Here is a 288,358-nt window from a genome sequence, read left to right as displayed (position 1 = left end):
TGTAAAAGAAGCTAGATTTGAATATAGTGTTTAAGGCTAGTTTAACTAGTCTAAGTGGCCTATTCTGATTTCATCCATGCACTTATCCGGGGTCAGATCACAAGGGCCCCCAAGGTAGGGGTTTAATAGATTAGCCGAATAATCGAAAACACTACACTACTACTAAGTCGACTAATCGCTAATCACGTGTTCTTGGCATCTTGTCTTCCAATTGGCCAACTTACAGAGGACATTTGAGTCATTGTCTGCTGCTGTTGCCGCACAATAACGCTCTGTGGAGCAGCAAAAGGTCCCGCTAACAAGGTGACACAGTCTTCAGACTTCAAATAAACTGTGAATAGTGGTTATGCTCGCTAACACGCTATGCTATGGAAGACAAGATGAGACCGGCTGGCTTATTGAAGAGATAAACATACATAGGGCTCCCACTAATAACAAAATCTACATTCAGCGTAATGGTAAGTTGTATTTTTAATCAATTTTTATTTGTTTCAATGCCAGTCAGCCAAAATATATCTTTATGTGAAACAAGACTGTGGCGCAAAAAAGGTTGGGGACGGCTGCACTGTGCTGAAAACATATCAATAATGTCTCGATTAACCGGCTTGGACAAAAAATTTTCATATTATAGTCGACTACAAAAAAATCTTTACTCTTTCAACACCTACTCCAAGGGAGACGGAACGCCGGCTGTAATTGACTTTTCAACAGGTATGTTGATCAAAAATAGACATGGTGGAAACGTACTTAACATGATCAGTGAGGGACTGGCTAATTAATTGACTTTTCGTTTACTCTGATTAATGGCAGATACATGCTCTTTTGACGGTGAAGTAGATAACATGCTGTAGATCTGATGATGGCTAAGCAGGCTGGCCATAATGTTCTGCTCAATTACTCCAAGACAACCCAACCAAACATTTTATACATATTTGTGAGCAAATGTTTTGGTCATCGATTTCAGTTCAGGTCAGAGGTAGCCACTCGGAGTACCCGGCCACTTATTGTTTACAAACATTATGAAATGGTATAGTTATTTCTACCGTGAACATTTGTGGGTTAAATGTTTTGGGGCTTTTGATAACAGTTCCTCTTGTTTAGATTTAGATTTTAGATGGAGAGCCTGATTAAATGCTGTTGAGGTTCATACATAGCCCACAAGCTGATGGTTGGCTGTAGATGCTCAGGTTCTTGTAAATTTTTTCAGTTCAAACAAAACAAAAAGCAGCCACTATTAGTACTAATCAAACTATGTTTATGTCAAGCATAATACGAAAGCTAAAGTCACTTAACATCTTGCCTTGATACTAAATCATTAGATGGCATAGAAGGTTTGAGCATAATTATTAGAATTCAATTTTATATAAGAAGAAAATAGGAGGTTATGTGGGTCAAATGCACGACATCAGCTCACAAACTGGACTTTTATTGGCACCATCTGTACATCTTGGTGAGAAGAGATGGATCTGACAGTGAATGTACAAGATTTATGAATGGACCATCCTGGGTCGTGGACATCTCCTCCTCCACCTCTAATGTGTGTGTGTAATGAGAGAGAGAGAGAGAGAGAGAGAGAGAGAGAGAGAGAGAGAGAGAGGAGTGTGTGTGTGTGTGTGTGTGTGTGTGTGCTCGAGTTCATACTGCTCAAGCTGCCAAATATGTGAATCGCTCTTTTGCTTTATTTCCACAGTATCCATCAAGAGGGAATATCCAAAAGCAAATTCAGGGATAGGAGGAAAAGTTGGCCATCCCCTTTAAATAGTTTATGTTGTTCGCCGATGAAGAAAATATCTAATTTGCGATGAAAATGTATGGAAATTGGATCAATGCCATTATGGCGGCGACTTTTTAAAGCAATATCTCCTTTCCAGCGACAGTCCATGTGCGGATGATAAATAGATGGTCGTCAGAAAGACTTGGGAAGGTCTTTGCTCCAGCGCGGTGAACCTACTCGTCTGTTATTGCATTTCAGCCAAACAGGATCAACATGCATACTTAGGAATGAAGCTTCCCAAATAAAGCCGCCTCCCGACATTGCCGTCACTCTCTGCCTCTCGTCCTCACTCACTTTATTTGTCATCAAGAATCTCATAGCCTTCTTACCGCACTGAAGAGTCAGGTTATTGTAAATAAGATGAGATTTTCCTGGCGAGTGTGTGTGCGCGTGTGTGTGTGTGTGCGCGTGTGAGTGTTTGCGCAAGGCGACAGAATGGCTTTCAAATGGTGATACATCAGCTTGTCAGAATCAGACATCTCTGAGACACTACTAATTGTGTGTGTGGCATTGAGTGACAGCCCCTCACACACACGCATCATATGCACTTGATCTGACCCTGTCACCCTCTTATGCTACGTCCCGTCTTACAATGGGCCCATCCGGCAAAATAAAAGCAGCCATAATGCACATCATTTATCCCCGCCACAATTTTCCAGTTATTTGGCCAGCTGAGTGGTATTGGCTTTCCAATCAATGTGCTGATTGTTATGAAGGGGAAGGCCATATATTCAAAACAGAACACTTTGTGTCTTCACAAGGTCCTTTGATGGCGCATATATTGATTTTGTATTCATCGCAAGCGCCTATTGCATTTCTGCTTCCGCAAACTGGTTATTTAGTTTACAAAATATCAACTTATCACTGCTATTTTATTGTCCCCTGTACTTTGTGGCTATTTGAGCATTGAGTTTTAAGACACATTCCCTATCCCTAAAATTGATTCTTTATCATCCTAATTTGAATTTCTCTGGTAATGCATGAATCTTCAATTCAAGTGTGTATTGTTTGACTGTGGTGGTGGTCTGTAAACTAGTATTTCTTTAGCAATCAGTACAAGCAGTTCAGTAGTTTAATTCCACAACTAAATGGTCCATGGCTGTCAAAACCGCCTACTGTAACTCATTTCTAACTTAAAATATCAATTTAAGAAAAAAAACAATGTCCTTGCTAAAAATTGTGTTTCTTCTTCACGTCTGTGTATCCAGGTCATGGTAATCCACAGCGGTTGAATCGAGGCAACTGGACTCTTTTTGTTTGTTGAATATGTTGTGTTTTTTTGTTTTGTTTTCTGAAAATGTTAAAAAAATGACTTGGGCAATTACGCCTAAATTACGCCCCTTTACTACAACATGGTACCCACTCAGCTCGATGTAGTGCTACTCCCTATTGGTGCTTTTCCCTTGCCAAGAGGAGGTACTACGAAGTACTATTTGTAGTACCTGCTCAGTCAAACTTCCAAGTGTGCTGAATCTACACCATATGAATGACGTAATCTAGAGCCTGAAGGCGATTAATTGCGCTGATTTTAGTATATCGCTGATAAATCATCATCTGTCCAAATGTAAGAGTTTTCTTTTTTCATATATTGGCCGATATATCTATTATCGGCTGATATTGTCTTTTTTAAGCCACCAACATTGGTTTCTGCATTATTCCCAAAAATATTGGTCGGGCTCTAACATAAACCATTTTTGGTTGGCCATTGAATTTTCATGACTTCATTGTAGTTTGTTAGCCAGTTATGTTCTGACTGTTTTTTTACGGTACTATTTTAAAGCAACATCTCAATTTTGTACAATTATGCGTCTAACTGAGATGAATTCAAGCAGATTGGATTAAGTTACCTTTGAAGGACTACGCTTAAATGACATCCTCTTTTACTCAAGTCTTTCTTAACGTCTTAAGACTCACAAACCTATTTAAGGATCGTCCTTTTCTTTTGCCGGCAGGCTGCTCAGGACAATGAGGCCCTCAAATGAATGCAGGGAAGTGTGATAATTATTGCTATTCTGAGAATCAGACCCAGAGAGCTGAAGAATGAGGCAATTATTGTTCTGCAGTGAGCGAGGGGAAATACTTGTTTCCTTGACTGGACCTAAATATTTACACTCCTCTAACAGACAGCTGACTCACGCTCCGACAGGACGACAGCACGCATGGAAAGGCCCTCAGCCCTGCAATGTGCAGTCGACTGCCTCCACCCCGCATTCAATGCGCACACACACGCGCGCCAGCACACACACACGCGCAAACACACACACACACACACACACACGTTTCTCTCACCAGCACACACACCCAGCTTCCTTAACTGATTAGTGGACTGTGGTGCCCTGTTGGTCTGACGATAACCCATTTCCCATTGTCGCCATCAAGTCACTGCCCTTTTTTTTTTTCAGCAGCAGGCGACAAAAGACAGCAGGAAGTGAGCCTGCTTCTGTGTTATGAGCTTGTGTCATTCAGGAAGAAGCCTGCATCATTAAAAAACAAACATACAAAAAAACACTATTAGAAAATGTTATTGAGTGGTCGAACTCTCCAGACATTTCACTGCAGCATTTCTGGGTTTACTTGCAAATGTAAAACATTTGTGTATTTAATGTAATCGGTAGTCAGCTATAATGATGACAATATGCAGTAGCCGTATGGGAAATAAGTCAAAGAAAAGTGTATGGTGATTTGGAGTAAGGGTGGGCGGAAGTAGTAAGACGGGTTACTTGCCAACTCGAATGCTGCCGTCCTTCTGTCACATACTGTATGTTTAGGACTTTCTTCAACTTTTTTGGCCATTTTTTTGTGTTTTTATGTGGTCAATCTGCCGCCACGATCCTACACACACCTGTTTGCTAAACAATATGGCACACCTTCTGTTTTCAATAAGAGCAAAGTCTAACCAAACTAATACACTGCAAGAGAGCCCGCATGGACACAAGATAAAGTCAATGCTCATGTTTGAACAAATACAATCTAAAATAATTATACATAATATCAAATTGCATAAGAACACAGTGGAAGCTGGAAAGGTGACTCAACTTTGTTCTGATTTCGAATGATTTTGCACCTGCGAAATCATTTTTAAGCATTATTTTGCACATCACAACGATAAAAAAAAGAAGTTTGAGAAGTCTGCTTTAAAGTGAAAATGTATTCTAAATTTGACACGACAGAGAACAGTGCCGTTAACAACAACAAATTCGAATTATGGAAAAAAACAAAAACAAAACGCCAAGTATACATAAGTTTGGCTTCAAAATAATGAAAAATCAAGCCGTTGTATCCACTATTTAAGGCTACGGGCACGTCTGCTGAATGTTTGAAACCACGCCCCGATGAAAAATGGATGCTACTTCATCTAGCATCTTTCTTATGCCTACACATCACTATGTGTTTGAGCCACGAAAATATATCCGCTTAATTGGAAGATTGGAACTGTTCCATCTCATCGAATGGCAATGACCTATGGGGTCCTTCAAGGGTCAGTTCTTGGACCCCTCCTGTTCAGCCTGGATATGCTACCCTTGGGTCAAATTCTTCAGAACTTTAATTTTGACTATCATAGCTATGCAGATGACACAGAGTTCTATCTACCAGTGTCTCCAGATGACTACAGTCCAATTGAGCTGTTGTGTCACTGTCTAAAACAGATAAATAACTGGATGAGCCAAAATTTTCTTCAATTAAACCACAACAAAACTGAGATAATTGTTTTTGGCAATAAAGAAAAGAGGATTGCTGTTAGTAAATACCTGGAGTCACTCTCTTTAAAAACCAAAGACCAAGTCTGAAACCTTGGTGTTCTGATAGATTCCGACCTGACTTTCAACAGTCATATCAAATCAATTACTAAAACTGCTTTCTACCATCTGAAGAACATATCCAGAGTGAAGGCTTGCATGTGTCAAGCAGACCAGGAGAAGCTCATCCATGCTTTTATCTCACTTGACTATTGTAATCACTGATGGTATAGTGGTACACTCGCCTGACTTTGGTGCAGGCAGCGTGGGTTCAGTTCCCACTCAGTGACGGTGTGAATGTGAGTGTGAATGGTTGTCCGTGTCTATATGTGCCCTGCGACTGACTGGTGACCAGTTCAGGGTGTAGTCTGCCTTTCGCCCGAAGTCAGCTGGGATAGGCTCCAGCGTCCCGCGACCCTAACCAGGATAAGCGGTGTTGAAAATGGAAATGGACTATTGTAATGGTCTTCTGATTGGACTCCCTAAAAGGAGCATTAAAGAGCTGCAGCTCATTCAGAACGCTGCAGCTCGGGTTCTGACTAGAACAAAGAGTTCACAGCATATTACTCCAATTCTAAATACTTTACAATGGCTTCCAGTCAGGGCAGATATTTTATGATTAAAAAATCTCACAGCACATCAACAAACAAAAATGTCACAAAAGTGGATACATTAATTACTGTATGTACTTTCTGCCATCTAATAGAAGAGCATTTATTTGTTCTGTCTGTCAGTATGACTCACTGGCATAAATAGATGAACAAATTATTTCTTGTAAATAAATAATTTTTTGAGCAATTCACTGGCTTAAAGCCTCTGATGGCTAGAATATATCCAACCAGGTTATTGCGAGGCTTTTTCATGCTGTGACAATGAGGGGCTCTAAGGCGGGCACGTCGGCATGACCCATGACCCGAGACGCTCAAAAGTGGCCACGCCAACGAACTATCCAAAGGGAAGATGCATTCTCAGGGTGTAGACATTGGTAGCGATGTAACTGCACGTCGCAATTGACGACGTGAACACAGGTCCACAAGTTCTGATAAAGTGGGGGAGGGGGGACTCGTGCTGTACTCTAGAGTGCATCACTGCACTGCATCAATTTAGCCACGCCCCAAAAAAGTCTGGAAAACTGAAATGGTGAAAAAACGTTTAAACTATACCTCCACAATTGAGTAGTACATAGTTCTCAGTCTTTCCACATTTTCAGAAATGATCTTCAAATATGTATAATGTATTTAGGTTCTTTAACTTTGAAACTTTTTTATTATAACTTTTCTTGTGTTCTTCTCTTAACACCGATTGTTGAAGCTGCTAATTTTTCTGGAATGACTGTCAAAAAAGCCACAAAAGCCAAATACAAAGCAACATGCGCTAGTTAATCGTTTGGTGCTCCCTGAACTAAAGTCCTGTGCTCAAGTTTCACGTGACGTCATTCATGTGGTGATTTAAACTTATAGGTTTTGTGAAACTTTAGATATTTTTGGGTCGTGAAGCTTGCCGAAACAAAATTACACATTTTCAGTAAATCGACATTATCAAAGTGACACTCCCTGAAGCCTCGCTTGATGGAATCAGAGAAAGATCACATCTTTCTGCGTATGATAAATTGTGTATCTCCGCATGAGCCAGTGAACCTTTTCGTTCCGGCTGCACAGAAGGCTCGATTCACAGATACAGTAAATTTTACGATTACTGCTGTGTTGGCTGCCTCACTCCCTGGTGAAAACAAGAGACAATAAATAATAAATGTTTCTCTTTAAGCTGTGTTCCTAACATGAAAAAGTAATGCTCGCTAATACTCGTCTTATATCACATATTTTGTCTTTTAGCAGGATTTAACGAGTGCTGGCGCTCAAGCAAATTAGGTGTTGGATGTTTCTGTTAATTACAAGTTCAATTATGTAGTTTGCATGCATTAATCACAATGTTATTTCTCCACATTCTGCTTTTAAGGCTGAGTCAGGCTGGGTTTAGAGAGGAAAATGGCTGGGCTGCGGAATCTTCTCAGATCAACATCAATGACTCGTTAGGCCTGCAAACACAGTGAACAGTGGAATAATGTCTACAGACAACGTTGATATTAAACAAAGACAGGGGGAGATGAAATCTTATACTCCAAGACAAACGTATTGGGACAATTGCCTATTGTGGAATGCGTCTGGTTCCAGTTCATCCCAAAGGTGTTTGAGGCCATGGGTCTCAAATTATTTCACACCAAACACATCCAAACATGCTTTTATGGATCTTGCGTTGTCAAAAAAAGGGCCTTCCCCAAAGTGGTCCCACAAAATTGAAAGAAATTGAAGGCCCCAAAATGGCTGCATGACACAGATGTTAGTCATGTCTTTGTATTTAGACTCAGTAAAGCAGCATGTGGCTATACGATCTTGTTTTTTCTAATGCTGTTTCCCCCTGCCTTGTAGTATTGAAAGTAATTACTTCAGTAGTATTTTATTTTTTTTCTCCCTGAGGTCAAACAGAGAGTGTATAAAGACACACTTCCTTCTAATCAAGTCCAGTTAAACAGTCTGCTCTTTCCTCAGTGTGCTCAAGTAGGAGGAAATACACAGTCAAACAGGAAATGTCAGATAATAAAACCAGGAAGCAAGAGTTAGATTATCAACCCACAGAGGAAGAGAAAGTTTAAACACTACGATATAGTCTAAAATATCAGTTGTCCATCAAACAATCAAAAACAAGTGAGCTGTCTAATAGTAACATACAGCACCGCCTGTTCTCGCCCCCAAGTTTGCTTCAGTCCACCATTTCTAGTGAGCCTAATCCACTATTCAAGAACCAAGACAACCTATTGGCATCCATTAATCCTGAATTAGCTCACAATCAATGCCCTCCTCAATAGCTTCTTATTCATTCATTCATCAATACTTGCAGCTCTTTTGGTGTCTCCAATCCTTTGTAATACACACATACCCCTTTCCCACTGATGTTGGGCTTCTTAGCTGATTTTTTACCACATTGTTAATGATGTATGATTTAGGTCATTAGCAGACCTTGATAAAAATGGTGGATTATTATTTACAATGATATCCTCTGTGTTGTGCTTCATGTCCTGTTAAATTGTGTAGCAAAACAAACAATCAAAACACATTTTATAGAACGTTTATCATGAGAATCACAATTGACTGACACAACTGACCTTGAACATGTACTGTACTTCCCCTTCAGCCTCTATCATGTGCTGTGTTTTGGTTGCCTGATTGGTAATGCCTTCCTTTCTCTGCCTGTATGGTTACCTAGGAGATATGGGCGGAGTCACCGAGTCGCACCTTGGGGCAATTTGAGCGCAGTGTATTTAAGGGTGCCTCATGCTGCAGGAAGGCGCTGGAGTATTACTTTTGCTGGCATTTTGCTTATCTGCTGTAAACGATTTTGTTGTTGTTATCGGATGCTGTATTCTCACGTTGGCACTTTGGCCTTTCGAGGTTTTCCGTTTTACATTAGATTATTCCCGCAATCGGGTGCGGTTTTGGTTTTGTAGTTTAATTTTTCCGTGACGACAGTTTGTCATCGTTGTCTTCTATCTGCTGGATTCCTGTTAAGTGTTTGTGGTGAATAAAACTGGTGCAAACTGTTTCAAACTTTAACTTCTGCGTGATGGTCCACTCACTGGCCTAAGACCGATCCTGACACAGACCATGCCTTGCTTAGTCACTTTATTTTGAAAACTAGAAAACTCTTCACTAGGGCTGCAACGATTAATCAAATCCAGTAACTTCCATCCATCCATCATTTTCTGAGCCGCTTCTCCTCACTAGGTTCGTGGGCATGCTGGAGCCTATCCCAGCTATCATCGGGCAGGAGGCGGGGTACACCCTGAACTGGTTGCCAGCCAATCGCAGGGCACATACAAACAAACAACCATTCGCGCTCACATTCACACTTACGGGCAATTTAGAGTTGTCAATTAACCTATCATGCATGTTTTTGGGATGTGGGAGGAAACCGGAGTGCCCGAAGAAAAACCACCCAGGCACGGGGAGAACATGCAAACTCCACACAGGCAGGGCCGGCAAATCCAGTAACTTGACTAATTCAATTACAAATTTGTTTTGACAATCTCTGCCTTGAAGCTTCGCAGGGATAATTTTTCCATACGGACTACTGTTACTGCAGTTGCACGCACCACTTCAATCAATAAGCTGGCGCGATGTCAACGAGCCAGGAAGAAAGTCCATAAAACACAATGTCCAAAGTTTGGAATAATTGCACCTTGAACAATGAAGATAAAGTGCGTACCATAACAGCATGTCGACAATCGCTAATAGAAGGTAAAGTGTCAACGTTAGCTAATTTAATTGGGCCTCCGATCGAGTTAGAACATATTGTAATTTTCCCGCAAGTGGCTAAGGATCGACAAAGCCGCTGGTACACTCTCAATCGCTTTATTGAACAATAAGAAAACTAAAAGAGCATTTATATGGGCTGCCGATGGCCAGTCACTCAACACGCAGATGGGCTAACGTGTTAGCCATTTAACAGCTAATTCTTAACTGTCATTTGCTGACACCCACATCACTCACCCTGCTAGGCCCCGCCTTTTCAAGCCATTGACACTCAAAGTCATAGTTGCTACAGTTGAACGTGAGGATGGCGACCGCAAGTGGACAAAAATAATACATGCATGTGTTTAATAATGCAAAATACATTTTCATCTAATACATGTATTTATTGATGGTTTCATTGTTAGTTAATATTTGACAGCTGCAGCCATAGATTCACACTTTGTGTTAAATCTGTCTAAGTTGTTTGTGGTGTGCACAGTATAAACATAATACAATGTGCACTTGGACTTTTGAAATAATTTTATAATCTGTTTGTTATACTGAGTCAAGCCTTGTGATTAAGCTCTCTCATGGCCGAGTGTTGCTGTGACTTGCGAACCCTCCACACTGATGCAGTCATGTCCCAGCTGATGACCATCTGTTTAAGTATTGCGTGTATTTGGGAGGAAGCGATTCTGGCACGTGCCACCAACGCCATCAGATGAACGTATGAATGGGTACGTCATAGCGTACAAAGTAAATCAATTAAATTTGGGGGAAACTCTCGAGGGAGCGGGGAGCGGGGTCGGGGGCAATAGGGATGTTGTTTCCTACCTGCAAAATCCCTGTGGACCTTTAAAATACACAATATAACTCAAAATGTAATCTGTGTTTCCATTACAAAGCCCAAACGAGTCTGGGTGTCATGGTGGCAGCCCATAAATATCCCAGATTTATACTTTTGATGATGACGATGCAAAAGAAAAGTGGGGCCAAGTCAGGTTTAATCATAGGATACAAGTCGACATCGTTAATAAAGAGACTATTAAACGTGTGTGTTAGTGATGCACCAAAATTAAAATTGAACTGAAAATGAGGAACCCAAGGCTGAAAACTGAAATACTGAAATCAACTACTATGCCAATTATTAGTAAAATTGCATTTATGACGATGACTGCAGAGCTGACAACCTATAGAAATTCGTTTCTCGAACAATTTGCCTAGCTTTCCATATTTAAAAATTTATCTCAAGAACATTTTCTCAAGGGACGGAGCAGACTAGCGGTGACATACTAATTCATTTCTGGTTCCGGTCCCCATGTGGGAGACTCAATAATAGTTTCTACCACAGAGCTGTGTCATTGCTGACCTCGCCCTCATTCACCCTGACGTACACTGACGTGGGACATCACGCCCCAACCTGAACATTTTCAACTCACATATGTGCATACCAGTTATATATTTACAATATGTAGCAGCAAACATCCATCCATCCATCCATCCATCCATTTTCTGAGCCGCTTCTCCTCACTAGGGTCGCGGGCGTGCTGGAGCCTATCCCAGCTATCATCGGGCAGGAGGCGGGGTACACCCTGAACTGGTTGCCAGCCAATCGCAGGGCACATACAAACAAACAACCATTCGCACTCACAGTCACACCTACGGGCAATATAGAGTCTCCAATTAATGCATGTTTTTGGGATGTGGTAGGAAACCGGAGTGCCCGGAGAAAACCCACGCAGGCACGGGGAGAACATGCAAACTCCACACAGGCGGGGCCGGGGATTGAACCCCGGTCCTCAGAACTGTGAGGCTGACGCTCCAACCAGTCGTCCACCGTGCCACCAGCAAACATACAATCACTCTCTATATCAACAGTGCAATACAACTCAGCACCTGACACTTAATCTATTTTAGTCACTTTGTCATTTTAATGTATACTTACTGTTTTATTAGCTACCTCTTATATTAATTAATATGTGATATCTTGTACATGTGAATTTAGTGCATTTTGCTTTTTGGGGGAATCTGCAGGCTTGCCCTGCTAAAATTTCACTTTACCTGGAATAACAATGTAGATATCTTATTTTATCTTAATTGGGCACTTGGACCTGCGGTGCAAATCCAGTCTTTTGCGGTTGTTATGTCCCTGAGGGAAGGAAGGCGGGTGCACAAGCGTCGAGGGTATGCTTAGCCTCTACAGGAGGTAGGATTGAACCCAGCCCCTAAGGGAACAGTATCAGACCATTTTCCCTAAAATATTGGAGCGCGGCGCAAAAAGATGGAACGTTCAGATCATAAACTCTAAATCAGAGTATTTGACGCAATTCTAAAAAGAAATGAGACCTTTCAGGAACTGTTATAAAGGAAGCCAAAACATTTAACCTACAAAAATGCACAAATACTGTAGATGCATGCAAGCTGCAAAGTATGTGAGCTTGCGAACAGGGTGGACATTTTTGGCTAAGGTTAGCATTCAATGAGCACATGGTGAACCTTCATATCTTCATCAGTTAGAAAGCTGACTGTGTACTGTTTAATAAACACATTTCAAATTTGTGAAAGGTCAATTGATAAAGTATTTTACTATGAGAGAGTGGACATGTTAAGAAGCTTGACAACATCCAACTACACATAAAATATGATGGAAATTATGAAACATAAATGTTTAATCTGCAACTATTCACTCTTTCAGCCTCCACTGAAGAAAGACAAAATTGTGGCGGTAATGTCACAGAAAACATCTAAAGGTTTCTTAACGGGCTAGTTTCCCCATAATGACAGGTTGGACAGCAATTTCATGGACATATTTTATTAAGAGACTTACTGGTATGTGTGCAAATGTTTGGCCACTTATAACAAGAACTCAGTTATTCTGCTACATTTTCTTGATGACTGAGTGATTCTGATGAGGACACCAAAAGCACTTTATAGTGATATTAAGCCTTATAACAGGCTAACTAGTCTAAAACAAGCACAAGATGTCATTGATACCTGAAAGGTTGGTGGAATTTATCAGAATTTGTAAGAAAGCAAGTTCTGTCATTGTTTTTGGGTAGTTTTGGTCAGTTATTACAGTTATTACATAAAGGAATCATACTGTTTTTGTCACATTGGCCATTGTGCTGCTCTTTATGGTGTGCCCACCTTGGCCACCTGGGGGCAGTTTAAGACAGATGGATGGATATACTGTTCATTGAGACATCTCAACTCCCTTCAGCTCATCAGTCTGGCACTAAAATTAGGGGTTCTTCACAGACGATAAAGAATATGTGACTGTGAGTAGCGTTATATTGTCTGTCTATGTGTTGCCTCACTGTTTGTGTTCTCAAGTATGCACTCTTAAGTCAAAGCAAAAATCATCCGAACAACAGTTCGTATCTTGAAAAACTTTTGAGAAATTTTACCATAAAAGACAAATTACTCAACAACTCAGGTTTACAGAAACCTCCTGGAGCAATCCAACCCTCTCTTACCTCAATCCTCCACCCTAACCTTTCACCTTCACTCCCAGCAAGGAGAGGGGAGGGGAGGGGAATGGGAGTGGGGGGGGGGACGCATGTGAGAGATGGGAACAGTGGAGACAAAAAAAAAAAGAGAAGCATTTTAATTGACACCCTTTAAATTATCTGGAAGATAATTATGGCCAACAGCTGTAGACCAGCGCAACATGCAACAATGGAACTTATTAGCATTCTGGTGCATGTATGTCTGGGAACGGCTGTGTGGCATACGTATAAATATGTACACAATCAATACGCACTGGAATCACTTGTACACAAAAGACAGGACCCACAAGAGAGGCTACTGTTATTTTGTCGCATGGCGGGTTCGTGTCTCTTTTAAAATCAACACTCGCTGCTCTGCCTCAAAGCCACGGCGGAACCCACTGAGTTTAAGAACATGTGCTCGGCGTCTTAGTCCTAATGTGGGAATTAATTATGAATTAATTAACATGACACTAAGGAGCTGCTACTTTTAAACACTCGAGGTGAGGGGCAATGAGGGATAATGCAGGGCGAGGGAGACAAAAAAGCTATAGATGTTCGTATGTATAAGATTGCCTCCAGGTTATGAATTAGAGAATGTGTGTACAGTTTGTTTCTCCCGGCGAGCCATTAAATATTTCATGCTCCACACATATACACACGAACCTGATCCATGCTGCAATTAGAGGGCCATTATCCTCCTCGGCCCTCCGTAAAAACGGGGCCTGAAAAGTAGCAATAAAGAGCCCTGTGATGAGCTATGATAACACAAATGATGAATAGTATACTTATCTTTAGGATTTATAATGAAATGGCATAGTTTGGTTATCCCTTCTGTTTCTGGGGGTCATTTGTGAGCTGAACACCCCCCTCCCCAAAAAAGCTTTACACTATTTGGTTTCATTCATTTCATTTGATTTGACATATCATGCTTCTGTGCCTTGGCAATAAGGACACAGCATTGCAGCATATTGGCAAGCTCATTTGCTTTTCAGAGGCGAGTGTTGGCTCCAAAATAATAAAAAAAAAAGGTGCCCCCTGGGATAAACACGTGTACAGGGGACCGCGGGCTCGCCGCCTCAGCAGCAGGTGGCCCATTGCTGCCTAATGAAGACCGCAATCTGTTACTATCGCAGCCGCGCCTTTCACCACACAATTAGACGACTAAGCATGTCATTATTCCGGGCCAACAAGAAGAGCCTCTTCTCTAATTCTATCTTTTCATTCCTGTTTACTCACCCACACTCCCCTCATTAACGAGAGATTTTCCAGTCCATGCTAATTGGTTTCAATAACATTCATTTTAGTTGAAAGGAAACGATTCTGTTAATTGAGGAGCGTGGCGAAGGGAGAGAGAGAGAGAGAGAGAGAGTGAGAGAGAGAGAGAGAGAGAGAGAAAGAAGAAGGGCTTGGTTTCATTTTCAAGTGCGTCCATGAGATGACGCCTTTTGAAAAAGCGCTCCACAGGTTCACAGCTAATGAAATTAAGTGATGTCGGCCGTGGCAAAAAAGGGAAGCCCAAATTAAAAGCAATTTATTTTCATTGAGGCATGTGGCACTGTTCGGGCACAATTAATGCTCCGTGCGCAGACACAGGGATGCAGGCGCAGGAGAACAAAAAAGGGTTGGAGACAAAGATACAAAGAAATGCCTGGTGGCGCGGGCGTGCGCACACACACACAAGTTAATTATACATGTATATATTAATTTTATATCTTGTCAGACACAATGGTTGTGTGTCCAAAATCTAGTTTTTTGTTTTGTTTTTGGATTTAAAAAATAAAAATTTGGAGATACACAGTTTTCATCGACAGTGATATTGTGCCTTTACCATGTTTGAAACTACACTTTTCATTTAATTTCATTGTTTGTTTTTTTTTCCATTGACATGAACACATTTTCCAAACTGCGCAAGGAAAAAAAAAGTATTCATTTTATTCAAAATACAGTATGTTTACCAGAGATTAAAAATATGATTGGCAAACTACTAAACAGAACCAAACAAGGTCCCTACATCAGAATTGAATTAAAATAAGAATTAGCAAATGTTTAAATGGCACGAATCAATGATCTCAGTCATTTCCCAACAATAGAAGAATGATCTCAGATGAGGTTTTATCTGCGTTTGTTTGCATGTTTCTTAGATGTAGCAGGATAATTTAAAAACTACTGACTAAAATTTTCAAGAACCCATTGAAACAAGGACCCCCCCCGCCCGCCCTCTACATTTTTCATCATTTCCTTTAAATTGAGTGATGAGCCTTTTTTGGGTTTTAATATTATACACACACACACACACACACATATATATTGTGTATTATTTATTTGGGCATCCATAAATGTGTAGAATTTGGAGCTGCAATTATATACAGGGTGGGTAAAAACTGAGAAGTAACTGGACATCACGAATTGCTTATGAATTTTTTTGTATCACTCAAGTCATTACAAAAAATGTTTTAAATGGGGATTTCTTATTATTTTCTAGATAACCGGTCAAGTGACTGTTTGTTGGATTGTAGTTGTTGACCCCACTGGTGCTTACGTTGAAATATTAAGATTTTTATATAATATTAATATTTTTATTTTCCCATGTAATAATGAAAATGTATCCTTTGTTTCAATGAATTTGGAATAGGAATATGGATTTTATTACCAATTTATAATGCCTAGTTACTTTTCATTTTGTATTCCCTGTAGAATAGAATTGAAAAGCCTTTGTATAATGCAGATGCAATGAAATTGGGGTACCATATACCATTATCTCATTCAGAATTGGCATTTATTAAACTAATTGGATTTATAATATTACTTTCATTACATATTACCACTGTATATATTATTCATAATACATTACTGTTCTCCCCGTGCCTGCGTGGGTTTTCTCCGGGTACTTCAGTTTCCTCCCACATCCTAAAACACGCAGTGTAGGTTAATTGAAGACTCAATTGCCCGTAGGTGTGAATGTGAGTGCGAATGGTGGTTTGTTTATATGCGCCCTGCGATTGGCTGGCGACCAGTTCAGGGTGTACCCCGCCTCTCGTCCAGAGTCAGCTGGGATAGGCTCCAGCATGCCCGCGAACCTAATGACGATGAGCGGTACAGAAAATGGATGTATGGATGGATGGACATTACTGGTACCCTTTCATTTCTTAATGATTCTCCAAACGCGTCTTTTTTATGGCCCAAATGTACTGTATATTTTGTCATTGTGGTTGTTTGTTGTCGTACAAGATTTGTTCTAACTACCGGAGACAAATTCCTTGTGTGTTTATTGGAGATACTTGGCAAATAAAGATGATTCTGATTCTGATCCTTGGCCTTAAAATGGTATTCTGGTGGTTGTTCATCTTGCACTGAAGTTAATGATGTGTTAGTGCCTGATGTCTCAAAGTCCTTTTACGTGTCCATAACACTCAGACACGGTCAATCGGCTGCTTAACCAGCCTTTGTATGGTTGTTTGGTGACGGCAGACTGAGCACGTTAATGGGGCTGTCCGAGCACGCTCAGCTACGGGTGGCCAACATAAAGGAGAAGGGAGGGTGGGTGCAGACTAGCTGAGAGGTGGGTCTGTGTGAAACCTGTAAAGGCATCCGGAGATGACAGGAAGGAATAACAGACGGAGGAAGTACAGTATACAGTGGTGCCTTCAGATACGAGTGATCCGACTTGAGTTTTTTCGTGATATACAAGCAGTCGTTCGGCCAATTTTTTGCTTTGACTTGAGCGTTGTATGGTAGCAGTGGACTCAACTCACTTCACAATAAGCAGTAGTTCAGCTGATAGTGAGCGATTTAGCTCCTTGTTGAAGTTTATTGTCAAACTAAACATGAAACAAAGAGAATTACATGTATTGAAAACAGAGCATTAATAGCTTTACCTTAAGAAAGCCCATTTAGTTTAATGAGAACAAACTCCAAAACCCCATAGACTGGCTAATAAATATCATCTGTGTTGTGGTGTTATAACCCTTTAAGCAATGGATATTTAAACACAAACGGTAGAGTAACACATGTAAGACAGGTAATAACAGTACTCACAGGCATATATATATATTTTATCTTCTGTAAAGAATGACTATTACTGAGGCTTCCATATATATCTGTATGTCTGAATTATACTGCCCCCAGGTGGCCATGGCACAAACACCAGAAGGAGCAGCACAATGTCCACTGAACTGAGGCATAAAATATGGCAAAAACTGTTTAATTCATTTCATTCTGTTTAATTCTCTCATTACTGTTTGTTTTTTCCCCCTCTCTTTTTTTATAAAGTACACAATTATAGAGGGCTATTTCGCTTGTTCAGAACAAAGAAACAACATTTCTGTTGTTTTATTTTTTGGGGGAAGGTTGGCACTTTGGGTTGCATTCCTTGTGGATGAAAAGTGTGATATAAATCAAATTAGAAATGTGAAATGGCATTCCCATTGATTTCAATCGGGAAAGATCATTTGAGAAACCAGTGTTTTGAGTTTGTAATTGTAAGGGATGAGAGAGAAAATTGTTTATTTACAGTTCCAGTAGTGATTGGGCCAGTGTGCTGTCTCTCTAAACCATCAGAACATCCATCTGTAACTGTCACTGAGCCAATGAGAAGTCAAACTAGTACGAAGTACGACTCAACGCCCAACTTGCCACAGAGGAGCTCGGAGCGCACAGCTAACGGCAGATCAGTGCACTTCATTTACATAGCATTTGCATGATGTCAGGACATGAGCTACAAATAGGTATGAGTGTGGGGCTTAATTAGAAACGAGCCAAGCTTTATATAAAAAAAAAAAAAAAGAATTCTTTTTGCATCATAACGGAGTAAGCTGAGCGCCAAGATAAGTGGCAGTGATAGGAGGCGGTGTTGTTTATTTCTGAACACGCTCAAAGACGATTGGCAATTGCACCTAGTTTTGCGCCGAGATACTTCTGCTGTTTTTTTTTTTCTACTATACAAAACAAAGATGGGCACTTTGAACCACACAATAATTTGACAACATAATAAAACTGCGGGCGGCACGGTGGCCGACTGGTTAGAGCGTCAGCCTCACAGTTCTGAGGACCCGGGTTCAATCCCTGGCCCCGCCTGTGTGGAGTTTGCATGTTCTCCCCGTGCCTGCGTGGGTTTTCTCCGGGCACTCCGGTTTCCTCCCACATCCCAAAAACATGCATGAATTGGAGACTCTAAATTGCCCGTAGGTGTGAATGTGAGTGCGAATGGTTGTTTGTTTGTATGTGCCCTGCGATTGGCTGGCAACCAGTTCAGGGTGTACCCCGTCTCCTGCCCGATGATAGCTGGGATAGGCTCCGGCACGGCTGCGACCCTAGTGAGGAGAAGCGGCTCAGAAAATGGATGGATGGATGGATAATAAAACTGTTTTGTATACAGACCTTGGCTTTGCTTCTCAATGTAGGCAGCTTATGATCAAGGACAACATAACAGAACAAGACCAATGAAGCGTGAGAATGGAGTTGACTGTTCAAAAGTAGGTGTGATGCAAATTGATGGTCTGATAAAACGCCTCTAGACCTTAGGACAGTCCATTAATCTTTCATATTTAGTGCGTTTAAATCTCAAATTAAGACTTATTTCTGCACTTTCAGATTTGGTTAAAACGCACCTTGTATGCAACTCGTGCATTACCCTGCCTCACCCGCTCACGTCTGGATTTTAGCCTGTTCTACTGCTGCTTTTCCACCCCGTTCTTAATGTGGTGTGCAGAGTGTAAATGTCATTTCCTCGAGTGATAATGAGTATACTGTAACACACCAACAAGAAATACATTGAAAACGCAAAATTTGAAGGACCTGAAGAGGGATGGCTCATAACTCGAAAAAGCTATAAATCGACGTACAACTGTACAGTCGTTATGTCATTTTTACACTTGTGACACTGTGTTGTTACTAAAACCATTGCCCGTGCACAGGTTTTATGATGGCACCAGTGTGACATAAGAATTAAATTTCCATTATTTTATATGGGGGAAAAAAGACTCATAAATCCAAAAACTGTTGCCATGTTTTCTAAGTTGTTATAGGTTTTGGGGTTGTATATGATGTGCAGTATATAAATCTTTTTAGGTAACCCAGAAATGTCAGCTTTCTTCTAATAATCTGAAAGCAAGCTCTCTGGTTCATTGCAGTACATTCAGCTTAATGTACTTTTGGCACCAACACAGATCTGTGTTATTGAGGAATACAAATAAAAATAGTACAGCTGACCTGGCTACACAGACCATTTTGTGCTGTAGACTTCATTCTTGGCTTGTGTGATTTGTAAGCAATAAAACTGAGATCACCACCATTATCTTGTAATGGGTCACACTTGAAGTGGTGAGCATATCTCATTCTAAGGTTCAATGCCCTATGAGTACACTAGAGAAGGTATATACTGCACCGTATTTCGGTAAATACAGTAGTGGCTGGAGGTGTTTCCTTTATATATATATATATATATATATATATATATATATATATATATATATTACTGCAAATGGAGGGGCAGGCTTCTAGCAGGAGCGAGGATATTATTTGTACAAAGGGATTTTAGTGAAAATATTAAACAAAGCTAGCAGTATATTACAATTTATGGTTCGTGAAACTGGAGTTTAACACTAAATAAAAATGAGTATTACAGAGAAATGCAGCAAAACGGCAAGAACCAAGGCAAACTGGGTGGAATTAGTAATTTGCGTATCATAGTCAGAAGACTACTGTGTATCAACTGATACTGTAATTACAGTTACTAGTAGGGGTTGAACTGATTAGTCAAAACATCAATTGACCACTCCACATTGATGGTTAGAGCTTAAAGTCTATGAGTCGTCAATCATATGTTTTGTCATTAACAATGCAGGTGCCTCACAAAGCAAGACGTGAAGAGGTTGGTGGGTCCCTGCAGTAAACTAGCAGCTGTGCCTCAAGCATGTGGAGATATTTTATGAAAGATGAGATTGGTAGCACCGCTACTTCCAAAATATGCACTAATTTGGGAACGGCGTCTATTCGAGAGAAAGCCACTATTTGAGGAAATATGGCAAGCAAATTGTTTTCGCTGGGTCTGAAAATTGCTTGTGCTTCTGACATTAATTTGGCCCAGAGTCATATTCTTATTTTTCCTCCCTTATGCAGTATGTTTTGTAGGTGGAACACACAATTGGAACACACTTTCTTGTTGTGTTTTCATACATTTTGTTGCTAAACAGTAAGAAAAACCAGCTTCTAACATTTTGTTTTCAAGCTCACCGAGAGGAACGAGTTGGGGAGCTGGGGCGTTTAGAGTACCTGGGGTTACCAAGGTTACCAAATTGAATCGTCCCCTCAGACATGCCTGATCTACATAATTTGGTGGTATCATTCACAGCGTCTCACAGCCTGGATGATGAATGGCACCGACAAAAGATAATATTTCTGCTTGGATGTAATAAATCTTATGTAAAGTGCTTATATACAGTAGCTGTGGCAGAGAGGAGGGGAAAAAAAACACTTCTTATTTTCTGTTGATTCCAGCTTAAATGTCCTTCCTACGCATATGCAAGAGTCTAGGGTGTTTTGAACTAAAGTCCACATTTTGTTTAGTATATTATAGGATGGGTGCATTTGAAGATGTGGTTTTCTATGCTATGACTCTGTATTTTCTACACTGTGTACATTTTGACATGTTGATCCCCTCAGAGACCTTCTCTCTCTTTCCTTGTTACACTGTAGCTCCTGTACCTGTTGTATTGATTGCAGCCCCCCTCCATCCCTTCAAAGAACAGCCCGAAGTGTCCCGCTATTACTAAAGCCACCACGGGTGCCATGAACCTTTGACCTCTGGCAGCACAGCGCTGCTGGGTATGACCCCTGCATGTGGCTTGGAGGCCATGGATCAAGTGAAAAGGGTTGGGGTGTGGTGTTGTTAGGTCCGTGATCATTGTTTGCTTCCATGTGTTTATCATCAACATTTAATCTCACTGCTGCTGTATATTGGAAACATCTTTTTGTGTGGATGCACATGCACTATTGGTAGAAACCATCAAGAATTATTCAAATTAAAATCTATTAGCGGTGTGAATCTAAACTGGAACAGCACAAAGGTTTCGGAATTCAGAATCTGAAAAATAGCACGCTACAGGCACGGGGAGAACATGCAAACTCCACTGAAGTGAGGCCGGATTTGAACCTGAGTCCTCAGAACTGTGAGGCAGATGTGCGTCACCGGAAGGCCATAATATTGATATTTGATGCTTGCGTATTACTACTGTACAGTAACAAAGTAGTAATATCCCTCCAGCTCTTAAGCATATACATTACCTTTCGTCCAATTTAATATAAGAGTGGGCTGAAAGTCAAAGGCAGACCATGTCGATTGGAGAGATTACTGATGTAATTGTTTACTAATTACGTTTTTCAATCTTCCTATTATGTCTGTTTTTAATAACTCGGAATCAGGTGTACTTGACAGTAATGAATGGCTGATTTTAGATGATTGCTATCTAGCCCATTACGCGCAGAGTGCGTATGCAAGCCTCATAAAAGGGATAATTGTGCCATCTTTGCTAGCAGACACATAAAGCGCTGTGTGTATTGACTGCCTGACAGGCTGTGATTCCCGTCACGCTAATGGCTTTCTCAATTCTCCTGCTCCATCCATCAGGCCCTGAGAGCACCCCGTCATGTTTCCAATTAATGGAGGGAAAACTATAAAAGTAAAAAGGCAGCGTGACACGGTGGACAACAACATGTATGAAAACACTCCCAACAAACACACGCAGTACAGGAGATAAAGGCAGCTGCAAAACATAATGGAAAACTTTTTAGTCAACACTTCTTTGGTTTGATGCTCATCTGGGCCTCAACTTTCCACCCTCGGGCTTGTAATCATCGTAACGTGCCGTCCTGCATGGGTGAGATAAAGGAAAACTTATACTCTGCCTCGGTGAGAGATTGTAAAGTCCCCCCTAATTTAGGCAGGAAATTACAGAGTAAGTGGCTCGGTGGCTGATAGTCAAATGAAGCCAAGGCGGCTGGATGCCAGCTCTCATTAACCGGCCGGCCGCTTTCAATGAGATCAGGAATCCTGAAGGCCAACTTAATGACAAGACCAGGGTGCACGTGAACAACCTCGAAGGACAACATGAGGTGTTACACACACAAATGAACAGCTTCACAACATCCTCCTTAAATACATTCAAATCACTCAGTAAGTGAATGATTTAATTCACATCCAAAAAGAATCGACATTATATTGCACTCTAATATACAGTAAATAAGAAAAGTCGATGCACCTGTTAAATTGTCAGTTTTTTTGCAAAACAAACATGAGACCAAGCTAAAGCTACACCTTTTCCACCATTAATGTGAACGGGGAAGTACAAATAAACTGAGACAATGTGGTTGCACAAGTGTGCACACCCTCTTATAATTTGGGATGTGGCCGTCTTGAGAATAAAATCACATTCAAACTCTTGTTAAATGGGAGAGAGCACACACTTGCCACCATTTATAGTGCCACCAATAAAGTTCAGATGTTTCAGTGTCATGTGTCAGTTCAGACTTTTCCTGACGTTTGTGTTGCTTTCTAGGAGAAGCCTGATGGTTTTGTGCTAAAAGTTACTGCTGTTATTAGACTAGATCATTACTTCAGGGGAAAAACAATAATAGAAAATGTATTTGTATGGATACATGCCTCCCCTATAATCATCTGTCTGGAGCTGTGTAAATTATGTGACTACAATAAGAATAACAAAGTACAACTTAATGTCACGAGATTTGATCGTCTGTAAATGTTTGGTATTTGGCAAATGACAAAGCTGAATCTAATCCAAATGTCATATTAATATACAGTTTTTCACCATACATGTTGAGTTCAAAATGGATTTCATTGAGGTTTGGGAAGTTGAGCTATGGCCATGCTGTCCTTCCTGATCCTTATGTGGTTCACTAATTGTTGAATTTCCCCCCTTGTTGAGAGAGGGAATTTAGTCATATCCCGATACATAATCTTCACCAATATCTATTGGGAACGCCATACAAATAATATATAACATATAATGAAAAGGAAAATAAATCCAAGCTGATCTATAATGAATTATATGCAACAAGTTCCCCACAAAAAAAAAAAAAAAAAACATGCTAATGAAAAAAATTCTCTCAGCGGAGTTGATCAGCTCACGTATTATGTACAAACTATTTGCAGGAATTGCACAAGTAATATTTTTCCTCGTTGCCGCTCAATTTCCAAATTGGACTGGAAATGGATTGGGAATTACACACAAAGAAGAGAGCATTGTGTTCCTAAATTTCAGCCAACAGAGAAAGCAATTTTCTCAATACCATTGTGTTGTCTGACGGCGGCTAATAGTCTGAGGATCAGCAATCTAGCAATCCCGTCATCAGAGGCGTAACAGAATTAATTTTAAATGATTGACAGTCCTTCATATGCATACCACTAATCTCTGTAATTCTCCATTACCTCACTGGACTGAAAGCACGAGGAGGAAAATGGCTGACCAATCAACTGGGACTAGTTTTTCACAATGTGAAGTTCAATAACAATCAATCAGAAATTAAAACCATAGTGTTTCGGGATCTGCAGCACCATCTCGGGTCAACTCATTTGTGACTTGAGTGTGCGGTTGAAAATTATACCAATAAAACTAATAAAACTGGTGTACACAAGCGTGCAAGCGGGAGATTTATATTACTTGTATTTAATTTGCTGTACCGAATTACCAGTAATCTCACGTGTAAAATAGCAAATAAACGTGTAAACTGTGCTTGTTCGGGAATCTTCATCGTGACTGCCATTTTCCTAATACTTTTTGGGAATCCTTTAAGTTTCTGCAGTTAGAAGGGGCCTCAGTCCAGTGAAGAACTCCACCAAGGCCGAGCAATCCTGATGTGGACAAGGACAAAATAGCAAACTTCCATAGACGTCCTGTGCATGACTGAATTCAGTCGTTAGGTCCAATTTGCACTGCTTCTAAAACATGTTTTTCCCATTCCGTATAAATGTCATTAACACGGCTGGCTATTTTCCACCTTTGAAGGTAGTATCAGCCTAGTATCAGCCTCAACAGAGGAAGGATGGCGGATGTGTGCAAGGGAATTTCACAATGCTGGGACAGGGATGTGAAGTTTCGTTGGTGCTGAAGTCATTTAATTATGTGACTGCAGGATGCTGTGTCAATATGTGGAGGGGGTACTGAGTTTTGGCAATATCCTGCTTCGCTGGGTTCAATGTAAAATTCAAACACTGGTAAATGGTGGCTCATATGATACAGCTCTGATGTTGCAATTTTGCTGCAATTTTGCGGGATCTCCGCGTAAAAGAGTCATGTACAGGTGCATCTAAATAAATCAGTGTCGTTGAAAAGTTCATTTAGTTCAGTAGTTCAAGTCAAAAAGTGAAACGCATATATGATACAGATTCTAAACACATAGGAAAATACTTTTCAGAAGGCCAATTTCGACCCAATTTCTCAATTCCAAATCATCAGCATCATATCTAATGCACATACTCATAACAATATCGACAGAAACAAACGCAAGTAAAGAGCATTTAGTTTGATTTTCTACAACTATGGTACTGTAGATTAAAACATCGCCGCAATGAATTCCGGGTACTCATAATGCTTTTTTGCTGACTACATTGCAGGACCGTCAGTGTGAGGAACGATGTAAATAGTTAACAGAGAAAATGAGCTGTTCGCACCATGTGCGCATGGAAACTAAACCTGCAATAAAAACATAACCTCCCAGGTGAAAAACGTGTGCGGCGCGTGCAGAACAAATTGCTGATTTGCAGCTTTGTTAAGATTTCACCTTCCAAACTCATTAATTTCCTGAACACTAATACGTTTAATGAGATGCCATTTAAAGGCAAAAATAAACAGAAGTCAACTCGCAAGGAAATATGCGAAATAAGTGGAGCCGTTTTGGATTGTGCCTGCACGCCTCCTCACTTTACCCAAACAGAGCTGAAGGTGAGGGAGCTACTCGAGGACGGCTCAATGCAGTGTAATGTTGCGTGGGAGTCTGCCATAACCGCTTCGTGTCCATCATCATCAAGCATCCTCGCTGATGTGTGCGACTCGACTCTTCCTAATCACTCAGGAGAAGTCGCATTCCAACTTGACACACTTGAGGTTAAGGGATGTTGATGTAGTTATTTTTCACTTGACTTGTGCTTGTTGAATGTGACATACACTTAATTCCGTTCTCGCTTACACTCAGACGTTTTCGCTGCAGTGTTATTTATTTATTTTTTTAAAATCTGGGCTTGGAAAAGAACGGCAGCTGAGAGATGAATGCATTTTTCATTATTATAGATTCTCTACACTTGGATGCTGGCGGAGAACGCAACCTCTGCTTAAATATCTCCCTTCTGCCCCGCGGCGCTTACCCGCGTTTGGACGCCTGCCAGGCAAAAAGTAATTTAAACATTACAGGGAATTTAATCTCACATTTCCAATTTTTAGCCTTAAGTTTAGGCACAATGAAAATGTCACCCATGAATTATGGAATCGAGCTGAATTTCCCTTGCTAACTTTAAACTGTAAATGTCCTGGACAACAAGGTGGGGCGCTCGGGAGGCTCGGCCGCTCCCTCCCCCTGAGGATGCGCTACAGCCAGTCAGAAAGAGATCAAGGAGACCAGAGGATAATACCATTTTTGGCTGACAAATGGCAGAAGAACTGGTGATCTGCACTAACCACAATCGGAAACATTGCTTCATCTGATTGAGATATTTCTTATGGTGATGAGAATGCTTTACTTTAACTTATTGTCTATGACGCTGTGTAATTGCAGACCAAACTGTTGAATGCCTTGCAAGAACGTCTTCTGTTGGGCCTCATTTATCACAGTATCTAATGTTAAATCTTATATTAAGATATTATAAGAGCGTTGAGAGTTATCCCAAGATCACCTGTTAAAACGGGCGATATTTCATTCTTTAAGCGGAGCATTACGGCAAAGATAATACATCCACTTGATGTGTCTCCCACCCAGACCAAATTATATTTACTGCTAAATCACATTCCTCACGGTGCCGCGTTATTAGAAAATTGCATGTTGTGCGTTTGATTTATGTCCCGGCGTATCTAGACCCAAAAAAAAAAAGAAACATCCACCCTCCCACGCTAGCAGGTGAGATGAGTTCTTGCAGATTGCTGTTAGTGTCATCCTGCGGGCTAAGTGTTGTATATTAAAGAGACATCGCAGTGGATTGTCACCCAGGCGCCCCTCCACCTAGCAATGGGCCATCTTTAATTACAGCCCGACGGAGGAGAATGCATCAGAAAAGGCCTGACAGAGCAGGCAGCGTGTAGATTATTTTAATTTGTGCCCCGCCTCTAGGTGAGCAATGCGGCCGGCCTTGACCCTCCTCTGACTGCACGGATTAATGCTTGGTAATGACTGCTGAGGCTATCATTGCGGCGGGCATCATTAATTATCCTTATTGATTGTCGCTCTCAGAGATAAAGCGTTCTGCTGACTGGAAAATACCCTCCATGAGCAAGGTCAAGGTAAAATAAATAAATAAATAAAAAGTAGGATAATCGCATAGATGTTTGCCACACCCACAACAGGAAATAAATATGGCTGCCACCCACTACAGTGATGTCCTAACTTGTCCTGCTATTCTGTAATTATCATCTCATCAATGACAAGGTTATCGTAGGAGTATAAAAGCAGTGTAGTGCTCATCTTTGTGAATAATGGCATAAAATCTATATTATTTATACTACAAGGTTTAAGCGACACACTTTTTTGTTCCTATGCAACCAAATTTGAATATGCTCCTTCAAAGTGTAAAGAAGGTTTTGTGTGTGTGTGTGTGTGTGTGTTGGGGTCAGTGTAGGATATCCTCAAATTGAATTCAGGATTACTCTTTGAAATGTGGCAAAAAAAACAAACAAAAAAAAAAACAACATTGCACACACATTGAATATCTGTCAATGTTACTACAGTCGAAATTGGTATATCGCTTGCGCACTTACAATGGAATACACCTATCCATGATAAAACAAAACACCCATGCTGGAGTAAAAACATCTCCAGTACATCAGAGGGTATATGAGGTGTGTCAAAAGAAATTCCAGAACTGGTGTGACAAAAGATATACTATACGATAGACACTATATTTCCAAGTCAAACTACAAGTTTTCGCCTTCAAGGTAATCCCCCGTGAATCTGATGCACTTTCCAAGCCTCGTCTGCCATGCCTTCTTCATTCCTGGAAGGATTATTTTGGCCATCTTGATGTTGTCCACATCTTCAAAACGGGTCTCCTTGATCACCTCCGTGATTTTGGGAAAGAGGGAGGGGAGAAAAATAAAATAAAATAAAAAATTGCATTTAAAAAAAATAAATAAATAAATAAAAATAAAAATAAAAAAATCACTCAATGCCTGTTTGGGTGAGTAGGAAGATCGCTCCGCCACGGTGATGTTCGTCTCAGTCGGGAACAGTAGAATGCTCAGGACATTGTAAGCAGGCATGTTGTCATGGTGAAGCTTGCCACAACTGTCACCCAATGAACGAAGCAAACCCTGCATAATCTCTATACACATGCTGGTTGCTCGTCTGGCCCACAGTGAAAGGGAAAAGTTGGAGTTTGAAATATATATTAGGCGATGCCAGTCCTGGAACCTTTCTGACACACCTCGTACAGTGTTACCCCATTACACTAGTGTTGTTTTTGGCAGGCATTTTTGCTTTAGTCTTAGTTTTAATCTTTTGGATGAAAATGCTTATTAGTCTTAGTCACATTTTAGTCATTTCAGTATGTGATAGTTTAGTCCCGTTTTTGCCGACGGAAATTCAGAATGATTTTAGTCTAGTTTTTAAAATTTAATAATACTTTATAATTAATTTCATAAGTGTCCCAAAATACAAGCATGTTTAAAAAAATAGAACGGCATTAACTATCAAACAAGCAAAACAGAAATATGATAGCTTATTACTCATTCACTGCCAGCCCTCCCAGTTTGATACTATTGGTATATACAGGGCTGTCAAGGGCAGTGAATGCGTTAACCACATGACTAGCCCCCACCCTGTACCTAAGCGTTTTGATCTTACTTTCTGAGCAATGGCCAAACATATAAAGTATCAGTGCTGTTGGGTTTGTTTGTTTTTTTTGTGTGGGGAACAGCGACAAGTCTGTTTTAGACAGTCAATCAAACATGGGTCAACATGACAACGTATCACACTTGCTATCCGGCCAAAAATCCCTGCATGTTCAACACACACATAAGCTCATGATTTTGTCAGCAAAACAAAGCTAACTTTAGCATGAAGCTAGCTAGCAGGTCCATTTGCACCAGCCGAGTTATGTGGCAACCTTTATCAATTAACATCCAATGGTCAAACAGGCGGCACGGTGGCCGACTGGTTAGAGCGTTAGCCTCACAGTTCTGAGGTGCGGGGTTCAATCCCCGTCCCCGCCTGTGTGGAGTTTGCATGTTCTCCCCGTGCCTGCGTGGGTTTTCTCCGGGCACTCCGGTTTCCTCCCACATCCCAAAAACATGCATTAATTGGAGACTCTAAATTGCCCGTAGGCATGACTGTGAGTGCGAATGGTTGTTAGTTTCTATGTGCCCTGCGATTGGCTGGCAACCAGTTCAGGGTGTACCCCGCCTCCTGCCCGATGACAGCTGGGATAGGCTCCAGCACGCCCGCGACCCTAGTGAGGAGAAGCGGCTCAGAAAATGGATGGATGGATGGTCAAACAGTTTCCGCTATTGTCCACAAGTCTGATACATTCAAGCTTCCACTCGCATCGATTAATCATGGGCTTAAGCTGTACGTGCGTGTGTGTGTGAAGTATATGTATTCTGCATATGCGTCTGTGTGTTATGTGCGTGCGTGGTCTCTAAAATAAAGAGAACTAAAGGTACAGTTACTAAGTGAAGAGGTATAATAACTCGGGATGTTAATGTGTTTATGAAAGGTACACTACCGAAGTAAAGCACAGTAAATTGAGACAAATTAGGCACAAATGGCATGATTCGCTAAGCTAACGTAGTGCCAGCTAATGCTAACATTAGCCCTCATTGATATGCGTCATGAAGACGGGAACTTCGCCAATAAACGAATATTAAACGTAAAACATAGAACTGGTGATTTCCACTTACTTCTCATGGATGCACCATCAAGGGAAGAACACATTTCAAACACTGATTTTATGCATGCATGAGCAGTGCACCCATGCATATGTGCGGTTTGGCATTTGTGAATCCACCTATTCAAAGAATTTCTGGAGGGAACTTATTCACTACCCACTATTTGCGGAACCTCCCGCTTATTCACTTTTTTTTTTTAAAACCAATCCCAGGATCTATCCATAATTTGGGGGGCTTTCTTTTCATGGCAATTATAAGGGAGCGTAAATTATTTGCAAATTTTCCATATTCACAGTCAGGCTCGGCCCCTATCCCCCGTGAACAGTGGGGGTCTATTGTAACCAACACAGAGATGCTACAATACATACAGTATTACAGTGTTAAATATGCTTACAATGTGTTTAGAAAGCGATAATATGTTTAAAAAGTGATTTTAATAAGTTCAAATGTGTTTATAGTCTGTGGGAGGGATAAAACTACACTCAAAACAAATACTTCATTTTTGGTTGCACATAATTAAAATGTGATAAAAGACGTAATTTCCCCCTCTTTTCCTTGAAAATATCAAATAATATGTACCTTTAACACATTTTAATCATGTGCAACCGATGTACATGTTTGAATTAATTCAAAGGATTTTTCTTCATGAAATCCTTAAGTTTAATACATGTTAAATAACCGTTCAATATTGTTTAAAACCAACCTGACATTGAGTTGCGGGTTCTTTTTACACTGATTTTAGGAGTTATAAAAGTACACACATGGGCAAAACAAACACATTTAAATAGGAACAATGCCTGTCATATTAACATCAAACGCCAAAAATGATTGCAGCGAATCATGCATTCAAATAAACTCAGACAAACTATAACAGGTAAATATTATATATAAATAGATGCAACCTTAAAGAGGCAACTGCATGGGGATGGCTGGAGTAGATAGCGAGGCTGGCAGGGGGCTGTGGTGCTCAGCCAGATTAAGTTTCCACGGATACCATAACGGAGGAGACAGCAGGATTTTATATTTACACGCCTTTCCATCACCCTTCACTTCCATCCAAAGAACCCGCCACACTTGTTACCCACATCCATATCTCCATATGTGTCCATTGAAAAGTCTCGTGCGGTAATGTAATGTCATGTCATTTCCCGACAGGTGAGGAGGGGCCCCTGGACTCAGTCATGAGCGCCTGACCGAGTGGCTCCAGTGCCAGATTAAAAAAATAAATAAAAAGACCAATGCTGCAGATGGGAAGTGAGTGTGACAGAAATGTATTCTACGTTCAAAAGCTGGCTGCAGAGGGGCCGCCGTAGAATAAACCCCTTGTCCGCTCTCGTCTCTGTGATTGGCACATCTTCATATGTGGCGCCCGGGTTTTCCACAACCTCTCTCGTGTTAAACGACAAATGTAAGTACATACAAGTGAATCCAAAAGGGAGCGTTAAAGGAGACAACACAGTGAAAATAAAGCAGATTCTAAATCACAAGGGTTGATTTACTAGATTTTTTTAAGCCTGAGAAAACAATACTTTACTCATTCACTGCCACGGATGTTTATACCCATCAAATGAAATTCAACCATTCACTGCCATCAATGAATATACAGTAGATGTAGTACGTTTATCAACGGGTAGGGGTAGAGGAGAGTCTCGCCCAGTTTCTCTGTGAATGTAAAGATTGTAAACCACTTTATTGATGAACAGATCACTGTAGATGGCAGTATTGCATTGCTTTGGGCTCCTCTTTTTAGTCAGAAACTGGTGTTTTTGGTGAAACCAACTCATGTGCTACTGGTGATTATGACAGAACAGAAAAAGGTAGCAACCAACTTTTTCCGGTGAAAGAAGAGAGTCTACATTTTGCTTGGTAAATTCGGTCCTTTTATTGTCACGGAACACAATATTCTGTGGGACTCGAGAGATCAGTCAAAAATGCTCAAAAACAACTGGCAATATGGGGAACTCTGCTTTGAAAAGTGAAAGAGTTAAATTAAGAATGCATTTCAATTGTTGGCTGGCTTGGCATCAGATTCCAAAGAATGCATTTGGTCTTGGTTTCAAGGGGCAATCGATAAGCAGACAGCGTCAGACAAAAGGTGAAAGAATAGGTCTTCTTTAGTTTAGTAGCTGTTTGAAGTGTATCAGAAGGCGCCGTCCAAGCTCTAAAAATTCATTACTGGTCAGGAGCTTTGAAAGACGACGATCGTGTGTGTGTGTGTGTGTGTTTGTGTAGCCCATTGTATTCAGAGCGGAATTGCTAAGTAGTTGCCTGAGGCCATGAGAACGCAACTATGGCCAGGTATGGCTAGCCATCACTGCAGGGCATCTGAGTCTATCAGACTCTCTTGAGAAAAGATCATACAGACCATACACACCCGTATTGGTAGTGTGTGTGTCTGTTTGCGTGTGTGTCTCTGCAACAAAGAAAGACGCAGTCGACGTCTACATGGTAAAGCATGGAATATTTGGGTGTCTGACGTCTGGTTGTGGGTTTAAGTCTCTGCCTGCTGTATGTTTAGTATGTAAACATATGAAACACAAGATGGAAAACCAGAACGAGTGGGACTGTTTTGTTGTACAACTGCCAACAAATCAATACACAACCGCAAGACTGACAAGGCGGCCCAATTGGAGGCCAAAAGTACGAAGTATGGCTTGTGTACGCCGCAACACAGGGTTGTCTTTCTGTTTCCTAATCTCTTCACAATTTGGTCAATTAGATTTCAGATGGATGTTTTCATCAAGACTGAATATCCTTGGGGCACATGGTCACCCTCCTCCAGGACCTCTGAGACAGGCGCAAGAGCAAAGAGAGTCCCAGGATGCATCAATCATGGAAGACTAGAATGGGAATAGACAAAACCAACATCTTTGTAGGGATGGTTGAAAATACAAAACTGCTTTATTTACACGTAAAAAACAAAAAACTTAATCATCTTATTTATGCTGTACATTAGAAACGCACCAGAAGACAAAATATAAGGACCAAATGTTGCAATCCCACTGAAACCGTCGGAGGCAATGTTGAGATTCAAAGAAAATGGCTTCAACCTGCTATTTTTGATTTTCTTCTTAATAAGAACATTAGGAAGACCTCTTTCACAGTCAGTCAGCAAGTTTGTTGTCAAAAACATTCTTCCTCTTTGTATTTGGGTTCAAATTTTGATTCAGAGCAGCAACTCACCGCAGACTAACTGCAAAATGTTCATTTCAATGCAATGGGTGCATTAAAGGTCCTACAGTATAGCATCCAGATGGCCTATATTTTACTAACAAGTTTCCTCTATGTATTTTTTGCTCAAGAAAATGAAACTGGCAGTCCAGTCATTTCCAACTAGCTAACTAATTGCCCTGGGAATGCGCTTTTTACATCGCCAAAATCTGCCGCCAAGTCTTGGTGTGATGTCATCGACAGAACTGGAGACCATTTCTCTACATAGCCGGTGTGGACAAAGGAATGTACTACAGTATAAAGTGGCAGTATTTACTCATATTTCATATATCATTGCTGTCGGGCGGAATCTTTGCCCCTCCAAAATGACAACCTTTCAGGAAATTAAAAAATAAAAACACCATCTTGCTTGAGTTTCCAAACACTGTTTTGTTGAAGTTGCTCTTATACCTTATATTGCTATCATATAGCGTTGCATACAACGGCACTCCAAAAAAAAGTTCAATTACTAATTGAATATGCTAAAAAAAAAAAAAAAAATACAAAAAAAAAAAAAAAACAATCACAAATTTATTTCACCGTCATTGATTAAAATGGTACAAACACAGCACTGGGCACCAGCCGTGCCAAGTCTGCTGCAGTCACATGACGTCACCGACCATACAAAAAGTCTTTAACTGTATCTAAAGCAAATGCCTGTGTTACATCATCTTCCCAAACATTTTTTGAAAGGTCTTAGAGCCATAAGCGAAGCAATAAATACAACGAGCTGACTAAAGCCGTGTATTAGGCGGAAATGAATCCCCACGCACTTACCTCCATATGGCTCATGCTGATTCCTTCCTTCTGCAACGAGGCATTACAGTGATTGATTTAAGAAATAACAAGCATACTCAAATGTATCTAACATCACTATTTTTACTCGTTATTGTCTAAAAAATACATCCAGACTTATAATATTGGCGACAATTATGCCACAAAACGAGGAAATAGGCGGAGGTTTATATCAACGCCACCGGATTCTCTGGGCCCTGAGTTCATTTGAGATGGACTGACGCAATGTGGTAAAGTGTGCTGTGGTCTGACGAGTCGACATTTCAAAGAGTTTGAAATCATAGACGAATCAACAAATCATGGTGTTACAACAGTGTGGCTTCATCGTAAAAGCAGTCCAGACCTGTCTCCCATTGAAAATGTAAGACAAAATATGACAACACAGACCCTGCACTGTTGCGCAACTGAAGTTGTACAGCAAGCAAAAAGGGGAAAGAATTCCACCTACAAAGCTCCAACAATTAGTATTCTTTGTTCTCAAATGCTTATTGAGTGTTGTTAAAAGGAAAGTTTATGTAACTCAGTAGTAAACATGCCCCTGTCCCAGCTTTTTTGGGATGTGTGGGCATGTCCACTGAATGCGCTGTAAAACACGCCCTGCTCAACTTACACCCATCAATCAAATACATTAGTACATGTAGCATATGTTTACACAACTATTTTAATAGTTATTGCTAATAACTATAACTAACAACTATCCCTAAGTAAGTCGCAATTGCGCCAGATAGCCACTGATGGAATGCAGGAGCTCACTATGTATACTGTATAGTGGGGGAGGCCCGACTCGTGCCAGAAAGCCCAAGTGCGGCTTTGTTTTAGCTAACTAAAATGATGAAAAAGAATGTAACGCTATAGCTGAAAAATTCGGCACTACATTATCTTTGCACGTTTTCAGCAATTATCTTTAAACATATATAATGTGTACGAATTCACTTTACAGGGTCTTTATTTTATTTTATTTACTTGTCACTTTGTTTGTTTGTACCTACAGTATGTTGAACATCTTTGGGTGTTGAAAAAGTCCCATACATATTTGAATTACAACAATATATGGTAATAGTAGAGATGGTAGATTTCAAACCAAACTACGTAGCAAGATCACAAACACCATGCTCATGTTTTGCTATTATTTCCTACATTTAGTCATTTTGGCTTCCTAATAACCCTATCGCTAGCAGTTTTCACTTTCTTTGGAGCCTTGTTGAGATCTAATTTAGAGCAAAGAAACGAAGATACCTGCAATGTGTGGCGCAGAGAGCCACTGATGTTTATGCTGCACGAGAAAAAAAAAAGCACAATGAGCCTTCTGCGGCCATACCAAGACTGCACGTGAACCGAAAATTGGTGCGTAAATTGGTGCATTTTTTGTTTGTAAACTGAATTGTAAGTCAACCGAGTCATTCGTAAAAGCAATGTAAATGTTTGCATGCATGTATGTTAGCCTGCATGCAAAACAATAGGAGCGTTGTAGGGGTGCTGTGGTGTCGCAGCATGATGCCCATCTATCTTTCTGACATCTCCTAACCCAATCCCACTGGGGCTAACTGAATTCAATCCTCGACATTAGATAAGCACACAGCCCCCCCTTCTACACGTGTGTAAGTGACGGGTAGCATATCACCCACACAGACGCACAAACACACACATATAGATAGAAGCTTCAGAATGTTCCTGGCTTCGGGTGTCACACAGCAGAAATCAAGAAGAAAGTGGGGAAGAAACCCACAAAGACAAAGACTGAGACAGAGGGCAGGAAAGAGGTTTGACGTCCTCGGGGGAGCCCATCCTCTGTTGCTCCCCTCGTTCCCTCTCCCAACTCCACCTTCGTCGCTCTTCGCCCCCTGCCTCGCACCCTCTCCCCACAACACCTCGTGTTCTCCTCTCTTAGCTCTCCACTCACTGATTGTTTGGGCTTCTTGGTGTCCATCGCTCTATGTTTCCATCAAACGCAGCATTTATCTTATCATTGACTTGACAACTGCCTATTAGTCCAAAAAGAGTCTGTGTTCCCATGGCGATGACATGGTGACATTGCCAGCCAGCTCTGAACCTCCCTGCCGAGATAGTGTACACTTTTCCTCCTGCGCTGCGCTTCCCTCTATCTTCCTCTTCGCCTCACTTTGGATCCTCTTTGGCAGCAGGACCCCTGCATGGATCTCACAGTTCACTGAGAGGGAGCCATACACGACAACCAGCGTGTCTACAGTGGAGCCTCCAGTTAAGTCGTAAGATCTTCGATACATTACAATGTCTATGGAAGTCATTACTTGGAAGAAATTTTGAAAACTCAGAGGGGCCCCCTCTACATTCATTCCAACGCGAGGGAGGCTATAAACGAAAAAAACGGAGACAAATATTTTAACGATTAATGTGACCTAAACATGTACAAGTCAATTGAAACGTTTTTGTTTTAATCTTTTAGAGAAGTAAAAATAAACAAGTACTAACCACATGTTAAACGGTAGTCATCACACACCTGCTACAATCTAAAGTTGCTCTGATTAACCCAAAATAGAGCTCAGATGTTCTAGCAGGCTTTTTTAGTTTTTCCTTGCAGAAGCCTGACGGTTTTGTGCTCAAACAGAGCTATTTCGAACTGTTTGTGATTTCCTCCACACTGTCTAAGGCTCCAGGTCCAGCTGAAGAAAAACAGCCCAGAAGCGTGATGTTTTCACCAACAGGCATGGTATTCTTTTGGTGATGAGAAGTGTTGTGTTTATTGTGTCAAACATCCACCCATTTTCCGAACCGCTTCTCCTCACTAGGGTCGCGGGCTGCTGGAGCCTATCCTAGCTATCTTTGGGCGAGAGGCGGGGTACACCCTGAACTGGTCGCTAGCCAATCGCAGGGCACATAGAAACAAACAACCATTCGCACTCACATTCACACCTACGGGCAATTTAGAGTCTTCCGTCAACCTACCACGCATGTTTTTGGGATGTTGGAGGAAAGTGGAGTACCCGGAGAAAACCCCCACAGGCATGGGGAGAACATGCAAACTCCACACAGGTGGGGCTGGGATTTGAACCACGGTCCTCAGAACTGTGAGGCAGATGTGCTAACCAGTTGTACACTGTTCCGTCATGCCAAACATATAGTTTGTAATTATGGCCAAATCATTAAGCTTTGGTTTCAATGTACCACAACACATTTGGAGAGATTTCATTTGCCAAAAGTCTGGCATTTGAGCAGGGGGATGTACACTTTTTACATCCACTGTATGCCTTTTTCTTGGTGAAGCAGCGCGCGGCTCATTAAGATTATTTTTCAAACACTATGCAAGGCAGCGGAATGATGCCCTGTTAGATATTTTTTTCTTTACAAGGTTGGTAGGGTGTTTGTTTGAAAGTCTGGATTAGTGCGGACAAGGCAAACGCACGATTAATGTTAGCTAGTCGTTTCAGTATTGCTTTGTTTTTGTTAGTGGTTTTTACCATTTCGTGTGTATTTGGTAGAAAGCTGCCGCTTTGGCTGGTTAGCACAGAGGTCACCAAAGTGAAATGTGACAGAATTTATACGACCAAAATCACTGGGGAGATGTGTTAATTTCAGGGATAATGGTTTCTGGTTCACTTATATAGTGTAGCTTCACATTGAGCAAAGACACAAATAACAGTACATTCCAATAGCATCATTAATAACGGTAACTAAGAACTTCATGCTGACGACATTCAATTCCCTCTCACCTTTTCACTTTTGCCTTGTTCATGTAGGTGTATTACTGTAGGTTGTACAAAGTTGTTTACAGGGTAAATCAACAGATTAGGTGACTTGGCCTGACACTAAATGTGCACCTTGTCTGTTTTAAGAGGGTATAACGAAGAAATTATTCAAATCCCTATCTTGTAATCAAATGTTTTACTTTGCAAGTAGAAAGGGAATGAACACACACATACTCACGCAGACAATCATTTAGCCCCTTATCAGCATGTGATCCTTCGCCTGGTGATTCATTGCATTAGATGCCTCATCCAGAACCAGCAGGAGAGAATGAGGAGTCTCTGAGGGCAGCTCATAGGGGCCCCAGCTCTAATAATAGAGCGCAAATCTCAGTCATTACTGCTCTGACAGGACACTGTGTCATCGCTGGCGCACAACTCCAGTCAAGTGGCGAGGCTCCAGGTTAACTTGTGCTGTTTATTAAAGGGCAGCCTGCTAGCCCTTGTAGTTTGGTAAATGACTGAGTGGGAACTTGCTGCTCATCCAGCTTGAAAGGATTGGGAAAGGCTGAGCTCGAACACCACAATGACAGCTCAAACAAATGTTAAAGGCTGCTGTGCACTTAAAAAGAGCCCGAATGTATTGTGGAAACAGCGCACCACTGGGACTGACCTTCCATATCCACCTAAGCAGGAAACCCTCATTGGTTTCAATGATGGCGAGCCATAATCGCATTTGGGTGTCCATTGATTTTAATTTCATAGTAAATGGCAGGTAACAAACCGCGGGGCCACTGAGCAGAGCAGCCTGTGATAAACAGCTAAAGAAGTTCATCCACTCTACTGAACTACAGCTTGGCAGCAGAAAAATCAACACTAATCGGATGAGAGGCAGCAAAACAAATTCTGCTGCTGTGCTTTCAACATGGAACTCCTGGGAGGAGAGAAGCAAACAGGGGTGAGGGGAGAGGAACGTGCGATGGGAGGACAGATAAAGGGAGAACGTGCCGATGAAGTAAGAAAATAAAAATGGCGATAGATGGGAAGATGAAAGAAGTTTAAAAAAAATGAAAATATGAGATGAAGAGGCTCTGCTTGGTTTCCTCCTCTCCTTTTAGATGATGCTTGTGTATAATTGACTAATGAACAGCAGGGGAATTGAAGAGGATTTGTAAATTGCTACAAATCACATATTCATTAATGATTTTCCAAAACATACAATCTTTTTTTTCTCCCTATGATAGAGCTTTGGTTTGTTTGTCTTTTACATATGGTTCTTAAATTTACAGGTTTATTCCTTTGGGAATTGTAAGGCAACACATAATGAATGGCTGTGAATAACATGTCATAGGGACCATGACTTGCATTAGCTTAAATGTGGACATAATGGTCAAATTAAGGTAAAAGTAATACTTAATGGTCATTGAGCTATTTTATTGGTCATGTATACTTATTTCACAGTCTTCTGTATAGCTATTCTTTATAAAATATATATATATTTTAAATGTTTTTAAAAATATTTTTGGGTGCCTGGAACGGATTAATTGGATTTACATTTTTCCTCTAGGAAATATTGCTTGGGTTTTCTTACAATTTGGTTTTATTGAGACGTTTTGGAATGGATTAATTATGAAAACCAAGGTGCCACTAGACGCAAGTCATTGTTAAGTCATTAAAAAAAGTACTTTTGTAGTATTCAAAATTATTTACATGTATTTATTCACCATATATTTTTTTTATTATTTGTTTATGCTGAGCTCTACAGAATTAAACTGTGACAGTGTCTAAAGTAGGTCAAACATTAACATGGATTTGCTTTATATTGTCCTTGCACTGTAAGCGGCATTGCAACGATGTCACAGATGTATACTTTTGCGGCACCAAAGAGCTTTTCTGGTTTTGGTAGGCTATTTAATTGTTAATCAAAAGTAGTAGTAGGAGTAGTACTTGTCTTCCCAGTTCTGGAAGACTAACAAATAAGTCATCAAAAAAGATAATGAGTTCCCTTTGTTTCCCATTGTTTTCTCTTCCCCCCACTGTTTTCCTTTCAGTGGTCTACCTCATGTCTCTCCTCTTCTCAGTGAAAACGCCAGATCAACAGAAACATCACATCCAGGATAAGCGTTTACTTTCTTTGGTATAATTGAAGTGCCTTCCTACCTTAGTGTCTGACAGCTCCTTTTGACAAGTGATGCGTTTTTTGAAAGCAAATCTGCTTTTCTTGGCCTCTGAGTGCTATAGACAGCAAAGATCAGTGAGGGTCAAACTGAATGCTGGTCTCTGCGCTGACTTACTGCTGCCTCTTGCCATCGCAGAGCTTGTCACTCATTTTTATCATTAATCTAGTCTTCTTCCCCTAGCCGATATGTTCTTTGTGTGTTCTTGGCTTCAACTCCAGCCAACACATTGTTTTACGAGAAGAGATTAGTGTCAGTCAACCACATACAGGGATGTACACAAAAAGAACAGATCTTGTCCTCAGCAGTGAAATGACAGCAATAACCTTTAGTCCAAACGTTTAAGACCATGGTGATGGTTGTATTCATAGATCAAAACTGCAAAATGACTCTTGTTGATGAGCCAATAAAACATTAGGGCCTAAAGCATCTGGTGGATTAAAATGACCTAAAGAAATGGGGGGAGAAGAAAAAAACAAAACAAAACAAAAAAACAATCAACCTATCAACCAGTAGGTAGTTGTAAGTTGCACAAATCGTTAGCCTAATAGCGTAATTTCCAGAGTCATTTTTAACTTACTGTCACAATAGCAATACAAATAATTTAATAATTATGCTTTCTTGTTTGATGAATTTGTTCTATTTTTTCTTTTTTTCCGAAAACGTTCAAAAATGAATTGGTCAATTGTGCTATTAGGCGGATGAGTTGTAGTACGGCATTTTACTGAATTGTTTGTCTGATGAGAATTTAACCAATCAACCAATTTAGCCAGGATAAACGGTATTGAGAATGGATGGATGGAACAAATCCAGCCTTTGTACCAGCAGAAGGCCTAACTACATTGTGAAAACGGGGAAAGACAGTGAACTTCTAAGCTCCATAATAGAGAATTGTGTTACAAATAATCCAATTCCGCAAATGCGTACAACAGCGACTGGTGGGCAACCTTTCCAGATACTAAAAAAAATAATAATAATAACATTCTGAACAGATCAAATGTCCTACCTCCCTAATAAACCCTCTCACTTCATGCACTACCAAAACGCAAATCTTACCAAGTGAATATATCTTATTTATAATGAAAACTTATTACTGTACTTATTTCAAGACAGTTTGGCTTTTTTTTATACATTTACAGCAAGACAAAAAGACTTGTTTTAAGATCCAAGATCTTATTTTAAAAATCTTATCAAGTCAGACGTTTTGTACGGAGCCCCAGACATGACATGAGGAGGAAAAAAAGGATTTCGTGCGCAAGAACTACTACTTTGTGCGCACAAACTACCACTTTGTGTACATGAAATAGTTATTCTATACATATGCAGTAGTTGTTTGTGCTCATGAAATAGTTACAGGGTGTGCACGAAGTCCATACTGGACAGGAGGGTAAGAAAATTGAGCTCACCCTCTTTCAAAAATGAAAGTCGAGGCAGAGTTGCAGTTCTGACAAAGACACAAAGAGTAGTCTACTACTCGCTGTAACAAAGTAGCAAACATAGATCCAATCAAATAACTGCCTCAATGTAGAATCATATAATATTGACTAGAACATGACAAGAAAATAAACTTTCCCTGAAGTCATCGCATGTGTCTTGCAGTTTCGGCTGCGTCGTTTGCAACAGGTCCGTAAAAGTGCGCTCGATTTGGTTACCCTCCAGTCCAGTACGGAGCCACGGCTTCTTCGTTCGCATGCAGTAACTACTTCACGCGCACGATCAATTACTCCGTGTGCACGCTGTAACTACTTCGTGCGCACAAATTAGTAGCTTGTGCGCACAAATTAGTAGCTCGTGTGCACGAACTATCCATCCATCCATTTTCTGAGCCGCTTCTCCTCACTGGGGTCGCGGGCATGCTGGAGCCTATCCCAGCTATCATCGGGCAGGAGGCGGGGTACACCCTGAACTGGTTGCCAGCCAATCGCAAGGCACATACAAACAAACAACCATTCACACCTACGGGCAATTTAGAGTTGTCAATAAACCTACCATGCGTGTTTTTGGGAAGTGGGAGGAAACCGGAGTGCCCGGAGAAAACCCACGCAGGCACGGGGAGAACATGCAAACTCCACACAGGCGGGACCGGGATTGAACCCCGGTCCTCAAAACTGTGAGGCAGACGCTCTAACCAGTCGTTCACCGTGCCGCACGCACGAACTAGTATTTGTCCCTAAAATAAGTGAAAAAAATCTCCTAATGAAACTAGTATGGATCACCGCCAACCAATCAACATCTGAACAGGTAAACAAGGATAGTTCATTATAGTCCCATTTTTCAGGCAAATGACTTTGGACATCAGTTAAAATTGAGACATCTACTGTATATACAAAGAAATAATGATCCAACTGGTTTTACCACATCAAACATGACGCTGCTCAGTTTTTGAAAGATGTCTCAGGCTGTGATTGTGTTGGTGTACATTTTATGGTTTGTTTGTCTCCACTTATCGTTCAACATTACTGAATCACCAGTCGCCGACTGCTTCTTTGACCGCTACACAACAACCAGTCATCATCACTGAAACCCACACATCTAGACAGAATGAAAATACAAATCAAGTCCTGGATATGTTCCTAAATTTGACTCCCCTGTCCACTTTCCCACTCCAATTGAGTGTGTGTGTGATATTATGAGGAACAGATTTTCCAACAGGAAATTAAAGGGCTGCTTAGCAAAGGAAATCAAGTCAGGGAAAAGACAGCGATCAGACAGCCAGTGTTGAGGGTGACAACAACCCAGTCTGCATGAACTGTCGACCTACCCAGCGAGTCTTCACGGAAACCCAGCAGAAATCCACACGGAGGTCACATTTCTGCTTGCCTTCATTTGTGTTTACTGTCAGTTTAAGGGTTTAACAACATTAAGAGCGGGGATTGTCAGATGCCAAACCAATTTAGATGTTCTTGGTAAGGGTTTCCTGGTGAGGCTAAAAATAAATAAATCAATGAAATGCTGTCACTGAGGGGAGAGGTGTTACCATATTTAAATGAAGATGAGAATGGGGCATGCTCGGTCATGTTCTACAAACCCACAAATCAAGACATCTGTGTCTTAGAGATTTTGTTCATGGTTGAAATGGTCAGTTGATGAGAAGCGGTTTGAATCATGAGAGGAAACATTCAGCGACAACTGGGAAACACCCCCAAAAAGTCCAAAGTGCAGCTGCAAATTGGAAAAAATCTCCTTATTCCAGTCTCACTTCCCTCGTGCTTTATCGCCTGTGTAAAAAGTTGACATTGAAATATGGTTTGTCAGTGTATTTTCTTTGGGGGGGGTGGACCGTAGCCATGCTTAACTCAAGTAAGATATATTGCATTTTGATCAAATGCTTGAAAAGTGGCACAAGCGCTCTGTGCTTATTTGAACTGTAATGTTGAATACACAAATCAGATGGGGTGTTGTAATGGAACTGGTGCACACACACACACACACACAAATCCTGCACATTCTCCTCTGGCCCATGAATAGTCGCTGGGCTGACGCTCGAAGAGACTTTCCTTGTCCAAGGTTAAGAACCCACTGTTCTTTTCAACTCAGCTGTGTAACCATAACAGTTTAATGACATGCTATTAGATGGCCATCACACTTAAAGCATCATGTTCACACCACAACCGCTGCCCAAGTCCTACACGCACAGTTAGACATATCAGCTTTAGGCACCTTATCCTGCTGATTTGACATTGGAACTTGCTGGGTAAATGTAAATGTCACACACGGCAGGAAGTATTGCTGTTCATTAAAATATTTCAGTTAACTACATTTACTTTACATTTCCCTGGAATATGTTCACTTCAAACTTAAAGGTGAAGTCACTTTCCTCCATCTTTAAAGGGGAGTTTACAATCCCACCCAAAAACAAAACACTTTGTCAAATTTGATTAAAAAAAAAAAGGTCATTATGATTTTGACAGTGGTTGATGATAAATATGATCTGAAAAATAATATAATCTTATAAATATAATAATAATCTGCCTCTAATTTGATATAAAAGAAACCGCCACACCTAAGGAAAAACAACCAACCAGAGATAGAAGACGTGACTTACGAGGGGCCAGAGACAGCATTCCCCCCCCCAAGATAATTTTACTCATGTACTACTTTCAGGTCATACTGACTGACAGTTTTAACAAATATGGGAAAAAAGTGATTTATTTGAAAATTCTAAACTCCCTTTTAATATACTAATTATGTTTTGTCTACATATCAGTACAATGGACCTTCCAAGGTTTCCTTCACAATCTGTTTCTTGACAACGGTTGAGGCCCAGTTTTCCTAAATAATGTTTATATGAATTAATTAGTTCCAGGCTCAAACTCTTGCCATCATAAAACATTTTTTTAACTACACAAGAAATACATAAAGTAACATTTTGCATTATTTAATATTAGACAAGTAGAAAATAAAGTAATAATAATAATAAAGTAAAACTACACACCATTGTCATGTCAGAAACAATAGAGAGAGAACAGATAGGTTTTACCCAAGTGATAGTGTGACTCATTGGTGTTTTATAGATATTGCTGTTCACGATCACATTTCCATCTCTGACTGCCTTCTTTGGTGCCATCACAAAAATGACATGACATGACCCTGGTTTGGAATGATTTGGAGCCATGTGTTTCCATAAAATAGAATTTATATTCCAATTTGTACAACTTTTAGGACATTCAACTTTGGAGGTTCTGGATACTCTACGTTGGCGTTTCCCCAACCTTTATTGCGCCAAGACACCCAGTTTATATTAGAAAAATCAAACAGCACACCATCCATCCATTTTCTACCGCTTATCTGAGGTCGGGTTGCGGGGGCAGTAGCTTTAGCAGGGACGCCCAGACTTCCCTCTCCCCAGCCACTTCATCCAGGTCTTCCGGGGGGATCCCGAGGCCTTCCCAGGCCAGCCGAAGGATGTAGTCTCTCCAGCGTGTCCTGGGTCGCCCCCGGGGTCTCCTCCCGGTGGGACGTGCCCGGAACACCTCACAGGGGAGGCGTCCGGGAGGCATCCGAATCAGATGCCCCAGCCACCTCATCTGGCTCCTCTTGATGTGGAGGAGCACCGGCTCTACTCTGAGATCCTCCCGGATGACCGAGCTTCTCACCCTATATCTAAAGGAGAGCCCAGACACCCTGCAGAAGAAACTCATTTCGGCCGCTTGTATCCGAGATCTCGTTCCTTCGGTCACGACCCACAGCTCGTGACCATAGGTGAGGGTAGGAATGTAGATCGACCGGTAAATCGAGAGCTTCGCCTTTCGGCTTAGCTCCGTCTTCACCACAACGGATCGATAGAAAGTCCGCCTCACTGCAGATGTTGCACCGATCTGCCTGTCGTTCTCCCGTTCCATTCTTCCCTCACTCGTGAACAAGACCCCAAGATACTTGAACTCCTCCACTTAGGGCAGGATCTCATCCCCGACCTGGAGAGGGCACGCCACCCTTTTCCGACTGAGGACCATGGTCTCAGATTTGGAGGTGCTGATTCTCATCCCAGCCGCTTCACACTCAGCTGCGAACTGCTCCAGTGAGATTCGGAGGTCACGGCTCGATGAAGCCAATGGAACCACATCATCTGCAAAAAGCAGAGATGCAATACTGAGGCCACCAAACCGGACCCCCTCTACACCTCGGCTGCGCCTAGAAATTCTGCCCATAAAAGTTCTGAACAGAATCGGTGACAAAGGGCAGCCCTGGTGGAGTTCAATCCTCACCGGAAACGAGTCCGACTTACTGCCGGATATGCGGACCAAACTCTGACTCCGGTCGTACAGGGACCGAACAGCCCGTATCAGGGGGTTCGGTACCCAATGCCTTCTCCAAGTCCACAAAACACATGTAGAGTGGTTGGGCGAACTCCCATGCACCCTCGAGGACCCTGCCGAGGGTGTAGAGCTGGTCCACTGTTCCACGGCCAGGACAAAAACCACACTGCTCCTCCTGAATCTGAGATTCAACTTCCCGACGGACCACGGAACAGCACACCACCTAAACAAAAATGTCAGAAAAAGTATGAATACTGAAATAATGATGACCTTGTCTCAATTTAGTCACAGATTTACTGACATAAAGCCACTAAATGGCAACAAGTGGAGACAGTTTTTTTTTTTTTTTTTTTTTTTAACCTTACAACAGCTAATGAAGGAGCTTTTAATTGTTCTTCCTGTCACTGTCTCTCACTGACAGATATATGAACAAATATATATTTGTGAATTAAAAAAATTATTTCCAGACAAATTAAGTGAAATTGGATAATTTCATGCAACACCTCTGATGATCTCTCACAGCAGCCTGGTTGCTGCTCTACATGTCAACTCAGTATTTGAACTTGTCTGACAAAGCTACAGTGGTGTGTTTATTTGGATGCATTTAACCCGATCCCCAGTTTTAGCCACAACAGCAAAGCCCCAAAGCCAAGCAAGTCACTTGTGATCTATTTCATATTTCCATTTGATTAGGGACTGTTGTGGGGCAATCAGGCACTCTGACAGTGGGCGCTGTGCTGTGGCTGAGCTGTTTACATTGTTCCGCTGGAGACATGTTGACATTCAGGAAGGCTGAGATGAATGGCGGAGCCGCTCAAGGTCTGGACAGTATTTAGATCTTATTGCCTGTTGTTGGGAATGACAAGTCAACACTGGGAAATAAAATGAGTGCGTGTGTGTTCACAGGACGGGCATAAAAGAAGAGGAAATTAGGTTTAGCTGAAACAAAAATGAGAGCAAGTGGGGAATGTTGTAGTTCATTTTGTTGTGAGGTGTACTGTTATTTTTGCTCCTTGCCAGTACCAAGGTGGACCAAGGGATTTGCATAATAATTGAAATGCGCGATATAACTCTAAGATATCATTATTATTCATTGAACATCCAGTATTTATGATAACTGAGTGGAATGGATTGTTGATTGTGTCTCAGAGCAATTGAGGCAAAATGGAGTTGACTACAACCATTAGGGGTCACGTGGCTTCCATGTCAATGAGGTTGCAATCATGACGTCAGCTATGGGAAGTTGAGCTGCTAATGCATGTTAACCACCACTCTGGGCAGCATTAATCTGGTCAGTACAACACTGGCACAAAACTGAAGGAAGCAGGATGTAAGGCTACATTTACACTAGGGGATGGGATGGGCAAACTTGACTTACCGTGGATGCCTGGCGAGAATCTTTAAATTGGCAAAACATTTACCACTGCGGTCCGTGCAAATGAGAAACTCTGTAAACGCAACTAAACCTGACAGTATGGACAATTTGGACGCAGTCCGCAGAGGGACGAGAGGCATATTTATTCTCTGGCATCTCACTTTCGCCTCGTACAACTCTTCTAAAGCAAAGCCATGTGTTTAATTTACCTACAATGTCCAGCGTGGTATACTTGTTTATAACACTTAAGTGTTGAATGTGTGTGTGAGAGCGGGAGCAAGAGAGTCTCTGTCACGCTTCCCCCGAGAGAGCTGTGTGTATGTGAATAACGAGCTCTTTTGCATGTTTTAATACAAGCGATGGATTAGCGAATTAGTTTTTGACAGAAAACTAATATCAAATATTGAGTGGCGGTATACATGTCCCTCCCCTCCCGACGGAAATAGGCCAGTGACAATATTTAGTAAGTCTTGAATATGGAGGGGAGAAAATGGCCAAAATCCTGCATGTCGCCAGGAACATAGTGTAAATGTAGCTTCAGGAAGGCCGAGTGGGTTAAACCGAAGAGTTTATGATTGGAACATTGAGAGAGAGTTGGAGGATACGCTTCTCGAAAACATCTGCCAAATAACGAAATGGAGCTACATTCAAAAACGTGCTTCAAAAAATTACATTCCTGATAAAGAACATACAGGTGGAGCTGTCACACAAGCATCTACCGTCTTATCCATACTAAATCCCAGTGGGATACGTCAACAGCCGCCCCCCTGCGCTCAAAAGGCCGCGGGTCACTGATGGCAGCAACGGGAAACAAAGAGCCTTCAGCTACTTCCTCGGCAGTATTCAGCTGTTCACATCAAGTTGGATCAAAAACCTGAAAAGTTTGGAGACCCTAATCCATTTACCAAAAGGTTGTTGTTTTTTTTGCTTGTTTGACTGCCGAGCAAGAGTCAAATCTTTGAAAAGCAGAGGCTGACATCTTAGGGAAAAAAAAGGCATGCACTGAACCCACGCCTTTGTGTTCTTTGGTCTTTGTTTGTAGAAGGTTCATACATGGAGGAGGAGGTAGTTGGCACAGTGCACCAACCTAGAGTAGCCTCAACGCACATACACACACACACACGCACGCACCCTCATTTGTTCTGTCTTTAAAAGCAATGTATAATGCCGTTAGATTATTATTTTAAGTCGAGGTACTGATTTCAATGCCAAATGTCAAATCAGATGCAGATGACTCGGAGGGCTCTTTATGCTAATAAAACAGTTAATATTCTGATGATATGTCTACATGAAGCCTGAGTGTGTTTTAATATCCCAGAGAAGGTGTGTGCGTCTGTGCGAGCGGAGTTCCGCATGGAGGTGATGATGGTGGTGGTGGTGTACCCACGGGCGAGCCGACGCACCAGCTAGATTGTGTCAGCGTGACGGGAGCGCCTTTCTGTTTTACCGCAGGAAGTAACACAAAAGAGCAGCAGGAATGTTTATGAACACCTCCAATCCCCAAGGACCTGCGGGCTGACCTGATTATCGCTGGTCTGTAATTCAACAGTCGGCAAGGTGCTGTTATGCCTAGAGGGGTCTGAAGGAGTGTGTGTGTATTCCGTCACTGATATGTATCATTAGAGGGTTGCCTAACTTGGGTTTTGCATGTAAGACTGTTTCTGTCAGACACGCTTGAGGTAGATCACTCACAGTGCAGCCCTGAAGTGACACAGACACACATTCAAAACACACAAACACAGACGCACGCGCGGTAAAAACAAGGTATTTATCAGTCAAGCTTGTTTTGTTATTGCAGGCATTCTTTTGACATGAGCTTTGACTGTGGCCTTTGCAAAAGAGGAAATCAAATAAGAGGGCTGAGAGGAGCAGCGCTACATCCCCTCCAGCATATACAAACAGAAATAAACCACCGTAGTGTATGTCTAACAATAGGAAAACAACTTTTACTTCAAGGCTATTGCAAAGTTTGAGCAGTCATGCTAAAAGGCATGCATATGTATCTCTGTGCTTACGCATTCTGAGACACTCATTTCCCCAGACAGCTATTTGTTTAGTTATATTTAGCATCACAGTCAGGATGCGTCATGAGTGATTTTGTTGATCAACTGCGGGTTTGTAGAACTGACCAGGGAACGTAGCATTTGAACAGGTTCAACATTTGTTTTTTGTTTTTTTTTTTAAGTAGGAAGAGGCAGTGAGAACCTGGCCGCCAATCATCCCAGTGACCTACACTGTGTAGCAGCCACGGAACATCTCAATCCAACATTGGCTCAAGCAAATCAATGAACAGATCAGCGGAGAAGCCAAAGTGTAGCTGAGTGCTGCCATCTTCTGGACAACTGCCATATAGAGAGGGAAAACAATTGGATTAACACTACTGTAAAGTGATTCATCAATCAGGGGTTTGGCGAGGCCCCTTAGTTAGGCCTGAATATTACTTCATCAGATATATATATACATATACATATATATACACACACACATACACACAAAGTGATGTTTTTGGGGTCAACAGTCCTGTACTGTCCTGAAATCTTTAGCTGTATAAGCAATGCCCTAAGTACAATTTCTACATTCTGAGCTATCATATGACATATAAAGAGAAACAATGCATAACAAAACTACTAAACCCGGTTCCTTAGAGCTGTGAGGCGGATGTGCTAACCAGTCTCCACCGTGCCGCCCATAACAAAATTTACTGGATAACAAAGTGGAAGTGAGGTGGGATTATAGATGGGAAGTGACTGTCTTCTCCAAGATTTTTGAGGGAATGGGAGGTTGGAGATAGGACGAAGGTTATTGAAATTATTTGGATCCCCACTGGATTTTTTTCAGTATTGGGGTTATGGCTGCAGTTTTCAATACTCTGGGAACAGGAACACCAGTAGACAGAGATGACAGGAGGGTTAGTAACGAGTGGGACCAGGGACGGAAGGCAAGCTTTGCCCAGAACAGTAGGGAGGAGTCAAATTGGCAAGTGGAGGGCTTGGAACGACAGATGATTTCTGAGATATCCAAGGCAGAGGGCAGAGTAAAATTTGAAAGTGAGAGGACGGCTAGGACAGGGAGAGGCAGTGAGGATGGACTAAGGCAGGAGGAAGTTGCTGGTGCAGAGGTGGTGAAAGCAACAGGTTTTTAATGGAGCAAGTGTGTTGAGGAGATGATGGAGATTATTATTGGTATGAGTAACCAGATAATCTGGGGTGGAGAGAGAGTTTGTGCTGAGGAGGCTGTTGATAAGAGTGGAGCGATAGTCTGAGCTAATGTTCTTGATTTGGCAAAAAGAGATGGCCCGGGGTACATTGATTTTAGAACGTTATGTTAGTAGAAAAAGCTATTAGCACGTGGTCTGAAAAGGGGAGTGAGTCTGCATTTAAATTGCTTGTAGTGATACCGGAACAGCGTAGCAGATCCAGGATGTGTCCTTTGCAGTGAGTGGGAAAGTTAATTAATTGCTCTAGACCAAAGTTTTTTATGAAAAGATGAGAACTCGCTGGAAGTTGTGTTACTGGAGCTGTCCATGTGAATATTAAAATCGTTAAGCAGTATAATGTGAGGAGATAATGAAGTCAGAAGGGACAAGTAGGCAGCAAAGTCAGTTAAAACATACAGTACTGATTGTGTTTTGGTGGCCGGTAAATAACAATGTTGGGACTGGGTCCAGAGAGTTTAGGTGCTGAAAACGGTCCTTTACTTTGAACTCTGTTTTTTAAAAAAAGCAAAGGGCAGTTAAGTAGACTTATATGAGCTCAAGAATTGAGCTGGCTACCTCTGTCGCCGCCCCATCTGAACCTTTCGGAGATGCTACTTTTCTGCCCTATCATGATACCCACTTGTTTCCAATGAACTCGTTTACCAGTGGAATGGTCCAAACAGGTGTTTATTGAGCATTCCTCAACTTTCTCAGTCTTTGTTGGCGCTGTCCCAGCTTTTTTTTTTTGGGGGGGGGGAACGTGTTGACTATTGGTTTAAAAGGATTTGTAAATCATTACATTCTGTTTTTATTTACATTTTACACCCCGTCCCAATTTAATTGGAATTAGGGTATTTATCTCCACATGGCTAACATGGCTCCTACCCGAAAGGGATATAGCAGGCTGGTAAAATGGTAGCTGTGCTGTAATGTTGGAGCATTTTTACAAGTTTGAGTACAAGTACAGACATACAAATTTGGCATGGTATCAGTGCATCCCTACAAAATATGAAAGTTCATATCTCACAACAACATAATTACAGTAAATAAAGTTGTTTTCTTACCTCCTCAGGTACTACCATCAGGTGAAAAATGCTCGTGGTTACCTCACGCTCACCCCGCTGTACTTGTCAAGCTAATGAGTGGTGACGCATCGTGAGTTATTGCACTGACTAACAGGCCGCTGCTTCTGCTCACGTCATGGTTTGATCTTTTATTTACAGCTCTTTTTGTTCTGTATTTCAGGACTATTTTCTGAGCTCTTTACGGTCAACACACTACAAAGGAAGGCCCACGTCTTTAGGCGGCAGTGTGCGGAATGGAAGAGAAAGACTATGTTCAGAAACACAAAATTACAGCAGTTCACTCGGCCATTTCACTTTGCATTGACCTGGTTGAAGTTATGGAGATATTTGCAATATATATGTTAGGTTGAAAGGGCGCACACAAAGTGGCCAACAGATTGAAACATCCTGGAGACACAAAGACGGAACACTACATAGTCAAGATGGAGGACAAACCGTTTGACTTCAGGTGTGGTTGCATATGATTCACTCAAGTGGTTGTCTGCATCATGGAAATAGAGCCGCTACCTCAAACTATTATTCTGCCATTAGTTTTCTGCAGGTCACGATTGTGGCATAATACAATGGCATTCATCTATTTCATTCATTTTAGTTCTTAGAGAGCGGCACACAATTTAATTACCCCTTCTCCTTCTTGAATGTGGAAGCGGGAGAGAGCGTCTCGGCCTCCTCCCGTCACTCCCTCACTTCTTGTAAAGGATCGAGGGTGCCGAAACAATGATGGATAGAGTCTGAAAACTGCATTATTTCTGATGCATTTTTGATTATTTCTACCCTTTCCATTTTTTTCCACAGGAAATGCAATAAGCCTGATACGTCCAGAGTTCTGTCAGAGACATGCTATTGCAACAGCTCAGGGATCGCTTCGTATCGATGGGGAAGTCATTGTTTCTGAAACAAGGAGTCCTCTGTTTTATTTTTTATTTACTTATTCTTCTTTTCTTACTTTTTTTTCATTTTGGGCAGAGTCTGTCTTTTCTCACAGCCTTTGAGACTTGGTCTGCCTGTATGTCTTCAGCTCGGAGACATTTGGACCGGTGTCTCGGATGCCCCAACAGATAATGTCCTCATTGAAACAATTTCAAGGACCTCTTCAAAGGGAATTAATCAATAGTGCTCAAATGTGGGGTTATGCTGATATTGTTCAAGTGCAGACACTCCCTTAGCCCCTTAATGCCAGTCAGAGCACATAACTTTGGGTTTTGGTTAATAGAATTCAATCTGTAAACGGAGTATATCAATTTCTTCAATTATAACCCCAAAAAAATAACTATGTACTCCAAACAAAGCAGACGATAACCCTGAGTGCTAATCCTCTCATTTTGGAAGTTCCTATGATCAAACAAACTAAAGGTTTTCAGTGTCTATTAAATGTAAAAGCTGCCAGCAAAATATTATCGCTAAACCCCGCAAGCTTTTTTCTCTTTTACCAAACCAATAGTGGGGAAATCCTGTTTAGTTGTTAAAGTAAAATAAAAAATAAAAATGTTTTGTTACTTGACCTATTTAGACTTTTATGGAGGATGGGTAATTCACAAATGCATACTTATTCATTTAAATCAACATATTTCAATTTTCTGTATGATTTATTAAAAACAAGTTGAGATATCAACGCATCATTTAGTAAATAATGTCTTTCAAATTTATTTCCTTACCCAGGAGGTTATGTTTTCATCTGTTTAGGTCTGCTCACTTGTTTGTTGGTTCTCTGTTCATTTGGTTGTGATTGTGTGATTTCTGTATATAAAAACTCCCTACACTGATTGTATAAAAATTTATCTATTTTTTGAAAAGTCAAGAGATTGAAATGTAAAATTATGCAGTTGTAATTTAAATGAACAATCCCATTAATATATACTGCAGTTCATAAAATCAGGTTGTAATTTGACTTTGCTTAAGTAGGATCTTATTAATTTTTGCCACTACAGTTAAAAAAAATTAATAAAACCTAAAATTCTTTTTTTCTTCCCACGTGACGTGTAAGTCTTGGTAGAGGCCTGTGCTCTCAGAGTTCACTTGTGAGCCGTTTCTTCTTCCTTAAAAATAGGGAGTTACTTTTCAATCACCCTGTATATGTTTTTATCAAGTACAATTTTATAAAGTGATCATTTCTTTATTAAAAAAAACCTCGAAAAAATGTTTTTGAGGGGAGGCTGGAACGGATTAATGCGGCATTTTTATTCATTTCAATGGGGAAAGATACGAGTGTTTTGAGTTCTGAGCGTTGTTATCGATTGTTGCTCATCGGATAATTTCAAAAATGACAGTTAATTTACATTGTGTCACTGATTTCGTTAGATGCCAACAGCAAAGCCTTGGTTAGATGTAGAACGGCAAAATGCAGCCACTGTTATGCTACACTGCTTGTCAATACATGAGAAAGGGTTCAGTACAACACCAAAAGCGCTTTTGGCACACTTGAGAAACTCCCATACTGTGACTGTACTGTATATCCTGCACCTCACTAACCCCTTCCTTACAAAGCAGTGTTCCGCTCCACTTTTCTTTGATTTGGGCAACAGCTCTACACACACACAGAGCTGCGCCGCATCACTGGGTCACGAGCCCAGGTGAAGCCGTCCAGGTGAGCTTGGCAGAAGAACGCAGGCGGCTGCTGGCGGTTTGTAGGGTTTGACGTTCAGATGGGCTCTGAAGCTCCGTCTTGGCAACCCACTTCACACGCAAACACTGTAACACTAGGTAAAGCAGGAATTTACAGTACAGAGCACTTGCCAGGCTCCATCGTGCATTTGCCACAGTCCTTTTTTTTTTTTTGCAACATACGATAAATGAAACTGCCTGATCCCTGATTAGTGCGTGTTAAGCATTATTGCTTAGGGAAAAAACACCTACCAGATTTCCTCAAATAGTGACCTGTGGGAAATTACTTAGGGGGAGGGCACCGATTAGGGCAGAGGCCTTTATTTTTACAATGCATTTTTCCAATAACATCAAACAATATTGCCAGTTTATTACAATTCATGTCAAGCTAAAGTGGAGTTTACAAGAAAATAAAAAGGATTGCTACGGAGAAATGCAGAGAAAAGGCAAGAAACGAGACTGACTGGGCGGAACTATTAAAGAGACTAATGCTGTGAACATTGGCACTTATTTCAGAGTTCTGAACTTAAAACCATTGTCTGCAGAAAGAATTCCCTCTCAAAAGACTCAGTATTTACTTTATGCTTATTTCCTGATTTTTTTTTAAAGTTTTTTTTTTAGCAGATCTTCACCCTCCCACATTTTGGTAGAAAACCTCGAGCCTGTGATATCAAGGCCAGAAGCCGATCTGTATTCCCCATACTAGTTAGCGTACTAGCAAGTCTGGGGCATAAGTGTCGCCTATATTCAAAGTCTGGATGCTTTTTTTTTTTTTATAGTGAGTTTAGATAACCTTGGGTGGCCTTTTGTTAAAATCAATCTGTGTAATGCCTCAGGTAAGTGATTAATTTCCGAATATGTACACAAGTTTTGTTAACTGTCTGTTGGATTGATTGCATCGCTCACCTTTCTAAAACAGTTTCGGAAGATGACGTGACACAGATGTTTGCTTTTATGAAGATTTTGGATGATCGGTGGTGTCATGTAACTGCGGACTTGGAGGGGCACTACTGGCTGTCAAAACGGCTATCCCATGCAACGTACCATTTTATCAGGCTTGTCCACTTGGAAAAAAAAAAGTTACACGCTTTTGTGACATTAAAGGCTTTTTTGTACGGTCAGGGGCTCAGCTGACCGCTACTTCGATGTGCATGGCTTGCAGACTTTGATATGCACGGCTGGTCATCACGACATGTTTATACCATTTCAATTAATAAATTAGCCATTTTTAGCATATTAAATGAGTTTTTTCTCAGACTTTCCTACCTGGACCTCCCAGTTTGAGCAACGTGTGTGCACTTTTCGTGATTGGAGTTCGGAAAACTCAGACTTTCCACTTTTCTGGAATGCAGCATTAGACCTTTGAAGTAAAGTTTTGGGAAGATGATTTAATGACAGTCATTAGCTTTTGTTAAATATGAAAGCCTTTTTCTCTTTTCGGGGTCTTGTCCGTAACATTCTAATCCAAAACAGCGTAATAAACTAGCAACTTTTTTCTTTTTTTGCGAATTAAAGCAGCAATTGAACATGATTACAGGCAGGTGTTGTATTGCTGTTGGTAAGCAACAGTATGTGAGCGCAATATAAGGTATACTACTAACATTAATGATGCCCTGGTGTTCGGTACCTCAAGCAAGATGGCGGTTTCTTTTCTTTTTTTGGTTTCCCTGAAAGGTAGTAGTTTTGGAGAAGCAAGGATTCTGCCCGAAGGCAGGCAATTTGGGAGACATTCACCAAGTGAAACTTTAGCCTTGCCTCAGTTACAATTTCTCTCAAACTTAATCAATTTTTTCCCATGTTACCAGTCTCATGCCATCGATGGGCAATGGGAGAGTGTTTAACTCTGCTAATTAGGATCGGGATGAGAGTTTACAAAGAAATGTGTTTGCAGTTCTGCATGATAAGAACTATTAATAAATCCAACTTAGCAATTTTAGAAAAAAAAGCCAAGAACCCACAGTATTTTGAATCATTGTTCTCAGACAAATGGAATATCATAACACAAAAGGTCTCACACACATGCACGAACATACATACACAGTCAGCAGATGTTTAGCAGGCCCGAAGTCTCCTGGCGCACCCTCTCCAGTGACATTTTGTCAGTGGGTGAGTGTGGGACCGAGGCCGTGCTGATGTGATTGGCTTTGTGCTTTGCTGTCTCAGTGACCTGCAGAAGATTGATGGAGGGGTGGGGCTGGGGTGCATGTGGGTGGGTTGCACCTAGGTGGATGTGTGGAGGCCTTTGAGAGAGGGGACAGGCTGAAAAGGTCAAAGCGCTGAGGTGAAGCCTCTGGTATTGACTTTGCAGAGATTCAGTCTGATGAGAGTCAAACACCGGTGATGATCCCACAGCTCTGTGGGTGTGTAAACATGCACACACACCATCAAAATACCACCTGCTGGATTTGGTTTGATTGCAATACTTGAGAGTTAGAAATTGCCTCCGGAGTAGAAGGAGGCAAACTATTATCGCCATTTCTCAGAACATTTCCAAATTACAGGAGGTATTTCATGTTTCAACTTGCCACATCTTTATTTGGATTTATAGTCTTGTCACGGCATCATGTCTTTGACTCTTGTGTCATTTTGACAGAGTTCAAATTCCAGTGTAGTTGTTGTCATTAGTGGTTCTCACAGCATCCAGCGTTGAAAATGGATCAAACGGGAAAAATGTGACCGTGTATCAGGTTTTGAGGCTCCACATACAGATATAGATAGACTGTTACTCAAGTTCCAAAGCCTATGATGATCTACTGAAAAATATTTATGACTATTTAACAATCTTTTCTGCATTATTTTTAATGCTAGTCTGAATCTTTGGTCGATGTTATGTTCACACTTGAGCTGATTTTTTTTTTTTTTTTTTTTAACCGCAGTTGTTTGTTTACAGGCGGCACAGTGGTCGATTGGTTAGCACTCACAGTTCTGAGGACCGGGGTTCCAATCCCGGCCCCGCCTGTGTGGAGTTTGCATGTTCTCTCCGTGCCTGCGTGGGTTTTCTCCGGATACTCCGGTTTCCTCCCACATCCCAAAAACATGCAGGGTAGGTTGATGTGGTGAGGTGTTCCGGGCACGTCCCACCGGGACGTGGACGACCGAGGACACGCTGGAGAGACTACATCCTTCGGCTGGCCTGGGAACGCCTCGGGATCCCCCCGGAAGAGCTGGATGAAGTGGCTGGGGAGAGGGAAGTCTGGGCGTCCCTGCTAAATCTAATGCCCCCGCGACCCGACCTTGGATAAGCGGTAGAAAATGGATGGACGGATCTATAATATCAATCCCACTAACCCTAAACCACCATCATCCTAAACTTAACCCATCCTACACCACCTTAACCCCAACCCTACCCGTAAACCTAACCATAATAAACTTTGTTTTTATTTTGTACAAATATGACACGTTTGGGATGGCGCTCTCATTGTATTTGCGTAGCCTGCCCTTCCCGCGATGCTGCAGCAGGGCGTGTCTTGCCTCACCAACAACTTTGCACAGCATGAAGATCATAGAAGAAGAAGGAAGAAAACTGGACCACCTGTATGCCAACGTGAAGGGAGCTCTTCTTTTCCATTTGAATCAGAAAATAATAGCTTATGTATTTATGATTGTTATTATTAATTATTGTGATTTTTGTTCTATCTTGTGTGCACATCTTTGTTATGGCTGTGGTTGTTTTTTTATTTAAGTGCTCTATAAATAATTAGTTCCTTGTTACTGTATCATCCAAACTTCCTTCTCATATAACTTTGCATCTTTTGCCTTCCCTGAAATTTCTCTTCCTTCTCCTCATCCTTCTTTCCATCCTTCTCTCAGCACTGGCCAGTGTGTTTTCTCCAGGACGTTTCCCATCATTGTTCTTCATTTCACAGTGCCATGCCTTTATGTTTCCTGCCCCGTCTCAGTCCATTCGTCTTATTGCTGCCTGGAAGCACTGGCTGCCTCTCAGCGTTTCCTCGTCTGATGCCGCTCCTGTGAGCTCAGGATCTCTCACTCGGGGCTGCCCCCAGCCCAGGGAACCTGCCGGGCTAATTAAAGGAAAACAAAAGCCGCACATTCCAGACGCTTGCCGTGCAAAACACTGGTTATTAGGACTAAAAGTCAAACTTCATGATTCATTAAGAAGAGGAAATGTGAGCAGACAGATCAGCGAGGCTAGAATGCCGCAGAGAGATGAAGCCAAGGAGGAAATGGAGAAGTGTGTGGGAAGGGAGCGTGTGTGTAAGTGTGTGAGTGTGTGTGTGTTTCTTTAACTGTGAAAAGTGTGGCGCCAGAACAGATCTACTAGACGTAATTTTGGTATTATTTTCCGCACATATGACTTGTTTTAATATAATGAGTATGTATATACAGAGGATATAAGAAGTCTACACACCTCTGTTCTAATGCCAGGTTTTTGTGATATGAAAAGAGACCAAGGTACATCATTCCTAAACTTTTTCCACTATTAACGCAAATTGGAAAAAAAAAATTTTCTAGAGGGCAAGTTAAAAATAACTGAGATGTGTGTGTACACACCCTCGTGTAACTGAGGACATTGCTGCGTTCAGAATTAACCAATCACATTCCAACTCATTGAAATCAGTCAGCAAAAACCTGCATCATCCCAAGTGTCTTAACCCCAAATAAAGTTCAGATGTTCTTGTAGGTTTTTCCTAAAAAAAAATGTTGTCACATCTTGCTGCAGAAACCATGATCCGTAGGGCACTTCCACTGCATCAGAAGGACCTCATTGTTCAAAAGGTATTAGTCAGGAGAAAGGTACAAATGAATTTCCAAGGCATTAAATATACCATAGAACACAGTGGAGACCGTCATCACCAACTGGTTGCCCCTCCAAACATGATGAAAAGACAAGAAGAAAACTGGTCAGGGGGCTGACAAGAGGCTGACAGCAACATGGAAGGAACTGCCGGAATTTTGGGCAGGGTTTCTGACAACAATCTCCTATCTTCTTAATATCTCTGCGCTACAGTGAAAGGTGGCAAGATGTCTTTGTAAGCCTTATCGTACAATTAAAAAAAAAAACATCCAAACCCGGCTACATTTTTGCAATGAGTTGTACAGCTTATGGGCCACATTAATACCGGAAAAATATTTGCAATCATTTAACTTGATTTTTTTTTGGGGGGGGGGGGGGGGGGGGCATCACAAAAACCTGGCATTAGATCAGGGATGTGTACATTTTTTTACATCAGCAGTTTTAGAGGTAATTTTGGTATTATTTCCGGCACATCGGCTTCTTTTTGTGGATTAAATATGAATATATTTAGTGTATATTTTGTGTGTGCTGACATACAAGCTTATAACCATTCATCACCTGCACTTTGGAATAACAATGCTTGTTACAAGTGTGCACTGCGCATTGTAAGACTGGGCCTCCTTTCTCTTTGGTCTCCTTACATGGAGCAGCTTTCCTCTGTGTGATATTTTCCTGTGGCTCTAATGAGTTGTAAGTGGCCAATACTTTCTTCTGCAGGAAACACGTGTCAAACTAATTAACTTTTAATGAGAGGAAACCCACTGATTAAAGTGTTTTCCTTGGCAAATGAGCCTATTAATTCTGTTGGTTTGAGAAGTCGGGTGAGAGGAAGGCTCTGTTCAGTGGTCTGCACCACTCCTCACACTCTCTAGCACACACCCACACACACATTCGAGCCCCTGCTCAGTCTGTTTGACCAGGTGCTGAAGGCGACCTAAATCCCCCCTTCGACGTGGTGCCCACTACTGGATGGATGGATGATTTATGGGGGGAAAAATATTGTATTACCACTCCAATCTACTGTATGTTGCGACTGGAGCAAGATTGTTTGACTTGACTTGCTTAAACCAAGTAATGACTTGACTCGACTTGCTTGATTTTTTTCCCCCACAATGACTTGCTTGAGACTTGAAGGTTATGACTTGAGACATGCTTGTGACTTGCACATATGTGAGTCACTCCCACCTCTGCAAAGCAGTATGAAGTAACATCACCACAACAGCACATCTACAATCACCAACACAAGTTATCCATGTTAGCTAATTTAATACAGCCTACTACCTGTAGCTAGAACATATTGTAATGCCCCCACAAGTGGTCAAGGATAGCCAAAGTTGCCAGTGCACTTCCAGTCACTTTACTGAGCAAACGGTAACAAAATAAACATGTAATAAACACATTCCTACATGAGCTGCTCCGGCCACGCACAGGCACTCAACATGCAGACTGGCTAACGGTTAGCCAGTTAACACCAGCTGCTAACTTGAGCTCACAAGGGCCAACTCTCCACACTCATTTCCTGACTCCCATTTCACTCACCAGACCAGGCCACAAAAGCCACACATATTCAAAGTCACAGATATTGCCCTGTGGAATGTGAGGATGGCGACCCTCAAGTGGACAACAATACAGTAATACCTGCACCTCGCATGCAAATTGTCTTGTAATGCAAAGTCAATTTTTATACGATTACTCGATTAATCAACGGGCTAATCGATAGTATAATTGATTACAGAAATATTCAATAGTTGTAGCCCAAATTTGAATGATTATTCATGTGAGAATGACACTGTGTTCACACCAGATGTGTGGCAAACTTTCCCCTCATGTTACTAGCGTGAGTTTGATCTAGGGAGTTGTGTACACACCAAACGTGAATATATATATATATATATATATATATATATATATATATATATATATATATATATATATATATATATATATATATATATATATATATATATATATATATATATATATATATATATATATATATATATATATATATATATATATATATATATATATATATATATATATATATATATATATATATATAGAACCCTTGGTGTCCCCGGCCCCGACTGTGTGGAGTTTGCATGGTCTCCCCGTGCCTGCGTGGGTTTTCTCCGGGCACTCCGGTTTCCTCCCACATCCCAAAATCGCGCATAAATTGGAGACTCTAAATTGCACGTAGGTGTGACTGTGAATGGTTGTTTGTTTGTATGTGCTCTGCGATTGGCTGGCAACCAGTTCAGGGTGTACCCCGCCTCCTGCCCGATGACAGCTGGGATAGGCTCCAGCACGCCCGCGACCCTAGTATTGGAAGCAGGAGTTATAAAAAATTTCACAGTGCCCACAAACAGCGACGATAATTGTATCCTCCATTGTTCTGCTCGCCAACTCCAGGACACTACGTGTAACGCAGTATATTCTCAATGCCGACTGGCTATCACGACGCAGCGGCACGCAAATTTGTGGCTTAAGTTGAAATTTTCCAAATAGAGTCAAAGAAGCAAATTTACACGTGTTCCCCTTGCTCCTGTTGCGTCAAAAACGTCTTCTGCGTCACCCGGCAAGAATTTGCACATTTACATTGACTTTATATTTATTCATGTGCGTGAATAGTTCAATTTGTGTCTTGTGTGAATGCACCATGAGGGTGCAACAGGGTGTTGATTAAAAAAATATATATATCTGTCACGTTGTCAATTACTCCCTTTGTGAGGCAGCATGTGTCCAAATTATTTTTTCGTTATCAATCGGCGTAGCGTTAGACTGGCATGTACATGAGACAAACATTAGGTGGGCATTAGATGATTGACAGACACATTTTAATGAAGGTGGTGGATATCTGAGTGGCTCATTTTGTGCGTTGGTGAAGTGTACGAGGCTGATTCTAATTGAGATTTGCCTATTTGACTTTATTTTCACAATAGAATGACTTCAACTGCCAAGAATGTGCATTAGAAAGCACTAACTTCTCAGTAGAGCTGCAATGGATGCAATAGAGCAGAGCGCCACTCTGCACTATTCCCTGAACGAACCGGTTTTGATGTTTTGTGATCGACGCAGGCCTCTCAGAACCTGGCAATTGTGCCCGTTTCATCTCTCAATTACTGTCAGGGTTTGAAGCGCTGATGTTCCACCTTCATCTGTCACAATATGGCTCAAGTTTGTTGAAGAATGTGAAATAAAGGTAAGCCGGCAAGCCCAAAAACAAAAGCCGGAGACACGTGGGCCCAGCAGCTGCTGTGGTTTCAAAGCCTGCCCGAGCACTTAAGATGAAATCCATTTTGTTTCAAGTTGCGCACTCCACTTGCCTGATGAGGGCTCAAGGGGTGAAGAGAGAGAGAGAGAGAGAGAGAGAGAGAGAGAGAGAGAGAGAGAGAGATGGAGATGGAGAGAGCCCGAGTGAGTGCACCAGAGAGAAATCTGTTTGATTTGTCAGAAGTTTTTTAATTTTATCTACAGCTGTCAGGATGCCGGCGATCCACACCTCATCGCCGCCTTTTATCTGACTGATTTCACCCCAGGCACCAGACACTCATCTCTAATACACACGCACGCAGCGCACAAATGAGAAACGGCCGTGAGAGGATGTACAACTATTCATTAGGTAAAGAAAACAAAGAGCTGCAAATAAAAGTCGAGAACAAACAGTGATTCTTTTATACAGGATTTAAAGTGACTTTGTAAAGACAAAAAAATTACACCTAGAGGCTCAAAACAATTGTTTGACTACTCAATAGTATTATCCTGCATCAGATACTCAGGGAAGCACATAAAGTGCATATTACCAGATGCACTGGATTAATGTTCAGGGCATGGTGAAGAAATACAGTGAACCTCCAAAGTCAAATGCCCCAAAAGTCACACAATTTTGGAGCTCAACAAAAATTTGCTGGAACAATATGCCTCAAAAGTCAAACAATACTTGGAGCTAAAACCAACAACATGCCTGACTTTAGGTGAGATATCAGCAAGATGGGGTCTGGGACGGTACTCTGTTCAATACAACCTTGTGGACCGCGGTTTATCGGTTTTGCAGTTCACTTTGCATTAGGGCTGCAGCTATCGAGTATTTTAGTATACAAGTATCCTACTAAAATTTTACCGAGTAATCGGGTATTCGGATAAATTACATTTTTGCAATTAAGAATATACAATAAGGGTGGGTGGCATTGGGTCCCTGCGGCCCCCACTGGGTGGCCGGTTGTTGGGCCGGCGGACCGCCCTGGGTCCCTTGTTGTGGGACGTGCCTCATCCGCTGGGCTGCTCTCGGGTGGACCCCTGGGCCTGATCCCGCCCCTCGATTGATTGGGTGGGGTCCTCAGCCGACGCAGTGTGGCCACAGCAATTACAGGACATTTCTGTCAGTCTTTGTGCATGTAAAACAGTATCAATTCACTTTCATGTATCCACAGACACACACCCCTAGGACTCTTTTACTGGGTGTGGGGTCACGCACTTACTGCGACAAATAACTCATGAATATGCAAATCGCTGTGTATCCCCTCACTTATACTCTCGTCCTGTAGACTTTTATAATTCACATAATTAATGCGACCACACTTCAGTTGTAAAGTCGGGTTCACGACCCTTGTCCTGCATGCTTCGTCTCCTGTCCTTGTCCTGTTCTATCTTGTCCTGTCCTTCCTGCAATAATTTACTTCTCTCATCCAGTTTACAATTAGTGCTTTGTCTTTTGTTTTTGTTTCTCTCTCCCTTCTAGAAACTTTGTTCTGTTCGACTGATCAAGTCTGATTCTCAATAAAGCTCAATTATAATACCAGAGCGAAAGCTTAAAAACTCCACTGTGACACAGTAAAATTGTTCCGGCATGAAAGTGATATAGATTTTCCAGTCTGCTTGACCTAACAGCCAAACAGGACAACAACAAAAAAAAAAAAAAAGGAAAAAAAAAAAAAAAAAAAAAAAGAATATACAATAAAAAAAATAACTACCGGTAATTTCACTTGAAAATGATTGACCAATTGCTTTTCTTTTTTTAGATAATCAACTGTTTTATTTCTTAAATTCACATTCAGCTGAAAACTGCATTTTCTTGACGAGAAACATTTTCAGTGAGGCAATTCCAAACAATTTTTCTCCAGTTTCCTACTACATCCCAAAAACATGCACGGTAGGTTGATTGAACTCTAAATTGCCCGTATGTGTGAATGAGAGTGTGAATGTTTTTTTGTTTACAGTATATGTGCAGAGGCACGGTGAACGACTGGTTAGAGCGTCTGCCTCACAGTTCTGAGGAGCGTCGTTCAATCCCCGGCCCCGCCTGTGTGGAGTTTGCATGTTCTCCCCGTGCCTGCGTGGGTTTTCTCCGGGCACTCCGGTTTCCTCCCACATCCCAAAAACATGGATGTTTTTAATTGACAACTCTAAATTGCCCGTAGAATGAATGTGAGTGTGAATGGTTGTTTGTTTGTATGTGTCCTGCGATTGGCTGGCAACCAGTTCAGGGTGTACCCCGCCTCCTGCCCGATGATAGCTGGGATTGGCTCCACAATTAACGTAACAATAAGGACATTAACTTTTATGATTGCAAACAAAAAAATCCACATTGTACTGTGCGAATCGCGCAGTTTGATGTCACGTATGATTGTTTTCGTTAGCATTAGCAGGTACCATTGTGAGCAATCACAGCAATTGTAAATTTCACAGCGGGCCGGCTCTGCGCTGTCTGGGCTTCCTGTTCGTTACACCCTGGTATAGTCAGTGCAGTGTTCTCAAGAATCAGTCTTGTATTTCCCTTTTTATTCAATATATTCAAAGTAGACCAGCACACAGCTAGCATCTATATGACATGAAGTTACATTCTTCTTCATGTCCTTCTTTTCGTCACTTCTTTTTGACATTATACAGTAATTTTACGTAGTGCCCCCAAGTGCTCCGACTGAGATACCACAAATTGTGAGATGACAACTTCTGTTCCTTTTTTTTTTTTTTATGCCTTATGTTTTTGAAATTCTAAGTTTAAACTAAAATCTATTTATATTTGTTTTTTAAATTTTATTTGTTTGAAATTGCCTCACTAGAAATGTTTGTAGACCAGAAAATGCAGTTTCCTGCTGTATGCACAATGTCAATTTATGAAAAAAAGGTGATTATCTAAGAGGCAACTATTTGGTCTTTCACGAAGTGAAATGTCTCATTTTCTTGTGTATTCATAATTTCTCTTTAACCAAGCAAAAATTTTATCATTTTATCATAATACAATTTTTATTTTTAATACAATGATTATTGGATAGAAATGAGAGTAGGATACTCGATTACTAATAGCAGCACTACTGGATGTAAATTCTCATTTGTGACAGGCCTGTTTATTCTCACTTTAGAAATAAAGTGAGAAAAAGTAAGTCAAAGCATAGCATTTTCATAGAATAACAGAAAATGTACAATCGAGCTGTTCTGAAGGGGCAAAAACTAAACCCTCCCCCACCTGTGACAATCAGCTTTGAAGGTACAACAATTTTGATCAGCCCTCCAGTTTTCTTATAAAGGTTCAATGAACTTATCAAATTTGATTTGATCAATAAATATGGATTGAAAATATATTAAAATATAAATATTATACATATTAAATATACATATGTAAATATCAAGTGAATATATAAATATCAATAAATATATTAAAATATATTATTATTTTGGGCTGCACGGTGGACAAGTGGTTAGCACATCTGCCTCACACTTCTGAGGCCCGGGGTTCAAATCTCGGCCTCGCCTGTGTGGAGTTTGCATGTTCACCCTGTGGCTGCGTGGGTTTTCTCCGGGTATTCCGGTTTCCTTCCACATCCAAAAAACACGCACGGTCAGTGAATTGAAGACCCTAAATTGTCCGTAGGTATAAATGTGAGTGCGAATGCTTATTTGTTTATATGTGCCCTGCGATTGCCTAGCAACCAGTTCAGGGTGTACCTTGCTTCCTGCCCGCAGTTAGCTGGGATAGGCTCCAGCATACCTGTGACCCTAGTGAGGCTAAGCGGTGTAGATAATGGAATGGATATAATTTTGTTGTTAAAATGACTCGAAAGGACTCAAAAGTCAAAGTGTAGACTTGTGACTTGACTCGGGATTTGCCTGTCTCGACTTGGGACTTGACTCAGGACTTGAGGGCAAAGACTTGAAACCTACTTGTGACTTGGAAAGCAATGACTTGGTCCAACTTCTGCACTTTACCATTTGAAAGAGTTGTATTTAACTGTTAACTTGAAATAAGTTATATAATTCAGTACACTACAAAATGCAGTTTTTGCTGACAAGCACTTTGAGAGAGAGAAAAAAAGTAATTCTTTTACGTACAAAACACACACTGAAAATGTACCAAACCATGTCCCTAAATCTGAACCATGGGCTTCCTTACCTCAACCCTACAGCAAATCACAAGAGATTTCAGCTCAGTGATCATATCCAGCAAAGGTGTCAAACTAAATCACTGAAGGGGCTGGAATATAATATAATATAATATAATATATAACAATACGCAGCTTTAGTAGTTCTGAGCATCCCAGACAGAGAGAGAGTCGTGATTGGTGCAGATTGTAATGGACATCTTGGTGAAGGAAACAGGGGTGATGAAGAAGTGATGGGTAAGTACGACATCCAGGAAAGGAACTTGGAGGGACAGATGGTGGTAGACTTTGCAAAGAGGATGCAAATGGCTGGAGTGAACACTTTTTTTCAGAAGAGGCAGGAACATACGGTGACCTACAAGAGCGGAGGTAGAAGCACGCAGACGTATTACATCTTGTGCAGACGATGTAATCTGAAGGAGGTTACCGACTGTAAGGTAGTTCGAGGGGAGAGTGTGTCTAGACAGCATAGGATGGTGGTGTGTAAAATGACTCTGGTGGTGGGGAGGAAGATTAGGAAGACAAAGGCAGTGCAGAGAACCATGTGGTGGAAGCTGAGACAGGACCAGTGTTGTGCAGCTTTTCGGGAAGAGGTGAGATAGGCTCTCGGTGGACAGGAGGAGCTTCCAGAAGACTGGACCACAACAACCAAGATGATCAGAGAGGCAGGAGAGGACTTGGTGTATCTTCTGGCAGGAAAGGAGGGAAGGAGACTTGGTGGTGGAACCTCACAGTACATGAAATCATACAAGGAAAAAGGTGAGCCAAGAATAAGTGGGACACTGAGAGGACCGAGGAGAGGCGAAAGGAATACATTGAGATGCGACATAAAGGTAAAGGTAGAGGTGGCAAAGGCCAAACAAGAGGCATATGATGACATGTATGCCAGGTTGGACACTAAAGAAGGAGAAAAGTATCTATACAGGTTGGCCAGACAGAGGGATAGAGATGGGAAGGATGTGCAGCAGGTTAGGGTGATGAAGGGTAGAGATGGAAATATGTTGACTGGTGCCAGTAGTGTGCTAGATAGATTGAAAGAATACTTCGACGAGTTGATGAATGAGGAAAATGAGAGAGAAGTCAGAGTAACAGAGGCAGGTGTGGTGGGACCAGGAAGTGGCAATGATAAGGGGGAAGTTAGAAAGGCGGCGGCGGCATGTCAGGTGTCAGGTGTGTTATGTGACAGAAGGGTCTCTGCTAGGATGAAGGGCAAAGTTTATAAAACAGTGGTGAGGCCAGCCATGATGTACGGATTAGAGACAGTGGCACTGAAGAGACAACTGGAAGCAGAGCTGGAGGTGGCGGAAATGAAGATGTTGAGGTTCGCTCTCAGAGTGACCAGGTTGGATAAAATTAAAAATGAGCTCATCAGAGGGACAGCCAAGGTTCGATGTTTTGGAGACAAAGTTAGAGAGCGCAGACTTCGATGGTTTGAACACATCCAGAGGAGAAATAGTGAGTATATTGGTAGAAGGGTGATGAGGATGGAGCTGCCAGGCAACAGCGCTAGAGGAAGACCAAAGAGAAGGTTGTTGGATGTCGTGAGGGAAGACATGAGGGCAGTTGGTGTTCGAGAGGAGGATGCAGGAAATAGGCTTACATGGAAAAGGATGACACGCTGTGGCGATCCCTAAAGTGACAAGCTGAAAGAAAAGAAGATTGGAAGTGTTGGTATAAATACCATAGCTGGGATAGGCTCCAACACGCCCGCGACCCTAGTGAGGATAGAGTGGTACAGAAAATGGATGGATGGATGAATGCAAACTGAAGACACTGCTCATAGAAGTCTTTTATTGCCTGTGTAATAATTAACACAGCCACTTCCTAAATATGTTGATTTGTTGCAAGTTGCATTTGGCATGGAAACAAGTATTATTTTCTTGGCTATACACTTCAGAACAAATGCTGGAATTTTCCCAAGACTTTCACTTCTCCTCCACCTTTGGAGGCGCATATGTTCATAGCTGCTGTTCTCCATATGTTATTTGGATTTACCGCCAAAGTGCCTCTAAGCTGCCTACTTTTTATATAGAGTAAGTGCATATACAGTGTTCCCTCGCCACTTCTCGCTTCACGTTTTGCGGTTTCAGTGCTTCGCGGGTTTTTCCAAAATACGTATGCATCAAAAAAATTAATAATTAATATCGGCAGCCATATTGCGGAAAGACGCGTTGTTTCATGTTGATGTGCGAGAGTAGTTTTCCTGCATGCCAAAAGAAAAGAGATGAGTTGACTCAGAGGCTTTGTACATGCCTGTAATGTACTGTACATGCCACGGGCACTCATACAAGGCACATAATTGGTTTCCGGCGCGACATCGACCAATGAGAGCACGAGTGGATTTATCCCGTGAGCTGATTGGCTGCGCATCATCACAGCCCCACCCAGCATCTTCCCTTGTTGTGTCTCGCCAGTCTCGTCCACGTTGTTGACTGTCTCGCATGCTGTATCTTAGTGTTGTGTTCGTGATAACTTTTTTTGTTTAAGCGATAACTTTTTTTTTATTAGTTAAGCCCTTACAGTGCCACCTAAGCGCTGTGCCCCTTCGAAAGCTTCCTCTGGGGCGCCCAAGAGGAAGAAGAAGATGATGACCATCAGCGAAAAAGTGAAACATTTAGATATGATCAAAGAGGGCAGAAGTTATGCATCTGTGGCACGACATTATGGCGTGAATAAATCTACAGTGCTGTACATCAAGAAAGAGGAAGCAAACCTCCGCAAAACTGGTTCAATAAGGAAGCGAAACGTGTGGTAACTCCGCGTAACAAGAGACAGCGTTATGTCCTTGTACAGGGGAATTTTGAAGCAAAAGAAAAAACAAAGAAAACAACTACCCATCACCATGTTTTTCTCTAGGTAAAACCCCAGCTACATCATCAGCGCCTCCAGCAGAAGAGTCTCCGAGTGAACCTAAAGCCTCTACGAGTCAAGTGAGAGCCTCTCCTCCGCCACCAACCCAAGCCTCGTCGCCTCTCTCAGAAGGCAATGTTGATGAATGTTAATTACTGTATAAGGTTTTATAATTAAAGATTTAAGTAAATATGTGTACTGTTGTAATCTTTGTCTCAGATATGTAAAATATATATACTGTTTACATATTTTAAACATTCTGGTACCCACATACACATACACGAAAATTCCTAGGCAGGGGGGCAAATCCTACTTTGCGGTTTTTCACCTTTCGTGGGGGGTTCTGGTCCCCACTAATCACGAAAAACGAGGGATCATTGTATCCCTTCATCTTAAGTCTCTCTCTGTCCACCACCAAATCGTACACTTTGAGGGGGGAAAAAAAGCACAATTCCCACCACTTTCTCTTACATTCTTCTAACTGCACTCAGTAACACTACCAAATGATCATGTATTGATGAGAACACTGCCTATGGATGACAAGACTACAACTAATAATAATCAAAATAATTATATATATATATATATATATATAAAGCTAAATTTTATATATATATATATATATATATATATAAATTTTGCTTTATCTTTTTTATTGAAACTGAAGGCTTGACGTGGAAAAACTGGCTGACTCAAGCGCTAAACCACATACGGCCATGCTCACAATCATTGGGACCCCTTTATTTTTTGCATAACCTGTATATCTTCAGAAATAAATGGAAATGTACCAAACATATATCATCAGGAGCATTTAATTGGAGGTCCAAAGCAATTTAACAAAGAAAATTGTTTTATTTCAACGTAGATATCGTAATTTCAAGGAAAAACAAACAAACAGAAAACAGCATGTGCAGCAATATTGGCACCCCTCCTTAATATTTGGTTGCACACCCTTTGGCAGCGATGACAGCCTCCAAACGTTTCTTGTATCCATCTATAAGCTTTTTTCACTTCTCAGGTGGGATTTTTTCCCACCCTTCCTTTACAATTTATTTTAACTCTTGAACATTTGTAGGGTTCTTTTCCCCAATGGCAGATTTCAGCTCCCGCCAAAGATTTTCAATTGGATTGAGATCGGGATGATTTTAAAATTACTGTGCGCTCTTGGATGTATGCTTTGGGTCTTTGTCTTGCTGGAGGACACATGATCTTCACCTCAAACAATGTTTTCTTACACTGGGTAAGAGATTTCGCTCTAAAATCGCTTGATAATTTTCTGATTTCATGATACTTGTGATAGAGTCATGGCCTCCAGTACCAGGTTTAGCAAAGCAACCCCCACAGCATTGTGGATCCTCCACCATGCTTGACTGTTGGCAGGATGTTCTTTTTCTTAAAGGCTTCATTGTGCCATCTGTAAACATATTGTTTGTTTGCATTGTCTAAAAGCTCTGTTTTTGTTTCATCTGTCCATAAAACATTTCCCCAGAAGGATTGTGGTTTGTCCAGGTTCTCCTTTGCAAAGATCAGTCTTTCCTTGTCATGCCTTTTCTTCAGCAATGGTGTCTTCCTTGGCCTCCGCCCATGAACCCCTGCTTCGTTTAGTGTCCAGCGTATGGTTCTTGTTGGGGTAACTGTTACAGGTTGGCCTACAGGTCTTTAGATGTTCAACGTGGTGTTTTTTTCACCATTCGCATAAACCTTTAAAGACTCATGTCATCACTTATTCTCTTCCCCCCCACATCCAGGGAGATTCTTGAAAGTTCCATGCTTGGCAAACGTCTTAATAACATTCCACAGTGTTGATTAATGTGTTTATCTGGAGGGGAGCCTCGTCACTTTAACAGAGCTGACTTTGAAGTGTACATTCCATAGGTCTGTTATTATTGATGCAACTAATTATCACACAGAAAAAGCCAAAGAAAAACAAACCACAAATAAATCATTTTTTTAGTGTTTATTTGTTTACTAAAGTGGTTTAAAATTAACTATAATTCACAACTGTAAATGAAACCAGGGAGCAGAAAAAAAGTTGTTTCTTACTACGACCTCAGGTCATTTCTGAAATGGGAACTGACTGCATATATTTTTTTTTGTCATTCAGGTCATGATTGAAAGCAGCTGGTCAATAATATTATTCAGTGAAGCAGTGCTTTGGAGTAAAGCTGAAGCAACAAAAAAGGAATTGACAATCCATCGCTTTGTATTTTTGTCCATTACTAAATAGTATCTTTCATCCGAATATACAAGTGTAGCTCAGAAAATTAAAATACCTCCCAAAAAAGTTGGACAAATGTTTTTATAGACGAATTAACACGTTTCAAAATCTTAATTCCCACCTGATTTTACATATATATTTTTTAAATCATTTAGATTGATTTGAACATATGTTGGGGTTTCTGTTAGCTGCAAACTATAATCATCAATTTGAATTATGAAAAATTAAATTATAAAATATTTCACTCTGTGTGTAGTGGATCTATACGCGTTTCACTTTTTGATTTGAACCACTGAAATAAATCCAGTTCACCACAATATTCTAATTTATTGAGATGCACTTGTTGTGGTGAAAGTGACAATGAAAGAGGGAGAGCAAATCCCTTGAGACATCAGATGTATATTAACGCCTGCCCGAATATGTAATTTCTCCAGGGAGGCAAACATAGCTAACATTGCATGGTGTGATGCTGCCCCCCAGAGATAAAATATGGTACAACCCCCCAAAATTTGTACAAGAACCAAACGAGACGAGACTTAATTGCCAACGTGTATGAAGGGCAGTAAATTTGAATTCCTTTCTAATGGTTCTAATGTATTATAAGCAAGGGGCTCAAAGGACTGTGTAGGCCAGGTGTCAAGACTAGTTTTTAATCGCAGGCCTCGTCATAGTCATGGTTGTTCTCAAGGGAATAGTTATGAAGGTAAAAACAAATGTCTTTGTAGTGTATTCAATTAAATATAGGTTGAACATGATTTGCAAATCATTGTATTCTGTTTTTATTTATGTTTAACACAATGTCCCAACTTCATTGGAATTGGGTTGTACAATTTTTCGAGGTGCCAATAATCACGGTGCAGTACATACCTTGCATTTAAGTTGAGAAGTACTGTACGAGAAGAAAATGCAAAGTGGAGTGCTTATGTCTCAGGAACGGATTTAATGACATTTAAACGGAAACATTTTAGAAGTCATTTTGAAATATGCTACAAGAGCCCTTAACATGACTACAGCATTTGTAGAGCCTTTCCCTTTCGTTTTATTTCTTCTGGTCAGCTAGATTTGCCTGACCAATTAGAAAATTATTCGACTATGCTGCGATACAGAGTACTTTGGTCCAAAAATGAAAAGACTGTCCTCTACAACTTCTCCAAAGCCTTCAAGCAAAAGTTGGAGTACAGAAAAAAGGGGACCTACTCTAGAAGAACTGAGCCACAAGTGATGCAATGTTTCTTGTTTATGACAAACCAAACAGTGACTTTCAGTCATTGGGTTTATGTGTGCCACATGTCTATTTGTGGCCACAGCCCCATCTACCACCCTACACTGTAGATCTGCAGTGTGTTTCTCCATGAAGGGTTTGAACATAACTCTCCAGCTGCCCCTAGAAGATGAGCCTGGTGCCAAAGCACCCATCCACCTCGACTCCCTTACACCAATCAGTGCTGCTCTGTTTTGAACCTTCACAGACACCATATATAGGGCCTGCTTTGAAGTCTCTGCACAATCCTGTAGTGCTGGTGTTTTAAAAGACAGGAGGGCACCATCTTCGTCTTCCTGCTCCTCCGCTGCAGCACAGACAGTTACAGTTGGGAATTCAGGCCATATCACTATGTCATCCATTACTGACTCTACTCCCAGTCCCTCTCTGAAGAACCAAGCCAGGGCATTGGTCACTTCTTGCAACAATTTTTCCATAAGGTGAGTATATATATCCATCCATCCATTTTCTACCGCTTATCCGAGGTCGGGTCGCGGGAGCAGTAGCTTTAGCAGAGACGCCCAGACTTCCCTCTCCCCAGCCACTTCATCCATCTCTTCCGGGGGGATCCCGAGGCGTTCCCAGGCCAGCTGAAGGACGTAGTCTCTCCAGCGTGTCCTGGGTCGTCCCCGTGGTCTCCTCCCGGTGGGACATGCCCGGAACACCTCACCGGGGAGGCGTCCGGGAGGCATCCGAATCAGATGCCCCAGCCACCTCATCTGGCTCCTCTCGATGTGGAGGAGCAGCGACTCTACTCTGAGATCCTCCCGGATGACCGAGCTTCTGACCCTATCTCTAAGGGAGAGCCCGGACACCCTACGGAGGAAACTCATTTCGGCCGCTTGTATCCGGGACCCACAGCTCGTGACCATAGGTGAGGGTAGGAACATAGATCGACCGGTAAATCGAGAGCTTCGCCTTTCGGCTTAGCTCCTTCTTTACCACAACGGACCGATACAAAGTCCGCATCACGGCAGACGCTGCACCGATCCGCCTGTCGATCTCCCGTGCACCAATGCACCCTTTACCTTTTCACGTAGACATTTTCCTAAAGCTGTTTATTATATCTTCCTCTAGTATTTTAATTTCATTTTCTAGCTTTTCAACATGTGTTCTGCCGAGGACTTTCGTCTGTTGAGTAAACTGTTGACAATTTTTTTTTTTTTTACCTGATTTTTCCACCTCCCACCAACATGCAAGGTTTTCAAACGCTTATTTTTCCAGTCCTGGAGTCAGAAAAAATTTGTGAAAATTTTTTTTGCCTCAACATAGTGCCATATGCTACATAAAAAAAATTGTTAATCTCCTTTAGTGAATAAAGCTCTGAATCATCCTGTGACATAACATCAGAATACTGTGACATACTATCATTGTCAATCACATCCTTGTTATACTGTTTCAGACAGCTGAGCCTCTATCTCATCTGCTCTAATCAGGCTACTGTCACTCTGTCCAGTCTGTGCATCAATGATAACTATGCTATTATTGGATCCATTAGCCTTGTGATCAATTATGTTATTATTATTAACATCGCATTTGGGTTAATTTTTTTTTTGTACTGTTGACATTAAACCACCAGATGTAGAAGCAGCAGTCGCTTCCAGTGTTGTTTACTGGGTACAGCTGTCAATTTCACTTTCAGGGTGTATCTGAGCTGAATTACGGCTCGCTACCTGCTCTCGATGTGGGCAGAATTATTGTTTATCTCCGACATCGCCACACTCGAAACATTTTATACTACCCGAACTTGCATAGACAGTGAAAAGCCATTTTCGTATTTGACTTTGAAATAAATGTCCATAGTCTGTGAAGGGTCAATAACTGTAAATACATGAACGCCTGCCTCTGCAGCAATTGCACATGCTGCAGTCTGGCGTCTTTACAGGCCAATCCAACTGTCTTTAAGCCACTTGCAAACATTTCAAACCAAGTTAATTCCTTCTTAATCAACTCATTCAGAATGAACGGGGGTACACCCGACACCGTCATACGCATTTACGGGACGGGACGCCACCACGGCTTTGTTCATCTGTTCATTTTACTTGGGTTACTAAACTCCTTTTTACAGTATCTTGAACCATAGTTGAACAAACTAATGTCATTGACTTCTTTTAACCACACATTAATTCCTTCATTTCCCAAACATTTTATCCTCACTACGGTCGCGGGTATGCTGGAGCCTATCCCAGCTAACTGCGGACAAGAGGCGGGGTACACCCAGAACTGGTTGCCAGCCAATCGCAGAGCACATCTAAACAAATAAACATTCGCACTACGGACAATTTACAGTCTTCAATTAACCTACTATGCATATTTTTGGGATGTGGGAGGAAGCCAGAGTACCCGGAGAAAACCCACGCAGGCACGGGGAGAACATGCAAACTCCACACAGGTGGGGCCGGATTTGACCCTGGCAGATGTGCTTACCAGTTGACACCGTGTCACCTTCTTTTAACCAGTTATTCATCAATTTGTTGGGTATATGTAATAATATGATGAGGTGACATTTATATGGTTTCACAGTCATGACAGCTCTCTGAATGAAACCGCAACTGCAATGTGGGTCCCGCAACAAAAATGAGCTTGACACCCTTGCCTTTGCTCATTAAATTTTACCCCGAATTTAAGGGGGGGGGGGGAATGTGTCAAGTCACATAAAACCTCATGGATCTGGTCTGTGGGGCTTGAGTTTCATAAATTACAAATTAATCTATGTTAAATAAGGCCTTATCCAACAGGTTCTGGCAGTTATACAGTTGCTTGTCTAACATGACATTATCAACACTTTGCGTACACAATGTAGAACTGACGGACCGTTTTCGCACCCATTTAAAAGTCACATTAAGTAGCATAGTTATCATGCACGCTTAATGACGTTTCACTGTAACCAATTAGCACAGACCACAACAAATTACATGATAGCCAGTAACAATACAACAACTACTAAAAATGATAGGGAAACGACATTTTAACTCACGTCGTTGATGCAGTCTCGTTTCACACGCCCAGTCGTTCTTGATCCAATTTTTTTCCAGCCGAAGTGAGTCCATTTGTTGGTAACTTTTCAGTGCTAACTAGTAGCTTTCACGTTAACGTCGTCATAATTAGCAAAGGTGAGCTCTTTTGATGGTTTACTTGGGTTTAAAGACAGCACTTGTGTCCCAACTTGTGTTCGTTCGTCTTGAATGAGACCTTTTAAATCGGGTGCTTTTCCGTGGAGGTGTTTTATTCGTCACAAATCTGCCATTTTCATATACGTGTGTTAAATGTTTCAAATTAGCATGAGCCTGCCAACTACCTGACATTTTTAACGGCTGTTGTATGCTGTTTTAGCAACTCCTTTAAAGTGGTGGCGTACAGGATGCAACAACTTATTACTACTTTTTATAGTGACATTTTAACTTCAAGTGCACACTTGTGTGATGTGTAACTGAGCTGAGAAAGGACAGTGTTGCTTTTATACACCAGGGAGTGGCATAAGTCTTCCGTTGTGTTGCGAAATAAAATAACAGGCACGATGACGAAAATGAATTTGAAAGAAAAAAAAACACACACATTATAGTCACTTAAGCTACTTTACATACTCTCCAGTCTGTTTCTCTTATATTTTGCAAATTATTTAACCATTCGTTGCCACCGTGGGTCGCTATTGACTCGTGTTGTAAATACTGCTCCTCTGCTCGTGACCAGACTCTTGATTAATTGACATTTTCGTCTCGTGTCATCTAAAATATCCTACACCACGGACTTCGGAATTAAATATGTTATCGTTCTAGCTTCAGTGCATTTAATGCGTTGTTATCAACGTTTTCAAGGGTGTAAATGATGTTTAGTTACGAGACGCGACAGGGAAAATGATCTTTTCGTTTCATGCTAAGTTTCGAGATAAGGTTAAAGTTGGTATCCTGTAGGACCTACAAAATAATACACATTTTATTTCCTTGCGTGTAGATTTGCTATCCACTGTCGGGCGTATGCTTTACTTTGAAACTAAAAACGGGAAGTGCGTGTTTGATTATTTATAGCAGCGTGTATACTACAGTGTGTGCGTAAACACAAGTCTCTGTCTGCTCATGTTGGCAGCGAGGAGGAGAGGGTCGGACTGCGGCACGTTTTACCGGACTGTATGAACCCCCGCGGCCGCTCGGATGACGACATGGCGTCCGAATCGACCCGGAGATTCACCAAAAACCTGCTGAAGCCCGGGAGCGCGGCGGAGATACGCCAGACAGCCTGCAACGCTGTCAGACACTCTGCAGTGGCGGTGAGTAAAAGGAGCCGGTGTGAATTGATACAACATGGTAGTAAAAAAAAAATAAAAATCGCATTACCACCTGTGGACCCACTTTAATGGGCGAACCTTTTAAGTCGAGGTGATTTTGAGGGGACGTTATGCGTACACATACCCTGCAGACGGCTGCCCCCCATCCAGATGTGGGAGAGCTACCATTGACATTCATCTTGCATCTTTCTATGCAGTGCAGCATCAGTGCAGCAATGCTCCATCTCCATTGATCCCACAGGGGGGGTGGGAAGCATCTACTGTCTTTAAATGCCAAATATGTCTCACCTGCTTTCTTATATTTCCACATTAACCTGCGAAGTGACTTATAATTTGACCATAAACACGTAGTGTGGAGGTGTTTCCAGTGGGTCCGAGTGAATGAAATAAATAGTCGATGCTTGTAGATTAATAGGCTGCAACTGGAAAATGTAGGAAGGGACCCAGCAGGGAAAACGTGAGGGCAACCAATAGGCTCTATTTACAACAGTTTTTCCATTGTGAGTATATTTTGAGAAAGGTAAGCTCCAGTGGGTGTGTCACGCCTGATAGCAAGAAGACTCTCACTGACATATAAATGGGTGGAGGGGCAATCTGTTGGGAATAAAACGAAAAAGGCAACCACATAACATATTGTAACTAGTGATTCATGATTGCACGCAGGATGAAACTCTCCTGAGCTTTTTTTTCTTTCTTGGTGCGAGCGTGTCTGTTCTTGAAATTCGCATTAAGAAAGGTTACTAGACTCAACTTCACTCCTCATTCTCCTTACTGTGGTGTTAGTGTGTCAGTAGGACACACACTGCTCAGCGGCGTGCAGAATTCATTGCAATACATGAGTGGGCATTCGGTTTGTGTGTGTGTAAATTGCAGAATGTGTTCAGACTTGGTCACTGCCCGGTAGACAATATAAAAACACATACGGTATTTCTCATTCGAAAACAAATTAATGACTGTTATACAGATGTTATCATCATATGTGAAATATATTCAGGAATATTTATTGGATGTATACATTAAAGCTTTACCTTATGTTGGGTCATTTGCAGTACAAAGGACAACCTTGCGCTGCAGACATCAAAGAGGAGCTTTATGGTCATTCAGGTCTTTGCGCTTTTCAAGCCTTGAAGGGGCTGTATTATTTTAAATTGACTTTTAATTGTTGGTTTACAAATACAGTAGTTTGGTCTCTAGAGTGCCTGCCCACCCATCCATCCATCCATCCATCCATTTTCTGAGCCGCTTCTCCTCACTAGGGTCGCGGGCGTGCTGGAGCCTATCCCAGCTGTCATCGGGCAGGAGGCGGGGTACACCCTGAACTGGTTGCCAGCCAATCGCAGGGCACATACAAACAAACAACCATTCACACTGCACCTACGGGCAATTTAGAGTCTGCCTGCCCACCCGTTAAGTGTAAAACAACCAAGCAAATTGTTTCGTCCACCTATATCTTTTAACACATTCACTGCCATTGACTGCTTTAGAAGTCAAATATCCATGTTAACTGGGAGGGCTGGCACTGAAGGAGTTTTAAATATGTCTGTGAGCTAGCCATTTAGCACTACGTCCCTTAATTAGCATCATAACCAACCCCACACCGAGTTTCTCCGCCAGTGACATGATCAGCTAGGCTGGCCGAAGGTACAAAGCGAAATAACCTCTTTGAAGCATTGCCCGAGCACTAATTTAGCCAATGGTGACTCGTGTGACGTAATCAGAGCTGCATTGAGTTTTGTTGAAGCACAGATTAGGTTGTTGGCGTTGATAAGCGACACTTGCGTTGATAAGTGACACTTACTTGACTGCTCGATGAAGTTAGCAATGCAGTGGCAGTGCAGGAGGCGTGCGGTCTTGGCGTTGTGTCCACGTGAACTGCTGCGCCCATGAGTTAAAATACTTTTATTCCACACTGGGTTCTGCTTAAACAAGGAGAAGCAAACAGCTGGGCGACGCTGAAGAAGAGAGCCAGTCGCTGCCCAGAAGGCACACACTTTCATTCTACGAAAGCCAGGCACGCCATTGGCCAAGCAGTATAGTGCATATAAAAAGTCTACACACCGCTGTTCAAATGCCAGGTTTTTGTGACATAAAAAATGAGACCAAGATAAATCATTTAAAAACTTTACAACCTGTACAACTCAATTGGGGAGGAAAAATCCAGACGGGAACTAAAAAATAAAACAACTTCTGAGATTATGTGGTTGCACAAGTGTGCACACCTTCTTATAAGTGGGGATGGGGCTGTATTCACAATTAACCAGTTACATTCAAACTTATGTTAAATGGGAGTCAGCAAACTCCTACCATCATTTATAGTGTGTCCGATTAACCCAAATAAAGTTATAGTATGCGTGTATGTCCTTTCAAGATGACGATGCAAATCACAGGTGTCTGGCTGAAACAGCCTTTGTCCAGATTTGGTCAATTTGATATTTTTTTCCACAAATCAATACTGTTGGTCAGTCCCCATGTGGGTCTATATTTTTACAAATAATTGACTAATCTAAAGTGTTGAAAATGGCTTTCTCTCTTTGACAGTGCAGTGTTAATGGATAAAAATATATTGTTTTGTTTTTTTTGGCCTAATGAGGATAAGCGGTTCAGCAAACGGATGGATGGAGGGTTTCCTGAAAAGTGATGATTTTGGAGATGCGAGGATTCCGCCCGACGGCAGCGAAAGAAGCTTACTCATGCTAGTTACTAACATTTTGTGGTGTACATAGCAGTTTATGCACATACCATCACTATCCAGGTGAAGTAAGGCAGATGTGACACTAGAAAACCTACATCTCGCTGGTGTCGGCCGAAACCTCCTAGATACAAATTTGGTCAAGTCCATATTTTTTTTTTACAAATTGATACTATTGGTTAGTCCCCATGTGGGCCTGTTATTTTTTAAAATGATTGACCAATCTAAAGTGTTGAAAATGGCTTCCTGTCTTTGTCGATGCAATGTTAATGTCTTAACAAACATGCTGTTTTTGTTTTTTCATGAAAAGTGATGGTTTTGGAGATGTGAGGATTCTGCCCAACGCCAGCGATATATATCAACTTTATATCAAAACATGGCATGCCAGTAGTTTATAAATCCTTTAATATCAATCAAATTATGGAATGTAATGCTCATTCCCAATATTGCAAAGCCTGGCAGTTAAGGAATAGCATTGGCGTTCAGCACATTACAATGGACTTTGTCACCTCATAGTGCATGATATGGAGTCTTAAGTCAGGTCCAGTCTTAAGTTTGTCCAAAATCCTGATCATTTTCAAATTGTTCTTGAAGTCATCTATTAGATGGGATTCAGAGATGTAGTTGGGCGAGTCTGGGTTAAACATGTGTCTAAATGTGCTGGTATGATGCCGCCGCTGTGCACAAGCTCAGACTAAGCGGGCGTGTAAAATGTCCATGGGCGTTGTATGTCCGCTTGCATGGATGTTTTTGTCAGTGTGTTAATGCATGGCCTTTTTTGTTGGTGAAAGAAACCAGGTCAGCAGAATCGGGCCCTTTGGCGGAACATTCAGTGAAGCGTGAGCTTCTCATTCTCACTCTCAATGAGCCCCCTCCTACCTTCTCTCACTTTCTCTTTCATTTCTGCTCATTTCACTGTTACATGTTAAAACAGAAATGTGTCTAGGGCTCCTCCTGTTGTGCCTGCCGTAAAGGCAGTGGATTCTTTATAATGACTCTTCCTTGGCAGACCACCCGTCTTCAAATATTTTGAGGCACCATGGTGGTCTTTTGCTGTTTTCTCTGGCTCCAGTCTGAGCTACAGTACAAATACCCCATGATCGACATGAACACTCACCAACCGCAACATTAGATACATATGCACAATCTAATGAGTCTTGATACAAAAGCTGTATCAAAAATTAATACTAGAGCTCATGAATTCAGCCAGCAAATGTTTTTCTCATCCTCATCTACCTCTGTATATTGTGACTCTCACCAGAAAACAGCAATGTATCGCCACATGTGTCATCTTCGGGACCAATGCGGCCTGCTGCGAGGAACCACATGATATGTTGTACAGTTGGATGCCAGCCACACTAACCACACGACCCACATGCCTCCTGCCCTTGCATCCCATCCGATAAGCCTGTTTCCATTTGAGCTGCCATGATGAAGATCTTTTTCACTTGATGGATCCTGCTAAATGGCTATGGTTTTGCTCACTCCTTAGTTTCGGCATGCTTGATCTCATGGTCCAAACCAGCTTCACTTTAGAACACAAATGGACTGTTTGAATTACCATGTCAGTTCCATGTAAGGTATATTCCATCAGAACTAACTAACCCCCGATACCTGTCACATTGGCCTTGAAACTGATTTGTTGAACAGGGGAACCTTAAAAGTCGATTGCCAACTATTTCTGGATAAATATACATTTCAGAGGTTGGAACGTCATGCTTTATGTGAAGCAAGACCTTAGCATTTTTTTGTGAAACTTTCAGAAAATTTTATGAGACTTGAGCTCAGTAATCATTGAAGTATCAAGTGTGCTTTTCTTTCTCTTTGGGCTGTTTTGTAGGCTACCAATAATAGCAAAGCAACCATAGAACAAGAAACAGAACTTGTTGTGATCTTGCAAAAAAGTTTTTATTTCCTGCAGGATGATAAAAGTTTATATTTACTAATAAGTTGACATCAATAATAAAAGAACAGAGTATACATAGTAAAATGAGATGCTTAGTCTTGTGACGAGACCGCCCTCCTAGGCACAAAAGTAGTAATCCATCCTACCTTTTCGATGGGAAAAATATTCTAAATTCAAACAAATCAGATGTAAACCTGCAAATGGATTGTGTTGAGTTTCCACTATATTAGGCCAAAGAAGGGTTGGCGCCAGAAATGGTTCTTGGCATGGAAACAAACACAAAACATTGGACCCCAAATCAGAAAAAACAGCAAATTGGAGAATATGAATAACATGAGGAACACTTATCTGTTTTGACACACAAAAGCATTAGCGTGAAAGCTTTTGTCTCGGCATTCACACAATAATACATAATCACTTATTGTTGTAGCTTGATGGCTTCAGTCACCAAAAAGATTAAGCAACAATTTAGTGGTTTTACTGAAGCTCAAGTCACCCATTCATGTAACTGATGACCACTTCAAATATTTTCTTACGTCAGTCACAATAAACAAAATCTGTTATTCTTCCTGGGAGGTAGGAGAGCAGTTTACGAAGTTTGTGTGAAAACGTGAATGTTTCCCTTAAAGATCAAGACCTTTTTCCATCCCATTTTTTTCAGATTTTTATCAATGACCTGAAGCATGTGTCTTAGAGAGGTCACATCTGTGCAACATATGTGTGTGTGTTTTCCTCTCATTCTTAAGCTTTGCCCATTCTGTTGTCTTACTCCTCCTACCAGAAATAAAGATCTACAATTTATCAAGCATCTGCTCTCTGATCCCCCAAATGGACTCATTTGGCGTTCCTGATTGTACTAATGTTATTTTTCCTTGCTTGCTTCTGGTTAAGCTCAAGGTATTTTCCCTTGTGTCTTTGCTACAGTCTTTCCCTATAATCGTAGTGCTTCTTAGAGTGAAATAACAACTGGAAATGTCTGTCTGTCTTTGGCTATAATGTGTGTCAGACAGGTTTTGAGCAATGGGGGGCATTGAGGGTAGACACGCCTGTGTCATATGAATGGAGCGTATTCATCTGGGGACTTTGCTGTCAGCTTGGCTCTGCTCTCTCTTCACGACATGTCGATTTGCCTGTGGTGCATCATGTTCAACTAGTGACCTGCCAAGTTATACATGAAGCACTGTACATAGCAGCGTGGTTATGCATTCCTACCACCAGAAACCACTGAATGTGACCGACTCCTACGAGATAGACAAACTGATGATTGCTGAAAATCAATTACCCCTGAGGAGAGGAACTGCTTATATTAACAGTGAGCTACCCTTTGCGTAGCTGTGCAGTTGTTACCACGGCAACAGAGGAAGGTCAATTAAGATGGAATTCTAACAGGAAACATTCCTATCACTCTTTGCACATCTCCTTTGTCTGGTCCAGTATATCTTGTTCCATCTGACTTGTTGCAATTCTGTTCATTTTACTGTTGTTTTGTATAGCTGCATTAGGCTGCATCTTTTATTTCCATACAATTCATATGTAGCTTAAACATGGTGTTCGTTATGGACAATCCGTGATGGGCATAGAAGTCCAATAAAAGAACTCCGTTCGGGTTCTGAGCAGGGGGGTGGGGGCTTCCTCCCAATCACGCCCTTCCAGGTCTCACTGTCATTGGCCACGTGAGCATTGAAGTCCCTCAGCAGAATGATGGAGTCCCCAGCGGGAGCACTCTCCAGCACCCCCTCCAAGGACCCCAAAAAGGATGGGTACTCTGAACTGCTGTTTGGTGCATAGGCACAAACAACAGTCAGGACCCAGCACCCCACCCGACGGCGGAGGGAGGCTACCCTCTCGTCCACCGTGGTGACCCATTTTGAACCAATGGGTTACATAAAGTAACTTTAAACATCGGAATTTACTACAATTGAATAAAATAAAAATATAGTCGAAAATCCTAAAAAGAATATCTTCAATAAAACCATTAATAACAAAAATATATTCAAATTACAACATAACCACTGCTTATCTTAACCATAGACATATTCGACATCTGAATAGATTAAATACAAAATAAATTATAAAACCATGAAAAAAACCCTCAAGAAATAATAAATACAGCAGCATGGTGGTCGACTGGTTAGCACGTCTGCCTCACATTTCTGAGGACCTGGGTTAAATCCGGCCTCGCCTGTGTGGAGTTTGCATGTTCTCCCTGTGCCTGTGTGGGTTTTCCCCGGAGTGCTCCGGTTTCCTCCTACATCCCAAAAACATGTGTGGTTGGTTAATTGAAAACTCTAAATTGGCCATAGGTGTGAATGTGAGTACGAATGGTTGTTTGTTTATATGTGCTCTGCGATTGGCTTGCAACCAGTTCAGCGTGTACCCCACCTCTCGCCCAGCATGCTCGCGATCCTAGTGAGGATAAGCGGTTCAGAAAATTGATGAAACATTCTGTTTTTTTTTTTTTAATGTCAGTCTATGGTAAGAACAGCATTTGGTTACTCCATGTGGGGAAATGCATCTGGGATATTCTCTAGTTTTATTAGCTGTTAGCTAGCATGCATATTTTGACCTCTGAGGGGCAGTATGGTGCACGCAATGAGATACACACTTGCAGTCACAAAGAAAGTAGAAGAAGTCATATTTTTAATAGAACTCATTTTTCACAGAGTTTGAAGAATATATGCCTGAGAGTATTGTTATTTTGCCCTTTTGTATGTGTTTATACAGCATTATACAGCACAGTCATTGTGGCATAGCGGTGGAGTAGTGACCATAGTTGTTCATGTCTCTCTGTCGTGGCTGCTCAACACATTCCAAATCCAATCACATACTGATTAAATTATTAATTTCTACTTTTTCCTACAGGAAAATGGTTTGAAATTGGAACATGTCGCACATAGATCAGCATCCAAGAACGGATTGTGTTTTGACCAATAAAGTGTGTGTGTGTGTGTGTGTGTGTGTGTATATATATATATATATATATATATATATATATATATATATATATATATATATACAGTAGATAATAGATATAGATATAGTAGATAATCCATGCACCCTGAAATTTTGCAACCAAGGTTGAGATCACATTGTTTAGTGGGTCTGGGTCTTTGTGCTCATATTGGAGCAGTGTTGTAAATGTCAATGTGACAGGGGGTCACATTGACGCATCGCCTGGCAGCTGCCATCCTCTTTGTCAGCTCAAGTGCGTACTCATACTGGTACAAGCAATGTGATTTATTGTCTCTTGGGAACACACTCCATTGCTGTTGACCCATTAGCCAAATGTACACACCACTGGACACTTCATTAGGGACACCTGCACAATGAGAACAAATACACGAGCTAGTTTGTAATGACTATATTGCTATGTTTTTGGAAATGTGAATTTAGTATTATTGTAGTAGATGTGGTCTATAATGATGCTCCTTCATAGTGAAGTGTGTCTAATAATTATTTCCTTGTGTAACAAAATAATTGGGCCCAGAAATATGGACAGTGTTGCCTTGAGATACCTGTGATCCGACTGAGTAGTTTTTTGGGATATGATCATTCAGCCCTTTTTTTTGTGAGCAAATATTTTAGTTACGAGCACTGTATGGTGGCAGTCAACTCAATTCTACTCGCTTGATAACAAGCAGCAGTTTGGCAAATAGTGAAAAATCTAAAAAAACAAAAACAAAGGCTTCAAGCTGTGTCATACCACTCCCGGTTGAAGTATACTGTGAGACATAACATAAAACTAAGAAAATGCAAATGTTGTGTATTTTAAACTTAGGGTTGGGTGTTGTTTGAATTTGAGCGATTCCGGTCCCGAATCTGGTTACTCACTTCCATTCTGGTTCCAACCAATTCTCAATTCCGATTGTTTTAGGGGACTGGGTCAAAAAGGTTTGTAGGGTTTGAATAAGGGGTGTCCAAATTATGAACATAAATTTTCTTAGCAGCCCGCAGCATAGACTAAAATGAACAGTTGACTCAGGGTTCTTTATAACCAGTATCAATATCAAACCTATGAACTGAAAGGCAATGTGTGTGTAACTAACCCAATTGACTCAATATTCATTAATTAATGTTTCAGCTAAAAGTTAAATATAGCATTGTTAAAATAGTTATTTACGACTGTTTTACTATCACGTCAAATGGTTCATATGTGCAATTTGTAACTTGACTTAGTGTTTTAAGCATGTATCCTTTTATTTTGAAGGGTAGGCACCGGAACTCAGCATTTTGGCACAGAAGGTAACTTCACACTACACCGGTGAAAACGGAAGTAAAATGAGATTGCATGAAAAAGATTATTGAACGGAATCAAATGCTCTGTAAAACGATGATTCCTTTACCTCCCCACCAATGAGGCACAATGTTAGTGTTTGTGATACTGTGAAATAACGCTTATGTGAATTTTGTTGTGATGTAAAGTTGCTAGTTTGACCTTTGGTGAAGTTTTAGCTCAATGTTAAGCTTGTAATGTGACTGTTTCTACTTTCTTCCCAGCATGGTAAAATAATTTATATTTTATTTTTGTGTCTGTCATCAGCTCTTACATCGGTTTGAAGACTAAAATAAACCACCAGTGCAAAAGGGCAACCCACCGTTTAACATGTTAGCTGCCTCAATGTTGGTATAGACGTATTTTATTGTTTCACACTCACCCAATTGACTTCACTGAAGTTCTGTGTGCTGTAGGCTGAGGCTCGGAGCGAGAGAGAGCATGTCACACTTCTACTGTAAACATCATGAAGCCTCCTTTGCACAACATAATCTTATTACAAGTGTTGCACTGAGGCGATTGGTGATTTATCCATCCATCCATCCATCCATTTTCTGAGCCGCATCTCCTCACTAGGGTCGCGGGCGTGCTGGAGCCTATCCCAGCTTTTGCCAGCCAATTGCAGGGCACATACAAATAAACAACCATGCGCACTCACATTCACACCTACGGGCAATTTAGAGTCTCCAATTAATGCATGTTTTTGGGATGTGGGAGGAAACCGGAGTGCCCGGAGAAAACCCACACAGGCACGGAGAGAACATGCAAACTCCATACAGGCGGGGGATTGAACCCAGGTCCTCAGAACTGTGAGGCTGACGCTCTAACCAGTCGGCCTTTACATTCACTAGCTTAATGCTAACAAATAATGCAAACGATATAGGCGGGCAAAAGAATACATCAATGTGACAGTGTTATAATGTTTTAAGCATCAAATATTCAAAGAGTGCATCAAAACATGTAGACAGACAATATAACAATACTCACAGGCATGTATTCTTATTCTATTTAAGTATGTTATTACTATATTTTTTTATAAAGTAGAATATTATAAATATATGAATACATTAAATTATATAAAATTAAATGTATATATTAAAAAAAAGTAACATTTTGCATTTTTTATCCATGCAGGCTGGAATGGAATAGTGACGTTCCATTCATGTCAATAGTGAAATATAATTTGGGTGTTTTGAGTAGACTTTACACCGATTTTATCGGGCTGATCGGTATCGGCTGATATTTAGCATTTTATGCTGATCGGCTTTAGTGTCATAATTTGCCGATCCGATCAATGACGTCATTGATCGGCTCCGCAAAAGACATTTACTCCGTGTCGCCTCGTGCACAGTATATTTGAATCTAAAAGCTTGTTTATTTTTAGCCTTGTCACGTCTTTTGACGTAGTATTGGAAATATCTGACGGCCAATAAAGTTAAAAAAATTTTTTTTTTTAAATGTCTGCGGTGTGGAACAGACAACACGTCTGAGACAGACAACACGTAATGCCCGGATCAAACTACAAGGCAAATTTGCTGTTCCACGATTGCACTGTCAGACTACTGCAATAAAATCTTGTATTCCGATACCACCGCATCCTGTTTTTTACGATCGTTGGGCTTTATCTTGTCAACTCAAATGCAACCGGATACATTCGTTACCGTGGCGACGATAACAAGAGTGGAGCGAGCCGACTGTATCATAAGGACAAAATAGAGAAAAACGTGTGTTGGTGGTCACTGGTGCTCAGGACAGGAGAGGACTTCGTTTAAGGCTTGCTTGAGGTATGTGCACATACTTTTAATACGATACGGCTCACAAGCAGGCAATAAAATGTTATGAAGCCTAGCAAGCTCGTGGTACCACGAACGGTTGGACGTAAAAATGCCGCTGTTCTGTCGAATCATGCTCTAAAGTTTTGGTGTGGGTGAAATAATTGAATTAAAAATCAAGTAATGTAACTACAGTAAGTTAGCACCCATTATTTCTGTCATGTAATGTTGGTTTGACCTGACTGATTAGAACACAAACGCGTTGAACACAAACAGTGGAGCAACACATTTATACAGATAAGACAACAATCCTCACAGACATGTACAACCCCAATTCCAATGAAGTTGGGACATTGTGTTAAACATAAATAAAAAAAAAATAAAATGATTTGCAAATCATGTTCAACCTATATTTAATTGAATACACTCCAAAGACAAGATATTAAATGTTCAAACTGATCAACTTTATTGTTTTTAGCAAGCAATCATTAACTTGGAATTTTATGGCTTCATTGGAATTGGGGTTGTATGTTTTTATAAAGTACAATATCATAGAGGGCTATTTTTCCTCAGTAAAATGCACATAACAAACATTTTTGTTGTTGTTTTTTTGGTGGGGAAGGCTTGAATGGATTAAGGCATTTCCATTCATATTAATAATGAAATATGATTTGAGATAAGTGTTTTGAGTTGTGAGCATGTTCACGGAATGAATTAAACTCAGATCTCAAGCCACCACTGTAATGTCATTACATGCAGGGGAAAAAAGTTGTAATATTATAAGAATAAAGACACAAATGTACAAAAAAGTAGTTCATACTGCAGAAGTAATATCCATATTTTTAATACTTATTATTATTATTTTTTTTTTACGTGTCATGATGTATTTAACTATTTTTTTCTCCTTTACCACCCGGTCCCTCGTGAGAATAAGCAGTTAAGAGAATTTACGAATAGATAGATGGATGTTACTCCTTTAATCCTGTAATATTGTATTTTTTTTGGCCCCATTCTCAAATTTGTATTTACCTATGTTAAGTTAACGCCTTGTTGCATCACCAGCGTATGCAGAAAAGAGAGTAGTGAGATGAATAGTTCTTTGACGTTTGTTATGACTGAGCTGCAGATGACTACGCCGCGTTAGCTTGATAACAGTGGGACCGTGCACGGCCAGGACTTGGTGTGTATCTTCTTCTCAATGACTCATTCAGACAGAGAAAGAGAGGACAGAGAAATAAAAGCAACGAGAAGCGCAAGAGGAAACAAAAAGAAAGCCTGTGCCGTCTGCAGATGAATCAGGCCACTCTTTGAATACTACATGACGCTGCACAGTGCTTGTGAGTGTGATATGACCGAATTTGATCACAAATATTCAACCTTCTCTACAAAGATCTTCATCTGCTGACAGAGTAAGACAAGAAAATTACATCACAGTGGAGGTTGCTATAAGTCACAAATTGCTATGTTCCGACTGAACTTTCACTTTTCGGCTCATTGTCTCTAAAGCCTCACAGCCAACCTAAATCTTAAAGGATGCCACCGTGCACTCTGCTATCTACCCTCTCCTCACAAACCTCAGGGTGGGAAAGGGGGGATGTCGGGTCCACTCCACATAACTGCACTAAGAATAGTTCACTGACTCTCTTGTGTGTGAATTGAAGTTTTGTGTGTCTGCCTCACTCAGCATTCCAGAGTAGGAGGCCAGAATATGCTACTGCCATTACTGTTTGCCCCCTCCGTCCCTTACTTTCCATCACTGCCCTCAGTCTTGAGCATCCGCACACACACTCAAGCATGCCTTGGGATGCTTTACTGTGAAAGTGTTTATCAGTGTGCTTGTGATGGAACAGGAGTGTGGCTTTACGGTAGTAGTAGCTTACTATGCCTCTTTTCCACTGCACCTACAGTTATGTTTACACTCCCCTGTTCAATTGTCAGGTTTTTGTGATATTAAAAATATCCTTATAAAAATATCCTTATAAAAAATATCAAGATATATCCTTTCAAAACATTTTTGAACATTGTGACCAATAACCTGTACACCTCAATGGAATAAAACAAAAATATTTTTGAGTGGGGAAGTGTTCAGAATTAACCAATCACATTCAAGCTCATGTTAAATGGGTGTCAGCTCACACCCGCCACCATTTTAAGTGCCTCTGATTATATCCAAATAAATTTCAAGTGTTCCTCATTTTCCTTTTCCTGACATATCTTTGGGTTTGTAGCAGAAGCCTGAAGGTTTTGCGCTAACATTAACTGCTATTGCGAACTATTCATAATTCCTTCCACCTTGTTTAAGGCTTCGTTTTGGACCATAACACATTTTCCTTTGTTTTTGGGAGATTTCATTATGGTCTAATGAAAGCAAGATTGGACTTTTCTGTCGTAATTCCAAAAGGTACTGTATGTTTGTCACAAACACAACACTGCTCATCTCCAAATGAATGCCAGACCTACAGTGAAGCATGGTGGTGGCAGCATTATGCTTTTGGGCTGTTTTTCTTCAGCTGGAACTGGGGACTTAGACAAGGTGGAAGGGATTGTGAACAGTTCCAAGTCACAGTCAGTGTTATGTTAGCACAAAATCTTCAGATTTCTGCTTGAAAGCAAAAAAAAAAAAAAGTTAGGAAATGGCTATTTGAACATTTGAACTTTATTTGGGGTTAATTAGTGAGGATAGAGGATGGATAGAGGCACTATAAATGGTGGCAGGTGTGTCCTGAATCCCATAAAGCATGACTTTAAACGTGATGGTGGGTGTGAACACTTGTGCAACCACATTATCATAGTTATTTATGTTCACTTCCCCTCTCAAAAAGATTAAAAACTTTTTTTCGGTTCAGTTTTACAGGTATAGATCACATTGATGGTGGAAAAAGCTTTCTCATTTTTTATATTCCAAAAACCTGGCATTTGAGCAGGGATGTGTAGCCTTTTTATATCAGTTATACCTACTCTGCTCAACATGGCTCTTTATTAATGCTTTTTCAATGGAAAACCCAGGTGCCAAAAATAGTACCGTATGTGGACGTAAACCACTGCTGATCGCTCAATGGTTATCGCCACATTCTTGTAACATTTGAGGACACATAGGTAGAAATGGCAGAAAATAATACCCTCCATTGTTACTGTTTATTTGCGTGACTTGATCTAACTGAATGATCTGACTTGAATGTATTCCATTCCACGATTTTGGAGTTTCATATATTTTGAAGTGAAAATTGACTGCGCGGCACGGTGGCCGACTGGTTAGAGCGTCAGCCTCACAGTTCTGAGGTGCGGGGTTCAATCCCCGTCCCTGCCTGTGTGGAGTTTGCATGTTCTCCCTGTGCCTGCGTGGGTTTTCTCCGGGCACTCCGGTTTCCTCCCACATCCCAAAAACATGCATTAATTGGAGACTCTAAATTGCCCGTAGGCATGACTGTGAGTGCGAATGGTTGTTAGTTTCTATGTGCCCTGCGATTGGCTGGCAACCAGTTCAGAGTGTACCCCGCCTCCTGCCCGATGACAGCTGGGATAGGCTCCAGCACGCCCGCGACCCTAGTGAGGAGAAGCGGCTCAGAAAATGGATGGATGGATGGAAAATTGACTGCCGCAAAGTGAAGTGAGTAGAGCACAGCCAAGCTAAAACTTTGTAGTGGAAGAGTGACATGAGTGTGTAAGGATGTAGGTAAGCGTTCAAGACACTTTGAGGACTAATTTAAAAAAAAAAAAAGGTTTAGGCTGTGATACTGTTTCCAGTTTTGCTTTTGGCCTTTCTGTGTGGAATTTTCATGTTCTCCCTATGCTCGAATATTTCTTTTCCTCTGGGTACTCTGGCTTCTTCCCAGAGTCCAGAACATTTTTTCTGGGTTAACCAAGGACTAGTGTGACTGTGTGAAAGGGTGTCAGTTTAGATCGGTGCTAGCTTCTTCGCAATATAAGACATGGATGGATTGTTGGAAAAATATTATAAAATGGTCTGGTTGCAGAATTTTGCTGCTGAGTTGTCCTTCAGCAAGGCACCCACCCCACAAGTGCCAATGGCAGTCCTTAGTGTGTCCAGCCCCATTACTCAATGACATCGCTCCCTCCATTTCTCCTCAAAGGGATCTTCTGTGTCTTCAAATCAGTGAAAAGAAAGCGAGCATGAGATGCAGCAGCTTGTACAAGCTCAAGCCAAAGTCTGGAGCTGTTAAAACAGAAATGTTAATCCTTTTTACACCCCCAAGATCCGCTTGTCTGACTGCTCCATGTAGGCTTTAATCAGTCTGACTCAGTCAACAATAATCCTGTCCTGCTGGACCTGTCCCTTTTGACCTGATAGCAGAAGGTATGGAAAAAGAAGTGATCGAGATGAGCTGCTATTATTAATCTTGCGGCACTAGCGTCTAGACTAGGTAGAACTACACTGATAAAACCATTGTCTGTGCCAGTGGAACAGAACAGATACAAGAATAATTGAATTGCTTGCTGTCTGTGTAACAGAACTACTGAGAAAAATGAACAAAAAGTACCATTAATTTCTCGTGTATCATGCGTGTTTTTCCCCAACCCAAAATGTCAAAAGTCAATAGTGCGTATTATACATGGTTATAGGGGCAAATGAAAAAAAAAAACTTTCACATTTTATAAATGTATGCCGCCATCTAGTGGTTATGAAAAAGCTGGACACTTTCATTCAAAAATGCCACCACCACCTAGAGGTTATGATAAAGGTGTACACTATCATTCTAATATGCCACCTAGTGGCGATAAAAAAGATGTAGCCTACACTTTCATTCCAATAAGACGGGGGTACGTATGACTGCATATATGTACAGTTGTGCTCATAAATTTTACATACCGTGGCAGAATTTGTGAAATATTGTTTTATTTAAATATGACTGATGACTGAACAATAACCATCATTAATTTATTTTTGGTTATGCTTTGTTTAATGATAATGCTTTTCTGAAATGCTTGAGCGTTTAATTTGAATCCCATTAAAATAAAATTAAATGTGTTTCGCCTGGTCCTTCATGTTTTCTTTAAATAATTGTACCCATTTGACAAATTCTGCCTGCGTAATCAAACATACAACTGTGTGTTTTCTCATTTACCAAATAAAAGTAGGGCTGTGAATTTAAAAATAAGAGCAAGTAAATAAAAAATAGGATTACGTGTTCAAATAAAGTGCTTCTGAATAATTCTTTAAAAAAACTAACAAAATACAGATAATACTTCGTTTTGATTATATCATGCATTGTAAAAATTTATTATACATAGGCAGAAAATTTTCCAGAATTTTGAGGTCAACTTTGGGGGTGCGTATTATACATGGGTGCGCATTATACACGAGAAATTATGGTAGCTAGGATTTCTTAATTTACTCAAATCTGAAGGATTATTGAATCAATTGGATTACTCGTGGAAATTACAATTTATTTACTCTTCAAACATCCAGAAGAATATTTCAAATAGTAGGAATGTTTTTTATTCTTTATTTTTTTTATTTTTTATTTTATTCTTTTATTTTTCTTTTATTCTTTTTTTTTTCTTTAATAGCCAATATATATGTCTATAGTTACTCGTCTGTGACTGAGATCGTAACTCAACTTGCTTGTATACGAAATACATTTTTCTCATTGAAATGAATTGAAATGCAATTAATTTGGCTTGAGTATCATTATGTGTGTACTACGGCTCACTGGCATTTCTACCGGGAAATTGAGAGATCTATAGAATGTATTTATTTAGTTTTACTGTGTGTCCTTTTTTAACAAGCTAGAAATGTGCAAGAGCTATACAGTACTAGGTCCAAACATAATATTTTAACAACAAAAATACAGTATCCCCTTGCCTCAAAAATGGTTTGATCATACATGCAAATCAGTCGCCATTCGGTGAAATTTTGAGCTCAAAATAGGCCATTTACGTGAATCCTATAGATCCGATGAGTGTTTCCTGACAATGTTTTTTTTTTTGTCAACTTTTTCATGCCTTTGGTGTTTTGCATGTCTGTGATATGCAGAGAATACCTTCCATTGAGTAGTGACGTTTATATGCCTATTTGCGTAAACCAGGATATATTGCAAATTTCTTAACTTCTACCACTGAATACAAACACATTGTTCATCATCATCATTACCAGGCCTCATTTTTGCTGCATGTAACCATAGGTCACTGTTGATTTCGTTAGGTAGGAGTTTGATGATGTTTTTTTTCTTGCTAGGAAGTGTTACAGGGGGTCAGACAGTACCCTACTGTCCTTTTTGAGTTTTGAATTAGAGAAACAAGGTTTTGTCATGTGCATGTGTTTATTACCAAGGTGCGACTGACGAGCTAACTCACTGGATGCCCATTATCATTGAAACTCCGATCATGTGTGTGTGCGTGCATGCTTGTTCGCGTGTGTGTGTGTGTGTGTGTGTGTGAGTGAGTGTTTTGTCTATCTATTTAGAATGATGATGTAAGTTGTATCAATCATGTATCAGTTTATATCTCTTATTTGATAAAAATGCTAGTTGGTGAGTGAGAGTGTGAGAGTGTTTGAGAGAGAGAGAGGGAGCGAGCTGTATAATCATGTTTAATTTATGATTATATTTTATTATATTATGATCTTTTGCTGTGGCTTATTTAAATTTGAGATGCACGATAACTCTTTTCTTCCACTGATACCGATAAATTGCTGCTTCTGCAAACTGGTACTGATAGATATCATTTTTTTAAGGTGTGGTTTGGGGACTTATGTATATTGTATATAATTGTGTTTTATATTCAACTGTTACTATAATAGCATGCCTTTTATTGTTACTATACACAAGTACAATGAGATTGAGATGAGATGCCTTGTATAAATGTGTCTTATTATTATTGTACAATCATCCATCCATCCATTTTTCAAACCGCTTATCCTCACTAGGGTCCCGGGTTTGCTGGAGCCTATCCCAGCTATCTTCGGGCGAGAGGCGGGGTACACTCTGAACTGGTCACCAGCCAATCGCAGGGCACATATAAACAAAAAACCATTCGCAGTCACAGTCACACATACGGGCAATTTAGAGTCCTCAATCAACCTACCGCTTATGTTTTTGGAATGTGGAAGGGAACCGGGGTACCCGGAGAAAACCCACGCAGGCACAGGGAGAACAAGCAAACTCCACACAGGTGAGGCCGGATTTGAACTCTGGTCCTCAGAGCTGTGAGGCAGCTGCGCTAACCAGTTGAGCACTGTGTCATTATTGTACAATCAATATAAGATATGCAAATAGTACACAGGTTCAAATATTCATGTTTTTCATATTAAACAATATAAGAACAGGTGATCATGTTAATGTTAATTTAAAGATATTTTAATTTGTGGCTGGATGAAGAGTACCAGGGGAGTGTTGGTGCTGAACGAAGCCGTTAGATGCGTGCCATTAGTTGATGCGTGCTCGCGCTGGACCGGTCAAGTGAAGGAGGTCTGTTGTGTGTTTTAATGTTAATTCCATTTGTAGATGATCTAATTTATTTTCCAGTGAGCGAATGTTGGAAACGAAGATGATTAGGAGCGGTTTTCTGGAAGGGTTAGCTTAGGTGTTAGCTCACCGCAACAAAAATGCTTCTACATGGCATCTTGCTCCTCTGTTGGCTTGAGCTGTTAAGCGAGTGCACTGCTTCATACTGCGGATATTGACTTTTTTTTTATGTCATAGATGAAGAATTTGGGTCAAAATATCCATGACTGTTACGAGCCAATGCAACTGCTGGTGACCTAGCGTGCTGCTGAATGAGATGGCTGTTGTTATTGGTCCAGTTTGTTTTTATGTCGGACCTATTGGTGTGACGTTTTTTTCCCAATATCGGTCCAATAATTATTGGTAGCGATAGTTGTCGAGCTTCCCTAATTTAAAAAACCTTGATCAGATTTGATGGTTTAGTCACAGACTTCCCCAAAAAGTGTTATGCTTCTCTTTCATGAAAACCAGTGTTAATCATTTGCATATACAGGGAGTCACTGGGAGTCCTGTTGAAGTACCATATACACGCATCTGGCCATGCCAAGTGTTACATGAACTGACTGCTTTCAAGCTTATTCAAACATTTGGCGCTTCCACAGCAATTTGGAAGGATTAATTCTCTACTCTGAGAAACACGTTTTCAGACCACAGGCAAACAATATTCTGTAAAATAAAAGCCCTGGTAAAATGCACAAGCAAGTGGAAGGACACCATTCAATATAAAAAAAAATAAAATGCCCACATGCCGCCTCAACTCTTCAAAAGCTAAGTCATATTTTTAATTTACACATTGCCCGCTGTGGCATATCTGCTTTATAATGCTTAATGTTGTCTGTCTGTATGTGTGTGTGTGTTGTTGATTAATAATGTAATTGATTAGTTGCCAATTAATCAATGAATTTTTGCACCTTCTTGTGTGTACCCTTCTTAATTATGTTGTGATGTCAACAGTGTTCCGTAATTGCACTTTCCCTGCAAATCCAGAATATGAATGATGAAAGCTATGCTGTAGGATGTATAAAAAGTATTCATTATGCATCTGCTAATAGCCGTCAATATCTATTTTTCTGAATTATTGTTGGTTTCAAAGAATGCTCAGGTTCTGTGTAAAGGCTCAAGTTAAAACACATTTGATTTCTAGTTGCTTCAGTATTAAACTAAAAGAGGCCCGCTGGCTTGCATTTTGAAGGCAACCTGGCTAAAAATGCTGAGTCGCAGCAAGTCATAAAATGTGTGCTGGAATCAGAGGAATAAAATTAACCCTTAGCTTTGTATGTGTCTGTGCTGATTTATCTTATATATTTTGATTTTAGTTTTAGTGCTGAGTGTAAAAGTGAGTCGGAAGTTGACCTGCAACTACAGCCTAGAACAAGCTCTAAATCAAGGAAACGGGGGAGGAAAATTTGGGAGCTCATGAAGAGGAGGAAAGTGATTGGATAATGTGGGATTAAAACACAGGCGGAAAAGTCTTCAGCAGCGGGGTCTTCAGTTTATAGTGGTAGTTCGGGGACAGAGAGCAGAGCACAGTGGGCGTCTGCTAGATGCTGATTTTGCTTTCAGAGTTAGCCACATGTAGGCTTTGTGTAGGTGTCATATGCTAAATGACTGATTCATTGTTGAAGAGGGCTTTCACTTTGCTCAAAGACTTTAACTTTCAGTTTTGCTTCCCTGACCTGGTTTGAATTAGGCTCATTAGTTACATATAGCACTCAGTTGAACACTAACCTCCGCCAAGCCTGTATAGTCCTGTCAATGTGACAAGTTTGAAAAATAATGACAAAGCCATACTCTCCCGCGCAAGTCCTGTAGCTGTAGCAGCCCCATCTGCTGGATCTGGTTGGTCATTGCACAGCTTAGCCCTAATGCAAGTGGACTGTAACAGCAAAATAAGAACAAAATCATTTATTTAATGTATTCTTGTATTTGGAGCCTGAACAAAATATTTTATTTTTGCACATGGTAGAGGGAGAACATGCAGACTCCACACAGGCGAGGCCCGATTTGAACCCGGGTCCTCAGAACTGTGAGGCAGATGTGCTAACCAGTCGTGCCACCTATCATTGTTTAATAATGCAAAATTAATTACTATCTAATCGATTAATAGATGGGATAAGTGGTAGAACACTCAGTTATGAAAATATTAAATACAACCCCAATTCCAATTATGTTGGGACGTTGTGTTAAACATAAATAAAAACAGAATACAATGATTTGCAAATCATGTTCAACCTATATTTAATTGAATACACTACAAAGACAAGACATTTAATGTTCGAACTGATAAACTTTATTATTTTTAGCAAATAATCATTTACTTAGAATTTTATGGCTGCAACACGTTCCAGAAAAGCTGGGACAGGGTCATGTTTACCACTGTGTTACATCACCTTTTCTTTTAAAAACATCCAATAAACGTTTGGGAACTGAGGACACTAATTGTTGAAGCTTTGTAGGTGGAATTCTTTCCCATTCTTGCTTGATGTACAGCTTCAGCTGTTCAACAGTCTGAGGTCTCCGTTGTCGTATTTTACGCTTCATAATGCGTCACACATTTTCAATGGGAGACAGGTCTGGACTGCAGGCAGGCCAGTCTAGTACCCGCACTCTTACTAAGAAGCCATGCTGTTGTAACACCTGCAGAATGTGGTTTGGCATTGTCTTGCTGAAATAAGCAGCGGCGTCCATGAAAAAGACGTTGCTTGGATGGCAGCATATGTTTCTCCAAAACCTGTATGTACCTTTCAGCATTAATGGTGCCTTCACAGATGTGTAAGTTACCTATGCCATTGGCACTAACACAGCCCCATACCGGCTGGCTTTTGAACTTTGCGTCCATAACAGTCCGCCTTGTTCTTTTCCTCTTTGGCCCAGAGGACACGACGTCCACAATTTCCAAAAACAATTTGAAATGTGGGCTCGTCGGACCACAGATCACCTTTCCACTTTGCATCAGTCCATCTTGATAAATGGGTTTTGCTTTGCATTGTAGCGTTTCAAATTGCACTTACGGATGTAGCGCCAAACTGTATTTACTGACATTGATTTTGTGAAGTGTTCCTGAGCCCATGTGGTGATATCCTTTACACATTCGTGTCGGTTTTTGATGCAGTGCCGCCTGAGGGATCGAAAGTCAGGGGCATTCAATGTTGGTTTTCGGCCTTGCCGCTTACATGCACTGATTTCTCCAGATTCTCTGAACCTTTTGTTGATATTATGGACCGTAGATGATGAAATCCCTAAATTCCTTGCACTTGTATGTTGAGGAACATTGTCCTTAAACTGTTCGACTATTTTCTCACGCACTTGTACACAAAGAGGTGAACCTCGCCCCATCTTTGCTTATGAATGACTGAGCAATTCAGGGAAGCTCCTTTTATATCCAATCATGGCACCCACCTGTTCCCATTTAGGCTGTTCCCCTGTTGGATGTTCCAAACAGGTGTTTGATGTGCATTCCTCAACTTCCTCAGTCTTTTTTGCAACCTGTCCCAACTTTTTTGGAACATGTTAAATATAGGTCGAACATGATTTGCAAATGATTGTATTCTGTTTTTATTTGTTTAACACAACGTGCCAACTTCATTGGAATTGGGGTTGTAGTTTAAGCCTCTGTAAAGTAAAATGCTGTTTTTCTTCAAGACAAATGTATTCCAGTATTGGTATTGTTATTGTAAAAAAATATATATATACAGTAAAGAAGAAAAAAAAACATTTTCCAAGAAAAGTTGTAATATCACAAGAATTAGAATTTCACTTACTACATTTTTTTTCTCGTGTTACATCTTTTTGTAAAATTTTTATTGAATCTTATTTTCATTCTGCTGCTTTCCTTGAATGTTCTCAAACAGTTTTTCCCCCACCAACGCACAATCGCTTCATTCTTGGCCCATTCATGAACATTTGGTCAGATGTTGTCACTTAATCCTGCTAACAAGTAAACTGACCCAAAAAATGCATCCTTGGTGGGTGTAAATGCACCCTGGAATGGAAGGGAGAGCCAGGAAGCAAAAACAACTCAATTTGTACTGCTTTAGCAGTTTGTTCTATTGGACCATACTTTGTTTCAAATTCATTGAATCCATAGGCTTGGTGTGAATGTTTCTGGTGGACTTGCCCAAGTGTAATATAACTTGGGCCTGATTTAGGATGAATATAGCAGGTTCAGGGCGAGGACATGCTTTTCAAACTGACAGAGTTACAGGAAACAGCAATCATTAGGGATAATTTCCGAGTGACAGCGGCCTCGACATGCAGTGGAACTGTAGGAGGTATTGTGGATCGGAGTTTGATTTGGCTTGAATACAGTCAAGTTTCATCGTGGTTGCATGCTTTCCCTGCACCCCCTTACCTAGTCCGGAAACAAGAGCTGTGTAACTGGCTCAAGTGGGATCTCAGAGAGGCAGTGGACATATGGCACCGCCGGGAGACGAATCGTGGTCTTATATTATTACTATAGTGCAATCTTAGACTTTGATGTGCAGATTAATATCAGCACAGCATGGTGACGTGTACCTTTCATTGCTTTCCCTGATTTTAATTCATGTCTCATGAAAACCAGTGTTAAAGAGCACCTCTGGTTACCTGCTGCTGTTGTTATAAACCATCCCTGGATTACAAGCATTAACCTGCTTCTCATTTAAACGGCCTTTGTTTTTTTTTGTTTTTTTCAGCGTACCTCTGTTACCAAACAACCCTCCCTGAAAATGTTGCTGCCTCATCTATTTGTAAAATGGAGGGTTTCATTATGAAGAATACAGCTGAGGTCTGGGCCTGTCAAGAGCAGCAGGGAAGGATGTCATGTGGGAGAGTGAATTAATGTGGCTGCAACTATGTGACAGTAGTTGTGTTTGTCTGGTATTTGCTGAATAAGATCTCTTGTGTACTTCATTTTATGACTTTCTTCTTAAGATGATTATTCAGGACTTTAGATAAACAGCAGGACAGAGATGGTATCTACAGCAGTGCCTTAAGATACAAGTTAAACAAACAATGTTGTCCATTTGATTGTATTGCCTTCGTTGATATTCTTCCAAGTTGCAAGACAGTAGTAGTTATTTTTACAACCCCAATTCCAATTAAGTTGGAACGTTGTGTTAAACATAAATAAAAACAGAATACAAAGTTTTCCAAATCATGTTCAACCTATATTTAATTGAATACACTATAAAGACAAGATATTTAATGTTCAAACTGATCAACTTTATTGTTTTTAGCAAATAATCATTAACTTAGAATTTTATGGCTGCAACACGTTCCAAAAACGCTGGGACAGGGTGATGTTTACCACTGTGTTACATCACCTTTTCTTTTAACAACATTCAATAAACGTTTGGGAACTGAGGACACTAATTGTTGAAGCTTTGAAGGTGGAATTATTTCCCATTCTTGCTTGATGTACGGCTTCAGCTATGCAACAGTCCGGGGTCTCCGTTGTCGTATTTTACGCTTCATATGCGCCACACAGCGGCACGGTGGCCGACTGGTTAGAGCGTCAGCCTCACAGTTCTGAGGACCTGGGTTCAATCCCCGGACCCGCCTGTGTGGAGTTTGCATGTTCTCCCCGTGCCTGCGTGGGTTTCCTCCGGGCACTCCGGTTTCCTCCCACATCCCAAAAACATGCATGAATTGGAGACGCTAAATTGCCCGTAGGCATGACTGTGAGTGCGAATGGTTGTTTGTTCCTATGTGCCCTGCGATTGGCTGGCAACCAGTTCAGGGTGTACCCCGCCTCCTGCCCGATGACAGCTGGGATAGGCTCCAGCACGCCCGCGACCCTAGTGAGGAGAAGCGGCTCAGAAAATGGATGGATGGATGGATGCGCCACACATTTTCAATGGGAGACTGGTCTGGACTGCAGGCAGACCAGTCTAGTACCAGCACTCTTTTACTACGAAGCCACGCTGTTGTAACACGTGCAGAATGTGGTTTGGCATTGTCTTGCTGAAATGAAATGAAAAAGACGTTGCTTGGATGGCAGCATATGTTTCTCCAAACCTTTCAGCATTAATGGTGCCTTCACAGATGTGTAAGTTACCCATGCCATTGACACTCACACAGCCCCATACCATCACAGATGCTGGCTTTTGAACTTTGCGTCCATAACAGTCCGGATGGTTCTTTTCCTCTTTGGCCCGGAGGAGACGACGTCCACAATTTCCAAAAACAATTTGAAATGTGGACTCGTTGGACCACTGAACACTTTTCCACTTTGCATTAGTCCATCTTAGATGAGCTTGGGCCCAGAGAAGCCGGCGGCGTTTCTCGGTGTTGTTGATAAATGGCTTTTGCTTTGCATAGAAGAGTTTCAAGTTGCCCATATGGTGATATTCTTTACACATTGATGTCGTTTTTTGATGCAGTTCCGCCTGAGAGATCGAAGGTCACGGGCATTCAATGTTGGTTTTCGGCCTTGCCGCTTACATGCAGTTATTTCTCCAGATTCTCTGAACCTTTTGATGATATTATGGACCGTAGATGATGAAATCCCTAAATTCCTTGCAATTGTACGTTGAGGAACATTGTCCTTAAACTGTTTGACTATTTTCTCACGCACTTGTTCACAAAGAGGTGAACCTCGCACCATCTTTGCTTGTGAATGACTGAGCAATTCAGGGAAGCTCCATTTATACCCAATCATGGCACCCACCTGTTCCCAATTAGCCTGTTCACCTGTGGGATGTTCCAAACACGTGTTTGATGAGCATTCCTCAACTTTCTCAGTCTTTTTTGCCACCTGTCCCAGCTTGTTTGGAACGTGTTGCAGCCATAAAATTCTAAGTTAATGATTATTTGCTAAAAAAAAATCAGGTTTATCAGTTTGAACTATCTTGTCTTTGTAGTGTATTCAATTAAATACAGGTTGAACATAATTTGCAAATCATCTTATTCTGTTTTTATTTATGTTTAACACAACGTACCAACTTCATTGGAATTGGGGTTGTATTAAATGCCAAATCCATCCACCGTGTACACACTTACACACTTTATCATTTATTTTAAAATTATGGAATACACTATTTGCTGTTTTCCCTTTTCAGGTAACTTGTTGTTGGGCTAAACTATTGGATGTTACACTCTGGGGATAGGATCTTTTTAACAATACAGCCCCTTCTTCCTCACACACCATTTTCCAGGAGTTGCACCTCACAAATATCCACCTCACTGCATCTCCCTCTCTCACTGTCTTTTTCCTGACATCCATACTGCCTCCGAACTTCAGTTCTCGGCTAAAAACATTTTAATTGCTTCCTTTTCTAAATAAACCGGCAGCCAGCCGAGTAGATAGTATCTCTGGCTCTCAGCGCCTCCTGCAGATTGTGTTTTAAATTAACAGCAGATGGGTGAGTGTTGAGGATGCTTGGTCCGCCTGCTGTGTTTCGCTCTCAGCACTAGATGGCATTGATAGCGTACATCTTCCTGTTGCCTCCTCAACTTCAGAATCCAGAGTCATGAACAGACAAGTACCCAAATATCACAAAAAAGTGGAAGAGTAAGCCATTTTAAGTTGTGATTCACTGTGAGGTAGGAGGAAAACTAGAAAAACCAATTGGTAGAGCGTAGATCTCCGCTGAGGGGTATGTATAAAAATGATGTTGTGTTCATTGGATCGTGTCCAAATTTTAAGGAATTCTCCACTGGTCCATGATTTAACAGGGACATTTTATATATAATCCTTTTCACAGATGGATCTGTAATCGACCAGTGACAGGTAATAGCAAAGGTTCCTTGAGCGTTATTTGGCAGTGTCGTAGCTTGTGTTTTCCAACGTCATCACCTTTTTTACATTGTGAAGTGGAATCTCAGTAAATTAAAAATTTGGAATAAACCTGCTTGAGTGAAATAATCTCAAATTCCTAGTACATACCAAGTGGGCAAATAACAAAAACATGGGATTCTTTTTTTAAAATTTGGAATCAATGAAAGATTGGAAGTAGGTCAGAGCAGAGGTAACAACTCACTCTTCCTGTTTGTGCATGAGTGGTGTGCAGTGGTGCACACTGAGGTTTTACTCAGAACTGCTCTCTTCAATGAGTTCACTCACTTTGCATCAAGAGTGCTACAGACAAATACATAGCGCCCTTTAAGGGCAAGCATAAATTCTTTGCATTGACAGTAATTTTCTAGAAATATAATTCATCCATTACGGGGTCAAACTTTGCCATATTGTACTGAGCAGCATTGACAGAGACGTGAATATATGATCATGTTTATTTTCGGTAGCACGGTGGACGACTGGTTAGCACATCTGCCTCACAGTTCTGAGAACTGGGGTTCAAATCTCGGCCTCCCCTGTGTGGAGTTTGTATGTTCTCCCCGTGCCTGCGTGGGTTTTCTCCAGGTACTCCGGTTTCCTCCCACATCCCCAAAACATGCCTGGTAGGTTAACTGAAGACTTTAAATTGCCCGTAGGTGTGTATGTGAGTGCGAATGGTTGTTTGTTTATATGTGCTCTGCAATTGGCTGGCGACCAGTTTAGAGTGTACCCCCGCCTCTTCCCCGAAAATAGCTGCGATAGGCTACAGCACGCCCGTGACGCTAGTGAGGATAAGCGGTACAGAAAATGGAAGGATGAATGTCTTAAGGCTGCAAAGATTGATTGAATAACTTGAATAATTCAATTGTAAAAAAAGTTCAAAGCACAATCTCTGCCTCGAAGCTTCGCAGATATCATTTTTCCACATGGACTAATGTTACGGCAGTCGCACGCACCACTCTGTAGAAATAAGTTTGCTTGATGCTGGCGAGCCAGAAGGAAGAAGTCTGTAAAAGACAGAGAATGTCCAATATTGAGATAATGTCCAATGTTGAGATAATTTACACTTAAAAAAGAAAATAAAGAGCAATTTAAACCACAACAGCACATCTACAATCGCCAGCACAATTAACAGATTGATTTTAGCTAATTTAATCTAACCTAGTATCGCTAGTTATAACATATTTCCCCTGCAAGTGGTCAAGGATGGACACCGCTGCCGGTCAACTTTGAATCGCTTTATGGAACAAACGTTAAGAAAACAAATGCGTAATAAGCACATTCATACACAAGCTACCGATGCCCACAACTCACACCGATTCACTCATCACGCAAATTAACAGCCAGCCAACTCTACTCCCATTCGCCGACGCCCACATCACTCTCCAGGCCTCACCTGTTAAATCGTAGAAATGGTAGAATCGGTAGAAGACTTGATTGTAAAAAATATTTGATAGCTGCAGCCCTAATTTTTATGAACTTTTTGAGGCATGGTTTCCCTAAAAATTGCACTCAGTTTCCAAATTTTACAACCTTCTGAGGTAGTGCTGTTTTCACCTTGAATAAATGGTGCACTTGAATCATTCTGCAAACATGCTCTTTATTTCAAGCTCTTTCTTCTCCCTAAATTACAGTTTTCTACAAATATGTTTCCTATAAATGCTTTTTAATCATACAGTGTGTGTGTATATGCGTGTGCATGCGAGTGTGTGCGTCCATGTGTGTATACACATCAATAAAACACAATCAGTTAGAGGCTTACTTTGTGTACCCCTTCTTTCTATGCGCCCCTAAGTGATAGCGTTCTTCCTATACCGGTCAGCCATGGAAGCCAGAGAATGTTTTCCCCATCGAAAATCACCGGGGCTCTGCACCACATCAAACGTCACATTAGTCCGCTGCCAGCTCTTCAGGGAACCAAACTATAGCCCAGTGAACTGCTTATGAGGCAACCTCCAAGAGTTTTATTTGGCTAGCATAGGTCCTCCTCATTTGAAGACATTAAAACAGCACACATTTATCTATTTTTGTAAATATTTAGCCCATGTGCGTGATTATGCAGCATGTGAACACATAAAAGCCGTCAGCGTCGGGCTGAGCAGTATTTCGTCATGGTACAGACTGAGAGCCCACTGAGGCTGCACAGCTGGGAGACATTAACTGCACAAAGTGATGGCAGCACCCTGCCCCGTACACCCCGATGATGTAATCTTTTCATTTTGATATACATGCTCTGTGCATGTGCAACTCTGATCAGTAACAGTAAGGATAATTAAAAGCCCTTGTGTACATTTAAACACACATGAATGTTTATTAATGCCTAGATTAGCTGGAATATAACCAACAGATGTTTGCATTTAACTTTTTAACTGTCAGCTGAATAATTGTTAGCTGCAGCCTCAGTCGTTTCCTCATTCTTTTATTTGAAGTCACGCTTTAGACTAATGGTTATTGGCTGACATTTCCTGTCCTTCCCTGCACAGAGAGCCAATCGTCTGATAAATATACTGCTTGGCTGGCCAGTTCCAGTTTGCTGTTTCACTAAAGCAGTTGCTGAACAAGAAAATGTTCAATTTGATATCCCACCAATAAAGGAGGCCCATTAACTGGTCAAGACCATGAAAACACATTCCCACCGTGCAGTAAAGCATATTTCAGCGAATAACAGTTGCAGTTTGGAAGAGTAAACCTTAATCTGGTTTGTGTTTTCATCACTGGGTGTGTAGGCGGGATGAAGAGAACTTTGTCAGCTATGTAAATATAGTGAATCGTCTCATTTCTGATAAATCCAGAACTCTGGCCTACAATTAATTTGGTTTTAGAATGCATTTTTCTAATAGGAAATAATGGAAAGGGTCAAACTGTTGCCATCATCAAAACTTTATTACCGTACAGGCAATGAATAAAGTAACATTTTAGCTTCCTTGACTGTCATACAAGTTAGAAGCTGTCTAAGCATCAGTTTCTAGGAAGGTTAGTAACGAAAACTGTTGTGTGTTTCACCTTGCATTAAGACTTAATGCATCAAGTTTTTGTTAACATCCTTAAAATAATAAAAATAATATTATCTTATGTAGCGACTTTCATGAAACACAAGGACTCTGTACATAAAAGCAGGCACAATAAGTAGACGACAAAGACACAATCAATAATCAAACAACAACAGAACAACCAAAGTAGGTGGCAGAGGTCTAGGTTGAAGAAGTGTCGTGTCAGTGTAGATTTGAAACTGTCCAATGTTGGTGCCTGCTGAATCTCCTTGGGAAGAGAGTTCCTCAGTTCCACAGGGTAGGTGCTACAATGCTGAAAGCTCTGTCCCTGAAGGTTGATTTGATGCTGCGAGGGACAGTGAGTAGACCTAAATCAGCCAACCACAGGTTCCATGAGTAAGTCTAGTGATGGATTACATCTGACACGTATGGTGGGGCAGTTCAACTATTAAATTGTAAAAAGATGAGATGCTATTGTACGTATGTGGTGGACTCGCACTTGAAAAATTGCGCTGACGCTCTCACGTTCACAACAAACCACCATTGCCACGAATGCGTCACGACTGAGATCTACACGACAGGCCATATTTCCTTCCATAAACACATGGCGCCTCGTGCTTGTGTGCATACACAACATGACATCCTGTTTTCTCCACATGCGTATCACTTCACGGACATATTCCGTTCACAGTGGAAGTCGCATTTGTTTTTGTAATGTGACCAAATCCATAAAAAAATGGGATTTAACAAAAAATCCAAATTGGCATCATGCCCTGGTGTGTGTGAACGTAGCCTTAGTTGACTGCAAATTATGCTCTGCAAAATGGATGATGAACTCCGCTCGGGTTCAACCAAGAAGGCAATGTGTGTACCACTTTAATTGCTGCACTACCTCTTTCTTGCCATAAATTTGCTTTCCGGTTCTTTGATTCAGAGGACTCATTTAATTTTATAGACATTCAGTAATTTATCTTTTACATAGGTCAAGAATACTGTATATTGCCAAAGACAATGTACAAAACAATATAATTTAACTAATTTTTCATTTCTTTTGCTTTTTTAATGCTTTGAGTAGGAAATCCTTTGTCTGTTTGCTTTTGTCTGCATGTGGATGCATGCGTGTTGTCCATCCATCCATCCATTTTCTTCCGCTTATCCGAGGTCAGGTTGCAGGGGCAGTAGCTTTAGCAGGTGCTGTGGAAATATATATACAGGATCTATGCGAAGCAGTATAATTATGAGCATTTAACGTGGGTGGTGGGTGGGGTGCCAAGTAGCAACTTGACACGGATCTATTTTGACTAATTATGACCTAAGAAAATCACCATGGATACCTCAGCAGGGAGAAAACAGCGTGAGAATGTGTGGATATATATGTCATGTGTCGCTTGATAACAGGTCTGTAGAAAACAATGCATACACACAGCCAAATTACACGTTTTCTTTAAAACAATGCTCTTAAATGACCTGAGGTGCACTTTTGTTTCTCTTCCACAACAGCTTGAGCTGACTCAATGCGTAATTCAGTTAAGAGAGCCTTTAACATATATATTTATATGATATTTTCTCCATTCATTAACTGCTAAAATTATTGGGCTGCAGTACATTACGATGTGGATGTACTAAGATTATTGCTTTAGTTGGCAATGGTAAGCATAATTATGCAAAAATAACTAATTTCCACAAAAATAGTAACTTCTTTGACAAAAATTCATTCAGCGTGAAATACCTGCACACTGGACAGTGCAGGTGAAATTTATTTTAATCTTATTGTCTACTGTACTGCATGTGTTTTCTCATGGACTATGAGTTTGCTTAATAAAAGTTGATTGATTGTTTGGCAATAAAACAAAGGGGAAAACAGCAATTCACTGTTTATATTGTTTCAGGTATGATTTTATTGTTGGGCTTTTTTCCCCCCTAGAAAAGAGATGTTTAATTAGTTTTAGAATTATGAAGGGGGTCCTTGGAAAACTGTCTCCCCTGTAAGGTGACCGTAGCTGTAACCATATTTTGAGAATCCCTGTTCAAAACAGTTAAATAGTAATGATTAGAAATGAAGAATTGTTAGATTGTCATGAGAAAAATCTTTTAGTAATAGTTTTACATAGAGAGGTAAGTAAATGGAAAAAACTTGTACATTTTATAAATGTATGCCGCCATCTAGAGGTTATGAAAAAGCTGTACACTTTCATTCCAATATGACATCGCCACCTAGAGGTTATGAGAAAGGTGTAGCCTACACTTTCATTTAAATATGACAGGGATATGTTTGACTGCATATTTGTACAGTTGTGCTCATAAGTTTACATACTCTGGCAGAATTTGTGAAAAATAGTTTTTTTAAATGCGACTGATGACTGAACAACAACTATCATTCATTCCTTTATGGTTATGTTTTGTTTAATGGTAATGCTTTTCTGAAATGCTTGACAGTTTAATTTGAAATTCCTTGTGTGTTTTTTTGGACATACTTGGCAAATAAAGATGATTCTGATTAAAATAAAATTCACCTGTCCCTTCATGTTTTCTTTAAAGAATACCCATCTTACAAATTCTGCCTCGGTAATCAAACATATGAGCACAACTGTGTGTTTTCTCATTTACTAAATATAAGTAGGGTGGTGAATTTCAAAATTAGAGCACGTAAATAAAAAGAAAGTCTTAGGTGTTCAAAAAAAGTGCTTAACTTCAGAATAATTATTTGAAAAAACTAACAAAATACAGATAATACTTCATGTTTTGATCATATGGGTAGAAGCAAAATCATGCATTGTAAAAATGCATTGTACATAGAAGCATTTTCCAGAATTTTGAGGACAACTTTGGGGGTGGGTCTTATACATGGGTGTGGACTATACACAAGAAATTACGGTGTGTGTGTGTGTGTGTCTGTATTAATTAAATGTATAATTTTTATATATATTAAAATATTTTATTACTTTGTTGTTAAAATTGCTCGAAAGGACTCAAAACCCAAAGTGGAGGACTTGACTCGGGACTTGCCTGTCTCAATTTGGGATTTGACTCCAGATTTGAGGGTAAAGACTTGAGATTTACTTGTGACTTGCAAAGCAATGATTTGTTCCCACCACTGGATTACACGAATGTAACAGTTGGATTAACCATGCGTTGATTGGTTATGTCAGGAGACTGGGACGCAAGGATGACAATTGTGAGCTGAATTCAATACAGTTGTGGTAGCTTGTTTCTAAAGAAAATTGCCCTTTAAATCTTGTACTTTTAAAGAAAAGTACTATATCTGGATATATATCGTCATTGGGATATAAATTAGCTATATAAAATGTACAAGCGGATACAAGCGGCCGAAATGAGTTTCATCTGCAGGGTGTCCGGGCTCTCCCTTAGAGATAGCGTGAGAAGCTCGGTTATCCGGGAGGATCTCAGAGTAGAGCCGTTGCTCCTTCACATCGAGAGGAGCCAGATGAGGTGGCTGGGGCATCTGATTCGGATGCCTCCCGGACGCCTCCCCGCTGAGGTGTTCCGGGCACGTCCCACCGGGAGGAGACTACGTCTTTCGGCTGGCCTGGTAACGCCTCAGGATCCCCCCGGAAGAGATGGATAAAGTGGCTGGGGAAAGGGAAGTCTGGGCGTCCCTGCTAAAGCTACTGCCCCCGCGACCCGACCTCGAATAAGCGGTAGAAGATGGATGGATGGATGGATATATAAAATGTTATTCATATTACACAGCATTGCTACAAACAGATAAAAACAAGGGGAAAATAACTTAGTTCCGGGCCTTTCATGGATGTATTGCATTTCCATTTATTTGAATGTGAAACATTATCTTAGTTATAACGAGAGGTTCCACTGTATTTCTACAAAAACACTGTCTGACCTTCATACAGTCAAAAAGTACATGACAAATAAGACTAACACCTAATTTATTGTAGAAGGAACAATAATTAGAGAGTGCATGTTACAGTATTAGACAGCAGGACAGTTCTGTGCACTCAGTCGGCCACATGCTGCATACTTCAGATGTAAAGCCGCCCACTCCCTATTTCCCTCCTCTTTCTGCTCTGTCGCTCACTACTCTGCAACAAGCTCCCCAGTGGCTCACATACTGTTCATGTTGCCAGCCTTTCGTCTGGAGCACAGTGGGTAAGCTTTATGTGTCACAGGAAGAAACTCACCACTAAGTCTAATCTATGCACATTTTTTAAAAAAAGCTCAGTCTGCAGCAAAAGGGCGTGGTGTCATCACTGCGGCACCACCAGTGGTTTCTGCAGAAGCACAGTCGGGGGAACTGAAGGAGTGGTGTGATTGGGAGGGAGAATAATCAAAGAAAGTGCAGCAGAGTGACAGCGAGGAAAACTGATATTGGTTTGTGTGTACTGTAGCAGCTGCTTCTGGTCATCTGACGCTTACTGCATTCTGCCATTTGTCAGGGTGAGCTGGGCTGGGCTGGGCTGGACCGTACACAGATGCACCCTGTGTGTGTGCGTGTGTGTTTGTGTATGTGTGTGAGTGAGAGCGAGAGAGAGAGAATGAGAGAGGGCGAGAGAGCGGTAGATGCAGAAGGAGAGGGAGAGACGACGCTAAGGCTGGCGGCATGTATTCTCAGTCATAGTCACAGGAAGAACCAGAATCTGGAGCAGGACAGTGGTGGAAGGTTGTAAAGGGAAATGTTGCAGACGGATTAGTCAGAGATGGAGCCTCCCGTACTTGACAGGGCTTGAACAGGGCTCAGCACCACTGGCTGGACCAGCGGCTGCGATCCGACTCAACTACAACACAACAACTGTTGACAAGCGAGCAGGTGACACTTGCTCACCGCTTGGTGTCATCGACAAAGGATTATTATGGGCTGTTCTGCCAGTGTGGTCCTACTTCTACGCTCAGTGGGTGGGGTAGACTGCGGTCACATGTGTTCCCGGCAGGACCAAGCAGCAATGGATGCTGCAACACCCACCCTGGAAGGCTATGCTACTGCAAGCTCACCTCTGACCATCATTGTCATGGTAACCAGCACTGATGCACCTCTGCCTAGTGTCTAATGCATGTGTGGGTGGAGCAGTAGTGGTGTTTGTGTGTGTAGTATCATCATTGTCTGGATCCATTTTTAAAATGTGTACAGTCGTCCCTCGTCATATTATGGGTCACATAACAATAAGCGTGAGGAATGGGTGCGTAAAATGCAGAAAATGTTTGAGATAATTTCACTTAAAAAAAAAGATAAGGTGCAATGTGCCTACTACAAAGCAGAATTGGAAGAACTGCAGGTCTATAGTAGAGTAAACGTTAGCTAATTTATTATACTGTAGCCTACCACCAATAGTAAGAACGAATTGTAATACTCCTACAGGTAGTCAAGGATTGACACAGCCGCTGGTGCACTTTCAAATGTTTTTTTTTTTACACATAGTAACACAATAAACACGTTACAAGCACAGTCATACACTAGCTGTATGGCCACAACTGATGCCCAGGCACTCCACACGCAGAATGTCCAACAGATTAGCCAGTTAACAGCCAGCCAACTCTACATTTTCATTTGCTGACTCCCATGTCACTCAACAGGCCAGGCCATGCCGTTTAAAGCCACACACATTTAAAGTCTCAGCTACTACATCGTCATTAGGTACGTAACGGACATCAAAGATTGGTGACAATAGTCACGGAAAAAGGCAGTAAACACAGCAGCGTGACAAATGAGCACAATACAAACTTATAAGCCACTAAATAGTGTATGGTTCAAAGATGCACACGATCACCTCAGTGCTGTACAAATCCGAATATGGCAGTGTAACAAGTCATTTGCCGTCATTGCTCTGTGGTTGATAGGAGCAAAATGGTGTTCACCTTTCTGCTCAGTCTGAAATGGACTTTTGTCATTTTTTTCTGTATTTATCTTCTCTGACGTCATCTACTTCTTTGTTGTGTTTTAATGCGGTAGACAGACTAATAATGCATTTTTGCCTTTTTCCCACTCCTTGAATCATGTTGTCGTCATGCGTTTGCTTTGTCGAGCTTCACAATTAACTCTTTCCTGCCATTAACAGGCAGCTACTGTATGTACGAATAGTATCAAACTGAGCGGGCAGGCAGTGAATGGGTTAATAAATAAGCGGATCCCCGAGGCAGAAAAAAAATCCTCAAGCATTTTTTTGTCCTTCAAGTCCTTGCAATACACGAGTATTCCTTGCACTCCTATTCAAGTATTAGCTAGCCCCAGCCGAATTAGGAAGTGTTTAGAAGAGTATGGGAGAGGTTAATAAGAGTATAACGCCATAACGCTTTAAAATATATATAAATGATCAAATAAATGGTCACTGCTTTATGGATTGTAGTCAGAACCGCCACAATAAACGAGGGATTACTGTATCTTAATTCTCGCTTGTGTTATTGTTTTTAACTGTACATCTCCCAGCTCGGTTGTGGCCCCTTACAGCTGAGAGGTATAATGGCGAGGACGGAAATGAGGGGGGAGGAGAATAGAGGTGGAGGATGGGGTCATACATGAGGAATTTAGTTTCTGTGGGAAAACGTTTTGCTTTCCCGACATATGGAGAGAAGATGATTTAACTGATTGAATCAATAAATAAATGCATGCAGGAGCAAGTTGGTGTAGTAATCAGTGATTGGATTACATACAGTTGATTCTTCCTAAACAACGTTCCAGTACAATGCTGTATGTCAGCCATCTGTGAGGTAGCTCTCTAGAACCAACAGTGTTGGTCTGATTTGCTTTTCACCCCAAGCAAGACCCAGGTTTCTGCAAGTCCAGTGGAAAAATGTTCACGTTTTGGCACAGTGGGATTTTTACAGTCATTCCCTCTGTTTCCCCCCTTGTTTCTTTCTTTCCCACCATAAACTTTTCATATCTTCGGTCCCCTCTCTGGTCTCTATGGTAAACTGAAGTTTATGTATACTTCCAAATCTTGGCTTTTACGTGAGTTGCACCGTAGCCTTTCATGACTGCTGTACTAGAAAGTAGCACACTGACACAGCATTTTTACAGCGCTTCCCAGTGTGAACTATTTACATAATACAGTGAACTCCCTTCTTCACAGGGGTTAGGGCCAAGAACTGCCGTGAATAGCAAAATCTGCAAGTAATTGACACCAGCCCCCAAATTGTTTATAATTGGCCTATATTAATAGTTTAAATCCCAAATCCCAAAATATAATCCCAAAACACTTAAATATTGTTTAAAACTCATTTAACTACATTACCCTAAAATAAATGGTTTGCAGATGATTTGCCTTTGAAAAAAATGCAAGTGTGTACTCTTGAGCTTTTTAATATCCACTCAGCAGAGCAAAAACATACACATGCAGCAACTTCCACTAACAACACAGGGTAAATTTAGCTCCTCCCCAACATACAGAGGTCACGAAAATAAATACACCAAAAGTGTGAGGACACTGGTGTGTATGTCCCCTTTAGAAACCGTAAGAATTTCCAGTTACTACTTTTTAATTAGCCAGCACTTTGACGTTAAAAAGAAATAAAATAAAATAAATTTAAAAAAAGACAAAAATTGTACTGGCATTACCACATTACTGGTAACCTTTTATTGGTCAGTGACTGTGTATTTTATGTCTTTATGTCTCAAAAGTATTCTGTCAATTGACTGTCTTGTCGTACTAGAGCGGCTCAAACTACCGGAGACAAATTCCTTGTGTGTTTTTGACATACTTGGCAAATAAAGATGATTCTGATTCTGATCTTCGGACGTTGTAGGAAGAGCACAAAAATACACAGATAGCCACGAACTTGCAAGTTTTTCACCAAATAGCTGAGGTTAGGTTGCACAGAAAAAAATTCAAATAATGCTAAAAGCTAAAACAATTGACATACTCTATGCTGTACAGTGAAACCTAACCATAATAAAGTTCTTTGTTTTTATTTTGTACAAATGTGAAACATATTTTGAATGGTCATCTCGTTACATCTTCGTAGCTTGCTCCTTCCGCGATGCAGCAACAAATCACATCGCAACAGTACGTGTTCTGCCTAGAATACGAGTGGGATTCCTAATAATACACCAGGGGAAGCCCCTCCTTGTCTCTGGTACGTGTGGCACGAATGAAGGCAATACACGTTCTGCGTGTGCATAACTCCCGCAGTCATACTGCTTATTCAACTTCAGGAGAAAGCGATCCAGTGGTTGAGCATATTGAACATTACATATTGAATATTAACAAGAAATCCGGCCGGTTCATGTGCCATGCGTTTAAGACCAGCTTGAGTAGCTTGAAAAAGGGCATCCTGGACATTTCCATCCAAAATTATCTTGCGAACCTGATAAAAGGGCATCAAAGATTGTTTAAAAAAAAAGTCAAAAAACAAAAAAGTTGTAGCATGGAACCTTTTAACACAATTTTCAGGCTTCATCTGCTGAAAAGACAGTGGTTTCATCACTAAACCCTGAGGAACACCAAAGTCTAGCAGAAGCTTCAATGAACATGCCAAATGAAATAATGTTTAAAGGGTATCATGTTGCAGTATTTTGGTAGCTTATTGACTGGCGACTAGTCCAGGGTGTAGTCTGCCTTTCGCCCAAAGTCAGGACAAGCTCAAGCTTTCTACAACTCTGAACAGGATAAGTGGCATAGAAAATGGATGGATGGATATACGTTTCATGTTTTGCAACTGAAGGAAACACTTAAGTTGAAAAAGTATGGTGTTCGATCATTTTTTCATGAGCTTCATTGTAATGATGTAAAGCAGATGGCTCGTGTCTCTTGACTTCCTCTACACTCTCCCCATCCATCTTGTGTACCTTCGCTTTTTAGCTTGGGACACGTCTCCTCACACATCCTTCCCTTAGCAGGGCAATGATAAATTTGCTTGACAATGATACAGACCACCAGGAATATGCATTTGGTTCCTCTCCAATGTTTCCATTCTTGGCTGTCTATCTGAATTCTTAGTGTTGATGTATTCTGCAACATTCAAAATGCTCCTCTCGTTTCCCAGTTACTCTGTGCAGAATCCCAGAGCTGCGAGCTGGCCAGTGTAGTGCTGTATTTGTGACCTCCTCACAGCTGTACTTTATCAACAGCAACCTCAGTCTGCCTCACGCCTGTTAAGTGTGTGTGTGTGTGTGTGTGTGTGGGGTGGGAGAACTACAGAAGGTCCAGCAGACATTGAAAGGTTAATAGGGTGCGAGCAAGGGATTGTTGAAAAGACAAGAAAGGAATCAAAGTAAGAAGTTTGACGAGGACAAGACAGAGGAAGCAAAGAGTTAGATAAAGCATCTGGAATTTGTGGAAGAAAAGGGAGGATACGGCCATTCAATAGTAATGAAGGAGATCTGTTGCAGGTGTAGAACGTCAAATTAATATTCATTACGTTTGGACGGAACATTACGATGGATTTCTTCTCCTGGCAGACTTGCAAGACCTCCAATTTGTCTTTTTGCTTGGTCATCTTTATAAAATTCAGACATGTAGACATAAATATATACTGTAGGCCTTACAATGGTGGAATTCCATCAAAGTACCACCACACAAAATTTAAGCTACTGCTGTTAAACTTTCTGGCCCTATACAGTGGAACATCCAGTCTGTACACTTCTGTGGTAGCATCACAAAAAATTAAATACAAATAGAAAAAAAGGGCAAATAAAAAAAAATAAAAAACACATGTTCGCTCCCAACATGTCACATTTTGATAGGCTCCCTCACATTTGTCACATTCTGTTAAGGCTTTTTACAGATGAAATGTGAACGCCGGGTAGCTTTGGTGCATGTTTGTGGACCATCAGAGTGGTCAGCGCAGGGGGTCACATAGTCACATACTCCCGCTCAATAAATGTTTGATGATAATATTTTTCTTTCAACAACTAATTCATTAAACCATCTCTTGTGTCAAAACATGCAAAACAGGCCGTTATTCACATACTAAACTGCTCTCTCTCTCTCTCTCTGTTTGTCTGTCTCTCTGTCTGTCTGTCTGACTGTCTCTCTCTGTCTGTCTTACACACACTCACTCACACCAAAACTGTTGTCTGCACCTCATGTAACATATCAACTGTTCTAAGCTATCTTCAGAGGTTGTTTCCTCTCAATATTGTTCTGCTCTGAGGTTTTATCAGGGGAAGTGCAGTCTGTCTGTGCAGAAATCACATTATGACTGCTCATACTGTGCTGAACATATTCATACCCACCTGAATAAGTCTTATTTTGCAGATTTCTTTTCTTCTAGTTCAGATTTACCTTTTTCAGTTTTCACATTGTGGATACACTTGAGCTTATTGATAAGGTTTGTCAAACACCTTCGTTGAAATCTCATTTGCCGGGTAATTCTGTGTGTGTGTGTGTGTGTGTGTGTGTGTGTGTGTGTGTGTGTGTGAGAGAGCGTGCGTGCGTGTGTAACTTAACTTCCTCTACATCCACGTGCGTTGTCACACAGCGTGGTACTAGTTCTGCTTATGATAAGGCATATGTGCTGAGATATGTGTTGGTCTAGTTGAGTGTTACATTTTTCATTTTTTAAGTTTTATTTGTAGCATTTCAATTATTTCTCATTCATGATGAGCTTCAGGAGCAAGATCACCCTAAGAAAGAAATTCAAGAGTAAACGCATGAGGTCGGATTTCACCAGGTTGAGTATTGTATGTATTTAATCATTTATTCCTCGCTGTCTGCATTTTATATGCTTTTTAAATTTTATTTCTAGTACTGTCTGACAAGGCGGCTGCTAACCATTGTACCATTTGTAAATCTTTGTCTGTTGATTACCGTGATGATCGGACTGAGTAGTTCAGTTCCTCTTCTTTTTCAAGTGTTTAGAGTGCGTTGAGCCCTTTTCTGTCAGTAATGAGCAGCTAAAGGGCTAAAGATGATAGGCAAATTCAGTTGTGTGGATATTACTGATGTGTACATAATAGGCATCTTCACAATTTTGTACTTCAGTAATTTACATGGCACATAATACATGGCTCACAAAATACATGAAGAGGAGCACTTCCAAGCCTCAAATGGTTTGCATGAAGTGCTCTTTGGACAATCATATATACCAAAACTTGAAGACAGTCTTTTTGGAAGAATTAAAATGTTTTTTTTTGTTATGGCTTGGTCTTCTTAAATCCTTAAAGAAAAAAACAAAACAAGTTTTGTCATACAAGCGTTCATCTTTGAGTCAACCAAAACATGGCTGTTTGGCAGGTTTTTTAAATTTTTTCATTATTATTAATTTTTAATTAAAATACCAGAAAGGATGAATTTGTTCACATGCAGTTCTGCACTGGAATATACTTTATAGCTACTGTGATATATATATATATATATATATATATATATATAATCACAGTAGCAATTCAAGTCAATACATGAACAATTTCTGATGCTTTTTTTGTGTGTGACGCTCGAGCAATGCTAATGCTGACATAACTTGATCCTCCAATATTGTAGTAGGCAATCTGTGATTGTCATGGTAACAAAAGAGACACTGTGCTCCTGATTACAAAGCAGCGTATGCTAACAAAAGCTGCCACTTTATGTTAAAATTAATACATTCAGCTTCAATGGGTAGACTGCACTTGTAATATTGAACAATTGTAGAATTCAGATGAATGCTGGATGAAAAACGATGGGCCAGACTAAAAAAAAACATGCAGACAGCTAAAAGCAGCCTATTGATTTTTGATCCTGCCAATGAACATTAAGTTAACAATCGGGATACTGAAGTCACCTTGAATGAACTTACACTGTAGATTTTCTTGGTGCCTATAGATAGGTCTGTTAGGACCATTAAAGTAGAAATCCAGTCAGCACTGTACACATGTGGAACAAACTAGAGGCTTCTTCTGCTTCCTTTGACTTCCTGGCTACAGTCTCCTCCAGCCCTCGTTCGGCTGTGGTCTTCTTTTTTTGTGAATTACAGAAGCAACGGTCTATAATCTCTTGAACACATGTTGAATGACTATTTTGTATGACTCAGAAAATATTACACATCTTTATTTCTATTTTGTAAATGTTATGGTGAATGTCATCCAATGTGTGTTGTATATAGTGGATTTGGATAATGACAAAACCACTGTCCTGTTGGTTCAGTAGCATTTGACTGACTTTGACACCTCACAATTCACCTTTCAGTTACTTCTGTCAGCAGTCTCGTGAAAATTACATAATAATACAGATGAAAATACCAATGCCATTCAAAACATAATTGAACCAATGCAAGATCACTGACAAGCGGCACGGTGGACGACTGGTTAGAGCGTCATCCTCACAGTTCTGAGGACCGGGGTTCAATCCCCGGCCCCGACTGTGTGGAGTTTGCATGTTCTCCCCGTGCCTGCGTGGGTTTTCTCCGGGCACTCCGGTTTCCTCCCACATCCCAAAAACATGCATTAATTGGAGACTCTAAATTGCCCATAGGCATGACTGTGAGTGCGAATGGTTGTTAGTTTCTATGTGCCCTGCGATTGGCTGGCAACCAGTTCAGGGTGTACCCCGCCTCCTGCCCGATGACAGCTGGGATAGGCTCCAGCACGCCCGCGACCCTAGTGAGGAGAAGCGGCTCAGAAAATGGATGGGTTGCTTTTTTTCAGTGTGGGGCTGCCGTGGCCGCCGGGAACATTGTGTAATAGTTTCACTTTTACTCACACAACTTGAGCATTTTCCAGTGCTGGACTGGTCCAGCAATATTATAGATCACTAAAGTAGGTGAGAAACTCGAGAAGATTGTTATTGTTAACAGCCTTGCATTTATGTCTAGTGGCATTATTGCGGACACAACTTCAGAGTTTTCCGGTATCTGCCCAGTCCAGCAATATTCGAGACCACAAATGTAGGGGAGAAATTCAGGAAGTATCTGGTGGGATACATTGTGGTTGTAGTTTAACAGTATTTCTATTGCAGTACATTGCGCCCCAACCACAATGATAAAGATGCATCGTGGAGTGTGTCATGTAAAGCAACATTATTATCTTTGTAAAGGGACATTTTTAGATACAGCACTTGTGTTGGTATTTGTGCAAGTGGAGCTGATGTTGTGGCTGGTGGGTGAATGTGGAATGTAAAAAGGGGGAACGAAGAAATGCAAGATGATTGAACGTATCTGTGGCAGTCATTCTTAGTTTATATTAGGAGACACATTTTGCGTCACAGTGGTTGTTGTGCGCAAGTGTAACGTATTCTTGTATAACAAGGAAATTCCAACCATATTATGGGTAGATTAGGTACAGCGCAGCAATCTTCTTTCAGCCCAGTGTCATCAAGTGCTTTGGGGTGTGCCCCAGCCTGCCTTCAGTAATAGGCACTCGAGTACTTCCTGCATGCTGTTTTTAGGTCCTAATGATGTCATAGCACTATACTGGAAATGTTGAGACCATGACTTTTCCTCCAGAATGATCAGATTGGGTCGTGCCTATGGATAATTTACTGTTTCCACATTAAGACCCTACATTGTCACTGAGGCTGCATTCACATCAGACATTGCAAAATGCCCCACCATTTGATCAAGTCCCAGTTACATACAGATGCTACAACATAGACTAAAATTCTACTTTTACGAAGCTGAAAAAGTCCAGATTGGGCATTAATTCAACAATATGTTTATTGTTGTGGTTGGAGTTTGCAGTTGCATAGAACTGCAGTGCATTAATTTGAAAACTTTGTAAAATATTTTGATTATCTAATTACCAACATGAGAGGGGCAAAATAATAGAAACACCTGTAGTGCACTTTTACACCATTGCAAAATAAAAACAAATAATCATAATGTTGATTTCATAGTAAGATAATGACTTGAGAAAATATGTGACATATTACAAGTAAAGATGTGTTGTGCTATTCTTCGGCCAACTGAGGAAATGAAAGTCCTACTTAATGTTTTGTGATGGCATAACAACCAGGCACCTGGTTATGTGGCAGTGTGGATCTCATGGCTGGAACACAGGACAATCACTTGTAACCTTGTGACCCTCGAGGTGGGAACAACACTAATATTGAAACAAAATAAAATTTGATTAAAAAAATAAATAATATACAGCGGTTATTTGAATATAGATTGTTCCGTGACCATGCTTGTATCTCAGATCATCTTTCCACTTTGAGGTGAAAGGAAATGCTATTAATCTATTCCAGCCCCACATTGTCGTCCCTCTGGTGTACGTTCGTTGGCCACCAAGGGGCATTATGATATAGTGATAGGTACGGCAGTTCTTTTGAGTGTACTGAATCATTTGAATCATCCATCCATCCATCCATTTTCTTAGCTGCTTCTCCTCACTTGGGTCGCGGGCGCATTCGAATCATCCATCCATCCATCCATTTTCTGAGCCGCTTCTCCTCACTAGGGTCGCGGGCGTGCTGGAGCCTATCCCAGCTGTCATCGGGCAGGAGGCGGGGTACACCCTGAACTGGTTGCCAGCCAATCGCAGGGCACATAGAAACAAACAACCATTCGCACTCACAGTCATGCCTACGGGCAATTTAGAGTCTCCAATTAATGCATGTTTTTGGGATGTGGGAGGAAACCGGAGTGCCCGGAGAAAACCCACGCAGGCACGGGGAGAACATGCAAACTCCACACAGGCGGGACCGGGGATTGAACCCCGCTCCTCAGAACTGTGAGGCTGACGCTCTAACCAGTCGTCCACCGTGCCGCCGCATTCGAATCAGTTCTTTAAAAATATTTGTTCACCAAATTGTTCTGTTCTTTTTCATAAAGTCATTCAAGTCCTTCCTCATTCAGTTCATGATCCATCCCTGAGGTTCACGTTCACTCAACACGTTCACCGAAGGACTATGCGTTGTTGTCACGTATTGTAAACTAGGAAAGGCAGTGAGATTAAAACAATAATAATAATTTTAAAAAAAATTTGTTAACTTAAGCTAAATTATCACCTACCTATCTCTCCCTCAGCAAGCTTTGGTTGTGACTCATAAACATGCGTGCAGCGAGCTCAGCTACCGAATATCCTTCCGCGTCCCCTGAATGTCCAGCTAGGCTCTCGCCGGCCGGCGTGACTGTTCTGCATTCCACTGCGGTGGACAGCATCGCTGGCATCAGCGCCCGCCACCCGGGCTTCCTGCTCACTCACCTTACTGTTATTATTAGTGGAAAGCATCTTTGAGTGTCTTGTGAAGTGCTATATAAGTTTAATGTATTATTATTATTATTATTAAATAAAAAAAGGCTTTAATAATCGCATTAGAGACACAGAGGAAATGTTATGTATGTGTACGTATATACATTTATTAGTAATTTACATTTATTTTAAATATGTGTGCTTGTTTTCATGTGATTGACTGACTCAACATTAGCCGTTAGCTTGAAGAAACGGCTGCTAGTGAAAGCTATCCCCGCGAGGATGTCAGGACAAAGATCACTCATGAGTATGTTCACTGCGTAGTACGCCGTTCCTTGCTCAAACGAATCACTCATCGTACTAGTACATCACTCCTTCGCGGATCACAAACGAACGAGTCACTCTTCAGTTCCTCAATATACCAGTTCACTGAAGGAATCACTCAGTTCACTTAAGTCCCTCTCCCACCTGCACGGCGCTGCCTGACGCTGGCTGCTCATTGGTCATTTGCCAAAGTGAGTGACAACCCTGGTGAATCGCAGATCATATGGCAGTACGTTAAATGAAGTCCCGCCCCCTCCTGCATGCTGGCTGCTCATTGGTCATTCGCCGAAGATTCAGAAGTGAGTGACAGAACGCTTCAGCAGTTCTGTTTCCGCTCTCAGCCGACTCGCTTGCCTCACGGCGGCGGCCAAGCTAAAAGAACGAATCATTTCATAAACTGATTCAGTTCAGTTTGTTCACTAAGAAGGTCCGTTCTTCTGAAAGAAACGACACTATTATGATGCAGACACACACAAAGAGGACACACACTAACTGACTAGATAAGCTGCAGTAATGTGAGTTGATTTTAGCAGAGGATAAATAATATGCCTGTGAGTATAATTATATTGTGTACATGTGTTGCTGCACTATTTGTGATCACATATCCTTTGCTTAAAGGGTTATAATGCTGCAACATCGATGCTATTCGTTAGTCTAAGGCATTTTGAATTGTGTGTGAGCATTAAGCTAGCAGACTTTCCAAAGTCAACTTTATGCATTTAAAAAAAAAAAATTTTGTTAGTTTGAGAGTATATTTTAACTGGGACTGGCAGTGAACAGATTGAAGCCTCTTTTTCTAATTGTTCACTACCTGTCAAATTTCTGCTTCTTGTGAAGTGAGTTGAGTTGAGTTTGCTTCAACCATCTATGATCAGCCAAGTGACAGCTCGTATCTCGAAAAACCCGTAGGTCGGATCACTCGTAAGCAGTGGTGGGTAAAGTAGCCAAATATCGTACTCAAGTAAGAGTAGTGTTACTTTAGAATAATATGACTCAAGTAAAAGTAAAAAGTAGTCCTCCAAATATTACTTGAGTAAGAGTAAGAAAGTACTCAGTCAAAAACCTCCTCAAGAGTAACTCATGAGTAACTTCCTGCTTAAAAAAATAAATAGAAAATCATAGCATGAACGTCAAATAAAATTGAAACATAATAATATATGGGAATCCACACATACCTGCCACTGTTTCAATTTTAAACTGTCCAAAAACCAAGAGCACATGCATTAGGCCGTACAGAAACATTATTTGCTTTATTCACTTAAATGACTGAATGAAGAAGCTGTTTGCTGACCTGATTTATTGATTGTGTGTGTGTCTGTGTGTGTGTGTGTGTACGTGCAATTGAGTGTACGTGTGAGAGAGAAAGAGAGAGAGAAACATCTGCAACTTACCGCAAGGTGTTGTCTCAAGTTAGAAGTGTGCTGGAATATCTAAGTTTGGGCAATCAAAATTTAAGAGCTGGATGACAAAGCTGTTGTTTTTCAGTCTGTAAAGTAAACACTCACGCGGCTGTTTTTCCCCTAAAATGTGTTACTTTAATTGGCCCACGAAGGGTTTGTGTGCGGTCATGTCACTGCCTTGTGCCGTCTGATTGGTGAATTGGAGTTAAATGACACTAGTGATCACTTTGGATTGGAGCAACGGCTCCCTATGCTATATAAAGTCTAAAAACCAAGGCTCTACACATATTTAATTTCTTTTTTGTTGTGTGTTTGGCAGCAAGAAAAGCCCAAGCTGATTGATCCACTGGACTATGAGGCTGTCATCTCAGAACTGGGAGCAGAGCTCAAGCAAGACCCTCTAAGAGAGCTGCTGCTGTTTCCTGACAATGATTTCACAGTAAGTGTACGTGCCTGTGTGTGTGTGCATGTGTGTGTGTGTGTGTGTGTGTGTGTGTGTGTGTGTGTGTGTGTGGTTAATCCAGTCAGAGCAGAAGGATCAGATGACTAGATTTCAGAGAATATAGGGAATTCCCTTGTAGAACATGCAGGCACAAACACTCATTTGAAGAGACTGGGAATATGTTTGACGAAGTCTTCATATGCAAGGAAGCAGAAATTAACTGCATCTTATAATCATTTACTTTATAATCATTCATTTATTTTCTACTGGTGGATTATGCTCATGAATCTAAATGTGAAGAATGTTTCAAGGAAAGTTTGCTCATCTTCACAAAAATGTTGCCATGGTAATGTTTCTCTTTACTCTCCTCTTATCCCTGCAGGTATCCACAGTGCCCCAAGAGAGACGCACTCTCAGGTCAGCTGTTCCTGAGGGCGCAGAGCTCCAGGTGGAATGTCTGCTGGTCAGACAGGTCAGATGCACTCTGATGCATGTGTGTGTTTGTGCTTGTTTATTATGATCGGTTGGACTTTCTATTGCAAATGAGCATTAAATCTTCTCATTCTAATTTCATTGAGAGATTTTGGATGATTGCATGCTTACAACTTTTTGGGAGTTTGGGAAATACCCTTTTGAAATACACAAGACTTCTTTGAATAGTACAGGGGTCCTCTATTTACGACCCTTAGGCATATGAGGTTTCGAGGTTACGAACGGCGCGCAATGAACGCATTTGTGCAGAATGCGTCGTCACACGGCACAAGAAGGTATGCTCAGTTACTACCGTACTTTTTGTATTTCATTTGATTGTTTCATATTATTGGCTTGAGTTTGTGTTTTTTTCCCCATGAAAATATTTGTGACTGCTAGTGTAGCTTGGCTAGATTTGTGGCATGTAAAGAGTCTATTTTCCTTCCATCCATTTTCTTCCGCTTATCTGAAGTCAGGTCGCGGGTGCAGTAGCTTTACCAGGGAAGCCCAGACTTCCCTCTCCCCAGCCACTTCATCCAGCTCTTCCGAGGGGATCCCGAGGCGTTCCCAGCCCAGCCAAGAGACGTAATCTCTCCAGCATGTTATGGCTCGTGCAGTTTTTCTGGCTGCTATAATAACTCGTGGTTGAGCAACTAGCGATTTAGCGTTTTTGTCGTCGACTGCAGTAAAATGAAAGTCGATGATGTTATTTTTTCAGTACTGTATGGCAACGAGGCGGCACGGTGGACGACTGGTTAGCACATGTGCCTCTGAGGACCGGGGTTCCAATCCCGGCCCCCCTGTGTGGCGTTTGCATGTTCTCCCCGTGCCTGCGTGGGTTTTCTCCGGGTACGCCGGTTTCCTTCCACATCCCAAAAATATGCATGGTAAGTTAATTGAAGACTCTAAATTGCCCGTAGGTGTGAATGTGAGTGCGAATGGTTGTTTGTTTATCTGTGCCCTGAGATTGGCTGGCGACCAGTTCTGATTCTGATTCTGATTCTGATTCTGATCCCGCCTCTCGCCCGAAGATAGCTAGGATAGGCTCCAGCCCGCCCGCAACCCTAGTGAGGCTAAGCGGTCCGGCAAATGGATGGATGGATGTATGGCAGTCCCCAACCCTTTTTGCATGGACCAGTTTCATGTAAAGACATATTTCAACAAACAGGCATACAAACAAATAAAAACAAATGTTTAAAATTACAACTCGCCATTACGCTAATTGAAGTTGTTAGTGGGAGTCCTGTACACGTTTCTGTTAAAAAAAATGGCGAGTCTTGTGGTCCATAGCATAGTGTGTTGTAAGATAGGACATTGTAGGCAGGCACCAAAAAGTTAGGCATTTCATAGTTTCACTGTTTCTCTTTCACTTATGTTTTTTTATTGTATTTGAGAATAGACTTGCTACTGGTATGAGTTTTGGTAAAATATTCGCACATAGTAGCATTGTAGCATCTATACAGCCATAAACACTGACGTCAGTGTCGTAAGGTGATAAGTGTTACGATGTTGGTGTGTGTAGTATAAAACCACTTGTATGATTAAAAAAAAGTTCTTGTGAGCGCACAGTGGTTCTCTGTGCATTATTAGACATAACAATATGGCTACGAAGATGGAGTTTCACTTTGCGCTGTTGCCATCGTTCCTCGTTGCCAGTCACAAGGTATCGCTGGTATGCCTCTTTCAAGACTAGTGTCAATCAGAATAGAGGAAGCTTGCGAGGCTAAATGCAGCTTATTTTTGGACTCTCTGACCTGCGCAGATGTATCAAGACTGTGACGCCTTGTTGACTACAAATTTTCGAGTTATAGTTTGACGACGGCAGCAGATGGGCAAGTCAAAAGTCCTCTTTACATTGGCTTATTGTAAGACACGATGCCCCCCCAAAAAAAACGTGATTAGTTGACTTCAAGCGTTAAATGTTGATGCTGAGTTGTAAATTGGACTAGTCGACTAATATGTTCAAACCCTAGTAGTAACAGAACCCCATCATAAACTGAGGACCCCTTGTAATTTAATACAGTAACAAGATATTAGTAGCTGTAATAAGACTCAATTGCACCTTCCTTATTCGGGATTCGCTATTCACAAATAAAAATTTTATTTATTTTTACTGACTTTTCTTTGGAAGCCATCAGGTAGTTGCTGAAAAATTCCCCTATTTTTGGCACACTTTCTTTTCTGCCACAAGATGGCAAAGGCCTGGCTAATAGGAATATGGTAATTGGTATCAAGGAATTTATGTTGACGTGATACATCTCTCCTTTTTAAAGTCTTTGTATGTTGGGGAGGATTAGTGTGGGTTGTTAGCGGAGGCTACGGAGCGTTCACTGCAAGTGTATGCTTTTGCTCCACTCAGTGGCAATTAAAAAGCTTAAGCTAACGAATGACAAAGGTATCGTTATTTCTTAACAATGAGTATTTTTATGGATTATAAAGGTGACTACATCCCAGCATTTTAACACGTTTGGTGTGACATCATAACATTTGTAAGCCCTTTATTTTTAAGGGTAATATTGTAAGATGCATTCTAAAAAGTGTTTTGTGATCATAGTTTGTGGTATATTTACGGTTGAAATTATTAATATAGGAAAATGTGAAAATGTTAAGGCGGGATTCACTATTTGCAGCAGGGCTTGGTCCTTATCAGTAGACGGCGTAACCTGTACATGTGTATACATTTCATCTGCTTCAGGTTAATAAATTCCTATGAATTCTACTTCATCTCCTTCCTCTCCACCAGGCCTGCAAGTATTACAACTCAGATTTGAACGTGGTTCAGTTCAAGTATGACGACTATGCTGGAGACTACCGCCTCCTGCCAAGGTAATAACATTAACCTGAAATGTCATTAGGTGACGATGGAGAACAAGGTGACCATGGGTGTTGAGTGAAAAAAGGAGGCACAGAGTGGAAGGACAAAGAAATGTTTCATTGGTATAAGGCTGTTGGTTCTGAGATGGGACTGATCCAAAACAGTCCAGTGATTCAAACCACAAAAATGTCCTCCTTCTATCCCAAGGGTTGCGCTGTCGGTTCACATGACCTCTGAACTAACCGGAAGTGGATTTAAAGCAGATTAAGACGGATGTTAATGCCTTTAGTAAGTTTATTGCCAGAACCAAAGCCATAAATCTGTCCACGCTAATGGGTTAAAAAAACCAAAAAAACATCTCTCCATATCAAATATAGTAAATCTCAGGCCTTTCGAGTGCATGCCAAAGCAACAGGTGGTGCTGTAACCAGTATGTCTACAGCGCTTTAGAAAGTCTAAAAAATCTTCAAAAGAATGTTTATTTTTAAGGCCTTATATATGTTTAAAAATACACTGGATCTTAAAAGGTCATAAAAATGCCACATTGTTTTCCAGTGGTATTGAACCAGTAGATTTTTTTTTTAATATATGTATATAATTAAGTACATCTTTAATTTTGTTTAGTATAGACAAGTTAGATTAAGGAAGTTTCACTGATAAATTCCGGTACATGCAAGCTATAATCAAGTGTTTTCATATTTATATATAGTGTCTCAAAAATCTGCGATTGGGTGGTGACCAGTTCAGGGTGTACCCCGCCTCTCGCCCAGAGTCACCTGGGATAGGCTCCACACACTCAGGACCCTAGTGAGGATAAGCGGTATGGAAAATGGATGGATGGTGTCTCAAAAATATTATATCACTTAAAGTTTTGTGATGTAATATTAAGCCCATACATAGTCTATATGTCACTCCTATGATTTAATGAATGAGGGGGTCTTTAATTTGAATGAAGTGGCCTTTGAAAAAAAAAATAGTTTTAAATGTGACTTTGTCAGACCTGCAGATACCATGTATAATAACCCCAAACCTCAAGGCTATTTTAGTCAAATTAGACTACAGGGTAAGAAATTCCTGGAAAATGCGCAATAGCGACAATGGTGAATCGACAAAAACTGATTGATTGGGAATAGATAATGATACAATAAGTAAAATTCCCCCCCAAAACAACAAAATAAACACATACACTGGTGTCATAGAAAGGAAACAAGCAAAAATAAAACCATTTGGGGGGAAAACTACTTTGTCACTACGGTCTTCACCAAGTCAGCTTTACAACAAAAAAGCAAAACAAAACAAAAAACAGTCTTCAGGAAGCTAAAACAAACATTTTTGCTTTTTGTGTGGACAAAAAGCAAAAATGTATAGAAAAAATATACAGCTGTGCAAGCATAGCATTGAATCAAACACACAATATCCTTTTCGAGCTAAATGAAATGGAGTGGAAACCATTGGACAGCAGGAATATGTAGCTACTGTATGCATGTGGTGGTTACCGCTAAATTTTGACTGCAGCAACGTCCATCTGCCAATCAGGAAACATTCCTGTGTCAGTCCGCAATCGCCACAATTGTTCCGACTGCAGCGGTTATTTTCGACAGCTTTTACCGCCATGTGACCTTTAGCAAAGTGTCTTTCCGGCACTGGTGCTATGAGTTGCAAGTTTGCTAGAGATTTCATCCACACACACATAGCAAGCCAACAGAGGAGGGCTTATCTATTGTTGACTCTGTGGAGCCAGAGTCACTCATAGAAGATTAACTGAATAATCTCTTTGCATACTTTTATCATCAGAATTCCACATCCTCCTCAATATTGTCTCCTTTCCCTGTTCTAGGAAATTATACAAAGCAGAGAAGCTGCCATCTCATTCTTTTGAGATTGACTATGAGGACATGGACAAGGATGAGGTTGGTAATGGCCTTTTCAGAGTTAATGCATTAAAGTGGTAGAAACATCCTGGCCTTATGATGCTCAAATCAGTTTATCCTGAAGCTGTCAAGCTGGTAAAATATACTCCGTTGGATCAGTGAGCTCATCATTGTTTACGCCCATCATTTGACAAATTGCCCAGTCGAGGATGTCTCCTTCTCTTCTATCGATCTCCAGAATGAGAGGTTGTACTTTATGTGTGGGCGTGTTTGTCTTTTGCAGGACACCACCTCCCTGTCCTCATCCAAAGGTGGAGGAGGGGGAGGCGGAGGAGGGGGAGGAATCGGTGTCTTTAGGTCGGGCTGGCTTTACAAGGGCAACTTTAACAGCACCGTCAACAATAGCATCACTGTGCGGGTGAGGACACACACTTTGCAAACACATTTTTTTCATCTTTTTGTTGTCAAGCATCCCTGTCAAGCAGTTGTTGCCTTCCTATTAGTGTTCAGTATTCAAGATCGAACTATTAACAAATATGGGAAAAATAATCACTGATCGCTCTATTTGTGTTTGTTTGCTCAACCGCCATTTCCATGAAAGCCATCATAAAACAACAAGCCTGAGTCAATCGCGCAAATCATCCATCCATTTTCTACCGCTTATCCGAGGTCAGGTCGTGGGGGCAGTAGCTTTAGCAGGGACGCCCAGACTTCCCTCTCCCCAGCCACTTCATCCAGCTCTTCCGGGGGGATCCCGAGATGTTCCCAGGCCAGCGGAAGGATGTAGTCTCTCCAGCGTGTCCTGGGTCGTCCCCGGGGTCTCCTCCCGGTGGGATGTGCCCGGAACACCTCACCAGGGAGGCATCTGGGAGGCATCCGAATCAGATGTCCCAGCCACCTCATCTGGCTCCTCTTGATGTGGAAGAGTAGCGGCTCTACTCTGAGATCCTCCATCATTTCAGCTGCTTGTACCCAGGATCTTGTTCTTTCGGTCACGACCCACAGCTCGTGACCATAGGTGAGGGTAGGAACGTAGATCGACCGGTAAATCGAGAGCTTCGCCTTTCGGCTTAGCTCCTTCTTTACCACAACGGATCGATACAAAGTCCGCATCACTGCAGACGCTGCACCGATCCGCCTGTCGATCTCCTGTTCCATTCTTCCCTCACTCGTGAACAAGACCCCAAGATACTTGAACTCCTCCACTTGGGGCAGGATCTCATCCCCGACCTGGAGAGGGCACGGCACCCTTTTCCGACTGAGGAACATGGTCTCAGATTTGAAGGGCCCAAATCATAGATTCACATATTTTAATATTGCGGTGGAGGAAAGGCTTATATTGTGACTGAATCAGAAAATATGAAAAAAAAATCAGGGTGCTGCATTTTTGTTAGCTAGCAGGGTACGTCCTTGTTCATGGTAAATGGGTGGGGCTAAACAATGGGATTCAACCATTTGCATTCCATTTTGACAGTGTCATTCAATACTGAAAATGATCTTTTAAGTCAGATTTTATTTTATTTTTTAATACCTGTGGGTAATTTATGCCTCCTCCTAAAAATGTTCAAAATTGCCGATAGAGTGGTATCTTGAGATACTGGTGACCCGACTTATTAGTTTTTTGAGAGACTAGCTGTCGTTCGGACGACTTTTTTATTTTTTACTTTTTTTTGGCTTTGATTTACGAGTGATAGATATGAGTGCTGTATGGCAGAAGTGAAAGTGGACTCAAGTCACTTCACAACAAAGAGCAGTTTGGCAGATAGTGAAAAGAGACTTCAAGATGTTAACTGCCATTCACAGTTGAAGTTTGCTGTTAAAGTAAACATAAAATAAAGAGAATTACATTTACAACCAGAGGTTGTACTCGAGTAAGAGTGCTGTCACTTTAGAATAATGACTCAAGTAAAAAGTAGTCCTCCAAATATTTACTTAAGAGTAAGAAAGTACTCAAGTAAAGAGTAACTGGTAAATATTTTTATTTATTTATTTAGTTATTTATTTTAATCTGAGCATTAACATCAAATCAAATAAAAAATGTATAATATATGGGAGTCCACACACACCTGCCCCCATTTACATTTTTAAGTGCCCAGAAACCCAACAACACATGCATTCGGCCCTACAGAAACATTATTTGCTTTATTAACTGAAATGACTGAATGAAGAAGCTGTTTGCTGAACAGACTTATTGATTGCGTGTGTGTGTGTGTGTGTGTGTGTGTGTGTGTGCGTGCGTGCGTGCGTGTGTGTGCGTGTGCGAAAGACAGAGAGAGAGAGAGAGAGAGATTACAGCATGGCACGTATCCCAAAGAAGCATGTTTTATAGTGATTTATGACCATAACATAGGGCTAATGTTGCCAGAAGCACTGCCAAAGCAACAATAGAAACATCTGCAAATTACCGCAGTGTTTTCTCAAGTTAGAAGTGAGGTGAAATATCCAAGGATATCATAAAGCTGTTGTTTTTTATGGAGAGTAAAGTAAACACTCGCGCAGATGTTTTTTTTCCACAAAATGAGTAATGTTGATTGGCCCACGAAGCCTTTGTGTGCGCTCATGTGACTGCCTTGGTGCAGTCAAATAACATTAATGATCGTGTTGGATTGGCACAACGGCGCCCTATGCAGAAGTCAAAGATGAAGTCTAAAAATAGTAGTAGCGAGCGGCATGTTGATCGTTGACATTAACATGAACATAAATACTCAAGTAAAAGTAAAAAGTATGGTGCATTCAAACAACTCTTGAAGTATAATTTATCCAAAATGTTATTTGAGTCAGTGGAGCGCGTTACTACCCACCTCTGTTTACAATACATTGTGTATTTAAAACAACCGCATTACCTAGCCTTAAGTCTGCTATGTTAAAGTTAACACATAAAGTGAAATGCCATAGACGGGCTAACAAAGATCAGCGGTATCGCGGCATTTTAACCCTTTTCAGCAACAAATATTTTAACACAGTGGCGCACTAGACATTTATTTGTTATCCTCTGGGAAGAACAACTAATATTCGTGCTGAGACTGGCACCATGTACTGGATTCTATGTCTGTATTATACTCCCCCTACCTTTGTAAGGCGCATACACCAGAAGGAGCAGCACAATGTCCATTGAATACTTTGTTTTCTTCACATTCATTTGAATTATGTTTTTACTGTATGATTATAAATAAGTCCAATTTTGTAGGATGCATTTTTTCTGAAAAAAAACCATTATTACTAACATTTCTGTTCAGTTTTCGGGGAGGCTGGGATGGATTAATGGTATTTCGGTTCATTTCAGATGGGAAAGATGCTTTGAGATACGTGTTTTGATTTACAAAGCAAAGTCACAGAACAAATTAAGCTCTTAGTTCAAGGCACCACTGTATTAATAGTTTAAACTATCCATCCATTTTCTGAGCCGCTTATCCTCACAAGGGTCGCAGGCGTGCTGGAGCCTATCCCAGCTATCATCGGGCAGGAGGCAGGGTACACCCTGAACTGGTTGCCAGCCAATCGCAGGGCACATAGAAACAAACAACCATTCGCACTCACAGTCATGCCTACGGGCAATTTAGAGTCTCCAATTAATGCATGTTTTTGGCATGTGGGAGGAAACCGGAGTGCCCGGAGAAAACCCACGCAGGCACGGGGAGACCATGCAAACTCCACACAGGCGGGGCCGGGGATTGAACCGGGTCCTCAGAACTGTGAGGCTGACCAGTCGTCCACCGTGCCGCATAGTTTAAACTATAAAAATAAATCTATAATCCAAAAACACTTTTCTGATTTCTGATTTAGATCCTTCTGACATGTAATTGATAGAAATTGCTTGTCATTGCACAGTCATTCAAGAGGAGATATTTTCAGTTGACCCAGTTGACGGACAACTCCTACATCATGAACTTCTACAAAGACGAGAAGATCTCCAAGGAACCTAAAGGGTGCATCTTCCTCGATTCATGTACTGGTGTGGTGCAGGTATGCTCCAAACCTTACTAATTTGATCAATAATGTGATGGGTATGTATGACATATCACCAAATGATCCACATAGAATAACCGCTTGAGGAAGTACGCCTTTGAGCTGAAGATGAATGAGGTCACATACTTCGTGCTGGCCGCGGAGAGTGAACAGGACATGGAGGAGTGGATTAGCACCTTGACGCGCATCTTGCAGATCACGCCGCACGATGGCCCGACTCCGGACCGCAAAAGTCTGGACCTGTCTGACCATCGCCAGGGTTAGAATTATAAACGCTTATGTCTTACTCTCAGCCCTCATGAGTCACGGTTCTTCTAGCCTGTAAATTAAGCTGTGAGGGTACATCATTATGTTCAGCATGAAAGAAATGCTGCATGTACATAATTAATCTGTAACAGACATTTGACTGCTTTATAGTCCGATGTGCCACATTCAGTCTTATTTATTCCTGAGTTTGATATACTTTTTTCTGGTCAGTGTGCTGCTGGAACTGTTATACAGTATTAAAATGCTTCACAAGGTGTTGTTTGTTATTCCTCCAGATCTGTTCGACATGTCGTTGAGCGACGGTTGTTTGCAGGAGAACGAAGTTGCGACGGAAAACGGCATTAATCCTGAGCTAGCTAAGGTTGAGTCTTCTTTTCCCCCCCAGACAATAGCACTCGTTTTGTCTCTGTCATGCCCAAAAGATACATTTTAGGACCTAAAATATATTGTATTGTAGTATTCTGTTCAAAATTTGAATTGATAGCTATGGAGGAATATTAGGGCTTCACTGAAAATGAAAACTAGATATACAATTATTATAAAATAATTAATAATGTTAGGAGAAGAAAGACTAGTTTCATCATGATGTTAAAGTAATTTTAACTTGTTTTTACTGAAAATGTGCCTATGTTACAATTTTTCTTTTCTTCTTAATACTACAGCTATTACATTACATAGTGACTTGCAAATGTTTTTGTGTAACATTACTATTTTTTTCTCATAATGCAGTACACAGAACCCCCGCTATTCACGGGGAATAGGGACCCAGTGTCCCAATGATCTGAGAAGCTGTTGTGTGAGGCTTTTTGCTTTTTACCCATGGCAAACAGGTCCTCTGTGAGGTGACGGACCAGACAAAGCACGCTGAAAGACCCCTTATGATAAGTACAAATATTGGACCACGTTTTCCCTCGCCCCGACATGGCTCACCGGGTCCCCCTTCTGGAGTCAGGCCCAGAGGTTGGGGCACAATGGCGAGCGCCTGGTGGCCTGGCCTGCCCCCATGGGGCCCGGCCAGGCACACAGCCCAAAAAGACAACTTGTGTCCCTCTTCCCATGTAGGAGGGGCCAAGGGGGTCGGATGCTGCTTGAGCTGGGCGGCAGCCGAAGTTGGGGCCCTTGGCAGTCCAATCCTCAGCTGCAGAACCTGGCTCTGGGGACGTGGAACGTCACCTCTCTGGCAGGGAAAGAGCCCGAGCTGATGTGCGAGGTGGAGAAATTCCAACTGAATATAGTCGGGCTCGCCTCAACACCCTGCTTGGGCTCTGGCACCAGTCTTCTCGAAAGGTCTTCTCTTCGACTCTGGAGTTGCCCACGGTGAGAGGCTATGAGCAGGTGTGGGCGTACTTATTGTCGTCCCGCTCGGTGCCTGTACATTAGGGTTCACCCCAGTGGATGAGAGGGTAGTCTCCCTCCACCTTTGGGTGGGGAGCCGGGTCCTGACTGTTGTCTGTGCCTATGCGCCAAAAAGCAGCTCAGAGTACCCACCCTTCTTGGAGTCCTTGGAGGGGGTGCTGAAGAGCGCCCCTGCTGTGGACTCCCTCGTTCTGCTGGGGGACGTCACCACTTACGTGGGCAATGACAGTGAGACCTGAAAGGGCGAAATAGGGAATAACTGCCCCCCCCCCCCCCCCCCCCTCCGATCAGAACATGAACGGTGTTCTGTTGTTGGACTTCTGTGCTTTTCACGGATCGTCCATAACAAACACCATGTCAGACATGATGGTGTCCATTTGTGCACTTGGCACCAGGACACCCTAGGCCGCAGTTCGATGATCGACTTTGTGGTCATGTTTTCGAACTTGTAGCTGGATGTCTTGGACACGCGGGTGAAGAGAGGGGCGTAGCTGTCAGCCAATGACCACCTGGTGGTGTGTTGGCTCCGATGATGGGGGAAGATGTTGGTCCGATCTGGCAGACACAAATATATTGTGAGGGTCTGCTGAGAACGTCTGACAGACTCCTCTGTCAGAAGAAGTTTCAACTCCCACCTGTGGCAGTACTTTGCTCACGTCCCAGGGGAAGCGGGGGACATTGAATCTGAGTGGACCATCTTCCGTGCCTCCATTGTTGAGGCGGCCAACCAAAGCTGTGGTCGTAAGGTGGTCGGTACCTGTTGTGGCGGAAATCCCCGAACCCATTGGTTGACACCAGCAGTAAGGGATGCCATCAAGCTGAAGAAAGAGCCCTATCGAGCCTTTTTGGCCTGTGGAACTGCGGAGGCAGCTGATGGGTTCTGGCTAGCCAAGCGGAATACGGCTTTTGTGGTCGCTGAGGAAAAAACTTGTGGGAGTTCGGTGAGGCCATGGAGAGCGACCTCCAGACGGCTTCACGGAAATTCTAGTCCACCTATAGGCCTCTCATGAAGGGGAAGCAGTGCACCATCAATACTGTGTATAGTGGGGATGGGGTGCTGCCGACCTAAACTCTGGACGTTGTGAGTCGGTGGGCCGAAAACTTTAAAGACCTCCTCAATTCTACCGAAACGCCTTCCCAGGAGGAAACAGTATGGGGGCTCCACGGCAAGCACTCCTATCTCCGGGTTTGAAGTCACCGAGGTGGTTAAAAAGCTCCTAGGTGACAGGGCCCAGGGGATGAATGAGATCCACCCTGAGGTTCTAAAAGATCTGGATGTTGTGGGGCTGTTCTGGTTGACGCCTCTGCGACATCACGTGGACATCGGGGACAGTGCGTCTGGATTGACAGCCTCCCTGATAAGGTCTATTCAGGGGTTCTGGAGAGGAGGGTCCATCTGGAAGTCGATTCTCTGATTCAGGAGGAGCATTGTGGTGTTTCTCCTGGCTGTGGACCAGCAGACCAGCTCGACACCCTCAGAAGTGTCCTCGAGGGTGCATGGGAGTTCCCCCAGCCAGTCTACATGTGTTTTGTGGACCTGGAGAAGGCATTCGACCATGTCCCTCGGGAGTACTGTGGAGGGTGCTCTGGAAAAAAGGGGTACTGGACCCCTTCATATGGGCTGTTCGGTCCCTGTATGACCGGTGTCAGAGTTTGATCCGCATTGCCGTCAATAAGTCAAATACGTTTCCAATGACCCCAGCAACCCTTTGTCAACAATTCTGTTCATTACCTTTATGGACAGAATTTCTTGGCGCAGCCGAGGTGTTGAGGGGGTCCTGTTTGGTGGCGTCAGAGTTGCTTCTCTGCTTTTCGCAGATAATGTGGTTCTGATGGCTTCATCAAGCCGTGACCTTCTACACTCGCTTAAGCAGTTCACAGCAGAATGCGGGATGGGATGAAAATCCAACTCTGAGGCACCAGAAAAGGGTGGAGTGCCCTCTCCAGGTCGGGAAAGTCCTGCACCAAGTGGAGTAGTTCAAGTATCAGGGTCTTGTTCACGAGTGAGGAAAGAATGGTCCAGGAGATCGACAGGCGGATCGGTGCAGCATCTGCAGTCATGCAGACTCTCTATCAGTCTGTCATGGTGAAGAAAGAGCTGAGCCAAAAGGAAAAGCTCTCTATTTACCGGCTGATCTATGGGTCGTGACCAAAAGATGGATGGATGGATGGATGGAGGAAAAAAACATCTGTGATTAGGTGAATCCGCAGGTGCCAAACCGCAAGTATGCAGGGACCACTGTACTCTGACTTTGTTCTCATTATATTACAACCATTTTGTTAGAAAAATGGTACTTGATTCACATAACGTTGCAACTTTTTTCTCATAACCATACTGTATTATTCCCCTTACTAAACATGTCTTATAAAAATACCATCTATAAAAATGTTTTGCTTAACACTATGACTTTATTCCAAATAAAATAAAATAGTTTAAAAATATATATATATATTTTCCCAACATTATGACTTTTTTCTTGCAGTATTATCTCTTCTTAAATTTCAGTGTGGCCCTAATACTTCATTGATGTCTTCCAACAATTTGATGATCGACTAAAGGGTTCAAGTTATTTTTATCAGCTGCAATTATTACATAGTACTGTATACCAAAAAAGAAAAAGAGATTTCAGCCTTCTAATTTTGAAAATAATTATTGTAGTCTCCATTGGTACTTTTAGCTGTGGTCAAACAAGACAGCTGAATACTGCATATAGTCTTGGTGTTTATGCAACAATGGTTGCATGAACTCAACTTTATCTCCCCACAACCTTCAGTGAACAACCCACCAATAAGGATAGGAAATGAAGTCATGACAAATAACATCACCAAACATCCCCAAATTATTGCTTCAATCTCGACTAATTGCTACGTCTGTGAAATCATCATAATTGTTTCTATTTTTACGTAAAGCTCTCTTGGCAATAAAATGCTCATCATGCAGATTTTAGAAGCACGTCTGTTTCGAGTGTGCACAAGCCATGTGGTTTTTGGTTTTCTGTCGTATAATTATCATTTGTCGTCTCCTCTTGTGCAGTACATCTCGGAGACGGATGAGGGAATTCGTTGCGCCCGCAGGGAGGAGAGGTTGAATCTCTTCTCGCTTGACCCTGACACTCCTGTATGTATTGTGGTGCCTGTCGCTATACACCTGTGCTATTAATGTACTGTATTCCCATTATTGACGATAGCTACACGAATTGCATGCGTAAGCCTCAAGTCATAGCTTTATATACTACAACACTAGCTTCACCTACAGAAATGCATTATGTTTGATGAGCTGTTTGGATGCCCTGCGATTGGCTGGCGACCAGGTCAGGGTGTACCCGGCCTCTCGCCCAGAGTCAGCTGGGCTTAGGCTCCACAACGCCCGCAACCCTAGTCAGGATAAGTGGTACAGAAAATGGATGGATGGATGGAGCCGTTTGGAAATTGTGATCCTCAGTCTAACACAACAATGGATAGCAGGGGTACCTAATGTAATGGCCAGTAAGTAATCCGCAATCTGTCAACCACAGGTCCTGAGGAGCCCGCGAGCGGAGCATTCATCAAGTGAAAACTCCACAGTGCGTCCTTTTGAGGAGAAACTAGGCAGAAGGTTCATGGTGACATGTCGATCACTCAACTTCATGCTGCAGGGCTGCATCAGTGAAAATGAAACAGGACCCGTCACAAATGTAAGGAATTGGAACTCTTTAGACATTTTTGGAACTCTTTATCATTCAATAATGACAAAATCAATTACTGATTTTTTTTTTTTTTTTTTTGGGGGGTTTTTTTTTGTCTCGAATATTTCACCAGATCGAACCTTTCTTCGTGTCGTTATCACTGTTGGATATTCGAGATGGCAGGAAGGTTTCTGCTGACTTCCACGTGGACCTCAACCACGAGGCAGTGCGTCAGATGTTCGGCGGGATTGCCTCTGGAGCCCAGGAGAACGGCATGTGCACTGCTGGGGAGAAGAAGTCAGGAGACATTCATCCAAGCACGGACCTGGAACACTGGCTGTGCTTTCCCAAACAGGTATCAACCAGAATGTAGCCCTCACAGTAACTGTTCACACATAAGCAGAAATTAATGCCATGCCTTTGCAGGCAATATTCTCTGTGACTAACCCTCACACGGACATAGTGATGGTGGCCAGGGTAGAGAAGGTGCTCATGGGGAATATTGCTTGTGGGACCGAGCCATACATTAAAAACACAGACTCCGGCAAGGTCAGGAAGTGCTTTTTTATTTGAAAAATTGCATTATTTTCAGCTTTTCTGAAACTGTATACTCAATTCTCATGTCCACATACAACCCCAATTCCAATGAAGTTGGGACGTTGTGTTAAACATAAATAAAAACAGAATACAATGATATGCAAATCATCAACCTATATTGAATTGAATACACTGCAAAGACAAGATATTTAATGATATTTAAACACGTGTTTGGAACATCCCACAGATGAACAGACTAATTGGGAACAGGTGGGTGCCATGATTGGGTATAAAAGGAGCTTCCCTGAATTGCTCAGTTATTCACAAGCAAAGATGGGGTGAGGTTCACCTCTTTGTGAACAAGTGCGTGAGAAAATAGTCAAACAGTTTAAGGACAATGTTCCTCAACGTACAATTGCAAGGAATTTAGGGATTTCATCATCTACGGTCCATAATATCATCAAAAGGTTCAGAGAACCTGGAGAAATCACTGCATGTAAGCGACAAGGCCGAAAACCAACATTAAATGCCCGTGACTGCATCAATAACCAACATCAATGTGTAAAGGATATCACCACATGGACTCAGGAACACTTCAGAAAACCAATGTCAGTAAATACAGTTCGGCGCTACATTCGTAAGTGCAACTTGAAACTCTACTATGCAAAGCAAAATCCATTTATCAACAACAAATACGCCGTCGGCTTCTCTGGGCCCGAGCTCATCAAAGATGGACTGATGCAAAGTGGAAAAGTGTTCTGTGGTCCGACGAGTCCACATTTCAAATTGTTTTTGGAAATTGTGGACGTCGTGTCCTCCAGGCCAAAGAGGAAAAGAACCATCCGGACAGTTCTGGACGAAAAGTTCAAAAGCCTCTGTGATGGTATGGGGCTGTGTTTGTGCCAATGGCATGGGTAACTTGCACATCTGTGAAGGCACCATTAATGCTGAAAGGTACATACAGGTTTTGGAGAAACATATGCTGCCATCCATCAAACATCTTTTTCATGGACACCCCTGCTTAGTTCAGCAAGACAATGCCAAACCACATTCTGCACATGTTACAACAGCGGGGGTTCGTAGTAAAAGAGTGTGGGTAGTAGACTGGCCTGCCTGCAGTACAGACCTGTCTCCCATTGAAAATGTGTGGCGCATTATGAAGCGTAAAATGCAGCAATGGAGACCCCGGACTGTTGAACAGTACATAAAGCAAGAATGGGAAAGAATTCCACCTACAAAGCTTCAAAAATTAGTGTCCTCTGTTCCCAAACCTTTATTGAATGTTGTCAAAAGAAAAGGAGATGTAACACAATTGTAAACATGACCTGTCCCAGCTTTTTTGGAACGTGTTGCAGCCTAAATTAATGATTAAACCATATAGGTTTATCAGTTTGAACATTAAATATATTGTCTTTGTAGTGTATTCAATTAAATATAGGTTGAACATGATTTGCAAATCATTGTATTCTGTTTTTATTTACGTTTAACACAACGTCACACCTTCATTGGAATTGGGGTTGTAGGTGATCAGCTACAACCTGGTAATATTTCCTTGTGTACATCTTCATATGATCATGTCTACAGATTGTCCAAAAGATATTAAAATCAAACAAACAGTTCTGTGGAAAACTGGGGAAGTACCGAATGCCATTCGCGTGGTCCGTCAGGTTAGTACTATCCATGAACACTTGATATTTCTATGTACAGTGCTACCTCAACTTAGGAGTGACCCGAATTGTGAGTTTTTTGTAGACACAAGCCCTTGCTTGGCTGTTTTTTGTCCTGACTTATGAGCAAAAAATTGAGTTACGAGCACTAAATAGTGGCAGAGAAGTTCACAACAAGCAGCAGATAGTGAATTCAAGAAAGTGTTGGCTTTAAAATGTTTATAGCCATTCCCAGTTGAAGTTTAATATAAAACAAATAATTAATGTTGCGTATTTACCCAAATCACATAACATTATGAAAGTCCACTAGCCTAATGCTAACAAAACTTCCATCCATGTTGCAATACTTGTAACCATTTAAGGGATAGATATTTGTAAACAAAGTGTGCAGCAATACATGTAGACAGACAATGTATTATACTCATAGGCATATATTCTTTATCCAAGGTGTGTACACGACAAGGAGCACAAAGTTAATGGGCATTGAAGCATGGAATCATGATGCAACTCTTTTAATTCTATTGAATTATGTTTTCACTGTATGTTTTTATAAAATGCAGTACAGTAGAGTGATATTTTTCTTCAGGAAAGATAATTTGAGATCCAAGTGTTTTGAGTTATGAGATTCATCACAGAACAAGTCAAACTTATAAGTCAAGGCACCACTGTACTGTATTAAAACAGGTTTTATCCTAGCATACTGGAATTGTATCATCGGTCCATGTCCATCAGGTCACTTTTCAAGGACAACCAGGGGGCGCTCGACCGAGATTCTCGTTTTTCACCGCTCTTCAAACAGGAGAGTAACAAGATTTCCACAGAAGACCTGATCAAGCTTGTGTCAGAGTACAGAAGGTAACCATTACAGTCAGTCATCTCCAAGACAACATGACATCTTACAGCATGTTCATCCAATCAGGGCGGAGAAGACCAGCAAGCTGCAGACCATTCCCGGGACTCTGGACATCACAGTAGACTATGTTCCCCTGGAGCTTCCAAGTATGCTTGACCAATTTAGACCACTTTTCCTCTTTTCTGTGCTTCCCTTTCTTCATTAGTCTCTTTTTTTGTTGTTGGTGCTTCTAGACTGCGTGACGTCCTCCTACATCCCCGTAAAACCCTTTGAGGACCTGAGCAAACAACAGCCCACGGTCGAGGTGGAGGAGTTCATCCAGGATACCACCAAGTTCACTCAGCCATACCGCGTCTACAGAAACCACGTCTACGTTTACCCCAAGCATCTCAAATACGATAGCCAGAAGAGCTTCGCCAAGGTAAAGCAGTTATCATCACTCTAGTCATCTGTCCAGACCCAACCCTTGGAGTTCTCTTCTCATTGTGATGGAGGAAATGTTGTTACTTTTACAAATAAACAGCTGTGAGTTTTACTCTTTAAGTGATCACTAAGTACAATCATTCAAATCTTCCCAACCTCATTTGTGCCATATAGATGATTATTCACCATTATCTTTTCTGGTTAGTAGGATGCTGTAGTAGTTTTTATCACAAACTTAGCAGTTTTTAGAAGTCCTTCTTTTTTATTATTATTTTTTTCAATGTATTTTTTATTTTTTTTGCTTCACTGTGGTTGTTAATGTAAAACTTTTTATACGAGTTCATTGCTGTAGACATTTAAATTTGTCAACTGGAATCTGTTTACGATTAATAACGTTGCCGCCGACATATTTGTCAAGTACATTTTTCATCGGGTAGGTAAGGAAATTCAGATTCGTAAACAACTGTAATGATGGACAGATCCCTGTAGATGGTGGTATTGCATCGCTTTAGATTTGAGATCTGCCGAGCTTTTGAGTTGAAGATGAAGATTAGGGTTTGAATGTCGTCTTGCCACATTGATTATGAGGGAGGGAAATCCCAACAAATTGGTAGTCAGAAAGGTTTTTTTCAGGTTGGATGGTGAATGTTGGTGGACAGCCATTTTCAGGTCTTTCCAGAGATGCTCAATTGGGTTTAAGTCAGGGCTCTGGCTGAGTCACGGAGTTGTTCTGAAGCCACTCCTTGGTTATTTTAGCTGTGTGCTTAGGGTCATTGTCTTGTTGGAAGGTGAACCTTCGGCCCAGTCTGAGGTCCTGAGCACTTTGGAGAAGATTTTCACCCAGGATATCCCTGTACTTGGCCGCATTAATCGTTTCTTCGATTGTCTCTCTGTCCCTGCTGCTGAAAAACACCCCCACAGCATGATGCTGCCACCACCATGCTAAACTGTTGGGACTGTATTGGACAGGTGATGAGCAGTGCCTGGTTTTCTCCACACATGCCACTTAGAATTAAGGCCACCAATTTCTATCTTGGTCTCATCAGACCAGAGAATCTTATTTCTCACCATCTTGGAATCCTTCAGGTGTTTTTTTTAGCAAACTCCATGCACTGAGGAGAGGCTTCTGTCGGGCCACTCTGCCATAAAGCCCCGACTGGTGGAGGGCTGCAGTGATGGTTGACTTTCTAGAACTTTCTCCTATCTCCCGACTGCATCTGTGGAGCTCAGCCACAGTGATCTTTGGGTTCTTCTTCATCTCTCTCACCAAGGCTCTGCTCCCCCGATTGCTCAGTTTGGCCGGACGGCCAGCTCTAGTAGGGTTCTGATCGTCCCAAACGTCTTCCATTTGAGGATTATGGAGGCCACTATGCTCTCAGGAACCTTAAGTGCAGAATCAGAATCACCTTTATTTGCCAAGTATGTCCAAAAAACACACAAGGAATTTGTCTCCGGTAGTTGGAGCCGCTCTAGTACGACAACAGACAGTCAATTGACAGAGAACACTTTTGAGACATAAAGACATTGACAAAAAACAGTCACTGAGCAATAACAGGTTAATAGTTATCTGGTAATGCTGGTTAAAAAAAAAATGGTTTTGTTTTTGACAATTGTGCAAAAGATGCAGAGTCCTCTAGCCCGTAGAGCAGTTCGAATGACTAATATTGCAATAGTCCTATGCAATGACCATTGTGCAAAGGGCGCCGAGACTTCAAGGAGTGTATGCAGTTTAAAGTGACGAGTAGCACGATAATCTGGGACAATGTTGATTGTGCAAATGTTGCAGATACTCCTCAATCAGTGTGCAAATGGAGCAGATGATACTGATACGTGAGTGGCCAGTATTGGTGAACAACAGATATGCAAATAGTGCAGCGTGGCGAGACTACTACAGTGAGTGCACGAGTAATATATAATTGGCCCGACAGAAATGTGACAACGAACTCAATTAAAAAAATTGCCAGCATGTTGTAATGGAATTGTAGGTTAGGAATGTTTTTGTAACCTTGGCCAGATCTGTGCCTTGCCACAATTCTGCCTCAGCTCTCCAGGCAGTTCCTTTGACCTCATGATTCTCATTTGCTCAGATATGCACTTTGAGCTGGAAGGTCTTATATAGACAGGGGTGTAGCTTTCCTAATCAAGTCCAATCAGTATAATCAAACACAGCTGGACTCCAATGAAGGTGTAGAACCATCTCAAGGATGATCAGAAGAAATGGACAGCACCCGAGTTACATATGAGTATCACAGCAAAGGGTCTAAATACTTATGGCTATGTGATATTTCAGTTTTTCTTTTGGAATAAATCAGCAAAAATCTCAACAATTAGGTTTTGTTTTTTTCTGTCAATATGGGGTGCTGTGTGTACATTCATGAGGAAAAAAATGAACTTAAATGATTTTAACAAATGGCTGCAATATAACAAAGAGTGAAAATTTTTAGGGGGTCTGAAAACTTTCCGTACCCACTATATATATGTGTGTCTGGTATAAACAGAGTATGCATCACAGTAGTAGAAAGTGTGTGCCACAATTGTGGATGGGCAGCACGTTTGGTAACTGGTTAGCACATTTGCCTCACAGTTCTGAGGACCTGGGTTCAAATCCGGCCTCGCCTAGGTGGAGTTTGCATGTTCTCCCCGTGCCTGCATGGGTTTTCTCCAGCTACTCCGGTTTCCTCCCACATCCCCAAAACATGCATGGTAGGTTAATTGAAGACTCAAAATTGCCCGTAGGTGTGAATGTGAGTGTGAATGGTTGTTTGTTTATATGTGCCCTGCGATTGGCTGGCGACTAGTTCAGGGCCTCTCGTCCAGAGACAGCTGGTATAGGCTCCAGCACACCCGCGACCCTCATGAGAAAAAGCGGTACGGAAAATGAATTAATGAATGGAGTGAACGGAAAACGCCATGTAAAAAAGCTACTTTTGGGCCATACAGTGAATTAGCGTTTCTTCGTTGTGTATTTATAAAAATAAAGAATTTTGCCATCAAAAGCCCTATATTAGTCTTGTTTTTGTTGTTTTATAGTTTGATGTGACACAAAAGCAAATAATGCTAGAATCAAAGTTATGTTTCTTTTCACAAAAAGCTTGTTTTTTTGGCCAGACTGATATTTTTAGTGAAACCAACCCATGTTCTACTGCTGATTACTAAAGAACGGAAAAAGCTAAAAGCAATGTTTTTTGCTGGTGAAAAAAGAGCTTCGAGTCTACTCTTTCTTTTAGTAGATTCGGTGCGTTTGTTGTCACAGAACACAACATTTTGTGTGTCTTGAAAGATCAGTCAAAATGCTCTAAAACAGCTGGCAATAGGGGGAACTGGCATTGGATGGCAGGCACTGCATGATTTATATATTCCATGGTCATGACTTTGTCATGACCATGGAATATACACAGGGATCTCATTTGATGTGCGTCCCACGTCTTAGTCGCACAAAAATTAGGGACGCATAAAGTACAATCAATCTGCGTCTTCAGACACATGGTTTAGTACTCTGGCGTGGTGCTGTTAATCCAGCGTAGGATTTTTTGGGGGACAAGACTAGAGTGGGACTAATTTGGGCGCATATTGAAGAGTGTGGCCCCTCCGTCTGATTGGCCGTGTGCATGTGCGAGCGTGTGCACATGTGCGTATGAAATGCAGGCGCTAGCGTACACAAAGCTAAGTTTTCTGACAGCAAGCCGGCAGCTGCAGTTACAGAAAATTGAGCTGCATAAATGGAATTAGTTCCAAAGCCTAGCGGCACCGCGACAATGTGGGAACATTTTGAATTCAAGCCAGATGAACGCGGCCATCCCGCTAACACCAACGATCTGGAATGTTGAATTTGTATGAAGTCTCAACAAAGAAAATAAAGCTTTTAGAAAAGAGATGTTTCTGACTCTGGTTCATATGTGTTGCCAGCTGAAATATTTGAATCACTGCAGTCATCTACTGGAAGGCTCTTGCCAATTTATCTAGTTATATCCAGGTGTTGACTCATCTTCTGCCCAGCAGTTTATTATCCCATTATTAATGTTACGGTGCTGTTTTTGTGCACAGGCTCGTAACCTGGCCGTCTATGTGGAGTTCCGCAGCTCAGACGAAGAAACTGCCAAACCTTTAAAGGTAATATGGTGTCCAAAACAAGTCAACAATTTTCTCCTTGCCATGAAAAGATAGTTGAATGTTGAATGATTTGTCTGTCTAGTGCATTTATGGGAAGCCAGGGGGTCCAGTGTTAACCTCAGCAGCCTGGTCTACTGTCCTGCATCACTCTCAGAACCCTGACTTTTACGATGAGGTGGGCTCACTACAGGGAAATATATCAAGGTTTCAATAAGAACACAGAACATGTTTCTTCTATGCCAAAACAGGTGAAGATCGAGCTTCCTACCCAACTTCACGAAAAGCACCATTTGCTCTTCTCATTTTACCATGTCACATGTGACATCAACGCTAAGACGAACGCTAAGAGGAAAGAAGCCCTTGAGACCCCTGGTGAACTTCATTAGCATGTCGCGCATCAAGTTGCATGATTCTTGTTATTTTACTATAATATATCCTGACTTTTTAGTTGGCTACTCTTGGCTGCCTCTTCTCAAAGAAGGTCGTCTGTCATCTCAGGAGTTCAACATCTCTGTCTCCAGTAACCTGCCTCCTGGTTACCTGGCCATCAAAGAGGCCAGCAACAGCAAGGTAAGAAGCAATTTAGAAGATTAAAAAATGTTTTAATATTGGCTTAATCATATGAAAGTGTTCGTAAACCCATTTCCTCATTAGGTCAAGCTTGCACTGATTGTAATTAGCACAAGTAAACGTCCCCATTATCCACATAAGACTTGAAGGCACAATTACACAAAGAAGAGATGACATTTGGGTTAAATTAAAATACATTCTTGAATATAAGGCTAAAGTACTAATATGAGACTGTAAATTTGATCACAGGCATGTTTTTGGTCATCACATCATCATATGAAAGCACATTGACAAAATAGTTAAAGATCTGGAAGGTTCTCATCAAGACCTTTATTTTAAGGGATGACTTGATTTGGTTTATTGCAAGTAGGGATGGGCGATAAGGGCAAATAAAAATATCCCAAAATTTTATTTTTTTTGTTTTATGAGAACGATAATTTGACAATATATAAAAAATTGTGTACTTTTCGACTTGCTTCCCTGGACATTTATCCAGGACATTGCACAAGAATATTATTTTAAAATATTTAAAAGTTAAAAGCTTGAAGTTATGTCCAGGCTATATACAGGAGAGTGTGCCACATCAGGTTTGCACAATAGCATTTCAGTAAGCTTTAGTTTAAAAAAAACAAAACAAATCATGTAAACAAACATCCACAAATTAATTAAATATTTTAAACCAAATAGACAAGTTTGTCACTACAGCACACACCGGCATACAAATTTGACTAGAACACTGCAGAAAGAAATGTACCGTATTTTCACGACCATAAAGCGCACTGTATTAAAAGGCGCAGTCTCAGTTATGGGGTCTATTTCTGCATTTAACACATACATAAGGTGCACCGTATTATTGGGCGCAGGCATGGTAAAACATACGCTAGCTTAAAACATACGGTAGCATGCATGCACGCTAAAACAATGTTTTTTAAAAAGGCAGCGGGAGCAAAACTGAGTTCGGCTGTACTTTATTTAAGTATTTAACAATGTACTTACGTTATTTTGTGATCAATCCTCATCCACAAATCCATCAATGTCCTCATCTTCTGTATCCGAAATGAACAGCTGGGCAAGTTCTCAATCAAACACGCGAGGTTCCCTCTCGCACTCGTCGGAGTCAGTCACGTTGCCGTGCGGCTCTTGAGAAATGATGCCGGCTTTTACGAAAGCTCGAACAACAGTGCAAGCAGACACGTTAGCCCAAGCATCCACAATCCAATCACAAATTGTGGCGTAACTTGCACGGCGCTTCCTCCTAGTCTTAGTAAAGCTGTGTTCGTCGTCTGTCATCCACGCTGCTCACTTCACTTTGAACGCCCTGTATACACGGATGTCCAGCAGTTCGTCAAGCCTCCCGGAATGATGGCAAGCTTCCTCACTTGCTGCACATGGCAGAGTTATTGCACTCAGTCAAATGGTGACTTGAGACGCTTCTCCCGGCTGTTCTTTGCTCATTAATCCATTGCTCGAGTTGGTACTTCCAACTCGGGCCACCTCGCCTTGTTTCCGCGTTTTGTTTTTTATTTTTTTCCGCGGAAACTCAGCTTCGTCTTCTTGAGTTGGCGAAGCTCGTTTTCCTGCTTCCTCCACTTGCGAACCATGGATTCGTTGATCTTGAATTCTCTCGCGGCTGTTCGATTCCCATGTTCCTCCGTGTAACTGATAGTTTGCAGTTTAAACTGTGCTTCGTAAGCGTGTCTCTTGTAGGTGCCATTTTCGGGGGTCCTTAGCCAAACCGATGTGGTTTTGCACTATGCACACCCCGGCGCTATATACCTACTGGGGGCGTGGCTTTAGCGTCCTCCTTCACGCACCCTTCCCCCTTTACGTCCACATGCTGTCCTCAGCCACGTCCGCTTTTCCTCTGTATAAGCAGCGTGTCTGCAGGAAATGCTCCCAGTCAGTCAAGCGGTCAAAAAAAAGTCAAGCGGCGCGCTCATCACACAACAACATTTATAGATGTTGGAACTCGGTGCACACATAAGGCACGCCGCAATATAAGGCGCCTCGTCCATTTTGGAGAAAATGTAAGACTTTTACGTGGGCCTTATGGTCGTGAAACTACGGTAGTTTATGGCATTCTTTAGGATTGGGGTTGCCAACGTTTACTTGTTTTTGTCATATAATACATGTTTGGTTAATGACTCAGCAAGGGTTTTCTGAGTGTGTTTTGTAGATTCTCTCATCTTTCCTTTAACAGAAGTCGTGGGTGGATGCTTGAATGGATACTTTATTCATCCCAGGAGGGAAATTAGATTCACCCAGTTGTTAAGCTACTAAACTGAAAAAAAAGGTTGCTCGGCTCTCCAGTTTGAGAGCGAAATTTTATATTGCCACTGAGTCACGTGACGGAATCATGTACGCTGATGAGGACTTTCATGCACTTCCTCCTTTCTCTCCTTCTCATATGCCGTCTATGCACCTGTTCCATTTTCTTTTAGAGACAGTATGAATACACAATAATGTAAAAGTCCATATCGTTAAAGCAACTTTCACGATTATTTCGAAGGCGATCTATATTGCCCACCCATAGTTTCAAGTTGATTTTTTTATCTTCTTTCAAGGAGAATTTAGATTTTAGGCAATCTCCTTAACAATCTCCTAACTCCTTTACTTGAGCATAATTTGCAGTTGGGCAACAAAGTGTTGTCATCCGTGTTTATCTTAAAATATGAATGTCGTAGTATCGGAGCAGATATATCAAGTCCGATTGTGAGTACCGTTTTTAATACAGATTCTGTTATGGTACTGTAAATCTTAGAACTTAGGCGATCCCCTAGTGCAGGGGTGGCCAACTAGTCAGAGACTAAGAGCCACTTTTTTTCTGTGTTACTGCAAAGAGCCACATACACGGGTACACATGAACATCATCTTTTAATCATGTATGCACGCATACACAGACCTCTGCTCAGCCAGATCTAATGAAAATAACCACACCAACATGATAATATCAGTAATTTTCAACAGTTAACATTGTGTGCACTGTCTCACACACACAAACTCTCAGTTCAAGCAAGTCCACAAACAATAATAGAATAAGTTTCAATAACATCTTTCTCTTACTATGCTGCTTAGTGAGACTTCTGGCATTCCTTATCTTGAACAATCCTCTTCAAATCTGGCTTGTATTCTGTTGTTGCCACTCTAAGCAATTCTTTCAAATGAGTGTCAGTCAGAAGAGATCGATGCTTTGATTTCACATGTTTCAGGGTAGAAAACACAGACTCGCAGACGTACGTTGACCCAAACATGGACAGTATCTTAAGCGCAGCTCGTTTGATGTTGGGGTATTTTTCAATTGGCACACTTTTCCAGAACTCAACGGTCCCTTCCCTTAAAACAGCTTTCAGTTGATCCTCCTCACAAAGGTCGATCATCTCCAACTCAGCCGCAGCCTCATCTGTGACGAGCGGGGCTTCCAAGCCAGCTGATATGATGCAAGTGTTACGGTCTCCGAGTGTTTTGTAAATTTTTTGAAAAACTGCACCTGCTTTTCTGCCTTCCTTTTCAAAGCGACCAACTTGTTCTTGCGAAGTTCAGTCCCTTTTGGAAATTCCTGTTCGATGTTAGGGTGGAGTGAGCTGAAGTGACGCTGAAGATTTGAAGCTTTGAAATGCGCTAATGCTGCGTGACATATAAGGCAGATCGGCTTGCCATTACGTTTAACAAAAAAATATAAACTCTCCCACTCTGGCAAAAACGTCCTGTGTTCTTCTTCATATTTTCGTTTGGCTGTGCTTTTTTTCCCTGCCATTTCAAGAGGTAACTTGACGGAAATTGTTTACAACACAAATGATGTCACACCAAAGATTCTCTCGTCGCTCGTTTGACGTCACTCAAACAGGCTTACGTGGTCAGTGTGCCATCTAGCTGTAGGGGGAGTGAATGACAGCGCCAGCCAAGCATTTTTGACGCATGTCATGTGACAGCTCCTGAAGAGCCGCATGAAACTAGTTAAAGAGCCGCATGAGGCTCGCGAGCCGCGGGTTGGCCAGGCCAGCCCTAGTGTATCATGATCCTAATGTCTTTGTCTTTACAGAATGCCGCTGATGTAAAATGGGTCGATGGGGCAAAGGCCATCTTCAAAGTGTCAACCAATGTCGTGTCAACGGTTTACACTCAGGTAACATTTGTCTCTTTGTGCTCACTGGCCCATGGTTGGCCCAAAGTCTTTTTAAGCCAAACTGAACCACATATGTTTTACAAATTCTCTTCCCTATTATATCATGCTTTTGAGTTGTAAATGCACAGTACAATTTTATAGTTACTTCAAAAGGAATAAGTCCAGCCTCTGACTCTGAACTGATTCTCCTTGATTCCTGTCTGCCTGGCGCCAGGACCCCTACCTGAACCGCTTCTTCCAGCAGTGCCAGAAACGAGAGCTGGACCTCTCGCTACCTCCTACCTCCAACTTCATCAACTGCCTGAAGGTTAGAGAAAAAAAAAACACTTCCAATCCCACTCTTATTTCTTAAAAATAAAAGATCAAACTGCTCCGTACCTAATCAGTAAAAGTATGTCAGACTTCATTTTCCTTTCCGCCTCTGAACGGGTTTATGAGCCTATTTATTTTATTCACCCTTGTTCTCGTCTACCTCCTCCTCCTCCTTTTCCACCATCCTCCAGGGTCTCCTCAGTATGGAGAGAATCCCAGTGATCATCAGATTTCTGCCAGTGCTTTTCAACCAGCTCTTCAAGGTCCTGACTCAGAATGACAACGATGAGGTCACTACTGCCACCACCAGGTAAACAGTGACACTGAGAGCTTCTTTTCGGCTTATTTAGCTGACAGCCTTACACGGCGGACATGCACACACATATACACACATGTGCGCGCCCCCACACACACACACACAGATTTTTTAGATGTGAGAGACCCCCCTCACACACAACAACAACAAAAATGTTTGTGCTTCCTGTTCTTATTGTGTGTGGTTTACTTGAGATGACCAAGTCTAACATCGGAATTTATTGGGAAAAATGCTCAAATTCAGCCTGATTATCAGTATGTTTATACCCCGCTTTAGGTGCAGATCGTGCTCTATAGTGTTGCTGAAATACAATTGTGGCCATCTAGCCTGCGCCACAACGTAGATAAACAAAATTACTCAGATTCTTTTTTTCTCTTTTTTTCTGTCCACATCCCCTTGTTGCTAGGCAGAATTGTATACACCTCAAAGATTACTGCCTCATAGGCCACTAAGAGGAATGGGCAAATGGCAGTTACACACACGCAAAAGAACAACAGGCTTGTGTTCCTAGTCATGTCAACATTTTGTTCCAAGGCAGAATTCATTGGGCTCATCGTTTGTGCCCTATATGCTGACTGAGTTTTTTTAACTATAATTTTCCAATTGAATCACTGCTCTGTATTACATATAAAAGACAAACGGTACTGTGTGCTGGGGTGATAGAAGTTTCTTTTTTCAGAGTGCTGGTCCACATTGTTTCCAAGTGCCACGAGGAAAACCTTGATCACTATCTGCACTCCTATATTAAGGTATGCTTCACACTCGCCTGTGGCATGCGTGTGATGAATGAAATTATCCTTGGTAACAGGTGTGCCTCGCACGTGCAGATCATTTGATGATTATGATAGCTTTTGTCTTCCGCAAGGCTGCCCAACAACTTTGCAGACGATTAAATTTGCACAAGGGGAAAAAAAACACACAGGGCATTTATGTGTTTGCATGTGTAGATATTTGTTTGTAGGCGCTGGCAAGAGTGTACCGGCAGTCACGCACCCAAAGAAGTATGCAAACACGTATGCAGAGAAAGAGGAAGAAAAAGAAAAGAAGCTAATTGAGTGGGACATTCAGCCGTGTCAATGAAAAACACAAGGCCTGTTTGTTTTGAGGTGGGGGGAAAAAATCTGAAAGGGAATTAGCGGGGTGAGCAGGAGGAACCACAAGAGCTGTTTCATATTGGCCGCAATGTCGTAAAACTGCTACAGAACTTGGAAGAGCTTGTGGCAGAGACAAATGGCAGGGAGGGCTCGTGGAGCTAAATGGATCTGTAGTTTCCATGGTAACAGATTGGCACGATATTCACTTCTCTCTGTGTCTTCTCTGTGAAAGGAAAGGATGGGGAGGGCTATAATTAATGGGAGAATGGTATACTGTTTTCAAATCAGCTTCCTGAATGACTCAAGTGTATTAGCTCACATGCATCTGATTGTTTTCATTATGGACGAGTGTAATAATTAATTGATGGATAGCGATTGTTTGGAATTGTTGATTGTGTCTTGATTTATCAGTCCATCGTCTATGCTTCTTGTCTTCATTGTGGCTGTGAGTGAGCTGACTTTTTAGCGAGTGGAGGTGTACACCCTCGACTGGTTGCCAGACAAACAACCACTCAAACTCACATTCACACCTATGGACAATTTAGATTTTTCTTCACTTACATCTTGAAACATCCACCCTGGACTGGTCGCCAGTCAATCACAGGGTGGTTGATTGTCTTCATCATTAGCCTAATAGCATATTTGTCTCAGTAATTTTTAACCTACTACGGTCACAATATCAATCAAAAATAACAATGTGCTTTGTTCCTAATTGGACATTTTTTTGTCTTTTCCAGCTCATAGAGATTAGGCACGATTGTCTCACTAAAGTGAATGCCCGACGATATTTCATCACGTGGCTCAAGCACATTCAGCACGTTTAAATCCCTTGTTTTGTAAAACCGATTTTGGCTACCTGTCTACAGCGATAAACACCCCAGTAGCTTTTTTTAATAGCTTTTGCATGGTCAGTTTCTCCAGCAAAGAGCTGCTTAAATGCCGCAGTGATAAACAGTTGTTGAGCGGGCTTCGTCTTGGCTCCTAGCTGTCACTGACACACCAGGACGCTTCAAATGGGTAGCCATGCTTGATGTATTTCCACTCTTAATACAGTGTTCTCGTGCCACAATGCCTGCATACCGTAATGGTTTTGTCCACCAACCTACTTCCATCATCACTACATTTTACAGGGGGAAAAAATGGTTCCATACATGACTACCACTTTGCTTGACTAGTGAGTGTAGATTGAACATGCAGCCTTTACCTGAACACTCACTTTTTTTTTTCCATCAACCAATCTGCGAACCACGTGTGTGCCGGACTGTGGACAGGCAGCCCTACAGAGATACGATGATCTGTTGCACCACTATTAATTGTGCATGTGCTTTATTTGTCTTCATTGTGTTTGTGTGTAGTACGTGTTCAAGTCAGAGGCCCATGGTTTCAGGACAGTGCATGAGGAGTTGGCAAAAGGCATGACCTTTGACCTGAAGAGCAACGAGCAAGCAGCAGTTAGGAATGTATTGAAGGTTCGTCTCTCATAGCTTTATTAAGTGTTTAAATGTGCAATTTTTAAATACAGGATAGCATAATTAACAACAATTGTGTTGATGACGTCCCTTTTCAGTTTTCCTGGTTCTTCTTCGAACTGATTGTCAAGTCCATGGCCCAACATTTGGTTGACGCAGACAAAGTAAAGGTAAGCTGGCGTGCTGAGATTCAGAACTGGATTGATAAGAATGTGCCATGCAGACATAGTGTATTACATGACTGGCACATAAAGAGTGATATTCCGTCCTTTTACATCAGCTCCCCAGGCCGCAGCGTTTCCCCTCGTCTTACCAGAGCCGCGTGGAGACTCTGGTAGAAACGGTGTCGGAACACATCTTCTGGAAGAACAAAGACCTGGTAGAGGAGTCACGTAGTGCCAATTCGGCTGTGGCAGCTTTTGTCAAGGTGGGATATTACTTTATTGATTTTCATCCATTTTTTTTTATGTTAGGGTCTTGGGTGAGCTGGAGCCTATGCCAGCTAAGGCCTGGTCCACACAAAGATTTTTTCACTCTTAAAAGATTTTTTATCTGCTATCGACCCTACACATAAAGTTAAAAAAAGACAATTTAATTGTTTTTGTCGTCATGTGTGTCCAGCACACCACACACATAAATATCCTGTTCTAGAAATCTCGCATGATCACACGTGATAAAACAAAATAAAATGAAAAAGAAACACTTCCGGATAAGCACCGATATTTCCTGAAGGTTTACGGATCCTAGAGCCTTGTAAAATGGTGATGTTCTCAAAAATACGACTTGCTTTGGAAAATAATTCTTACCGTCTGGGGAATCCACTTGTCTACAAAAAAACAACACCAGGTGTTTATTTGTTTGTTCATTTTTATATTCGTCAGTCTTGGGTGCTTCTTGTATTGGCTACATTTTGTGTCACGTCACCATTCTCAGCGTCATGACTCAGTAGAAGTCGGCATTCCCCACACACATCAAGAGTTTTGGTCGTAAATATTGAACACATTCATTATTTAAGGCTCCAAACTGTTTCGGACCATAAAGTTGGGACGAAATCACTCTTAAAGCACATCAGACCAAAAGACAGTCTTATAAGATAATCTTATAAGACTTAATATTGTCTGGCGTTTGACGTGCTTGTGCAAAATCGGCACAAAAACAGGCCGACAGACAAACAGGCATCCACACTCCCATCAACAATTTATAATCTTCAATCAACCTAATATCAATGTTTTTGGAATGTGGGACGAAGCCAAAGTATGCATGCAAACGCTATACATAAATTCTGGAGCTTACTTTCGAAACCTGCACCTCAGAACTGAGAGTCAGACAGGCAATTATTTCATTCTGCCAGGATATTACTTTGTTGTGTTTTTTCAATTACAAACGCCAAATCCAATGAAGTTGGAACCTTAACTAAAAACAGAATACTATGATTTGCAAATCCTTTTCATCCTACATTCAATTGTATGCACTAAAAGGACAAGATATTTAATGTTCAAGCTGATAAACAATTTTTTTTCTTTTTTCAAATATTCACTCATTTTGAATATGAGGCTTGTAACACCTTCCAAAAATGCTGCGACACCACTATTTACCACTGTTACATCACCTTTCCTTTTAACAACACTCAATGAGCGTTTAGGAACTCAGAAATTTTAATTGTTGAAGCTTTGTATGTGGAATTCCATCCCTTTCTTGCTTCATATACAACTTTAGTTGCTCAACAGTCCGGGGTCTTTGGTGTCATATTTTGCGCTTCATAATGCACCACACATTTTCAATGGGAGACAGGTCTGGACTGCTCTCAGGCCAGTCTAGTAATTGCATTCTTTTACTACTAAGCCACATTGTTGTAACACGTGCAGAATGTGGCTTGACATTGTCTTTCTGAAATGAGCAAGGACGTCGCTAAAAAAGACGTTGCTTGAATAGCAGCATATGTTGCTCCAAAACCTGAATGTACCTTTCAGCATAAACGCTGCCTTCACAGATGTGAAAAGTTACCCATGCTATGGGCGCTAACGCACCCCTATACCATCACAGATGCTGACTTCTGAACTTTGTGCTGATTACAATCCCGAGGGTCCTTTTCCTCATTGGCCCAGCGGACACGATGTTAATGAGTTCCAAAAATAATTTGAAATTAGCAAACTTAATATATAAGCTCGGGCCCAGAGAAAGCTGGCGGCGTTTCTGCGTGTTGTTGTGAGAGGACACATGCATGGAGTGGGGATCTTAATCACTCACTTAGCACACGCTCACACCACTCACTGTATATATCTTTCTCACTAATCACATCTGGGCACATATACATATCAAAGGGTTCCTGGGGGACTGGTATGGGGTCGGGAGGGTGTAGGTGTCGGACGTTTCAGCACGTCTGTGCTGTTTCCCGGTCCGTGCTCCCTGCCCCTCCGCCCTGCCTGCCCCCCTGGATTTTAAATGCATCACACACACTTATCCCCATGTTTTAATGCACCACATACACCCATCTCTGGGGGACGGTGGGTCGTGGGTGGGGAGGGGGGGGGGTAGTGGTTTGCTGTTAGGCAGCAGTGTCTGGCATCCCCCCCTCCAGATTTTAATGCAACACACCTCTCGGGGGGCACTGATACACGGGGTTGGGCCAATGACTGCCACTCTGGTCCCTGCGGCCCCCAACGGGTGGCCATTTGTTGAGGTGCCTCGGTGGAGCCGGCGGACAGCCCTGGGTCCCTCAGTGTGGGGCGTGTCCCCTCCACCGGGCTGCTCTCGGGTGGACCACTGGGCCCCGATCCCGCCCCTCGATTGATTGGGTGGGGTACTCTGCCTCCGCTGTGCGGGCACAGCAATAACAGGACACTTTTGTCAGTCTTTGTGCATGTAAAACAATGTCAATTCACCTGCATGTGTCCGCAGGTACACACCCCTGGGACTCTTTCACTGGGTGTGGGGCCACTCACTTATTGTGATAAATAACTCATGAACGTATTGTTTGTGTATCCCCTCACTCATTCTCTCATCCTGTAGACTTTTATAATTTACATAGTCCCACCACACTTCAGTTGTCCAGCCGGGTTCACGACCCTTGTCCTGCATGCTTCTTCTCCTGTCCTTGTCCTCTTCTATCTTGTCCTGTCCTTCCCTCACAGGGTGTAGCACTACAGCCCCATGCAACACTCATATTTAATGTTTCATTGTTGTAGATAATGTAATGACTTACTTTTCTCATCCTGTTTACAATTAGCGCTTTGTCTTTTGTCTTCGTTTCTCTCTCCCCTCTAGAAACTTTGTTGTGTTCGACTGATCGACTCTGATTCTCAATAAACTTCAATAAGAATACTAAGAAACCACAGCGGAAGCTTAAAAACTCCACTGTGACACAGTAAAACTGTTCCGGCATAAAAGGGATACAGATCCTCCATTCTGCTTGACCTAACAGCCGACCAGGACAAAATAAATAAATACATCAGGTGTTTTTTGGTTTTTTTTTTTTTTAGCATTCCTCAACTTTACCAGTTTTCTGTTGCCTCTGTCCCAGCTTTTTTGGAATGTGTTGCAGGCATCAAATTAAAAAATGAGAGAATATAAAGAATGCGCCGGTTTTACTCAGTGATTTGCTTCAATAACTACATTGTGTCATGAATTATGTCTCCGTAGCGTTGCTTCACACTGATGGACCGAGGTTTCACCTTCAAATTGATCAGCAACTACATTAACATGATCACTGCAACCGACAGCAAGGTGATAGCACAACAGAGAATGCTTGTTTAAAAACAAAGTTGTTTGTGGTTTGTATCTAATCTGTATCTTGTTCTTTATAGGTGCTGTGCGAGCTGAAGTTTGAGTTACTGAGAGAGGTGTGTAACCATGAGCACTACATCCCCCTCAGTCTGCCCCTGCCCTCTGCTCGCATCACAGGTAATAGAGGGGCCGTTTTCCATTTGTGTTGATAATCACACCCTCACTGTCATTTGTCTGTTGCGGTAACGAGCGCTCTCTCTCTTTCCTACCCTGTCACCTCTTTCTTGATGTATGTGTCCATATCAGACCATACATCCCCAGAGCCACAAAGCACTCATGGTAAATATGTGCACTCTTGTTTGTGTGTCCAAAACAGTTCAGGGAAATACCGTAATATTTACTTTCTCGAATAGCTCGTTTCTTTTAGAATGTTGCCCCTGATGAAAAGAAAATGTGTCTGCTTTATTGTAGCCTCTGTGCCAGAGTACAACCTGACCGGAGAGTTCTGCAGGAAGCACTTCCTCACGGGTCTGTTATTACGAGAACTGGGGCTGGCCTTGCAGGATGAGCAGGACCTCAGGCACCTGGCTTTGGCCACTCTGAAGACCCTCATGGCCAAACACTCCCTGGATGCACGCTACTCCACCAAGGTAGACAACACAAGTATTTGGGCTAGTCCTTTCTAACCCTACAGCTTTTTGACATTTGTGTACTTCTAACTGAAACAACGAGATCCCGGATACAAGCCGCCAAAATGAGTTTTCTCCGCAGGGTTGTACTGACTACGGTACTGGTAAATACAGCTAAGTATACTTATCTTTAAATAGAGATTTTGGATCCATGATGGGGACCTATATTGATTTCGTTATCTCAGTAAAGTCGGTCTACATCGACTGTTCGTCATCCATCCATTTTCCGTACCGCTTGTCCTCACTAGGGTCGCAGCCATGCTGGGGCCTATCCCAGCCGACTGGGTGAGAGGCACTGAACTTGTCGCCCGCCAGTCGCACGGCACATATAAACATACAACCATTCGCACTCACATTCACACCTGCGGGCAATTAAGAGTCAATTAACCTACAATTCATGTTTTTGGGATGTGGGAGGAAACCGGAGTACCTGGAGAAAACCCACGCAGGTACGGGAAGAACATGCAAACTCCACACAGGCGAGAGCGGATTTGAACCCGGGTCCTTAGAAATCTGAGGCAGATGTGGTAACCAGTTCCCCACCGTGCCGCCTGATGAATTACTGTAGAAGATTGTGCTCCACCCAAATGAAACCCAATACATCATCTGCAACATTTGTTCCAGTTACAAATGGTAGCACAGGAGACAGTTGCTCAGCTGTTTCTAATTACGTGCTTCCAAAAAGCGTCGCAATATGATTATTAACAGTGATCTATTTGGAACAATCAGATCACACAATCAGCTGTCTTTTATCACCACCATTATTTCCAGGAGAAGCAGGCAAGAATCGCATCACTTTACCTGCCTCTGTACGGTCTGATCCTGGACAACATGCCTCGCTTCTTCCTCAGGGAGCTTTTCCCCATTTACTTGACCGTTAGTGATCAGGTAGAGTACACCGGACAAACACATACAGTATGTATGAATAAAAAGCTGTAAGCTGAGGTTTACATTAAACCGTCTTGTGATTCTCAGGGCTCTCGAGACGACCTCAGCGTCGGGGGAGGTGTGACTGGAGGGACGCTCCCTGTTACTCGCCATGGCAACTCAGTGGATGCCTCTTTCTCCAAAGAGGTGCTCAACTCCATCACAGGTAGCGTGTGCCTTGACATTTTCTATGACGTAAAACAGAAACCTATGGGAATGAGGTCACTGATGCCCCCTCATCATCCATCCACTAGCTTTCTCGTCTTTGGCAGTTGCTACGGGCAACCAGGCAGACTCTCGGGGCTCCCTGATCAGTGTGGACTCCAACCCCAGCAACAGTGACAGGAACAGTGGAAAGATGGATGGATGTGAGAAGGTGAGAAGCGTTTGTTGTGATGCTTTTCAGTTTTCAGTCAGTATGTCTGACAAAGACGTTCAGTTTGTAGGTTGGATTTATTAAAGGAAAAAATTGCCAGACTGGTCTTCATCTGATTGTGCCTACACAGATCCAATTTTAATTGAGGGCAGACCTTCCCAGCTGCTTTAAATATTTTGTCTATGGTTCCCTGTGTTCTATTGATCCACAAAACTTTACTTTGTTTTTTGCTTTACTAAGCAAGAGTATTAAAACCTCTTATTTTAAACTAAGTAACAACATAAGACAGATATTTATTGTACAAATCAAGGCTTTTCATTCCTTATTCATTCACCTGCCCATATTTTATTTAGTCGGTAATATTTCTGTCAATATGCACTTTTATCCACACTGCGGTATGACATTTTGCCAGGAGATTGCATCGGGTGCAATGTATTGATGCATTAATGCCAAAAAGCCAACCTGCTTAATGTCTCTCCAGTTTATAATGGTTTCAGAGGCACTCCCAATCACGCCCTTCCAGGTCTCACTGTCATTGCCCATGTGAGCATTGAAGTCCAACAGCAGAACAATGGAGTACCCAGCGGGAGCACTCCGAACTGCTGTTTGGTGCATAGGCACAAACAACAGTCAGGACCCGTCCCACCACCCAAAGGCGGAGGGAGGCTACCCTCTCGTCCACCATGGTGTACCCCAATGGACAGGCGCCGAGCCGCAGGGCAATAAGTATACCCACAACTGCTCTGCGCCTCTCACTGTGGGAAATTCCAGAGTGGAAGAGAGTCCAACCCCTCTCAAGAGGACTGATACCAGAGCACAAAGTGTGTGTTGTGGCGAGTCCCATCGGAGTGACTTTTGAAGCAAAATTTGCCACCAAGCACACCAATCGGAGTGTCCTCACTTTTCTTTGCACTGGCGTAAGCACTGACCTTATAGCAGTCTGCGGCGCATTACAGATAGCCATCCGCAGTTAAGATAAAGGAGCGTGTGTGGTCAAAATGAAATTGTTATTAATCTGAGTTTATACATGATTAATACAATTTTTTTGTGATTAATCATGAATTAATGCTTTAACTTTGACAGCCCTAGTTATAACCCTTTTAGCAACAGACATTTAAACACAAACGGTGGAGTAATACGTGTAGACAGATAATATAATATTACTCACAGGCATATGTTCTATTACTGCAGCTTACTGTGGAGCTTCGACCTGCTCCATGTATATCTGTATGTCTGTATTGTACTGCCCCCAGGTGGCCAAGTTGTGCACAGCAGAAGGAGCAGCATCATGTTCATTGCCTAGAAAAATGTGGCATAAACTATTTACCTTCTTTTTAACCATGTAATAACTGCATGTTTTCAATTGTAAAGTACAGTTACCTAGAGCGCTATTTTTCTTCCATCCATCCATCCATTTTCTGAGCCGCTTCTCCTCACTAGGGTCGGACGTGCTGGAGCCTATACCAGCTATCATCGGGCAGGAGGGGGGGGGTACACCCTGAACTGGTTGGCAGCCAATCGCAGGGCACATATAAATAAACAACCATTCGCACTCACATGCACACCTATGGGCAATTTAGAGTTGTCAATTAACCTACCATGCATGTTTTTGGGATGTGGGAGGAAACCGGAGTGCCCGGAGAAAACCCACGCAGGCACGGGGAGAACATGCAAACTCCACACAGACGGGGCCGGGGATTGAACCTCAGTCCTCAGAACTGTGAGGCAGATGCTCTAACCAGTCGCCCACCATGCCGTTTTTTCTTCCTATAAATAAATATTTATTTATAATAATTTTTTGGTAGGCTGGAACGGATTAATAGCAATTCCATTAACTTCAATGCGGAAAGATGATTTGAGATACGAGTCTTTTGAATTAAGAGTGTGGTCACGGAGCATATTGTATCACGACGCACCACTGTACTTCTTTGACACTAAGATGCCGCCAAAGCAATCCTGTTAATGTTTTGGCCTGACCACAAAAACAGTCACTCAGCGAGTTTTTCAGCGTCCAAAGAATATCATCAAATTTACAAATGCTGCATGGGGGGGTTCACTGTAAAACAAAAACACGATTACACTCACACAGGTCACGCCCAGACACTCACACACAGTCTCACCACAGTTTGAGCCAACCTCCCTCGAGCTCCACAGCTGAAATAAGTCACCATTTTTCTCACTAAATACACGTCCAAAAGGTGCTATTCACCTGAAAATTTCAACGGATGTTGGGAACAACCCAAGTAATCCATACATACAAAGAAGGTAGAACAAATAATCTCAGAAATTAAGTTTTGTATAAGAATGGGAATGTGAACTGACACAGGGAAAAAGTATTGAACATGCCAACAGGTGTTTATTTAATACTTTGTTTCCACTGACAGCTTCAAGACCCATCCTGTATGGTACCCGCATGTATTGCTCTGGTGTGATTTTGGCCCATTCCTCCACACAAGCAGTCCTCAAATCTTGAAGGTTCCATGGGCTTCTTTTATGGACATTGAGTTTCAGTTCTTTCCATAGATATTCAATTGGATTCAAGTCAGGTTATTGGCTGGGCCATTCTAGCAGCTTTATTTTTTTTCTTTGAAACTAATGGAGAGTTTCCTTGGCAATATGTTTTGGATCATTATCCTGCTGAAATGTCCACCCTCGTTTCATTTTCATCATCTTAGTAGATGGCAGCAGATTTTTGTCAAGAATCTTTCGGTACATTCGCCCATTCATCCTTGCTTCAATAATGTGAAGTTTACCAGTACCATTTTCTGAAAAGCAGCCCCACACCATCATGTGCCCACCTCCGAACTTGTATGGTGTTTTTATGGTTATGTGCAATGCCATTTCTCCTTCAAACGTGGTGTGCATTATGGCATCCAGAGAGTTGAATTTTGCTCTCATCCGACCAGACTATCTTCTCACAGTATTTAACTAGCTTGTCCAAATGTTGTTCCGCAAACTTTAAACAAGCTTTGACATTCTTTTTTGTTCAGCAATGGGGTCTTGTGTGGTGAGTGTGCATACAGGCCATGGCGGTGGAGTACATTACTCACTGTTGTGACAACAGTACCTGCTAATTCCAGGTCTTTTTGAAGCTCTCCACAGGTGGTCCTTGGGTCTTGGACAACTCTTCTGATTATTCTTTGCACTCAGCTGTCAGAAATCTTGCGAGGAGTACCTGATCCAGGCAAATTTATGGTGGTTTGATTGGCATTCCGCTTACTGGAACGTTCAGAAGCTTTGATATACGCCTGAAACCAATGTCATCGTTATGTTTTGAAACAATTAGTTTGAGACAGCTCTCTGCTCTTACCCATCATGACCTTGGGAATGAGACCTTTTTGTAGGCCATCAATTAGGACTGAACCAACTGACCATTTGCACTGACAAGGGGCTGGATTGCTGTTTGATTATTGATAGAGTTTAGCTTTTGTCTTGGGTTTCCATGCCGTTTTGCACCTCCCTTTCTTCATTTGTTCAATACTTTTTCCCTGTGACATTTCACATTTTTGCACACAACTTAATTTCTGAACTTATTTGTTCTACTTTCTTTGTATGTATGTATTACTTGGGTTGTTCCCAACATCTGGTGAAATTGTTTAAACTGTTGCGACTGGGTCTGGAACATACCCCCAATGATGAATGCGGGTTCACTGTATTTGACTTTGTTGCTGTATTTCCTCCTGTGCATGTGTTCAGTTTGCTCGTCCTCAGTCGCTCATAGGCTATGGGTCTCGCTGTGACAAGCTGGACCAGGCCGAGACGCGCAGCCTCCTCATGTGCTTTCTGCACATCATGAAAACCATATCTGAAGGTAAGAAGAAAAGGCATTAAGTATTGATTAGTCATGAACCATTGCAGTTCGGACTGTTTGCTGACTTGTTTGGGTTTCTCTACATAATTGGGATCAGTTTGCATAGCTGCAAAGGAGTTTGAGAAACAGTGAAAATAAAATAAAAATAACGCTACAAGTTTACCAAACAATGACATAATTAATGTTCTCTCCCATTAACACTTTATTTTGTTATGACATTATTCCTGTCATATTTTGTCTTGATTCTTGTAATTGAAAATGTATTCACTTATGACTTTGTCTTTTTTTTTTTTTTTTTTTTTAATCATTTTATGACTTTGTTGTTATTTTACTAATTTATTCTTTTGACATTATTACTTTTAAATTCCTGATTTAGTCCCACAATATTATTGTACATTTGCTTTTGCGGAAAAATATAACTTTGTCCCAATAACTTTAGGATTTTTTCGTCTTACATTACAACATCAACTTAAAACTGTATCCTGTACTGTATTCTACTTTTTTCGGTACTTTTTTCAAGCTTCTCTAATACCAATTTGTAAGAAATGGAAAAAAAATATTTGCTATGCTTTGCTTCTCCCAATAAGATTTTTTTCACCCGAGTCAAGTCACTTGATTTTGAGTATCTGCCGATCTCAGTCCAATCAGATACCTCTACAGTGCAGTAAGAAGAAAATAATATATATTGTTTATCATTATTTTGTCAGTTTGTGACCTATGTGACCAAAAATTAAGCAAATAAAGAAATCTGACCTTTTTCAGACGATGCCGATCAGCTGAAAATTACGATGGCCCCGATTTCCGATCACGTGATCAGAGCAACTCTAGTATTACACAGTAACACCTCATTGATTAAAAGCATTTAAAAACAAAGAAAAAAACAGCTTATAAACATTTAAAACAAAGAGGAAAAAAATATATAATAATAGTACAATTAAAACAGCCTACAGTGCAAGAAATATCATTTAAAAGTGGAAATGCTCTAAAAAGCATGGGAAAATGATTAGTTTTTAACCTGGACTTAAAAACATGCACATTTGAGGCTGACGTCACTTCTGTTGGCAACTTATTCCATTTGTGTGCAGCATAATAGCTTAATGCTGCTTCACCATGTTTGCTTTGGACTCTGTGCTCCACTAGTTGACCTGAGTCTGTCGATCTCAGAGCCCTACTGGGTTTATCTCCCATTACCATTTCATTCATGTATTCAGGACCTAAACCGTTTAGTGATTTATAGACCAGTAGCAGAACTTTAAAATCTATACTAAAGTTGACTGGAAGCCAGTGTAAAGATTTTAGAATTGGAGTAATATGCTCTGACCTCTTTGTTCTGGTCAGAACCCAAGCTGCAGCATTGTGAATGAGCTGCAGCTGTTTAATGCTTTTTTTAAGGGAGTCCAGTCAGAAGTCCATTACAATAGTTAAGTCTACTTGAGATAAAAGCATAGATGAGCTTCTCCTGGTCTGCTTGACACATCCAAGTCTTAACTCGGGATATGTTCTTAAGATGGTAGAAGGCAGTTTTATTAATTGATTTGATATGACTGTTGAAAGTCAGGTCGGAATCTATCAGAACACCAAGATTTCGGACTTGGTCTTTGGTTTTTAAAGAGAGTGACTCCAGGTATTTACGAACAGCAATTCTCTTTTCTTTATTGACAAAAACAATTATCTCAGTTTTGTTGTGGTTTAATTGAAGAAAATGTTGGCTCATCCAGATATTTATCTGTTTTAGACAGTGGCACAACACCTCAATTGAACTGTAGTCATCTGGAGACACTGCAAAATAATACTGTGTGTCACCTGCATAGCTATGATAGTCAAAATTATAGTTCTGAAGAATCTGACCCAAGGGTAGCATATACAGGCTGAACAGGATGGGTCCAAGAACTGACGACAATAGTCAAAATCAGCGGTGGACTACTGGTTAGTCCCCGGCCCCGCCTGTGTGGAGTTTGCATGTTCTCCCCGTGACTGCGTGGGTTTTCTGCGGGCACTCCGGTTTCCTCCCACATCCCAAAAACATGCATTAATTGGAGACTCTAAATTGCCCGTATGCGTGACTGTGAGTGTGAATGGTTGTTTGTTTGTATGTGCCCTGCGATTGGCTGGCAACCAGTTCAGGGTGTACCCCGCCTCCTGCCCGATGATAGCTGGGATAGGCTCCAGCACGCCCGCGACCCTAGTGAGGAGAAGCGGCTCAGAAAATGGATGGATGGATGGATGGATGGATCTATGCAATTCAGTGTCAGTGTGTGATACTTTAGAGCGGTGCAGATATTCTTTTTGTCCACTTGAGGTCGCTATCCACACACAAGAAAAGTACATGCCTTTAAAAGGCAGAAGTGTTCTGCTTGAGTGACATGAACGTCAACTCATGCGAACATGCTAAAGAAGTGCGATTTTGTGGCTAAACCAATTGGCACTATGCATCACAGTGAGGGTCTCAGCGTTGAAGAAAATCAAGCTAAACTCTATTTGTTCCTGTTCAGTGTCCATATTGTTATGAGTGTGTGTATTAGCTCTACCACAGGATAAGCTTGATATTTGTGAATTTATATCATGAAAAGCTGACAGAGGCTTGTGTGTTGAACATTGGAATTCCAGTCAAGTTCTTTGTATCCTTAAACAATTTAATGAGTCACCAAATGTATAAATTAAGATTACTTAGTAAAGTAAATTTTTCTGCAAATAATAAGATCCCATTTGACCTTATGTGAGTCATTGCCACATTAAAATCAAATAGCCCATAATCTAATGTAACTACCAGAGATGTGCACTACACCGATCTATTAAAAAAAAGAAAATCTGTGATGCACTGAATCTGCAAAAAGTGAACTACAATATAGTGAGAGGTTACGGTATGTTTGTTTGAGTCTAACTGTATAACCACGTCTTCCCATTTGAATTGTCTTGTCTTTTTTTTCCAGATGTGCTAGTTTCCTACTGGCACCGGGCCATCCACCAAGAGATCTCGGACTTCTTTAAAATATTAGAGTAAGGGCTTCTCTTTTCTTCACTGTATATTGCACTCACTCCGCGTGGATTTTCCGTCATTATGCTAGAAGCTACAGTACTAGCCCAAGCAGAGCATCCTTTTTGTTGCCCAACCTCGCTGCTTTCTGCTGTTCGGGGGTGGAATGCTTGTTGCATGCTATTTTGCGCTGCTTCAGCTGCCTACTAGCTACAGGGAATGCGGCTAAATACGATGCCGAGCTGGAGGCGAACGTGTGTGTGCCTCGCGTCCGTTGTCAACCTAGCATAAGTCACTAATTGCCTCCATGACAGCGAATAAACTGCACTTTTGGACAAGTATCGTTATCATCACAATTCACGAAGGATGGGCGGATGATAAGACGAGACAGACGGGAACACCAAGCTAATCGCTAAGCTATCACACGGTGTTGCAAAACACCAAAATAAGTGGTACAATACACTTGTCACGTTGGTCTGCCTGGAACCGTGTTATTGCAGACATGTATGAATGTGTGTGGGAATGCGTGAATGTGAGGCTTTGTAAAGCGCTTTGGGCACTGTGATGATAGCGATAAAGCGCTATATAAGTGCAGTCCATTTCCCATTTACCATTAGCTAACTTTGAAGAGCAAATTGCAGGAAAATTAGTCGGTGTTTATTGTAGAAAATACTGTTATATACAATGCTAGACAGCCATATAGGGACCGTAACCTTAAACTGGAAACAAATTAGTACGTCATCTCTGCAACGTCACTTGAGAAAATGTACCTATAATTTATAAGTACATTAATATAATAAATCTTTATAATATAAGATAACATTTATTTGTCCCACAATGGGGAAATTTGCATCATTTCAGCAGCAATAGTGGATACAGGAAATACAAAAAGAGCATGCAAGAGAACATATTTGGCTGCAAATGCATCCAACATTACAAGGTTGATGCAATAAATGCATCAAAATAGCAAATATTGAAGCCATAATTTATTAACGATAATAGCGTAATAATTATGTTGTGAAATTAGCAGTTTGCAGATGTATTTTTTTATCCTATTACATAATATACTGCAATGACTGTTCGCGTTAATGTTTTTGACATACGTTTTAAAATATCGACAGTCAGACCAATTGTTCTGAAACTGAAGTTCTATAGATTGGCAGCTCTGCAGTCATAGCCATAAATGCAATTTTACTAATAATTGTCATAGTTTTGATTTGATTTATTTTTATATTTTAATTAATATCAAGGCGGCCCGGTGGACGACTGGTTAGAGCCTCTGCCTCACAGTTCTGAGGACCGGGGTTCAATCCAATGTGGAGTTTGCATGTTCTCCCCGTGCCTGTGTGGGTTTTCTCCGGACACTCCCATTTCCTCCCACATCCCAAAAACATGCATGGTAGGTTAATTGAAGACTCTAAATTTCCCGTAGGTGTGAATGTGAGTGTGAATGGTTGTTTTGTTTATATATGCCCTGCGATTGGCTGGCAACCATTTCAGGGTGTACCCCGCCTCCTGCCCGATGATAGCTGGGATAGGCTCCAGCATTCCCGTGACCCTTGTGAGGATAAGCGGCTCAGAAAATGAATGGATGAATTAATATCAAGCACATTTTTTTTGTATGAAAAGTGCTTACAAATTTGTAGTTTGATTGATAATTTCTCTCAGTGTTTCAGTTTTCGGCCTTGTGTTCCTGAGTTTCGGTTTTCGGTTTCGATCAAGAATTTTCATTTTGGTGCATCACTAATTTTTGTGCATTTTCTTCTGCGTTATCCCTCTATTCAGGCTCTGTCTGCAGCACTTCAGATTCATGGGCAAGCGCCACATCGCCAGGTACGTGCCGACAAAAAGGAGGGCCGCTACCTTTTTAAGTGAAACCAGCCTGCATACATGCCATCGTCTCATTAAGTCAACATACATACGCATAACGACGGGAGCATGTATAATTCATGAAGCGCATGCAAACACAGGTGAAGCAGGAGCACTGATGTGTGCCGTGTATGCGTGTGCACACTCGAGACAAGAGTATTATTTGGCAAGCACACCATAGGGGTTGTTTTCTGACTATGTGTGTGTGCAAGACTACTGGAACTGAGCCACTGGCAGTTCTCCCTCCATCTTCTCGTTCCACCCCGGCTAATTAAATTATCTCCCACTCGCAGCGATACCGAGAGAACACGCGGCTTATACCGTGTGCACAAGCATTAAGAGAGTAAAGATAGCTGGAAGCCAAGCTCACTCTCAGATGTAGCGCAGCCCGTCTGGGAGGCTGCGAGCTACTTAACATTCATCTGTGATAGCGGGCCAAGGGGGATGCACTCCCTGTGTCTGCCTCGCCATTCGCCCCGTTTGATATTAGGCTGACTCGGTGCACCCGCCCGTTGAAGTCGTCGTTGGATGAATTACACTGGCTGTCTTTCCAGCCAAACTAACCATTCAGTTATTAATTCAACCAGTGACTGAATTGATGTTTCTTACATACGCATAATACATCACTGTATTAATGGTCTATCCATGCTCCACCTGCATGCCTCATAGTACATATGAGTGACTGTGAATTTATTGATTGTCTTTGCAACAAGTGATCATGTTGCCATTTGCATATGTGATAGATACATACTGTACGTACAGTCACCGGCCAGAACATTAGGTATACATGCACTGCATTGTATCCAAGGTTGTGCCCTTATCAGGAGACAGTGTTTTGAGGTGCCACATACAGTACTACTGTATTAAGAAGCACATTTTGCCTGGCCTCTGTCGCTTTTACAATAATACAATGTGGATATTTGAAAGTCTGTTGGCAATGAAGGTCAATTTTCATTTTCATTGACTGCACTTGCGCATTTCAGTGTCAGGAACTCTCCACACTTCACTTTTTTAGCCACATGTACATGTGAAATTATACTGTATAGTAAAGTACTATTGTAAAGTGTATCATATGGCTAGGCAGCGCCGGCTATGTTAATCTGCGATTCAAATTTCGAATTGCAGTGAAACTATTTGCCGACGATTGGCAACTCATGAAAAGTAGCTGCACAGCCCAGTTCACTCGGGTTTAGCTGTCACTCGCTACTTTAGCTACTTTGTTATTCCTGAATGAGATATTAAGGAGTTGTACTCAATCAAGGTATTGCCTGTTCTTTCCTACCTCATGGCTTGCTGCACTATTTGTATTTCCATTGATCTGACCAAGTCACTATTTTTTTTCTTTTTACATTGGTGTGTGATCTGGTGTCATTCAGACATCAAACAGCACCGCCATGCATTTTAAACATCTGTTTGTTGGGATCCAGTTTCTAAGCTGATCTGCTGTACAGTTTAACTGATATTCACGCTTCCCCTGCTGTGCTGTGTATTAATGTCATTCTCAGGCCGCTACTCACCACTAACATACTTGAGTCATTTTAACTAAAGTTACACATTATTAGACTCTACTGTGGGTCAAACTTGACCTTTTCTCCGCCTTAATACAATGTGTAAAGTGTTTTGCAAAAATCTGCAGATTCCATACCTTATTTGGACTAGACAGATGTTTTTTACACACTGCACACTTAACATGACACTCAACTAAGCCCTACTAATGTTAGATGTGATGTGATTGGCTCGTGAACAGGAAGCTAGCAGCGGCGCTAAAGCTGGCCCAGTCCACACACGCCAATGGCACCGTGAAGGTGCCTAACCATCCCTCCCAGCCCTCAAGCCTCCTGCCACAATGGTAACCAGCCACTTGAGCCACAATGCAACAGCCTCTGTTTTAACATCTATAATTGTCATTTAAATTCCCAAAAAACATCAAATACAATTTGTACTGCAAGCAAAATCCGGCTAAAATATAAATTCATTTATTCATCAGTAATATGACCACCATTTTGTATTCGTGTGTAATCTTTCTCAGCATGCCCCCCCATGCTTTTTTGTGATCTGTTGCTGTGCCTTGTGCTAATAGCTTGTTATAGTGTAGCAAAAAACAAATTTTTTATTGTATTTCATTGAATTGAATTGTGCTGGTGTACCTAATAATAGTCCAGTGAGTGTATTGGCAGGTTGCAGATCAATGCAATCCAATCAACGCTATCTGCTTATCTCTCCACCAGGATGGCTTCTTCCGGAGGGGAGGGTCACAGACAGGCTCGTTCCCAAACCATGCCCATCATCCGGGGCAAGAACGCCCTCACCAATCCCAAACTTCTGCAGATGATGGAGACCGGTTGGTCATTTCTCCCGTAACTATTGATAAAATTTAATTCATGGCATTAAATTTTGCTCTCTTTTTCTGACTTCCAGATGGTACTATCCACGATGGGGACAGTCTGAGTCCCACTGATGTTGAGGCTAACTTGTCTACTGAGGTGGCGCTCACTGTGCTGGATGTTCTGGAGCTCTTTGTTCACCATCACAAGGTGTGTGTTCCTTTTTAACAGTACACATCCTGAAACGACACCACACTCTCTAAACATAGAAAACCATAGAGGTGTTCAAACCTTGTTTTTTTTTGGTCTGAATTCACTCAAGAAAAATAGTTCCCAGTCTTACAAGGCACATTACGTTTTTATGCATGGTGCGTATTTTCTTCTGTTTATGTACACCCCCAATAAATAGTTTAAAATGCAAACTTAATTTATTTAACTGTCTTAAAATGTCTTTTTGCGGCTATTCTAGAACTAAACAATCACAATAAATGCCTCTGTGAATAGTTACTCAAACAAACGAGGATGTTTCCCCCAGATCCATGTAATAATACATGACAATATCTTATAAAAGCAACTAAAAGTGATACCTCGACTTATGAGTTTTTAGAGACGATGCTCTGCCGATTTTGTTGTTGTGAGTCGCGAGCAAAAATTTTTGTTACGAAGCAGTAGGTTGTGGCAGCAAGCTTCACAAAAAGCTAAAGTTTGGTATAAAGTGAACAACAGAAAAGTGCTTGCAGCAAGCAGTTTAGTGCCACTCCCATTTGAGGTTTACTATAAAACTAAACAGAAAACAGAGAATTGTATATTAACCTAACTAAATAACTTACAAACATCTGCTAGCATATTCCTAACACAGAAATGCAAAATGCCATAGATGAGCTAACGAAGCTAGCATGATAGCGGTAGTTATCATCCTTTAAAGCAACAGATATGTGAACACATATGGTAGAAACACATGCAGACAGGCAATATAACAATACTCACAGGCATATATTTTTTATCCCCTGCGACAAACGACTAATATTAATGCAGCTTACTGAGCTGTTATGACCGTCTTCTACAGGTATTTATTATGTATGTATTATACTGCCCTCTTGAGCCAGAGGTGCACACACCGGACGGTGCTGCACTATGCCCATTGAATTATCATAATGGACCAACATTTTAATTCTTTACATTCTATGTATTTATATTATTACTTTATATTTTTTATAAAGTACAATACTGTACAGTGCTTTTTCTCTCCCCACTTATTCAAGAATTTTTTTCACAATGCTTTTATAATGGGTATCACTGTGAAAAGCATGGGTCTACTGTATTTATCAAATTAAAATAAAGGTACTGTATTTCATTTTACTTATCCCTTAATTTTTCTATTTAGTGGTTATTTTACACATTACTTAAGAGCGTATTTAGGTTACTCTGTCAAACACTGATGCCCTCTGCTAATAAACCATGCTTTTCAGACTTGAAAATCTCGCATATCATTCCAGAAGCAGCTACTGCTGGATGATGGCCAGAACCCACTGATGAAGAAGGTGCTGGACACCTACTTGCTCTTCTTTCAGATCAACCAATCAACTGGCACCCTTCGCCACATCTTCGCTGCACTCAGGCTCTTTGTACAAAAGGTCTCCTATACCAGTACATGAATCCACTCTAAAACACCACAGATAACATTCCCCTCCCTTCCTGTTAGTTCCCCAGTGCTTTCTTCCAAGGCAAGGCGGACCTCTGCGGCTGCCTGTGCTACGAGATCCTCAAATGCTGCAACCATCGCTCCAGCTCCACGCAGACGGAGGCGGCGGCCCTGCTCTATTTTGTCATGAGAAAGAACTTTGAGTTTACCAAGGGCAAGTCGATAGTGCGCTCGCATCTTCAAGTAAGTGCACCGAGAAAACCCTTGTATTCTTCCCTTTGTGCGGAATTGTGAATAAGCGTGTCATCTTTTCTCGACCGCTTTAGGTGATCAAGGCGGTGAGCCAGTTGATAGCCGATGCTGGCATTGGAGGCTCGAGATTTCAACAGTCGCTGGCCATTGTAAATAACTTTGCCAATGGAGATACGCCACTCAAGGTGAAGCCGCTCAAATTGAATATATTAGTGCAGTGATTTTTAAAGTGTGGTATGTGAAAGAATTCCTAGTGGTTCAGTGGTTGTGGTGCAAACTACATCAAATAGCCGGTTTTGGGGCGTCTTTGTGAGGCCGGTGGACCACCCTGGGTCACCACTGTCGGTGTGGGTGGTGTCCCGTCCACCGGGCTGCTCTTGGTTGGGCCCCAGGGCCCGGGTTCGACCCCGCTTCTCTGGTGGGTGGGGTGGGGTCCTCAGCCCCCACAGTGCATGTGCAACAATTACAGGATACTTCTGACGATTATTGTGCATGTTAGACGTTGTCAATTCACTTGCATGTGCCTGCAGACACTCACTTTTGGGACTTATTCGCTTAATGTGGGTCCACTCAACCATTGTGATAAATAACTCATAACTATGCGAACTTCCTGGGTATCCCCTCACTTGCAATCTGTTTCTATAGATGTTGAGAATTTACACAGCCACTCCCACCAGACCTCAGTTGTACAGCCTTCTCCACTACTTCTGTCCTCCATGCTTCCCCTCCGGTCCTTGTCCTGTCCAGTCCTGTCCTATATCGTCCTGTCCTTCCTTCACAGGGTGTAGCACTACGGCCCATACAACACTCAACTCTACTGTGTCATTGTACTAGGCCTATAATGATTTACTTTCCTCATCTTTTCTACAACTAGTGTCCTGTCTTTATTGTCTTCTCTTCTTATATTATTTAGCTACCTTTTCACTGTCTCTCATACATTACTCAGTATTATGATGCGTCTTTGCTGGTTTCTACTGCCTTGATGTAAGATTTGTGGTGTTAATTTTGACTTAATTTACAAAATATGGTTCCTTGTCTTAAAGTACAATACTTTTGCAATCAATCGTAAAGAACTGTTTGTTGTTAAGGTATAATTTTTTAAATAAAATTTTTAAAAACTTATGTTTATGTAATGTTATGTTCATGTTGAAATTGTGTAATGTTACAGTTAAGTTACTACACTACTATATTTTAATGTTGGTCATTATGGTGGTACTTGGAGAGCAGAGGATTTTTTGAGGTGGTACCTGGTGTGAAAAGTTTGAGAACCACTACACTAAAGGGTCACTTTCTCTTTCAGTAATGAATTAAAAATAAATCTTAAAAACATCCATCCATCCATCCATTTTCTGAGCCGCTTCTCCTCACTAGGGTCGCGGGCGTGCTGGAGCCTATCCCAGCTGTCATCGGGCAGGAGGCGGGGTACACCCTGAACTGGTTGCCAGCCAATCGCAGGGCACATAGGAACAAACAACCATTCGCACTCACAGTCATGCCTACGGGCAATTTAGAGTCCCCAATTCATGCATGTTTTTGGGATGTGGGAGGAAACCGGAGTACCCGGAGAAAACCCACGCAGGCACGGGGAGAACATGCAAACTCCACACAGGCGGGGCCGGGGATTGAACCCGGGTCCTCAGAACTGTGAGGCTGACGCTCTAACCAGTCGTCCACCGTGCCGCCATCTTAAAAAAAAAAAAAACAAAAAAAAAAAACAAATGCAGTCATGTGCAGCAAATTAGAAATTAGCTGCGGATCCAAATTAGGATTTTTTTTTTTTCACCCCTGAGTGGTGGTCCAGATTGGCCTGCAATATCACCCAAAACATTCAGAATTTTTAAAAATAAGATTGTCTGCCCGGCGACACGGTGACAATTGGTTTGCAGATCCGCCTCACAATTCTGAGTACCCGGCTTCAAATCCGGCCTCGTCTGTGTGGAGTTTGCATGTTCTCCCCAGGCCTGCGTGGGTTTTCTCTGGGTACTCCAGTTTCCTCCCACATCCCAAAAACATGCATGGTAGGTTAATTGAAGACTCTAAATTGCCCGTAGGTATGAATGTGAGTGCACATGGTTGTTTGTTTGTATGTGCCCTGCGATTGGCTGGCAACCAGTTCAGGGTGTACCCCGCCTCTCGCCCAAAGATAGCTGGGATAGGCTCCAGCACGCCCGCGACGCTAGTCAGGATAAGCGGTACGGAAAATGGATGGATGGATGGATGGATGGATTGATTGTCTGGCCTGGGTGGAAGTCTTCTGTTAGTAAAAAGATTTTTTATATTACATTCATGCAGGTGTACCTAATTCTGTCACCGCCATCCGATGAGTGTACTAAGTATTCAGCTTTGGTCCTGCAGAATTCTCCCTTCCCGGCTGAGGTCAAAGATCTTACCAAGCGGGTCAGGACGGTGCTGATGGCCACGGCTCAGATGAAGGAGCACGAGAAGGATCCGGAGATGCTTGTGGACCTTCAATACAGTTTGGCCAACTCGTATGCCAGCACACCCGAGCTGCGGCGCACCTGGCTGGAGAGCATGGCCAAGGTCCACGTCCGCAATGGGGATCTCTCCGAGGTACTTTCAAGAGACCTTTAGCACTTTGCTCATTTCTGGAATTTGCATGTTCTCTTGCGTGGGTTTTTCGCCGGTGGAGATTCAGCTACTGTGGGTTGAAGACGAAGGAGAGGTGGAAAGCGGGGTTTTCAGCAGAAAGAAAAGTGGAATGCACAGACCCTAGAACTGAATGTGGGGACTTTGAATGTTGTGACTATGACAGGAAAAGCTCGGGAGTTGGTTGACATGATGATTTGGAGAAAGGTTGATGTATTGTGTGTCCAGGAGAGCAGGTGGAAAGGCAGTAAGGCTAGAAGTTTAGGGTCACGGTTCAAATTATTTTACTATGGTGTAGATGGGAAGAGAATTGGAGTAGGGGTAAAGGAAGTGTTAGCTAAGAATGTCTTGGAGGTGAAAAGAGTGTCAGATCGAGTGATGAGGTGAGACAAGCTCTCGGTGGACAGGAGGAGCTTCCTGAAGACTGGACCACTACAGCCGAGGTGATCCGAGAGACAGGCAGGAGAGTACTTAGTGTATCTTCTGGTAGGAAATGGCAGAAGGATACTTGGTGGTAGAACCCCTAAGTACAGGAAATCATACAGGTTCGCTAAGAAGAAGTGGGACACTGAGAGGACTGATGAGACGAGAAAGGAATGCATGGAGGAGCGACGTAGGGCGAAGGTACACGTGGCAAATGGCAAACAAGAGGCATATGATGCCATGTTTGCTAGATTGGACACTAAAGAAGGAGAAAAAGATCTATACAGGTTGGCCAGACAGAGGGATAGAAATGGGAAGGATGTGCAGCAGATTAGGGTGATTAAGGATAGAGATGGAAATGTGTTGACTGGTGCCAGTAGTGTGCTGGATAGATGGAAAGAATACGTTGAGGAGTTGATGAATGAGGAAAATCAAAGAGAAAGATGAGTAGAAGAGGAAAGTGTGGCGGACCAGGTAGTAGCAATGATTAGTAAGTTAGAAAGGCACTAAAGAAGATGAAAAATGCCAGTTGGTCCTCATGACATTCCTATGGAGGTATGGAAGCATTTAAGAGAGGTGGCTGTGGAGTTTTTGACCAGCTTGTTCAACATAATTTTAGCAGGTGAGAAGATTCCTGAGGAATGGAGGAAAAGTGTGCTGGTGCCCATTTTTAAGGACAAGGGTGATGTGCAGAGCTGTGGGAACTATAGAGTAATAAAGTTGATGAGCCACCCGATGAAGTTTTGGGAAAGAGTAGTGGAGGCTAGACTTAGGACAGAAGTGAGTATTTGCGAACAACATTATGGTTTCATGCCTAGAAAGAGTACTACAGATGCATTATTTGCCTTGAGGTTGTTGGTGGAGAAGTACAGAGAAGGTCAGATAGTGCTGCATTGTGTCTTTGTAGATCTAGAGAACACCAATGACAGGTACAAGGGTATGGAGGAAGACTGGTAAAGAACAGAAGTCAAGCTGCTTGAGCTCCAGTGTGAAATATCCACAGTCAGTCATGATTTGGGGTGCAATGTCCAGTCCAGTTGTGGTTAAACTCTGCTTTCTTAAATCCAATGTCACAGCAGCAGTCTACAAGAATGTTTGAGAGGACTTCATGATTCCTTCTGGTAATGATCTGTATGGAGATGCCGATTTCATCTTCCTTGCTTTGATGCCCTGACACACACACACATAATTTTTTTTTTTACATATTTACAACATTTACATGCTCGGGAGCGGAGAGGTAGGCGGAGATCTTCGTTAGTCACGTAGATAAGCTTGAGAACTTAAAATGAGCTGATTTCAGGCCTCTCGGCAGAAAAACATCTGGAACTCAGAAATGCGTGAACGATTTTAATTCATATTCCACATTTTTACTGAGGCACCATAGAGACAATATTACATCCCAAATACTAGAAAAAGTTTTTTTTTTTAAAATAAGGCACGTTTAAGATGAACTATTTCATGTCCACATTTAAAATTTAAATGACCTCTTCTATGAATGTCCTGGCCTATTTGTCCAATTTAAAAAGCAAATGTGGCCCCTCGAGCACAAAAGTTCGTTGCTTGAAAAATTTCCCTTGGCGTGAATGTAACTGTGAATGCTTGTTCTTTAACATGTACCCCGTGATTAGCAGGCGACCAGTCCAGGGTGTATACCCCCTCTCGCCCAAAGTCAGCTGGGATAGGATCCAGCACTCTCGCAACCCTAATTAGGACAAGCGCCATAGTAATTTCATGGATAGAAATTAGTCAAATTGCATTTAATCCTGATGAGTGCATCTTTTTTTTCTTAGGCCGCCATGTGCTACATCCACATCTCTGCCCTGATTGCCGAGTCGCTTAAGAGAAGAGGTGAGTGCGCACATGCTCCTGCAAAAGCTGTCTTGTAGCATGGTTTTCCTGTGTATGCTGATGCCCACCGTATGTTTAAAATTATTGGGACACCAAACAGGAAGTTGAGTTGAAAAGGTACCACTCTTCTGGGAAGACATTTTGTGGGAAATTTGGTGAGGTTTGATGAGGTTGAGGTCAGGGCTCTCAAGTCGTGCCTAAATGTCTTACAATGTCAAAAAATTACTCTTAAAGGACAACTAAGGGGTCCAGCCCTGAGATAAAGTATGTCTCAATAGTTTTGTTCATATGACATTTCTGTAGTCTGTATCTTTTCAGACACAGTCACTTCTAACCTAGAAGTCATTATTAGCCAACCATTTTCTCTTTCTTTACTAACACCGACACTGCAAGGTCGTGCAATCGTATCATCATTGTGGAAAGGGCGGTGGTCACTTGTCCTGTATGCTTGCATTGAGCACATTTGAATGCCTTTGAAAGAGAACGAATGCCATGGAGAATAAAAATGGATTCCCTTGTTGGCAAAGCTCTGTGATTCCTGCTGCTGACTTCCTCTCGAATGAATAGACTAACATATTGCATGTCACCTCTTCCCTGTGTCCATTCTTCTTCATGTATTCTGTCTGGCCTAGTTCTGCATGCCCTGCCTGCATGTGATGAACACAAGCTGCTTGTATCTGCTTGTGGACATTAAAAAAAACGACAAAAAAAACAAGTGTAAACCTGCATCCTCCACCTACCCCCCCACCCTCCTCCTACCAAACAGGCTACTGGAGAGCAGACAAGACCCGGATATCCAGCGTGTCTCCTGAAGAAAGTCCCATCTTTAAATGTAGCTCCTTACTAACCACCTCCCGAGACCAAGACAGTGAGTGTGTGCGCCTGGGGAATGTTTGCGTCAGGACTTCATGATGGTGAAGCAAGGGATGATGGGAGGAAGTGTGGTGATGTGTTTAACAAGTGGATGGCGATGCTTTCAAAGACAAGTCAGTTACAGGGGACAAGTCAGTTACAGCGGCATCACACTAATACTGAGCGCAAATACGATGAATGCATACGATGAATTGTGGTCTCCACTCTAGAAGACGCCCTGCCTCAGTTAATCAATGGTTACGTCGTCCGCATGAACTGATAAGCGCCGCACTCCAAATAGATCCCTACCAGATACAGAATACATTACCATGTGTTGTGTTTGATTGCACATGCCATCTGTAGAGCTGATGTTTACCCCCAGTATTCACAGGGGCGAGCATTGCCATGAATACAGAAAATCCGCAATTTACCGCCTGCCCTCCAAAAAAAGGTTTGTTATTGGCTATAGATGCCACAAGATGGCAGCAAAGCACTATTTATCTCTAAATGAACCTTTGTCTCCACTCACTTCAACATATAATGCCTTGAGATACCAGCTGTTGTTCAGCTGATTATTTTCCTCTGACTTGCAAGCAAAGAATTGCGAAACAAGCGCTGTATAGTGGCAGTATAGTGGCTCAGCTCACTTCACAACAAGCAGCAGTTTGTAAAATAGTGAACAATTCTTCAAAAAAAGTGCCACTCTCAGTTAAGGTTTACTGTCAAACTAAAGATAGAACAAAGACAATTACACGTGTATTTAACCAAAGCACATAACTTTGCCTGACTCTATCAGCTACCATGCAAAATGCCATAGACAGGCTAACAAATACCACCTGTGTTGTGGTGTTATCACTCTTAAAGCAACAGATATTTGATCAGAAACAGTGGAGTGACACATATGGACAGATAATAGAACAATATTTACAGGCATATTTTCTTGATCCTCTTTGAAAAACAGCTAATATTACTGCAGCTAACTGAGGAGCTGTTACCGACTCCATGTGTAGCCTTCTAGTCTTAGTAAAGATGTGTTCGCCATCTGTTATCCGTTAACCAGCCTCCACTAGTAAAGTAGCAGTCAAGCCAGCCGCCCCTAATTTTGTGCATACTAGGCATTATGGTAATAGGTCACCAACTCGCGCCGAAAGCCACCTTCCCAATAAAAGCTTTCCAATAATACGGACGTCAGTGCTCTTCGGTTAAGGAATGCAACCAGCAAAGTTAATTTAATCTTGCGATACATTAAAAAATGCAGTTTATTTAATATCTTTGGAAAAATAAATGGTAAATGGGCTGCACTTATATAGCGCTTTATCTACATCATCACAGTGCCCAAAGTGCTTTACAAAGCCTCACATTCACACACACATTCATAAACCAATGAGCGACTGCTGCCATGAAAGGCGCTGCCGGGCCCATTGGGAGCAAATTAGGGTTCAGTTTCTTGCCCAAGTACACTCCGACATGCGGACAGTCGTAGCAGGGATTCGAACCTGTTCTACCTACTGAGCCAAAGCCACCCCAACATAATCCCATTGGTATCGCAAGACAAGTCCAGATCTGTGTGACAGACCACTAAGGACTCCACTAAAAGAGATTTGATGAAGATCTGATATCCATCCATCCATCCATCCGTTTTCTGAGCCGCTTCTCCTCACTAGGGTCGCGGGCGTGCTGGAGCCTATCCTAGCTAGGGACGCGGGGTACACCCTGAACTGGTTGCCAGCCAATCGCAGGGCACACAGAAACAAACAACCATTCGCATTCACAGTCACACCTACGGGCAAATTAGAGTCTCCAATTAATGCATGTTTTTGGGATGTGGGAGGAAACCGGAGTGCCCGGAGAAAACCCACGCAGGCACGGGGAGAACATGCAAACTCCACACAGGCGGGGCCGGGGATTGAACCCCGGTCCTGAGAACTGTGAGGCTGACGCGCTAACCAGTCGTCCACCGTGCCGCCAAGATCTGATATTGTATTTCAAAATAAAAGTCTCTGAAAACTGCATATTTTGCTGTCATTACCCCTGACTGAAAAAATGGTGGCTTTCGCCGCGAGTTGGCGACTTATTACCGTAATGCCTAGTATGAACAAAATTAGGCGCGGCTGACTTGACTGCTACTTCACGAGTGGAGGCTGGCTTGACCACAGTCATTTTCGGGGGTCCTTAGCCAAACCGATGCACATACCGGAACTATATACCTACTGGGGGCGTGTCTTTAGCATCCTCTGTCACGCGCACCCTTCCCCCTTTACGTCCGCATGCTGTACTCAGTCACGTCCGCCTTCCTCTATATAAGCAGCGTGTCGGCAGGAAATGCTCCCAGTCAGTCATTAAAGTCACACAACAACATTTACAGATTTTGGAACTCGGTGCACACATAAGGCACGCCGCATTATAAGGCGCCCCATCCATTTTGGAGAAAATTTATGACTTTTAAGTTTGCCTTATGGTCGTGAAAATACGGTAATTCCTTGAATTTTATTTATGTCATTACTGTGTTTATTGTGTAATATTATTTACAGAGTGATTGCTTCTTCCCATTCATTTCAATTGAGAAAAATGAGATTTGAGATTGGAGTGTCTAACTCTTCAAATAAAGAGAAAACGTAGTTATGAGCGTAGTCACAGAGTGAATTAAACATATCTCAACGCACCACTGTACTTCCTTGACAAGATGCCACAAAGATGTGATAACTTTGGCCTGCGCAGAAATTTTTCAGCGAATAATCCTAATTAGGTTGCCGTTAAAAAAATTTGCAAATGGCGAGCCGAGAATACGTGGCGTTCAAAGTATTCCATTCGGGATAAACACAAACAAGATAAAAAATACATTACGGAAAACAGCAGAGATCTACCTTTAATGAGTGAAGGAGGCAATTTTTGTATTGTATAAAAAAATATTGGTGAAGAAATTGTAATATTTACGACAATTAAGAGAACATTTAATTTTTACAAATAAAGGCTTCCCACTTACTGTAATAATGCCTTGCTTGGTAATCTCTGCAGTTGAGAAATTCAACAACCCTTACCACACTACAGAGTAATTGGGTTCTAATACAATAATCCGACGTCTCCCATGTGTGACTGGGCAATGTTTCAATGAACTGTAAATCCACCCTGAGGTCCTTTTCATTATTTCCACAACCCCAGCATCGTTTTCTCTGGGCTGGGCGGCATTCATGTGCATCAGCCCTAACGTCAAGGAGGAGGGAGCCATGAAGGAAGACACGGGTACACAAGACACTCCCTATACTGAGGTATGGTATGAGTGTTAATTTGAGCCTGCTCCTATCTACGAACGTTGGTTTGCTCTTATTGTAAACCTACGTTGTGTGTAGGACACCTTGGTGGAGCAGCTGGAGCTGTGCGTGGACTACTTGTGGAAGTCGGAGAGACACGAGCTCATCGCCGACATCAACAAACCTGTCATTGTTGTTTTTGAGAAGAGGAGAGACTTCAAGGTATGATAATGATCGTAGTGATTTAGTGGTACGCGGGTTCCCTCTAGTGGTACGTGAAGAATCATTGCATTAAATGTTCAAAATGTGCATAATGTTACAGTGTCGTCATTGTTTTTTAAATCCAGTACAGTTCGTTTGTTGCGTACAATTCAGTTGTATTTAACTTTTAAATACATTTACATTTAATCTTTTTGAGTAGTACTTGATTTAAAACTTTGAGAACTACTGATGAAATGATAGCTTTAATATGTGTTTTTCTGTCCGCAGAGATTGTCAGAGCTGTACTACGACATCCATCGCTCTTACCTGAAGGTGACAGAGGTGGTGAACTCGGAGAAGCGGCTTTTCGGACGCTACTACCGCGTAGCTTTCTATGGACAGGTGAGGAATTATTACTTTGAGTGCCATCAACTGGAAGTGTTATTTTCTTGTTAAATTCGGCCTATGAAGTGCGTTAATATATAAGCCGCAACCTCTAAATAAAAAATGGGAACACTATCCTTATATATTAAATTTACAAAATACAAGAAACTGGCCCAAAAAGTGAAAACAGCCACAAAACGAAAATACTGCTAGTGCCACAACAAAATATGCACAACAAAAATAAGGTCCAAAATCTGAGGATATTATTTATTATTTATTATTATTTAAAGTCATCCTGTTTGTTCGGCTTTTCTTGATTTTGAGTATCTGCTGATACGGAAGTCCGATCTGATAGCTTGGCAGTGCATTAAGAAGAAATAAATCAGACGCACAGAGTGCTACCTCTGTTACTGTCACTCTTAAAATAAAGCATTTCATTGTGCAATATAAAATTGAGCTATTCTTGTTCCATTTGGCAAGATCTTTGTACATCAGGATAAGTGTCACTTTGTGACATTACAAAAAAAAAAAAAATTAAAAATCTGATCTTTTTCAGCTGAAACCAATGCGCTGATTGTGATTGGCCCCGAATTTTTACACTTTACTTTACACGTTTACATAAGTAAAGGAGTTGAATCAGTACTTCTACTTTTACCACACATATCTGGTACTACTACTTAAGTACAGAGTGTGAGTATTTTTGCCAACTCTGAATTTTAGTGAGTGAAAGATGAACAATAGACCAGCATGTGACACTTGTTGGATCAGGAAAATCAAATTGAGAGCTCTCTCAAGCAGCAATATAAGGCAACCAAAACAGCAAAATCACCTTTCAGTTTCCATTGATTTGATTGATTGATTCATCTGATGTCTCCTTCTAATCTGCTACAGCAGAAATCAAAATATTTGAAACCCTTTTTAGTACAGTGCAGTTCTACACACAGTGTCTACTGAAATTGTGGATTACTGTATTATATTGCAGAATTTTTTCTACAGCTTTTGCATGATCAACATTACAGGATTTGAGAGCTTTAAAATGCTCAACATTATTCTATGATAGAGAGTTAGTGTCCTTAATTTCTCTGTTTGCTCTTTTCTTCCTTTTTTATTATATTCTATAACAAGATTGCGGTAAGTGTTACAATGTGTTTGTTTGTTTGTTTGCTTGATAACAACTTTGTTCCTCTCCTCTCCGTTTGCCACTATTAACTCTTTATAAACTCACCCTTTGGAAGGTTTGTCAAACGCTTGTTGTGCTCCATTTGACTCCCTTTAATCTAAAAGTCACTTCACCCTCCTCAAAAACGAGAGCGGACAAAAATTTACAATCAATAAACCTTATTTACTTTTGGAATTTAACACTGTTTTCCTGACTGTAACACAATGGCCAAAATGTTGTGTACTGTACATGTTATATTGTAATGTAACACAGATTGTGGTATGCGTCTGTGTGTACTGGTAGGGTTTCTTCGAGGAGGAGGAGAGCAAGGAGTTCATCTACAAGGAGCCGAAGCTGACTGGTCTGTCTGAGATCTCCCAGAGATTGCTTAAACTCTACTCAGACAAATTCGGAGCTGATAATGTCAAAATGATCCAGGATTCCAATAAGGTCAGTGGTCGAAATTATTTGTAATATAGAAGGTAACAGAGAGCTCCATAGGTCTGTTCTTCTCCAATAGGTCAATCCCAAAGACCTGGACCCAAAGTTTGCGTACATTCAGGTGACGTACGTGTTGCCTTACTTTGACGAGAAGGAACAGCAAGACAAAAGGACGGACTTCGAGAGGCATCACAACATCAACCGTTTTGTGTTCGAGACGCCCTTCACCCTTTCTGGGAAGAAACACGGAGACGTCGAAGAGCAGTGCAAGAGGCGTACCATTTTAACCAGTGAGCATGTTCTCTATTTGCAACATACACTCACGGGTCACAACATTAGGTACACCTATTCTAACGATCTCATACAACTAACTATTTTTGCACATTTCCCCATTATTGGACTAATAAAGGTTACAAAGGTTAAACGGTGTAGCAAAGAAAAACAAAAATGCCAAACATCCACAGAAAATCATGATTTGCCACTTTAGGCCTATTGAGGGCAGTAATGAGCATTACAAAACTGGTCACTGCCCCAGTGCAAGCAGACTCTTCCTTGGCCCATGCAACATCTCTTTACAATAAATATGATTGATATTTCTTCTGTAGTTTTTGTGTATTCCTGCAAAATAAATAACTAACCAACGAAGTAACTGACTAACCACCCAACTAACTAGCTAATCAATCAACTTAGCAGCATGCTAACTAACCAACCAACCATCTAATGAATGAGCTTAAGTAACCACCTGACTGATTAATTAATCAAGTAACTAACCAAGTTATCATCCAGGCTAACTAACCAAACAAAGCACATCTAACTAATCATCTTAACCGACCAATTGACTAAGTTCCTAATAAATTAATGGACCAACTTATCAGCCAGTTTACCAACCAAACAACTAACCAATCAAAAATTTCTACAACCAACTTACCAGCCAACAAACAAACAACCCACCATGTAATGAACAAACTAACTAACCAGCCAACTAACCATTCAACTATCTAACCAACTAACTTACTAACAAAGCCTTCTGGCTAATTCTGGCTTTTTTAACCATGTGTACTTCATGTGTTTTATGAATTGCATTGTCCCTTTTCAAAAATAAACTGATAAACTGAAACAAACCCCTCAACCAACTTACCAGCCTCCTATCTAACCAATTAAGCAAGCAACCAACTAATCAGCTTAAATGTCCCCTATTAAGACCTCCATAGAGTGAGTCTCTAACATGGACTTTGTATAAAAGTGTCAATGTCATTTAAAAAAACACCTTGGTTTTGTCATATAAGTGTCCAGAAAAGGCCCTTCTGACAGCTGTTTGACCCAGGTTTGTATACGCTTTGTCCATATTTGACTAAGACTGCCCCCTTTCCTCTGATTGGTTGCCTCCGTGTAGAAGACCCACTTGTGTGTTTATGTTGACAGCGCTTGCTCGGAAGTGGAGATATTCGCTAGTGACGTAGATAATCTCCAGAAATTCGAATGACCTGATTTCAGGCCCAGGGGTGGGTGATACGTGCACAAAAAAACTTTACTGATTACTTGAGCTTAAAAGTAACTTAGTTACTGTACTGATTACTTGATTTCGAAAGTAACTAAGTCAGAAAAAAGTTACTTTTTAGCTACTTTCAGAAGCTGTCAAGTGGCAGGAATATCACTTATCCACAGTACAAAAAAAGCATGAGCTTAACCGCCACACAAGTTACAGAATGATGTCATCAACATGAAAAAATAACTTAAATATGAGTGTAGTTGAAGCCACATTAAATGAGCAACTTAGAGCAGACTTGACATGCCAAATAGCCACCTAAATATAAACAAGCACACCATTCTCACTATACTTCTTTAAAGACTTTTAACAGTCAGTCAGTCAGTCAGTAAGTGCGTCCGTCAGTCCGTCAGTCCGTCCGTCCGTCCGTCAGTCAGTCCGTCAGTCAGTCAGTCCGTCCGTCCGTCCGTCCGTCAGTCAGTCATTCCGTCAGTCCGTCAGTCAGTCAGTCCGTCAGTCAGTCAGTCCGTCAGTCAGTCAGTAGCAATCCTGCCGATTGTGTGGGGCTCCATGAAAGCAACTGTGTGTGTGTGCGCGCGCATACTGAACAACGAACCTTAGTATTAAAATAGAAATGTTCTCACTGAATGTGTCAATCAAACAATTCTTGTACTGAAATTAACAAGCTTTTGAGTGTACTGTATGTCATGTGCTGAAGCATCATTTTAGATACGTGGTGTTTCTTTCTCTGCCTCTCCTCAGCGAGTTCCAGCTTCCCATACCTCAAAAAGCGCATCCAGGTGATGGAGCAGCAGAGCACAGAGATGAACCCCATCGAAGTGGCCATCGACGAAATGTCCCGTAAAGTGTCTGAGCTCAACCAGCTGTGCAACATGGAGGAGGTAGACATGATCCGACTGCAGCTAAAACTGCAAGGGAGCGTCAGTGCCAAAGTGATTCTTCTTCTCCTCTTCAAAAGCACATACAGTACATGTACAGTTCATGATTTGATATTTTGGCACAGACCTCACGTGATCTTTTCTCTCCAGGTCAATGCAGGCCCGATGGCCTATGCCAGGGCCTTTTTAGAGGAGAAGAATGCCAAGAAGTATCCAGACAACCAGGTTAAACTACTAAAGGAGATCTTCAGGTAGGATTACACTACGTAGTTTAGAGTTTTAAACCATACATTTTAGCACTATACAGTCATAGAAACCGAAGCCTTCCACAAGTAGTGATAAAACGTGAGTTATTGACGCTTCCCTAAAATAGTTAAACCACAAACTCTGATCCCAAAACACTTATAATTTTAAACTCATTTTACAACATTGCCCTTAAAAAGAAATGGTTTACCGATTACTTGATTGTACAAATAAATACACCAGAAAAAAGTGTGCATGCACATGCACCGAAGACGCTCCATAACTTCCACATACAATGCAGGCTAAACTTAGCTCCACCCCAACATACAAAGACTTTAGTCTCCCAGTTGAGCTATATCTCTTCAACAATACAGTGAATCCCTGCTATTTGCTGGTAATTGACACTCACTCAAAAACCTTTGTACTTGCCTGTAGATGCCACAAGATGGCGGCAAAGTACTTGTGCTCTATTAGATAAATCTTTGGCTTGACGAAATGGAGCACCTTCACTCACTTCTCTCAGGTCAACGTAGGTGCTTGGCACCAAGATGCCACCAGATGACGGCATAGCAATATTTTTATATTAGACATGGATTTGGCCTGAACACAAAAACAAAATAGCCGGGTTTTCCAGTGAGTAACGGAGGATAGGTTTGGCAAATTTGCCAAAACCAAACAGTGAATATCGGGGTTCGCAGTACTGTCTTGACACCAATTACTACTTTCCTATCAACTCGGACTTTGGCGGGATCTGGTGGCATGTTTGGGCATTACAGAAAAAGCATTAAAATATGCCACTTGATAAATTACTGGATAAGAATAATGAATCCATCCTAACACGAACCACCAACCAAACTCTCACAGCACACCAACAAAAATAATACACACAAAAATTATATGCAGTGGAACAAGTTCACATACACTATATAAAAAGGCACATCTGCTTTTTTTCCCCTCAATGTTTCACATGAAACCAGACCAAACTTTTCCTTTCTTAGGTCAGTTAGGATTAGAAAAATTATTTCTATTTGCTAAATGCTGGAATAATGAATTTATTTTGTTGTTGACAATTTTTTATTAATCAAATTCAGAAGTTTGCATACATTTCATTAGTATTTGGCTCAAAAGTGTATGACTTGGGTCAAATTTGGATATCCTTCCACAAGATCTTCACAATAGTTGGCAGGAATTTTGGCCCATTACTCTTGACAGAACTGGTGTAACTGAGCCTAGTTTGTAGGCCGCTTTGCTCACAAAAGGCCTTTTCAGGTCTGCCCATAAATTTTCAATTAGATCAGGGGCCTCACTTATCAAATAGAACATAGGTTCCTTACTAAAAGTAAATACATACTCACGTATGCAGAAAAACTGAAAATGGGTACGACCAAATCCTATCAAATCGTGCGTATGCACACAGGCACACCTGTAGACAATTTGTAAGTAAAAAAAAGAATTGCGGCCCATCGCCAGACGGCAATATAATTTTGCATCTTATCCATCTCAGTCGATTGATCAATGAGTCTTCTTCATTTATCCCCAATTGGGCAGTTTTAAAGGCATGAGGACTATCTTTTTTTTTTTTTTTTTTTTTTTTTTTTAAACAAAGGACGCAACAACAAAGTACAAAATCTTATCCATAACGTTTGATACTGAAAGTGGACTTGTGAGAGGCATGGCTTCTATTCCCCACCTCATCCGTCGCTTTCCTTCTCCCCAAAATGTGCATACAGGTGGGTTACCCTCCGTATATGCGTGCACTTTTTTACGTCGGTCACATACTTTGCACAGGAACCTGCGTACTCATCTTTCAGGCCCTGTTTTGTGCATATGCAGTGTGCGTCTGTGCTTTTTTTTTTTTTTTTGTTATGATAGGTCGCATGACTTGCCTCCGCACTTTTCAGGGCCTATGTGTGCACACAAAGCCTTGATAAGTGAGGCCCCAGGACTTTATGATGGCCCATTTGCACCCAAGCTTTAACTTTCTGGTTGATGTCTGGAGATGTTGCTTCAGGATTTCCACATAGTGTTCTTTCCTCATGATGCCATCTATTTTGTGAGGGGCACCAGTCCCACCTGAAGCAAAACAACCCTGCAATATGTGGGGTATGTATGTAAGTTAAGATAGTGTGTGGGATAGTGACTTGCTAATTTATAGATTTATTTGTTTTTTTACGTGCACTAAGTAGGTTGTTTGTGGTTGTCCAATGACAGGAGTTGTTTTTTTTCTTTTGACATATGCAAAAAAGTGTTGTTTTTGCAAGCTTCCCCCTTTTTTCTTCAAATGCAACGATGGTCATTATGGGCAAACATCAATCCATCCATTTTCTGAGCCGCTTCTCCTCACTAGGGTCGCGGGCGTGCTGCAGCCTATCCCAGCTATCATCGGGTAGGAGGCGGGGTACACCCTGAACTGGTTGCCAGCCAATCGCAGGGCACATAGAAACAAACAACCATTCGCACTTACATTCACACCGACAGGCAATTTAGAGTCTTCAATTAACCTACCATGCATGTTTTTGGGATGCGGGAGGAATCCGGAGTGCCCGGAGAAAACCCACGCAGGCACGGAGAGAACATGCAAACTCCACACAGGCAGGGCCGGTGATTGAACCCCGGTCCTCAGAACTGTGAGGCAGACGCTCTAACCAGTCGTCCACCGTGTCGCTATGGGCAAACAGTTAAATTAAATTTTGTCAGACCACACGACATGTCTCCAAAAATTAGGGTGTTTGTCCCTGTATGCATTTAAAAAAAATATATATATACATATGGTAATATGGCTTTTGATGTTTCTTTTGGAGTAATGGCTTCTTCCTGGCTGAGGGGCCTTTCAGCTCATATCAGTACAATACTCGTTTCACTGTGGATAATTATACTCTCTTACCAGCTTAAGCCAGCATCTTCACAAGGTCTTTTGCTTTTTGTTCTTGGATTGATGTGCACATTTCGGACCAAAGCACATTCATCTAAGGGACACAGAAACCTTCTCCTTCATGACCGCTATGATGGCTGGACATTCCCACAGTGTTTATACTTCTTTGTATAATTGTTTGAACAGTTGAATGTGGCACCTTCAGGCATCTGGAAATTGCACCCAAGGATGAACCACACTTGTGCAATTCCACAATTATCTTCCTGATATCTTTTCTGATTTCTTTTGACTTTCCCATGATGTTACACAAAGGTGCATTGTGTTTCCATTGTGCCTTCATATACAGCTTCAGGTGTCTCTAATTAACTCAATAAACCTATTAGAAGCTTCCAAAGATAATACATCATCATCTGGGTTTTCCCAAATTGTTTAAAGACATAGTAATGTAACTGTACGTAAATGTCTGATTTTGAAGAAAGTAATGAAACATTGTCAAAAGAAAAATCCTTATCTCATTATTCTAGCATTTAGCAAATAGAAATAATTTTTGTAATTCAAATTGACTTAAGACAGGAACGGTTACGTCTGATTTCATGTCAGAGTGATGCAAAAAAAGCGAATATATCTTTGTATATAGTGTACGTAAATGTCTGGTTTCAACTGTATCGTGACATAATGATAATCTCATTACAATTTACTTTTAAAATTACTCTGTGAAATCTGGGCCTGTTTAGTTGAACACATAGATATTCTTCTGGCAAAATGTGGATACACAGGTTAAAAGTACCTTCTGCCATCTCGTGGAAGAGCATTTAATTGTTTTGCCAGTCACTATACATCGCTGGCATAGATAGATGATCAAAGATCTATTATTTGTAGTAAATAAATAATAATTTTCGGACTAATCGAGTGAAATTGGTTGGGCACAGCACTTGGGGATTACTGTTGTAACACACAAAATGCCTTTTCATATCTAGTGAATGACATGCTTCACACTGAAAGAAAAGAAAAAATAAACACTAAACTAAAACTTAAGTTTAACATAAACTTGGTCCGTTTTTACACATCTTATTAAAATTTGAGATTATTAGGGTGAGAATTTGCTATGTTATTAGGCTACGAAATAATGTTTTTTTTAACACATGTATATTAATATTGTCGGGGGTTTTTACTGCATGCAGACAGTTTGCAGAAGCGTGCGGCCAGGCGTTGGATGTGAATGAGCATCTGATCAAGGAGGACCAGCTGGAGTACCAGGAGGAGATGAGAGCTCACTACAGGGACATGCTAAGCGAACTGTGCGCCATCATGAACGAGCAGGTGTTGTCTTGTACTTTGCAGCTATTTCGCACGCAAAATCCATTGTTCTCATCATTATTGTTATTACTGTTGTCCTTGTACTTTTTTCCGACTCGCAGCTTCAAAAACGTGTTCACGCCTCCAGCACCACCTCTCTCTCTAACAGCTTTCTTTCCACTCTGTCTAAGACTGGTATGTCATCACGCTCATATTCACTCACTTCCCACTTCTCCGGCATCTCAAGGCATATTTCCACTATAACAGCTTCATCTCGCAACTAGGAACTTTTAAAGAACCATTGAGTGGGAACTACTGTCTCAATTAGTCATTATCTATAACGCTTGTCCTTATTAGGGTCATGTGTGAACTGGGGCCTTTACCAGCTGACATGCGAGTGAGAGGTGGGGCACACACTGGACGGGTCACCAGCCAATCACAGAGCACATATACTGTAGACAACCGTTCAGTCACATTCATACCAACGGACAATTTAGTGTCTTCAATGAATCTAACATACATGTTTTGAAATGTGGGCGGAAGCCCAAGTACCTGGAGCCAAGATTTGGAACCCGAACCTCAAAAACTGAGAGGCAGTGGTGCTTACCTCTAATTCACCATTCCGCTTAAATTTAGTTCTGAGCTAATACTGTACAGTCCATCAGGGCCGACAGAAGGGGTGGCAGTAGTCTTGAACTGTTCAGGAACTTAATTGAATATAATTTCAAACTCATCTTGGACGGTGGGCGACTGGTTAGCACATCTGCCTCACAGTTCTGAGGACCGGGGTTCAAATCCCGGCCTCGCCTGTGTGGAGTTTGCATGTTCTCCCCGTGCCTGGGTGGGTTTTCTCCGGGCTCTCCGGTTGATTGAAGACTCTAAATTGCCCGCAGGTGTGAATGGTGGTTTGTTTCTATGTGCCCTGCGATTGGCTGGCGACCGGTCTGGATGGATCTTGCAACATTACTCTTAAAAATAAATGGCTTTCATAAGGAAAAAATTGCGAACATGCACACATGGCAAAGACTCTCCATAACTTCCACTAACAACCCAGGCTAATGGCTAACTTAGCTTCTTCCCAACATCCAGTAAAAAGATATTTGTTGCTCAGTCAAGATGCATCCCTTCAACAATATGTCCTTGACACCTAATTTCTTTTTATTAGCCAAGGGATTGGTGCCATCTTGTGGTATTTTAGGGCATTACAGAAAGAGCACACAAATACATGAGCAGTCGAGTTTTTCAGTGAGTAGTTGAGGATAGGTAGCACAGAAAAAAACCTGAATAGCAGAATTTGTGAAAAGCGAATCACAAATAGGGAGTAGTTCACAGAACTTTTACTGTGTTATCAGCCAGATTTGCAGACATTTTCAGAGGACCTCCGGTCTATGTGCAAATGATAGACACAAGCCTCAAGTTTCTTGGTACGTGTAGTTCCTGGAGCTAAAAGATTGTTGTTGGCCTTTGTGTGTCTACCGTTTGCACACTCAGTCTTGTGATGTAACGCAGTACAAATACTTTGTACCAGTACTTTGCAGTGTTAGTTATATTTCAGTCAACTTTCAATTTTTACTCTGCTACATTTCCGAAAAAAAAATAAAAATTTCTTTCTCCGATACATTTCACCTAGCCATCTATGTTACTCATTACTACAAAAGAGAAAAGTGTTTTTGTTGTACAGGCATGCCTGTACAACAAAAACTTCTTGGAACTTTAGGTGCAAATGCACAAGTCAATCCAGCTTTCCAATTCTTCTTTGTTATTCCTTGTGTCCAGATTCCTCACTCAAGGCAGCCAGGAACGGAGCGGCACAGCGCCTTCTGAACGGCTGAAAGATTTGACAGGAAGTTAATGCTCCCAGGAACGACTCTTGTGCTTGTTTGTGAGTGCAGCAAGTGGTAGTAGAAGAAGAAGACAAGGAAAGAAGAAGTGTGTAGACTGTGCTTGTGCTAGTCTTTTGTCCTGTCATTGAATGTCGCATTAGCTGATGCCCCGGTAAGTTCTGTTTATTTTGGTTGTAGAGAGGCAGCGCTGAAAAACCTGCAAGCAAAAACATGTTACTTAAAGACACACACACGGGCCTTCTCTCCACACCCTTGCCCTTTATATTCAGTGACCTTACCGAGCTGGCTGTGCATTCAGCTTCTCCATGCATCCTATTTTTCTAATGTGTTAAGAAAGAAATTTGACACCCCCGTCAAAAAAAAATAATTTTATGCTAATGTGAAGAGAGAGTGTTTTTTTTCTCAAGCGTGTGAAAAGCTGAATGCAAGCAACTCTGCTCGGTGTTTGAATGTAGAGCAGCTCCATAATGCTAATTTGTATCCTCGCTAATATTACTCAATTATCAACTGGCCCATTTTCAAGCAGAACCAATAAAAAAAGAAAACAAAAGAATTGTTTTGTAACATTTTGAAATGCATTGTTACTATTATTATTTCCTGTTTTGAATTGTACATAAGAAATATTAATATTTAAAACATTTGAAATGTTTCCTTTTTTAAATAAAATATACATATGAATATTTGTTTAGGTGACTTGAAAAAAGATTTAAAAAACTAAAATTTTATGTATAACATTTCAATAAAATTTTGTTAATGTTAAATAGTCATCCTTGTGTGTTTACTGCATTGTTTCATACAAACCTCTATTCATTTTCTGTAACAACTTTCCTCATTTGGGAGCCTATCCCTGTTGACTTTGGGCAAGAGGCGGGGTACCCCCTGGACTGGTCGCCAGTCAATTGCAGGGCACAAAGAGACAAAGCATTCACCCTTACATTCACACCTCTGGACAATTTTGAGTGTTGAATTTATACAAATAGTTGCATGTTGAGAAGACACAGCAATGTGTGTGTGTAGAACACGATTTGACATGTACAGTACATAAGACAGACCACTGCTATCTCTGTACTATTGTGATATGTCTTTAAATATGCATTTGTTTGCTAACGTGTTAGACTACTATGCCTGCTAAATCCATAACGAGGCTCCTGTGGTGGTTTGTTTTTGTTAAAAAATTTAACTACTGAATGCATTCATTTATGTAACATTGATTCATGCGTACATGCTAGATGAATGGTGTAGCTTGTTTTCTGATCCTCTCTGTTTTAAGTGCTTTGCCACCGTCTTATGGCAGTCCGTACTCTTCTGAAACATGCATTTTAGGTTGATTGAAGACCGTCAATTGTTCTTAGGTGTTAATGTGAGTTAGAATGCCTGTTGTCTATATACGCCCTGCGATTAACTGGCCAGGGAGTATCCTGCCTTGTGCCAAAAGTCAACAGGGATAGGCTCCAGCTCGCCAGAAAATGGATGGATTTTCTTTTTGATGAAATTGTACCGCACATGAAACTGTCACTGAACGTGAAGTGACTCAGTAGATTGGCTCGAATAGAGTGAAGTAGTGTGCCTCGTCCAAGTGATAGGTGTCAGCAGAGTGCCTTGTTAATATTTGCTGCTAATGTGTTGACACTGCAATCCTACATTTGAATCTCTTCACACTGACCTGCTGTCTGTTCCGCACACTAATCTGTCCCATAACTCCAGCCACCATCGTCGTCATCGAGGTGGTGTGCACAACCAGCAGGCCGATTGTGTTTCTCTCAGTCGTCCACAGACCGGCTAATGTGTGCCCGGACTGTGGGGGGCTCGGGTTGCTTGGAGTCAACGCCATTCAGCACAGGTAATGTAATGTAATAGTAGTGTGCATTTAATCCCTGTTTATCAATGGGGCCATGTTCCAGACCCACCTGCAATAGATCCATGATATAGAAAGGCCATGTAATTAAGATTTTTCAAATAGTAGTACCCCTCCCGCATGCTTGAAACACATTGGGTACATTAGTGCAGATTATACCTCGAGGGATAGCAATTGCCCCGTGTGTTGCATTCAGAACCACAAAGCCTGCATTGATCATGTGGATTCAGGTCTTCACGTGCCATGCGGGACCCATGCGTAGTTTTCCAGAAACTGGACCCGGGTGCTGATGAATAAAATATCCTCGCCGAGGGCGACTGGCGGATCTGTTCCCTGCTGATAGATCAGCTGTATAGGCGGCGACTCAAAGTAGTCACAGCCAAGATCTGCACTGAGATTGCACACGTTGCCGAGAGAAAGACACCATGTTAAACGCCAGGCAGCAACGTGAACTCCTCTTGCACGACCCGCATCGACAACCCCCGGCGCTCTTCGGGAAGCCCTGGTTCTGGCAGCGCAGTAGCGGAGTCATGGAGGGCACCCGCAGCCTGGCTCGGGTCATTATGGAGATGCAGGAGGAAATCAGGAAGCTGGAGGCCCAGAACCCAGTGTTGCCGAAGGAGGAGGGGGACCGAGAGCAGGAGCAGACACTGGAAGCGTTTTTAGAGGAAGAGCAGGAAAACCCAATCAGGAGGAATGCATCTGCGCCCATTCTAAAGAGACAGTTTCAAGAATATAAAGGTATCTCGCCGCCACACATCTATAGCATCTGTCCATCCAGCCACCATCCATCTAGCTTTCCATATACAGTGTCTATCAACTGTCTTCAAATGTCAGATTTTTGTGTTACAGAAAAATGAACAACTGAGATGTGTTTGCAAAAGTGTCCACACCCTCTCATAACTAGGGATGTGACCTTGTTGAGAAGGTACCTCATTCAAAAATATGCTCACATTGACTGCTATTTCAATCTATTCATAACTCCCTTCACCTTGACTAAGGGCCCAATTCCAGCTAAGGAAATAAATATAAAGTTCAAATGTTTCATGCTAACACTCACTGCTATTTGGGACTGTTCATAATTGCCTCCACTCCCACTAAGGCTGATGAAACCCAGCCTCAGAGCATGATGCTTCACTTGCAGGTGTGGTGTTGGTAGGGTGCCAAACTTACCTTTTGGAATTGGTTTCATTAGAGCATAACTAAGGTCTCCCAAACACGTGGGAAAATTCTGGGGTGTCTTAACATTTCCTCAAAGGGCCGCATACTGAAATATCAAAGGATGCATGGGCCACACTGACTTCCAATCCATCAAGCAAATATATATTGCTTACATTTATATTTAAGTAATGTCAAAATGTTATTTGTAGACCTGTCATTGTGTTCCTGTTCCCCAGACAACGTCATCATGACGGTACGAAGGTACTCCATGAACTCCAGCCCGCCTGACGTGACACAGAGCGAGGGGACAGCAGACCTCGGGGGGCAACTGAGCCACTCCGGATGGGGGCTTCTGCAGGAGGAGGTCCGCGGTGGGAACGGCAACCTTGATCACTCTGTCACCAGTGACGTGGGGTCAGCGAGGAACAAGACGTCCCTGCAGGAATACGTGCACAAGACCAGGTAAAGAAAAGAGGGCTTTTTTTTTTTTTCCACTCAATGGGCACTTCATTAGGTACCCCTGTACTGTACAATGATGTAAGGAGCTGTGTTTAAAATTCTGAGGATGATAGCAAAAACAATGCCCAGTGGGATACAATGTGGTTATAGGCTTTGGCGATATAAATCCTCCCTTGGAAGCACATACCTTGGGTCAAAAGTTAACATGTCGATAATTCACTACTTTTGCAACATATAATTGTGCTCCATGCCTTTGTGAATATTCAGCTTGTTGACTCTGTGATTGCCTTCCACCAGGCTCCTTTCTTGTCATATGCCTCCAATAAATTGAAAATGCTTCTGCTAATTTTGACACTTTTGAAAACTGCGGGAATTAATGTTGCTTTTTTGGAAAATAATCACTCGATGGATCTGAAATGTTGCTCAATATAGCTGCTAAATCACTAAGTTGTACTACAGCTGCTGATATAAAATCACCAATCCTGTGCTAGATCATTTTTATTTAATGTTTGCGTGATTAAGCATGATGTCTTTAAATGGGCTTTTTTTTTTTTTTTTTTTTTACTTCTGATGAAATCTGCAAGGATGTCTTGGACCTAATGAATTGTCCCATGAGTTTTGGGTCTCTTGTTCGGGCTAAAATGACTTGAATAATATTTATGAGTAGTTAGTAGTGTAAAAAAAAAAAAAAAAAACATAACATGCAGTTTGTACATCAACATTGCACTTAAATATAGGAAAATCAAAAACAGGTTTCTAATGATTCAATCGGAATATATATATTTTTTCTAAATCTCTGAAAGGAAAGAGTTAAAGATTTAATTTAAATTATTTGAAATTAAAAGTTAAATACAATTAAACTGCATTTTGGCAGACCACTGGAGGGAGCCCACATACCACGATTAGAATCACTGCTCTAATTGACAACCGTTGTCTTCGCCCATCCCAGAAAGATGGCCCCTTCTGACTTCAGCATCCTCTGATTTAATCAAACAGGAACTATGTCCCCCAGTCAGAAAAATACATAACATCAGTCAGTATTGAAACATTAAATTATGAAAAATTTAGACAATCTGTTCAGCTTCAGGTGTACCTAATAAAGTGTCCCTTCAGCTTGCAGTCTCTTCACTTTTTTCTCCCCTGCAGAGCCAAGGCGAAAACGGTCACGTTCCTTCTACCAGTGGACGACATCTACAACAACAAACCAGTCCTCCCCGAGCTGGCCCCCGTAACTGACACCGGGTCGCATAGACTTTGAGGTCACCTGACCGATTGCAGAAACTCCAAATGGGGCCACGCTCATTTCTTCTAGGTCACCTTAGGTTTCTTTTGGTGTCCCGATTCAATCGCAGCTGAGCAACACAAATAAACGAGCGTCCGGTTACACACTGATGATGAGACATCTGCAGTCAAGGATTTCTGTAGCACTCATCTGCAGGTGACCACCCTTTTTTTTTTTTTTTTTAAATTAGAGGCACTTTAGGTCAATGACCAATTTATTATTCATTCACTCTTTTCTCTTGAAGGGAAATAAGACAGCACACGTGTGACCTATTTCTTTGTGGATACTGAGACCATTGGACACAACATTGGGGAAACGTGTACTTAATGAAGTGTCCGGTATTTCAAAACTTAAATGTCACATTTACTAGTCACTTATGTAATTAAACAATTTTAAAAAAAAATCATACAAGATGTTATCTGGTTACTTGGTTTTCCTCATTAGGTGTTTTATAATAAACAAGAGCAACTGCATCAGATTAATGCAGTCCACAGTATTACAGGTGTCTTAAATTAGAACATTGAAAAAAATAAACTAAAATTACAGTTCAAATAAAAAGGAATAACAGATTACAAAGGGTGATCTTTTTTTTGTTGTAATTTTTGATTATAGCCAACACCTTTTTACAGTTACATAAATATTTGGGTCAATCAGCCTGAAAAGTTCTTTCCAAAGCATTTAATGAATCTGTATGAGTTTAACCTTTTTTAAGTTGAACTCTGAACTAGTTTCACCATTCTAATTGAATTACATCCACCAGCATGTACATTATGCATTAACCTGATGCAGTTTTCCATGTGTATTGAGATGTATCTGTATTTGTACATATAATACCCGTGAAAAATAGTAATAATGCCCACTCACACAGATGTCTCTTTATTCAACATACAGTAGGTTTAGATCCGATAACCCCCTCTCACACACACACAATCTCAATCAAGTAAAATCTTTAAAAAATATTTCCTTAGTTTATAAAAATGTTTGGAAAAAAAACAAAACAAAGCAAAAACGAGACAGTTCAGAACCGGTATTGCAGGTTATTGGATCCAAGTTGAGGTATGAGCTAAAGTGAATATAAAAAGTCTAAACAGATGTAGGTCTGTTGAAATACCAGACCTACATCTGGCGTGCGAAAAGGGGTGTGTAAACTTTTTATATCCACTGCATAATGCTGGTAGCAAACAATGAGCCAAAGTGAAAATAAATAATGTAGTTAATAAGCACTTTAAAAGGGATTTGGGTCCAAGCGGGATGACTGGGACGTGAGTCTCAGGTCCTTAAAGAGGTCTGCAGGGCTTTCATGTCCCTGAGCAGCGTCAGATTGCGCCTGCTTTTCTCTCCTGGTTTGACTGCGCTCGCTGTGGGTAGATTCCTGCACGCCTCCTTTTTTAATTTCTTTATCTAGAGACAGAACATGTAAAGAAAAAAAAAAACCTGTGTCATTAAATAAAGGGCCGTGTGCGATTGTGTGTGTGCCCACCTGAATTTTGTGCTTGTAGAGCTTCCGGATCTGCTCTCCTTTGCGCTCCATTTTGAGGAGCAGCGTCTCCTGCTCGCGCTCCAGCTGCTTTCTTTCCTGCAGAGAAACACTGCGCTCCAGCTCGCGCATCAGCTCGTCTTGCCCTCTGAAACAAACCGAAAAAACAGAGATAAAAGTGGTTGCGCAAGTGTCCACACCCTCATAACTGGGGATGTGGTTGTGTTCAGAATGACCAATAACATTCAAACTCATGTTAAATAAGAGTCAGCACACACCTGCTATCATTTCAAGTGCCTCTGATTAACCTCAAAGTTCTGGTAGGCTTTTTTTTTTTTTTTATGCTTTCTAGCAGAAGCCGAAAGTTTGGGTGGGCACACTTGTGCAATTACATTATGTAAGTTGTTTATTTTTGTATGTTCTCTCGAAAAAAAATAAAATCAAGAGTTGTACATACAATGGTCGAAAAGGTTTTAAAATTTCATTTTTTTTATATTACAAAAACATGTCATTTGAACAGGGGAGTTTAGACTTCAAAGCCAGTGTACAGTATAGAATTTTTTTCAAGCAGCAAAACTAATTAAACATGACTTGTAAAGGCACACAACTATTTGTATGTTGCCAAATGTGGAATAAAATGTAAAATAAAACCACATAGCAACCATATTTATTTTTGTATTACCGTAATTTCTCGTGTAGTCAATAGTGCACATTACACAGTTACAGGAAAAAATGAAAGACTTTCACATTTTATAAATCCCGCCATCTAGAGGTTATGAGAAAGCTGTACACTTTCATTCCAATATGCCACCGCCCCCTTATGGGTTATGAAAAAGTGTATTTTGTTAGTTTTTTCAAAGAATTATTCTGAAGTTAAGCACTTTATTGGAACACGATACTTTTTTTATTCACAGCCCAACTTTTATTTAGTAAATGAGAAAACACACAGTTGTGCTCATAAGTTTACATTCCCAGGCAGAATTTGTGAAATACTGTGTTGTTGTTGTTTTTTTTATAAATACGCCAGATGACTGAACAACCACCAACATTAATTTCTTTATGATTATCTTTTGTTTAATGATAATTATTTTCGGAAATGCTTGACAGTTTAATTTGAATCCTATTAAAATCAAATTAAATGTGTTTCGCCTGGTCCTTCATGTTTTCTTAAAAGAATTGTACACATTTTACAAATTCTGCCTTCAAATAAAGTGCTTAACTACACAATAATACTTTGAAAAAAACTAACAAAATACAGATTATACTTCATGTTTTGATCATATGAGTAGAAGCAAAATCATGCATTGTAAAAATGCATTATACATTGGTAGAAGGGTTTTCCAGAATTTTTAGCTCAACTTTGGGGGTGCACATTATACACGAAATATTACAGTAATAAAAATGTTTGAAACCCGCAAGAATCCAAAATACTTTTGCCTTTATATGTAATAATAAACATAAAATGTGCATTAATAAAATACAAATATATTGTTTATATAATAAATGTACAATTATATAAAATGTTTTTTTATTATAAAAATAAGACTTGTTTTATGCATTAGATGTTGTAATAGATATGTATAATACTTAAAAAGGAAAAACCTGCAAGTAGCAGAAGTATTCTGTACATTTATTACTATCTATTCAAATAATTATAAGTACAGTATATTATTTATCACCGTCACCTCAAACTTATCACCCAGATGATTCAAAACATTTTTATTGCAAGTAGGAAAGAAATAGAAAATGTAAAAAAAGAAAAAAAATATTATTATTACTCTATATGTATATATACACACACATACATACATTTTCACTGCATGTAGAAAACAATTGAATGGATTGTTTTTTAAAAAGCAGCAAAAAAAAAAAAAAAAAAAAAAAAAAACATTTACTCACAAGCTCTTTACCCAGATGTATTATGACTATATATTTGTTTCTTTTTAATATTTAAAAATATATTTTTGATACAAGAAGTGGGAAAAAAAAAACAATTTAATTAATCAATCCCCACCCACCCCAAAAAAAAAATAATCTATGTACTCACAAGCTCATCACCCTCAGCTCCTCCTGTAATGCATGCAGAAGCTCACAGAGCTCCTCGCTAGCAGAGGAGGAAGAGCTGGAGGACGTGTCCGAGTGGCGGCGGTTCGGTGCGCGCGAGCGGACGCCGTTCTTGTTTCTAGCGAGGACGCGGCTGTTGCACAGCTGAGGCTGGTGGCGCTTCAGAAGAGACAAAACCGACTGCACGTTGGCTCGGACCGAATGGCTGCTGCCTACGGACTGGAACAATTGAAGACAATGTTAAGAACATGACGGGACGTGGAAAGGACAGAAACTCATAGGGGCTCCTAGCTACCGTTCCGGCAACAAAGGGGACATCTCCGAGGTTCAGTCTGTAGTGAGGTTCCCAGTAGGAAGACCGTGTCTATAGTTTATTAAAAAAAAAAAGCATAGTCAATAAAACCAAAAAACAAATCTCAGCCTAATAGCGTAATTGCTCAAGTAATTTTTAACTTAGTGTCACAATATCAAGGGGGGGGGGGGGGGGGGAGTGCTTGCTAAAATGCCACACACTTTCTTCCACAAAGGTTCAATTTCAGCAACTGGACTCTTCTTCTTTGTAGGATTTATGTTTTTTTTGTTTGTTTTGTGAAAAATTCAAAAATGACTTGGGCAACTATGTTATTAGGGCTTAATAAAAATATGCTTTTGAACACTCAACCAACCATTTTCTATTCCACTTATCCTCAATAGGGTCATGGGTGAGGAGGAGCCTATCCTAGCTGACTTTGGTCGAAAATCCGCGTCTCCAGCCAATCACACGGTACTACTACGCTATAGACAAACAGGCTTTCATGCTCACTTTCACACCTCTGTAGACAATTTGGAGCAGAGGTGTGCAAACTTCTGAGTTCGAGGGTCTTATTTGATTTTTAAACAGGGACAGATGTGCCAAGTCATTTGTAAATAAGTTAAAAAAAAAAAAAAAAGTTAAAATGTAAAATATGTAAAAGTTAATTTTAACAATGAAATAATTCATGCTCATTTTAAAAATTGGATGATATAATTTAACCAATTGTTTAATAAAATTAAAATGTCAAATCATTTTAATAGTATTTGTTGAATTGATCATTTGAATATAATAATCTTTCATGCTCATTTTTGTTATTTTTTTAATCAAGATGAAGCAACCAGTTATTTAATAACGTTTTTCAAACGTTACTTATGTTTCTTATTTTTGTTTATTTACTTTAGTATTTTTGATTTTTATTTACAATAAAATATTATTTGAGATAAATGAATACATTTTAATGAACCAATTTTAGATTGTAAAAAAAGGTTAAATTCATGCAACACATATAAGACTATTGATAATAAATAGCTCAGTGGGCCAGATTTGCCATGCTTTGCCCAACCCTTGAGTAAAGGTCTTCAATGAACCCAATCACATGATCTCAGTTGTCTATTTTTACTTCCCCTCGCAAACAGATTAAAAAAAAAAATGTCACATATGCAATGGAAAAAGTTTTACATTGATTTATCTTGGTCTGATTTTTTTAAAATCACATAAACAGGCATTTGATCAGGGGTGTATAGACTTCTTATATCCACCGCACCTTTAAAATGTCCTCCCTCTTTTTGGGGTGTGTGCCGTTCCAACGCGGCGGCGAGGCCGACTGCAGCAGAATCCTGCTGGCCTCCAAACCCGACTGCAGCTGAGGAACGGATGAGAAGAGCGGTGAAGAACATGTTGAAGCTCACATTAAAAATCCGCTCGAGAGTTTTCCTGCCGGTGTACCTGGTTTGCTTTATCCTGGACCAGCTTCCTCTGGTGCTCCTCTTCCTGCAGTTTCAGCTCCAGCTCGTGAATCTTCACCTGAAATGGCGTCAATCCTTAGTGTTTTTGGAATAATTTCTCGAGCGCGTGCCGCAACTTTATTTATTTTGAATTATTATATAAATATTTTTTATGTTCATATAGAATAGCTCTTTATTGTCTATGTTGTAGAACATAGGTTCTCATTTAGCAGTATATTCTGTAGAGATACGGGCATGTCAAACTATACTACCCTGTCAATACAACAGCAAAAAACAAAAAAGTCACATTTAAAAAAAAAAAAAAGGTTCAAAAACATTCTAAAGAATTCATGAAAAAAAGGTTTTGACATTTTGCATTTTTGAAAATAAATTCAACTGGTGATGTTTTGATTCTTCCACAATATATTTTATGTATATTATATTAGAACAGTGATTCAATACACTAAAACAAATTTTTGTATCTGAAAAAAATAACAGACTCCTTATACTGTAGTGTGTTTTTAAAAAAAATATTTTCTCGTGTGGGCAATTATTTATCTATTTATTTATTTAAAGGGCAGTTGTTAAGGATTCAAGGAATGTAATTCATACTAACACACATTTACACATGATACCTGAGGTCCCAGATTATCTGAATAAGTCCAGAGACTTAAAAGAAAATAAGATATAATAAGTTTATATTTAAGTACCGTATTTTCACGACCATAAGGCGCACTTAAGTCTTAAATTTTCTCCAAAATGGACAGGGCGCCTTATAATGCCTTACGTGCGCACCGAGTTCCAACATCTATAAATGTTAACTATACAGTAGATATTGTGGGTACGGAAAGAATTCAGACCCCCTTAAATTTTTCGCTTTGTTATATTGCAGCCATTTGCTAAAATCATTTAAGTTCATTTTTTTCCTCACACAGCACCCCATATTGACAGAAAGATTGTTGCAGATTTATGAAAAAAGAAAAACTGAAATATCACACAGCCATATCTACCATACCAGATCATTTTTCAAGTGTCAGGATGTGCTTAAAAAATATTTCTATTCTCCAGACCTCAGCTTGGGCCTGAGTGCGCGTCAGCCTGAGATATTCCTGCTCCAGTCGCAGCATTTTCTGCAGCTGGACTTGTGCAGACGCCGTACCTGCTTCTTCATGCGTAGACCTGGACGCCCCCATGGTCACCTGAACACAAACCGCCAAAATCATGAACTAGAAATGTATGCTTGTAGAGACACACCTGGCACGTTAATGATGTTGTATAAATGGAATTGAACAATCAGGTTTGAATCTCAGGGTCAGTTGGTAACCGTTTTTTGAATGACGAGTCATTTATGAGGGCGAAAAATATCATCACAATTAAAGTGCAACCAAACTCATATCTATGGAATCAGAATTGTGCCAAAATGAATTTAAAAAATCAATCAGAATAAAAACTTCCTGAATTGCAAACAAAAAAAATAAGACTTTCAGACATAAAATAACTTAACAAAAATCATCTTTAAAAGTAAATGTTACTACATCCCATGAAAATATTTTTTGCTCTCGATGACGTTTTTTGCGTTTGCGCTGCCTGTTTTTTTTTTTTTGCTTGTGATTCTGCTTCCTCGCTTCCGCTGCCTGACGTTTTGCGCAAAGCTCTCAGGTGGGCGGGCTTTATGAGGAATGCGTCCTCCCTGGCTAATTCGTTTTGAGTGACAGATAGCCTTGTGACGACAGCTAGCTGGGGCGTATCAGGGTCCGAAATCCTCAAACATTTTTGCAGAGCATTTATTGCTACAGAAAATAATTTTTGTTGCTGAGATTTGTGTAGCAATTTTTCAAAGTACTAAATGCCTGTCTAGTTTTATGCATTCCTACCCTAAATCTTAAAACACTTTACTCCATATATAGAGGTATATTTTGAACTATTGAACAAGTAATGTTATGTACAGAGAGAATTAGTTCATGTTCATGTTTTGGCGTGATTACGGCCCACGGTAATCGTTTTGAGTTCATTAAAGAGTTTGTTGAACATGCTAAATGTATGAAAAATGTTTTTACTTTCTGTAACCGGAGGTCTGGCGCAACGACGTTCCCCCCTGCCTGGATGACGTTTTCCCACTCCTTCTCCTCACTGTCAATTAACAGCCTGGTGAATTTCAACGGAGACAAAGGGGTGGCCGCACCAGAATGTCCCTAGACCATTTTGAAGCCTGATTTTACATACTTTGTGGTTTTTGTATCCAATGCAATCATTGTCTGGCTTGTAAACAAGACTCTCTTCTGTGATCTGTCAAATTTGCAAGACATTTTTTGGTCTTTTTGGTTGCACTTTAAATAAAGAGATACAGTGATGTCATGGCTGGGGATACGTTCAAGACCCACCAGCAATAGGTGAAAATCTGTGACATAAAGAGACTTTCAAATAGTTTTATCCCTCCTATGTGCTTTAAACACGTTAATACTTATTTAAAAAAAATAAAAAATAAAAATAATCTACATAAAATATCCCATAATGACAAAGTCAAAATAAATATTTTCAGACATTTGTATAAGTTTATAAAAAATGTAAACATTCAAACATAATAAGTACATAAATATTCACACCCTTTGCTATGACACTCAAACTTAAGCTCAGCAGGATTTTTTTTTTCCCACTGATCATCCTTGAGCTGCTTCTACAACTTGAATGGAGTCCACCTGTGGTAAATTCAGTTGATTGAACATCATTTGGAATGGCACACACGTGTCTACAGTATATAAGGTCTCATAGTTGGCAGTGCATATCAGAGCAGAAACCAAGCAATGAAGTCTAAGGAATTATCTGCAGGCCTCCGAGACCGGATTGTATCAGGGCACAAATCTGGGGAAGGATACAAAAGAATTTCCGCAGCATTGAAGGTGCCGAAAGGTACTGTGGTCTCGATTATTGGGAAATGGAAGAAGTTTGGAACCACCGGGACCCTTCCCAGATCTGGCCGTCCGACCAAGCCGAGTATGCGGGGAAGAAGGGCCTTGGTCAGAGAGGTAAACAAGAACCCCAGGGTCACTAAGGCGGAGCTGCAGTGTTCCCTCGCGGAGATAGGAGAACCAACCAGAAGGTCAACCATTGCTAATGCACGCCACCAATAAGGCCTATAAGGTAGAGTGGCCAGACGGAAGCCACTTCTCACTAAAAGGCACATGGCCATCCGCTTGGAGTTTGCCAAAAGGCACCTTAAGGATTCTCAGACCGGCAGAAACAAAATTGTCCAGTCTGATGAAACCAAAATAGAACGTTTTGGCCTGAATTGCAATCATCATATCTGGAGAAGAAGAGGCACTGCTGTCTAACACCATCCCTACTGTGAAGCATGGTGATGGCAGCATCATGCTGTGGGGCTGTTTTTCTGCTGCAGGAACTGGGCAAATAATCCGCATAGAGGGTAAAATGAGAGCTGCCAAATATAAAAAAAATTCTTCAAGACAAGTTGCTCCAGAATGCTCTGGAACTCAGACTAGGGCGTCGATTCACCTTCCAACACCACAATGACCCAAAGCACACAGCCAAGATGACAAGGAGTGGCTTCAGCAAGAGCCTGCGAATGTCCTTGAGTGGGCCAGCCAGAGCCCGGACTTGAATTACATTGAACATCTCCGGAAAGACCTACAAATGGCTGTGCACCGACGCTGCCCATCCAACCTGACTGACCTTGATAGGATCTGCAAAGCAGAATGGGCGAAAATGCCTCAAAAAAGGTGTGCCAAGCTTGTAGAGACATACACAAGAAGACTTGAGGCTGTGATTGCTGCCAAAGGTGCTTCAACAAAATATTAAGCCAAGGGTGTGAATACTTACGTACCTATTATGTTTAAATGTTTACATTTTCAATACATTTGCACAACTGTCTCAAAATATGTTTTTTTGACTTTGTCAATTTGGGATATTTTATGTAGATCGTTTAAAAAGAAAACTATACTCAAATCAGCTTGAGAACATAGCAAAATGTGGAAAAAGTGAAGGGGTGTGAATACTTTCTGGTGGCACTGTAATAGTGTATGATCTCTGCTCTGTGGGGGGGGGGGAGAAGAAAAAAAAACTATTACTGGAGTTCAGTTGGTAAACCTCTGCCTCTTCTTCTTATTGGTAATGAATTATCTCTTTCAGTAGATCTCAGTGCTGCCTGGCATTTGATGGCACAACATGATACAACTGTAAATTCGGACCTGCCTGTATATATACACTGTAAAACCAATCAAATCAAATTTTAAAAAAACGAACGCTTCAAAATCTGTGATATTGCAGGGGTGCAAAAGGTGCGTTTACGGTGCCCTTTTGAGCCCACGCTACGATGTCAAGTACTGCTACTAACCTGCCGTTTGAGCACGCTCTTCTCCCCCTTAGCGTTGTGCAACATCTTCCTCATGTGATCGAGCTGACGTTCCAGGCTTCGGCAACGAGACTCTGCAGCCGCAAGTTGGGTGACTAACGCTGCAGGACAGTAGAACAGTACACCATGACATTGGGAAAGATTTTCATTTTTCACCTTCTTGGAACTTTCCCAACATAAAGTCAAGGGTTGGTTAGTTAGTTAGTTAGCCACTGTAACTTGAAACACAATTTGAACATTAACATTGTGTATATATACACAATATATACAACTGAAATGTACTTAAACGTACTGTGTTTGAAAAGTAAAAAATGTACTGTACTGGATTAAAAAAAAAAAAGTTTAAACTACAAGCTTCTTTCTGGCATGTTTGATTGTATTGCATTTTTAAATGTTTTAAATTGGATAGAGCATTGCACCGGAGACTACGTGAGTCCCGGGAGGCAAATGTCATGGAAACAATGAGTCCCTGCAATTTATCATCACAGAATACAGATCGAGTAATCCTCCGCTACATCTTTCTTTCTTGGCGGACCCGCTACAGTGCAGATTTTTATTGCAGTTGTTACTATCTTTGATACTGTTTGTACAATATTTCTGTTACCCTTGCCGTTTTTTTTGCTCAAGTGTAATAATTGAATTTCAGTAATTATCAATCAAATCAACACAGTGGTACTTTGACTTACGAGTGCCCAATTTGAAAAGGATTAGCAAATGGTTGGATTTTGTTTTTAATCCAACTTCATTGGAATTTGTATTTGATTTTCATTTTTTTTTAACACTCTCACCTTGGTTGCAGTTGGACTGATTATCCATCACTCTCCATGCGCCCGTCTGACTAGTTGACGTCATCTTCGTCATTCTAGCGGTATGTGGACGCGGCGTGTCTCTACTAACGGGGTGGACGCCGGTCTCTCTGCGGTTGTTCTCCAGCTCCAACCTCCTGATCTTCTCCTGGATATGCCTCAACGCCAACTGAATGGCTGCACAGGCGCAAGTGGCAGGTGGGGGAGCAGACGTCAATTTAAGCAGTGTGGCATCATGTTGCAGTAACCATGGAGCACTGAAACACACTCCAGTGCATCAGTGGAAATATTTTGATGCCGAAATTCTGTGCCACCCCCGATCGATCAATCAATCAATAAAAAGTCAAATAACCTGCTCTGTTAGTCTCTGGATACACATTGCTGGGTAAGGGAGATCTATAGGAGTCATGAGGGTCACTTGGTGGGTTGATGCACGGCCGGTGTGCAGAGTATTCCTTACAGAAGGGCAATGACGGGCAGTCACCCGCAGCTTCTGTAGGAAATGGACGCAACACCTGCAATGATAATAACATCAAATTGGTATTAACACCAAAATCCAGAATTAAGTTACACAACACAGTGAATCCTCACAATCAAAACATTGCAATATGTTAGATTACAAATAACAGTTTAAATCTCTGCAGCAGCTGTACAAACTATGAATTTAGCTCATTTTAAGAGTTCAAAAGACTATATTTAACCAAGCTACCTCTCGCGTGGACTCTACAGCAACAGCAGATGTTTTTGACGCAGGCTCCATTGACATACAGACGTTCCAAGAAGCAAGAAAAGTCACGTAATTAATAAGTAAATTAGTAATTGGTGGTATTAAAAAAAACAAACACTAACAGCTGTTCCCCGATGCTAACGCATCTTGTGGCGAAAGAAAGAAAACAAAAAGCAGGGCGTACCAACCATTGATTTCAAAAAAGGTGTCAGCGATATGTTCATAAGCGTTGCCCGTCGGACGCGGTGCTGAGTGCAGTTGGTGGCGCATTTTCGTGGGAGCTGTAGCGGTTTGCCTTTGTAAATGAAACAAACGCACTTTCTAGTTTTGCAGAAGTGTAGTTTCTCCCAACGGATATTCTCTATGTAACACGGACAATTCTTGAGAATAGAACTACAATACCCATGAGCAAGTAGCACGAAGTGGAGGAGGAAGAGTTTGCGAGACTTGCCGGGAGTTTTACAGCATGTTAGGTTCTTTTTTTTTTTTAAAGAGCGGTACGTGATTTGTATTACATTGTGAATGTTATAGCATAAGAGCAATTGTAGCAGACCTATCGAACGTTGAGCACATTAATAATAGGAACTAAGATTATTTTAGTTCTAAATGTGAACATAAAGCTAGTGCTAGCAATTTGAAGCGTGAGTACTGAGTATTAAAAATGAAAGCTAGTCCTGTGAGTAGTATAAACGACAGAAAGCTAATGTACCGTTCCATTTGCTAGCACAGTAGTTATGAAGTCAAGCCATTCTTTAGCTACACTTACTAAAGTTATTTGTGTTATGTGGGCCGGCACGAATTAGAGAGCGAGAATCTCCAGTATACTTTATTTATACACAAGGGAAGGGAAATTCACTGTGAGACTCCGAAATGAAATTAACACAAGGTTTACTAATAATTATGTTAAAAACAAGAGAACATTTCTCTTGCTTTTCGTTTTCAAAAAGAATAAAAAATAAAATAGAAGTAAGTCATAGTTCCAGTATGGTCTGTCACCGAAGGTGCTTCTCTGCCTGGAGATGGTGCTGTGCAGTAGAAGCTCTGGCTTGTCCATAATGGACAGAAGTTTGTTCCTTTCTTCCACAGACAACAAGTATAATACAATACAAATACATAAATAGAAGTCATAATACATAAGCACCACAGTAGTGTTGCTGTGATGTTTATCTGGCATCTCCATGGTCTGATATCTCATTTTAGCAAATTTGGATGTGACTAATATTCTTTGTGGCAACTCTGAAATTTAAAGCGTAATCTCCATGTATGGTCAAATGTTCTGTTTTTCTTGTACTCTATGCAGCAAGGTCTTCAGTCTATGCAGCAAGGTCTTCAATCTAGTGTGAACAGCTCATTTTGCCATCGTCATGTCTTCAGACAACACCTTGTAAGTCTTATGAAAGCATTATCTTCTTATTTATTATTTCACTTGAACTTGTGTTTCTCCTTCTAGGGATGATGATGACACCTTTAAGATCCTGATTGCTACTGATATTCACCTCGGATACCTGGAGAAAGATGCCATCCGTGGCAGTGACTCCTACAACACATTTGATGAGATCCTGAAATGTGCCAAGACAAATCTGGTAACTGGATGTATTATTATTTTCTAGTGCTGTAACTATTGAATATTTTTGTAATCGACTATCCTATTGAACATTCTTTCAAATAATTGTATATTCACATAAACTACATTTTTGCTTAGTTAAAGAGGAATTATGATATAAAATCCACCAACCAAGAGTGAAACACACTTCCTTGTTCCACAACAAAGTAATGTCTGCTAGAAGTGACCAACTAGTAACTGCTCAATTACTCATGTTAACTATCATGTTATGCCATGTTGTGTCATTTTATGTTATGTTATGTTATGTTATCATGTTAACTAATTACTATCATCTTTTCAATTTACTCTGCTTCACAGCACTGTCCTTTAACACATTAATAACGCTAAATGAAGAAGTCAGGTTGAAGTCATGGGCGTACTAATCACCATTGTAACAAAGCAGCCACAAATTTGACAGTATTCATAATTAACAGAACCCCAGCTTTCCGCTTGGCTAACGTTAGGTTAGTAAATTTCATTATCATTAAGCTCACTCATGAATATGCAAATCGCTTGTGTATCCCCCCATTTATACTCCCGTCCTGTAGATTTTTATAATTTACATAGTTAATCCCACCACACTTCAGTTGTACATCCGGGTTCACGACGCTTGTCCTGCCTGCTTCTTCTCCTGTCCTTGTCCTGTTCTATCTTGTCCTGTCCTTCCCTCACAGGGTGTAGCACTACAGCCCCATGCAACACTCATATTTAATGTTTCATTGTTGTAGATAATGTAATGACTTACTCATCCTGTTAACAATTAGTGCTTTGTCTTTTGTTTTTGTTTCTGTCTCCCCTCTAGACACTTTGTTCTGTTTGACTGATCATCCCTGATTCTCAATAAACTTCAATTAAAATAGTAAGAAACCACAGTGGAAGCTTAAAAACTCCACTGTGGCACGGTAAAACTGTTCCGGCATAAAAGGGATTCAGATCTTCCATTCAGTTTGACCTAATAGCCGAACAGGACAAAAAAACTAACAAAAACAAAAAAACATTCATCTCACTGTTTTAGGCTATGTTAATTTGACTTTTTCTTGTGTCCTCCGCTCAATCTGTGCGTCTTCGGTGGAGAGCAAGAGTCATTTTACACGTCACCGGTGTTCGCTTTGATGTTCAGTCTAAATGCTCCCACATTTTTCTCCTCCTGCTCCTTTTGTTTGTGCATTTTTCTTCTCTTCCATTGTTGCCATTTTTCCTCGCCCTTTCCATGTTCCACTTCCTTCAATCAAATAGGTCTGTCTTCCGCCTCCTTCCCTCGTGTAGGTGACGTAAGCGCGTTGTGCCACATTAAAAGGACCTTGTGCATCCCTTGGGCTTTACAATAAAATAAACGGTTCCCCGAGGCAGAGAAAATTTCTTGAGCATTTTTCATAATTGAGGTACTCAAATTACTTTAGGACTCTTTCTCCCCTAAAATGTTCTAAACTGATTTTCCCATAGAAAATAATGGAAATGGAAATAATAAAATCAAGACTAAATCGAACTGAAATTAAATACAATACAATTACTCACTTTTGATGATGACACAGGCCTGGCATTTAAGTGGATAAGGAGTTTTTTTTGCACAACATTTCATCACACTTTTCAACACTTTTTACTAGGGATGCACCGATACCTGATAACAGTATTGGTATCTTTGCCAATACTCGGTCTGTCTGTACTCGTACTTGAAAAAATGCTCCAGTACTAAGACACCAAGACCACTTTACCAGCCTTTATTAGCTACACGATAGGCACACATTTTTCGATAAAGAATGTATTTGGCTGTTCTATCCTTGTTTACCGACAGGTGGATTTCATCCTGCTGGGAGGTGATCTGTTCCACGAAAACAAGCCCACGCGCCGATGCCTCCACACCTGCATCACCATGCTAAGAAAGTACTGCATGGGAGACTCGCCCATACACTTCAACATACTCAGTGACCAGACGGTTAACTTTAACACCACACAGTAAGTCCCTCTGTGTGTTAGCTTCTACATCCTTTTCACTGCATGCCATGTGATGGTTTCCTCTTTGTGTATTCAGGTTCCCCTGGGTTAATTATCAGGATGAAAATCTCAACATCTCCATACCCGTGTTTAGCATTCATGGAAACCACGATGACCCGACAGGGGTGAGTCCCTTACAGTACAGTTTGTAATTGCCAATAGATGCCGCAAGATGGCGGCAGAGCACCAATAGACAAAGCTATGGCCCAACTAAATGAAGCTATTCCACTGTAGTAGTGCTTTCAGAAAGAAGTTGAATTAATTCTTTGACCACACATGTAACTCAAATCATCCCTCCTCTTTGAAATTAAGGAAAATGCCATTAATCTGTTCTAGCTTGCTCAAAAACACCTTTTTGTAATAAATTTTTTTAAATGGAAAAATAGCACTCCATCATATTTAACTTTACAAAAACATACAGTAATGACATTATTAAATAGAATGTAAAGTATTGAAGTATTGAACCATTTTTGTCAAAAAAATTTTTTTTCCAATTCAACGGACATTGTGCTCCTTCTGGTGTGCGCGCCTTGGCTACCTGGGGCCAGGATAATACAGACATACATGTATACATGAAGACGAGTCGGTTCTCAGTACCCGCACTAATATTAGTTATTCGTCGCAGAGGATAACAAATATATGCTTGTGAGTATTATTATATTATCTGTCTGCATGTGTTGCTCCACTGTTTGTGTTCAAATATCCATTGCTTAAAGGGCTATAACACTATCACATAGATGCTATTCGTTATCATGTCTATGGCTTTTCCCATTATGTGTTAGGATTAAGCTAGCAGACTTTAAGGGTAAGCTAGTGATTGTTTTAGATACACAAGGTGTCATTCTTTGTTTTATGTTTAATTTGAAATTTCAATTGGGAGTGTCAATAAACACTTTGGAGCCTCTTTTTTGAAGAATTATCTGTTTATCTCTTAAACTGCTGCTTGTTGTGAAGTGAGTTGAGTTCACTGTCACCATACTGTGCTTGTATCAAGTTTTTGCTAGCAAGTCAAAGCAAAAAAACAGCTGAAGGACGTCTCGTATCTTGAAGAGCTCGTAAGTCATGTCAATCGTATCTCAAGGCACCACTGTAATTCCTTGGCCACAAGATGATGCCAAAACAATATTTTTATATTAGACATGGCTTTGGCTCAGAGAGTAGCTGAGTTTTTCAACAAATAACAGAGGAAAAATTCCCCCCTAAAAAAATCAGTGAATAGGTAAATTTGCATATGCCAAACGAATATGTGGGGGTTCACTGTACTCACAAGATTAGCATGTATATGTCGGCTAATGCGATGTTCTTCTCTTGAAGGCTGAGGGTTTGTGTGCGTTGGACCTGCTCAGTGCGTCGGGTCTCGTGAACCACTTTGGTCACTCTCAATCTGTGGAGAAGATTGAAATCAGCCCCATCCTCTTGCAAAAAGGCAACAGCAAGTTGGCCTTATATGGCCTTGGTATGTGCATGTGTTCCATTTCAAACACTAACCCTAACCAAAACCACATCTTAATAGGTTGTATTCATGTACTGTATGTGTGGGGGGTGGGTGTTTGTATAGGTTCCATCCCAGATGAGCGTCTGTACAGGATGTTTGTCAACAATCATGTGATGATGTTACGTCCCAAAGAAGACCAAGACGAATGGTTTAACCTGTTTGCCATTCACCAGAACAGGTGTGGAACCGCTTCATTCGTTACACTTGCTCAATTTAGTGAACCTAGACAAGAGACTGCAGCATTATGCACAGTTTTAACTTTAACACTGCTTACATTTAGGAAAATAAAAAAAATGTTCTTCGATATTGATTAATTTAAACACATTAAATAAAAATTATACCTGAATATCCATCCATCCATTTTCTGAGCCGCTTCTCCTCACTCGGGTCGCGGGCGTGCTGGAGCCTATCCCAGCTGTCATCGGGCAGGAGGCGGGGTACACCCTGAACTGGTTGCCAGCCAATCGCAGGGCACATAGGAACAAACAACCATTCGCACTAATGCTTACGGGCAATTTAGAGTCTCCAATTCATGCATGTTTTTGGGATGTGGGAGGAAACCGGAGTGCCCGGAGAAAACCCACGCAGGCACGGGGAGAACATGCAAAGTCCACACAGGCGGGGCCGGGGATTGAACCCGGGTCCTCAGAACTGTGAGGCTGACGCTCTAACCAGTCGGCCACCGTGCTGCCTATACCTGAATAAATGTTTGAAAATAAGCCGTTCTAAAAATGTAAATGCAACTCTCATAAAAGCTTAATAAAACTGAACTCTACTGAACAATTATACTGTACTGGATTAAAAAGAAAAATGTCACTGTAACATTATGCAGTTTGAACATTTAATTCAGTGATTCTTTCTTGTACCACCTGAGGAAAACCTCATACCATACTTTGAGAATCAGTGATGTAGGGCAAGGGGGCATATTTGTCAACTTAAATGTGACTCAAAATGGATGTCACACACCTCACTATATAAGGCAGTAAAACCATACGATTTCGCCTAGCCAATCAGCAAGTAAAGGTAACGATGGTAATTATGAAATACTGTACTGTATAATCAAAGAAAAGTACAGTATATTACATTGGTATTGTATATATGTATGTATGTATATTTTTATACATTCAATCAGGGTGTCCTTGGATTTAAAAAAATTAACGACTTCATTATGTGCTTTAATTGTCCTTAAAAATCACAATTAATGCTTAATTCACTGTTCAAAGTTCTTACAAATTCCACAGACACAATAGACAACGTTGACATCAAATGTTATAAAGAATGTGACAAAATGCGTAATTAATCTGAAATTGCGATGAAAATGTTTCATACCTACAGTATTTTATATATAAAAAATATGCATTCAAATATTGTTGTAAAATTATTGAGTGGTCATACTTAGTCGATGTGAGGTCTTAAACGTGATCCACGTGGCCTTAAAAAGTCTTATGATTGGCTTCTTATATTCTGTAATGTAAATTATTACAAATTTTGAAAAACAAAATTTACTTATCCTATCTACTGTACATGATGAGAGGATCAAATACTGCTGTATAATTCAGTGTAGTTCCATACCATTGCACATTCCAACCACAATAATATAATAATGTTGAATACCTCAAAACCAAGCATTATTTTCTATCTAAAAGCAGCAGTTCTGATACACCTCTTGAATTGTCACTTAATAATTTCTACAGATGTACTTAATTGTACCTCATAAATTCCCTTCCTAATTCAAGGTATTTAATTTTTTAGTCGACCATCATGATGCCATCTCCTATGCCACATTAATAATGCAATTATTTTCAAGATTCTCTCGCCCTAGTTCCAACAGTGGATCATGCTCTCTGTGTTGTGTATTTGTGTCCAGGAGTAAGCACGGCCCCACAAACTACATTCCCGAGCAGTTCCTGGATGAATTTCTGGACTTAGTGGTGTGGGGTCACGAGCACGAGTGTCTGATAGCGCCGACCAGAAATGAGCAGCAGCTCTTCTATGTGACGCAGCCTGGCAGCTCAGTAGCCACCTCGCTATCTCCTGGAGAGGCGACCAAGAAGTAACAAACATATACACATGCCATCATTGGAGGTTGTGTTTGATGGTCATAAGAGTCAAAGCACTCTCTTTATGTGCAGGCATATAGGGTTGCTGAGGGTGAAAGGGCGTAAAATGAATCTTCAGAAGATCGCCCTAAAGACTGTGCGTCAGTTCTTCATCCAGGACGTGGTGCTCTCTGACTACCAGGATGCGTTCACAGTGGATACACCCAATGTCATAAAGAAGGTGGAGAACCTTTGCCATGCTAAGGTACTCGGTGTCCAATCCAGTCATTCCCAATAATGGTGCTATGGCACATTGGTGCGTCGTGAGAGATCATCAGTTGTGCCGAAATCATACAATTTAATTTAATTGGTCTAAAAGTTAATAATTTACTATAAATAATGTGTTAGTGTCCATCTAGCTGTGCCAGCGACATATAGTGACAGGCAGAAAAATTAAATGCTCTCCACTAGATCGCTGAAGGTGCAATTAACCTGTGTCCACATATTGCCATTCATACAACAGAATAATAAATAGCTTTGTGTTCAATTCAACAGGCTGTATGTAAATCAGAGTAAATTGACAGAACTGCAGTTATTTCAGTATACAGTGGTGCCTTGAGATCCGAGTTTAATTTGTTCCATTTGTTGATGCTCAAAACTCAAAACCTGTATCTCAAATAATTTTCCCCCATTAATTCTGTCCTACACCCCCCAAAAAAAGGTTTGTAATGCATTTTTTAATAGGGAAAATATTATTCCATAGTATTGTCCTTTTGCCACATTTTCTTTTTTATTATTATTTTTTTAGCGCGTCTGCCTCACAGTTCTGAGGACCGGGGTTCAATCCCCGGCCCCGCCTGTGTGGAGTTTGCATGTTCTCCCCGTGCTTGTGTGGGTTTTCTCCGGGCACTCCGGTTTCCTCCCACATCCCCAAAACATGCATGGTAGGTTAATTGCAGACTCTAAATTGCCGGTAGGTGTGAATGTGAGTGCGGATGGTTGTTTGTTTGTATGTGCCCTGCGATTGGCTGGCAACCAGTTCAGGGTGTACCCCGCCTCCTGCCCGAAGATAGCTGGGATAGCCTCCAGCACTCCCGCGACCCCTGTGAGGATAAGCGGCTCAGAAAATGGTTGGATGGATGCTTCAGTTCAATGGCCATTGTGCTCTTTCTGGTTTGCGTGCCATGGCCACCTGATGGCAGTATTATACAGATTTACGGATATACCAGTAGACAGTCACAACTCCTCAGTAAGCCACAGTAATAGTAGGTGTTCAAATATCTGTTGCTTAAAGGGTCATAACACCGTGACGCTGATGCTATATGTTAGACTGTCTATGGCATTTTGCATTGTTTGTTAGAATTGAGCTAAATAGACTTTCCTAAGACCAAGCTACGGTATATTGCCAAAAGTATTCGCTCACCTGCCTTGACTCACATATAAACTTAAGTGACATCCCATTTCTATTCCAATATGATGTTGGTCCACCCTTTGCAGCTATAACAGCTTCTATAGGGTTGAGGTCAGGACACGGTGCAGGTCAGTCAAGTTCATCCACACCAGACTCTGTCTTCCATGTCTTTATGGTGGACAGTAATGGTGCACAAACCTTTCCCACAAAGTTGGGAGCATGGAATTGTCCAAAATCTCTTGGTATGCTGAAACATTCAGAGTTCCTTTCACTGGAACTAAGGCACCAAACCCAGCTCCTGGAAAATAACCCCACACCATAATCCTCCCTACAGCAAACTTCACACTTGGCACAATGCAGTCAGACAAGTACCGTTCTCCTAGCAACCGCCAAACCCAGACTCGTCCATCAGATTGCCAGATGGAGAAGCATGATTCATCACTCCAAAGAAGGCGTCTCCACTGCTCTAGAGTCCAGTGGCGGAGTGCTGTACAACACTGAATCTGACGCATTGCATTGCACTTGGTGATGTATGGCTTGGATGCAGCTGCACGGCCATGGAAACACATTCCATGAAGCTCTCGACGCACTGTTCTTGAGCTAATCTGAAGGCCACATGAAGTTTGGAGGTCTGTGGCGATTGACTCGGCAGAAGGTTGGCCACCTCTTCGCACTATGCGCCTCAGCATCCACTGACCCCGCTCCATCAGTTTACGTGGCCTACTGCTTTGTGGCTAAGTTGCTGTCGTTCCCATACGCTTCCAGTTTCTTATAATAGAGCTGACAGTCAACTGTGGAATTTTTTTTTGTTTGTTTTTCCTTGCCAAATGTGGGCCTATGAAGTCCTTTGAGACTCTTGTGATTAAGGGCTATACAAATATACTTCACTTCACTTGAAAAACTGGTAAGTCAGGGCACTTGTATCTCAGGGCACCTCTGTGTATACAGGACTTTTTACAACATTTTTGTTTGGTGGTGTGTTAACAGATTTTTCTAATATAAATATGTGCTTCGGCTTAATGAAGGTTGGGAAACTCTAATCCACCAATACTAGTTTTAAGTCTTACAGATCATTGTCACATTTCTTGGCTCTGATGCTTTGCAGGTTAATGAGATGCTAGAAGAAGCCGAGAGGGAACGACTGGGATGTCCGCTTACCCCAGAGAAACCACTCATTCGTCTCAGGGTTAGCTTGAAACACCTCAAAAAGCTTGCATCCAGTCACATTGCTGCCAGCTCTCACATTTGATCCTCTCCTTAGGTGGACTACACCGGCGGATTTGAGACCTTCAACACATCCCGCTTCAGTCAGAAATACGTGGACCGCGTGGCTAACCCAAAAGACCTCATTCACTTTCTCCGATGCAGGGAGAAGAAGGAGCAAATCAAAGGTTCAACCAAATACTGTACACGGCGGTGGGACCCACCATTACACGTTATGTTTCCATTATCAACTATCCATCCATCCATCCGTTTTCTCTTCTCTTTTCTCGACATCTTAAACACAGCACACATGGCATCTGTGACGCTGATGGGGGAGTTTGAAAGAAAATATACAGTGAATATTATTGTGAAAAATAAAAATGCATTTGGAAAAAGTAACTCCACTAATAAGTGCTTGATATGCTAATGTGGAGTAAATACATGCCACTTTTCGAAGAAATACTATGATTAACCAAGTAAATTAAAGGGGTAAAATGTTAAATATTGGTATGGATTGAGGATTTTAAAAAAAAAAAGTATAACAAAAAGGCTTATTTCCTACTGTAGTTTGGCACCACTAATGCGCATTACTGACACCTACGAGCTTGGCATGGAATGTAATTGACTGCTTGATAATTTTCAGTAACATGTTCATGTTGGCAAAGCTTTTCTGTGTTAATTTTTATGATGACATGCTCGATCTGAATGCTCTCATTTTTTATGTATATTCTTTTTAGATGAACTCAGTGTGGACTACAGCAGAGTACTAAAAACAACTGCAGTTGAGGGGCTGAGAGTGGAAGACCTGGTGAAACAGTACTTTGAAGCGACCGAACAGGTGCAACATGCACACAAACACACACACGCACACACAGACTCCTACATCTTGTCTCTTGTCTGAACATTGTGTCGTCTATGTTCCCACAGAAGGTACAGCTGTCCCTCCTGACATCGCACGGCATGGGAAAAGCCATTCAGGAGTTTGTAGAAAAAGACGAGAAGGACGCCATTGATGAGCTGATCACCTATCAGCTTGAGAAGACGCAGCGCCACCTCCAGGGTCGGAGCGTAATCACAGAGCAAGAGATCGACGCCGAGGTCAGCGGCAGGCGGTCGAACGGGAAATATGTTCAGCAGCAGGGAGCTCACCAAATACTTTTATCGTGTGTTTCAGATCAAGCGAATTAGAGAGTCCAAAAAGAACACAACGGAAGAAGAAAATGAAATTAAAGAGGTTTGTGAGCTGAACAGAGACAGGCCTGAGACGTTTAATTCATCACACGCCTTCAACCTGTTTTAGGCAATCAACAGAGCCAAGGCTCACCGCTTGGAGCGTGGAGAGACCTCACTGGACGTCAACATGTCAGACCCGTCTAGCGACGGGGACTCTGAACAAGACGCTGCATTAGCCAGAGGAAGAGGAAGAGGACGTGGGGGCAGAGGGCGGGGACGAGGGAGAGGTGGGTCCTCAGCTGATGACGCCACAGGTTTATTCTAGATTTCTTGCTTTACCAGAGACACCAAAGTGGAAAAATTCATATACGTGTATGACCCCCTGCCTTTTCGCAGTTCACTATTCACAGTTAAGTGACTAGTGGTGCAGTGATCTGGTACAGTGACAAATGGTGCAGAGAGATCACAAACACGTAAATGGCCAGTAGTAATCAACAACAGTATAAAAATAGTGCAGCGTGATAAAACAGTCAGTGTACGAATAGTGTTCAAGTGTCCCGACAGGGATTTGCATTGTAAGTTAACTGTTTAAAAAGTTATTGGCAAGAGAATTTTGCCTGCCCTTGTCTTAGTCCTGGCAGCATGCAAGTCGTCAAGTGTGGGTAGTTGTGTACCGATAATTTTTTCAGCAGCCTTGACTGTCCGTTGCAGTCTGATTTTGCCCTTCTTTATAGCAGCACCAAACCAGAATGTGATGGATGAACACAGAACTGATTCAATGACTGCTGTGTAGAACTGCCTCAACAGCTCGTGTGGCAGGCTGTGCTTCCTCAGAAGCCGCAAAAAGTACATCCTCTGCTGGGCCTTGTTGAGGATGGAGTTTATGTTGGTTTCCCACTTTAGGTCCTGACAAACTGTAATCCCCAGGAACTCGAAGGTCTCGACGGTTGACACGGCAGTTGGAGAGCGTGAGGGGCAGCTGTGGCAAAGGATGTTTCCTGTAGTCCACTATCATCTCTACCGTCTTAAGTGTGTTCAGTTCCAGGTTGTGTTGTCCGCACCAACCCTGCAGTCGCTCCACCTCCTGTCGATACGCAGACTTGTGACAGTCTTTGATGAGTCTCTGCAAACTCCAAGAGTTTGACTGCCGGGTGCGTTGACGTGAATGTCGTTCATGTAGAGAGAAAAGAGCAGCAGAGAGAAGACACATCCTTAGGGGGGCCCGGTGCTGATAGTGCATGTGGAGGAGGTGGTGTCCCCTAGCCTCTCCTGCTTTGTCCTGCCAATCAGGAAGCTGTAGATCTACTGGCAGATGGCAGGCGAGATGATGAGCTGGAGAAGCTTGGAGGATAGGAGTTGTAGGATGATGGTTTTGAACGTAGAGCTGAAGTCCACGAACAGGATCCACGCATAGGTCTCTGTGCTGTTGAGGGTTTCCAGGATGAATTGCAGTCCCATGTTGACTGCGTCATCCACAGACCTGTTTGCTTGATAGGTAAACTGCAGGGGGCCCAGCAGGGGTCCTGTGACGCTCAGCACAAGGCGTTTAAAGGACTTCACGACCACAGATATCAGGGCAACAGGTCTGTAGTCATTCATTACTGAGATTGCCGGTTTCTTTGGGACTGGGATGATTGTGGAACGTTTGAGGGATGTAACAGTGTCAAGGAACGCAGTAATGGTTTTAAGGAAGTGTTGTCAAAGTGAAAATCTCAATTCAGAGACTTTGAATGTCAGGGCTGTGCTAAGTTTAGCCTGGGTTGTTAACGAAAGTTATGACGTCTTCGCCGAAGCTGCATCTATGCGCACACTGTTTTTTCCCCCAAAAAGTAAATCATCTGTATCTGTAAGCCATTTATTTCTAATGGCAATGTTGACGAGTTTGAAATCATATTAGTGTTTGAGGACAAGTGCTATCGAAAATTGATGGTTCAGCAGTATGTAATAAAATGTAGTCAAACTCTTAGACTGTGTTTTATCTTTTTGCGTTTCTATTTAAATAAGAGGTATTGTATTAAAAATGTTGGATAGTTTGGGGATCTTTTATCACAATGTATTATTTCCCCAAAACAATACAAAGATACATAATAAGAATGCCTTATCCCTAAAAAAGAAAATGTCAACAGGAAATTACAAATTAACTGCATTAATCTTCTTTCATCGTCATCCAGGTGCTAAAGCCTCTGAGCCGAAATCCTCCGCACGAGGTACTTCCAAGAAATCCTCAGTGACAAGCCAAAGTAGAAGCATCATGCAAGGTGTGTAAGGTTGTGTGTAAGAGTTAAAAATGTGTGTATGCATCCTCAAAGTGCACCATTTGACCTCAACCTGGCTCATTGTTCAGCATTTCAAGGTCCGACCCAAAGACCTTGTCGGAGCGCAGCGACCACATCCTATGCAGCAGATGATGTAAAGGAGATACTCTACATTTACAGTTCATGTGTATACCCTTCTTTACATTGTCTCTCTTCACTTCTTCAGATAACCATTGATGACTCTGATGAAGACGCTCCTGTAATGAAAGCTCAGCCCTCTCCCAAGTATGTTGGTTTTCCTTGAATTTATTTGGGTCTCATGTTCCAAGAATTGTTTTAGTGCATGATTGGGAAAAATAGAAATAAAATCAAAACTTACAATTAACTTCTTAAACTGTTAATTTACAATTCCATTGCAACATGCTGCCAATTTTGTCTTGAGATTGTTGTCAGATCTCTGTTGGGCCAATTATACATTACTCGTGCACTCACTGTAGTTTGCATATCTGTTGTTGACCAATACTGGCCACTCGTGCCTGAGTAGCATCTGCACCAAATGCACAATTGACATCGTCCCAGATTATTGCACTACTAGTCACTTTAAACTGCATCAATTTCCTGAAGTCTCACCGCCCTTTGCACAATGGTCATTGCACCCGACTATTGTTCTATTAGTCATTTCAAACTCCTCTAATTGCTAGAGGACTCTGAATCTTTTTGCACAATTTTCTCCCAAAAATAATTGTACCGGCATTACCACATTACTGGTAACCTTTTATTGCTCAATTTTTTGTCTTTATGTTTCAAAAGTATTATCTGTCAATTGACTGTCTGTTGTCGTACAAGAGCGGCTCAGAGACAAATTCCTTGTGTGTTTTGACATACTTGGCAAATAAAGATGGTTCTGATGACATCTAAAACAGTTGGTAAAAGTTAGTGTCGCCTATTGATCACTTCAGAGCTGCATCCACGTCGTCATTCTTCCGGGCGAGTTCTCAGGGCCAGAGCCAGACTTTCAAAGGAGTGAGTTTTGATGACAGTGACGATGAGGTAAACTAGTTCTTCGTTTTTTCTTCTTATATACAGTACAGTACATTTCATCTCATGGCAATAAGCTTCGCTTTTCTCACTTTCCCACAGTCGGATGTGAATCTCTGTTTTTTTTCCTCAATCCAGGATGATCCCTTTAAAGGCCCCGTCCGGCGTTCAAGGAGATAACTACAATTCCTTCCCTCATAAAAGCTCAAGTTCTTCATGTTGATTCACCACAAAATAAGTCCAAATGCTACTATGCATCTATGTTGTTCTGACACGCTCGAAGAGCATGTCAAGGTGTTCTACAACTATACATAAATCCAATGCCACAAGGTAGGCTCATTTAAAGCTCTTAGTTACATCCCTTTTAATGAGTAGATAAGACAGGAGTTATTGTCTAATTAAAACGTTGCATACAAACTTGGATTTAGGATATTTTTTCTTCAAAAGTCAAAACAATGGGTGTTAATTGGATCCCTGCAGAGAAAAAGGGTTCAAGGTAAGACTGAAAATTTGGATATACAGTAAAAGGTGGTTGGATGCAGTCTACAGGTTTCTATTTACACTGAAATGCCATCCCGGAATGATCATTGGCTCCTTTAGTCTTCATAGTTTGTATTGCAGACTGTCCTGTTACCATTGGGTCGGGTGTGTCAATGAATAGAACATATATATATTTCTATATTTCATATTTCTAGTACATTATTGCCATTTATTTAAGGTCACAATGATGCTGTTGTCTAGTCGTTCCTACAATTTTCATAAATCCATTGCTCAGACTTGATTGACACTGTTTGGAGAAGTATAATCAAAAACTGAGCTGTATTGTCTTTGTAGATGTAATATTTTATAGCAGCTCTTAGCAAGTAATAATAATACTTTTTTTTATTTTAAGAGGACTCAAAGACACTAGTAATTATTCTAAAATGTAGACAATATTGACTGAAAACAACCTGTAATAAATGAAGTGTCTGTTCAGTGGGTTTATTGCAGTTTTGGCAAGTCTTTGTTCACATACCTGTATTTACAAAAATATACAAATGCAAGATATATACAGCAAAAATGATGATGACAACATCCATCCATCCGCTTATCCTCACTGGGGTCGTGGGTGTGCTAAAGCCTATCCCAGCTAACTGCGGGCAGTACACCCCGGACTGGTCACCAGTCAATCGTAAGGCATGTTTAAACAACCAACCATTCGCACTCACTCACACATACGGGCAATTTAGAGTCTTCAATTAACCTACTATGGATGTTTTTGGAATGTGGGAGGAAACCGGAGTACCTGGCGAAAACACACGCGGGCATTCGGAGAACATGCAAAATCCACACAGGCGAGGCCGGATTTGGACCCCAGTTCCCCAGTTCTCGGAACTATGAGGCGGTTGTGCTAACCAGTCGTCCACCGTGCCGCCATAATGACAGCATAAAATTTATTATTTGATAATATCCGACAGCTGATCACGACTATATTATTTCAACTACCTCTATAGTTATATTATTTTAAACCTAGAAGTGGAACCGCAACTTTTAAACTGAACGTGCTCAAACAAAAAATTGTCTGAGAACCCTAGTGAGTTAATGCTTCATTGAACTCAAATTCTATCGACTTGAATCATTTACACACACACAAACACACACAATTCTCATTTCTGACTTAAAGTGCTTGTTTAAGTTATACTGTCATGTCATTTTTCATGAGCAACTGCACCATCAATGCTTTAAACCACTGCAATAATAAAGACAATGACCTGTAATTGTTCCCATGTGAGACTTTGTACCATCTTACAGCTCATGCATGATATCATAATGATTGCATGTACTGGACATAGCAAGTCCTAAAAGATAGATGAGCCATTCCAGAATTGGAAGACATTTTTTGTCACCACCATGATAATCGAAGCACACAAGACAAACATGCACGTGTTGTGTAAATTATAGATTTCCTAGGAAAAAATGTAACTAGCTTTTTTACAAAATGATTCCTAAATTTTATTTAAAATACTAGTATGTGTTTTATTTGCCCAAGTATTCATAACAAGGTTGCGGCAAACAGCAAAATATATAATTTGACAAATAAAATCGCATTGAAAGTGTACTATTGATGGTTGAGCTGGATAAATGAAATTGGTTGGTTTCTTATTTGTTTTTCTTGAAGAAGAAAAAAAAGATAAAATGAATGGTTAGTTTTCAAAAATCGTGGTGCCTAAATCGTCTCCCAATTCTGGAACAACCCATACGACAATTCAGTAACTCTACATCGAATACATGGATGAGATTCATGCAGACAGTAATTTGACATTGTTATTATTGTTGTGCTTCGTTCACTAAACAAAATGTCTTCTATGAAAATCCCATCCAACCCAGTGACGCATCAATTAAGTTGCCCTATTAGAAACAATAACCCAAAATCAGCATGAATGTATTTGCATCCTTCTTCCACATTGCTGTTTTGCTGTAGTTCATCTCTCGCCCTTTGGAAACCGGATCTTCCCTTGCAGTGTTGTCTTGCAGTTAGTTTGTCAAAATGGAGATCATCATGGGTTTTTCTGTAGGGTAAAACAAAAATGACTGAATTGGTATTGAGAAGAACACAAGGTCCATTAGTACAGTACAAGAGCTGTATCAAAACAACTGACACTATCAGTGAGGTATTAATGTGTGAATGCGGAAATATTAAAACTATTTTACAACAAATAATGTATCTTTGTTCATCTATCTATGTCATCGACATATACGTTATCTCAGGCAGAATAATTAACTGCTCTTCCACTAGATGCCAGGAGATGCAACTAAATTGTCTCAACCTGTTGCCATTCATACAGCAGAATAGCTTTGTGTTCAAATAAATAGGCTCCGATTACACAGTAAGAAGTACCTTTGTGATTAAATTAACACAAGGTCTTCATTATTTCAGTAATTATGAGTCATTTGTATAACATTTTTGTTTGGTGGTGTGCCATGAGATTTTTTTTTCCATGGTAAAATATGTGCATTGGCTCAATATAGGTTGGGAAACACTAGATTAAGGTACATAATATTAGAAACTAAGTATAATGTAATGCAGTTGTACACCCCAAACAATTTTATTTAATACCTTTGTGATAGTTTCAGTCTGTATCAATCAAACTGATACATAAGTGAACATTATTAGCTTTTATTTTTGACTCAGCTCTTCTGTTAGTTCTCATTAGATTGTGTCGATTAGGATCTTCCAAAAGCTTTCAGCTCAAGACCCACATTTGATCACAGATCGCTCAATATCGGCTTTTGTTGAGCTCTTAATGTTGTCAACATTGTATTTAACGCCTTAAGCAGACACTTCATTATCATCGCTTTACCTCGATGACTGTGTGAATCCAGTTGAGCATCTCGTCCACGTTGCAGTAGACGCCAGGACGCCTCTCCCTGGCGCAGCCCACGCCCCAGCTCACCACCCCGATCAGGTACCATTTGGACAAGGTGAAGTGCACCAATGGCCCGCCGCTGTCACCCTGAGGTGCATAATCAGCGTTCAACATTTGAAGTCACTCCAAAAAAAGACTTCTGCATGCGCTCATGCTGTGGTTACCTGACATGCGTCCACTTTCCCCTCCAGAAAACCAGCACAGATCATCCTAACGGTGATGGCGCTGCCATACACGGTGGGGCTGGCACACTTGGATCTTTCAATGAGAAGGATGTTGGCTTTCTGCAGTGATGGAGAGATGTTTCCTAAAGACAACAAGAGAGTACGCATTTTGAGCAATGAGAACACCTTGCATGTCTGTTTTTGATGTCATCATAATTCAGATGAATTCTTTCACCATTTTCCTCCAGGTAGCCCCAACCGGTCACCACCACCGAGGCTGAAGGAGCAAGGCCGAAGGATTTGGGAGGTAGACAAACCGGCATCTGGCTCACTAGAACATGGCGGTACAGAAATGTGATCGTGAGGACACGTAAGATTAAATTACTGTCATTTTGTTGCCTTATTAGAATTGATTGTTTTAAGCCAATTTTCAATTTTTTTTATACTGGATTTGGCGAATATGTGATCTGTTTCCAGACACTTTTTTAAATACACCTTGACAATCTAATACAGTACCCTGGTGCACTAAACTTAAAGATGACAAAAAATTTTGTTAGCCAACTGTAGTTCTCAGTGCCTCAAATCATGTGCGTCTACCTCATATTTCTTGCTAAAATTCATACCAGAAATGCAAATTTTCTTTACTTTTAATAACATTGAGATGTATTGCTTTTTAAAAAAATCAAACATATTTCTAAAATAAGTTAAACAACAAACTATCTTCATTGATTTCTGGTTTCAAAACAAGTTATCCATCAATTTGATACACTTGTATTGGATGCCATTTGATCAGGTGTGGGAAAAGTAAGGCCAATTCTGACAAAGTATTTACATTTTTAAGATTCCAGTAATATTTGTTACATTAATTTTTGGGGAAATTAAATGTGGCCCTCAAGCACAAATGTTTGCCCACCCCTGCATTAGATGGCATCAGGTGTACCTAATATTGTGGCCTAAGAGACACGGCAGGGGATACAATGAGTGTAATAATATATTTGCCGCTAGAGGGCAGCCATACAACACATTCTATAGACTTGAGGCCATTTCAGTTTTGAAACATGAACATTTTTGGTGGGTTATGCCTTTAACTGTTTGCACCAACCTCCCACTGTGATTGGACTGGTGAGTCTCATGAGTGCTATGTCATAATCATTGCGAGCTGGGTCGTAGTTTCCGTTCAGGATGATCCTGTCCACGGAGGAACCTCCCAGCGTGCCCATGTAGGTTCGGCCTGACACCACTTTCCAGCGACTCAGCTCCTTTTTACTGCTGCAGGGTTCACAAGGAAAGGAGGAGAAGCTGGGGTGACTATGACAACTAGCTGCACCAAAACAAAAGAGAAATTACATCAAAAGTACTAACCTGGTGAAGCAGTGGGCTGCAGTGGCGACCCAACGTGGCGACACTAGGGCGCCTCCACATGTGTGCTGGCCGCCCTGCCGGAGGCTCACCTGCCATGGCCAGTCCTCAATGGTAGCATCTGTACCCCCAACAATACGGTTCTGAGGGTCCCCCTGTCCACAGTCTGACGAGAAAACCCCAGTCTTTAACCTTCTATAGACCTTTTCAACATGATGTCACCGTACTTCCGGTTAGCAAAACTTAATTTTTCACCAATGGTGCCACTAGTTAACAAACCCTTACATTTAACCACGACAGGGCAAATGAGAAAACGGTGTGTAAACGCCTTGAATCATTATTTTGGCCTTTTTCTTTACCTCTGTATTTTGAAATGTAAGTCGAAAAGAAGATGCTGCGTGTGGTAAATTGGTTCAAAGCGAGGCAGAATGCCGATCGTAATTTACATTTCAACAGAGACGTTAATTCAAAAGTAAATTGGGGCATACTTAACGTGATCATGGAGGGACTGGCTAATGGACTGACTTTTCTGTTCCTCGGATTGTTGGAACAGAACTTCTTTTTGCCAAGGGAATTGATAGCGTGTTGTTATTTACTAGCAGGCTAGCCTTTAGTTTTGCTTGATTACTCAAAGACAACCCAACCAAACAGGAACTCCATCCATCCATCCATTTTCAGAGCCGCTTTTCCTCACAAGAGTCGCGGGAGTGCTGGAGCCTAACTCAGCTATTATCGGGCAGGAGGCAGGATACACCCTGAACTGGTTGCCAGTCAATCGCAGGGTACACATAAACAAACAACCATTCGCACTCACATTCACACCTATGGGCAATTTAGAGTCGTCAATTAACCTACCATGCATGTCTTTGGGATGTGGGAGGAAACCGGAGTGCCCGGAGAAAATGCACGGGGAGAACATGCAAACGCGACACAGGCGGGGCCGGGGATTGAACCCCGTACCTCAGAACTGTAAGGCAGACGCTCTAACCAGTCGTCCACCGTGCCGCCCAAACAGGAACTCTTTAGATTATAATGAATCATTCTAAGTAATGCTCATTTATGTTTGCTAAAAGCTTTTGCAGTCAACGGCGGTATGAATGGGCCTGTTGGAGTCAAACCGGTCGTACAACCATGTCATCAAGCCCACATAAGCTGCCATGCTGTACAAGGTATAAACATCACTACTCTCTGTGGCTGCTTTTCTAAAAATAGTACCAACCTGAACAGGTTAAAGAAACCACAGCTCCAGATCTGCATGCGCTCCTGAAAGTAGGGAGAAAAATGCTTAAAGCTATACTGTAATTCAACCACACAATGAGTCCGTGTTGACCAAAAATGTTTAAACATGTTTGTCCATCCATCCATCCATTTTCTGAGCCGCTTCTCCTCACTAGGGTCGCGGGCATGCTGGAACCTATCCCAGCTATCATCGGGCAGGAGGCGGGGTACACCCAGAACTGGTTGCCAGCCAATCGCAGGGCACATACAAACAAACAGCCATTCGCACTCACATTCACACCGACGGGCAATTTAGAGTTGTCAATTAACCTACAATGCATGTTTTTGGGATGTATTATACTTAAATAAGATGTCAAATCATTGAAGATCATACACCTTGAGAATTTGCAAAGGTTAAATCAAGGCAACGAGAAACATCTTTAACAAGCAAAGACAAGTCCAATTGCCTTGATTCAACCTTTGGGGATTACCATGATCTGGATAATTGAGAAGCTACACAGACATAAGGCCTTGAAAGAGAGAGGGAACAAAAACTAGGAACTGTTTCGTCGTTGAGAAACAGAAACCTGTTTGCGTGACAGCTAGTGAAGGGGAAATCAACAGCAAGTCAAACGCTGAAAGAGAGAACAGTGCTGAAAATAACTAGAAAATATGGTTTTGAGGTAAAAACAAAATATCGGTTCCTGTTTTAGTTTATTGACTGTTTCAAAACCACATGGTAAGATGTTTCACGTGTGTATCCTCTCAGAATAACAAACACGTCACCATATGGACAATAATAAATACAATTTGAATCTATCAATTCAGCAATAGGGGTTCAGACTTGTGGTTCTGTTGTCTGGTCTGGTCCAGAAAACAAAACAAAGGTACATCTTGCACTTTGTCCATTTTGATCAAATGCAAGAGCTTTCATTCAATTAATGTAACCACAAGGAAGAGATTATTTACACTCATTATAATAACAGAATTTTCAATAATATTCTTTATAAACTAGGTATGAAATGTTTCTACAGTGGTCACTGATGGTGTAGTGGTGCATTCGCCTGACTTTGGTGCAGGGTGTGTGGGTTCAGTTCCCACTCAGTGACAGTGCGAACGGTTGTCCGTGTCTATATGTGCTGTGCGACTGACTGGCGACCAGTTCAGGGTATAGTCCGCCTTTTGCCTGAAGTCAGCTGGGATAGGCTCCAGCACCTCGCGATCCTGAACAGGATAAGCGCTATTGAGAATGGATGTATGGATGGATGTGTTGCAGTTACGCTAGATGTAACGAAACGCACACCTTCCAAAAAGTTCAACTTTTGTCTTATCAATCCATAGAATATTCTTCCCAAATTGTTGGGACTCATTCAGATGTTGTTGTTGTTTTCACAAAAGTAAGATGAGCCTTTATGTTCTTTTTGATCAGCAGTTGTTTTCGCCTTGGAACTCTGCCATGGATGCCATTTATGGCCAGTTTTTTTCCTTATTGATGAGTCATGAACTGATCATAATTGAGGCACAGGAGGCCTCCATTTCCTTAGATGTTGTCCTGGGTTCCTTTGTGACCTCCTGGATGAGTCGTCACTGTGCTCTTGGGGTAATTTTTGTAGGCCACTCTCGGGAAGGTTCAACACTATTCCATGTTTTCTCCATTTGTGGATAATGGCTCTCACTGTGGTTTGCTGGAATCCTACAGCTTAAGAAATGGCTTTGTAAAATTCTCCAGCCTGGGAGATGTCAGTGACTTATTTCTCATCTGTTCTTGAATTTATGATTAACAAGGGAGGCAAATACTTTTTCACACAGGGCAAGTAGCTTTGAATATTTTTTCCCCTGAATAAATAAAATCACCATTTAAAAAATGTGTTGTATGTTTACTTGAGTTAGCTTTCTCTCATATTTACATTTGTTTGATGATCTAAATCATTAAAGTGAAACCAAATGGGGAACAAATGCCTTGTAAATTTCACACATCACAGAGAAGAGTCGTGTAAACAAGTCTGACAGTGAATGAATGAATAAAAAAATTGAAAAGTATGTGAAATCAGGCTTCAAAATGGTCAAGAATTGAGACTTTCTTGCAGCTTGCAGACGCTGTGGACATGTCGCTGAGAGCTCTGAAAATTCCGCCTCTCCTGTCAATCAAATACATGTACCACCTTCCTTCTCTCACACCACCTTTCCAGTGACCTCGCTGGGTGAGGTGAAGGAGGGAAGGAGGCTGTGAGGCTCACGGCACTATGCTGTTGTGCTGGACGCTATTGTGCTGGACCTCCAGCGGCTTCTCTAACCACTGACAATGGGCCGTGGGGCGGCGGATCTCGTCCGTTTTACCACTGCCTCGCAACACAACGTGCATGGGTGCCAGACGGCAAGACACGTTGCCCAAATAACACAAAACACATTACACTTCTGGGAAGATGTATATTTTCAAGTTGCGGGCATAGTTTCATGGCCAGTTGCACGCTATACTGGTAGAAGTTAGTGAAGTTATTTATGAACAAGAAAGTGCCATTCCACCTAATGGCCACTGCATGGAATAAGGGTGCTTGGTTTTTATATAGTGGGGTATACGCCCCCAGCCCCATGACGTCAGCCATACAGTCCCCTCCAGTATATAAAGTATTGGAACGGCAAGGTCAATTCATTTGTTTTTGTTATATACTGAAGGCATCTGGGTTTCATATCAAAAGATGAATATGAGATAAAGGTTCAGAATTCCATCTTTCATTTCATGGTATTTACATCTAAAATTGTTAGACAATTCAGGACAGAGCACCTTTTGTTTGAACCCATCCACTTTTCAAGTGAGCAAAAGAACAGACATTATTAAATTATCTTAAAGTTAAATTTAATATTTGCTGGCAGTAGCTACATCAAGCATGCAACCCATTGACTTCACCAGACTGTTGCATTCTTCATTTGAAATGCTTTTCCAGGCCTTGACTGCACCTCTTTCAGTTCTTGTTTGTTTCTCAGGGTTTCTCCCTTCAGTCTCCTCTTCAGGAGGTAAAATGTATGCTCTATTTGGTTAATGTCCGGTTGGCCAGTCTAGGACCTTCCACTTTTTGACCTGATGAAGTCCTTTGTTGTGTTGGGAGTGTGTTTTAGGGTTGGGCATCGTTTGAATTTGAGCGATTCCGGTCCCGATTCTGGTTCCAAATGATTCTTGATACCGCTTCTTTTAGGTGGCTGGGTCGAAAACGTTTGCATGTTTAAAATAAAGGGTGTCCAAATTATGAACATTTATTACATTAATTATTTTCTTAGCAGCCCACAGCTTAGACTAAAATGAACATTTGACACGCGGTTCTTATAACCAGTATCAATATCAAACCTATGTACTAAAAGGCAATGTGTGTGGAACTAACCCAATTGACTTAATATTTATTAATTAATATGTTTCTGCTATAAGTGAAATATAGCATTGTTAAAATTGTTATTTGGGACTTTTTTATTACGACAAACCATTTATGTTTATAAGTTTTAACTTGACTTTCTGTTTTAAGCTTGTAGCCTTTTATTTTGAAGGGTACGCACCGGAACTCAGCATTTTGGCACGAAAAGTAACTTCACACTCCTCCAGTGGTTTTTTTTTTGTTTTTGTTCTTCGAACAGTGGATTGTGATACCTTCTCTGCCCTGTGGATTTTGGCAAACCATTCTGTCTAGCAATTTAAAGAAAGATGCATCCAAACTAATCCGGAGAAACTTTATCAAGCAACAAGACAATGATCCAAAACACACTGCCAACACAACAAAGGACTTCATCAGGGGGAAAAAGTGGAAGGTCTTAGATTGGCCAAGGCAGTCATTGGACCTTAACCCAATAGAGCATGCATTTTACCTCTTGAAGAGGAGACTGAAGGAAGAAACACCCAGAAACATACAAGAACTGAAAGCGGTTGCACTAAAGTCCTGGAAAAGCATTTCAAATGAAGAATGCAACAGTCTGTTGAAGTCAATGGGTCGCAGGCTTGATGCAGTTATTGCAAGTAAGGGTTATGCCCCCAAATATTAAATGTTATTCACTTTAAGTTAATTTAATCATGTCTGTTCCAATAGTTTTGCTCACTTGAAAAGTGGCTGGCTTAAAAGAAAAAAAGGTGCTCTGTCCTGAGTTGTTTAACACATCCAGATGTAAATACCCTGAAATAAAAGCTGGAATTCTGAACTTTTGTCTCAAATTCATCTTTGATCTGAAACCCAAATGTTTTCAGTATACAACAAAGAAAGACAAAGGAATTGACCTTGCCGTTCCAATACTTTTGGAGGGGACTGTATCTCAACAATTCAGTACTATATTGTTCTCAGTTTTTGCACATTTATTTTGTATGTGATCTGTTTCGACTACGACTTACGCATTGGGCGCTGTTTGCTCCAATACAACGTAACCGCTAGTGACGTTTAACTCGAGTTCCCCAATCAAACGACACAAGACAGTCACGTGACCACACACGTCTTCGATCGGGCTTAATCGGCTAATCGACATGCTTACGTGACGGCCATGTTGGGAACGTCCCCTTTTAAGTATTGGTACTCTTAACCCTCAGACTCCCTCGCTGTCTGAGGGTTGAAATGCAGACTACACCTTGGACTGTTCACCAGCCAATCCCAGGGCGATTTTGAACAGCATATTGTAAGCACTAAGAAAATCGCTATGAGTTTGGTTTGTAAGAACTCAAGCCAAATAAAGAATTTGAGTTGAAATAGATCAGTGATTGTGAGCCTGACCTCACTAATTCTCATCTAGACAAATCTTCCATTGTCAATTCCTGTAGGTGTCCCAAATCTTATTCATAAAGTGTAGTTTCGCCCCTATCTAAAGACATGTGTGATACTCACTGGTCAACTGCAGCATGGTGAACAGGCATGTTTGCTGTCCCCGACCTGAGTGCAGCGAATGGTCCAGATTTCAGGTTAGATAATAATGTGTTGACTGGGACTTCGGTGCTTTGAGGTTTACTGCCAACAGAGGAAGGGCACCATGTTAGAGATCTGATATGAGGTATGCTAACTCTCAAATATGCTGACACTGTTCATATAACTGACTTTGTGTAACCCAGTTGCGTGCACGTTGTCTGCGTGTGCTGCTCGGTCCAGCCTTCGCTACACAGGCTCCTCCATCCTGAGCTGGGATTGTACACCTGCAGGACACTCTGATGGGTCATGAGCCGCACTGCAAGGAGGAAGATGCGGGAGAGAGTTTTTTTTCCTCAAAGTTGTGCTGATAAAAATAAAGATGGAGGTGGTTCCTTGGATCTACCTGGAAAAGTGGTGTTGACCATGAGCCTTGACAAACACGTTTGTTCATCTTCCCCTCCATTGCAATCGTCCGTTCCATCGCACGCTTTATCTAGCGGGATGAACTTAAACGACTTTGTGCAAAAGAAGTACTTGCTGTCAATCAGCTGCTTTACTAGAAGGAAGAGGAGAGAAATGATTGTGAAAAGGATGACTTGATTTCACGATGTGATGTACAATACCTTCCTTTCCACCAAGCAGTCCAATTTAATTTGATTCAGTGTGGTATGCAAAAGTTGTCAAGGGGACCACTTTCTTGGCACCTTGCTGTAGCATTACCAGTCAGAGTCCTGAGCTGAGCCCATCAGTTGGATCAGAATTGACAACCATGTCATGGTAAGCTCGCCTTCGACTAAGGCGGGTCCCACCTTGTGGTTCGCCTCTTTGGGAGGGTGGATGGCACCCCACAGAACTACAAGTAGAATCTGTCAAATGATGAACACAGACCGGCCTGCTCCCTTTATGGAAGACCTCAGTGGTGGATCAGGCGGAAGATGTGGCACCTTGAAGGGCTGTCAAGATCGTAAGCTTCTTGGGGTGCAATCAGATCTCCATGTTAGAGATCCCTTTGGACTCGAATTGACGAATAGCTTGAAGTATGCTACTGAAAGGGTGGAGCTACATTGTAGACTGAACATAGAAATGTTCTCAGTAGCCCCTTTTGCATTGACCATCTTCCTTCTAGATTACTGTCCTGTGTGTAAGGTACTGATGCGGATTTCACTGTAGTATCAATATCAAATTCTTGCTGAAAGGAGCAGATGAATAAATCCCAGCTTTACTGTTACACCTCTGATTTGGCAATCTCTAGTTCCCTTCTTTTTTAAAACAATTACACTGCTGCTATCACCACATTCTGCAGTAGGAAACACAAGCCAGATTAGGGTATCCTATTCCAACCTGTACCATAGTGAACTGAATAAAACTGTACCCCTAGGTAGAAAAGTGGTTAGAGAAATAAATGTGACATTGTCCTCTCTTTTAAAAGCACTACAGCCCATGACTCACTGAAGTATGCCGCGGTGACCAGGATCCCCAGCAACACCACAACTGCTGCAACGGTTAACAACACCTTCTTCGTCTTAGATGCCTTCTCTTTCTGTGTTTTTGGAGCCGTCATGGGCCTTCTGTGGCGGCCTGGCCGTGGAACCACTGCAAGTGAGGCGATAGACAAATGAGGACTAATTACACAAATATTCCTGAATTTCGACAGTGGGCCAATGAGTCACCTTACCTATGTGCGTTGGGTTCAACGGTCTTGTACTTTCTTCAGGTGACTGAGCGATCTGGCAACAGAACAACAACAAATGGTGAGCACAAGTGTGAAACAAAAGGCTATGTAAGGGTGTGTTAGGTTAGGTGCAGCTGTGTGGCATCAGCCATTTTCTATTATTTAAGCTCCAATGACTTCAGCAGCTATGAGCATGTGAGAAGTGTCACATGAAAGCTTATTCCAAAAATTTCAAATTAGAGGTGGTAACTTCCTTCAAGATTGGCTGGCAACCAGTTCGGGGTGTACCCCGCCTCCTGCCCGATGATAGCTGGGATAGGCTCCAGCACTCCCGCGACCCTTGTGAGGATAAGCGGCTCAGAAAATGGATGGATGGATGAAATTCCTTCAATACTATAAAGTAAGAACAACAATCCTAAAACGATTCTCAACACACGAGAATACTTTAGAACTACCCGTTTTTGTTCAGAAAATAGTAGAACTACTCCCACAAAACAAAAAACTCCTTTCAAACGTATACAAATTAATCAAGTACTAATTCAATATACTTACCAATCGCAAAATGCGGAAAAGACCTCTGAGTGTCTACTGACAATGATTACTGGGCACAAATCTGTAGAAATACATTCTCAATGACAACATTTTGTAATTTACAGCTAGTCCAGTTCAAAGTACTCCATAGAGCACACGTTACGCAATATAGTTTGCATAAAATGGGCTATTCAAACTCAAAACATATGCACCTATTGTACAGAATATGCTCCAGACACTTATTTTCATGCTCTTTGGCATTGTACACCTGTACAGTGCTTCTGGTCACTAGTTACACAGAAACTTTGCTCAGTTTTGAACTTTAGGATTCCGATTTCTCCTAATCTTTGTCTGCTGGGTGATTTAAAAGATATAGATCTTCCAAATAAACATGCTCAACCAATGCTTTTAATTCTAGCAATCGCGAAAAGAATATTGTTGAACTGGAAAGATAAACTAGCTATCAACAGTTCCTCATCTACGGTCCATAATATCATCAAAAGGTTCAGAGAATCTGGAGAAATCACTGCATGTAAGCGGCAAGGCCGAAAACCAACATTGAATGCCTCAGGCGGCACTGCATCAAAAAGTGACATCAATGTGTAAAGGATATCACTACATGGGCTCAGAAACAATGCCAGTAAATACAGTTGGGCGCTGCATCCGTAAGTGCAACTTCAAACTCTACTATGCAAAGCAAAAGCCATTTATCAACAACACCTAGAAACGCCGCCGGCTTCTCTGGGCCAGAGCTCATCTAAGATGGACTGACGCAAAGTGGAAAAGTGTTCTGTTAGTGTTCTAACTTGACTAGCCTTGACCTAAACCCTATCAAACACCTGAGCGATGAACCACAACAGAGATTTTGTAAGCCGGGTCCAACATCAGCGATCTCTGACTTCACAATTTTTTTTCTCGTACAGCCTTTTTGTAAATTTTAAGACATGCAACTCTAAACTCTCCACAGAGTTGTCGCATAACACAACACTCACCGCACAAACGCACCAAGAAAATCTGAACAAAGCCTGTTTAATGCATAACTACATTGATTTCATGTTGAAGAAAAGCATTTCACAAACTTTTTATGCCACACACCCTCTTCAACTCTCAGATACATGTCGTGGTTATTTTCAAAAGCAAGCAATATCGCAGGTACAGAACACAAGAACCCTTTGGCAAGATATCATGTGTGTCCTAGTTGCATAATTGTTGGTAACAGTTGGTCTTGAGTGTAAGGTCAGTTCCACAGCTTTGATGCCTGCGTTTATTTGTGGTTAGCACTAATCAAAAATTTCAAATGGCTTGAGCAAAGGTCCAGTTGAACTGAAAAGATTAACGAGTAATAATTTCACAGACAGTCCACGGAATTGTGTTCACTTGCTTGTATTCGGTGAATATTTCAATGGTCTTTATTTCAACTATTGTATGAGTTTGATAAAGAAACACACTTCTTCCTTCAACTTATTTCCAATTGCTTTATTTTGGTGAAACATTGCAGACATGTATCTTAACCTTTTAGTTGATAGTCACATACTAGTCCATTTATGTAACCCAGTTAATTCAACAGTTTGGTTGGTCTCTTGTTAATAAAAACATAAAGTCAAAATCGTAGCTTTTTCAGCATTCAATCTCACTCAGTTAACACACAGTGTGTATGTAGAGCTTCTGCCATTAAGGAACAGGTATGTTCCCAAGCTGTCAAAGATGAGGAGCAAGTACCATTCAGAGTACCATCTATGTGACAAGATTGTGCCTTGACAATCATCCATCCATCCATTTTCTGAGCCGCTTCTCCTCACTAGGGTCGCGGGCGTGCTGGAGCCTATCCCAGCTGTCATCGGGCAGGAGGCGGGGTACACCCTGAACTGGTTGCCAGCCAATCGCAGGGCACATAGGAACAAACAACCATTGGCACTCACAGTCATGCCTACGGGCAATTTAGAGTCTCCAATTCATGCATGTTTTTGGGATGTGGGAGGAAACCGGAGTACCCGGAGAAAACCCACGCATGCAAACTCCCCTTGACAATCAATATTGCACAATATGTACAATATTGTAATTGTTTAATATTGTATAATATGATAATTGTACAATATTGCACTTCTTTTGGCTGTCTTGGAGATCAGATAGTCCAGATCTCTGGCCCTGATTTTAGACCATCCAGCATGTCACATGCCATTTTTTCAAAAACCCTTTTGCGATTTTTTTCTTTTTTTTCTTTTGAGGAGGCGCGCTAGCTGAAAAGCACCTTGCTTAAACAAAGGGCTTAACGCGTCAAAGTTTTTACCTGCCAGGGTGGCATCTGCTTAAACTAGTTGGGCTACAATGCAGCTGCTTCCACTCATGGTGGACTTGGTTTTATATTGACATTTTGAGAATATTTTTTAAAAAATCTGAATGCAAGGTGTTTTGTTCTAGTAATATTACAACTTAATTCTATTCAAATTACACATATTTTTGTTATAACTCGTTTCTCTTAAAATGACATGATTTTTAATACCGTAACCCACCCTCCATCCATTTTCTGAGCCGCTTCTCCGCACGAGGGTCGCGGGCGTGCTGGAGCCTATCCCAGCTATCATCGGGCAGGAGGCGGGGTTGCCAGCCAATCACAGGGCACATACAAACAAACAACCATTCGCACTCACAGTCACACCTACCGGCAATTTAGAGTCATCAATTAACCTACCATGCATGTTTGTGGGATGTGGGAGGAAACCGGAGTACCCGGAGAAAACCCACACAGGCACGGGGAGAACATGCAAACTCCACACAGGCAGGGCCGGGGATTGAACCCCGGTCCTCAGAACTGTGAGGCAGACGCTCTAACCAGTCGGTCACCTGCCTTGCGATTGGCTTGCAACCAGTCTAAGGTGTACCCCGCCACTCAGCGAACTCAGCCGGGATCAGCTCCAGCTCACCTGTGACAATGAGGACCAGCGCTTTGGAAAATGGATGGATGGATGGACTTTTTTGTGAAATTACGACCATAATCTAACTCATGTATGACTTTTTTTCTACTATATTCTATTAACGCTTTCTTGATAGTGCATGACATTGTTTATATTAGTCATGGCGTAACGACAATGGGATGCAATGAAAACAGAGAATTTGTCATTTGAATGCAGAGATGTTGAGTCATGCTTTTCATAGTTTCAAGCAGGGCTGCCTTAAATGGACTTCAATGTGAACGTCTTCACCGGAGAAGCCCTTAGAGATTAGAAGTGAAACAGGTGAAACAACATCTCCTTTGAAATATTTTTGTGTGTTTCAGTGTACAATGGGATTCTTGTTGGCCTCTTTTTGGTCCTCCAGATTGGATGTACTGTAATCTCTGCGTCATTTTTTTATCTCTTATCAAGCTTGTACACTGTCAGGTGATCATTACAATTTAAAGTTAAGGGATGCGTTGCGATATGAGTTTTAATTGATTGAGGAGTATCTGTAACATTTGCACAACCATTGTCCCAGATTATCGCACTACTCGTCACTTTAAACCGCATACACTCCTTGAAGTCTCAGTGCCCTTTGCACAATGGTCATTGCACCGGACTATTGCGATATTAGCCATTCGAACTGAGGACTCTGCATCTTTTTGCACAATTGTTGTTTGTTGTTGTTTTTTGTTAATGTCTTTATGTCTCCAAAGTGTTCTGTAAATTGACTGTCTGTTGTACTAGAGCGGCTCCAACTACCGGAGACAAATTCCTTGTGTGTTTTGGACATACTTGGCAAATAAAGATGATTCTGATTCTGATTCTGAATTAATTCCGTGACCACGCTCCTAACTGAACACTCGTTTCTCAAATCGCCTTTCCTCATCCAAATCAATAGAAATGCCATGAATCCTTTCCAGCCTCTCTCCCAAAAGAATGTAATGTGTTTCTTGGTAAGAAAAATATCACTCTTAAAAGCTTACCGTAATGACATAATTAAATCGAATGTAGATAATTAAGTTCAATGGAGATTGTGGCTATCCTTCTGGTGTGTGCACCATCTGCAGTAATATTAGTCATTTTTCGCAGAAGACAAATAATACTGTATATGCCTGTGCGTATTGCTATATTATTTGTCTTGTTCCTCTATTTGTAATCAAATATCAGTTGCTTAACGTTTATAACACAGATGCTATTCGTTAGCCTGTCTATGGCATTTCCCATTGTGTTAGCATTAGTGTAGCAGACTTTAAGGCAAAGCTATGTGGTTGTTTTAAGTACATGATGTGTAATGTTTTTTATTTTATGTTTAGTTTGACAGTAAACTTCAACTGGGGGAGGCAATAAACAGCTTGAAGCCTCTGTTTTGCAGAATTGTTCACTATCTGCCAAACTGCTTCTAGTTGTTGAGTTGAGTTCACTGCAGCAATACAGGGCTCTTATGACAAATTTTTGCTCGCAAGTCAAAACAAAATAATTGGCGGAAGAATAACTCGTTTCTCGAAAAACTCATAAATAGGGTCTCTCATATCGTATCTCAAGGCACCACTATATATCATAATTAAATAGGTACTAGATCCAAACCTCTCTGAAAACATAACCACGATAGACTACCATGTGTTTAGTAAAACGAAAACCCACTGTGTGCAAACCTCTACTAAAACACACAAATTTCAGTAAACGGTTTAGAAGCATGCAAAGGCACCATAGGCAAATTTTTACTAAAACCACTCAACACAGACGACTGAGCTGCTACTAAAACCACTTTGTACAGAAAACTATGTTTAGTAGCATTTAAAAGGCACCATATTCAAACCTCTGCTAAAACATAACTCATGACTAACAACTTTGTGTTTAGTGGCAAAACATAAAACAAAACTCACGACTAACAACTTTGTTTAGTGGCAGGTAGATTGTAACTTCAATCGCTGTTGTGAATCAGTATTTGCCGTTTACAGTCTCCGTTAAGGACTAGTTGAGCACACAAAAACCCATCAGCCCTTTTGTGGTTTCGTGTTTGTGAAAAAACTGGATGATTAGATAAATGCTACTCGTTTTACTGAAAGAATTTCCACTTGTAACTCTTTACTCACCGACATGATGCAGTTATCAGTCTATGTTAAACTCAGATGACAACTGTCCACAGAACCTCCTGGGAGGTGGCACCTCCAGAACCTCACAGTCCACCGAAAATGCTGTGTCCCCTTCCTCTCCTCTTTCTGGCTTCAACTCCAAACACCTGACTTGATTTTGTGTTCCCCCTTCTAACTCAGAAACTCCCACACGTTGTCTTTCTACAGCACTGTAACCAAATCCCACTGGAAGGGTGTCTGGACTTTGGCCTCTCTGCAACCTCAGGCCTGTCGTAAGGTGCTGTGTAGCGTTGGGTCTCGAAGCTCCGCAGATTCAGAAAGAGAGCGACCTGTGACCGAGCCCTGCTAGCAAACAAAACAAAAACTATTCCAGGTAACCTGACACTTGAAGCCACTTCTCTCAATTCCTACATGTGCACCTTTTTCACTTTAGTCCCTCCCACGCATTCACCTACTCCTTTCATTACCCCCCCAGCACTCTTGACAAATGACTGTCTCTTCCTCTTTGTCTTCTTCGCACTTCATCCTCGGCTCCAGCGGCAACTTTTCCAAACTGTACGATACCCAAACATCCACCCACATAGCTGTTTCATACACATTGTTGACACTTATTGGCACAATTGACATCCCGCGCTTTGCACTAAATGCCCACAAGAAAACACAGACATGTACGAACACATGAACACACACAAACCACACCTTGAGCCTTAGGCCTGTTTTGTTGCCTGTATGGTTTTGACTGTAAAATCAGATGATATCAACTGTATGACTCACAGTGTGTGCCACGTCTCACACCATGTTCACCACAGTAATGCTCACATGATGGTGGAAAAATGCTCCCAGCGCTAACTGCATGTGAACAATCTCACCAGTATGACGCGAAACAGTAATTTTCAAAGCTCAATTTTGATTGACATGGTCAGAGAGGTATTTGTACAATCTGTCTATTATTGTGGTTGTAGTTTGCAATGATGTAGATACTGAGAGGTGTTTACTGTAAATTGCACAACCAAATATTACAATATGAGTCTGGAGTCAGCGGCACGGTGGCCGACTGGTTAGAGCGTCAGCCTCACAGTTCTGAGGTGCGGGGTTCAATCCCCGTCCCCGCCTGTGTGGAGTTTGCATGTTCTCCCCGTGCCTGCGTGGGTTTTCTCCGGGCACTCCGGTTTCCTCCCACATCCCAAAAACATGCATTAATTGGAGACTCTAAATTGCCCGTAGGTGTGACTGTGAGTGCGAATGGTTGTTTGTTTCTATGTGCCCTGCGATTGGCTGGCAACCAGTTCAGGGTGTACCCTGCCTCCTGCCTGATGACAGCTGGGATAGGCTCCAGCACGCCCGCGACCCTAGTGAGGAGAAGCGGCTCAGAAAATGGATGGATGGATGGAGTCTGGAGTCTGAATTTTCAGACCTGATGAGGAAATTAGTGCAGTGAAAGATCACACGAGGCAAAATGATGCAACCGAACTTCCCCAATATGTAAATATCTGACGTCACACAAACAACAACGGCACCTACTGTGAATGTAATGCTTGACAACATGCATCAAGGCCATAATCCTAACGTTGAAAAAAGCAAGCAGGGGAAACAAAATAAAGCCTCTCTGTAAGCAGTTAGCCAGGCCGTCCCCCTCTCTTTCGACTTCTGGTTGATTTGAATATTCGGCTAGTCGGGTCTGCATTCTTTAATGTTGAGCTTCTCCTGGTACGTTCTCCTCTCAAAAGTTGTTGTTTGAAGAAACTTCATTGAGTTCATTAACGTCTCTGAAAAATCTGTAGCACGTTGCTCCACTTTGTGGCCAAAACCGAGAGAGAGGGAGACCAGAAATGACGTCAACTGACACGATTTACGAATGGCGAGTGGGATTTCTTTTGAAACCCATTAAACGTTAGGGCGGTGGATGGCGATGCCCTCCCTCGGCAATATCTTTTATATTAGGCTCGGACCCAATGCGCATGTCATACTTTTAATGAGAGTTTAATGATAGACATCTGAGCGCCCGGCGGCACGGTGGCCGACTGGTTAGAGCATCTGCCTCACATTTCTGAGGACTTGGGTTCAATCCCCGGCCCCACCTGTGTGGAGTTTGCATTTTCTCCCCGTGCCTGTGTGGGTTTTCTCCGGGCACTCCGGTTTCATCCCACATCCCAAAAACATGCATGGTAGGTTAATTGACAACTTTAAATTGCCCATAGGTGTGAATGTGAGTGCGGATGGTTGTTTGTTTGTATGTGCCCTGCGATTGGCTGGCAACCAGTTCAGGGTGTACCCCGCCTCCTGCCCGATGATAGCTGGGATTGGCTCCAGCATGCCCGCGACCCAAGTGAGGAGAAGCGGCTCAGAAAATGGATGGATGGATGGATGGATCTGAGCGCCCCTGGACGGGAAGTTACATCATAAAATGAGAGAGCAGCAATAACAAATCCTTTTTAATCGTCATTAACTGTATACAATTTATCCTGCTCAACTAAAAATGGATATAATATAACTTGTGATATTTTTATTATAATATTTCATATTCATTTAAATTATTTCACTTTTTTTTTCTTATTCAAGGTAGTGACTCAGTTGACTGGGCATGGCGCCCAAGTGCCCTTATTGACCAGCCATCACAATAGCCACTTTGAGGACAGACTTAAGCTCCAAATGGGATATTTCCTACTTCTCGGTAGTCTTCTCCCTCAATAAACGCTTCCAAAGCGCTGTGGTCACTAGGTCATCATCAACAACAGGGAAGGGGAAAATAAATAAACTTGCCTGGGCGTGTGATAGAATGACTGATAAGAGCTGGAGCCAAAGAGTCATTGTCATAAACAAGAGCTGGTTGCGCTTCTTTACCAGAACTATTAAAGCCACCAAACCTTTGCACTCAAGTCCAACTTTATGGGTTCGTGTTTTTACAAGTAGATACACATGGGTTCTTTGAATTTCTTTTTTGATCAACAGAATACAGTTAAAAGACATTTACACCCTGCAATAAAAACATGACGTGATTGTGTTTAGTGTGTCAAGCTTGTTAACCTCCAGTGACTCCAGGATTTTAATAAAAAAATGTTAAAACAGCTCCTTTGAATAAGAAACTTGATCTGGTACAATTTACAGTTTTAAAGTCACTATGGATGATGCTTGTTAAAATAGAGACTTAAAAAAAAAAATTAAAAAAAAAACGTTTTGAAAACCTCAGGTGAGACGCAGACCTCAGGTGTCCATCCATCCATCCATCCATTTTCTGAGCTATCGCGGGAGTGCTGGAGCCTATCCCAGCTATCATCGGGCAGGAGGCGGGGAATAAAAATAAATGTTAAACCTGCTGAGCTAATTTCAAGAAACATCAGGACTTGCCGAGCAGTTTGTTAAATATAAATGACAAAATAGTTTTAAAACTGCTTAATAACTTCAGGAGTTGCAGCAGCAAAAAAAAAAAATATATATATATATTTTCAAACTTGCCCATCTTGTAACCTTGAAAGGCGCAGTAGCTAAAAAGAATAAAGAAAGACGAAAACATTTTCAAACTAGATTAAATATATTTATGTTTGCTTGAAAACACAAACGTGTTTTTAAACGTTTTGGGCTAACTTCAAAAAGGTGCAGCAGCTTGAAAAAAGGTAAAGACGTTGCAGGCATCAATTTCAAAATGAATGAATATTTTCAAAAAACAATCAAGTTTATCATTTTGAACATTAAATCTTGTCTTTGTGGTTTATTCAATTGAATATAGATTGACAAGCAAATCATCTGTTCTGTTTTTATTTACATTTTACACAATGTCCAAACTTCATTGGAATTGGATTTTGCACTACTTACTGCGTGTTGTACAAACTTACTACTGAGAATTTGTTCTGTAGACATCATTTGTAAGTCCAGAACTATGGAATAAGTGCCAATGGTCACAGCATTAAAGAGGCACACTAATGAACAATTGGATCCATAGTGTTGAGACTTTGAAATTTCACAAAGACCTGGCATTGACTTGTAAAGTTTTTGCGAAAATTGGATTATTTGAGTAGAGCTTGTCTTAAAATTTTCAATAAATACAAATAATAAATAATAATTTTGTTTTTGAACTCTGGCTCTTAAATATATTTGTAAAATTGGGTAGTATATACTACTTCAATATGGGTCATGCTTTTGATAGCAAAAAAAAAAAAAAAAACATGATTGCAACTTCTTGGTTGACTTTTTTTTTAAAAAATTCATTCATTCATTCATTTCCATCCATTTTCAACACCGCTTATCCTGGTTAGGGTCACGGGACGCTGGAGCCTATCCCAGCTGACTTCGGGCGAAAGGCGGACTACACCCTGAACTGGTCGCCAGTCAGTCGACTGCAGGGCACATATAGACACGGACGACCATTCGCACTCACATTCACACCATCACTGACTGGGAACTGAACCCACGCTGCCTGCACTAAAGTCAGGCGAGTGTACCACTGCACCATCAGTGTCATTCATTTTCCGTTCCGCTTATCCTCACGAGGGTGGCGCGGGTGCTATCCCAGCTATCTTCGGGTGAGAGGCGGGGTACACCCTGAACTGGTCGCCAGGCAATCGCAGGGCACATATAAACAAACAACCATTCGCACTCACATTCACATCTACGGGCAATGTAGAGATTTCAATTAACCTACCATGTATGTCTTTGGGATGTGGGAGGAAACCAGAGTACCCGGAGAAAACCCATACAGGCACGGGGAGAACATGCAAACTCCACAAAGGGGAGGCCGGATTTGAATCCGGGACCTCAAAACTGTAAGGCAGATGTGCTATAACCAATCAGCTACCGTGCATACAGTATAGCTTGTGTTTTTTTGGTTTTTTTTTTTGCATGTTTTCTTTTTTTTTTAAGAAAGTTGTTGTATCAGTGTTGAATTACCATTTTAAGAGATGTTAAATTGGGGGGTCTTAAGTAATGTCCAGTATTCTCAATCTCAGAAAGATTTAATTAGATAAGACTATAATGTATGCTTATTAGTATAGGTATGGAAGTTGTAAATGACCTGTGTCATGAAACAAGTGTAAAATTTTGTACATCTTGCTGTTTGTTCTTATAAATCAAATAACAATTTTGAAAAATGTTTAAAAAAGAAAGAGAGGAGAGTTAACTTTGCTTACACCATATGACATTTGTACAGCTGTATATAGAAAGAAAAAAACACTCTGTGGGCTGCTGCTCATCACACACACTGGTAAGCATGACTGGCATTGATCTATAAAAGAGACATGAATTGAGGATGGATCAAAGGTCTCTCTCTCTCTGGGTGCGTAACAAAAAGTCATGAAATATGTTCGGCAATCTAATGACACAATAACAAAGTGAACATGAATTTACTACAACTCCAAAACTGCAAAAGCCCTTTGCCAAGAGAATGCTCAATGATCAACAAAATTGCTTGTTTAATAATCAACGACACCCCTAAAATAAACAGGAACCCAAAATGTAAGTTTATCTGCTTTATATGCACCCATACCTGTGTTGTCTTTAACAGTGCTACTTCTTTTTCAATTCAGTATCCAAAGCTTGAATCCGTGAGCTAAAGTATTCCCAGTTCTTTCTGTAGAGTTACTCAGAAGTGCTTCATCCCACTTATGTACTCTCCACTGACTCTCACACACACACACACACACACACACATCACCACTTAAACCGTTTGACCAACATCTCCATGCCTGGACCTGCCGTTGTGTAATTGGACCATTGTTCTGTTAGCCGCAAGAGGAAGTGCATCTTAGCTTTAAAACAGCACTGGTTAATGATTAAAAAGCTCATTTAACCTTATCTGCGGTCACAAGAATGCATGTTGTTCCACCCTTAAGTCACTGTTGGGGTTCACAAAAAGTTCATTAATAAAATTCAGAAGAATGTAGCTGTCAACCACTTCCACACAAGTGTATGTGCGATAACCACAACACCAAAAAAAACCTTCAAGTCAGGCTAACTCAATATTTGGTGGTAGTATTTACAAAGGTTGCAAAAGTATTCCAACTCACATTTAAAGATTATTGGTGAAAAAAACATCTGCAAAGACCGAGAACTCCAGTATGCAGCAGTGAGTTGTGGAGATATAGTGTTTAACTGTTTTTCACCATTTCAGTTTTCCTGTTGTTTTTTTTTAATTATTATTATTTTTTGCATGTGGCTAAAACGCCATCCAATGACACACCTTGGCGTTCAGCATGAGTCCCCCCTCCCCCACTATATAGGAACTTCAGTGCCTTTGTTCGCATCGGCAGTTATCTGGCACAATTGCGACGTGCAGGTAGCTAGTTAGCGATGACTACATCCGGACAATCCATCTTTCGTATGTTCCGCTGGCATGGCCGCTTTAGAACATGTCATGTCGAAAAAGGCAGAAGAACAAGGAGAGCGGATAAAATCTAAAAAAATTGCGGACTTGACATCAAGTATGTGGACCAGGGCTTGTGGCTGGTATGGCAACTTTCGAGCGTCTCGTTGTTAGCTTTGAGTGCACATACGTCACAGAGATAAAAACAGAAGAGCAAGAAGGGGGGATTTTTTTTCATTTTAAGTCTGACTTGACAGCTAGCATGTGGACCCGGGCTTTGGGCTTTTGTGGCCGCTTTAGAGTGCCTCGTTGTTATTCGTTAGTCTGTGCATGTCATGGAGGGAAGGTGGAAGAGTGAGGGGGAAAAAAAGTTTGACTTGACAGCTAGTGAGTGGATCTTTATTATTTAAAGATCAAAATTTATTTCATAAAATCAGATACCAATAACAGAAATTTAATCTTGAAAGGCAAGTTAAAGAATATGATCCGGTGTCACGTGCTCAATTACTTGCTTTTTAAGAAACTCACTGGAACTGTCGACCTTGTCTAGGAAGTCTGCTGGCAGTGAGGCGGTTGCGGTGCATGAGCGGAAACACCAAGAAGGTCCTCCGCAAAGTCCATCCATCCATCCATCCATTTTCTGAGCCGCTTATCCTCACTAGGGTCGCGGGCGTGCTGGAGCCTATCCCAGCTATCATCGGGCAGGAGGCGGGGTACACCCTGAACTGGTTGCCAATCGCAGGCCACATAGAAACAAACAACCATTCGCACTCACAGTCACGCCTACGGGCAATTTAGAGTTTTCAATTAACCTAGCATGCATGTTTTTGGGATGTGGGAGGAAACCGGAGTGCCCGGAGAAAACCCACGCAGGCACGGGGAGAACATGCAAACTCCACACAGGCGGGGCCGGGATTTGAACCCCGGTCCTCAAAACTGTGAGGCTGACGCTCTAACCAGTCGTTCACCGTGCCGCCCTTCCGCAAAGTCATTTACTGTATATTCATCACCTTGGCAACTACCTGGGCGTGGAGACGTAACTGCACTGTTGACAAACCTCTCCTGGCAGCACGTTGTTCAAGCACCCATTTGTGAACTTGTTCCTCTGTGATTAACTTTTTTTGTTTTCTTCATTGCAGTTAGACTATCCTCCGCTTTTCGCGAGTCCCTACCAAGTTTCTCGCTCACTCCAAACTTTTTTTATGCTGCTCGATTACCGTTTTCGGCTGTATATTTCACTACTTGCAGCTTGTAATCGGCAGAATATGATTTTCTCAGTTGTCTTTATAAATTGATGTTTACCTTTTACATTTTTAGTGGTACAGGATAGGAGTAGCATATACTGCCACACAAGGCTGGAGCGCCCTCTCGTGGCTTTCAGTGTAAAAATAATGAACATGTGACATTATGCCTTTTATGATGTAAGTCGCTCCTGATTATAAATCGCAGCACTCGCCAAACCATGAAAAAAAAGTGTGACTTATAGTCTTATTTTAAGTTAATGTAGGGCTTGGCCAAATCCTGAATTTACAATAATTAAAACTCATTCACTGCCAGGCCTCCATGTTAACATGGATATTTGAATTCAACAGTCGTCAATGGCATGAGTGAGTGAGTTTAACTCATGCGTATAGAATGATAAAATTACCCACTTTAGCAAACTTTTGCCAAATGCCTTTTTTATATGTGCCACATCCCTAGATACTTTTTATGTTCTCACAGCCCTGACAAAAGTAATTTATTTAAAGATTGACAAAGCAAATTTATGGCAACACTGTAGCGTGTTGAGTTTCTGATCATGTGAGAGCTCAAATGAGTGACACAATTGTTGACACTTGATGTAGTATCAAAGTACTCGTTAACTTAGGGTGAATTGTAAATAAGGGCTGTCAGTGACGACAAGGACGGCACTTTTCACATTACTCTATGGTAGGGAGAAAGACAACAACAAGGCAAGATGGACCGGTTTTAAAGAATGCCTGCTATGGGGAACATGAACACGCAGATGTAAGTTGTAGGAAGAAAGTGCAGTAGGGAATATTCAGTTTGACCATTAAATATCCATCAGTCAGTTATTGGATGCTTTTCGAAAGTCCAGTGAGAAAAGTCAACAGCCACAAGGTCATCCGCTATGGGGAATAATGGTAAGACGTGCTTATGACTTGTCTTTTGTTGTAAGGTGTTTCGACTTAGTGTGACTCTGTGTCACTCTACAGTACTTAGATGTTCTGGGAGGTTTTACTGTCTTTTTGGATCTTTGAATAGTTATACGTGTAAAGTACATTTTGCACTTATGTCGTGAATGTGAATTATGACGACTTGAACTAGATAATGTCCATCAAAATTCGATCTTTACAAGGACAATAATGCTCAGTTTTGATTAACATTGTCAGAGAGGTAACATTATGTTGCATTAAAATATATCATATCCCATTGTACAATATATCCTATCTATCCCAATTCAATTGTAGTCTCTGCTCTGATAGACTCAGATAGACAAGTGTGTCATCCACAAGCAATATATCCGCAAATAGTTGCCAGGTGCGTTTATTTACAGAACTGCAGATAGGGGTTGGCGACTATTGTGGTTTGCGTCGGTTAGGAGGTCAGGCTGTATTTTATTTATTTATTTATTTTTTTAGATACACAAATTCTTGGAATAATGTTAAACAATGTAAGCGTTGTATTACAATTTATCTCTGTTAAAAGTGGCGTTTAAAATTGACTTGCAGAGAACTGGCAAGAACTGAGGCAGACTAGATAGACACATCTCTCTGCAATAAACACACATTGTGGTGTGACCGCGTCAAAATCTACTAGAATGCTAACTGTCGTTAAAAACACTGTATCTGCGTAGCACATCTTTAATTCTGATTTGGGAACTTGTTTACAACATGTGGTAAAATGCCACACTTAAATTGATCTGATTTCAGTCAACGCCCTCTATCGCTTTTCACTATTGGTGCCCCTGCTACATGGCGGATTTTCAAAGACTCGTTTTTCGTGGGTCTTTACAGTATAAAGCCAAGTCTGAATTTAGAGTTGAGTGCCTTCAGTGTACCACTACAATGTGCCATAGCATTCAAGGCAACACTGAGGTCTACTGGAAGAGATGCAGCATAATTAAGAGCAAGACGTGCCAAAGAAGGTCCCCAACTATCCATTCATCCATTTTCTACCGCTTATCCGAGGTCGGGTCGCGGGGGCAGTAGCTTTAGCAGGGACGCCCAGACTTCCCTCTCCCCAGCCACTTCATCCAGCTCTTCCGGGGGGATCCCGAGGCGTTCCCAGGCCAGCCGAAGGACGTAGTCTCTCCAGCACGTCCTGGGTCGTCCCCGGGATGTCCTCCCGGTGGGATGTGCCCGGAACACCTCACCAGGGAGGCGTGCGGGAGGCATCCGAGTCAGATGCCCCAGCCACCTCATCTGGCTCCTCTCGATGTGGAGGAGCAGTGGCTCTACTCTGAGATCCTCCCGGATGACCGAGCTTCTTACCCTATCTCTAATGGAGAGCCCGGACACCCTGCGGAGGAAACTCATTTCGGCCGCTTGTATCCTGGATCTTGTTCTTTGGGTCACGACCCACGTGAACATAGGTGAGGGTAGGAACGTAGATCGACCGGTAAATCGAGAGCTTCGTCTTTCGGCTTTGCTCCTTCTTTACCACAACGGATCGATACAAAGTCTGCATCACTGCAGACGCTGCAAGTCGATCTCCCATTCCATTCTTCCCTCACTCGTGAACAAGACCCCAAGATACTTGAACTCCTCCACTTGGGGCAGGATCTCATCCTCGAGAGGACTGGTACCAGAGCCCAAGCTGTGCGTGGAGGCGAGTCCGACGATATCTAGTCGGAACTTCTCGACCTCACACACCAGCTCGGGCTCCTTCCCTGCCAGAGAGGTGACATTCCATATCCCTAGAGCCAGCTTCTGTAGCCGGGGATCGGACTCCCAAGGTCCCCGCCTTCGGCCACCGCCCAGCTCGCACTGCACCTGACCCCTATGGTCCCCCCACAGGTGGTGAGCCCATGGGAAGGGGGACCTACGTTAATCTTTCGGGCTGTGCCCGGCCGGGCCCCATGGGTGCAGGCCCGGCCACCAGGCGCTCGCCTTCGAGCCCCACCTCCAGGCCTGGCTCCAGAGGGGGGCCCCAGTGACCCGCGTCTGGGCAAGGGAAACCTGAGTCCATTTTTTTGTCGTCATCATGAGGGGTCTTTGAGCCATGCTTTGTCTGGTCCCTCACCTAGGACCTCTTTGCCATGGGTGACCCTGCCAGGGGCATAAAGCGACGACTCAAGGGGGTCCCCAACTAAGCTTCAGTAATAGTCATTGTTCCGACAGAGCGGGGAAAATATATGCCTGTGAGCAGTGGCAGTTTCTGGTATGAGCAATATGTGTGGCCGTACAGGGCAGCATTTCTCTCCCTTACCCCTCCCCCCCAAAAAAGTTACGTGAATTTGTTGTGCATTGACATCATAAAATGTAAATCTTCGGCATCTGTATGGGAAATTTGCACCCCCTTGTGGAGACATGAGTGTTTTTCAAGAATTTTGCTAATAAAGTGAGAGGTTATCGATGTCAAGGTTGTACACACACAGGGCGCAATTCAAGCTTGGACTGCCACTGCCTGTGAGTGTTGTATGCTCTACTCTAATGTTAGCCAATTACCACATTTCGCAGCACTATATATGTTAACTTTAAGCTAGTGCACTTTTGTTCAATGAATTTATATGTATTGATAGAAAATTTTGTTGTTTGATTTTTCATTCTCTTGTTTTATGGGTCAGTTTTACAGTTTACCTCCACAAGAAGGGTTTTAATAACCTTAAACATGTTTAAAGCATGTTGGAAGAGATTTTCACCTGTCGTGGAAGGGTCTGGAATGTACAATATTCTCCTGTGATCAGTGGTGGTTTCTGATATGGGCACCCGCATTCGGCATTCTGTGGGGTCGTCACTCGCACACCATTTGACAATTAGGCAAGGGGGCGCAATCAATGGCTGTCGCACAGGGCGGCAATCAGTCCAGGACCACCTCTGCCTGTGATAAATGGTTGTTCATTCTATAATTACATGCCTCGACAGGTACTGTTTTTGTTAGTAACGAAGCTCAAATTTCTGTCTTTATGTAGGAAGAGAGCATCTATGTACTGTGATATTTACGGTACCTCTTCTCATCTATTTGAGAGAAGTGTTTGTTTGTCTATGGGAAAGCTTTTGAGAAGCCTTACAGTTAAGAATATGATACTCTGAACTCATTCTTAAGTGCACGCGTCATTTATCATGGATTCATCTCTGTGGGTTTGTGTTGTCAGGCAGTAAGGTAAATCCCACAGCGGTGGGGGTGGCTGTGGGGTTTGGCGTCCTGGCCATCCTTTTCACCATCGCCATTCTGCAGTTCTGCTACAAGTACAAGTGCAAAACGTGCAAAAACTGCTGCAAGAAAAATGGTGAGCAAGCAGGAAAACCTTTTCCTCTGAGGTTTTTTTTCTTTCTTTTCTCTAATTAAAATTATTTTGTCTTTTGTCTCTGTAGAACGGTCATATACAGACAGAGTGCTCATGTGAGTAGTTAAATATTATATATTGTACATAAATGAAAATGTATATTTTAAAGTTAATGTGTGCATGTAGAAGCCCATAATGTAATAACAGCCCGTAACGTAATAATTTTTGGCCAATAACGTAATAACTTATTACGTTATTAATTTTTTTTTTTTTAAATCTTAGCAAATGAAATAACTGAGCCGGTAATGTATTAACATACTAATATCACTTTATTTAACTTTTTATTTTGGGTTATAACGGTGAAAATGTGGACACTCTCGATCTCTGTCTGTCTCTTTCGCGATCCCTCTCGCCATGTATTTGTCTATTTGACTTGATGGTTTAGCATAATCTCTAGTCGTGTCTGCTGCTACTCCTTAGCCTTTCAAACTACCTCCAAATGTAGTGGATGTCACAGGTTCAGGACTTTTATTATGTTATTGTCCAGTTATTACGTTATGGGCCTATTACATTTTACAAAGAGCTAATTTATTATGTTATGGGCCGTAATTATGTTATGGGCTGTTATTAGGTTATTTGCTTCTACAATGAGTAAACTGAGTTTGTTAAATTTTTTCTCCACAGAAAGGTCGGCTTAAAAAAGTCTCCCCCTCCTTTCACCATCAGTGGCTTCAAAAAATGACCTGTCATCTCGTTTTCATTAACAAGAAATAAATTAGTTTTTTATGTGTGTGTGTGTGTGTGTGTGTTTATATATATATATATATATATATATATATAAATATATATGGCGGCACCGTGGGCGACTGGTTAGAGCGTCGGCCTCACAGTTCTGAGGACCCGGGTTCAATCCCTGGCCCCGCCTGTGTGGAGTTTGCATGTTCTCCCTGTGCCTGCGTGGGTTTTCTCCGGGCACTCCGGTTTCCTCCCACATCCCAAAAACGTGCATTAATTGGAGACTCTAAATTGCCCGTAGGCATGACTGTGAGTGCGAATGGTTGTTTGTTTCTATGTGCCCTGCGATTGGCTGGCAACCAGTTCAGGGTGTACCCCGCCTCCTGCCCGATGATAGCTGGGATAGGCTCCAGCACGCCCGCGACCCTAGTGAGGAGAAGCGGCTCAGAAAATGGATGGATGGATTTGCCTGGACTCTATGTGATGTCACAAGTTAGACTATCAGTGATGTCGCTGTGAACTGCAAATATAAGTGTATTGTATATACACTCCCTTACTGTATTGAAAATATGACAAATAAAATAAAATGTAACAACCACGTTGGTGATAATCTAATGTGTTCTAGAAAAGTTACTCACCTCCAAATTTCACACATCTGCTCTCTTTTTGATATTAATGACTTAATGACTCATTGCTTTTCTCGTAACATGACTCAGAAACATTTTTCTGATGTCTCGGCTGATGAAAATAACAACACCTATAAAGGTCAGTGCTTTCTGTCTTCAACCAAAACATCATTGCAAAAAAATATAAAAATTCATTTGTAACTGAAATTTTGTTTTAATTTTTTATTTTTTATTATTATTTTTATTGTATTTACAAATAATATTTGAGCTACGAGTGTTCTGAGTTAATGTGGTCATAGAACAAATTGAACTCAGATCTCAAGACACCACTGTATAGGTATATACGTATTTGGTTATATTCCCATTAGTGTACTTAAATATCTACCAGTAAATGTATTTTATTACTGCAGAAATAAGGTTGCATATTGTTACTTTTCAACAACATACAGTATCTCCAAATTAACTAACCCTTTATTTTATGTTTTATTCCCAAAACAGCGAAGTATATATTGTTTATTTGTGTTGTATTTCATTGGAAAACAATGTTGTTAATTTTAAAAAAAGCGTTAATTGTGGAGAAACATGCTTTTTATAGGACAGCTATAAATGATTAAGTAGCATGAATAATAAAAAAAAAAAAGTGTTTTCTGCGCTACATAGGATAGGATGTCTTTTAAAACCCAAACTGTTTCTTGAAAGAGGAAATGATTTTCTCTCAGTTCATCAGCTGAAACTTGTTTCTCTCTAGTGGAGTATTTGCATGGGAGGCAGCAAGTTGTGGTCCTGTTTGTGTTATATCAGTAAATACAATACATCTAGTTGTTTTTTTTATTTCACACAGTCTGTATTTAACACTCTAATAAATATTTCAAACAGAGAAAGACGACACATACAGTATAATGACAATCTTACAGAATTAAACCTTACATACTATTCATTTTCCATGCGCATATTGTATGTTATGTATGGTCAGTTTTGACCTGGGCCTATAATGTCCATATCATAATTGTCGATATCAAATTATGCACTAAAATGTGTAAATAGCCTGCGTGACAATAATAAATTGATGATTAATCCTTAATCAGTGTTTCAGAGGCAAGGGAAAATGTATTTTTTACACCACTCATTTTGGAATAAAAAACATCTATCAAACAATGTCTGATAAGACAATGTAGCCCAAGATGTTAAAATATCATTATTATGCTGTTTTACACTTTCAAGATTCCCCCATGACATTTTGAAGACCAACAGGTCAATGATTCTGTTACCACTCCCATAACAAAACACACATTTATGGCGAGATTCCTATCCCTATATACAGTATATACTGTATGTGTGTGTGTGTATATATATATATATATATATATATATATATATATATATATATATATAGCTGTCAAATGTCAAAACAGGCTAAATTTGATCTGATCAGTATGTAAGGGTTAAGTATAATAAATATGAAAAATGCCGCTGCCTCATGACATAATCAAAATCCAATCTCAAGACACTTTTGACAGTTTCTGCCTGTAGGAGTTTAGGAAAGGCCACGAAACAAACAATGTCACACTGTCCGTGTAAATACCCTCAACGGTTTCACTTCTGGCCCACTTCCTTTTCAGCAGATGTGACATTCTGTCTGAAAGCTCCTTTACTTGTACATTTCCCTCCTAAAAGCATGTATTTGCCGTATTTCCTACCCGCAATTTTTTTCTTCACTCCTCCAAACTAACTCAGATAGGCAGAAAGGAATGGAGTAGTATTCTAAAGCAGCAGTTATTTTTTTGTCAGCATATTTTGAAAGGTGTCCCTAGTGAGTCAGTTGTTATCCAGCTGTACGTCACGAAGCGAGATGGCCAAAGTGTTCATGTTGAGGTCCATCTCTTGTGTCAGAGCTGTTAGCAGAGGGAACGCGTCTGTTGTTTCTATCCGTGTCTTTCTTGTATCATTTGAAAAGCCTTTGCTCAGCGCGCTTCTGTGCTGTTGGATCGTTTCAGCCTCGTAGACGATGCGTTTGAGGCACCAGGAGCACTTAGCTGCACCTGAGCAGATACAGGACTGAGGACCTGCCCGGTAGCCCGAGACCACTTTGGCCAAGACTGGACATGGATGGATCTGCTTAGACGCCTCGTGGTGGTGACTCTGCAGGGCGGGGTTCTGCCTGCGATAACTGTCAAATTCTTTGAGGCATCTGCTCTCCTGTCCAATCGTGTTCATGGTAGAGGATTCCAATCGGCACCCGAGTCCCACCCCGCTATCCTCCCTCCTTTTCTGAACTGCGTCAGGCTGCTGGGGATACACTGTCCCTCCCATACTCCAACAACCACTGTCCTCTTGTCTCCTTGGAGAACTTCTTGTATGTTGTTCCGTAGCATTGCATTCCACGCTAACGCCGCTGTCCAGGCTTGTCCTCCTGTCGTGTTCCTCCGAAAGTGCGGCCTTGTTTTGAGAGAATTCTGCGCAGTTTTTCACTTTAGCGCCACGGCCAGACAAGAACCAACCTTTGTCTGTGACCACTTCCATAGGCCCTTCTTCGACAGTGAGCGGGTGCCAGCCATGCACAGGGGATTTCTAGTAAGAGAGGAGAGAGAATTAGCCTGGTAGCCTCGGTTTGTATTCAAATTGTGTCCTTTGTGATAGTTTACTAGTTCCGTTTCATAATTGTGACCAGTACAACATGTCAGTTAGGGTAACCAGACATCTGTATTTGAGACATGACATATAACCTCTGATGGAAATTAGGAGGGAATTTAATTGAAGTCAAGGAGCCTCTTTAGAAAATTAATTATTGTAGCCTTTATACCACCTTTCCTTAAAGTCCCTGTAAAGTCAAAATAAATGTTTTCAAAATTTGACACACAACAAGGGAGTGAGTTGTCAACAACCCTGACAAATTTTGCCAAATATATAAATGAGGCTTCAAAATCGTGAAGAATCAAGCCATTCTGTCTGCTCTCACACGTTGTGGGCGTGCCCGCTGAATGCGCTGAAACCCCATCCCGCTCAAATGTCAGCTGTCAATCAAATACCTTTATTACGACGTGTAAAAATGTTTGCTATTTTGTCAAGCATCGTTCTTATGCCTACACATAACTACATGTTTTAGCCGTGAAAATATATCCGCTTAAAGCCGCCGATGGTTGGAATATATCCCAACAGGTTGTTGCAGGGCTTTTCCACGTTGTGAGAACGAGTCACTCTATAGTGGCCATGCCAGTGTGAAGACCCAGTCCACATGCTGGCTGTCAAGTCAGCCCCCCCCCCCCCCCTTCTTTTCCCTTCCTGTCATTTCCACCTGTCTCACCGCAATGTGCAGCACTCATGGCCGACAATGTGGCCCTCTAAAGCGGCCACGCTAGCAGACTATAAAAAGGGAAGATGCATTTTCGGAGTGTAGCCATAGCTAGCTTGCTAACTGCACCTCGCAATTGCTGCTCACTGAGCTGCATGGGAGTGAACACTCCATAAAAATTACTGTATGTAATAAGGGAGGGGGATTCATGCCTGAGCCCAAAAAGCTTGCTCCCAAAAAATTAGGAAAACTGCAATGGTGAAAAACAGTCTCACGCAATTGAGTACTACAAACAGCAGTTCTGAGTCTCTGCATGTTTTCAGCAATTATTTTCAAACATGTTTTATATATTTACGAAACAAATCTCAGAATTCACTTTACAGGGTCTTTACCCTTGGTGGAAAACGTCATCGAGGCAAGGCGAGATGTAAAGGTGCTTCTTTTCCCAAATGGGAAAAGACCGCATTATTTCAATTAAATTTGACTCCACTTTTCCTAACAGACATCATACTGCTGACATCTCTAGCTTGAAACTGCAGTAAACACGTTGACCCCGATCCGTAAAGTCGGTGGCTTTGAATATTTCTGCCTTAAAGCATTGTAGGAAAAGTGTCATCTCGATCGAAAACCACCAGCTTCTGGTGTTCCAAAAAAATTCAGTCTGTAATGTTTAAACGTTTCACTTAAGTGCAGGGAGTGAAACAGTACTTTGACTTTTACCAGAGTACTTTTGCCACCTCTGCATTTCTGACACTGCCTGTGCAAATCATTGGAAGGTCTCTCATGTCAATAAATATAACGGAACCACTAAGTCAAAGTGTGAGTCTTTACTGTTTTACAATCTGATCTGGAGCTCTATGCCATCTCACTACATTGTTACTTCTGTCAAATTAGTTATGTGACCACAATGGGGTTTTTTTTGGTCTAATTGTTCACATTATCTTGTCAAATGTATGTACATTTTTTAGACTCTCTCGCCCCTTACCCATTTTTCAAAGGCCTAAATATGATCACCTGACATCAGTGCATTAACTGTGTTTGTGTTTGCATACCAATGCAGCAGGCGTTTTCGCTGGACGTTTCAGGTGGCAAAGGAGGCCGATTGCCAAAATGGCGGCGACAGCCAACACGCCCAGAGTCGTCAGGGATGACACCGAAATTATGAACCATTCTGGAAGGAAATACAAATAGTTGTCTTTCAATGTTTCCTTGACTGACATGTTTTAAAATATGCTTTGGTTTTATTGTAAAAGAAGCAATAACTCCATTATCCAGTTAGCATAGCTAAAGGTGGGAAGATAAATTCCTCGAGGAATGAATGAAGACTGAGCCAATACATAACCTTACCTTTACCTTTTTTGTTTTTAACATTGTGTTGAGTAAATCATTTTGATCACATTTTTTATTTTTATGGAGGTAAATCGTGTACATGGGTAAGTTTTGATGCTAGCAATATCTGATGGGTTTATGGACTAGCAAGATAACTATCCAAAAGGTTAACATGTAGAGAGATGGGATATGCAGTTCATTTACATTTCATTTAGTTTTATTATAAAGACTTAAACTTCTCTTTATCCTTGTAAAAATGTTACCTGTAACATTGTCTATACAGTATAATAACAGTTTTATGGTGGTGAGAGTGATTCACTTTATTCTTTTGCCCACCTTGCTCTGGAAGTAGTAGGCACCGTTCTGGGGACAAATTGCTCCTGGACAAAGCACCGTTTCCCTCCACCATGATTTTGACGCAGTACTCGACCCCCCACCGGAGAGAAGTGAAGGTTATAGACCCCTGATCCACATGCTCTGTCAGGTACGCTGTTGTCTCCTGTAAGATTACAATGACAATATATTATAATTTATATTGTCAATTCATCACTTGATCAGGCATTTTTTATTATTTTTTTTTATTTTTATTTTTTAGATTTTTCCCTCAAAACCTACTTTCATATCCACGTTGTCATTTCTGCTTTTTTCCTCTAGGTGGATGACGTATGTGACCCCAAAGGGAAAGAGCTTTCTGAGGATGGGTTTTTGATGAACATGAACCGTGATCTTGCTGGAGGTAGCGTATAACGTGAAGGAAGGAGGCTGCAGGTTGCCTGTTAGGTAAGAGAATTTGGGCCTTAAGTAAGCATGCACAAGAACTGAACAGCCAAAAACGTTAGTGCAGTAAACAAATGTCATAACAAAACATAACTTTTATTATCACTGAAACTGTAAAAAAAAGTAATGCAACAAAATTACACTTGAATGATCAAGAAAAATGACCCGAAAAAAATCTTGATTCAGGTTACACTGAAATGTAATCAAAACTTCCTTGGGCCATGACCTAACCCTCCAAAAATGTTGTTAAAACCAATTAAGTACATTTTGTCTTATCCAATGAGCAAACCTCAGAAAGCTTATCAGAGGTAACAACTTAAAATGTAACATAATTGACAAGGGAGCCATTTTGGGTCCTGACACTAATGTTATTACATCATTTCATAACGGAATGTAGCTTAATGCAATTTAACTTAGCATAATTTAGCTAACTAAGATGAAAACTGGCCAGCGAACTGTTTTGGATGAGGTAACATAAGTTAGTAACGCAACATAAGTAAACATAACAGAGTAACATAATTAAAAATAATGACCACAGAACTGTTTTGGATAACATAAGGTAAGGTAATATATGAAAACATAACATAGCACAACACAACATAACATAAACTAGAAAATCTTGGTGGAATATTAAAGTAACATAATAACATAAGTTAGCGTAACTTAAAAGCGCAGCATAACTGTCCCCAAAAAAGTGACCAGGAAACAGATTTGGATAACGTAACAAAATGTAATGTAACGTTACAAAACATGACATAACACGGCACAAAACAACACAATATAACAAAGTTGAAATTCTTGTCAGAATATTAAAGTAACATTCTAAAATATGTTAGCATAACTCAATATCGCTTTGCAAATTTTGGTAGGTAACAATTACTGTTACAAAATAAAGACACTTCACATCGAGCAACATAACAAAGCACCAGGGCACTGTTTCGGAAAACGTAACATAACATAAGACAACATGACATAGCAGAGCATAACACAACACAACATTACAATCTTGATTTTTTTTGGGGGGGCAGAATATGAATTAGCATAACATAATTTGACATTATTCAATGTAATTTAAGTATAACCCGACAATACATTTCAATAGGGAGCCGTTGTGGTTTCTGACACTAAGTTCGGGAAATACTACCACAACACAGCATAACATAACATACAGTACATACAACACCATAATATCTAGTGTTGCTTACTTGCATTTGGGAGGAATTTCTTCACCATCCATGCTGATGTCTGGTTTTTGTGTACTGTCTGAACCCTGACCTTATAGCCAGTGACGTAGTCATGTATGAGTTCACTTAGGTCGCAGTAGGTCTTTGTGATCCCTGTGCAGCTGAGCACCATGGCCCATTCACCAGCAAGCCTGATAACACAAATCACACCTGTCAATAACTGGACGGGCCTCATTGTATAAGATCATACACTTCAATATTTACAACGTTCCCTGAGCTTGGTGAATGAGGTGTTAATTCACTTCATTATTATTATAGTTGATAACATACTTTGCCATTTGCACATTGTACTGGATGTCAGACGTTGCGTTTTGGGTTTGCTTCCAAAGGACAACCACCTCACCATCCTGAACATCCACAGATAGTTTGTTAACCTGAGGGACACCCACTCCTGTATTACAGACAAAAAACAGAACTCAACATTTGATATTGTAAATATAAAAACATAAGAGAGAAAGAATAACATCACAGGGAAAGTCTACTGAGTGAAATGTCTTGCATATCATTCAGTGGCTCTATGATCCTAAGGACAGTGAGTTTGTGAGTTTCCATTATAACTGTATACAGTTTCTCATGCGCACTAGAATGTTCACTCGTTGAACAAAGCCTTTTTTGGGTGCGCATGAAAAAAACTTTATGATGCCACAAGAACATTTTTAAGTTTTAGTTTTTACTTTTCCCCCCCATGACCCTTTCGGGGTTCTGTACATGTTTTTTGTTACACTGTGGAAACTATTTAAACATGAATATCTCAATCGGGATATCATACAACTGTTTATAATAAAATGACATTTTACACAAAATAGATTTACATTGACCATAACCATGCTACAGTGATGGACAAAAAATCATTGTCAGGACAGGATAGCATTGCATCCAGAAAGTAAAAACACTGGTGTTGTGTGTAGCAAAAAAATTTTTTTTATTACATATGCTGGAACATTTTTTCATTATGCTGACACTCAACTAAAAACAAAAACAAAACAGCCACTGAAATAAAATGGTGTACATATCTGAAAGTCCAACATTAGACAATTGAAGATAACATAATCAACAAAAGTGTTGTTACCTGAGACACAGTTGACGATGGAAATAAGCATAAGAGCGATGACAAGTGTCTTGTTTATCATAGCTATTCCTGGTACTTGCACAGATGTCCTCATTGAGTGACAAAGTGGCATCATCCAACAGCTTTTGAATTAGTCCCTTACTTAGTGCGCCACCGAGAACAATAGATCCAAAGAGACATTTCTCAGACTCAGCTGATCTGCTGTGTTGGTGTTCGTCCGAGAGACGTAAGAAGATGAAGAAGAGAATTTAGCTGACTTTTCAAAGAACTCTCCAAAAATCATCCCCACCGCTGCTCCGCAACGTCACATGACACATTTCCTGTTGTGATGTTCTCTCACAGGTCTCAACAAGACTACCTTCCTCTTTTGCTTTTGCCTCTCATTTTATTGGCTCTTCAGCAACGTGCATGACGTAAAGCACTTCTCCAAAGGGCTTTCGCAGAAAAGTTTGCCTGAGACAAGACATTGAACAATTTTCGGACTTCCCCAGTTCATCTCATTTTGAATGAAGAGTTTCAGGACTGGCCGTGATGTACCGCATGTCCACAAGTATTTCGACAGTTTCAGAGATTTTATAATTTTGGCTCTACACACCAATACAGTGGATTTAAAATAGAACAATGACCATGAAATTTAAGCTTTAAATAAAATAAAAGTAAATAAATACAAATATTCCGAGATATACAGTATTTATACCTTTTTAGATAAGCAAGATAAATATTATATAGTTAATGATGTGAAAAAGTGTTTCGTTCATCTGTGTTGTCTGACTTTGTGATGTACTTCCAGTCTGGGGTGCAAACTTTACCAAATGGACCTTTTCAGATTCCGGTTTTTGCTTTGGAACTTTCATTTCCTTTCCTACCTGAGCAAGATGACCCAGAAGTTAAATTTATAAAAATGCTTAGGAAACGTGCCATGATGCAACCTTTAACCCACCTTTACCATCGATTACTACTGACCAACGTTTATGAAAGGAAAAGAGATATTTGTTACTCAAAATCTTTTACGGCAGCAATATTTAAGGAAACAGGCCACCAAAGAAAGTTAAAACACTCTTTGCAAAGATGCGGCAGAGTACTTACAGTATGTCAAGAAAACTGAAATCCAATTATTTTTAAACAGTGCTGTCTGTCGTTGTCTCCTCCTGGCCAAAGAGGAAAAGAACCATCCGGACTGTTATGGACGCAAAGTTCAAAAGCCAGCATCTTTGATGGTATGGGGCTGTGTTAGTGCCAATGCCATGGGTAACTTACACATCTGTGAAGGCACCATGAAAGCTGAAAGGTACATACAGGTTTTGGAGAAACATATGCTGCCATCCAAGCAATGTCTTTTTCATGGACGACAATGCCAAACCACATTTTGCACATGTTACAACAGCGTGGCTTCGTAGTAAAAGAGTGCTGGTACTAGACTGGCCTGCCCGCAGTCCAGACCAGTCTCCCATTGAAAATGTATGGCGCATTATGAAGCGTAAAATATGACAACGGAGACTCTGGACTGTTGAACAGCTGAAGCTGTACATCAAGCAAGAATGGGAAATAATTCCACCTACAAAGCTTCAACAATTGGTGTTCTCAGTTCCCAAACGTTTATTGAATGTTGTTAAAAGGAAAGGTGATGTAACACAGTGTTAAACATGACCCTGTCCCAGCTTTTTTGGAACGTGTTGCAGCCATAAAATTCCAAGTTAATGATTATTTGCTAAAAGCAATAAAGTTGATCAGTTTGAACATTAAATATCTTGTCTTTGTAGTGTATTCAATTAAATATAGGTTGAACATGATTTGCAAATCATTGTATTCTGTTTTTATTTAGGCGGACCGGTGACCGACTGGTTAGAGCGTCTGCCACACAGTTCTGGGAACCGGGGTTCAATCCCCGGCCCCACCTGTGTGGAGTTTGCATGTTCTCCCCATGCCTGCGTGGGTTTTCTCCGGGCACTCCGGTTTCCTCCCACATCCCAAAAACATGCATGGTAGGTTAATTGAAGATTCTAAATTGCCCGTAGGTGTGAATGTGAGTGCGAATGGTTGTTTGTTTGTATGTGCCCTGCGATTGGCTGGCAACCAATTCAGTGTGTACCCCGCCTCCTGCCCAATGATAGCTGGAATAGGCTCCAGCACGCCCGCGACCCTTGTGAGGAGAAGCGGCTCAGAAAATGGATGGATGGATGTTTTTATTTATGTTTAACAGAACGTCCCAACTTCATTGGAATTGGGGTTGTACAAGAGATATGACCACATGGGTGCAGCATTCTTGCCTTGCCTAACAATACCTGTATCGACAATCGCAAGCCTACTTCCCTAAACCAAATGTCTGTCATAGTACCAAGACAGACCTGTGGGGGGCAACTTAATGCCACGGGGAATCCAGATCATCAGAAAAATACAAAGAATAAATAAAAGAAGCTAGGTTAAGTAGCTGAAAATTACACAGCGGTGTCAAACTATTCTCCTTGTAATTTTTGTTGTGATGAATGATTTGTGAAGCCTGTTCTACAAACACTCAACACATCCAGTTGCGAACTTCAGGATATTGCACTCAGCACTTTTTCTGATTCGTCAGTGCAACAGCTGGGCCACTTCACATTTCCAAGATGGACACACCTATGAAACCAGGCTTCGCGTCCTGTAAAAACATCCCAGAAAGTGAGGTTTGTATATTGATAAAGATTCAGAAAGTAAACAGTACTTTAGCTTGGGTGAAAGTGCGTCTGCATGCTACTGTAGATGCCATATTTTTTATGAAACCTCTTAAATTAAAGCTGTTATTCCAAATCCATTATGGAAAAAGAATAGCATAACTGAAAACTGGGTGGTGTTTATGTCTCTTTGAAGACAGTAATGATTCATATTTAACTACTACATGTGAATTTCACATGCACAATCTGTTTGGAATATATCTACTTCGGTGACCTCACAACCCTATCTACACACCATATATAAAGATCCTTTTTTTACTCAGTGATCATGTTTCTCATCAGTTTCCGCTGATTATTTAAGGAAATGCATCATGTATTGTACAAATGCACATAGATATATAGTTCCTGCCGGTAAATTAAGATCTTTTTTGACTTAAAACATCATTTAAACTTATTCTTAAAGTTCTAAAAAGGGTCATTATTGAATCATCTCATTAGTTTTTAGTAGGTTCAAATAGATTATAGAAGCTTTAATTGAACAGTGTTTTGTAAATTCTGAACATGCATGCTTAAGGGATACCTACAGTATTTCTTCACAAAAGGATCTTCACCACCATTTCATGTGTGGTCTCTTTTAAACAGCATTTGTCCATTTGGAAAGGGAATGGTTGCATTATTTTTTAGGCTACTCAGTTGTTTTCGCCGCTTGATTTACAAGAAAGTCATTTTACATTAAATGTTAGCAACCTCAGTTTCCCTTTCTGTTTCTCACCTCTCATGTTTTTTTTCTTTACTTGGTAACTTGACATTTTTGTTTCTTCCTGCATGCAAACACCACACGGAAAAGGAAACTGCTGAGAAGTGGAAGCAAACTGAGTCAACAAGTGCTTATGGTTCTATGTTAGGTTATTCATAAAATATTCCAGGTTGAGCGAATTGGAGAAATAATGCAACATGGCTGCGAGAAATAGGCAACAATGTAATCTGACATTGCGGTCCCTTGAGATACAAGTGACTCGACTTAACAAGTTTTTGGAGATACGAGCTGCCACTTGGCCTGATTTTTTTTTGCTATGATTTACGATCAAAACGTTAAGATACGAGCGCCAACATTCTCAAAAAAACTGTAATTTATAATAATCCAGTTCAAAATACTTCATAGATCACACATTAACAAAATATAGTATGCATAAGATGGGCTATTTAAAATCTAACATATGCACTCATTGTACTGAAAACACACTCTAAAATATCGCTGCTAAATATAATAAACAAATGGATAACTTTAAGAAAAACTGGTCACATTTCATTAAAATGATGAATCTTCAAGCTTGATTCTTGTCCGCCTGGGAAAGAATGTCATACAGCAATGTAATGTGTAATGTAAATGTAATGTAATGTGACCAAATCATATCTTCTCATTTTAGACTCCTGTGCACGCCATAGGGTCACTTGCCTGTACTTGAACTCCTAACCTTCTGGCCCTGAATCTGCGGCCTCTGGGGATGCTGGAGCTGTCTCCCCCAGCTACTCTTGGGTCGGGTTTTGTCCGTGTTGCCCTCCTTGGAGGGGCCGGTCCTGGGGCTGCTCTTGGTCCCTGGGTGCTGGGGAGGTGCCAGCTGGCCCTACTCCGGGGGCCTCCTCCTGGTCTCCGGATGTGGCGATGGGGGCCGTGCTGCTGCCTGTGTCCTTCTCTTCCCTATCTGCCGTGGTCGTTGCCCCTCTCTCTCTTGGGCTGTGTAGGGTCCCCGGGTGAATTTGTGGTCTATGGTAGGGTGTCGGCGCTTCCCGCCTTAGTCAGGTCCGCCTTCTGTGCCCTGTACTGGTCGGTGGGTGATGGTCGGTTTGGGGGGCGTATGGGGGGGATTAGCTGTGGGGTGGGGACTATCTGACCCCCTTTTCTCTTTGGTCTTCCAGCCAGTCGGGCCCGGCCAGACCCGCAGGAGTCTAGCCTCTCACTTCAAACACTCTGCACATTTGTGTTACTCACACTGTACATATTTCGCACATTTGGCACATTCACATCTCATTCAGGGTTCCTGGGGGGCTGGCACGAGGCATGATTGGGCGGCGCCAAGCCAGGTCCTGGCACATCTGTACTGGTTTCCGGTATGCCACCCCCATCACCACCACCCTTCTCTGACCTGCCGGTCCTCCAGTTTTAATGCATAATACACCCATCTGTGTCAGGCTGGGGAGGACACTCGCCCAGGTGCCCCGGCACTCCGGCCTGCTCTCTGGCCCGTCATGCTTTTCCCCCGTGGATTTTTAATGCACCACATACATTCACACATCCTTTGGTGAGCTGGTTGGCCTGGGTGGAGGTGACTGTTATGGGTCATCATTGCCCTGTGACCGTCTCGCCTCACACCAACCAGTCTCCCCAATTTTAATGCACTACACACCACCACACACGATCACGGTATGGGGATAATGGTTGCCAGTCAGGGACCTGGTAACCATAGTTATAGGGTGGGTGGTGGGTCTTCACATTCCTCTTGGCTTGACTCCTGGGGCCTGCCCCCCCCAGCCCCCGTTCGGTTGTTGGCCTTTCTCTCCCCTCTCCTGGCGCCCTCGCCCGTTGTTCCTCGCGGCTGGTGCTTAACATGGGCTCGCTTTTGACTGTGACCTTTTTTTTTCAGGTGGCAGCTGGCTGCTGCATTGGTCCCTGTTGGTTTTTGGGCCCCCCATGTTCTCCAGGGGTGGTCGGGTGCTTGGGTGGTACGGGTGGTGGCGGCGGTGAAACGCGCTTGGGAGGATTGGGCATTGGGGGTGGTGGTCCGATACCTTTCATCTTGTCCTATCGGTTAGTTTTTGCATGTCCTCACCGGGTGACCTCCCCCCCCCCATCCAAAAATAAGCACACGATTTGACTGTTGTAATATTACTTGTAGTCAATAAATACATAAATAAATAAGTAGACAGTATTTCAAACTCCCCTGTTGCACAACAAATCTGGTCCAGCACAAAAGGCATACAGATCCATGATTCCACAGGGCCATGTAGCTGAACAGGACACGTTGAGAAAAAAAAGAAAAACAAAATACGAGCGCCGTATGGTGGCAATGAACTCAACTCACTCCACAACAAACAGCAGTTTGACAGAATGACCAGTTCTTTCAAAAAGGCTTCAAGCTATTTATTGCCACTCCCAGTTGAAGTTTACTTCAAACTAAACATAAAATAATGCGAATTACACATTGTCTACTCAAAACAACCACGCACATTTTGTTTAGATAAGTCTGTTTACACTAATGCTAAAAATCAATGCAAAACACAAAAGACGGACGAACTAATTGCATTGGTGCTGAGGTGTTATAACCATTTAAGCAACCGATATTGGAACACAAACGGTGCACCAACATGTAGACAGACAATATGACAGTACTCATATTTTCTTTATCCGCTGCGAAGAATGACTAATATTACTAGGGCTTACTGAGGAGTTTTGACTGACTCCATGTACAATTGTATGTTTGTTATACTGTCCCCTGGTGGCCAAGATGCACACACCAGAAGGAGCAGCACAATGTCCATTGTTTTTTTTTTTTTTTTTTATATAAATTACAAGATCATAGCGTGCTATTTTTCATATTAAAAAGACATTACAATTTTTGTTGTTGTTGCTGGCATTTCTATTCATTTCAATAGGGAAAGATGATTTGAGATACGAGTGTTTGGAGTTACGAGTGTGGTCACAGATTGAATCAAACTCATATCTCAAGGGACCATATTGTATTTACAGATGAATCTGAATGAGTTTGAAGATACAATATTTGTATTTATTTCAGTAGTTCAATTAAAACATTGCAATTCACATTATACACATTCATTAAACACACACATTCTGAAAATACTTTTTATAAGGCCAATTCCAAGAAATTTCAACATGAAAAAATCATTTTCATTGTTTCCCATGTAATATGCTAATTTCATGTGCCCGGGAACTGTGGATTTTTGTCAGCTGTAAGTGAAAATCATGAAATTAAATTAGGAAATATTACACTGTGTGTAGTGCATTGTCATAATACACACATTTCACTTGTTGAATTCAACTCCTGAAATAAATACTAAAATAATATAGTTCTCCATGGTATTCTCCTTTACTGAGATGCACTTTTATGCAATACAGTACTGTATATTGTAAATAAAGTATCACAGTCATAATGGCAGGAAACAGTACTTTAATGTGTAGTCTGTAAAGGTTAACTATGGCAGAGAATCTATTCAGAATATATTGAAGGTTTATACAGATACTTTTTTCAATGAGTAAAGTATTGTTTTTAATTATTTTTTCGCACATTGTAGCAGCCATGCTATTGGGGGAGAAGCTGTTCATCAGTCTGGTAGTGCGTGAACTGTAGCATCAAAAATCAACATTTTTCTATAATGTAAGAATAATTCAGTTCAAGGCATCTAGTGTACTTTTCATTATAAAACATGTTTTAAACAACCCCCCCCCCCCCAAATATGTTAGCTTTTACTAATTACTGCATTGCTTTTAGTTGGAAATCTTGCAAAATTGTCTACTAAATCAGAACTGTAATGAAGGACTCTTCAACAGGCCTGAGGGACAAGTACTCAAGCCAGCAACCTTCCCAATTTGCTCGGCATTACAAACTATATTATGCTACCCCCTGATGGCTGGAGTTTGTACCACTTAAGTATAATATAATATCCATTATTAAAGAGTTTGCAGTTAGAAGTAAGATAAGGTAACTTATTAGCACATATGGAAGCAAATTCAGATCAGACAACAAAATGTGATATTAAGATAATACTGTACAATATAAGTACAATTTTATTTATGTATTTATATATTTTTATGAGCATGAAGTTGCAATAGGGCCACATTCCAAAATGCTGCATTTTTGGTTAATTGAGGTTCCCTAGGTGTGAATGGTTGTTTGTTAATGTTATTAATGTGACCTAGAAACTGTGCAATGCATCTCTTTTACAGAGTGGAGATAAAAAAAAAAAATAAACAACTAGATAATGTGGTTGTACAAGTGTGCACACCTTCTTACATCTAGGAATGTGCCTTGGTTCAGAATTAACCCATCTTGTTAAATGCAGTCAGCACACACCTGCGACCTTTCAAAGTGCCTCTGATTAACCCCAAATGAATTTCAGCTGTTCCAGCAGGCTTTTCCAACATTTTTTCTTTGTCTTTTCAGCATAACCCTGAAGGTTTTGCGCTAATACTGAGAGGTATTCAGAACTGCTCATAATACCGCCAGCTCGTCTAAGGCCCCATCTCCAGCTGAAGAAAACCAGCCTCAAAGCATGATTCTGCCACCACCATACTTCACTGTAGGTAGGGTCTTCTTTTGATGATAACTCATGTTGTCGTTGTGCCGAACATACCTTTTGGAATCATGGCCAAAATGTTCAACCTTGCTTTCTAAATTTCGCTGAAAAACACACTTGAAATCTCCTAAATACATATGGGATAATGTGTTATGGTTTGATGAAACCAAGGTTGAACTTTGGTATATGATGATCTTGTCTGTTTACTTCCTCAATGTGAAATCTGGCCCTTTTTAGTTGAACGATCCAGACTCACACAAACACCTTGGACAATAAAATTCAGAATAATTTGGAGTGACACACCTGATTGCCCAAAGTCAGCTGGGATAGGGTAGGCTCCAAACTCACCTACAACTCTGAACTGGATAAGTGGTAGAAAATTGATGTTAACAGATTGAAAAAAAAAATATATATATATATCATTTTATTTGTTTTCAGTACTGCTTTTTATGCATACTCAGGTCATTATATTTGTCCTCAACAATTCTAGATTACCCCAAACATGTTTGGCATTTGAGTAGCTTTTTGTAACATGCTTGTTTTCATTCAGACACTCATGCAAATTGACCCCAAAATGCACATATGAAAGTTTAAAAAAAACAAAACCAAAAAAAAACAGTGGCCCCTTGACATCTTAACTGGTGTCACTTGAGCCACACAATAGTTTCATGTTCCTGAACCAGCAGTGGTGGTCTGTGGCTGGAAGGAAACCGGTCGGGCAGGTGTGTAAACTGCTGGGCATGTCCGACTTGGATAAAGATTCAGATTGAAGTGTACAGGTAAGGGTCGTTTACATTCACAGTAGACAAAAGACACTCGAAGGCAGATGTGTCAAAGCAACATTTTTCCATTTGAGGATGTGAACAAGCTCCACCCATACGGTGACACCTCAACTCTCCGCTTGTCTTGCAATCACTGATTCCGATGGCAACTCTTAACCCGGTAGGTTCTCTATTTTTCTTCCTTTCGGGTGCTCTTTTGTTCCCTCGGGTTCCTTATTCTTTATGCTCATACTTCCATATACTCAAACTTTACCTTATACACTGAAATCCATGTTAACTTACAAAAGGGGTTTGTTGTAATCATCTGTAGTTGGATAGAAGACAGGAAACTTGACATGATCGATTGTTGTTGGGTACCTGTACATTTTAGTTTTTTTTTGTTTTTTGTTTTAATTGAACACAAATGCATAACAGAAGCTATATTATGATAGAAAGTAAGAAAATAAACAGATGTCATTGTTCAGCACAGCTTACATGTTCAAAAGGAGTAGGAAGTAAAACTTGGCAAGTCCCATCCTGTTAACATTTTATGAAATGATATAAATTTGGTTTTCTTTCACGGGTGTCTTGCCATAGTCTTTGTTTCTTCTATTATATGTAGTGGGGGAGACTTCATCTTCATTTTAGGTCATTTCATCCACGAGTTTAGTCAAAACTTAGTTATTCTTAGGGAGTTTGAATTTCATCATTTACATAAGATGATTTGTTACAGATCTTGCAATATATTATGGATGAAAAACTAGTTAATAGCACTTGATTATTGGCTTTAATTCATTAGTTGAATCTGTGATAATAGTGTATCAAACTTTGTCCTAGCAGGTGTGCCTTCTCTTTTTGATTCAGGGTGAAACTGTAACCTTTCTGGTAAGGTGTGAACCTGTAAAAGTGACATTTGATAGTCATTTTCCATGACGATGACGTAAAATGATCTGCGCACGATAGCCGGGAAATATGATAAACCTGCTCTTCCGCGTGTTTCATCTAGGTGATTTTGCCTCAATTAGTGCTCGTTTCCTGCGGAGCTTTATAGAAACTTGACCTCTGAGTTGTGGAAAAGGTGTTGCGAAACACTAAAAAAAAAAAAAATAAAGGTCCATTCTCAAAGCTTGAGTTCTTGCATTTTTTTTCTTTGTATTTCCCCCTGTTTACAAAGCGATGAGCACATCTTGTATCCCGTCAGGTGACACTGCAAAGTGCTAATCCTGAGCACAAACAAGTTTAGCTGGATGTCATTGTTCATCTTAGGTTTCACTCCTCCAAATGTTCCAGTTGAAACTTTGAGGAAATTGCTTCTTCCGAAGCAAGCCATTTTGAACATTGAGGGAGAAAAGGACCCGTCAAGCTGTTCAGTGAATTCTCATTTGTTTGAATGGGTATCAAAGTGGCAAAAGATGTGCCCTTTATTTTTTTTCCCTCACATTCAATACTACTTGTATAACCCTTTAATCAACAAATTTTTGAACACAGTGCAGCAACATATTTAGACATTCAATATAACAGTTCTCATATATTCTTTGTCTGCGAGGAGCTGAGACTATACTGTACTGACCTCCGTATAGTACTGAATGTTTCTCTTGTACTGCCCCCGGATGAAATTGTTGTTGAAATGTCATTGTTTTTATAAAGTACAATTTATAGTGCTATTTTTCCTCATTAAAAAAAGCTTTTCTTTGAGAGGCTGAAACTGATTGGCATTTTCAAATGTTCATTTCAGTTAGAAAATATGAATTAAGATGTGATCGTTTTTATGGAACATGTAAAACTCCTCTTGGCACTACTGTGTTGTCTCTCTGGGCTCTCATTTTACCCCCCATTCTGTTCCCTCAAGTAGAAGACACTTGAGTCACAAGGCTCACTCTGCCCCATGTTGTCATGGTAATGGAAGATTTGCCATTGTTTAAGCAATCATCCATTGGATGTGGCGTGGTCCACCTGGCTGACTTTCAAGCAGCTAGCATGGGATGGAGTCCAACTCAATGCCCCATTTACAATGGCCCTGTGAATGACTCCCAATCAGTAAAACTCTAAATGGCCCCTGTGATGTGCCGAGGAGCTAGCATGACAACAAATGAGGAAATAAGTCTTAATGCTGTTGCTAGGATACAATAATTCTTTGTGCTTTCAGGTAGTTGGCACCTGGGTGTGTGTTTGTTTTTGCATGCAGGACAATAGCTTCATCTGGGAAAGCTACCGCTATTGTGCCGATCAAATATGGATCTGTTATGTGCTCGATATGACTGTAAAAGGCCACAATGTGTTTTCCAGTGTGACTGTCATAAAATAACAATTGTTGTGCTTCCTGCAGAATGAGCCGCCTCCTCCTTACTACTCAGTCGCTGTGCACACCCAGCCCCCCCTCAAGTCCTATGAAGAGGTGGTGTACGGCGTGGGTCCGGGCCAGATCCCCGCCAACCAGCCACATTACATTCCTCAGTATGCGCCACCTGTGGCTGCACCCCAAGTAACACAGTCAAGCTTGCGTGAGTTGCTGGCTACTCTACTTCTGTATTTGGGGAGGAGGGCAGCTATAGAGTGCTGTGGTACTTCATACTGTACACGTACCTGCGTCATGAACTGTACTGGGAATGTTTAAAGGAATGCATCTGTGTCCAATACCACTTGTTCTCATTCGTAAAGTGCATGAGCTGGCGTCTATCCAGGGTGAGAGGAGGGGTACACCCTGGACTGGTCATCCATCACTCTATCACAGGCCACTGACAAACAACCGTCCACATTCACACCCATGGACAAAATAGAGCACTGTTTCACAACTTTTGAGCCAAGGCCGATTAATTGTTCTGCCTGTCACTATACAGCATAAATAGATGAACACAGGTCAATTATTGTGGGAAACAATTTAGCGACCAATTAGATATTTTCCTGCAACACACAAAGCTATATAAAGGAAAGTCTGGACAGTGACGAGCTGCTAACAATATGGCACGCACAGAGGGAGACGAACAAAACCAAAGCAAATTCTGGACAGTGACATGCGTGGGTGCCTTTTTGTCACCCAGCTTGACAAGCGCAATCACTTCAGTGTCTAGAATAACATGCATGACTTTGGAACGCGGGAAGAAGCGGGATTCCCCAGACAGACCGACGCAAACATGAGACTCAAACACTTTTTGTGGAGTATGGTGATGGCTCATGTGATATAAATTTATTTACAGGAAAATTCTGGTCACACTCCAAATTTGAGTGTTGGAACTTTATCTTTTCACCGTTTTCATTTCAGACATGTTTAATTTGTTGCCCTGTGATTGGCTTTCAACCAGTCCTAGGTGTACCTACCTCTCACCCAAAGTCAGCTGGGATAGACTCCAGCTCACCTCTGACCCGAGTGAGGATAAGTGGTACAGATGGCTCGAGATGTTTTGGTTTGCATCGTGTGCAATGTGTTTCCATGCAGCCCCTAGGAGCAGGAAGAGAGGGTGCTGTAAGAATAATGTCCATTGTTACGGAGGGTCATGTGCTGCCTTTATCCTCGTCGCCCTGCTGGCTGTTGCCATCTGGCTCGGAGGTTGGCATTCATATTCATTTGCTCTTCTGTTGGGTGTTTTCACTGGGAGGTCCTTGGAGGACATGTGTTTTTATGGATATTGTTGATTCATTGAGCTTTCCAAAGTGGCATACGCCAACATCATTGAATGCCAACTTGTTCTCACAACAATGTTGTATGGTTTGTTTGGATTTGGAATTTAATTAAAATCTGTTTTGGGAGTTTTGCTACTAAATTCTCATAATTCCTGTCACAGTAAATTTTCCTCTCTCTCTTATGGCAGTGCAATATGGCACCAGGGTGTTATCCCAAGGGCTTATCAACAACAATGACCAGCAAAATGAAGTGATGGACGACAGCCCGCCTTTACTGATAGACAGCTGCCCCAATACTACCATAGAGTGTGATGGGGTCAGGGACTGTGAGCTGGGCTCTGATGAAATGGACTGCGGTGAGTGTGCAAGTAATTCCTGTAATAGAAGACCAAAGGGAACAGACACAGGATCTAGTCTGTTTCCTGTGAACAAGAGTTGACTCTCATATGAAATGGAAAAAAAGTATTAGACTTGCCTCCCCACCTCAATTTTTTTAAACTATGCTCCTTTACCAGTGAGGTTTTCGAGTAGAAATAGACTGGAAGTCAGGACCTCCCAAGATGGCCGCTTTCTTCCCATCTGCTTCGATGGTTGGGACCAGAACATTGCTGACCAGACGTGCGCCCAACTTGGGTTTAGAATGTAAAGACTCATTGCTCTCTCTTTACTCACCATTCATATAGAGTTACCATGGCATTACCTTTTAGTCACCTTTACCCATGTCTTCAGGTCTTATAGCAACACAAATATCACATCCCAGGACTCCCTTGGACTGAGAGTGACCAACAGATTGTCCGACTCCCTCCAGGGCCAGGTTGAAGTCAGGTAAATAACCCATCCTCCTTTTTATCCCGTCCGTCCAGGCAATGGGATTTTGTGAATAGCTGAAATTTAAAACCTGTACCTTGAAGTTTGACAAAAGATTTCAGTAGTTCATACTAGTTATGTGGATGACTGAGGTTGGTAGATTTGGTTGGTTTCTTCTTTGTTGTTGGTTGGATAAGACTCGGCTAATATTGATAGATTTTTGGTAAGCAAAGGACTTTAATTTGGATATTCTATGACTGATGTGTATTTGAGTCTTACTGTCAGAGTTAAGATGTCGACTGTTCGGTGTGGGCTCAAGAAAAAGTTATTCCCAATATAATTGCGCTCAATGGAACATTTAGTTTGACCAAAATGAAGTTGGACTGCCACCACGGTCCATCTTTAAGGTACCACTGTAATTTCAAATGTTTGTGGACCCACACTTTACAATATTGTAAGGCGCAACCTACGATTGTGTGTTTTTAAAATTCAACCTAAACGCTGGTAAAAGTGCCTGCGTGTAATTTGTCTTTCATTGTGACATCACATGATAGTTCCTCCTGTCCGGATCAAAACACAGTCTCCCTGCAGTGCGTCGGTAAGCACCCGCCATCTGTGCCTACAATCATGTGACACGTATGAATATATGTATATACACACACGCTTTGTATGGGCCAGCTCAGCACCTTATTGTGATCCTTGGAGGCACAATACTTAATGTTTATATCACTAACATTCAGCTTAGCAGCACATTCTTGAATAAGAGCTAGTTCTCGCATTAGTTTAGGATCATCTACTAAAGGTAATACATGTACATTTATGTTTATGTTTAAATCAGAAATATAAGCATAGCATGTCCACTATGTTTGTCCACTATATGAAGATTGATAGCGGTTTCATGTGGCATTTTTGGCTCACTGAAATGAGTTTGTGAATGCACACAGTTGCTCCTATTAAGACTGTGTAGGGACCAAGAAAAGAATGGGCCTAGCAAACCTGAATAATTGGCGACCAACCAAGGTTTTTAAGTGCCTATGAATGTCACATGATGGCAGCAAATCAATATTTTTATATTGGACATGGCTTTGGCCTGAGCACCAAAACAGCAAATCAGTGTTTTCGTCAGTTGGTTATTTTGGTACTTCAGGCCAAAGTTATTTATAATAAAAGTATTGATTTGGTGCCAGCTTATGTTGGGACCAAGAAACTATGTTCAAGTGAAAAGAGGAGCTTCATTTAGTTGGGCCATAATAGAAACAAAGTGCTTTGCTGCAAACTTCTGGCATCAATAGCCAATTGCAAATCTTTTGGATGGAAATCAATTGAAATTGTCGCTATTTGTGGTAGAACTTAGTCCCTAAAACTTTAGGCCAATTTGAACAAATGATGGAACGCTACCGGAAATTGGCTGGTGACCAGGCCAGGTGTACCCCACCTCTCACCCTAAGTCAGCTGGGAAAGGCTCCACCTCACCCGAGACCCTAAAGAGGACAAGTGCAGTTGAGAATGGATAGCTAGTACCTTACTTTTGTGCAACATCTTTGCAGGATGAGCATCCACACAGACAAAAACATTTTACTGATGGAGGCAGCCCTTCATTCACTACACTGTGTGCATGTGGCGCATGGACACATCAGCAATCGCCACTGCATCAACAACTTCACCGCACCAGCATGTGCCTTTTATCAGAAGCTAATCCTAATTTATACAGCCAACAAAATTACCTTTTGGCTTTGACATGATAGGAGGAGTGCTGCACCTGTGGGGGATGTGGGTGTTTCTAAATGATTGTTTCAAACCATCTACCTAGTCTGGCCCTTGTTTGAAAATGGCTCTGGATCTTCACCCATCCCAGGTGATTATGAGAAGAAACTGTGTGGGTGGTTATGTAAATTAGCCCCACTGTCATGTAAAAGTAAGGGAAATTGCATAACTGCTTGCTCGCAGACTCCTTTTCAGAAAGACAAACACAGGATTTACTTGGTTGTGGCATTCTCTCGAGAGACTCAATGAATTGTATACAAGCCATTACGAAGTAAAATTTCCACAATGTATCCCTTTTTATTGTGGTGTCTCTTCAGAGTGCGGCAAGCAGCAGTCTACATCTCGCATTGTAGGGGGGAGCATTGCACAAAGGGGTCAGTGGCCGTGGCAGTTATCGCTGCAGTTTCAAGGCTCCCACGTGTGCGGAGGAGTCCTGATAGCTCCTGATTTTGTGCTGACTGCTGCTCACTGCTTCCCGAGGTGAACCGACCACTTTGCGTTCATCTAATTATTTCCCCCCAAAATAGATTACTCAACGGTGTCCTCCTACAGGAGCAACCCCTCGATGCTTTTGCCACAGTTCTGGCGAGTGTACGCAGGCGCGCTGTCTCTGAACAATCTACCTGAACCCTTCATGGTGGAGAAGATCATCCTCAATGTAAACTACGACGACAGGACCAACGATCAAGACATCGCTCTGCTCAAACTTGCAGCTGAGGTTAACTTTGATGGTTGGTAAAGCTTTTCACTCCCACTAATCAGTTTTGGTTCCCTAGTTGGCATACCGACATTTGTTTACTGATCACATTAAGACATTTTCCTTGTTCAAATTCTTTGGAGCAAACCTTATCTTTTTGGAACCTGCACCGTCCTTCAAGGATTCAAAGTATATCTGCATGCCTGGAGTCTAGTGTGCTTTGATGTACGAACAAGCGTCCCTTAATTCAGTCATCAAAGTATGTGAAATTACAGCTATAAAATTGAGATTTTATTGAAAAATAAGTTGCATTCTTAGAGGTTAGTCTGTAATAAAGAACTACTTGTGTAAATCACACCAAAAAAAAAATCAATTGCAAATTCAGTTGAATCCCTACCCTGCACTGAAATACAATATGTAGGTAATATATTTTTGGGATTAAATGTATTTATGTTTTTCTTCTCCCCTCCGTGAAAGAGCTTGATTACATTTTAAAATTAAAAAAAGTAAAATAACATTTTTAAAATGGTATATGCACATCAGCCAATGCTATCAAAACATAGTTACAATTTATATAAAGCACTTTTTTTTTAAATAAAAGATTTAGTTTCTAACTTTATTTCCTAAGTCCTTCCTCTGTAAACTTGGCTATGGAACATTGGAATATTTTTATATATAACCCTGAGACAACAGTGGCATTTATGACTTATTGAAACATAACCAAAAAACACATGGATTTAATAATGTGGGAATTTGTAACAAATCCACCTTTTAAATAGTCGAAAAACTGCATTTTTGGGGAATGCTCATATTCTTGACAACTTAAACCCCTCCTTCCTCTCAGATGATGTTCACCCGGCGTGTCTGCCAGTTAATGCACAGCAATTCCTCCCTGGCACTGCTTGTTGGACGTCAGGCTTTGGTACCACTGAGGCAGGATCTGGTAAGCTAGGAAAATATTTCTTATTGGGAATGAAGCACATGATAGCGTTGAGCAACGAGAATGCAGTCAGACCAGAACATACAGCCACGCTTGCGTGTGGATCAACCTGTCCGTGTTGCTAAACGGTCTAACTGCTGCATATATGTACAGTAAATTCCCTCATTAGTATTATAAGATGACATAGTAGTACTTAGTCTTTTAAATTAGTCCACTTCATGGTAACATCTTCTCTTACTACTATGCTGGTAAAAAAAAAAAGTCTTAATCCTTTAATGCTGGCTAAAATGAAGTCTAGTGCGATGCACTGAGGATGCACATTGGTCGAACTTGAAATTTGACGCACTTTAAGTTACTTGACCACTTTGCTTTTGATGACATCACATGTCGTTTTCCTTCACCCCAGGTGTAGTGTCCGATGATCTGATGGAGGTAACTGTGGACCTCATCGGTACGCAAGTGTGCAACAACCCTGAGGTGTATGCAGGTGCAGTGACAGAGAACATGGTCTGCGCCGGACACTTGGAGGGAGGAAGGGATTCCTGTCAGGTGAGCTGTCAGTTGCCGGGCCAGATGTACAATTATCTGAGTTTTTGGAGGGGACATTTGGAGAGGTCAAACGCAAAAGCAGACACCGGAATTTTTGTGAATTGAGTGAAATGAGTTTTAGTTCTGGTTCAAGGGTAATGCTAATTTTTATTTAGAGAATTCTAAGTTAATATAAATTAAGAGGCTAATTTGGGGGGAAAAAATTTGGGGGAGTTTTTCAAAGGGATCTTTTCGTGAAACCAAACAACTCCTAGATTTTCTTCAAAAACAGACAAAGCCAACATTTTTAGAGCTATAAAATTACACACATATGGTAGAAAGATTATGCTTTGTGAGTAAAAAGTGTATTAGTGCTAGTCTTGTGAACTAATCCTTAACATAAATTAACCATTTGAAGGGAGAGACAAGTCATTGATTTCACAATTTCTTAGTTGCTACTCTCCTTGAGATCAGTGATGGTTTTCTCCTAGAATCTGCGTGCAGTACTAACACCAACCACAGCAACCAGGCCCGTGCAGACATATATGGTGGCAGGTGCTCAAGCCAAAAAAGGGTAACGATCGCAAAATTATTCATGCTCTAGTGGAGATAGTCTAAACACCCCTGTTCAAATAGCAAGTTTTTGTGATACACAAAAATGAGAAGATAAAATACCTTTTTTCCACTATTAACTTATAACATTTAAGCCATTGGGTAACAAATGAGGGGAAGTAAAAACAAACGGAGATAACATGGTTGCACAAGTGCACACACCCTCTTATAAATGGGGATGTGGCTGTGTTCCAAATCTCGAAATTTTTAAAGGTCCCATATTTTGCTAAACCAACTTTTTGAGTATTTGGGATGTAATATTGGCTCTATGGTGGCTCAGTAAGCATGTGAAATATGAATTAAAATCATCCACGCATTCCTGATTTGCATAAGTTTTTTTTGCCGTGGCCTGAAATCAGGTCATTCAAATTTCACAAGTTTGTCTACATCACGAGCGAAGATCTCGGCCTATCTCTCCGCTCCCGAGCCAGCGCTGTCAACGTAACACGTCTGCGCTCACAAATGGGTCTTGTACACTGAGGAGAGGAGGCGGTCTCAGCCAAATATGGACAAAATTGAGTCAGAAGGACCTTTTCTGGACACTCATGACAAAACCAAGGCGTTTTTAAGTACTTATTTTGCATGTGAAGTCTACACTAACTAGCTCATTTAATGTGGCTTATAGCTACACATTGGTTTATGTTGTCATTCTTTAACTCGTGTGGCGTGTATTACAAGTAATGAGTATGGTTAAGCTGTTCTTTTCATACTGTGGATAAGTGACATTACTGCCACCCAGCAGCTGCTGAAAGTAACTAAAGCGTGACTTGTAATCTAGTTACATTTGAAATCAAGTAATCGGTAAAGTAACTGGCAACACTGCTGACCAATGAGTTTCATGACATCTCTCTTGGACTACTTCATGCGATTATTTTACACTCCCTTTTAAACCCATTCAGAACTATATTGGCAGTCGGTTAACGAGAAACAAGGGCTGCAAATGACACTAGCTTCAGGCACTCGTCATTTCTGAAGTACAACCTTTTTCAACAAGTTTTACATTTGTTTGGTTTTGCAGGGTTACAAAAAGTGACATCGAAGGATGCGATCATAGGCAGGCAGTCTGTTAGACTGCTTGAACTCATTTTTTGTTGTCCAGGGTGACAGCGGTGGACCACTAGTGTGTGAGATTGACGACGTGTGGTACCTGGTGGGCATCACCAGCTGGGGGGCTGGATGCGGTGAGATCAACAAGCCAGGTGTTTACACCAGGGTGAGCAGTCTTCTGCCTTGGATCTACACCAACATGCAGGTGAGACTCAAATTTAATAAGTCTGCCAAGACTTGTAATTATCATTGCTAATGTTGTGATAAGCTGTATTTAACAGTTGGTAACTTTGTTAAAATAGTACTTTTTGTAGTTATGCTTTGGAATTTTTTTTAATACAAATTTAACTGACAGAATACATGGGTATGATATAAATTATTTATATACTGTATTATGCAATGTAATTTCAAATATTACTTTGTGGATGTATTTAAAAAGACATTTAGTCAATTCTGAGATGCTAATTTTAAGACATCACTCATCTTTAAAATGCATTTTTCCTTAAATTTTAAAATGTTTAAAAATTCATGTCAGTTTATTCATAAATGAATATGAAACCCAATTAATAAAATTCTAATTTATAAATAAGAATATATCTAGAATATGGTTGCAATTAAATAAAAATGAAGCCTTTATTGTGTTATGGTTAATAAAAATAAAACAAATCTTGGTATGAAACAAAGTAATTGATTTTCCTTGTTTTTAATGAAAAACTGTTCCACAAAGTATTCACACCCCAGCTGATTTGAGTAGTTTTCTTTTTTTAAAAAGATCTACTTAAAATATGCCATAATGGCAAAGTAAAAACATGTAAATTCCTAAAATTAAACATTCAAACATAATGGGTACGTAAGTATTCACACCCTTTGCTATGACGCTCAAACTTAAGCTCAGGTGCATCTGATTTCCACTAATTATTCTTGAGATGCTTCTACAACTCTAAATTAGTCCACCTCTGGTAAATTTAGTTGATTGAACATCATTTGGAATGGCAAACCTGTCTATACAAGGTCTCATAGTTGGCAGTGCGTATCAGAGCAGAAACCAAGCAATGAAGTATAAGGAATTGTTTGCAGACCTCTGAGACCGGATTGTGTCAAGGCACAACTCTGGGGAAGGATACAAAAGAATTTCAGCAGCATTGAAGATCCCAAAAAGCACTGTGGTCTCAATTATTTGGAAATGGAAGAAGTTTGGAACCACCAGGACCCTTCCAAGATCTGGCTGTCTGACCAAGCTGAGTAACCAAGGAAGAAGTGACTAGGTCAGAGAGGTGAACAAGAACCCGACGCTCACTAAGGCAGAGCTCCCAGTGTTCCCTTGCGGAGATAGGAGAACCGCCCAGAAAGTCAACCATTGCTAACACACTCTACCAATCAGGCCTTTATGGTAGAGTGGCCAGACGGAAGCCACTTCTCACTAAAAGGCACATGGCCCTCCGCTTGGAGTTTGCCAAAAGGCACCTTAAGGATTCTCAGACCTGCAGAAACGAAATGGAACTTTTGGGCCTGAATTGTAAGAGTCATATATGGAGAAGAGGAGGCACTGCTCATCACCTGGCTAACACCATCCCTACTTAAAAATGGCTGTCCACTGATTCTGCCCATCCAACCTGATTGACCTTGAGAGGGTCTGCAGAGTAGAGTGGGAGAAAATGCCCCAAAACATGTGTGCCAACCTCAGAGAGACATACCAAAGACGACGTGAGGCTGTGATTGCTGCCAAAGGATCTTCAACAAAATATTAATCCATGGGTGTGAATACTGTATGTACCCTTTATGGTTACATTTGCACAACTGTCAAATGTTTTCAGTTATTATGGGATAAATCATATTTACACACGAAATTTATGAACTAGTTTTGGAATCAGAAATCAAGGGTAATGGGGTTTTCAACCATTATTAATGTTTGGTAACACAAAAATGCTTGCAATATCTCAACGTTATTTATGATGACAATTTGAAATGTTGGTACAGATTTTAATAAGGATCATGGAAGTTGACTCACGATTTGCCTTGGCGGGCCACATAAAATCATGTGAGTCCTTGAGTTTGACACGTGGTCCATAAGATTATCAAAATATTCAGAGAATCTGAAGGAATCTTTACATGTAAACGGCATGCCCGGAAACCAAAATTGAATGCCCGTGACCTTTGATCCCTCAGGCAGCATTGCATTAAAAAATGGAGTCTGTGTGTAACAAATGCTACAGAAAACAATTGCTAGTTAAGTTACTGGCTACAAATGCAAGTTAAAAGTCTAGCATGCATAACGAAAGCCATATATCAACCACACCAGAAACGCAGCAGGCTTTTCTGGGCCCGAGCTCATCTGAGCTGGACTGATGCAAAGTAGAAAACTACCTTTACAATCTAATAAAAACCAAGGAGTTCGGATAAAAAAGCAGTTTTGATTGACTGTCAGAGGTATTAATTTAACAATGGTTCTGTTGTGGTTTGCCTCTGCATTATACAGAAAGCTGTTTTCCAATACTTACGATAAATTTATAATTCTGATTTGTACCCTTCTCTCCCAGCACGTAAGGCCGTAATGTCACGTGTTTACCTCCATTGAGCACTGCGCTGTGAAGCTGTCGTCAAGCAAACGCGGAGGGCGCTCAATGTAAAACCGAAGACTGACGGATTAAAAGTGGTGGGGGACGAGGCGCCACCACAGTACCTAACGTCATGTTTTCAGCTGTGTGACTGTTTCAAAGATGCACTGATGACTTGTCTTGCATTACTTCCTGGTTCTGCCATGTTTACATTCATGTAACACAAGCTTTCAAGATGGCTGGCCGTCCTCTCGTTTGTTCTTCCACTCCAGTACAGTCAGTGGGATTGTCCTCAATGTACAGTGGAGCCTCTACAGTAGAATGACCCTGACCAACGGGGCCACTGAGAACGAAAGTGGGCTAATGCCATTTTGTCATTCTTGCAGGAGAGTGATTTTAGTTTTGACTGCAATCAAATCTGGGGGCTTTATCTTGGGGATTTTTTATGGCAATGATTACTTCGTCTGGATACTTGTTTTTGAAGAATAGTGGTTTTCCTCAGGTTTTGGCATTGTGCAAAATGTAAGATAAACTGACACTATCCACAACTGAGGTACTGTCTTCAGTTTCATTGGTTGGATCCTGGACAGTATCATCTAGGTAGCCAGAAAGAAAAGAAACTTGGATTAGAAACAAAAATAGTGCAATAAGACTCTAAGACCAAACATTGTTTCATGCAAGATTCTCACATTCACTTACAGTACGCACTGGTACACGTGCTAAAGTAGTAGGCTCGCCTACTTTTTGATTTGATCAATTTCTGAACCTGGCGGCACGGTGACCGACTGGTTAGCACGTCTGCCTCACAGTTCTGAGTACCTGGGTTCAAATCCGGCCTCCTGTGTGAGTTTGCATGTTCTCCCCGTGCCTGTGTGGGTTTTCTCCGGGTACTCCGGTTTCCTCCCACATCCCAAAAATCTGCATCATAGGTTAATTCAAGACTCTAAGTGTGAATGGTCGTTTATATGCACTGTGATTGGCTGGCGTCCAGTTCAGGGTGGACACCACATCTCGCCCAGACTCAGCTGGGATAGGCTTCAGCCCGCCCGCGACCCTAGTGAGGATACGCGGTACGGAAAATGAATGAATGAATGAATTTCTGAATCTCCCTTTCTGGGATGTTGGCCCAATGTTGCAATAAATCTGGAAAAGTTCTGAGTGCTATAATGGAGAAATGTAACAAAAAAACATTTTATGATGGAATAAAGTTGAAATTTTACCTGGAGCTTATCAGAGGAGCATGTTGTTGCCTGCATAAAACCTTGTCAGTAAAGGTTTAATTATAATTAAATAGTCTCTCAATAGTCCTTTTGTGGTGGCACGGTAGATGACTGGTTAGCACATCTGCCTCACAGTTCTGAGGACTGGTTCAAATCTGGTCTCACCTGTGTGGAGTTTGCATGTTCTCCCCGTACCTGCGTGGCTTTTCTTCCACATCCCAAAAAATGCATGTAGGTTGATTGAAGACTCTAAATTGTCCCTAGGTGTGAATTTGAGTGCCAATTGTTGTTTCTATGTGCCCTGCGATTGGCTGGCGACCGGTTCAGGGTGTACCCCGCCTCTCGCCCAGTGTCAGCGGAGATAGGCTCCAGCACCCCTGCGACCTTAGTGAGGATAAGCGCTTCGCAAGATGGATGGAAAGCTATTTTACTTGAACAATTTTTGACAACGCTCCAAAAATAAATGTGTTAAAAGAAATTGAGTCCTAAAAATGTTTTGTTTAAAAAATGTATCTTTTAAAACAGGATAAAAATGACAACTGACTACAGATGACTTGTTTTTTTGTTTTAAACTTTTGAGTGTCTTTGAGAGAGGGGGGGGATACTTTGTGTAATATGACTTTCTCTTTCCAGTGTTCGGTACTCTTTCATACATCTCAAATGAGGCGATTCAATCAGTGTGGTACCACTAATAGTATGTGAACAAATCCCTGCCTAAGTACAGTTCTATTTCAAATTCAAGTTCAATACGTTTGCATTTAATCTTTAACCTGTTTTTAAACTTGTATCAAGGCGCCATGTTACACGTCAATAATCCATTTTTCAATGATTTCCTATAGGAAGAATAAATTTCTGAATCCACTGTAGAGGTTCCACTCGAATAGAATAAATTGTATGCCTTACTTCCGCACATCTCAGACTTCAAATGTTTAAAAGACACTTTAAGGGTGTTTGTCCTCCACCCTCTAGATGCACACTGACTTATTGTAAGAATGTTTCTGTTTTTCCTATTTATGACCACAAGTTGATTGATTTGATGTGCAGAATCAGTGCATTGTCCAAATATGAATAAATAAAACTCGAACGGGGAAACAAATGTCTGTGTGGCTGCTCACATAATAATGAAGCTCTCTTGACCTCAGGAGGCAGAATGAAGGAGGGAGATGGAGAGGGGGGGGGGGGGAAACCCCCAAGCAGTTATTCCAGGAGATCATATTGTTTTCCATCCCAGCTTCTCCACCGCCTCTTCCTCCTCCTAGTTCTTGCTCGGGTCCAGTGCGCGCGCGCGCGTACGCACGCACACAGATGAGAACACTGAGAAGCAGCTGAGGGATTTCGGTGGGTGGATTATCCGTTTGTTGACCTGCTGAACAAACAAGAGGTAAGTTGCTCATCATTAGCTTTATCAGTGATATGCTACTGCAATGCCAAAAAGATGATTTTGATGACATCGTGTAATTGACACCCCCCGCCCCCACCGTGGAAAAAAAAACCAAACATTTGAGTGAGTGATCCACGACGAGGGTGCGTCTCAGTGCGCCGAAACTCATTCTTATGGCTCCCATTGCACAATAGGCGAGTGTATTTCCACATCGTGACGCTCCGACATGCAAATGAGGTGGTGGCTGGATAATGGACGCATTCCACTTCGCCATCAGACGATCCACAGGTTGAATGCGCGCGTGACGTGGGGGGGCACTTGCGTTCGAATATACACGTCTTTTTCTTTTTGTGGCTGTCATCATTTCATATATTTTTGTTTTTTTTGTTTTTTTCCAAAATCGATGTTCACCGCGCTTGTGGTTCGCCGCCAGCCACGCCCCGCGCGTTTTACGAGTGGACTCCACCGGTACTCCACCTTCCACCCGGACAGTTGCCATGGTGATTAAAAAAAAAAGAGAGAAATGGACATGCAAGGACCGCACGGATGGTTGCAACGGTGACGCCACCTTGGCGGATAGGAAGTCCTCCGCTGCGTACGCGTGACCTATTCAAATGACCCATTTGTGTGTATGACGCCATGCATGGCACAGAGCAGAATGTCTATACTTGTATTTTCCCACTGGAAACAGCTTATGGAAATATGACCATAAAGGTGCAATGCATTCATATCACAGAGGGTGTGGTCTCCTGGAATACAATGTAGACATTCGATAAATCAAGCAGTGCATGAAAAGCTTTAAATCATTAAAAATAATACATTGTAATAGTAATAATCATAGATATTAAAAACGATTTTCGTTCAAAAGAATGCAAGAGCTTATGACTTGTTCAGCATCAAATTACCAATACAATTATGATACCAGCCATGACATGATATTAATTAACTTGCATATGCACTGGAACTTTCAAATATAGGCTATAAAATATGTACTGGTGTAGTACTGTTAATCACCCTTAAAAATGTCTGTCATATCTCATCACTATTGAGTATGTGTTTACTTGAGGTAGCCCAGACAATAAAAATGACTCTCTGGTTTCCATATATTTATGAGGCTTAAAAAGACCTTGAGGAAAGACACTTACTTAGAAGTACCTTTGTTCATTGACATGCAGAGTAATGCACTTTAGTGTCCAATTATATCTGTATAATAGGATATTTACTAATGCGACGTTTACATTTAGAATTATGCTGACTTTTGTCTGTCACTGTCATAGAGATATTCAGGTTTATAGTTTGTGGTGGCTGTATCATCACAGTGAGAGCTGTTTGTATGATGTGATTTACATGAGAATAGCAAAATATTCCTAACGCCTTTCAGTATGATGGTGTGCAATTTTACAACCACAGTGATAAGTGCTGTTAATAAATATCTGCCTGCCAGTGTCAATCAAAAATGAGCATTTTTATCTTTGTGAAGGCAGAACGTTTGATGACGCCTCTTGTATCCATTCTCATTAGATTCAATGAATCATCAATTAAATAAAAATCATATGACGATCAAAATCTGACAGTATCAATGGGTATTAGGGCCACACTGAAAAGAAAAATAATTTGAGGAAAAGAAGGAATGTCTTGCTTCAAGAATAAAATAAAAAAAAAAGGTCAAGTATTAAGTATTTTATCCAGGAAAAGTTATGTATATTTAAATAAAATATTGTATTTTTGGAGGAAAAGTAATAAAGTTAATATTTAACAGGAAAAAAAATTGCACGCAAAAATTCAAACTTTTACAGCTATTTTCTTTTAGAAAATGTGACTTAATTCTCGTAAGATAATTACTATATTCACAAAAAATATTCCTTTTGAAAGGTGGACGGCACTCATTCTGCCTTGCCATTTCAAGGCACGACACAAATGTACTACAGTGTGTGTGAGTGACTTTTGGCTTCATTACATTGAATAAAACCAGTTTATTTCTTTACATTCTCTTTTATTCTGTTTTTATTTTAATATTTTACAATGCAGTGCTATTTTTCTTTATAAAAAACGTAACAAAAGAAAAGATTTTTTTTGGGAGGGGTGGGGTTGAAACAGATTACGGTGGTGCCTTGGGATAACAGTTTCATTCCTTCCGTGACCACGCTTGTGACTCAAATCATCATTCTACATTGAAATGAATGGAAAGGCCATGTATATGCTATTCGTTAGCATGTCAATGGCATTTCCTATTATATATAAGCATGAATAAACAATGTGGAATAAGCAGTGAGTTTTATTATGCGCAGAATCATCATCATCTTTTCCTTTCAGCTTGTCCCTTTAGGGGTCGCCACAGCACGTCATCCTTTTCCATGTTTCTTCTGCATCCTCCTCTCGAACATCAACTGCCCTCATGTCTTCCCTCACGACTTCCATCAACCTTCTCTTTGGTCTTCCTCTAGCGCTGTTGCCTGGCAGCTCCATCCTCATCACCCTTCTACCAATATACTCACTATTTCTCCTCTGGATGTGTTCAAACCATCGAAGTCTGCTCTCTCAAACTTTGTCTCCAAAACATCGAACCTTGGCTGTCTCTCTGATGAGCTCATTTCTAATTTTATCCAACCTGGTCACTCCGAGAGCGAACCTCAACATCTTCATTTCCGCCACCTTCAGCTTTGCTTCCTGTTGTCTCTTCAGTGCCACTGTCTCTAATCCGTACATCATGGCTGGCCTCACCACTGTTTTGTAAACTTTTCCCTTCATCCTAGCAGAGACTCTTCTGTCACATAACACACCTGACACTTTCCTCCACCCATTGGAACCTGCTTTGACCCCTTTCTTCACTTCCTTACAATACTCACCGTTCCTCTGGACTGTTGACCCCAGGTATTTAAAGTCCTCCACCCTTGGTATCTCTTCCCCCTGTAGCCACACTATTCCCCCACCACCCCTCTCATTCATGCACATATATTCTGTTTTACTTCGACTAATCTTCATTCCTCTGCTTTCCAGTGCATGCCTCCATCTTTCTAACCGTTCGTCCCCCTGCTCCCTGCTTTCACTGCAGATCACAATGTCATCTGCAAACATCATGGTCCACGGGGATTCCAGTCTAACCTCATCTGTCAGCCTATCCATCACCACTGCAAACAGGAAGGGGCTCAGGGCTGATCCCTGATGCAGTCCGACCTCCACCTTAAATTCGTCTGTCACACCTACAGCACACCTCACCGCTGTTCTGCTGCCCTCGTACATGTCCTGTATTATTCTAACATACTTCTCTGCCACTCCAGACTTCCGCATGCAGTACCACAGTTCCTCTCTAGGTACTCTGTCATAGGCTTTCTCTAGATCTACAAAGACACAATGTAGCGCCTTCTGACCTTCTCTGTACTTTTCCATCAACATCCTCAAGGCAAATAATGCATTTGTGGTACTCTTTCTAGGCATGAAGCCATACTGTTGCTCGCAAATACTCACTTCTGTCCTGAGTCTAGCCTCCACTACTCTTTCCCATAACTTCTTTGTGTGGCTCATCAACTTTATTCCTCTGTAGTTCCCACAGCTCTGCACATCACCCTTGTTCTTAAAAATGGGCACCAGAACACTTTTCCTCCATTCCTCAGGCATCTTCTCACGCGCTAGAATTCTATTGAACAAGCTGGTCAAAAACTCCACAGCCACCTCTCCTAGATGCTTCCATACCTCCACAGGAATATCATCAGGACCAACTGCCTTTCCATTTCTCATCCTCTTTAATGCCTTTCTAAATTCCCCCTTACTAACCATTGCCACTTCCTGGTCCACCACACTTGCCTCTTCTACTCTCCCTTCTCTCTCCATCCATCCATACAGCCATCCATTTTCTGAGGCGCTTCTCCTCACTAGGGTCGCGGGCGTGCTGGAGCCTATCCCAGCTGTCATCGGGCAGGAGGCGGGGTACACCCTGAACTGGTTGCCAGCCAATCGCAGGGCACATGGAAACAAACAACCATTCGCACTCACAGTCATGCCTACGGGCAATTTAGAGTCTCCAATTAATGCATGTTTTTGGGATGTGGGAGGAAACCGGGAGTGCCCGGAGAAAACCCACGCAGGCACGGGGAGAACATGCAAACTCCACACAGGCGGGGCCGAGGATTGAACCCAGGTCCTCAGAACTGTGAGGTTGACGCTCTAACCAGTCGTCCACCGTGCCGCTCCCTTCTCTCTCATTTTCCTCATTCATCAACTCTTCAAAGTATTCTTTCCATCTATCTAGCACACTACTGGCACCAGTCAACATATTTCCATCTCGATCCTTAATCGCCCTAACCTGCTGCACATCCTTCCCATCTCTATCCCTCTGTCTGGCCAACCTGTATAAATCTTTTCCTCCTTCTTTAGTGTCCAATCTAGAATACATGGCATCATATGCCTCTTGTTTTCCCTTTGCCACCTCTACCTTTGCCCTATGTCGCATCTCAATATATTCCTTTCGCCTCTCCTCGGTCCTCTCAGTGTCCCACTTCTTCTTAGCTAACCTTTTTCCTTGTATGATTTCCTGTACTGTGAGGTTCCACCATCAAGTCTCCTTCTCTCCTTTCCTGCCAGAAGGTAGACCAAGTAGTCTCCTGCCTGCCTCTCTGATCACCTTGGCTGTAGTGGTCCAGTCTTCTGGAAGCTCCTCTTGTCCACCGAGAGCCTGTCTCACCTCTTCATGAAAAGATGCACAACACTCGTCCTGTCTCAGCTTCCACCACATGGTTCTCTGCTCTGCCTTTGTCTAGCACCATTTGTCGCTCCAAGTTCCTTTCCTGGATGCCGTACTTACCCATCACTTCTTCATCACCCCTGTTTCCTTCACCAACATGTCAATTGCAATCTGCACCAATCACGACTCTCTCGCTGTCTGGGATGTTCAGAACTACTTTGTCTAACTCCTTCCAGAATTTCTCTTTCACCTCAAGGTCACATCCTACCTGTGGGGCATAGCCACTAATCACATTATACATAACAC

The 288,358-nt window shown here is 41.2% G+C and overlaps 8 protein-coding genes across 17 annotated transcripts in view; 5 read left to right on the top strand and 3 right to left on the bottom strand.

Moving 5' to 3' along the window:
* The first annotated feature begins 74,612 nt into the window (after positions 1–74,612).
* Positions 74,613–191,049, top strand: dock10 (dedicator of cytokinesis 10). 4 transcript variants are annotated; one of them, XM_061783093.1, is made up of 58 exons: positions 74,614–74,743; positions 75,787–75,967; positions 121,891–122,010; positions 122,396–122,485; positions 125,228–125,310; positions 127,137–127,209; positions 127,454–127,588; positions 130,999–131,133; positions 131,209–131,395; positions 131,679–131,764; positions 135,794–135,877; positions 136,275–136,433; positions 136,558–136,779; positions 136,851–136,973; positions 138,546–138,628; positions 139,361–139,483; positions 139,548–139,627; positions 139,715–139,902; positions 143,949–144,014; positions 144,097–144,189; positions 144,263–144,386; positions 144,463–144,584; positions 148,624–148,707; positions 148,922–149,014; positions 149,211–149,329; positions 150,015–150,084; positions 151,785–151,898; positions 151,997–152,068; positions 152,179–152,325; positions 155,538–155,621; positions 155,702–155,798; positions 155,928–155,960; positions 156,093–156,271; positions 157,082–157,198; positions 157,286–157,403; positions 157,492–157,613; positions 161,310–161,424; positions 164,355–164,421; positions 166,184–166,231; positions 168,015–168,116; positions 168,496–168,608; positions 168,686–168,801; positions 170,088–170,225; positions 170,294–170,476; positions 170,560–170,670; positions 172,841–173,056; positions 175,306–175,363; positions 176,130–176,231; positions 179,375–179,481; positions 179,563–179,685; positions 179,953–180,066; positions 181,511–181,657; positions 181,728–181,938; positions 183,897–184,087; positions 184,184–184,284; positions 188,330–188,468; positions 188,567–188,639; positions 190,221–191,049. In XM_061783093.1, the coding sequence occupies exons 1-58, from the start codon at positions 74,688–74,690 to the stop codon at positions 190,274–190,276; spliced, it is 6,693 nt and encodes a 2,230-aa protein (XP_061639077.1). In that variant the 5' UTR covers positions 74,614–74,687; the 3' UTR covers positions 190,277–191,049. The 4 variants fall into 4 exon arrangements, with proteins under 4 accessions (XP_061639081.1, XP_061639077.1, XP_061639078.1 ...); XM_061783097.1 differs by lacking the exon at positions 176,130–176,231 and having other exon boundaries at positions 74,613–74,743; XM_061783094.1 differs by lacking the exons at positions 74,614–74,743; positions 75,787–75,967 and adding an exon at positions 109,278–109,819.
* A 140-nt stretch (positions 191,050–191,189) lies between these two features.
* LOC133482695 (uncharacterized) lies at positions 191,190–195,747 on the top strand. Its single transcript, XM_061783105.1, has 3 exons — positions 191,190–192,884; positions 193,541–193,766; positions 194,910–195,747. Exons 1-3 carry the CDS (start codon positions 192,569–192,571, stop codon positions 195,019–195,021), a joined length of 654 nt encoding a protein of 217 aa, XP_061639089.1. The 5' UTR covers positions 191,190–192,568; the 3' UTR covers positions 195,022–195,747.
* Positions 195,748–195,898: 151 nt separating this feature from the next.
* On the bottom strand, positions 195,899–206,435 carry cep57 (centrosomal protein 57). Of its 2 annotated transcripts, XM_061783100.1 has the most exons (11): positions 206,205–206,435; positions 205,848–206,010; positions 205,478–205,672; positions 204,672–204,790; positions 201,394–201,522; positions 200,325–200,402; positions 200,143–200,241; positions 198,882–198,950; positions 198,570–198,805; positions 196,526–196,670; positions 195,899–196,446 (listed from the first exon to the last, which is right to left on the bottom strand). In XM_061783100.1, the coding sequence occupies exons 1-11, from the start codon at positions 206,259–206,261 to the stop codon at positions 196,315–196,317; spliced, it is 1,422 nt and encodes a 473-aa protein (XP_061639084.1). In that variant the 5' UTR covers positions 206,262–206,435; the 3' UTR covers positions 195,899–196,314. The 2 variants fall into 2 exon arrangements, with proteins under 2 accessions (XP_061639084.1, XP_061639085.1); XM_061783101.1 differs by lacking the exon at positions 198,882–198,950.
* A 179-nt stretch (positions 206,436–206,614) lies between these two features.
* Positions 206,615–220,852, top strand: mre11a (MRE11 homolog A, double strand break repair nuclease). Of its 2 annotated transcripts, none has more exons than XM_061783098.1 (20): positions 206,615–206,719; positions 207,523–207,606; positions 207,673–207,805; positions 209,618–209,778; positions 209,855–209,942; positions 211,132–211,273; positions 211,376–211,490; positions 213,180–213,365; positions 213,445–213,616; positions 215,868–215,948; positions 216,024–216,153; positions 216,703–216,803; positions 216,893–217,063; positions 217,140–217,199; positions 217,266–217,425; positions 219,310–219,396; positions 219,483–219,547; positions 219,620–219,678; positions 220,353–220,443; positions 220,570–220,852. In XM_061783098.1, the coding sequence occupies exons 2-20, from the start codon at positions 207,587–207,589 to the stop codon at positions 220,609–220,611; spliced, it is 2,064 nt and encodes a 687-aa protein (XP_061639082.1). In that variant the 5' UTR covers positions 206,615–206,719; positions 207,523–207,586; the 3' UTR covers positions 220,612–220,852. The 2 variants fall into 2 exon arrangements, with proteins under 2 accessions (XP_061639082.1, XP_061639083.1); XM_061783099.1 differs by lacking the exon at positions 206,615–206,719 and adding an exon at positions 206,844–206,863.
* A 544-nt stretch (positions 220,853–221,396) lies between these two features.
* tmprss4a (transmembrane serine protease 4a) lies at positions 221,397–244,365 on the bottom strand. Of its 2 annotated transcripts, none has more exons than XM_061783103.1 (13): positions 244,153–244,365; positions 233,120–233,171; positions 232,894–233,037; positions 231,848–232,000; positions 231,634–231,760; positions 231,427–231,546; positions 226,581–226,624; positions 225,365–225,527; positions 225,105–225,271; positions 224,238–224,333; positions 224,003–224,145; positions 223,773–223,925; positions 221,397–222,980 (listed from the first exon to the last, which is right to left on the bottom strand). In XM_061783103.1, exons 3-13 carry the CDS (start codon positions 233,003–233,005, stop codon positions 222,969–222,971), a joined length of 1,290 nt encoding a protein of 429 aa, XP_061639087.1. In that variant the 5' UTR covers positions 233,006–233,037; positions 233,120–233,171; positions 244,153–244,365; the 3' UTR covers positions 221,397–222,968. The 2 variants fall into 2 exon arrangements, with proteins under 2 accessions (XP_061639087.1, XP_061639086.1); XM_061783102.1 differs by lacking the exon at positions 244,153–244,365 and adding an exon at positions 238,677–239,205.
* Positions 244,366–252,592: 8,227 nt separating this feature from the next.
* Positions 252,593–259,726, bottom strand: il10ra (interleukin 10 receptor, alpha). Its single transcript, XM_061781292.1, has 7 exons — positions 259,487–259,726; positions 258,688–258,808; positions 258,379–258,548; positions 257,012–257,169; positions 256,733–256,895; positions 256,120–256,238; positions 252,593–254,346 (listed from the first exon to the last, which is right to left on the bottom strand). Exons 1-7 carry the CDS (start codon positions 259,599–259,601, stop codon positions 253,594–253,596), a joined length of 1,599 nt encoding a protein of 532 aa, XP_061637276.1. The 5' UTR covers positions 259,602–259,726; the 3' UTR covers positions 252,593–253,593.
* Positions 259,727–267,302: 7,576 nt separating this feature from the next.
* On the top strand, positions 267,303–281,998 carry tmprss13a (transmembrane serine protease 13a). 4 transcript variants are annotated; one of them, XM_061781294.1, is made up of 14 exons: positions 268,141–268,223; positions 268,301–268,386; positions 270,532–270,706; positions 271,639–271,749; positions 272,012–272,179; positions 272,339–272,465; positions 272,553–272,648; positions 273,185–273,228; positions 274,712–274,874; positions 274,947–275,125; positions 275,936–276,034; positions 276,438–276,580; positions 278,271–278,423; positions 280,756–281,998. In XM_061781294.1, exons 2-14 carry the CDS (start codon positions 268,369–268,371, stop codon positions 280,768–280,770), a joined length of 1,491 nt encoding a protein of 496 aa, XP_061637278.1. In that variant the 5' UTR covers positions 268,141–268,223; positions 268,301–268,368; the 3' UTR covers positions 280,771–281,998. The 4 variants fall into 4 exon arrangements, with proteins under 4 accessions (XP_061637277.1, XP_061637280.1, XP_061637278.1 ...); XM_061781293.1 differs by lacking the exons at positions 268,141–268,223; positions 268,301–268,386 and adding an exon at positions 267,303–267,447; XM_061781295.1 differs by lacking the exon at positions 268,141–268,223 and having other exon boundaries at positions 268,273–268,386.
* A 1,228-nt stretch (positions 281,999–283,226) lies between these two features.
* The window catches only part of fxyd6 (FXYD domain containing ion transport regulator 6), a 14,906-nt gene continuing 9,774 nt past the window's right edge, over positions 283,227–288,358 (top strand). Inside the window, exon 1 of the mRNA XM_061781297.1 lies at positions 283,227–283,374. The gene's annotated coding sequence lies outside the window, so the exon portion shown is untranslated. The remainder of the gene's footprint in view (positions 283,375–288,358) is intronic.

Source organism: Phyllopteryx taeniolatus, chromosome 8 (assembly GCF_024500385.1).
Source record: "Phyllopteryx taeniolatus isolate TA_2022b chromosome 8, UOR_Ptae_1.2, whole genome shotgun sequence".
In the NCBI taxonomy this organism is placed as follows: domain Eukaryota; kingdom Metazoa; phylum Chordata; class Actinopteri; order Syngnathiformes; family Syngnathidae; genus Phyllopteryx; species Phyllopteryx taeniolatus.
The sequence above is the reverse complement of the archived record's forward strand: the minus strand, read 5'-3'. Positions and strand labels throughout refer to the sequence as shown.

Coding starts and splice junctions, on each gene's coding strand:
- dock10 (XM_061783093.1), top strand. CDS start 74,688: ATGCAGTCTCGTTTCACACGCCCAGTCGTTCTTGATCCAATTTTTTTC. Junction 168,609..168,685: donor TCTGCAGATGATGGAGACCG/GTTGGTCATTTC, acceptor TCTGACTTCCAG/ATGGTACTATCCACGATGGG. Junction 176,232..179,374: donor CACCTCCCGAGACCAAGACA/GTGAGTGTGTGC, acceptor CCACAACCCCAG/CATCGTTTTCTCTGGGCTGG.
- cep57 (XM_061783100.1), bottom strand. CDS start 206,261: ATGTCAATGGAGCCTGCGTCAAAAACATCTGCTGTTGCTGTAGAGTCC. Junction 198,951..200,142: donor AGAGGGAGGACATTTTAAAG/GTGCGGTGGATA, acceptor AATAAACTATAG/ACACGGTCTTCCTACTGGGA. Junction 198,806..198,881: donor TCCCCTTTGTTGCCGGAACG/GTAGCTAGGAGC, acceptor CAATTGTTCCAG/TCCGTAGGCAGCAGCCATTC.
- mre11a (XM_061783098.1), top strand. CDS start 207,587: ATGTCTTCAGACAACACCTT. Junction 211,491..213,179: donor TTTGCCATTCACCAGAACAG/GTGTGGAACCGC, acceptor ATTTGTGTCCAG/GAGTAAGCACGGCCCCACAA. Junction 215,949..216,023: donor AACCACTCATTCGTCTCAGG/GTTAGCTTGAAA, acceptor TCCTCTCCTTAG/GTGGACTACACCGGCGGATT.
- LOC133482695 (XM_061783105.1), top strand. CDS start 192,569: ATGTTAAACGCCAGGCAGCAACGTGAACTCCTCTTGCACGACCCGCAT. Junction 192,885..193,540: donor ACAGTTTCAAGAATATAAAG/GTATCTCGCCGC, acceptor CCTGTTCCCCAG/ACAACGTCATCATGACGGTA. Junction 193,767..194,909: donor GAATACGTGCACAAGACCAG/GTAAAGAAAAGA, acceptor TCTCCCCTGCAG/AGCCAAGGCGAAAACGGTCA.
- tmprss13a (XM_061781293.1), top strand. CDS start 267,421: ATGATTCTGCCACCACCATACTTCACT. Junction 272,466..272,552: donor GCCCAACTTGGGTTTAGAAT/GTAAAGACTCAT, acceptor CCATGTCTTCAG/GTCTTATAGCAACACAAATA. Junction 274,875..274,946: donor GCTGCTCACTGCTTCCCGAG/GTGAACCGACCA, acceptor GTCCTCCTACAG/GAGCAACCCCTCGATGCTTT.
- il10ra (XM_061781292.1), bottom strand. CDS start 259,601: ATGATGCCACTTTGTCACTCAATGAGGACATCTGTGCAAGTACCAGGA. Junction 258,809..259,486: donor CATCGTCAACTGTGTCTCAG/GTAACAACACTT, acceptor TCTGTAATACAG/GAGTGGGTGTCCCTCAGGTT. Junction 256,239..256,732: donor CCTACTACTTCCAGAGCAAG/GTGGGCAAAAGA, acceptor ATTTCCTTCCAG/AATGGTTCATAATTTCGGTG.
- tmprss4a (XM_061783102.1), bottom strand. Junction 225,528..226,580: donor GGTTTCTTTAACCTGTTCAG/GTTGGTACTATT, acceptor TTTTCTCGTCAG/ACTGTGGACAGGGGGACCCT. Junction 224,334..225,104: donor CAGTCCAATCACAGTGGGAG/GTTGGTGCAAAC, acceptor GCCATGTTCTAG/TGAGCCAGATGCCGGTTTGT.